Below are 288,358 nucleotides of genomic sequence, written 5' to 3'. Positions count from 1 at the left end.
CAGCTTTCTGTTTCTGCTGCCTACTAGGCAAAGAAGCTGCAAAAAACAGTGGTATATCTGCAGGCTGCTGAAAAACTCATCTGGAACTTGAGCTCCTTGACTGTAGTGAATATAGTGGCTAAAAAAAGTTCAAGCTCCCAGGGAGGCAGGTTTCTTGGCTGTGTAAGGCTGGTGCACTAAGTGTGTGGTACACAGTGAAAAGCTGACAAGAAATCTCTTTGCTCTCTATTCTCCGTACAAGTTGAGGGAACCATCCCAACAGATAAGGATGAAGAAAGTATTGCAACAGAATAGGCTTTAATGCTTAAGCCTTCTTGCAGTAACCCAGTGCTTCTCAAGATCTTCCAGTACTCAATCTGTTAGATCCTTCTTTCTACCTTTTTGGTAGAAATTGAAGTATCCTGAAATGCAGCTTTTACCTTTATTGATGTAACTAAGCGGGGCAAACTGAGCAGAAACTGTGCACAGGGTAGGGACTGTGCAGACTGGCTGCATCTCTGTAATTTTTCATGAATATCAAGTGAACCCAATCTTGAATAGTAATACTTCAGTAAGTAATTTCACAAGCCTGTCAGTTATCATTCTCCAGGTTTTTAGAGAATGCTACTCTTTCCCAACTCGATCTTAAATCCTTACTTCTTATACTGTGACTTTTAGTACTCACCAGCATTATCAGCAATTGGTTTGTGTACTGATGGTGTGTGTGCTGTAGTACTATAATCTTTTCTAGTACTGTATTAAATGACTGAAACATTGCTCTTCCATTGTATTTTTTCTCATATTTCAAATGCACTTTGCTAAAGTTGCACTTAGAGAGCTTCCCACTAGAATTTGGAAGGCAGTGTTGAAGAAGCTCCTAAGGAGTCAGCTTTAGGACTTTGATCCAGTACATTAATTAATTATTGATCAAGTACATCTATTAAAATGAAATTAGAAAAAGGAAAGGGCCAAGATCAGAATGGTGTCTTTTCATCTGCAAGTAAGAGACACTTACCTGCCTTGCTTTGCACCTCTGCAGATGTCTGCACACTGGGAGAACCTTGGTGCAAAGGGCCAGGTCACACGCTGCAGAGAGTGTCCACTCTCAGAGAAAAACAGCAGAGAGAATGTGTTTGCTAACAGGATGAAAGATATCTCACCGAAGCTCTCAGCATTTTCTGGCAGTGTCCCAGGGCTGTGATTCAACATAATGGACTGTCCCTGAGCAGTTTCTCCCTTTGTTTTAATACAAATGGGTTTTAATTACCCTCCAGTCTTTATTCCTTTTGATTCATATTATTTTGTTCCTCGTACAAGCAGACTTACCACATGTTTTATAAGGAAAAAAAAAAAAAGTGCTACAATGTTCCAACATGCAGAGCTATGCTGACCCTTATCATCTGTATCCAGTGCCATGAAACATCTGAGAGGACCATCTTCTTGCTCTCTGCTTTCATTCTGAGCCCAGCTGAATCCAAATGGCACGTCCTCCTCAAGGTAGTGAGATACTATGTCAGCACTGTAGATTTTCTCCTAAATACATGTGCAGCAGGACAGAGCAGAGACACACCTTTTTCCATGTGTAGAGACTGGAGCCAAAACGCTTAAACACTCTGACCTCATGTGTGATAAGACATAGTCATACCAGTTACTCCTGTACAAACTCCAATGACTTGGGTTTTGGCTTAAGAATATATTTTAAATAAGGAGTCAAGTTTGATCTAGAGACATTAAAATACAGGGAATCCCTAGTGATGGTAATTTGTTCCAGTTGTAATTACCTCCACTGCTGGAATTTTTGCTTCATTTCCAACAGGCATCTTTTTTCTTTCTACCTCCAGCTTGTAGCCAGGGATTCAAGTTAGAATGATAGAATCATTAAGGTTGGAAAAGACCTCTAAAGTTATCCGTCTGCTGCCAATGTTGCCCACCAAGCCATGTTACTTATTACCACATCTACACATTTCTTGAACACCTCCAGGGATGCTGACTCCACCACCATGGCAGGCAGCTTGTTCCAGTGCCTGACTGCTCTTTTGGAGAGGTTTTCATAATATCCAACCTGAACCTCCCCTGGAACAGCTTGAGGCCATTCCCTGAGACTTGCAACCTCCATTCTGCAGATGTAGGAATTGAAGGCAGCCCCCTCCGACATGTGCTGCCTTGAAGCTAGTAGCCATGGAGGCCCTTGGCCACCAACTCCCAAAGATCTTTTCTCATGGTCTTTGCCTGACCAGCCTGGCCCAGAGGCCCAAGGTTGTCAAGGCTGCAGGTGTTGTCTCTAGCCATAACAATACGTGGGACATTTGGGGTCCCTGTGACAAGCTGTGTGTCAGCACCATGTTTCCCAAGGTCTGTTGGGCTTCTAGATCTTTGCACCTAGCTGAATCCTCTCTCTTTGCCCTAAAATCATGGAGGAAATTATTTGGTAGCTTCTTTGTCATCTCACCCATGCTATCTTTCTTGGAACTACTTCTCTCCAAGCACAGCACACAATTTTATGCTTTTTGTTCCTTCCATTCTCTTGTCAGTGTTAACAGTCATTTCTGTAAGTGGTCCCCAGCTTATCCTGTGATTCACCTTGGTTGAATGGCTGCCCTGCATGCCTCATTAGTTAAGCGTTAGGTTTTGTGGTCCTTTGGAAACCTTACAAAGATTGTGTCCACAGCTGAAAGAGGCCCAAGAAAGATCTCCCACAAAGCTGGATGCCATTTTCAGACAGCACAAAATATTACAGAGCAGCTAAGTAGCTTAGTAACTAATGAAATGATTAGAAGTAAAGTGCTCTTCTGTCCTCTGGCTTCCATCCATGTACAGCAAAATTTTGTCCTGAATTTGCTCATGCACCTTGGCAAAAGACCCAGAGGAAATTTCCATAAGTGCCTTTAACTTTTGCTTAATAGAGCTCTCAATAGAAGAAGGAATGGAAGAGAGAAGAACCTGCATAACAAACCAGCCTGGAGAAGAGAAGGGTGCCAGGATACCTGACAGCAGCCTTTCAGCATCTAAAGGGGAGCTATGAGAAGGAAGGGAACAGACTCTTTAGCAGGGTCTCCTGTGATAGAACAAATGAAAATGGTTTAAACTAAAACAGGGGAGATTCAGACTGAATGCAAGGAAGAAATTCTTTACAATAATGGTGGTGAAGGACTAGAACAGGATGCCCAGAGAAGTGGCAGATGTATAAAAAACAAAATATATCTTTCATCAGATTCATCCTAGTGTTTCTGATCACGCTGAAAGCTCTGCTTTTCATGGTCCTGCTTGTTATGTGAGTCTTTAGCTATAGTTCATGGCTTTCAACATTTCTTGCTCTGCTTTTCAGGAGTATATAGTTAATATATAGCCATGGAAAAAATCATACTGGGCTGAAATTTAGCATATGAGGAACCAGACAAAAAATAAATATTCAGAGTCAAATAAAATTGCTGAGAAACATGTATTTTTAGAAAATGCTTTTAAAGCGTGAAAATTATTTTTCAGCCTATCATTTAGAAGACTTAGAACAGTATAGGAATTTAGTGCCTGTGGACTCTGAATACAGAAGGAAGGGTTATTTCGCAACTCATTAGACTTTTTAAAAATAAGTTATAGTGGTATGTGTTACTTTTTTAATCCAGATTTTCCACTGAGCTGCCAGTTTGGCTACTTTCCTGCTTTTCTTGTTCTGTGCTTTTAGTTTGGCATGGAAGAAAAGCCATTTTCCAGCTCCTTGGTTTGAATGATACACCTGCAATTGTGTGCAAGTCTGTGGAAGCCAGAGGTTACACTTGTGTGGCTGAAACTGAGAAGGAATACATATGTTTAGTGCAGTGATCTACTGAAAACATTTGACACTTGCATTGAGCAAATAAACTGTAGTGTCTCCACAACCAGGTTAAAAGGCTATGGGTCAGCGGTGCACTGTATTTCTCTGTTGGAGTTCCAAAAAGCAGCTGCAGAGTATGGCATAAATAACAGCAGATATTGACTTGTTTTGGAGTGAAAAAGCAGGATGTATTGACCCTGAAGTTAAATATTGACCCCAAATTTGCTTCAGTCATTTTTTCCTTGGAGCAACATAAATCTTGGAGTTTGGCAAAAAATAAGAGTTGAAAAAACAAATTCAAGCTTGACATAGTTGTGTGCAATTCCATTAACATTCTGAGCCACCTTTTTCTGTCACCTTTTATAATAAGTATCAAAAGGGACGTTTTTCTCATGCGGTGTATCAAAATCAGGACTTGATTGTTAGAGCAATTATTTGAGAACTTCAACATTCTTTAACAAGTTCAACATATGATGGAATTGCAATTGTGGAAAAAACACTGGAAAGCAGTAAGTTAGTTTTAAGGTAGAGATTTAGGTTTGCGGTCTGAAAGACTTTGGCACTAGCTTCAGGAAGAATAACTTTTCAAAATAAAAAGAAATACATCATCAAAGTTCACTCAGGACCTTTCTTCCTCCTTACCTGAACTGTTTCCCTCCAAAGGAAGCGTTATATTCTGTTAAGATTGTTTTCATTGAAAACCAAGTTAAAATTCAGCGTTTTCGTTGCTTTTTTTTTTTTTCCTTTAGTTTACAAAATTGCACCTTTCTTAAGAACTTCTAATAACATATTTGCAAATCTTTTGAGGAAAAAACAAATCTCACTTGCAATTTCTGGTCTAAAATATTGTCTTCCAAATTCCCACACGTAGCTGTAGATTTGTTTTACGCCTTTTGTCTTTTAATTGAAATGCCATTAAAGCACATAAAGTTTGTAGCAAAATCTACTTTCTTTCTTTGTTCTTTGAAATAAGAAAATTGCTCTGTCCAATTTAAGACTCACAGCAATGAGCCTGAAACACCCAGTTAATACTTGAGAACTCCATCTGCAGATGTGGGAGTCACAGGGGGGTCCATGACCTCAAAGCAGACCCCTCTCCTGTGTGCTGTTCTGGAGCCAGAGACCCTTAAATTCCTTGGCTCCATTAAAAACAGTTTGTAAATACTTGGTTTTCTGTGATTTCATAAAGTAGTCATCAAAGGACTGTAGATTTCTTTCTATGCAAGTTCAGCAAAGGGTATATGTTTCAGGATTATTATTATTGCTATTATTATTGTTACTGTAGGAACAGAACTAGTGGTTTGTAAGGGGTCGTCTAAGAAATTGGGTGGTTGTTAGAAGGCAGGTTATTACAAAGATTTTAATAGATTTGTCAACATTCATATTTCTGTCTTTTCAGTAATTTTCATCTATTTAACGTGACAATTGCACTGACAGTAGGAAGACAGTATATGGGTACTGTGTAAGTAGCTGGTATGTCACTTGTTCTGGCCAGCTGCTTATCTGTGACTATAGTGCTCTGGATGCCATTCAGCACAGCTTCTCTTCACTTGCCATGAGTGGATTTAATTCATCTGTTTCCAATGATTGTCAACAATGATTGTGAAATATATATTTGCTTATTTATTAGAAGGGAAAACAGGAATTGCATTTATTGGCCACAATTCTATCTTTGTGCAGAAAGTTGTAGTAATTTATGGAATAAATTTTCCTTTCTAGATACAGCTGAACACAAAGCAGGGGAAAATCATGGCAACTGCCATGGTGATAGGTGGAAATACTCCATTTATCAAGGCTGTTCCTCCTTACATTGCACAGCACATTGGCACAACTATGTGAAAATGTTCTGATTGCTTGAGGTGCGCACTCTTAGTCTGCTTTTTATCCAGGAAATTGGATGCTGAGGAGATTTGTCTGAGTCAGGACAGGAGGAGAGCTCAGGAGGTGGAGAAACTGCAGGACACAGAGAAGACAGGAGAAGGGGAGAAAAGGAGAACAGAATGACAACACTGAAAGATGGTAACTGCAGTGGGTCACGGTCCTTCATTTTAGCCTAGAAATCTAGCTTAGCAGAGGAGGAACCTCTCTTGAAAAGATAACATTCAGGAAAAGGAAGTGGAGACCGAGCTTGTTTGCAGGGTTGCTTAGGTTAGAAATGGAAACAGGATTTATTGTCTCTGCTGTCAGGCCTGCAATATTTCTGAAGAAAAAGCTATACCTATAGTGGCTTTATAAGAGCAGGGAGGTGAAAAATAAATCCTACCCCTGTCAGCCCCTTGCCTTTAGAGGTGATTTAATGCAGTGTTCTTGATTCTCCATGTGGCACCATTCCAGAGGAGCTCTGTTTGTACCTAGATGTAATTTCTCTCCTGTAGTTGAACATGTAGCCTCAAGAGATGAAGAGTGAATTTACAGTCAGTGGAGTTGTGTCTGCAAACTCTGTTCAACACAGTGCCTGTCTTTCTTCTCCATTCAGCAATGATACCTCAGCCAGGCAGACTTGGTGTTGTCATGGAGCAGGTCAGTCACAAGTGACAATTTACATTCACCGCTGTAATTAAATAACCAAGAGGAACATGCCTCCATATGTCTATGGCTCTCTAGATGTGCTCTGCTTTATATCCCCTTTCCTCCATGAGTGCTCTTCATCAAGGCCCAATCCAATCACTTGATCAAATTCCAAATACAAAAATCCAGCAGTGATTGAAACACCTTCACCTCCTTTTTTCATCTGAAAATAAGTCTTCTAAATTTCCTCGAACAGACTTTTCAGCTGGAAAGAGGCATTTCTTGTAATAGAGGATGCTTCCTAATGAAAGCAAAAGAAGCCTACTGCTAGGCCCAACAAAAGGTGGATCAAGGTCTGCATCTTAACTTGAGGCATCAAATCTTTATTAACTTTCTTAAGCTCTCTTGATGTCGGTTGTTCGCCACAACATTCCAGCTGGATACTGGATTCTCAATTTTAATGATAACTAATCACAGTCTTTGTAACTTTCTCAAAATTTTGCTTTCCCACATTAAGTTGGAAATACTTGTTCATAGCACACAGGTAATTATTTTTCCATTCTGAAAACTTCATAGAAAGTAGCACTCTGTATTTTTCCATAAGGGAAAAAGAGAAATACTTTTTTGGCATCAAATACAATTTGAAACTTTATTTTGTTCTGCCCCACTAGGTAGTGGAGATGAGGAAAAAAAAACCAAACATGATGAAGGAGAAGGGCATTCATTGGGCTTCCTCCAATCCAGTGAAAATTAGTTTAGATTCATATTTCTTGCAAGAATTTGAAAGCACACTTTACAGAGACGTGGAATTTTATAATGCACTTAAGTGAACAACCTGCTACAACTGCATTAGAAATGCACATGTGCAAGTGTGCACACTCAGACACTTCCATAGAACAGATGTGTACTCCCATTTGACTTGTGCCAGCACATAACAAGCTTAATTTTTGCAGAAAGCTGGAGTAGTATATATGGCAGCATCAGCGAAGCTCTTCTTTGGTCTGTAAAGAAGTGATCCAACCTATCACATTTTAGCATTGTCCTCAAAATGATGTTAAAAGTTGCAGAAGAAGTTAATAAAACCAGTTGTGGAAGCTCCCTGCAAAGAGAATGGGTTTTACACCTGTGCCCTGGCTGAGCTCACCATTTCCCCAGCAAGTCCTTCTGTGGTACAGGTGTCAGGGCTGGCAGCATGGGGACAAACCACATTTGCAGCCTCAACTGAGACCGTGTTGCCCTCTTAAAGAACTGCATCTTAACAGCCTCAAATCACAGAGTTATTTTTTTTTACCTACCAGTTAATGTAGCATCACTCAGGCCACTAACACCTAAATACTGCATTATAAAAATAGAGGATATTAGGGAAAATATATACATAGCCTGTTACCTTTTTCCTCCTTCCAGCATAATGTAAGTTGAATTAAAGCTGAATATGTGCATTAATCATCAAATAATACCATCTTAATTAGGAGCTGCATTTCACAAAGCAGCTTGCTTACTTAGGAACAGAGGGACCAGACGTAGGCAGAAGTGGCATTACTTTATCATCTGGCTAAATGCCTTAGGTCTCAAGGACAGATCACTTCTGTGACTTTGCTATGGCTTTGTTCAGTCTAGTTTTAATTAACTCATTGAATGAAGTATCCTCAGATTTTCTTCAGACGCTGTTGCACAAACCAAAGATCTGGCTGTACATCTTGTGATTTAATCTAAAATTGTCCTGCTTGGGCTATGATTGGAGAAAGGTTTTTTTTCTGTGATGTATTGTGACTGTTTTGCCTGTCAATGAACAGGTCTTTAATTCATACATGATTTTTATCTTCTTTTAACTGGTCTAGTTTTTCTGTCATCTTCTGAACTGTTTAATTGGATTTTGGGGTTTAGTTCCAGAGACATGCACAGAGTGATCCCCTTCTTGAGTTTCAGTAACTGAGGGCAGACACATCTCTCTAGTTCCAGACAGTATTTTGAAAGCAGCAGCAGCACTTACTGTTTTTTTGCTCTGGTTTGAGTTAAGCTCTAGACGTGTCTTTAAATCTAATAGCCTATGGGATGTTGGACCCTCTGGTAGTGTGATACCCTTATACAACTTTGCTATGGCTGGACCTTAAACTACTGCAAATCTGTGATTTTTGTTAAATGCAACTGTGCTAGTTCTTCAGTTCTGCTCATAGTATTTTCATAACATACAGTTCAGATACTCAGCAGTCTTTGCTCATCCTCTGTTGTGGCTGGGCTTTTTGTATCCTTTCAATTAAGATATTTGATGTTTAATCACAGTAGGACATTGTTTGGTAACAGTATGTAATTAAATGGTGATGGTTGTTGAAGTGTATAATTAGGATTTTTGACGATTCATTGTGAATCTCTGGTCTGCTGTGAAGAAGAACAAAGCCAGAGAGAAAATGCTGGCTGGGTTATATAAATAAGTGAGAGATGATGGTCGAGCTGAAAATGAGGGTTCTTCCCTCCTGTAATGAAAGGCTTTGTGTACATTACATAGAATATAGTATTTCTTAGGCTGAAAGCTTTCCAGAGATAATAGCGTTGGCCCTCTGAGACTCTTCATTATGTCAGATGTGGAATTATGAATTTACGGGAAGCAGACGCTGCCACTAACAGAATCAGTCTCATAGAGGAAACTTTTCCTCTCCTGTCTGAAGAATTTCAGGCTGCAATCTGCATATTATCATTGGTGAGGTTTTTCTGAGGTGCCCAAGAGAAGAAATCCCCCCATTTACAGCGAAATATGCTGGGTATTTTGGACAAAATGCCTCCTCGTGTCTGCCTCCAGCTTCAAGGGACAAGGGATATGGTGAACCCTGCTGGCTCCAGCCCAAGCAGCACCCTCCCAAAAGTGATGATGGCTTTTAAGGGGCAGGATTATGAAAACCCTGTCAATGATGGATTCTTCTATTTTATTCTGACTTCAGCCTTAGAGAAAGACTTTTTTTTTAAGAGTCTAAGAATACGCTGTCCTCCTAAAAGGCAAGCTGAACATCACTCATCACTATATAGCTGCAAGAAAGGAGCATCCGGGTGAAAAAGAAAGTGTGCAGCTCTTTCGATGCCTAAGTTCCCATACAGAGAGCTGGCTTTGGGCTGTGCTTTTTTCCTCTCCAGAGGTCATTCAGACAAGTTGTCAGCTGTGTGATGGAGTGATCAGGTTGTGCAGGACCCTGCAGAAACCTGTGAGGACAGAGTGGTTTGGGGTCGGTCTGTTTATTTATTAATTTATGAAGAAAGAGGCACTGTGTCTTGTGGTGTTTACATGAAATTTCGAGTGCCTTGCTGCCATGTTTCATGATTTTCCACCTGGTGCAGGAAAGCTGGCACAAGCAAGGTAAGTACATAAACCACTGCTTAGATTTCGGGTTTAGTTGCTTTGATTCCTTCCTTGTAAATAGCAAGAAACCTTTCCAAAATAAACAAAGCTTACATTTAAAAAAAAAATCGGGAGCAGAACTAGTGAACTCCAGAACAAATGACAGTATGTTTGTGCTGAGTATTCTTAGCAATGGCACAGCAAAAATCTGAGCATGGAGTTAAGCAGGCTGCTCCTACCTACTCACCCAAAAGCTGGCACTGCATCCCTTGACCTAGCGGGACCATTGCCATTGCCAAGCGTGTGGATGCAGAAGAAAGGCAGGTACCCATGGCCCCAGTCATGGCTGAGCATGAACCACTCTGGTTTTTTGCCATTTATAACCATTGTAAGGAATGATTGCTTTCTGAGGTCATACGGAGCCATCAAGTCATCAGTTTCGCTGACTGCAGCTAAACCATTCATGGAGGATCACAGGAATTGTTTCCGTGAGGGGTAGGTTAATAACCTGCAAAACCACATGGAAAAAAATAGAAAAGCTCCAGTCTGAGTTTTGTGGCTGGCTAAATCCAGTAATCACAGAGCTGTGTGAGGTGTATTTTTTTGCAACGATGTGTCTGTTTTGATTTCACTGTGCTAATACAGTATTCTGATTTTTGTGTTGGTACAAGTGCTTCTTTCTAAAAAACTTATGCACACATCTCTGTTTTTACATGAGCACATGTATATATGTATGTGTACGTGTTCACTCATATATGCCCAAATTTGAAAATCCTCATGGTCCTGTAAGATAGGTTTACTTTCCTAATGCCTAATAATGCTAATTTTATATATATATATATACACATAAATATACATACATACATTTTGCAGTTGGATGTGTACATTTCAGTGCTTACAGATGTTTTTTTTTTTTTTTAATGGGCTTTATCCAGATATAGGTTCCTCATGGGATTGCCTCCTTTTGCTGGTGATCTCAGCACCCACTTTGTGGTTAAATACCTCTCAGGATTTGATTCTTACCTACATGTTGTATGATCTCAGTAGTTTATTCAGGCCCCTTAAATATAGCTATTAGATCTGCTACTCGTCAGTTTCAAAAACATTATCCTGGAAAAATTTATCACTTGAAGGATGCAAACCAGACTTGTCTTCTTCCTTCCGAACTGGAAGGGATGTTATCTCTTCACATTGAATCACACTGGGGAGAACCCCTCCTAACTAATGTACATATTTTTGTTTCCTGTACTCCACTTCTTCAGTTGTCTTATCAGCACCATTTTTATCAGGGTTACAAAGGGAACCTTGCATCTTGGTCAAAATTGATGTGCTAGCAGAAATATAGTGGGGCCACCTAAGATCCTGCAGCAAGAGCCAGGAAAAGGACACGGAGGAAAATACTTCTAAAAGAATTATTCAGCAAGAAAATATGTGTGCATATCATCCTCAAGTGTTAAAAGACATGCTCCTGACATGCAATATAGTTGAGAAGTTAAGCATTTTGTGAGGTAGCTGCTTTGTGTCAAAGAGCAAAGATACTTAGTCTCCCATTAAAAAGCACAGAACAAAAAAAAAAAAAAAAAGCAAAACCTCTGCTTATCTGGAGCACAAAAGGCATCTGCAGATGTCTACCCCCTGCATAAGAACAAAGTCTTCAGCCGCTGGAATGCGATGCTATAAAAACAAATACTACAAAGCCTGGTAACAGGGGGATGTCTCACTTGCATATTTTTTTGTGACCATCTTGGTTTGCAGAGAAGGGAGTCCCCAAAGTAAGTAAGCCAGCAGGATCTCTTTGTACTGGGTCGCTGTCTGTTTGGCCAGATGTCTTCCCAACAGGGAGATAGAAAAACCAGAGCTCTTATTAAAATAAGTTGGGAAAGGGAATGGAAAAAAGCATGTGTCCAACAAAACGAGGCACATCATGTCCCATCTGATATTTATTAAACGTTGATCAAATCCACGGTGAGAAATGCACATCGTGCGGAAGTGACCTTGGCTCCCTGGTTTTTGAAGTTAGTGACAAATGTCTGGGAGCAGACCAGCATTAAAACCATGTGTACAGGACACAGAGGAGTATGCTACACTAGGAGCAACAACACCAAACCAAGAACAGACTGGAGCCAAGAACCCAGCTTTGCAGGTTTTACATATGTTCTGGCAATGGAATGGACATGTAGGGTCTTTCTCTGTACATTTTACTATATGGCTTTCTGGATGAGATGTAAACTGTGTGAGTCATGAAAGCAAGCAATCATGTGAGTAAAAGTGTGATCAATTCTTGGAAGTAGAAGTTTTGTTGAAGTTAAAGCCCAGGCATGGATTCCTTTAAGACCTCACTTTGTGCTTTTGTGATAAGCCTGTGTAATTTTATGCCAACTTGATGGGTTTTGTGTAATCACAGTGAGCATTTGAAATCATCTCCCATCTTTTCTTGCCTACTACTTTGGCTATCATGTTTTTCAGACCAACCTTTCAATAAGAACGAGTGTCCTTAGAGCACTGACTAAATGTTTCTCCTCTATCAAAACAGTCTTTGGGACTGGTCCTAAAACAGGGAGCAGGGAAGAACAACAGGGAAAGTTGAAGCCAGATTCTTTGCTTGGAGGGGTTATGCAGTCCTGATTGCATAATAATTCATCACTATATGGAGAGGGCTGTATTCCTGGCTTTTACCTTTGCTCATTGCCACTATTGTAGGACTGCACTAAAAGACATTAAAATGGTCTTCCACCTATCCTTCAAAGCACCTCTATCTTGAATAATTTTTATATGCTTAGCAGGCTGGAAATCCAGCCGGTGCTAGCAGAGTTAAGGGCTATGTATTTGCAATAAAGAGCACATTTAATGATTCTGAAAGACTTTACTGTGCCCATCTCTAGTGAAAGAAGAACAGCAGAGTCTGTTAGATCTCTCTGGTGTTTCACTGCATCCTGGACCTGCGGCACGCTCGATGAGGCTGTGGGGGGAATCACTGGCAGGCATGCACAGCTCCAGCCCAGATTAGTTAATGGACTCGCTCTCATCTGTGTGATCACATTATTACACCGTGTTTATGTTACTGATACCAGCAGTGCCGGATTGTTGAGGGACGGAAAGCTCTGGCTTTTGTTCGGGTGTTCTGATGTCTGTTTGAAATATGCTGAAAGTAAAAGTTCTTAAAGCCAAAGTGCTGTTTTATTGAACCAGTGTTAGAGAGGACTAAGACAAATGAAACAAGATCTTTGTGATGTATTGGAGCGTACATGATACATGATGCTGGACTGCAGTACTTCCAATGACATCAGCAGCATTTCAGCTCATTACACTACCCAGGAAGTTGGAATACAGTGACAGAAAGCAGCTCATGTTATAAAATGAGTAATCTTAATATGAGACTACAATCAAGTGATACTTTTCTATGTGCAGTCACTGTCAAATGTTTTGTTTATATTTCTTAACTTTCTCTAGGCTTTGTACCTCCACAGTCTGTCAGTCTTCCCAGTCATGGATTTGATTCTGCTTCCATTAACATTAAAATAGTAGGGAGCAAGATTTCTGTTGTCTCTACAGCATAGAAGGTAAATGTGATGTGCTCTGTGCCCCAGGCCTCCAGTGTTTTTTTGACATGTGAAATGTTCAGAGTCTTAGAGTTCTGGAATCTAAGTTTTAAATGCTTCTGAGGAGGAACCTTATGTTAAACACACAGTACAGAGCCCTCAGTGAGCCCATTAATACTAGTTAACAGCAGCAAAATGGTGCTCCAGACACCATGAGCTTCCACTGTGAAATAACTTAAGTCTCCAAGTAAATACTACAAAACTTTACAAAATTGCTTTCTTCCTTCAGCTTTTTCAGCAAGCATAACTTCCCCACTTGTAAATCCCTTGCAGCTATCAAGCAGAAAAAGAAAACCAACCCTCACACCAAGGTCTATAACCAAATGTGGCAACCAGATTATGGACTCTTCACTTTTTTTCTTTTGTGGTGCAGGTATTACCAGTCTTCCAAGTCCAAGCACCAACAAATGGGCTCTTCAGATGCCCAACTCTGTACCAGCTCCTTTCCTTTCATTTCCAGGGCTTACACTTGCAAATCGTTTTCTTCTGCTGTTCCTGAAAAAAGAACTGGTTATTCACAACTGATCTCATGCTAAACATAAGGTATCCCAAACCAATGGCATTATATGCATCATGTAATAATAGAATGTGGCATCCTAGCTGAAAAGACTGGGAAACATGAGATAATGTGGAAAGAAGGTTGTCCTGTTGACCTATGAGATACACATTTCTGTCTTGTGCATGGCTAGTGTATGTGCTAGCTGGAAACTTCGTATAAATCCTCTTCCTGAGTTGCTCCAGTTTGGTAATCTCTCCTTCTCTTACAATGGGCCTGAGGAAGTCACTAGACTGCAGTTCTTGGAAAGAGAAATACAGTTGACTTAATATGCTGCATCGGTCACCAGGCCTTGGTGACCCCAGGGGAAGAGGCCTGTGCTTTTCTCTTATAAAATAAAAGCGAAAAACGACTCTACAGAAGGTCATGAGTTGGGAAAAGTAAGATCAGCTGTGGGCTAGGCCTCAGGGGAAATATAAGTTGTTCATAAAAAGCTACAGAACAAATCTTGATTAGTTAAGTAATCTGGTACATAGAATTTATTAGAGCTTAAAGCTTTCCTGTGGGACTCCCCTAATAGTACACAAATACAGTAAAATATCAAAGAAATGCATATTTTGTCAGACACTGAAAGCTGCGTTTATCCTGACCTACTAATGCACATCGGAAGGAGGGATAAATCCAGTTCATTCAGTTCAGTGCAGTGGCCCAGTTTGCATATTTTTACATGATCACATTTCTCCTGAATTTCTTTGTATCTTAGTCAATGCTCCCAAAACCTTCAAGCTGTTCCTGAGGAGTGCACCAAAAAAAGAGAGAGACTCAAAGGTATTAAAACATTCTGGAAAACAAAAAAAAAAAAAAAAAAAAAAGCTTGAATTTAAAATAATAAGGGTTTGTTTTCTGTTTTTGTGGCCCTTTAACATGTCTACAAGGGAAAATTCAGCATCATTTTTCTGCTGGTATGTATCTGCCACTGGCTTTACTAGCACTGCAGTCCTTGTTCTGTTTGAAAATGGTGCACTCCAAATCAAAAATTAAAAAATCTCTCTCTCATTATGGAAAGAAAACTTTCACACAGTCTGCATTTGCGGTAGTGCTTGTAAGGCAGATCCTGTACTCTTACCGTGCTTTCACAATGTTATTTTTTTATTTCTGTCTCTTCTTCCTTGCAGAGTATTTACTGTTGTCTCTGTAGGTTGCCTGAACGCTGAGAAAGAACTGCTATGGCAGCATCCTGACAGAGGATATAGTGATAAATATTTGGCTTCCAAAGCTCACCACAGACTTGGTAGCAGAGTCAGAAAATGATCCTGTCTCCCAGGAAAGCCCCTGTTTTTCCAGTGAAGCAGAACCTCCTTCTCTTGCACAGCCTAAAACCCCAAAGTGGCTGTATCAATAAGCTGATGCTTTAACCACAATGGAACTTCCACAGTGGAGGTTATCCTGGCAGAATAGGCAGAGAGGCACCCATTTCTCATCTGATAACATAAATATTTTGTTTATTGGAACATGGAAGAAAAAAAATATGGAGATGAAACCAGCAATGTGTCTTTTGCTGTTGTTTTAAAATTGTTCGTCTTTTCTTTTGCAGGTATTCAGGAGGGGACTCAATGTACCAAGTGTAAAAATAACTGGGCGCTGAAGTTTTCCATCATCTTGTTATACATTTTATGTGCCCTGTTAACAATTACCGTAGCCATTCTGGGATACAAAGGTAAGTATGCATCAAGTGCAACATTTCTCTTTCAGTCAAGCATCCAAGGAGGTTTCTGTGTATTACATAGACAGTTGATCACGTTTTCATCTTGAATGTGAATATTTTTGTCAGTGTTATTTGTGGTACATATATAGCAACAAAAGCTCAGTCTTAGGGTTTCACTTTCAAGCAATTATGATGTTTTGAAATTAGATTAGAAATTGTAAAAGACGAAAAAGTTAAAACAAACTGGTTTTTCTTCTGCTATGAAAGGGTACTAACTGAAAGACTCAAAGCTCTGCAGTATGTTAAGCCTTGATTTCATTGAGCCCTTTTGTATATCAGCACCCTTCCAAAATAAATGTCTTTCTTGATGGGAGAGACAGGAATAATCTTACTAAGATAATTATAATATTTTTCACAGGAAAAAAGTGTGGAATCAATATTACTTTGAAATACATGGAAGAAAGATTAAAGTAGGAGGTGCTAGTTTATTGAGTTATCTACAATGAACAGAGATGCTTAGAAGCTTTCAAAGATTCTGGCAGTTGGGCAACCCAGTAATGTAGGAAATTTCATTTTTGCAAATCCACACGAGGGTGTATTAGAAAGCACAGCTTAAAATTTCCATACCTAATGGATACTAATTAAGTGTAGCCATTTAGATATTGTTATGATTGAGTCAATGTGAATGTCTTCACAGCTATGCATGAAATAAGTGGGATGTGAGGTTCTACTAAGATAATGAAAATGAATAACATTCTGAGCATTATAGTAGAAAACTGCAGCATACTGTGGAGAAAAACAGGCAAGGTTCAAACAATCTGTTTGAGCACAGCTTTCAGTTGTAGCTTCATAAACCCTCCAAGAAGCTGAGTAAATCTTCACATGATTAGCATGCAGTGCATCCTATGCCACCAACAGCTGTGCTATTAGGAGAACTGACATCACCTCTGGTCATTTGCCGCTGAAAAAAAAGGAAATTGTAGAAGTAGAAAGGGATAAATACTTACTTGAGAGGATTCACTAGAGTTTTAAGTAGGAAGAAAACTACAACTGCTTGCTTTAGATGGTAAATTTAAGAAGGGAGAAGAGAGAATGGGAAGAGTATTCTATCCAAATAGAGATATTCTTTTTTCACTATAAAGCAGACAGAATGTGGTAAATTAAAAGCAAATGTGGGGGGGAAAAAAAGCAGTACATATATACTTACGCAGATGTTCTCCTGAAGAATGTGTAAATGGTTTCTGAAAGTAAGATACTGAGAAAAAAAGACTTTGAAGGATTCTTGATCTGTTAAGAAAAGATTGATTGGTTATACTGATTAGGGGAGGAGAAACTTGGGCCTTTTGCATGTATAAATTTGCAGATGTCTGCTTATGGTGAGTAAAGATGTGATCTTTCCGGACTATAACCCAGACACTAAATGACTGGGATTTAGTGGAGTTTTTCTCAAGAGCTTTTTATTACATGGTTGTCAGTTCTGGGGCTTACCAGAAGATTCAGACCTCACTTGGCATCCAAAAGAATCAAGTTGGAGAGACCACTGCTCTGTATCTTGCTTTGGCAAACATTTGCTTGTATATGTGCAGGAAGCAATAGCAATAAGGAAACTGTCCAGAATATCTTTTGGGGATATTCCTCTTCCTCATTTCAGTCCACAGTTTTCCAGCTTCATTCTCTACAAGCCTCCAGCACAGTCTCTTCCCCAAGCTTCACTCCCATCTTGAGGCCCCTTCTTTGCTATAGTCAGTTCTAAACCTGCTTCTTGCACTGACTAGTCACTGCTGCCTGAGCTGGATCTAGCTTTTCTGTCACATCCATATTTCTCCAGGGTAAGGACAAAAGAATTTCCTTGCCCACAGAAATGGGGAAAAAATGCACATCTTCACTGACTTTAAGACATCTTGGTGATGGCTCCGCCTGAATTCCAAGAGAAAGACTTTGGAGAAAAGTCCTTTTTGGTCCCAGGTATCTTCTCAGTAACTTCAAGAAGTAAGTAGCCATATGCCAAGTGTTAATTTCACCCTTTGTACCCTGCAGTTTAAGAGCTTTGTCTCTACAGTGCCTAAAAAGCTAACTTGCAGGGAAAATTTGCAATTGAACAAAGCCGCAGTCGATGGTACACATTCAAAGGAATTACTGCAATATTTTTTCTTAGTGAGGAAGGAATTAGGCCTTAAAGGAAAAACAAAATTTAAAATAAAATTTTATAAAGCTCTTGAACTCTCCCCTCTGCATCAGAGTTTGGCTCGTCTTTTTTATTGCAGTATTACACTGAAAGAAGGAATTCTGCTGGCATCAGGGATTCTTTCAGTCTCTTAGCTAAGTTTCCATTAAATTTGCCTCCCACGCTTATGTTTATAAAGCCCAAAACTACTTTTAAAACTTTCATTTCCTACATAGTATTTAGATATCCTTTGTGATTTAAAACATTAAAACTACTAATCAGTGAATTAAATATGGCAGGCAAAAAAATAACTCAATGGGAGGCAAAGTCAATACAGAACAAGCCTCTAAATTGGTGGTAAAAATTACAAAGTAGGTTGGAGAAACCTGAAACCAAAACATGAATTAAATGTTGAGGTCGTGGAGGAATAACAAGCTGAGTTTACTACTAGTTCACTTTTGGAAGAAATGTGAAATAGCTGTTTAAAAACATTAATAAAGCAAGCTGTGATTTTAAAATATGCTTTCTTAAATAAAATGCAAAAATACAAAGCTATAGAACTTCTGGCACTGAGCAGTGCCAAATTAGTCTATGTGAGGTGAAAGATCATTCTGCAACTCTCTCCATTAAGGGAACCTCTTGCTCTCAGTTTGAACTCTTGATAGTTATCAGTGCTGATCAGTCCTTGTTTTATATATTTTTGACTAATGACTACTACGACTTTCACCTCCTTGCTTTTCCTGTCTCCCAGCTTTTCTCTGCGGTTACTCAAGATCAATGCACCCTGGTGAGAGGGTACATTTTCTCTCTCCTACTTGACTGAGGATGAAACACAGAGTAGGTCAGGTACAGACACTCTTCTCTGTTCTGGTCAACAATTACTTGAACATTTGGCTTCTTCTGCAGGACCTTTAATAAATTTTTCACAGTGACCTTGTCAGAAATTTAAGATCACAGTGTAGAGATATCTCATCAAGTTGAGAGTTAAGATGAACTTGTCCAAATGGAAGCTCAAGGCACAGACAAACTTTGCATTTTTTGAAAGCAGCAGACTGTTGGAAGCAGCAGAATGACCTTCAAAAAGAACATCAGGATCAGTTTGCCTTTTAGCCTTGGCATTTCTGCCTTTATCCACACTTTGCACTGCGGTGTTGATACCCTGTGAGGGGAAGCAGAACAAAAACCAAGGAAACGGTATGCCTGATAAAACTAATTCTGCATTTGACATCAGTTAATCTGAGTAAGTCGTCAACAGTTTAGTATCTTATAGACAAAACCACTACATTGTATATTTGAAAGCAGCATCCCCTTTCCAGCCTCCCTAAACCAGCATCTTCTTGCTAATGAACCATGAACCAGCAGTGTGCTCTTCTGACCAAGAAGGCCAGTGGAATCCCGGGATACATTAACAAGATCGTGGCCAGCAGGTCAAGGGAAATGATCCTCCCCCTCTGCTCTGCCCTGCTGGGGACACATCTGGAGTATTGTGTCCAGTTCTGGGCTCCTCAGTTCAAGAAAGACAGGGAACTATTGGAGAGAGTCCAGCGGAGGGCTACAGAGATGATGAGGGGCCTGGAGCATCTCCGGTATAGGGAAAGGCTGAGAGACCGGGGGCTGTTCAGCCTGGGGAGAAGAAGACAGAGGGAGAATCTTATCACTGCTTATAAATATCTAATGGGTGGGAGTCACAGAGATATGGAGCCAGGCTATTTTCAGTGGTGCCCAGCAGCAGAACAAGGGGCAATGGGAATGAACTGGAACACAGGGAATTCCATCTGAACATTTACTTTGTGGGTGACAGAGCACCGGAACAAGCTGTCCATAGAGGTTGTGGAGTCTCCTCTGGAGACATTCAAACCTTGCCTGGATGTTTTCCTGTGCAACCCTCTGGAGGGAACCTGCTTTAGCTGTGGGCTGGACTGGATGATCTCCAGAGGTCCCTTCCAGCTCCTATGATTCTTTGATTCTGTGATTTGCCATCTTTCAGGCACAGAGTAGCCATGGTCTTCACTACATACTACAGCCAGTTGTCAATAGTGCCAGTAAGACCTCTCATTAAATTGCCGCTTCAATGAATGTTCGGAGTGTTCTACACAAAGAATATTCATAGCTACAAACCAGCTACAAACCACCTTCAGTCTTTTTGGTATGGATGTTTTGGTTTTTTGGGGTTTTTTTTTGTTTTTTTTTTGAGTTTGGTAACAAAAATACCATATGCTGTTGTATATGCAATTCCATCCAATCTCACCAGCTGCCAGTACAGGCTACTGCATATTGATAGTATTCTACTATTTTCATTTACTTTAAACTCTTCAGGGGAATACTGTGATATTAGTTTCCAGTGTTAGATTTCATTCAGTCAACATTCTTGCTGCTACAGAGCAGCAAAAAGTCTGAGGTTTACAAACTTTAGATCTGAAATACTGTCAGTCAAACTGCAAAAGGAATAAACTATATTTCCTTTCATTATTGTTAATATATATTCATTTTTCAACTCCAAGTGTGCTGCATAACTGGAGTAAGCAGGTGAATAGTATGCAGAATCTGAGTTAACATAGACAATGTGATATTGGTAGGCAAAGGTTCAGCAAAAGCACTTGGACTGGGTCTGCTTTTTAAATCCAAATGCTTTTGCTAGATCTTTTTTAAGAGCACAGTGAGCTGTATCCTTCGTGATGACTATTCATAAACAAAGCAAAGCATCGTGGAATGAACAAGGAGCTGCCTAGTGCTGGCCAGAAAGAAATACCAAGTAGGGTCCCCATGCTCGCTGTGTATGATGCATACATGCATCAGTGGAGTGTGAGAAGTTACAGAAGGACCTGGGCTGGGCTCCAGCCTGGAAGACAGTCAGTGAGAACTAACAGAGGATCAGCTTGGCTTCATTTGAGAAAAATGGTGTACAACAGGTACCTTTCACAGGCAGAAGAACCTGTGAAATATTAGTGTTATACTTAGGGAGAAAATCCTTTCTAAAGCAAGCAGTACTGAGTAATAGTCCCCCTGAAAAAGAAATACGATTTTGTTGCCAGGGTCATTATTGTAGCATGGCTTTTAGCAGGCCATCATCCCAAATACTGAAATCTGCACTCTGACTCTATCTTTACACTCACAGTAGAGCCTCTTTTTTATTGCACTGTTAGCAGTTAGAAGGGAGTAGGAAGGTTATTCATCAAGGGATGTCCAGTCATTTTGAAAATCTTGAGATTTTTCTTCTGTTGCAAGTCCACTCACCTCAGTGTAGTTACATCAGAGATGATCTTGATCTGCTGTTTGTCTGTTGATTTTTTGGAAAGCATTAAAACTTCTGTGTATCTGTACCCATGAACAGAAAAACAAGGGCAAAATGAAGAAGGAGCACTTGGTGGTCTGCACTTCAAAGTTCTGGTTGTGGTTGCTCAGAAGAGCAAAATATCGCTTAAATTTCCACTCCTAGTGAAAAACCATTCTTTACATAGCAACAGCTTCTATGAGGCTACTTTGTGGCTGCAGATAATCTCACAGACAGAAAGAATTGGTTGGTATCTTCAACCTAGCACAGGCCTAGAGAATTAGGTTTCCTAAAGGCATGGGAAACATTATTTCTCCTGTCTGAATAGGGGACTGGCACAATGCCTCATGCAGCCACTCCAAGGGTTCACGCAGATCTGTTCTGCTCCCAGTGTAACCTGAGGGCCAAATAGTCAGGTGATGAGAATAAAATTTCTGCCCATGGTTGCTGTTTGAATGCCAAGCATGTTCAAGTAGATTTGCCATGGAAGCTGAAGACAGCTCCTCAGCCTTGCAAACATTTCCCTGGTTGCTTCAAGTACAGATTTCTGTCACTAGAAGCCTATCCAGGCTCTTTATTTGTTGCTTTTTCCATTGCCATGTCAACTCAATCAAATCATCAAATTGTCTCGGTGACAAGAAAATGACTCAGACATTACCAAATAAAAAACACATTAAAGGAAGCCATAAGGCTGCACTTGCTGACTGGCCACCATTTCAATCTTAACAAGTCAGAACAATTTTGAGAACATTTTGAGTGATTTATGCCGTTATTAACACATTTAAATGTTGATTTCAGAAACGTTGGTTTTGGAAGTGCTTAATAGATGCATCTTCAAACTGCTATGGCAGACCAGAGCTTGTATCCAGGAGACATTTTTTTAATGATTAAAAGGCTCAGGGGAAAAAAAGAAAAGAAAAAAAAAATGGCCTCTTCAAGGAGTAATGGCTCAGTGGATCATGCGAAATAAAGGGAAGGCTTCTCTCACATGTATGAGCTGTATGAGCTTTTAGCAACCAGTCTACCACAAAACACTGCACTTGTAGCATGGAAGTACTGTGAAAAGACAAGTCTATAAATATCTAAGGTGTGGGGGGCTGAATGGCGAGGCCGGACTCTTTTCAGTGGTGAGTGGAGACAGGATAAGGGGAAACGGCCGGAAACTGCAGCATAGGAAGTTCTGCACAAATGTGCGCAAGAACTTCTTTACAGTGAGGTGACGGAGCACTGGAACAGGCTGCCCAGGGAGGTGGTGGAGTCTCCTTCTCTGGAGATGTTCAAGACCTGCCTGGATGCCTACCTGTGCGACCTGCTGTAGGGAACCTGCTTTGGCAGGGGTTGGACTCAATGATCTCTGGATCCCTTTCAACCCCTACAATTCTGTGATTCTGTGAAAACAAGGACTTGGTTCATTAGGAAAACTTACAAAGAGGGATTTCTTTATTCATAAGGGAGGTTGCTTCTGAGTAAAGAAATGTGTGGGAACTGTTGGCAGAGTGAAGAACTGGAAGTGTGCTGGGTACCACCAGCAGATGGGAGTTCATCCTGCTGTTGTTTCATAGCACAACAACTGAGTGTAGTGGCATCAGGCCAGATTTAATGCTTTTTTAAGTTTGATGCTAGCAGTGTTCTTTTGGTTTGTTTTGTAGTTTACTGCACTTCATAATTTGACTTTTTCTTCTTTCCATAACACGCTGTTTTCTTTACCCTAGTTGTTGAAAAAATGAACAATGTGACAGGTGGCCTGGAAACATCCCATAGAAGATATACAGAAAAGCTCACAGAGGTGGAGAGTGATCTGAAGAAATTAGGTAATCTACATGCAACCAAAGCCCCTTTTTATCATGACTTTTCAGCATTCTCCTGGAAGATACAGGCCAGAATTTTGTCTGAAAACTGTCTGGCTATGTCAAGATACTTGTGTTTCAATTTCTCGAGTACTTGGGAAAACACTTGTTAAGGCTGTCTTTACCTGGGGCAACATTTTAAGCATACTTTAATATTTACACTTCCTACTGAAGTCACTCTGAATGTATCCATACCTAAATAAGAACTTAAAAGTTGTCCTCGGGAGTCTTTTTCTGAGTTAGAGATGTAAAATATAGCAGAAGCTCTTCAACAAAGGCAGAGATTCTACATAAAGTAAACTTCCATAAAATCATCTCAGAGAATACAAAATATGAAGTTATTGTGAGCTCAGGTCTCCCAAGTGTAGTCACAGTTCTTAATTATCAAGAAAATGCAAAAAAATCATGGTAGGGATTCCCAACTCACTCTATTTACATTTCTACCTTTCTTCCTTGTCTGGAAAGGTAGCAAAGCTGTTTATTATCAGCTTATAGATACACAGATTTATAGTTTATGTAAATACTTCTTATTTAAGTATAAATGTGTGCATACAAGCATGTGCTTCTTGAAATACATTTTGTTTCACTTCATAAACAATATATTGAGATTTGTATTGCTTGGGAAATTCACTAGCTTGCAGCTTGATGTTCACAGCTTCTTCCGCTAAAAACCAAGCTGTATTCTGAAGTATTTGCACACTGCGTTTATTTCAACAATGTGGGATAATTCAGTGGCATGTATTTTGGCTGATACATATGTAGGCATAAATGCTATACCTGAAAGCACATGCAATCTTTCATGCTGATTAAATTGATCACCACTTGGAGCACCTTTGATTTAGTTCATGTCCACATATGTTTACATACTACTGATGGATGGCCAATGAGGTGCTCAGACCATCAGTCCCAATTTAAGTGGATCTGCCATGGAGGAAATTAAAATGTTACAGGGCAGTGTGTGTGTGTTTATGTTCCATAAACACTTCTGGCTGAAGTTTTCTCTTGCTGTTCACCATTGCGACTCATTCCAACACATCAGAAGAAAGCTCCTTACAGAGCCATATTCACTGTAGTTTATGAAAACCATCCTACCCCCTCTTGGAGTCATCTGAAGCGGTGGACTTCAGGCTACATTATTCACATAGTTATACTTTGATAGGACAAAAATATATGGACTGCGTTTAGCAGAGGGAAGTGATTGAGGTCAAGAAAGGGAATATTCCCTCCAAGTGAGTGTTGACTGCTTATTTCTGTACTTTCTTTGTCCTGAATGATGAACTGTGCAACCTCAAAAGCTTAATTACACTCAGACAAGGTTCCGGGAGTATACTGTAGAGCAGTGCAAGCAAAAGCTGAGATGTTACCTTAATGGTTATGATTTTGCTTTCCTGAAAGTCAGAACATGAGGAAACAATAAAAGCAAAAGAAACGTCATTAGGAGCAACAGTGGTACATTCAAGAGAAAAAAGGAAATGTATCCTGTCATGTCTACAATAACCTGATGGCAAAGCTTTTGTCTTTACCCAAATTGTTTTAAAATTGGTATTATAACCATTTTAAAACTAAACCCAAGATTTAAAAATACAGAACTATTTGTACTAAATCACAGTGAAGATATTCCACCTGCCAGAGACAGGAGGAAGAAAATATGAACTGTTAGAATCTACTTCTGAACTTTCAGCAAAAGCCAGCTGTAGCTTCAAAGCATAAATTTTCTGTTACCTCTTTGGTATTTTAAATACTTTTTACCATTCAGTTTTCATTCAAAATAGAAGCACTACTTGGCAGTGTGTATTCGTCATAGTTTCTAATGGCAGGTTTTCATATTTGTGACAACAGAAACACCATTTTTTTTCCCCTCAGCAAGATATAGTTTTCATCTTTTGTATTTCTACTCTGTCTAGTGACAAAATTTTGCTCTTGTCTGGAAAAGATATTGAAGAAATCCTATTGACAAAACATTTTGACAGCCGTAACATACCTAAAATATATTGTAATTTTTTATAGTTTGTTTTAAAAAGCATTTAAAATTCTTTCATTAATATTTTTGTCTGTACAACAGATGACCAAGCTGGACAGAAAGCCCTGAATACTAACACTGAACTGTCTAGCTTCAGATCTGACATTCTGGCTCTTCGTCAGCAGCTTCATGACATTGCAGAGAAAACTACCAGAAACAAAGATACACTGGAGAAGCTCCAAGAATCTGGAAATGTACTAGATGATAGACAGAGCCAAATGAGAAGTGCCTTAGATAGTAACTCTTTCATGATCATCAGTGTCAATAAGACTCTTCAGGCGTATACTGGCTATATAAACAATCTTCAACAAGACACAAGTAATATCCAAACAAATTTGCAAAACCAAGTGCATTCTCATAATGTGGTCATCATGAACCTTAACAACTTAAACTTGACACAAATACAGCAAAGAAATCTTATCAGTGTCCTGCAGAAGTCTATGGAAGATACAAGTTTGGCTATTCTAAGAATCAAGAATGACTTTCAAAACCTGCAGCAGGTTGTCCTTCAAGCCCGGAAGGACACTGACTGGCTCAAGGAAAAAGTACAAAATTTACAGACTTTGGCTGCCAACAACTCAGCATTAGCAAAAGCTAATAACGATACACTTGAAGACATGAACAATCAGCTCAGTTCCTTCAGTGGGCAAATGGAGAATATTACCACAATTGCCCAAGCCAATGAACAAAATCTGAAGGATCTCCAGGAACAGCATAAAGAATATGAAAACAGAACTTCTGCCAAATTCAGCCAATTGGAAGAGAGGTTCCAGGTCTTTGAGACTGATATAGTCAATATAATTAGCAACATCAGCTACACTGCTCATCATCTACGGACATTGACTAGCAATCTCAATGAGGTCAGGACAACTTGTACAGACACCTTAAGTAAACATTCAGATGAGCTGATTTTTATGAACAGCACACTAGCCAATATTCGTTTAGACTCTGCATCACTCAAGATGCAACAGGATTTGATGAGGTCAAGGTTAGATGTTGAAGTTGCCAATTTGTCAGTAATCATGGAAGAAATGAAGCTGGTAGATTCCAAACATGGCCAGCTCATCAAGAACTTCACTATCCTACAAGGTATGTAGGTTCTCCAGTGAAGCTCGTAATGGACTGTGATGAATTCCTATTTGCAGTACTTTATTTCTGTTTAAGTTAATGCACGTTGGTACACAGTTCTGGTGTTTTCCATTATATAATCCTGAACTTTGGAAATGTAAATGTAGCTTGAATTTTCCTTACTAATTTTCCTATGCCTTCGTTACATACCTAGAATGGGGATGTTATGAAAGAAGGTTCTGACTTAGCAGATTTTATTCTGAGTGACTGCCTGGATCTGCTTTTGATTTAGTTTCTAAAATAAGTTAGTGAAGGTGTGGAACCTCAAGAAACCAATCCCAGCTAAGGAGGAAATGGCTAAAAAATATATGTTGGACTATTCCCAGAAAGGTCCACCCTAACTGAAAAACAAGTTACGATTTTACTTTAAGCCCGTTGTTATTTCGCCAGAATACATCCTACTTTGCTTATTTTTTAATCCTGGAATATTTTATTTTCTCCAGGAATAAATAGCATCAAGTTTAGGAGGTTTCTCCCAGTCAAATGAAAAGAACATGAATATTACCAAACTGATGGAACCAGCCAGGCCTAAAACTCTAATCACAAGTGAAAACTAAATGTTCCAAATAGACTAAGTCTGAATTAGAGCCAAGATTACAAGTCAGTAACCTTAAGCTTTTTCATTTCACACAGGTCTAAATTACTGTAGCTGAGTAATTTATGTCTGAAGGAAAATAAATGATGCTGAAAAAAACATATGTAGGCAAAATATTTGATCACCCATGATCAAATAATTTGAATCTAAAATTATTTTGATATTTATATATGGAAAACTGCCACAGCATTACCATTTCCTATCTTGTATATTGTTCCGTTTCCTGTTATAACCTACCAGCTAGTGAATATAACTGGCCTTTCCTACTGTTGGCCTATTGCACATTGTCCATCTTTTTTGTCTCTTTGACAACCCACTATTGACAGAGTAAGAAACAGCACTGCAGGAAAAGCAGTCCAGTAGTCTAAGAGAGGAGATATTACTGGAAGGAAAAGGAAGTACAGCAGAATGGGAGAATGGGAGTGCATGCACAACCAGCACAGAGCATGTTTTGCTGTGCACCTCAACTGGTCACCTGAGGCATCATAGTACTGTCGGGTTCATAGGACAAGATGCATCAGATGATTTTCTTCTAAATTTTATATTTCGTGGAAGCTCAGAAAAGAGGAACGGTGTGTAGAGCCTGAGAAGCAGACTTACTTTTACAAGCACAGCTGCAAGTAGCTGTTAGCCTGGTTTTCACAGTGCTGCATATCCAGCGTCACTGATCTGAGATATATTAAAGAGGGACCCCAGGTGGGCTTTTTGTTTGTTTTCTTCTGTATTCCCACTCTGAATGCTTACGTTGTTTCAGGCCCTCCTGGTCCAAGGGGACCTAAAGGTGACAGAGGCCCTCAAGGTCCTCTTGGCCCTGCTGGCCTAAAAGGACAAAAAGGAGAGAAAGGAGAGCCTGGACCACCAGGACCTGCAGGTGAAAAGGGCCCACCTGGGCCAATTGGGCCACCAGGAGAGAAAGGAGGGAAAGGCTCAAGAGGATCACCAGGCTCCAAAGGTCAGAGAGGTTCTCCTGGCAAAACGGGTCTTCCTGGACCAAGCGGAGACCCAGGGCCACCAGGTCCACAAGGCAAAGATGGTCCACAGGGGCCACAAGGCCCACCAGGATTTCAAGGCCTGCAAGGAACTGTGGGAGAGCCAGGAGTGCCAGGACCTCGAGGACTACCTGGGCTACCTGGAGTCCCTGGGCTGCCTGGTCCAAAAGGCCCACCTGGCCCACCAGGACCACCAGGTCCAGGGATGCCAATGGCACTACAAAGCGAACCTACATCAGTGCCTGAGGCTAACGGTAAGCTATCGAAACGTGTGCATCTTTCACTGTGATACAGATATACCTGGTGGAGGGTGTTCACCAGAGTCACTGGTTCATTCAACCTCTGCTACATCTCAGTCTCTGAGATTAATCATAAAGACCCTTGTCAAGTGAAGCTATACCTTAGTCTTCCCACTTAGAGTCTGAAGCTGGTTCAATTTATTGTTTACAGCTACAGAAAAATCCTAAGTTGTATGTGGAATAAATGGTCCCATTGGCCTCACAGTTTAACCTTGATTTCACAGTCAGGATTTTCGTAAATAGATTCTCAAAACATACCTAAATATGTTAGATGGCAATGCATTGTAGATGGGATACTCCCCTAATTATTGGCCCTATGCAGAAAGTTACTGTTGTCTCATTGATTTATGAGTAATTGGTTTCATGCAAAAAAAAATCATATCGTAGGTTGTTCTCCTCATTGGAAGAACTACACAGAAAAATGCTACTACTTTTCAATTGAAAGAGAAATTTTTGAAGAGGCAAAGTTATTCTGTGAAGAGAAGGCATCGCGCTTGGTTATCATAAACAACAAAGAAGAACAGGTAACTACCTTTTCTTTCAATTTTTCGAGGGAATCTCTGCTTATTTAACATATTGAAGCAGCAAAGTAAGTGGGAAGCTGAGAGCATCATAAATTCATATAGTGAAAGTGCACACAGTGGTTGATTTACTTCAGTTAGCATTTTGTCCACCTTCTGCTCAGCAGTTATTCCTTGTGAGAAGCGTCTCACCCTGAAGGTTCTGGTCACAGAGCACAGGAAGAATGGTGAGAATTGGAGGAGTTTCAAACCTCTGAAGATGCAGTCCAGTATGCTGTGCATACAATCCAGAATGTGGACTTTTTTCAGTGTTGAAAATAATTTATTTTAAAATTCTTTTTAATATATGCAACCTGACTACTGTGACCCACAAATGTTTTTAATGTAACTATAAATCTAGCTGTACTTTTAGTACTATTAAACATAATTACTCTGTGGCTATGTGGCATAGGGAACATCACGATACAAGTGCTTCCTGTCTGTTGGTGGTTTATCGGTTTGTTTTTGTTTTTTTTTTCTTCCATTTGTATCTGTAAGATGTTAGCTGTGACTTTACATCCACCTTACTTTGATGACTAGCTCTCTGTACCTCATCTGCAGATAGCACTAATAGATATGTTGTCACAAAGCAAACTCATGAAACCTGTCTTCAGCTTGAAAAAGTTTCTCCAGGCATTCCTATTCTGATAGCAAAGATGCTCTTGTAGCTTAATATCTCCAAAGACTGTATTTGCTTGTTATGCACTAATATCTTTCTTCCGCAGCAATGGATAAAGAGGCAGATTTCGGGGAAAGGCAGCTTCTGGATTGGACTTACAGATTCAGAGAAGGAAAATGAATGGAGGTGGCTGGATGGATCCTTACCGCTTTACACGTATGTAAATAAAAACAATAGTGTTTATTTTCTGCAGAATCTACCATTCTTGCCAACCCTTCTGTAAACAACATCTAGAAATTATCCCATGGATCCAGAGGTTTGTAGATGCCAATGAAATAATTCTTTACTGAGGTTGCTGTTGAACTTTTTTTTCTCTCTCCCTTCTCTATGCACACAGCTTTATTTCCTCACCAGAAGGAAGGCTGAACACTGAATGAAAGAATCACGTAACTACACAGCAAAGCATTCCTTGCCAAAACATTGCCTCCTGACTTTTATTACAAAGTTGAGATGGAAAGCACAGACAGTTTTTCTGTCTTGGTTTGAATTTTCCTTATTTGCATTACAAGTGGCTATAAATAGAGGGTTCTGATAAAAAATGGCCAGCCTTTAGATAAAGACCAAAACCATGTGGAAAGCATTGAACATAAGGTAAATGCTCGAAACAAAGGTGTCTAAGCTTTGGCTGGCCAAGAACTGAATTGGCAGCTCTCCAGAAATCCTAGGGTTACACCTAATTTGTCCTAAATTGAACAGATTTCAAACACCCAAATTTTTAATACCAAAGAGTTTACAGAGCTGAGCATGCTGTGCTCCAAAAAAACAGGCTCAGTCAGTCAATTGTTACAAATTAATTAGCTGTGATCTCATAGGTGCTCATTTTGATGAGAAACATTGAAAAGTCAGATGCATTTCAAATGAGCCATAATATTTTTCCCTTTTTCTCCTTCCATGCTTTCATTTCTCATCCTCTTTATGGCAGCACTGTGCCAGAGTCCTGCTTCAGCCACTGCTTTCAATAGATTTCCACCACACCATGGGTTTAGGTGCCCTGTAATAACCTCAGAGCTGTCAGTTTCTTATTTTCAAAGTATTTCATTACTCGGAAAGCCACACGTCTTCCCAGGTGCCTGCTCAGATGCTCTGTGTCAGGCAGGCATATTTTCTACTGAGCGCAGCCCATATCAGCCAGCAATCACAAGTTCTGGTCAACAACCTGTTCCTTCAGGAAAACTGAGCTTTTAAATCCCAACTTTGGAAGTGTGTCTCACTTGTTAAACAAAAACAGGATGAGGAAACACTTCCTGCAAGCTCTTTACATACTGTGTTAACTTTCCCCATGAAGACTAATGATCTCGAAATATATCTAGATGCATACTTTGTACATTCTTTATAAGCTCAACATTTCACCTTCTATTGAAACACTGATCTCTAAGTTAGATAACCCTTGCTGTGCCTCCCAAGAGGTCCATCTCGGTTCAATGACTGGCCAAGTCACCACACTGCCATCTTTTTCTGCCAGCTTCTCACAGTACCATCTGCTGGCAGGAATGAAGAGTGCACACTGTGCAGGTTCAGAACAATGCACATGGAGCACTCCCACTGCATGTGCATGTACATTCAGAAACTAAAATAAAGTTCATTGGTCTAATTTTAGGTCTTTGAGTCTTGGCAGCCTGAAGCCAAATAGATTCCCTTCTCTGTTATACATCTGTTTTCCATTTTCAGCAAGAGTCATGTATTGTTTGTCTCAACGTGTATTTCCCTTTCAGAACAGATCTCATGATGTTTTTGTTAATTTCTTGTGGTTGAAAAACTATCATGTGTGCCGCATTGTGCAATAATATCTATTGCTTTTCTGTTGAAAGAAACTGGAAAACTGGGCAACCTGATAACTGGAGTCATGGGCACGGGCCAGGAGAAGATTGTGCTGGGTTAATCTACGCTGGGCTCTGGAATGACTTCTACTGTGAAGACGTTAACAATTTCATTTGTGAAAAAGACATGGATAAAGGTAAGTGAGGCACGATTTGATTATTTCACTCTATATGTGGCAGGTCAAATTCAAGTACATTTCACACAGATAGAATCATAGAATCATTTGAGTTGGAAGGAACCCTTAAAGATTATCTGGTCCAACTCCCCTGCAATGAACAGGGACACCTACAGCTACATCAAGTTGCTCAGAGCCCTGTCCATCCTGACTTTTAATGTCCCCAGGGATGGGGCATCCACCACCTCTCTGGGCAACCTATTACAGTGCCTCACCACCCTTATGGTAAAAAACTTTTTCTTTATATCCAGTCTAAATCTAGGTAATGGGTAGGTAGTGAGGAGATGAGCCAGGCATAAGGTTGGTTCCAGTGGCAGTGCTAATAATGTACATGATGTGGATGCTGGATTGATCACTCTCTGGAAAAGCAGCCTTCAGACTGACTGCAGGCATCATGTGCTCTGCCTCTTGGCCACTTGGAAAACATGCCTAAAATTTCAGACATGGTTTGGCACATGTGCTTCAGACCCTGGCCACACTGCAAGTTTTTTTTATAAACTCAACGGCCAAGCAGGTGTGAAAACTGGCCTTTAGGCTGGTTCCGGGACCAGCCTTCAAAAAACAAACACTGTTCTGAGAGTTTATGCAACAGGAAGCACTTGGTGGCTGCTAAGAAGGCCTTAAAATTCAGACAAGAATGCTGCCAGGAGATGTCCCATTGGGCTGAGGAGCCAGGTCCCATGCCACAAGCAACTGCTCTGTTGCAAATAGTAGCCAGTGCAGTGGACAGCTTGTAAACGGCCTCATGGCTGAGCAGTCAGCCAGGCAGTTGCCATGGGGGCTCTCTTTCTAGATATACAGGCAGAGTGCAGAGTGGTTTGCATGGTTTCTTGGAATCCATCCCTGCCATTATGCAGCGAGGTGGTAATGGTGTTCAGGGCCTTGTTCCACCTAATTGTTAACACCTACGTACAACTGGTGTAACATTGCTTTGCTGAGAGTGCCCAGCTGCACCACTTGCAAACATGTAGGCTGAATTTTAGCAAAGGCAGATGGAAATGACAGCTAGAGCCAAAAGTACTTCCCATCCACAAAAACATCCCCCTACAGCAAAACCAAACAAAGTGCTGAACAAGTTTTGTGTGTGTCTAACACGGTTTGGGTGTCCAGAGTGAAGGACTATATGTAAGTAACAACACGATGTGTCCTCCTTTCCCTGCATACATTTGTTTTTTTAAAAAAGCCTAATGGTTTACAAATATTTATCCTCCAGGACTTATCGAATCTGAACATGAGTCCAGTTAGAATTTTAACATACCTTGATCTCAGTAAGTTTTCTTTTTAGAAATGTGTTTAATCTTCACAAGCTTTTTATGTGATGTTTTTCTGTTTGACTTTTTTCTCTCATATTGTAGGGCAAATATTTGGAGTGTAAAAGGCTGTGACTTTACAGATATCTACATGTTGTGAAAATTCACTTCAAGAAAAAGAAAATCCTAGGGGAGAGCAACACTGCCTACAACAACAATAACAACAACAAAAGAAAAGAAAGAAAGAAAAAAAAAATCAAAACCAAAAGCAAGCACTGAAAACTGGTTAAATTGCATAAAGAAATTCATCAGCAACTCTTCTTCAGCATCCGACTGTTTGAAGCCTTTCACCCCACAGCATCAGGAAATACCATTGGACTAATTCTGCTATAGATTTTTCTTCCCAACCAGTAACCACAGATATCAGCAACTTGTGCCTTCCAAAAAAAGACATTTTCTCAATCTGAGTAAGACTGTTGGTCAGTCATATATAAAAAAACATATAAAGCAACCGTGTAAACAGGATGTTTCATTTGCTAAAATCCCAAATGTAGGAAAATTATACAGATACACAAATATATAGATTTTATATAAATATATATATATAGTCCAACTCTTATCAATAATATGGAATATACTTTTAAGAGCTTTTAAAACTTTGTATTTTTGTACAAAATATTTGCTTTTTACAATTGTTCTCTTTTTTAGTGACTTTTTTTTACAAATATAGTGCAGAGGGGCCAAAGAAAACAATAAAGGTACTAATAATTCACTAAGGTTTGCTACCAGGCCTAGCTCAGCTGTAGAGAAATATTTTTCCAGTTAGAAATATTTGTACTTTCCCAGATGATTTGTTCTGGTTAAATAACTTTTAAAGCAAATTTTAGGTAGTGTTTTCCTTGTTTTGCGCAATCTAGTCTGCGTGTGTAACAATGAAGTTGACTAAGGACTAGACACTCACTGTAGCTCTGATCTCACCTGTGTTCCATCAGGGTACTCTGCCAAGACCGTGCTAATAAAAGTTTTTCCTTCCTTCCTTCCTTCTTCTGTGCTTTCCTGCCTGACTTCCAACCTTCTTCCATTGTTGAGGAAATGCCACAGAACTTGAAATGTTTTCATTCCTTCTCCCTGTTTGTGAGGAATCCTGCCCTAATAGGTGCTACCCGCATTGCCCCAAGGAGGGATTTTAAGAAAACAGAAACAGAAGAGCTGCACTTGCAGAAAAACGTTTCTTTTCAAGACAGATTTCAAAATTTGGTAATAAAAACATGCCGTACTCAGAAAGTCTGATCAACTTGCATTTCTCCAAAGTACTTTGTAAACTGATCTCTCTGTTTTCTTGGACTAGTACTTCTCTCCCAAACAAACTGGAAAATAAGCTACAAAACAGAAAGCAGTGTGGCTAAGTGAGATGATATCATCAACCAGACAGCTTCCTCCACATTCCCTTGAGCCATTGTCTAGGCAGCAGTGCTGCTTATCAGGAATTGAAACAATCAGGGACCTGTTGAAGCTCGTTAGCACAACCCCTGGTTTTGGTTCCCTGGTTTTTATGTTCTTCATATGGCCACATGGCATATCGAGGGAAGTTGTTTGGGCTTCTTCTGAAGAAGAGTTGTTTTTCCTTTGCTCCCTGACCTGCCATTTGCCTTGGCCGAACGTAGATAAGTTTGTTGAAACACTCCAGCTCTGCTGGAAGGAGACGTGGTTTTGTACTTCAGATTTTCAAATATTGCTCCTAAGAACATCCAATTAAAGACTGCCGCTTTCCTACGTCCCACACTCCCTCCGGTGTTTATTCTTTGTGGTGATGGTGGGGGGAAGAGATGCTTTAAGTATAACTTACTTAAAGAAAATACAGAAAACCTTGCATTTGGGAACCTGTCCTGTGGTGCGCAGTAGATGTGAGACAGGAGCGAAGAAAAACGTGTATATTTCTGTAAAATGAAAGGTCTGTGTATTGCAGCCACACAGACTGTGTGCCGCCATCTTGGAGGCTGTGCTTCTCTTGAGACACACTGCATTTCCAGGACTTTTGGCTTTTTCATCAGGTATCGAATACAGTGTGGTTCTACTATACACCCTGTCTTGTTGCACCTAGGAGTTGAGTGTAGATACATGCTGTAGTCTTTACATATATATTACACAATGTCTGTAGAGATGGTGTTAAGCTGCTATTTTCAGATGACAAGGTACAACACCATTATTTTGCAGAAACCATGGTGAATGAAGCCTTGCAGAGCCAGACTGAGTTAGAGAAGCACTGCTGTCTATCTGGCATATTTTGATATATTAAGCCTATTCTGAATGTCTACCCAGTTAAATGAAGCTCTTTGTGATTTTTAGTGACGTGATGATCCTGTATCAATACAAGAAGCTCACAAGAAACCTCTGTGTAAGCACCAGATACACTCTTTGGTCACTCTAATATCAGTTTTCCTTTAGCAATAGGGGTGATTTTACATTTCAAGTTCAGATAATCCAAGACTCATTCACTGCCCTCCATTCCCTCAACAGAGGTTTTCTGTGCAGTGATTATTAACAGCTACAGCTACATTTATGCCTGCATAAGGTTACAGATACAGCTGTTCATCAGCAAGAGCTGCTTAGCGTATTGTAATCTAGTGTAGCAGCTATGCCAAATCAAGCATGGAAATAACCACTGAACTAGGACACTTTAAAGATGTAACATTTTTATAAATGAAATACTTATTTCAAGGTGATTTTCAATGCTGGATTGTAATTCACGTTCTAATTAACCACCTTTAACTGGGAAGCAAAGTGTGCCTGGTCTAAACTCTCTGAAGCTGCCTGGAGATGGATGCTGCATTTGCATGCCTACTGTATTCAGTCATCCTTAAAATCTGGACTCAGTAGCCAGGCGGGCTGGGACAGTCAGTTATTCCAACCCATTATTCCTGCAAGAGGAAAATGGAGGTGTCAAATGGCCACAGAGAAGGAAATCACTGAGAGAACAGGGAGGGTGCTGGGACAGCTCTAAGACCTGTCATAGAAAGAAGAGACTGGCAAGGATGCAAACAGGACACTAGAATGGGCCAAGAAATTGTCAAGAAAGCCAGAGCTGCCACATGGGGTCTGGAAAACATCCCTGTTAAATCTGCTTTCTGTATGGTTTGAGTGACAGCACAGGTTGTATGGAAAATTCTAAGTGATTGGAAGTTATTTTGTCCCAGCTAGAGTTTTGGCTTTCCTTCCTGTGCACAAGTAGTATACCTTGGCATACTGAGTTTACATTTCCGTCACTCTTTTTTTCTTGGTTTATATCAAATTGAAGGCAAGTTCCTATCCCCTGGCAAGCACTCAGGGAGGGGAGAGGAAGGCAGAGAGGGTGCAGAGTCATTGTGATTTACATCAGTGCTGGATTTCTTAAATCCATGTCTGAGTCATGTAATTAATTTATTTTGAATCATCTTCACCTAATTAGAGTTTATAAATCTCTAACTTTCATCCTCTGTGATGTCTATAAATAATACTCGCAGTTGTTCCAATAAAGGAAGCACTAAGCAGAGATGTAGTTGTTTACTTGTGCATGTTTTTGTAACCAAGAGACATGTGGAGATCAGTGTCTACGAACAGCCAGAAACATTTGGAGACATTGAGAATAAAATTGATGAAAATTATTTTTACAAAAGCCTTTTCACTTACACCAACCTACTTCCAAGCATGGCTGTGGCTATCTTATCCCTTAATTGCAGTTCATCGCTCCTGCAATGAACTGAATGCTAGAAACTTTGTTTTAATGGCTGGAGCTGTGCAAGACAAAATAAAACTGATGGTAAAACATCTTGATGGAAGAATGCAAAGCACCTCAGACAAGCCTCTGCATGAATATTGCCTTGACCTTGGCCCATGGGACCATAGAATGGCTTGGGTTGGAAGGAGCAGTTTGTGTGCTACCATGCAGGAGCAGCTCACCCCAAATGTGATGGTAAGGGACAAGCAGAAGGACACAGCTGTCTTCACTGGCACTGCCTCCAGCCTGGGTCACTGAACAGCCCAGGTGGGAAGAGACCTCCTGAAGATCTCCAGATCCAGCCCTTTGGTGGGGAATGGAGGTCTAGGTGAGGTCATCTAGCTGCCTGTCCAACTGCGTCTTGAATACTTCTAGCGATGGGGACTCCACCACATCCCTGGGGAGGCTGTTCCAGTGACTGGTGGTTCTCACTGCAAGAAAATTCCTTCTTGTATCAAGAACAAACTTCTCCTGTTGCAACTCATACTCTCCATATAGTGCCTTTGAAAAAGAGGGCCACCATGCTCTTCATACTAAAAGTACATGATGGGGTCAGCCCTGAGCCTTCACAGAATCCTAGTTCTCCCATGGCCTGGGATGAGGAGGTAGCTATACAGTTTGCAGTGCATACTCATGTTCACTCAAAGTAATTTGGATATCTATAGGCAGAAAAGCAATGCACTTGATGGAAAACACCTTTGTTCTCTAAAAACCAGGCCTTCCTCAATCCAGAGTCTATTTATTCATTCACCATTTCCACCTCACTTTTTCCATGCTGTTTAATAATTTAAAAAAAAAAAAAAAAAAAAAAAAAAACTTGGCAAAAATATTTTTGAAAGTTCTCATGTGTTTCCTTTCTTCAGATGGAATATGTTTGGTTTTTTCTCTCCATCTGGCTCAGAGTTGAAAAAAACATTCTTTGATTTCTTTTTCAAAATAAACTCTGTGTAGTGCTCCAAAATTTGTGTAGAGTTTTTTTTTCTTTTTTTTCTTTTTAAATACTAGAACAATAGGTATCACCAGGCAAATAATGCTCTCCTTAGAGAATATTTTACATGTGGTTAGGATTTGCTTAGCCAAAGGGCTTCCCAGAGGTATGGAAGTATTGCCACCCCCACTTCGTGACTGAGGGAAAGAGGAGATTTTCAAGCATATGATTCATTTTGATGTCTCAGTTTGGGATGTCTATTTTCACATGTTAGGGAGGTGATTTATAGAGGTGATTTCCTCCAGTAATACTGACATTGGCATAGAGCACATTCACACACCTCAGTTTGAGAGGAAGGGGTTCTTTTCAGTGCTAAATTAGAGAGGTGTCTCCCCCACATCACCATGCACGTGGTGTGGATTTGGAAAGCAGACCTCAGTGTGATCACAGCAGAACAGCATCAGCCAGCAGAGAGCTGTCTTGCAGGAATAAGAGCTAACAAATGACCTTGAATTACCAGGAGACCCCTTGATCATGGGAAAGCAGGTTAAAGGGCTGCTGAGACTTCTGCAGCCCAGTATGAATAAGACACCCAGAAAATATGACAAGCTCTATTTTAAAACTAATCAGGGTTTTCTACCCCTTTAATATTTCCGGCTGCTCTTCAAAAACTCTATTAAGAACCTTCTTTTAATAACCAGTGTGAAAACAATTTTGTCCAGTTTAGACGAATTTGTTTCTGTAGCATTGTTGTCCCTTAGCTTAAATCGCTTCTCTCCAAGGACTGCCATGCAATTGTAGTGGTCAGTCTGGAGCCATTCATCCTGGATGCAGTGAGGAGTGGCTGGGAACAAACATCCCTCTGACCAACTGAGGAGCCCCTGTGACACAGTCTGGCGTTGGTTCCAGCCCCACAAGGGACTCTCTGAGAACACGCCATGCCTCTCACAGAATGGTCAAAGCTTTCATGCTCTTAGTACTGCTAGAGAGCAACAAAATTGGAATAGGGGATGGCTTTCTGCCAGAGTAGGGTAGGAGGTGCTTGGGCTTTTATGAGGCAGTGCCACATTTTATAAAGAAATCCATCTGCCAGTTTGAGTTTTGGCATGTTTATTCTGGTTCAATCATAGAATCACCAAGGTGGGAAAAGACCTCTAAGATCATCCAGTCCAACTTTCCACTTACCACCAGCATTTCCCACTTAACCATGTCCCCCGGTACAACATCTAAACATTTCTTGAACACCAACAGGGACAGTGACTCCAGCACCTCCCTGGGCAACCCATTCCAGAACTTGACCACTCTCTTGGAGAAGAAGTCTCCTAATGTCCAACTTGAATCCATCCAACCTGGCCTTGAACACCTCCAGGGATGGGGCATCCACAACCTCTCTGGGCAGCCCATTCCAGCACCTCGCTAGTAAAGAAGTTATCTTGCGATTTCTCTTGGTAAGATTTTCTGGACTATCTGTCTTGCTGAGGCACAAATCCAAAGCTCAGACATCCACAGGCTTCTGGGCAGTGGGGATTGCTTCCAAACTCCCCCAGTTGCAGCCGTGCTCTCGCCAGCCTTGCCAGAGGTCCTGCTGGTGGAAGCTGCACGTCTGAAATGTGACTTTGGAAGACGTCTGTTTGGGAATCTCTCTCATTCAGAAGTCTGGGCATATTGCAAAAATGACATTTCCATAATTCCAGCTCCATTATCCACATTCATATTAAACAGATGATGAATTATTTTTTTCTGAATGGTAGCAATGTATTTTTGTCCACTACTTTTCTAATGTCAGAATAAAAGTCTGGAGGTGGAAACTGGACAAAACATTGTTTGGCACCACAGTAATCCTACTGCAGAAAGCAAATAAAGTTCCTGGATTAATGCCTGTGAGAACAGCTTGAACTGACATTTCAACAGAAATGCTTCACAGAAGCAAACTTAGTGCAGATACAGCTGTATTACTGGTCAACCTTCTGAGGGGCACGGGCGGCCCTGCAGTGTTCTAAGGCTAAAGAGAGAAGAGCCGAAGACAGGGGCAGAGGAGAAAGCAAAAAGTACAGACAGAAAAGAGAAATAGGTAGAGAATGGCTGAGGAGTAAAATGAACTCTAATTTCTCATCGTGGTTTCTAGTAAGATCAACCACAGAAGAGCTCTCTTCTCAGAAATAATGTAAGAGGCCATTGTCATGGTTCTCATAACTCCCATTCTCGGCTGGGAAAAGAACACACGCTTGACTTGTGAGGGAAGCCTGCTGGAGCCTGCAGTCATGTCCAACTTTCCCAGCACAAACAAAAATTCCTGGTGGCTCCAAGTCTCCAGAGAGCTGGGTTGGGGGTTTTGGTTTGGTGGTTGGTTTTTTTTTTTTTTCCTGCACATCCTTTCCCTCCTACACAAGTTTGGAAACACAGAATACTTTCTAGTCTTCCAGCTGCATTAGAAGCACAGAGTTAGACTTTGGAAGAAAGATTAAAGCAAGAATATACAGCAGTCTCCAAGCAACAAAATAATGTGTGCGCTGGGAAATAGGTCCGCAACAGAATTTGGACTCAGAACTCCTATTTTAGTACTAAATTCTCATTGGTGTTTGCATGTGAGCAGGTGCACTTTATGAACAATCAAATAGGCGTCTTTAATAACAGCAATAAACAGCAGTAAAAATGTGCAGATGTTGAAAAAGAGGAATTAATGAAACAAAATTATTTGGTTTTGAAAAACAGATGATTGTTAAATTTGAAAATCAAGGACAGTTCAAGCAGAAATATGCAAGTGATTTTCATAGGTAGGAATGTTAAGGGTGGCATTTTTAAACAAGTGATCAGTCAGTGAGTAATCACCAGCTTTCCCCAATTTTTAATTTTAAGGGACAGAATGTAGAGCCCTCAGGAGTCTTTCAATAGTCACCAGGTGGTGATTTTGAGCAAAAAGCTGATTTGAAAGGCGATCAGACTTCTGCATCCCATTATTATCCAGCTTAGCTATATTAGGAGTGGAAAGGTGATCAAAAGTCCTGATTAGAATTTTTACTAACTAAAACTGACTCTCTGTATGTTGTGCAGTGTTAAATAAGGGAGAAAACACTTCAAACACAGTTTCACTCCAGTCTTACTGGGAGCACTTTATTTATTTAGCAGACATCACCACGAGGTATCCTGGTCTGCGTCCATCTCCTGGCATTTTACATACAAGAGAAGTCTAAAAATAAAATAAAGCAAGAAATAACACAGGCAGAACAGCTGTTGTTCTGTCCAGACAAAGCTCTGTATGAAAGCCATCATGATGGAGCAGACTCTGTAATTGAAAATCCATTTGCATTTTCAAGTCTGATTCCAACTGTAAATCTTGGGTTATATTTACAACAGATTAAAAGACTTTGGCCCTACTACACTTCTCCCTGGCAAGCGGAAAACCACCTGCACAGCATCAGTCATTGCTTCAACTCTGTAGGTACACATTTTTCAATGACAGGGTGGTATATTTTTCATTTCCCATCTCTTTCACAAGCAGTAAAATCATGTACACTGCATTTTCCTCAGCCTTGAGGTAGCTGGCATTCTCGCTAAGGAGACTGATGTGTGTTTTGATTTGCTCCTTTCCCTCAGTTTGAGGGACTATTGCACTATTTCCTTTGTAATCACACGAGCCAAGGTAAAAACACTGAACAAACATGTGGCTGAGAAACCACACAGAAAAGCCAGGAATACTGCTCATTTTTCAAGTACAGAGAGAGAGAAAAAGAGTGTACACTATGCAACAGGCTACATAAACCCTCCTGGAGCTGCCATGTCATTCAGTGCCACATCTACACAGTTCTTGAACGCTTCCAGTGACAGTGACTCCGTCCCCTCCCTGGGCAGCCCATTCCAATCTCTCATCACTAATACCCAATCCAAATCCCTGGTGCATCTTGAGGCCATTCCATCTCTTCCCATTACTGTTACCTGAGAGAAGAGGCCTATTCCCAAGATCAAGCTTCCTGAAGCCCAAGTAATCCTTATTTTGACAGTAAAGTTTGCGAAGTGCACAGCTCTTGCACCACAGCTATTGGGGGGAGCTCCCCCAGCACAGCTGACATTCGCCAGGCGTGCTTCCATGCTTGTGAGCACTGGGTCAACTGTTTCCCATTGCACATACAAGGCTCACCTCTGATTTTTGATGATAAGAAGAGGAATGAACCAATGAAGAATCTGAACTTATGCAAATAAAAATAAATAAATAAATAAAATCACAAAACTAGCAATACGTTAATTCTCTGATCACTAACCAATATTATGCAACAAATATAACTTACAGAAAATACATCATTTGTTGTTATTCATCATATCAGTGCCATCAAGGCCATAGTGGCACCGGAATGGAGCAGATGCATTGCTTTTGTTCAAAAGAAATAGCTGCCTGAGAAAATAGAGAAGGGACTTATTCAGACACTTACTCATATGTGCTTACTGGCTGCAGCTGCCAGTTCCAGCATGCAAAATCTCATTCTGTGCCACATATGCCACTGTGGTTTAACATCTCCAATATGCCAGGAAGGCCCAGGCCCGTGGTAATGGGACTCCACAGAGTGCCTGGCAAACAATGCAAACGCCACAGAGCACCACAGACAATCTGAGTCTGGCTTAGTTTGGTTCATATGAGAGCATAAGAGCACAAACAGTTTAACTTGTAGATCACGGGTGGTGTGCAGTCGAAAAGAAAAAAGATCAGCTGAAGGATTTGCAAATTGGTTTCTGATACAGCAATCAATACTGCAAGCCAAATTCCACTGTTTACATGCCAACCAAGCTTTGGAGAATAAACAAACAAACAAACAAATAAAGCATTTCAGGTTAATTCTTCTCACCTTTCAGAAAACCAGGTTAAAATTTCCCTGTTATTTTAAAAATTGTATAGCCAGACAATAGAGAATTTACCCAGAAGATGTCCGTTTCCTTGCTTTACAGAATCCTTTTAAAGACAGCCTCTAGAGTTCCTCTCCCTGGGAATGAACTAGATTGAGCCTCATTCTGTAATGCTATCATGGAAACTTTCCGTTATAGAAATCTGCCACAGAAATAGTCCATTTTCATTCCCAATTAACTGGAATTTTTTACTAAATTAAACAGCAGTTTGTTACTACTTGAGCCTTGGCAGAGATACATGCCAACCAATACAGTACCAATTTTCTGGATGAAAGCCCAATGTGGTAAATCATTTAAACCTGTGTTTGGCTTTAAACATATTTCTGGTCCTGTTGATCAGTGTCTAAACGACTCTTCAGTCCAGTTTCACTTTCTATTCACTTCAGATGCTGATGATATTTGCCAGCCAAAGAAAGGCTTTGCAAGTATTCCCACAAGAACATCTGCAAGTGGCCTTGAGAAAGTCATCTGAAAGAGACTAGAAATAAAAACACCCAGAAAATTCCACTAGTTCACCAGATATTTGTAATCAATTGACTCAAAAGATCTTTTGCTTCATTCACCAAATAGATAGTAGCTGACTAAAGAAATTAATTGCTTTTCCTTAAATAAGGCAATGAATGACAGTGAATGAAGAGCCAAAGCATGCAAACCAAAGTTTGAGCTATATTTAGTCAATTCAGGGTCTAACAGATAGCTGTGAATCTTCGGGTGAAAGGTTTGATAAGTTATTACTGTTTCCTTGAGCACCTCAGAAAAGTCACCTGCATGTGAAATTTAAGTAGATAAATTATATATAATGGGAAAATATGGGATTGATAGAAAGCTTGAGTCAGATTTTAGTATTTGTCACGTGGATATTTTACCTTTGAGTTAGATACTACATTGTTATCTGAGCATCACTGTCGCTGAGACGCATTTCATTACTAGTCCTACTTTAAAGAAATCAGATAAACAAATTTTTCACTTTTTTTCAGGGGAATTACTCACATTTGTCAGTTCTTTCTTTACATAACAGTTTCCCCATTTTCTTCTACTGTCTGCTGTGAAGTGAGAAAAAAACAACTTGAACCCAAGGAAAAAATATGTCACAAAGTCATTTAAATTAGCAGTGAGAATCAAGAGCACGCAAAGAAATTGAAATTACTTGCACTACTTTTGTGTGTTTTCCCCTTTGCCCACCCTTCCCCCACTTTTGTACATTTTAACTTCCTCATCTCTCAGGACCAAAGGGAGTTCTTTCTGGCACTAGCAAATGCTTCCCTCCAGCTGCTTACTCAGCTCCGAGCAGCAGTGAAGCACAGAATTTTCCAGGAATGTTTCCTTGAAGCTACCTGCATAGTTCAAATGGTGCTTAAATGTTTGCTAGTTTGAGAGCTTCGGGCTCTTACCTAGGGATTTTCACTTTCCAGCCTCCTCAGCATGTTTCCAAGTTAAGCAAAAAACCTAGCAGACTTCATTCAGTTGACAGCGAGCTAGCAAAACCTTGCTTCTGAATAGCTTTTAGGAATCTGCTAGTATGGCACAAGCTCAAACAACAGGTATAAAATCCAAAACTGTAGCTCAGTGACTCAGAGCATCACCACTGTGGGTCGCACCACTGCAGTAATACTTGATCTTTTAGGCCTGTCACATCTCCTCACATCTAAACATTTCACCTTGCTGAAGGTAAGAAAACTGTGTGAGAATGCAAACACTGCGGGCCTGTGTGAAAGACTAAGTAGCCTGAGGTTTGCTACCATTTTTGGTGTTTAAGGATGGTGGGTTTCCATGAGCTTTCTCCAGTGCTGTGTGATGAGTAAGGCTGCCTGGAAAAAGACTTTGCAAGCAATTTAAGGTTACTGACAAAAAATGTAAACGCTGTCCTGATTCTAAGTTTGTTCAGATACTCTTTGATCGAACAGGCAATACTCCCAAATGCTCTCCAGGCCTCTGTAGGTTCTTTAGTAGCTGGTAAGATAGTTACATTCAGGCAATGCAAACTGACATTTCATGTAGAGGCATATTGATGTTGCAGGGGTTTTTAAGTGATTGGATTCTCTAACGCAATAAGAGTGACTTTCAATGAATCCACATATGCTCAGCTTTCATGTTTTGAAAGGCAGCCAAAGCGGCATTCCTTCAGGCTTTAAGTTGATATAAATAAAGTGTAACAGAGAGCCCCGACAGCACAGTTTATCAACCATACATCCCATATTAGAATTTACACATGGCTGGATTTTTCACTTCGTCTTCAACTGTCTCTTGAAGAATGTCATCAGCTGCCATAAGCTGGTGGTTTCCAGCTATGAGCGTGAGATAAGACCTCCACACACAGACATTCTAGAATGACATTTGGACAGCAGCAGGCTGAGGTGATGTGCTGCTCCACAGAGTGCAAGGTACTTCACAAACTTCAGTTTCAGCATGGAGACTTTATGGTCATTGCAATACAAAAGAGAAAAATATGGTAGAAAGGGACATTGTAGTGTAGGGAGCCATTAGATGTAACACACATAGTTTGATCACTTCCTTTCTCGTCCTCCCTGTGGAGTTTTTTTGTGTATATTAATAAAATTGTTTGCTATAGACCTTACTTATTTTAACATATTGATCCAAATCTCATTACAGGTTTTTAATATCATGGGTTTTTTTCCATTCATTCTTCTCTTCATTCTTCACGGGGGTAAGTCATCACATATGAGCAGTACATTGTGATGGTGCAGAATTCAAGAAAGAGTATCCCTTCTCAATGATAGAGGGAAGAGATTAATTGTCCCTTTCTGCTCTACATTGGTGTAGTCTCACATCGAGTATTATGTGCAGCTTTGGACACAATATAAGGAGGGCATAAAACTATGAGAGAGGATTAAAGGAAGTGAAGAGGGTGAAGGGTGTGGGGGGAAAACTGTATGAGGAGCAGCTGAGGTCCTCAGGTTTGTTTGGCCTAGAGCAGAGGAGGCTGGGGGAGGCCTCATGATGTCCTACAGATCCCCCTCCTACAGGGAGGGGATTGGAAGGATAGCGCTGAGCTCTGCTCTGTGTGACAGCAACAGGGCCCAAGGGAACAGCGTGGAGCTGTGTCAAAGGAGGACAGCTGGGGCTTAGGGACAGGTGCTGCACCACAGGTAGGTGGGCATGGAATGGGTGCTCAGGACAGTGGGCATGGCCCCAAGTGCTGGAGTTCAAGGAGCATTTGACTATGCTCTCAGACATAGGGTCTGGATATTTGAGTGGTCCTGTGTGGAATCAGGAGTTGGACTTGATGATCCTTGTGGGTCCCCCCCAATTCAGGGTATTCTGTTTCTATGATTCTTTTAGAATGTGTCCTTTGCTGAAGCACAAGAGAGAAGCAGTAGCTTACGGAGAGCAACAGCTTCTGATGTCAAGACTTTTCCCAGATAGTTTGCCTTGGTTTGGGGAGGTTTTTGGATGAAATCCTGTCCCAAAGCCTGAGAAAATCTTTTTCACAGTGCATTTCTGTAGTTTGAACTACAGTAGCTGATTCCTTATTTTTCTCCTGCTTATGCATGTGAGAGGTTATTTGGACAGGACTGAACTCTGATTAAGGACCACTTCATTAACAGGCTCCCAACAGACACAGTTGATTCAGGCTCCCAGCAGACAGTTATTGGGCTACCAAAGGACAAACATTTGCAGTGCAGGATGGTGGATTTCTTCTACTTCTGCTTTGTAATAAGATCAGTTCTCATTGCCCTTTAGCTTCTCTTCTATTCCTCCAAGTGTTTCTTTCCCCTTTCCTTACCTGGGCCAAGCTCTTCCTCCAGACCTTCAAGACTCTGACTCTGCCTCCTTATGTCTTAACTCCCACTCTTTTCCTCAGTAACTGTCTGGGATTCTCACTTTCCCATCTTCTTCCATCTTCACTCAAAGCCCGTATTGCTGAGCTTTGTTATCCCTCTAAAAATTCATTCTCAAAGTAAAGTCCATTTGCAAAATCTTACAATCAGTGTTAGCTGCTTGTCTCTCTCACATTTTGTTTTGTTTTTAATGTTCGTGTTTGAACTAGACTTCCAGCTCTTGGGGGGCAGAGCTGGATTTTAACCAAATATTGACAAGAACACTAAAAAAGAGAATGACAAGGAGAAAGAAAAGAGTTTTAGTAGTGCAGTCTGCAGGAACCGAATCTGCAAATATCGTATCATTATGTTTCATGCATATATATTATGTTTCATGCATAATCATGAAACAATGTGGTATTTCAAATTCATACCAACAACAAATGTACAAGAAGTAACCTCAGGCACTTGTGGTATAGAAACAGAGTTAAATGGTCCAGAAGGTGCCTTCCAGCATTCTTTTATAACAATGGCTGAAATTATGAAGCACTTGTGATGAAAATTAAAGAGGGCCATATCAGAACATGCTAAAAAATGAGAAGTATTTCACAAGGAAATCCTAGCTAAAACTGTCACACGAATCCAGGTTTTCTGCTTAGCTCACAGTAGTTTTATTAGGTTATAATCCAAAAGATAATACTGACTGAGGGAAGGAGATGTTGATACCATGATTACTGTGAATAGCAGCCAGATGTGTGACACTGTGCTTCTGAAAAAGGCCAGATTTCTGCAGTAAGGGAGTACTACAGAAATATAAAGCTTGGTAAATTATTTTGGCAATGAAAATGACACGTTCTCTGCATAGAGATATAACAAGCAATATATTGTAACACTTTCATAAAGTGAGACTTGGGACACACAACAATGATAAGTGAACCAAATTCAAAGGATATTTTTAAAGATAGCAAACAATACTATTTGAAAACATTTCATGGATTTTTATTTCTTCGAAACAGTAACATTTATGTAAAAGTATGTTAATAATTATGATAATGACAATAATAAGATAATAAAGTTCTAGAAACATGACCCCCACAAAAAAATATTCTTTTTTCTTTTTCCTACCTTACCAGGCAGAGCCAATAACAAACAAGAGACTTTCCATTCTGGGTTTTTTTGCAACTATCTAGCTACAGTAAGTTGTCTGGTCATCACCCTCAGATAGATTAGCACAGTTTAATTGGGTCAGTGTCGATGTAGATGATGGACTCCAGTTTGGACAGAATCCACCCACAAGCATCTTTAGCGTGCTTCAAGAACACCTCTCCATGCTCTCAGCTTCTATTGACCCTGGTCTTGATCATTAATAGGCTGGACTTCTTTCCATTTGGGATCATATTCCATCTGCATCCAGCAACAGTATTCTAGGACAACTGTTCTAGCAAGCCCCATGCCCCAAATGAAAGACAAGTGTAGAAAATCAGCCATTTTCAGTAAAACAGAGATGTGTCTGTGGACCAGACTTCTAGTTAAGTCCAAGTAAATTAAGCCTTTCTAGGTACAGTAAAAAATTATTTGAACAATGCCATGAAAATTTATTGGTGAAGTATTTCTGCTGCAATGAGCACGATAGAATGGGATCATATGGAACATATTCCCCAGCTATTTACCCAAGAAACTGAGTAGAACAACAGAAAGTATTAAATGCAGCAGAATATTATAATAAGATTTAACAAATATAAAAGTTGTATGTATGCTCTGGATAAAACTGTTGCATGCTAATAAAAGGTAGAATTCACTGCTAAACTCTTTTTTAACAGGTAACTTAAATTTTCCGGAGGGGCTCTTTTTTGTGTCAGTCTAGTCTGTGAGTCATCAGTCCATGCACTTTTAGTTGTATCTCACAGTCTGTAGCATGCTTAAGTGGCTGGACAGGATGCCACATAAAAATTAAGTACTCTGCCTTGTGCAACATCCCATGACTGGTTCAGAAATACTAAGTAAGCTACTTGACCTAGGCTAATAAGGCAATTTACCCACTTTTCAGTCCAGTCCTTCTATACTGAATATTGTGTGCTATTGTCCAGGGAAGGAAAAGCATTGAATAGACGAGCTCTTTGAGCACAAGGGAGGGCAATGAAGGAAGCAAAGCACCCAACACTAGTGTCGTCAGAGAAAGAGGCTTCAGAGGCTCTGTTCCACAGAAATGTTAGAAGAAGTTAAAATGAAAACTCAGCTTGGTCTTGGGAAGGATTTTATCCATAAAGATAGCATCTGGTTTAGGTGAACCTTTTTGTAATTCAAACTACACACCCTACTGACATAAGGTAATATGATCTCTGTTGCATCAATTGCCCTCAGAGCACAGCAATGTTCCAATGTACTAGTTTTGTTAATTGCTTTCATCCATCTGGACTTTCAGCTGGCTATAGATTTTAATTCTGAGCTGAAAACTGGTCTAGCTTTCACTAGCTTTAAAGAAAGCAATATTAACTGTTTTCTTCCCCTCTTACTTTCTTCCCTAGCGTGTACTAGAAAACAGACTGATCAATGCTGTAGTTTTCTAACAAATTGTTTGTCAATGTAGGATACTGGCTTCCCTTCACATTTTCATTTGTTACCACACTCCACTGAGTTTCTGATCTCTAAAGCACAGAAATTTTTTCAGACAGTCCAGTTTATTGTTTGGCATCCCATGCCAACCTCACGAAGTCCAAGGCCAAGTGCAAGGTCCTACACCTTGGTTGGGGCAACTGCAAGCATAAATACAGGCTAGGTGGAGAATGGCTTGAGAGAAGCCCTGTGAAGAAGGATTTGGGAGTGTCAGTTGATGAAAGATTCAGTGTGAGCTGGCAATTGCAGCACTTGCAGCCCAGAAGGCCAGCTGTATCCTGGGCTGCATTGAGAAGCATGACCAGCAGGTTGAGGGAGGTAATTCTACTCCTCTACTCTGCTCTCGTGAAACCCCCCATGGAGTACTTCATCCGACACGAGAAGGACATCAAGATGTTGGAGTGGGTCCAGAGGAGGGCCACAAAGACAATGAGAGAGCTGGAGAACCTCCCCTAGGAGGACAGGCTGAGAAAGCCAGGGCTGAAGGGGGCCTACAGGAAAGCTGGAGAGGATTATAAGGGCAGGTAGCAACATGACAAGGATAAATGGTTTTAAACTGGAAGAGGATAGCTTTAGAGTAAACATTAGGAAGAAATTCTTTACTGTGAGAGTGATGAGACACTGGAACAGGTTGCCCAGTGAGGTTGTGGATACCCCCTCCCTGGAAGCATTCAAGGCCAGGCTGGATGGGGCCTCTGAGCAACCTGGTCTAGAGGGAGGTGTCCCTCCTATAGCAGAGGGGTTGGAACCAGATGAACTTAGAGGTCCCTCCCAACACAAACCATTCTATGATTCTATGATCCATGCATAAATACCTGAAGATGGATTATAGCCTGTTGTCCAGTTTGCACTATGGCAAAGACAAGAGGCAAGCAGAAACATTATGTTGCTAGCTTTGCTGTGGGAGGAGTAGTTTCTGTCAGGGGTGCACAACAACTGCTGGGGAGCTAACACCTTCAATCACTGCAACTAGCTCACTGGATACACTTGTGAATATACCAACACTGGTAGTAACAGTTCAGCACTGATGCCAAGATTAATAGGAAAATGACAAACAGCACCCTAAACAGAGGAAAAGCAGAGGCTATTTAGTCATAACAGTAATGTTTTCTCTTCTTGTTAATCTGTTATATCCCAGGAAAACTAAAAAAATAAAAAATAAAAAGTTTTCTTCTATGTTGCACTCACTAAGAAGTTGTATTGCATTGCTTTTCAGCATGCTGTTCTGTTCACATACAACATCAATCCTGGCCTAAGGAATATCTGTATTCTGAAAAAGACTTTATTTACATTGGCTGTATCTCCTTAGGACATTTCTAATTGGCTTTTTACTATCTTTGTAAAAGTGTAAATGCTTTGTTTTATCCTCTTTGGAGAGCTCTGCTCTGTTCTTCTTTCATACAGTTTTGGAGAGGGATGACAACGCTAGAATAATTTCAGTTTCTTCAGTGCAGTGCTTTATTCATCTGATAATATGCTTTATCAAAATAAGAGATGAGAAATAGTGAAAAGACCTCGTAGAGAGCTGAACAAACTTTCTTTCACGCCTGAATGTGATTTTCAGTATGCCTCACGGTGTACGACTCGTTCAAAATGATAACTCATGCCTCACAGCACACGCTGCCTGGGTCAACACTTCCCTCTGCCGGCAGGAACACTCAACAGCACACAGAAAAACAGGCCTTCGCTGTTCCTCCGGCGTTTGTACTCGGCACCAGTGAATTCGAGTATGGAGCAGAGTTTTAGCCCCTCACTACAAGAAAGACATCGAGGGCCTGGAGCGTGTCCAGAGAAAGACACAAAGCTGTGAGGGGTCTGGAGCACAAGTCTTATGAGGAGTGGTGGAGGGAGCTGGAGTAGTTCAGTCTGGAGGAAAATCAGGAGAGACCTTATCATGACCTGAAAGGAGGTTGTGGCGAGATGGGAGTCAGCATCTTCTCAAAGGTAAGAGCAATAGGACGAGAGGGAATGGCCTCAAGTTGTGTCAGGGCAGGTTCAGGTTGGATATTAGGAGAAATTTCTTCTCAGAAAGAGCGGTGCTGAGGTGGCACAGGCTGCCCAGGGAGGTGTTGCACTGTCCCTGGAGGTACTCCAGAACCGTGTGGATGTGGCACTGAGGGACGTGGGCACTGGGCTTGATGAGGATGGGCTGATGGACGGACTAGGTGACGTTAGAATTATTTTCCGACCTTAATGATGCTATGATTTTTAACATTTGCTTTTTATAATAATAGCAAATGTAACTAACTGTAATGAATAAAATACTGTAATTATTTGCCTTTTCTGATTGCAGTGGGATTACGGATGGATGTTTTTCTTCCCTATGCTACAGGAATTGGGCAGCACCAGGCAATACAGCACATAAAAACGGTACATGTAGTAAGGAGGGAGAGCTGTGAGGAGCAGAAACGAAAAATTCAGCAAGTTCGGTATGAAAACTGGACAAAAACAAACAAAAAGGATGAATTCGCGTAACCCAGCTGGCACCAAGGCTCCCGCTCAGAACGCGGTCACGGGACACGTTCGTTCGTACATAGCAACGGCAGCCCTAGCGTGACGGGGCGGCGCGCAGCTCGCCATGGCCCGGCACCGCTCGCCTCAGCGCTCAGCCCGGGGCTCCCGCCCCGCCTGCCCTCAAAGAGCCACGCATGCGCGCAGCCAAGAGCGACGCGCCTGCCCCGCCCGGCCCCGACGGCCCTCGGAGCCGCGGCGACAGCGGCCCTCGCGCAGACCCTCAGCCGCGTGGTGCTCTAGCGGCGCCCGGAGGGAGGCGCCCTCCTGCGGCGGCACCCCTCCCGCCGCCCGTCCGCGGAGGCGGGAAGGGAAAGGCGCGCCTGGCGGTCGGGACGGCGCTATGGCGTCATCAGCACGCGTCGCGGAGCGCCGCTCGGCCGGAGCGATGTCGCCGCCGCTGCTTTTTAGCCTGCCCGAGGCGCGGCACCGCTTCACGGTGAGCTCGGCGGGAAGGCGGCGGTTCTTCTCCGCGGCGGCCGCACGGAGCCTGGCCGCGCAGGTGTGGAGCTCGGCCGTTCGCTGCCTCCGCCCGCGCCGGGCCCGGTTCCGGGCCGCCGCGAGGGGAGAGCTGTGTGAGAAGCGATGTGCGGCCGCGCCTTCCTCACACGGAAGAAGGCGGCGATCCCTCAGAGCAACGTTGGCAGCCTCCTGGTTTTGCGCTGGGTTTGGTAACTTCTGTTTGTTTGCGTCTCGGTAGATCTCCACCAGAGAAGCTCTGCACCACAAAACCCTCAAACCGCTGTTGAACGCCTTTAATCAGATTCCCGGGAGGTGAGTGGCTGCCGCTCTGTATGGGGGTCGGTTTTAGTGATCTTGTTCCCGTCGCTGTGCTGTTCACTGATGGGAGGTGTTTGTGTTTGCAGCGAAAATGAGAAGAAGTGTACCCTGGATCAAGCTTTCAGAGTTATCGTAGAAGAGGAAATAGTAAGTACTACGGCTTACCAGCAGATATAAAATAAACTTGCATCTCCAGGTTCACGGAGTCATAGGGTTTGGAAGGGACCCCTGGAAATCATCCTGTCCAGCCACCAGCTAAAGCAGGTTCCCTACAGCAGGGTGCACAAGAAAGCATCCAGGTGGGGTTTGAATGCCTCCAGAGATGGCGATTTCACAGTCACTTTGGGCAGTCTGTTCCAGTGCTCTGTCACCCTCACAGTCAAGGTCTTTCTCATGTTCACCGTGGGACTTCCTGTGTTGTAGTATGTGCCTGTTGCCCCTTATTCTTGGCTTGGCACCACCAAAAAGAGCCTGGCCCCATCTCCATGACTCCCACCCATTAGAAATTTATAAATAGTGATAAGATCCCTCCTCAGCCTTCTCTTTGGGCTGCACAGCCCCAGGTCTTTCAGCCTTTCCTCATAAGGGAGATGCTCCAGGCCCCCAGTCATTTTGTTGCCCTCTGCTGGGCTCTCTGTAGAAGTTCCCTGTCTTTCATGAACTGAGGAGCCCAGAATTGAACGTGGTATTCCAGATGTGGCCTCAGAGGGGCAGAGCAGAGGGGGAACATCACCTCCCTTGGCCTGCTGGCCGTGCTCTCATCAAGTGTGGGCCAGGATCCCATTGGCCTTCTTGGCCACAGGGGCACACTGCTGGCTCATAATCATAAAAAGTGAACACGTTAATTGAGCAGCTTCATATAGTATCAGGAAATACTGCTTATTAAAGCCATGAATGAAATGGAAGTTTTATAATTAAGGTTGAGCACGGATGATTAAAGGAGATGGTAGTTGGGGTGCTGAGAGGTGCTGGTGTGTCCTTTTCTAGCAGTTCTTTGTAATGCTCATGAAATTCTGCCTAGAATTAAAACCACAGTTCGATGTTTTAAATCAGGAGTGGGGTGGAGCAGGCAACCTGTTTGTAGCACGTAACAAAGCTGTTATTACAGCTGGTGAGAAGAGTCAAAGAATGTTTTTGTTGTTACTGCTTGATTGTAAGTAGAATGTAGGATGCTTATATTTGGGGTAAATGGCTCAGAGTAAGTGTTGTAGGGACGGAAGCAATCAAGTTACTCATTCAGTAAAACCTCTGTATGCATAACTGATGTTTCTGACTTAATAGAGCAAAATTTTGGGAACTTGAATATAAACGTATGCTATAACTATGCCTGCTTGGAAGCAAGAAGTCTGATTTCATTAAGTATATTGATGTCTGAATGGAGAAGTTTAACGCTACTCCTTTTGTTTAGATAAACAAAGCTCCATGTGAAAACCTGTTGGCAATTATTTCTCTTGCTATTAATGGAGTCACTGAAGGTGAGCATATTTTTCTCTGATCTATTGACAGCTTTAGGGGCTGCTGGGTTGCTTTTAATCTGAATTTCTTGATTTTTGGTAAGATATATTCAGCAGTTGGCTTTGATAGTATGTGGTCATTAGGTTAGTGGTTAAGTCTGTTTCCTGAAGGGGGTGAAATATAATGTAATTGAATTTGGTTATATGTGTGACATTTGTTGGAACCTTTTTTTCAGTTCTACTGAAATCTGGGCTCATCTCCCTTGTACTGACCTGTCAGTACACCAAGATATACAGATATTTACAGATGTTTACTGAATCTTTTCTCATAATTTCGTGTGTGTGTGTCAGAAACTGCTGTGCTAATCTCTTCTGAAGAGTCTCTCATGCCCTTGCATTTGTTCACTTGTTCACGTTGCCTATCAAATACTCGTTTGTTTTATTAAGTGTAGCTCAACTACATACACACCTTATCAATTGTAGAATGAAGTGGCCTCTGATTATGATGATTATGATGTATGACATTACCAAGGTATAGGGAGTGGACATACAGGCTTGAAGTGCTGCTTCACTGGTGCTTAGCTTGAGAAAAAGATTCTCAGACGTCTTGGATGTGTGCATGAGAACAGACTGTGGGTTTAGAAGCCTAAAAGAGTTCACCCACAGTCTGCAACGAGGCGTTCAGAACTTCTGAGATTTTTAAAATAGATACTGTTTATTATTTGTTAGGCATTAGTGCAAAGCTCTCATCTGCATATGTGTACATAGAAAAATGGCTTTCGTGCAAGCTCCTACTTGAGCCCAAGCTTTTTGTTAGGCGTTGTAGGAACTTTCCTTCTTTTTGAACATAACGTCTGCCAAATGCCATACATTTTATAGCATTTCTGTTCAGGTTTGGTGAACAAAATATTCCCTGTTGCTCACAGGTATCTGCACTGCATCGACACCTTTTGTGCTTCTGGGAGATGTTCTGGATTGCTTGCCTTTGGATCAGTGTGATAAAATTTTCACTTTTGTGGAGAAGAATGTTGCTACGTGGAAATCAGTAAGTATTTTTCCATACTAGGATGTTACACCAAAGTTTTTGCATACCTGAAATGTTTTTACAAGGAGACTTTAATCGTCTTTGTGTCCATGTTAGAATAGTAGCATGAAGCATTTTCTGCTTTGAATGTCAGATAACAGAAGTCAGGAAAGTAACAATAGAAGACTATAATGTTGATTGTTCTGCTTCTGTCTCTTTTTCTCTCCTGTCTGTAGTATTTATCTCTTGTAGAAAGTGAAAAATTTACTTGAGATATGCAGTTTCTATGAATGCCTTCCCTTGACTTAGGCAGCTGCTTCCTTGCAGTTGCAGGAGATTCCAGCCTCTTCAGCTTGCAGGGGAAGAAATCTTGGGCTCTTGCTTAACAGTCTTTCCAATACAAGACTGTAGCAGTCGTGAACATGTTGCCCTGAAACACTTCTGCTCTTGAACAAGACTGAGTTTTGAGGCCTGTGCGAGGGTTCTGCATTCTTGCTATGCAGTTGTGCTGTGGCAGGAGCAGAGCTGCGGTGACAGGCTGCTCAGCTTCTTGTGCTCTGGGCACTGCTAATTGAAGAGGGAATTCTCAAGACTTCTGCCTGAGACCCTGCCTAAATTCCTTGATCTCTTCCATAGGCATTCAGGCTGTTGTATTTCAGATAACATTGTCCTCTCCAGTGTATTCATAAACTGTTTCTTATCATTATTTAAAGTAACTCCTATTTTCTTTCTCCCACTGCCAAATTATTACTTCCGTGAACGCTCAAAATCTTTTATGCAGCACTCTTCATAAATGAATAGAAATAATGTGAAAGAATAAAGGCAATGAGTGTAAAAAAAATTAGTGTTTGAGGCAGAAAAAGTGGATCCTACTCTTGCAACTCATTCTCGTGTGCAGTTTTTGTTCTTTAGTTGTGGTTTTTGGTTTGTTTTATATGAAGACTGGACTTAAATGTTGCATTTCGTGCTCTCTTGAGATGTGTGGGACTGTTTGTTTTATGTTGGCTTTACGCACTCACGGCTTGGAACTGAATTAAAATCTGCTTCCAAAAGTTTTGCTGTCTCCTGCTGATCTAAATACCTTTTCTCTGTTTCAGAACATGTTTTATTCTGCAGGGAAAAACTACTTGCTACGAATGTGCAATGGTGAGTTTTAGTTTCTCATTGGCGCTGGCTGAGAATTAAAGAACTCCCTAAAAGTGAGTGAAAGCGAGTTCAGTAATTTAATGTACACATAAATTTGTTCAATAAGCAATAAAGGTAAGAAGCAGATCGCTCATCTTAGCAGTTATTTGTAAATATTGTTGATTAATCAACAAGTCATTCTTAACTGAGAGAGATCCTCTTCATCAGCAGAGGCTGTTATGGAAGATCATCAGATATGTATTTATTTCTCAGCAAAGACAAGGCCCCTATTGAAGGAAATACACAAGTAGGATTTGTTTGAACTCATCTTTCTTCACCATTGCAGGAATTCAGAGAACAGATAGAGTGCATTTGGGAAAACTGTGGCTAATTGGAGGAGGTTGCTAATATTTAAATTTACAAATATCGGTTCTTTTTGTTAGTGAAGTGGGACTTGTAATTAAAAAGTCTGAAGTTCTGATGTGTGAAAAATTCAAAGTGAGACACATGCTAATATTCTTTGCTTTTTACAATATTTAGACCTTCTAAGGAGATTGTCTAAATCACAAAACACAGTCTTTTGTGGAAGAATTCAACTGTTCTTGGCTAGGTTGTTTCCGCTATCTGAGAAGTCAGGTAAGACTCTTCCGTTTCATCACACTTGAAAGGTTCAGTGTATTTACTCTTTGTCATATGATAAACCTATGAGAGCTGCAGACCAAATCCAGTTGGTGAAAATTGCTTTGCATTTGTATTTTATTTCTTCTACCCTTACTGTTAGAAGTGGCTTCCATTTGTTGTCATCTCAGATGTAGGTTTTAAATACTCTTTCTGAGATGTTAATAGAAGTGTCTCATAAAAAAACAACTGAAAGAGCAAACTTAAAAATTCACAGCTTTGAAGATTGACCATCTGTTTTCTGCAGGACTCAACTTGCAGAGTCAGTTTAACCTGGAAAATGTGACTGTTTTCAATACTAATGAACACGAGAGCACTCTTGGGCAGAAGGTGAGAATTCCCACATCGTTTTTCACTCACTGCAGTTGTGTGTGCATTTCTGTGCAGTCTTACTACTCTCCATGGTGTTCAGAACTGTATGTTTCTGATTTAGCTGTTGTTCCTCCAGACCAAGCAGCTGATTCTCAACATGGTTCTCGGTACAGTAAGCTGTGCAAACTTTGAGGGGGATCGAAGTTGATTAGATTGTGAGAGATAGGAGCTGCTACTTAAAATAAGTTTTCCCTACAGAAGAGAGAGATTTCCCTACAGCCTTTTTCTGAGGAAAATATGTACAAATTATAGTGGCACTTATATCAAGTTTTAATTGTCTCTTCCTGTTAGCACTCAGAGGAGAGAGATGAAGGAATGGACGTAGAAGAAGGTGAGATGGGAGACGATGAAGCACCAACAAGTTGGTGAGTTTATAGCAGTTCTAAAAGTTGAAATGGAATTTTATGAACTGAAAGGAAAGGATTCTTATTTCTTGTCCTCTTTAGACAGAAACGAGCAATGTTTCAATTTCTTTAAGTAGAAATTGCTTGGAGTTGGAAGGAAACCTACTGGCTGTTTGAAAATGTTATATACCCTAACTGGTGTTCTTTCACAGTGAATCCAGATTCCTCGGCAAAGCTTGAGTATGAGTAATGAGTAAGCTCTGTGCATGCTTCTAGGGAACAAGACTGTGCTCCTCTTCATTCCACAGCAGTGTAAAACTAAGATTACTTTTGCTTCACTGTTTGTAGTTTTATTGTGAAAAAGTAACAGTAGACTGGAAGATTCTCACAGGGACGAATCTGGATATATGGACTTTTCAACAGGACTCCCTATTGACTTCATTATTTTACTTAAAAAATGAACAATATTTTCTTGGATTGTACATTCCTGAGTGGACTTGAATTGAATACAGTATTTTCAGCATAGATTTTTATTGCTACTGAGGTTTTCTGTTGTGTTTTTTTTGTTTGTTTTTTTTTCCAGTTCCATTCCAATAGATTATAACCTGTATAGAAAATTCTGGTCGCTTCAGGATTACTTTAGAAACCCTGTGCAGTGCTATGAGAAGGTCTCATGGAAAACTTTTCTTAAGGTAATCCATCTGCATGCTTTCAACTAGACATGCTAAGTAAAAATCACTGTTTATGTGATTGAAAGTGAGCATAATGACAGAAAGTATTGAAAGTGATAGTGCATGAGGGAGCAAGTGCATATTGCTGTGCTTTAAAGTGAGTCTTTAGACAGTGAACAGCATATTAAGATGCAGAGTAAATCCTCTAATAAAATTTTCAGAAGTCAATTGCAGAAGCACTTGATATGCAGTAATGTCAGAAGTACCTTTTTTGTTATTAATCAGTTGCCAAAAGCAGAACTTCTTTTACTTCATTATAAGAAAAATAGTTCTACCTACTCCTAAGTCTTAACTTTGGAATATTGATTATTTTTGAACATTAATCCCACTAGAATCCTAAAATCGACAAGATTCTAATGAAAAAGATCTCTGTAGAAGCAATGACCTGAGGGTCCCCTTCAGCCAGCTGTTTCAGTTTTGCTTACGATGAAGATTGAGGATGATTTATTGCAAAGATAACATATTTCTTCACGCTTGGTCAGTCAGTTTCTATTTCATAGTAAGAAGCTCTTTTTTTTTTCTTTCTTTTTTTTCCTAATCTTCATTCTCTATACTCTGGAAATAAGAGGGAACATCTGCACAGACATCCTGATATGAATATGGTTAATAAAGCCTACCTTCTCAGCTTTAACAAAAAAACAAAGTAACAAGAAAACCATGATTGAGAGAATGAAGATAAGGTTTAAGTCTTTCACATGACTTTTACTGACAGATTTTCTTCAATTTTAAGGCTCTGAATTGGTTTTCAAGGGCAGGAGTGCAAACTTCACTCTAACTTATTTACCTTTGCGTGTGTACATTCTGAGCATCCTTCATGGTGTTTGGATGTAAGCACTATCCTCGTGTAAGCCTTTTGTTCTTTGTAACATCTCTCAAGGAAGCATTTGTGCATTGTTTGCACATACCGTGTTTTCGTGGTACGTTCTATAGGCGTTGCTTTGGCAGTCTTCTAGCAGGTCTGCAAATGATTTTATTTGCTTGGTGTTAAGACTATTAAAATATTCTAATGAAATTCTTTTTCCTGTGGTAAATAACTGTTTTATAGTACTCAGAAGAAGTTTTGGCTGTTTTCAAAAGTTACAAATTGGACGACACGCAGGCTTCCCGAAAAAAGCTGGAAGAGCTAAAAACAGGTGGAGAACACGTGTACTTTGCCAAGTTCCTAACCAGTGAAAAGGTATGGCATCTCCTGGCTCCCAGTCAGGGGAGGGGAGGCTGAAGGGAACCTGGAGAGAGAATCTAGTTCAACTCAACTGGAGCAGGCTTTGATCTGCGCTGTGTCCAGTCAGGTTATGAAGGTCTCCACAGATTCTCAGAGTATCTCATTGCATTATTTCACCACGTTGTTAATTAAGAGAAATTTCTTCCATGTTTTTTAAATTAGTTTTATTTTCTCTGTGGTTTCCTTCTCTCGGTCAATGATCTGGGGACTAATGTTTCTGGAATAAGAGTAAAGCAGTAATGCTTTAAGCAGTAATGCAGTAAAGCTCTTAACTAGTTATTGTGTTTGATGTGTTTTGTTGCATTTTTAAAAATGATATTGAAAGAAGAGCTGATGTAAAGGCAATTAAAAACACCATGGTAATATCTTCTGAAGATTTTGACTGGTGATGTGTTACCCCCATTTCCTGCCTCTTAAGAGTCTTCTTTAAAATTGCCTTGAAAAAGATGAGAGTTTTGAACTCTGTCAGAGTTAACTCAAAAATACAGCATTATCAGATTTAATCCTAAAATGTTTGTCTTTAGTTTGGAATAATTTGTAGCTTTAACTTCTACAGATATATAATGGTGGGTGACAGAAAGCAAGTTTCAAAATGAGTTTTCTCTTTCTGGAGTAGAAAAGAGGAGAAGAGGCTCACAGACCTTTAGTTCATGTATCAAGAATTTTGTCATAATGTGGTATAATGCTGATTGCTAAATAAGCATGTAAGTCAAAGGTCTTCAAGGAAAAAGAATCTTCAGAGTTCTCTTTGCATGAGCTATCAAGCTGCAGCCCATGGGGCAGAAACCAAGCAGTGTCAGCGTGCAGATGCTGAGTGAACCATCTTGTGGTAGCCAGGTCCTTATGTTGTAGCCAGTAGTTGGTAGGAAAAGGAAGCAAGCTGTCCTTCAGCTACTAAAACCACTGAATATTTGTTTTCCTGAATTCTTGTTGATTTCAAGGTGACTAACTCGTTAGAATAGGCAGTATGAAATGGTTTTTGAAAGAGTTTAGGAATGTGCTGTCTGTTTTACAAGCAGTTCCTCAAGGTTCTAAGAAATTGATTAAAAGTTTTGATAACTGGCTTTCCTAAATTGTGGTGAATGACAGTTGCAGTGATCTTAGCTCTTTGTGGTGCGCAGTCCTAAAAGTACAGGTAAAACTGAATAGTTTTTGTTGTGAAAACAGTCCCCACCTGACTTAGCTGAAAATATTTGGATTTTTGTATGTTTTGTCAGTTATGCATGTCTCTAAAATATGTGTAATTCTTCTGTTTTTGTCTAGCTGATGGATTTGCAGCTGAGTGACAGTAACTTCCGCCGTCACATCTTGTTGCAGTATCTAATACTGTTTCAGTATCTGAAGGGACAGGTCAAATTTAAAAGGTAATACGGAAGTGTCTGTGTTTTGAGTTTGGGGAGCCAAGACCTCAGAGTTAAATAATCCAAAACATTTTAGAAGAGCTTACATCTGTTCATTCCAAGGTTCTTGTATCTGTGGAACCTTGCATCAGTAGATGAAAACTGGCTGCGGTTATTTTACAGCAATATGGGGGTGGTCTCATTCTTACCTTTCTGTGCTCCTCTTAGTGTGATTTCCTACCCTCCCTTCCAGCAGCTCTGATGTTTGTTAAACTGTGTAAAGTTTGTGCAGTTCACTAAGCTAGCAAAAAACCATCTGCTTGTCTTTGCAGAGTTAGTTTTCTGACAGGTTAGTGAGCTGAGTGGGGTCTCAGAAAAGCAGAGACCACCAGGGCTTGCTTAAGATGACTGCTAACCAAGAGATTCTTTCTCTGGTATCAGTAAGCTATTAGGTAGTAGTGCAGGCTGCTCGTAGACTCAGAATGGAAGCCACATATGCAACCAGCTCTGCGATCTTCTTGTGACATTGTTTGCTGATCGGTTTCTTCCTAGTGCACTAAGGAATTCTGTCTGAAAGAGCAATAATAACCATGGCCATTATGGCTTTTATTAACTGGTGGGTCAGAACAAAGACTGTCTCTTTCTACTCCATACCCAAACGGATGCTGAAGAAAAACATACCTGTATGTTCATGTTGTGCTGGCCATACGTGTGCATAAAGATGAATGTTTAAGGAAGTTGTCTTTCAGCTGCGATACACTGCCCTTCAGAAACAGATCTCAGATAACTTTTCAAACTAGATCAGTCTCATTATCTTCATTCTATAAATTATGTACAAATGCAAGTCAGTGGCAGGGAAGGAATAGGATTCAGGTATCCTGAATTGCAGTTCAGTCCAGTAAGAGGTAATAGTTGGTCATTTTAGTGACTGCTCGTTAAACAGTGCACTAAAGAACTCACTTCTCAGCAATCAAGGATAATGCGAAATATGAATGGCACCATGTAACACTTGGTGCAGATGTTGTAAGATAATACAAATTATTCCCTTCCTTAAAAAGATCTTTTTTTGAAGAAATCCTATTAACAAAGAGAAATTAGTTCTAAAAGCCTTTTTCGTGTTACTGGATTAACCATCATCATATATCTGCCATTTAAGGTACCTAGTGCTTTGTACAAATCTGGTTTGTTTTTAAAGCATGTAAATGGCGTGGAGTCTTCTTGAATCAAAACCATCTAATGTTTCAGTTAGTTAAAAAAAATCCATCTAGGAAATGAAATAAGCAACATTCTAGTGACAGCACAAGGGGGAATGGTTTTAAACTGAGACAGGCAATATTTAGGTTGGATATTAGGAGGAAGTTTTTCACTCCGAAGGTGGTGACGCACTGGAACAGGTTGCCCAAGGAGGCTGTGGATGCCCCATCCCTGGAGGCATTCAAGGCCAGGCTGGATGTGGCTCTGGGCAGCCTGGTCTGGTGGGTGGCCACCCTGCACACAGCAGGGGGTTGAAACTGGGTGATCGTTGTGGTCCTTTTCAACCCAGGCCACTCTGTGATTCTATGATATCCAAACTATTGTATATATCTCTCTGTATTGGTTGCACTTTCACTTACTGATTGCTACCATCAGTCACACAAATGGACTTCCTTTTGCATGAAATTAAACCTGACAGTACAAGCCCCTCTAATTAATTAGGTCAAAAGGTGGTCAGCTCATGGGACTACATTAGAGCATATTGAGAAGACTTTCCTCAGCTTCTCTCCAACTCCTCTGAGGAAGCGTATGCTGTAAATGAGAAATGATTTTATTTTTTTTTCCTAGTTCAAACTATGTTCTAACAGACGAGCAGTCTCTTTGGATTGAAGATACTACAAAAGCAGTTTACCAGGTTGGTGCCAGTAGATGCTTCTATAAAAATTTGTGTGGACAAGTAACTACCTCATGTAATATTGTGTCAATAACCCTTAAAGCAAAAAAAAAAACCCCACCATTTTCTTTGTTGGGTTTTTTTCTAAGTATTCTGCTATAAATAACAATGCAATAAGTTAACTTTTTTTTTTTTTTTTTTTTTTCCCTCTCCCCACTGTAGCTTCTTTCAGAAAATCCTCCAGATGGGGAAAGATTCTCAAAAATGGTAGAGGTCAGTACTTTGGTGCATGTCTGAATTGAACTGAGTGTAAGGAGTGAAAAATCTGTATTGGTTGAAACAGGCTTTTGGAACACAGATGTAATGTCTGGGAGACTTTTTATCTTACCCACTGAAGAGGATCTCATGCATCTTTTTATTTCGTAGCCACATTTTCCCCATGTTTTCATGAATGTGCATTTCCTGTTTCTCCTGGGGAAAAGTGGGGATGTGCACGTATGTGCTTGTATACATACATGAGATGCTGATGGGATCTTTACAAGGAGGAACACTAGGTCCAAAGACATGAAAATAAGACACAAGTGGAACTATATTATATTTTGAAAAACTTCTTGTCTTCCCTCATTTCTTCTACCTTGGTACCTCTGTTCACAGAAGAAAGCCTTTTCCATAGTCATTGAAGAGTGGAAGTGCACTACTTTTGAATAAGCAAAACTAGCTGCCTACTGTGGACCTTCAAAGTTGTGACTGAAATACACCCAATCAGTTTTTCCTTTCTTTACAATAGCTAAATTAAAACTCATGGGGCCAAATTTTAAGGTAATTATGATCCTAATAACGGGGAATATTCTGTTTCTCCAGCATATATTAAATACTGAAGAGAACTGGAACTCATGGAAAAACGAAGGCTGCCCAAGCTTTGTGAAAGAAAGGTACCTCTCTTACTAAGTAGAAACTTGTTGCTTACTTGAAATGGTGGCTCAGCTTTAGAATATTTATCCAGTGTCTGTGAACTTAATGAATCAGAGAACCTTGACATTGCTGTAGTTGGATGTCCCTTCTGTGTGCAGAACGCTCTTAGATGTCTGTCAAAAGTCATAAGGCTTCATTTTGCTAATGAAGAGATGATGAGGCATATGTGGGTCTCAGGAAGGCATTCCTCATTCGTGGCAGCATTTTGTTCTCTCAATACCAAGGGTCCCAAGACGGGAGGCTGACAGTGTTGTGTCCCTTCCTGTCTCTGGAAGGTGCTAGGATGAAGAAGTGAATGCCTTGTACAAAAATACCAGAGCCATGGGCACCATGGCTTTAATAGGGTAGCAAACCTGGAATTTTGTGTTACAGTTTCCTCTTATATACCTTTATTGATTAGGTTTTTCACTTAGTTGTGATCACTTAGCTGAAAGGAAACTATGGTTAGGTGGCTGTAACCGTCAAAAGATTTCCTGTGCAGTTAGTTACTAACTAGTGCCAAACTTGAACTTGGTCTCTGTATGTCTACTTGACTTTCTTGAGGTGGTGACCAAAACATTTCCATCCCTATTCTTTCTACCCACCGCCACAGCCCTGTTTTGGTGAGGAGCAGCCTGGTCACCACTTCTTTGCAAATTTCCATTTGTGGAGGGCTCAGGTAGAACCCTCTCTTCCTGAATTCAGCCATTGACAAAAATGGGGTGGGGGGTGGTGAGAAAAGAGAAGTTACTGTTGGGGAGGAGGAAGGGGAAAAGTAAAGTTTTAAAGTTTGACTTATTTATAAATGTTCTGTCTCCTTCTTTAGATCTCAGCCAGAGTTTCAGCTTGGGTAGGTCTTACCCTAACCTCAGTGAGTTGGGATCTCCATTCTCTGATCCCATGAAATCAGGTGCAGCTGGGGAAGGAGAACTTGCAATCATAGTGCAGATGATCCCAGCAGCAGAATAGATCACACTTAGTATGTGGTGCTGCTGCTGCTGGAGTAAATGTGATTTGCTTCTTTCTCTGTTTCGGGACTGATAAGCCTTGACTTTTGTGAGTTAACTGATTTTGGTGTATGGCAAATCTCTTTCCTTATCCCCCTACTTTATGTTCTCCATCCTCCTCTTTTCCCTCTTCTCTTTCCATTCTGATAATCCCCATCCTTTTGAATACTTCCATTGTGATTTAACTCAAAGCTATCTGAAATGAAATAACGTGATTTTCTTCTCTTAAGTATTACTGGTTTGATCTTAAAGAGCACCTTGTTTGTTTGTTTGTTTTCTGTAGGCCTCCTGATTCTAAGCCAATGAGGCCTGCAAGAAAGAGGCCAGCTCCAGAGGACTTCTTAGGAAAAGGACCAAACAAAAAAATTCTTATGGGGAAGTATGTTGGTTTTTTCCTCCTAATTTGTTTTGGTATTTTTTTCACAGAGGGTTTCTGTGGTATCTCTTCTGTTAGTTCCTACTATGTTTGTATTACAAACCTTCTGTCACGTGTGTTAGCATAAAGAGTGGGATGAGAATTTCTGTAGCATTGTTCTGTGTGCCTGGCTTTGCTGATTGATGGAATGTGGAATGCTGGAACGATGAATGTGGAATTTAATGTGTGCCTGTGGTTCACTTTTTCAGTGAGGAGCTGACCCGACTTTGGAATTTATGTCCTGATAACATGGAGGCTTGTAAATCTGAGAGCAGGTAGGTGAGAAATGGCATGTTGCTGTCTAAAGCCCACCTCCAGCACTTGATATATACAAAATTAGTTATTAGAGTGCTACATAAGGAAAGTGTTCATCATACACAGTGTGCCATGTCACTGTGCGTTGTGAGAGAAGGCGCTTGCATGCATCTCTGTCTTGAAATGTTCTTACAGAACACTAGTTTTATTGACTAACGTTTATGTTGTCGGTAATTTCCATCACTTAGTAAAATCTGTGCTAAAAAAACAGATGGAAAGTCTCATTTTTATATCAGGTGATTGTATAATTAAGTACCTTACACGATAAAGGAAGATTGCCACGTCTGGCTCTAACGAAGTTAGCAGATTTTTAGGTAGGTACATGTTTTGAGCAATACCAGATAAGATGAAATCAGCTAGCACGCATGTTTCAACACACATCACATCTACTAGTGGTGCAGATGTAACAAAATGCAGTTATTAGCTATCCCTTCTGCTTGTACAATTGTAGGAAATACTGAAAATATCCTTTTATTTAACTGTCTGCTTGTTAGAGAGCACTTAATTCCCTTTTGTGCTGATGTGGAAGTTTGGGAACCGTCCTCTTCTTTTCGGAAGAGGGCTTTGCTGGTAGCATCCAAAATGGCTGTAGGTGCCTGTGGAGAGGTGCTAGGTGGCAGGCATCCTGAATTGAGGAACTGCTTCTCCAGAGGTTGAGAGCTCTGCTGAGAAAGCTTCCCTTTTTGTGAAGCTAAGATATGCAGGAAGGTCCTTACGAGCTCAGAGGCTGAAGGAGTTGAGCTTGGCACTAAGCTTCTGATTCCTTGTGCGTGAAAAGGAGGAAGAAAAACAAAGCAAAATAACAACAAAACCACATACACAAATGCATGCTGTGGTTAGCAGGCAGGAACAGGTCCTGGGGAGTCTAGATTCACTTCCAAGTTTTGTTATGGGTTCTGTGTCTGGACGCTGTCAAGACGCTGTAGCTTTTTGCTCTCTTGTCTTCATCAAAATGGCATAATCCTGCTTTACCTGCCTTCCTTTTAGGTAGCTGTTCTTGGGACAAAATGTTTTAAGTTTTTGCATAGTGCCAAATACAGTAGGATTCAAATGAGATGGGTTTTTGAGATGCTGGCTTTAGTTCCAGTACTCAGTAGTAGGACTCTTAAATATGCTAATGCCCCTTTTTCTCCCTTTGATTTTTTTCCCCTTCCTTGACTGATCACTAGGTTCTGGTGTAGAAGCAGATGTGTTTCTATCAAGTAGTAGACAGCAGAAATACAGATGGTGGGTCTGCTTTGCACCACTGATAATCTTGGCCCACAGTAACTTACAGCTCTAAGTAAGCTTATAGTTTTCAAAGCAGCAAACCGACCTAATAATGTGAATATTGTTCCTCTTGTTACATCTTTCTGATCATGGTGCCTTATATCCTAGTTTGAATATCTTACAGAAGCAACTGCTGGCTATTACAAGAATAGAAAAATCAGCTGCCCTTTTAGTACATCCCCTAGGAACTACAGATACTGTATTTTAATGTGTCATGTTATCACAGAAGAGCTGAGGTTGAACGGGACCTCTGGAGGCTGTCTAGTCCAACCCCTTGCTCAGCTCGAGCAGGCTGCTCAGTACCCTCTCAAGTCAGGCTTTGGATGTCACTCCGTGACACAGCCTGCGAGCAGCGTGTTCCAGAGCTTGATCACTGTCACAGAAAAGTTTCTTCGTTTGTGGATTGTGGTGTGTTGGTTTTCTTTTTTTGTAGTTTTTGTTTGTTTGGTTTTTTGTTAGGTTTTTTTTTTTTTTTTTCCAGCTCCTTATGCTTACATGGAATTTCGTGTTCCCTGAGCTTCCCCTTGCACGTCAGATGTTTCCATCTGACATGCACAGCTTTTTGCATAGGCCCGCATTTCTTGTACCAGTGAGCCCAGAACTGGACCCAGCTTTCCAGATGTGTAGTAGCAGTGCTGAGCAGAAGAGAAACATCATCTCCCCTGGCCTGTTGGCAGCCTGAGGTGCTGCCACCCTTCTTGGCCAGAAGCTCACGCTGCTGGCTCACATTCGCCTTCCTAGCCACCGAGACCTTTTCTGTTGCAGCTGGGCATCTCTCAGCATGCCCTGGTGCTTGGGGTTGTTCCTATTCAGAGGCGGGGCTTCACTTTTCCCTTTATTGATCTTCATGGGGTTCTTGCACCCAATCCTGCCTGCCTGTCAAGGTCCTTCTGAGTACACGGTGACCATAAATAATTGAAATTGAGTAGGGATAGCATTCTAGCTTTCAGTGATTGCAATTGAAACTGGAGTGACTGCATGTGTATAGAGCAGGAGACCGTGTTTGTTTACCCTGTCCTATCAGATCACACCAAGTGAAGCAGCCATTTTAGATTCCTGAGTGTGAGCTGTGCATGTGAGAGCATGTCTCAAATGCAGCCAGCCAGTTGCTACGGATACTTTTACAAAAGTCTGTTTGCCAGAAGTCACGTCTTGTCCTGTATTCCTTTGTCACCAAACCTGCTTTAAGATATCAGTGTGAAGGGAACTTACAACAAGAGGGGGACTGATGTTTTAGATAGTGATAGGACAAGGGGGAATGGCTTTAAACTAAAAGAGAAGAGATTTAGGTGAGCTGTCAGGAAGAAATGCTTCACTCAGAGGTTGGTGAGGCGCTGGCACAGCTGCCCATGTAAGCTGCGGTGCCCCATTCCTGCAGGTGCTCAAGGCCAGGTTGGATGGAGCCCTGAGCAGCTGAGCTGCTGGGTGGCAGCCCTGCCCATGGCACGGGGTGGGACTGGGTGGGCTTGGAGGTCCCTTTCAGCCCAAACCATGAAGTGATTCTATGATACGATACACCTTTCCATATGGCTGAAAGGCTAAGTGTGTATAATAGGCAGATGTCTATGAAGAAACTGAAGAGCACTTACTTTAGAGTAATATGCAAGTAATATTAAGCTCTATATTTTATTTTTTAGGGAATATATGCCAACACTGGAAGAATTCTTTGAAGAAGCCATTGAACAAGCAGATCCTGAAAACATGGTTGAAAATAAGTACAAGTACGTGGGCCTTTGTTTTGTTTCACTTCATTTTCATGTTTGGATTGCTGAAGAAAACAAACTGTTCGCTGTGATACTTTATATCTGTGTCAGACACTATTAATGCATGAGTCTTTGTAGGTTTGGAATAGAATAATTACAATTAGGAAACTACTCGGATCTTTTTGTCCTTTTATACGTAACAGATTGGTACCAGCTGGATTTGTATTCATTGCAGGGCTGTGAACAACTCCAACTATGGATGGAGAGCACTAAGACTGCTGGCACGCAGAAGCCCCCATTTCTTCCAGCCAACAAATCAACAGTTCAAGAGCTTACCAGAATATCTAGAAAACATGGTAATCAAATTAGCCAAGGAGCTGCCTGTAAGTGGTATTATCCTCTAATAATAATATAATAATAAATGAATTAATTTGACTTCCTGCTTGTCTCCTTCTGCAGTCCATTTGGTACATGGGGAAAAACACAAAAAAGTTTGTACAGTAAAGGAAAAATCGCAAAGAAAATGACTTAATCCTTGAGGATAATGTTAAATTTCAGATAACATTGTCTAACAACTTCACTGCTGAGCTGTGCCTTCTGTTCTGTGGACAAGCAGCTGTGGCGATCCAAGCTTTTCTGCACCCATTGCAAAGTTGCTAGACAGGAATGTTTGTGCTGAGCTGCTTGGGCTCAGTGTTGTGGTGCAAACCACTTCTGTGAAGGATACAAGCTGTGCTACAGCTCCCGGTGTGAGTAGCTGTTGTCACTGGGGCAGCTGCCTGCAGTGAAGGGCAGAGGATTCAGCTGAGGATACTGTGGGAGATCATTGTTACAGAGCTTACCAGAGTTCTTCTGGCAACCCCCTGACTTTTAATACCTGTGAAGTAGAACTGGTGGAGCTGCAAATGCAAAGGCATTGTGTCTTTGCACATTCAGCATTACAGATTTGAGGCAAGGGCCCTTAGGGGTCTTTCAGGTTTCTCTTTACGCAGTGGTAAGGAAGGCTTATGCTGGAGAGGGGTTTGTTTCTAAGCCTTTGAGTTAGCACAGCCCAGCTGTTCCTTACGGATATAAACCTGTGGTTCTATACGTGAGAGCTTTCTTGTCTGCAAACTAAAATGACTGAGATGTAATGGTTGGTTTGTAATATGTAGCTTTCTTGTTTGTTCAGCCATCAGAGCTAACTGGACGCTAAAAGTGATTTTGGAAAAAGTACTGGGTAGGGAGAACTGTAAAACAGGCCCTCAGTGCAGCGTGCCTCATGCTCCTCCTGTCATGTAGCAGGCGTTATGGCACGAAACAGACACCTGGATAAGGCCTGTGACTGAGATGTAGGATAAAGGAACCTTTTGTTCATCTTACCTGATCTACAGCTTACATAGAATGAGAAATCTGCTGTTTGCTTATGTGTTTGCCACCTGTAATTGCCTACTGGGGAGTCTGACAGTGACACTGACAGAGAACTTGAGGAGTTCTTAAGACAGCAAGGAAATAAGTTTCCCAGTGGTGGAGACTTAAAGAAGGTTCTGGAGTTTGAAGTTTGTGCTTGTTTGTTTTAAAGAAAGCAATAAAGCAATAGATGTGATGCTCTTGTTGTAGTTAGTGCGGAGAGGATAGGAGAATCCCATGAAGTCAGTGGGACCTTTCTTAGGTTTTTTGATTATTACAGTGTACAGTGTTGTATTATCACTGCTGGCTACAGAGGGCTGCGGGAGAGTTTTAGTCCTCATTGTGGGATCATGTTAGATTTTCCATTCTAATGCAGATGCCAGGCACCATCATAGAGCTGTAAAATTTCTTTAAACACAAAATTCATCCAATGATGTTTAGTTCTCTCATTGTAGCCTCCTTCTGAAGAAATAAAAACAGGCGAAGATGAAGATGAGGAAGATAATGATGCTTTATTAAAGGAGAACAATGAAAGTAAGATTTGCATGTTCTTAGTATTCTCTTGATGCATAGAGTAGAAGCTGTGTTTAATGGTAGTTTCTTCTGAGGGTTACCACTCTTGGTTGCCCTGGCACTCCTCACTTGTGCCCACATTCGTGAGATAACGTGACCTCCCCAGCTTACACAGCTGCAGCACCCCTTGCTCAGCAGTGCTGACGGTATCTGACATGTCCAAGCTGGAGAGGTGTTTTTGTTAGGAGCCTCTTTGTGCCGTGAGGTGTATGTTTACAGAATTGCTGGGCAGTTGTAGCTGAAGGGTCCGTACCGCTGTGTACAAACCTCCTTGTGCGTTCCTCTGCACCTTTCCTCTTCTTTCTGCCCTTTAGATGTTGTGGCTGAGGGCTTCCCTAAAGCTGGGGGTGTAGCTGTAAGACTTTGGAAAAAAAATCTATTCATCTTCTCGTGTCTTTGCTTCATCTTCATTTAAAGGCAAAAGCTTCTCTGACTGAGGAGACAAGAGCCTTCCTGACAAATGCCATCTCTCGTTCCCCTCCATGAGCCAGCCCGTTCCTTTTTGCCTCTTGCCCATAACCTTGGTTGTTGTGCTCTCACATTTCCTCCCATCTCCTGTGTCTGTGAACTACTTCCTCCATCCTCATTCATGCCTTCATCTCGTAGTCCCTTATCCCTTGTGCTCTGTACCCCTGTCCATGAGCTCTTGTCCCTGGCGCAGGCAGGAGGGTTGTGCAGGGCTGGGATCTCCCACCCGGGGGCCTCAGGATTTGGTTGAGAGATTTTTGTTGCTGGAGAGCTGCCGGTGGGCCTGTGTCCATGTCGCTTCTGTTGTCTCCTCCATCAGCCCCTGACCTTCATTTCCAGTCTCTGTGCTGATAGTGAAGTTCTCTTGAACCTAATACTGCCTGAATCCACCAACTGAACTGTGTACATCTTTCTTTAAATGTTGTCCTAAAGCAAAGACTGTGGTCTGCGCGGGGTGTTTAGAGCTAATGGAAGTGATCTGGGTGCTTTTTGTTCTTCTGTCATTCGTGCTCCTTGGATCTTTCCCATAGGTCTGGTGGGTTTAGCTCAGATCAGTGAGGATCAGTGAGCTGAGTCCACACTTATCACTGTGAAGAGCTGGAGCTCAGTCTGTGCCCACTTACTGTTCGGGAGGCATGAGGGTGAGCAGCTCATTAAAATCAGGAATATGCTGACTTCCTGTGCATAATTAATTCAGTCATTACATGATTTTTCTTTGAAAGTGTGTAAAATAGCCATCAGTGGCAAACCACAGGTTATAACCCGTGATGAGCTGTAGATGGGTAATTGGCTTGTGTGGTCACTTGGCTTCTCAGCAGAGCACAGGAGTCAGGGTTGCTGCTGTGATGGTGGAATGAGAGAAGTCCTTAGAGGACTGACTACATACTGAAGCTGAGCCCCTGTTCATGCCCTTTCCCCACTCTGCTTTGTGGCTCCTTCGCTGCTCTTTGCAAATCAACAGTGTTACCTGGGTTAAGTCTGCAACGTGAGTAAGTGTGAGAGACAGTCAGTGCTGAGCCACTGCAGCTGACTCACGTGCTGCCAAGTGCAGGCTCCCTGTGCAGATCCCTGCTTTCACTTTGGCAGAGGCAGCTCTGATGTGAAGCTTCAGCAGTTCTCTCTCAGTCAAGCAGGCTCTACTTCAATGTGGGGACTAATAGGGGGTGTTCTGCTTGAAACCCAAGTGATACAGCCATACAACGCCTGCGCTGCTGAGCAGCTTTTAAAGGCTGAGGGGCTGTTGGTGATGAAATCAGAGGTTCAGAGCGGGGCAGCTCAGGGAGGGATCGCAGTATCTGCTTGAGATGCTCCCTGAATCTTGATTCTTTTGTTTTCTTCCAGGTCCAGACGTACAACGGGACAAACCCATGACAGGGGAACAAATGGAAACATTTGCCATCAGGCTGGGGGAGCATTGGAGAGCTTTGGCCCCCTACTTGGAAATGAAGGATTCCGACATCCGTCAGATCGAGGCAGATAGTGACGACGTGAAGATGAGAGCCAAGCAGCTGCTGGTTGCCTGGCAGGACCAGGAGGGTGTACACGCCACTCCAGAGAACCTGATCACTGCGCTGAGCAAAGCGGGGCTGGGGGACCTTGCCGAGAGCCTGACCAATGACACCGACAGCGGCAGCTAGCGTGCTGCCTCCCTTCTTCTTGGCGAGGTTACGGTGATACCCTTGGTACTAGGAGCAGGTCTGTGATAGGTATCTCATTTCAAAAGAAAAAAAATCAATAAACCCTTTTTATAATATTCATGGTTTCCCATTTTGTGAGAAAATAATTATCCATCCTTCGCATGATTCATTAGAGATGATGGAAATGGAAAAGGGAGGCTGGAGACTGGAGTTGCTCATTTTGGGTTCAGAGGAAGCACTCCTACATCCTCCTGTGGGTGTTGGCAGCTCTAGAGCATGATGCTGTACCTGCTGACAAATGAGACACTGAGCTCCTCCCACTGGGGCTGGGTGGGAGACACAAGGCATTGTGTGCATCCTCAGTGCTGTAGGCTTTGTTCAGCCCTGCACAGACGGAAAAATTCCTTGTTTGTGAAGCAGCAGTGTGTTCTGGGACAGGGAGCAGCTTGCTGGTTGAATACAAGCTGTTCCTGTAGCTGGGTTTGTTCTTTGTTGAAAAAGATCAAGTGTTTTGTTATGTTGTAGCCTGCTACAGCTTTGGTTGGGGCCTGCTGTGGCATCACTACCATCAGGGAAGTATCTCCAATGGCCATCTGGATTGGAACATCTTTTAACAGCTGTCACTTCCCCTGGTGTTCTGTAGCTGAAGTAACATGGCCATCTTGACACGGGGAAAGCTGGGGTTAAGGAAGGCCCTAATGGATGGTGAATGAAGCAGCTGTGCTTGGTGATTTATTACCAGTTCCTGCAGCACAAACTGTAATCTCAGTGCCTGTGTTCAAGGCATGAGGCTGGCATGGAGCTGCCCTTAATCTGGATGCCATCCTTCTCTGATCTGTCTTGTGTCACTTTGTGCACAGTGAAGTGCAGATTTCTTTTACTCCTGACAAACTCTGTCATCAATGCCACCAGCAGTGCTCTGTCCCTTGGGGGAAGATGCTGAACAGGAGCCTCAGCACTGACCCATGCCCCTCTACAGCTTAAAAAAAGTGCCTTTCCTCAGCACCTGCTGTAAGACAGTCACCAGTGATGGCCCAAGGAGTGAAAAGAGACACATACTAACTACACTATCAAGCCACCAACTTCTTTTTTTAATGGAGACAGTGTTGATCACAATTTATTGTAAAGTCATGAAATGCCAGCAACAGCACAGACTGATCAGCAGGTCAGGCTGGGCAGAACCCTTGATTGTAGCCACGGCTGTTGGCTATGGGCAGCAGCACTGAGTTACGCAAGGAGGAGACAGTTTGTCTTCTACCTGCCTGACAGCAGCACTGCAGGAGGCAGAGGATGGACAGCCACTGCACTGTGGTACGAACCATGCAAGAGTAACAAATGTGAGAGTAGGTGTGTAATAAATACTTGATGACATTAGAGAGGAATGGGGGAAAAGAGGCTCATTTAAAAAAAAAATTATCTTCTGCAAGACATTAAAGCTATTTTAAGTATTGTCACTACCACAGTGGGCAGTCCAGTTTCATAGTGACTAATTGGTACATGGATCAGTTTTTAAACAACGTCCCTCTTCAAACGAAAAGGTCTGAACCCATTACGTATCCACCTGCTAAAGCTCTGGGGTTAAAGAAGTGATCAGTAATCAACATTTATTTCACACCTAGGCAGAATGGTCAGAACCAAAGGCTACTGTTCAGCTTCGTCTTCAATTACTTCAATTCTGCGTGGCCCGTAGAGTAGAACGTAGGCTATATGCCAGTCTCCTCCCCCAGATAACCTCAGAATGTCTTCAGGTGTAACAATGCTGACTTTGTCATCATCAAACTTAATCCACTCATCTGTAAGAAAAACAGAGACTGCTTGTAACAGAAGGGCAGCACTATGAAGAGAGCTGACAATCCATCAGCTCCCTCCTTTCCCAGCGCTATTTTACTTTCTTTTCACCTTGTTTCCTTTTAACCCAGGACACGTAGTGCCCAGAGGAACTTGATCTGCCCTGATGCGTTAGTACTGCCTGCAGGTCGTAATAGCCACAGTTATTAGAACCAATATCTGAAAGGAAGAGAAAAAAAAAACTGCTTAAGCTTTCCTTAAAGGACCAATCTTAGTATTTTTAAGAACAAAGACAAGTTTACCACACTGCAGCACTGCAGCTGTGTAAAACCCTCCTTATAGCACAGTTCTAAATGAGCGAAGCAGCAGCTTTCAGCCAGGACACAGGCTATGCTGTGACCTCACCGTGCAGATGGATGAGGTGCACACACAGCAAAGCCTGCAGCACTCAGCAGGTGACAGGTGGCCAGCAAACATGGTCCTGTGGGACAGGTTCAGCCAACACTTCGCTCCAATGTCAGCTGCTCTCTGCACTCAGGGTGGGTTTTGAAAGTCCTCTTCCCAGTTTCTGCTTCAGTTCCAGCTTTCCCCCACCCAGTGGTAGAACACACAAAATGATTGCACGTTTCATGCAAATGGCTCCTGATGCAGATATTTTTCATATAGTAATTTGTCAGACATATGAGAATTACATTTTAACTTGCCTAAACTTTCAATTCCTTGTATTTCCATCACTTTCTGAACGTGAATATCCAAATGCACTGACAGGAGGGTTCTCAAGTATTCCTTCTATCTGATCCACTTAAGCATGAGTAAATAGAAAATAACTTCAAACCAGATACATTTCCCCATACTCACCATCAGGAAAAGAAAAGGGCTCATATTTAACTTCTTTCTGTGCACCATCGCTTTTATTCAGCTGGAAAACAACGAGCTGAATTAATGCAGACACATTTTGAAAAAGTTTTGGCACAATCTCACCAAAGACCAACTGTGCATTCGATCAAATGTGTTTTACAACTAAACTTCTTTTATTCCAATCTGAAACAGATTCTACTGCAATTACTTCTAGCAGGACCTCCCAAAACCTCATCTAGGTAGCAGCAGTTTCCAAAGCAACCTGCTGCAGGGAACTGCTTTAGCAGAGGGTTAGACTTGAAGACTCCCAGAGGTCTCTTCCAACCCCTGTAATTCTGTTCAACCACTGTAACACACACTGCCCTGACCATGGCCACCAAAGGCACTCTGCAACTCAAGGTTCTGTTCCTTGCCAGGGACTTGCTGGCAGAAGAAATGGCTATGAGAAAATCCCAGGCAGACCAAGTGCCAACACACAGTGCTTTAGAATAGCTCTTTTCACTTCTGACTGTGCAAAAAGGGGTGCAAGCCTTATTCATGTATTTACATGGAACTGCCAAGAATTACGGTGGGAAAAGACAAGCAGAACACACTATAGGTTTTGCTCACTTTTTCTCTCCATCGAAGGAAAACAAAAAAAGGAAGTCAGTTTTAGAATATGTCAGACAGGATAGGAAATGAAACTTGACTAAGCGTTCAGAGCACAGCCTTTTAGCTCACTGCTAAGTATGTTCTAAACAAGTCACAAGACGAGCAGGACGCCCCGTACAGCTCTCTGCAGGCACTGGGCAGGCAGCAGCTGTACAGCTCTGTGCCCTGCTTTTAAAAAAGCATTTTAAAAGGAGAAGCAATCCAACTCACTGCTTCCAGCAGAAACTTGGAACCCTGACTGCAAACAACTGATTTGTTGATTTGCTCAGTCAACATCAACAAGAGTGACAAGGTGCTATACTCAAGTATTTGAACATGTGAAACTGAAGACCTTTCTATACCAGTAACTTGGGGCAATTTACTAACATGCAAATCTGATGGGAACACAAAGGGCTTGTGGGGAGATCCTTCAGTGAATATGAACAAAGAATCTCATTAGATTAGGAGAAACTGCCTAATGCTGCAGCCCTTAGTGTCAATAATCATTTCAGGTGCATGCTGCACTCAATCAAACTGCCCATGAAACTGCCGCAAGACTCACATTCTTTGGCTGTTGATTTACTTTTTTGTCTTCAAGATCTTTGAATTTTGATCGGTAGGAAACCATTTTTTCCTGAAGATCTGGTGTACACAGCTCATACACATCCAGCATAAGAGGAAATTTCACATCCTAGGAAGTAAACAGCAGAAAGAAAATATGCACAACTTCGTACTCTATGTGGAAGCGTTCTCCTTAAGTCAGCAAATCCAACTAAATGAGACTCAGTGTATTATGACAACTTCATCTGCTGAACTACGTACAGCAATGTATATACTTCAATCCCTAACTTCCCCTTTCCAGCCTATTCTGGTAGCACGGTTTGCCATGTAGCACCATTGGGTCCCTCAATACAAGAAAGACATCAAGGACCTAGAGTGTGTTCCAGAGAAAGACAGCAAAGCAACAGACCCTCACAAGTCTTACAAGGAACAGCTGAGGGAACTGAGATTGTTCAGTCCGGGGAAGAAGAGGCTCAGGGGAGACCTTTACTGCTCTCTACAACTCCCTGAAGGGAGGTTGTGGCGAGGTGGGGGATTGGCCTCTTCTCCTAGGTAACACCAACAGGACGAGGGAATGGCCTCCAGTTGTGCCAGGGGTGGTTCAGGATGGGTATCAGGAGAAATTTCTTCTCAGAAAGAGCGGTGATGCACTGGCACAGGCTGCCCAGGGAGGTGCTGCAGTCACTGTCCCTGGAGCTGTTCCAGAACTGTGTGGATAAGGAACTGAGGGATGTGGTCAGTGGGCACAGTGGGGATGGGCTGATATTTAGACTAGATGATATTAGTGATCTTCCCAACCTTAATGATTCTGGTACTCTACGGTAACAGGGAACAAAGGTGCTTCATACTCGAGCAATGAAATTCTACTATTAATATTTTTCAAGTAATTTTAAAGAAAACAATTTAGTAAATGACCTGCAAGCATTATTCATCACCCATAATAAAAAGCATAAAGAAGAATTAAGCTTTAATATGTAGAAAACTTACCTTAAGAACTTTGGCATTCACAGACTCTTTCTCTTTGTAAAAAAATCTAACCATCTGAATGGTCAGGTACGCTGGCAAGCGACTAATTTTCGACTAAAAAAGAAGTTTAGAAGATGCTATTAATTCAGATACATTCACAGATCATTTATACCTTAAACACCATTCATCCTAACTTACAGGGTATTGCAGGAACGTTTTTGTACATAGAGGAATAAAAGGCCTCCCCTCTTGCAGTTCTATATAGCATTGTACTCAAAGAAATAATCCACAACTGAAATTTCTCAGTAGTGGATATTCAGGTGCTTTATAAACATAAATCGCGCGCAGCAACAAGTTTGTGTTTTAGGATAGAAAACTGGCAGCAGCTGAAGAAGAAAAAATCAGAAAGAGCAACACAAACACCACTCACAGATTTGATATAGAGTGCATTTCTCTGCAAAGTTGGAGAGAGTTTGGTGATTTCCTCTTGAAGACGCTGTTCAAAAAAGCACAACAGACACATCTGTCATAAAGCACTGAGCTTCAAGCACAGCACGGATAAACAAACCAAACATTCTGCTGTTGATCCATTCCACTGCTATCAGCCATTTAGTCATAAGGCTTTTTGAAATCCCTTGGCACAACCACCACGGCCATTCATTTGTCCAGCTCCACATCCACCATTCATGAGACCTCACAAGACTCTGTTTCTCTCTGCAGAATACATTACTCTCCAAGAAAACCGCAGTTTAGAACTGAAGAATCTGGGTTTGGTTACAAATGTGCTGCGCCGTGTCACGCCTGGAACACAAATTTCCAGTTTCCTGTGGCACAAATATTTGCACATTTCTCAGCTGTTGGTCTACAGTGGGCAGAGTTGTGTACAAGGAGATGGGCAGCAAAGATCCACTTCTGGGGACCTTTCCCAGGTCAGGGAAGAACTGACCTGGCTGTCAGCACTGGGACTCTCTGCTGCCACAGGCAATCCAGCATCAGAATTCTAGCTGACCTTTTTTGGTCTGAAAGTAAGGTTTCCTTTTTCTTAATTTTCATACTCTGTGAGCATTAAACTATTTTATCTTATTCTTCCTTCCAAATTCTGTAAAAAGGTAAAGCAGATATAGAGACTGTTTGAGACCCATAAAGCTGATCTAATCCTGTACAAACCGAATCACGGCTTTCACTCCTAGTCTTACAAAACTGCTCTGTAAAAGCAGTGAGCACAATATTTGCACGTTGAAGGGATTAAGATTTGTTTTTCCCTTACCTGCTGCTTTCCCTTTAAACACAGCAATCAAAATAGCAGCCTAATTAAGAACTGACTTTTGGAGAACTATTTACGGCATGCTTTATTTCAAAAATCATTTGGATGAGGTGCTCAGGGACATGATTTAGGGGTGGGCTGTTAGAGTTAGGGTAGTATGGTTAGGTCGTGGTTGGACTCAATGACCTTTAAGGCTTTTCCAGCCTGAGCAACTTTATGATTCTATGATCCTATTCAGTCTGTAATGCAAGACAGATGAAAAATACCTCCTGTTAAAACTCCGTGTTGGTTTGCATATGGATACCTGCTTGAGGAAGGCCACAGCAGGGTTAAAAAAAAAAAAAAAAAGCTCTGCTGAAGTCTGCTTCATATTAACACATAATTCATTCTCATTTCCGTCTACAACACCCCAAAAAGTCTTGGAACTTACCGAAGTTTGGACAGCAGATGTGAATTCCAAGACAGGGGTAAATTTTAAAAAAATAAATAAAAATCAAACCACCACCACCACAAAACCCAAATCATTTGGAATTTCAATTAAATAAAAATTGTAATGACTTACCAGTTTTAGTCCTGTAAACAGATATTTCACTTCTTGATTGATAAAGCAGCTGAGCTGAAGCTGATTCTCCTTTCCTTTAGTTACCTCTTCTTCTTCAGCTTCTGTGCATTTCATGCTTCACAAAATTAAGGAAAACCATTGTGCACCACAGAGCTGAAGTAGTGAAGGAGCTTCAAGAAAGAAAACTCCTTGAAAGGAAGGCTATTTCTTCATTCCTTTCCACACATTCTCCTAATCAATCCATCCAAGTTGTTGCGCTGTTATTTTTTTTATCCACTAACAAGATACTTTTCTGACTGCTTGGAATGTACTCATTCTACAAATGCTGCCATAGTAACACTCAGGAGGCTTGCAACCCAACTTTCCTAACAGGTCTCCTTCTCCTGTCATTGGCCTATCCAGCATTCCTCCTAACTACCCATTCTGCTCCTTTCAAATGCTTGAGGAATAAAAGACATCACAGCGCAAGGAGAAAGACGTATGACTCAAAATATGAGGTCTTTACTCTTCAACTTCTTTACTCCTTCCAATACTTGAAGGGAGTGTATAAACAGGAGAGGGAACAGCTGTTTACAAGGGTGGACAGTGATAGGACAAGGAAGAATGGTTTTAAACTGAGACAGGGGAGCTTTAGGTCAGATATTAGGAGGAAATTTTCCACACAGAGGGTGGTGACGCACTGGAACAGGTTGCCCAAGGAGGCTGTGGATGCCCCATCCCTGGAGGCATTCAAGGCCAGGCTGGATGTGGCTCTGGGCAGCCTGGTCTGGAGGTTGGCGACCCTGCACACAGCAGGGGGTTGAAACTGGGTGATCATTGTGGTCCTTTTTAACCCAGGCCATTCTGTGATTCTTCATTACTACCAAGCTATGAGATACAACACCTTGTCTTACAGGATTCTTCCTTATTTCAAAAGAGCAAAGCCCACAGTAGAAACCTTTCAGGCAAGTGGTGGCCAGTTTAATGATTTTGTGACGGCAAAAAGGACAGATGGATTGCTTGGCAGAACACACAATCCCCATGTGGTCAACTCCTTTTTGTTTTCACTGTAAAAAAATCTACTAGAAAGCTGGGAGCCAAATGCATTTCTTACATATTGTTTGGTAAGTACCTAATTTATCTCTTGAGAAATCCACCTCATCTCAAGCTATCATTTGTCCACGTTTAGTAAACCAAGATTATCTGCAACACTCAAGGGAAAAAGGCTATTTTAGGAAGGTAACTGCTTTTACTTGGATAAAACGTCTCAGAACCCTCCCAGCAGATAACTGGAAATCTTTTCTGGAAAGGAAATCTAGTATTTAAATTCAGTGGGGTTTTTTCCCTGCAAATTTCCATTATTTTCCTTCCTCTCCTTCTCAAAGTATATGCAAACTTGACTTTAATTGCGCTGTACTCCTGCAATACATCATTCCTTTTATCCCCTGACAAGTCTCTATTTTCCATGCTTCTTTAGATGACGCTTTTCATGCTCCCTGCACTCAATAAAAGAAGCACAAAATCTCTAACCACCCCACATGCCTTGCCTTAGTCCATAGGATACGCAGTTTCAAATTCAATGCTGAAGAACTGATCAATTAAACTCTTCTTTTTAGAAGCTGTTGCTGTAGCTCCAGAGTCTGTCTGTAAAACAAATCCTCTTATGACATAACTTTAAATAGCATGTAAAAACAGTCTTCTTAAGAACCCTATTTCAATTCCTTAAGCCTGTTCCTTCACCTTTCTTCAGGTGCATTTTTCCTAGTCCATCCCCTTTCACAGTGTAAAACTTTATAGAAGGAATGCATTTATAGCACTGCTGCTGTTAAGGCCACCTCAAGGCACATCAGCAAGCAAGATTTCAATCAAAATGTGCCACATCACAGGTTAAATGCCTTTACATTTTCGAGTAGTCTATCAAATTTTTTTCTGCTGCTGAGATTCTCCAGAAAACCATTTGCAGAGGAAGAAAAGTCACTTTCTCCCCAAGATTTTATCATATAAACTTATTTCGTATCAGGTTGTCAGTTCTCTGTTTAGAACAGCAATTGTATACTTAAAAAGAATGTTGCTGGGTTTTTTTCAGACACAAATTTGTTCTTTCATCAGTTTTTGGTTCTTGTATGCTAGATTCATAGGCTACCGTGGCCAGCTGCCAAATACTCACATCCACCTCTATCCTGGTCCAAAACACTCCCTAAAAGGTCCAAATGAAAAGTATTCCAAAAAATACACTACAGCACAGCTTGCAAAATAGACAGCATTACCATGATCAGTCACCAGAAAGCAATTTCACTTACTGGACTACAGACACGTGTTAAAGAACTCAGTGAGCAGATGATTTAAAAAGTTATGTGAAGTTTAAGTATAATATTATAAATTCTAACTCCAGTCAGAGTGAGACCACAATTACCTCCATCACTGTATCACCTTCTATGCCTTCCAGCTTCTGCTGTAATACCCTCATCATCTGCACCCAGCACTCATTGGCATCCTAGGACAGGAACAGAACATGAAATAGGACTAACAGCAGAATGATTTAAAGAACAGCATTACAATCATCCATCCTCACATTGTAAAACCAAATGTAACAATTCTCTAACAATTTATCTCTGTATCCTTTCAGAAATAGGGCATGAAATTACATTTCACTTTTCTACACAATACAAAGGCCAAAATGTACTGGGTTACATTATTTTCACAGAAAAGAAAAACATATATGCATTGTGCTAAGACTTCCAAAACAATACAGAACTTTCAAGCAGTGAGTTAATAATCACTCTTTACCTGTTGGAGGTATTGTCCTTGATCACCTTTCTCTGCAAACTGTGGGAAGGCCATATGTAAAAACTGCAGGAGAATGATAGGTGGGATACTGGAGGAAGTTTTATCCATGGAATCAAACAAGTCTCTAAGAGCTTGAAAAAAAAGTTGAACGTTTTGAGAAGCGGAAAAACATTTAAACACGTCAGGAGGTTTAGAAAGAACAGTAAAATGACAGCAATATTTAAAGACTGATCATTTAACAGTGCCCAACTTTCCCAAACAGGGCCAAATTGTCCAAGTGCCATAGCAGGTGCACCTCAAATCTCATTTGTCAACGTGACTTTACAAAGGTAAAGATGACAACTCGGAGTTTGATGCATCCTGTTTTGACTCTCCTGGCTGCTAAAAGAACATTTCTGAGTAGTTTGCACTGCATTTAAGACACATCTAAGCAACAATGTTTCCACACTGAGACAACACCTAGAGAGACCAGAAGGCGTTCACAATCTACGCTCCAAAGCGGCTCCACCAACTATTTGGAAAGAAAAAAAATCATTTTTTCCAACTAAAATATCTAGAAAATGCTCATGTTTGATTTAATACCCATGAAAAGAAGTACATGGATACATGCGTGCAGACAGTTCAGTGACTTTGTGCAATTCAGTGACTGATATGATTGCATGACAAGAGCGTGCCTTTCTTTTTGGCTCTGGACACGCTCTCACGAAGGCCTTAACAAACCATGTTATAGCAGTTCACATTGACAAATCACTTCAGAGACACCTGTTAACCCTCACAACCATCCCGTGAAGTAGGCAATGGTCACACAGTCACCAACTCACAAACAGAGAGACTATTGAATAGAATCGTGAACTGGTGAATATAGGCAAGATCTTAGGGAACCAAGGTCAATTTTTGCCCCTCTTTACAGAATGTGTTCACTGATCTTGGAGAGAGGATCAACTGAGATGATGCAGTAATTAAAAAAAATGCCCTACGTGTCATGCAGGAGTTCTTGACCAACTCAGCACTAGACAGTTAACTAAGAAATAACTCAGACCTTTAACCATTACAACTCCTAAAAAGCAGAGCTGTCACCTCAAAAAGAAAATAAGGGACACAAAGTAAAGGCAGCGGAAAGGGGAGGGGCAGGCATGGTTGTATAGAGTAACCATTGAACTTACCACCCCACAATTCGATCAGCAGGCATACCCACAAACTTGACCTTTCCTTCCTTATATTGTTTTGTTTTTCCTTAAATGGACTGGTAGAAATCCCAGTGTCCTGGCCCAGCATCATAGTGGGGCAATGAAATAGAGTAAAAAAAGAAAGAGTGGACAAGTAGTACCCTTGTTCAAGTCTAAGGGGTCTAACTAGAAGTCTAGTTAGAGCTTGGAGATAAGGGGCCACGGTGAGCTCCCAAATCGTGAGCACCCAGATCAACATGACAAAGAGTAACTTTCCTTTCTAAGAGGTTACTTTGAATCGGTAGGGCTCTTCAGGGTAAAGGCTAAGACCAGCAGCCACTAAGGCCATTAAGACCACTAAGCACCAGCTACCACCCAAACAATAAAGCATTTAAAAAATAATAAATAAAATCCATATGCTACGGGTGCGGTGTTAGCCTACCAGCAAGTGAATCCAAGAACTGCTCATGAAAATATTCCTATGCAAAACAATGCAAACAGCAGATGGATGGAGTCTGCCTTAGAGAGCTCCAATCTATCTGCCTACGTGCAACACAGTATGACATGAACACTTGTTATCTAAGCCTGGCTAACACTGAGCATATTTCTTCTAGCGTGCAGCTAAGTAACATGCAGTGATGTATGCTCTGCAGCCTTTAAAGACATTAACCAAGCAAAATGAGTTCTCCAATGCTTAGCAGATCGGAAGTTCCTAAGGTGTATGCACTGAAGAAACACACGCTGAGCTCTAACTGCAATTTTCACCTACATTTAACAGGAAATCACACTCTAGCCTAAAAGCCTATGTTTTCTCTAAACACCAACCTGCAGTAATGTACTGAGCAGAGGCCATTTCTCCTGAAGCTCTTAAGGCACCACCATACCTAGAAGAGAAGAATTTGTACGGTTTACGCTCAAATCATGAAGAGCAGTCAAGTGGGCAACCAAATTTAAAGAAAGGTATCAAAAGAAGTCAGTCGTTAAAACCAAAGTAACTGAAGAAAAGACTCATATCAAAGTCTTGGTTATTCTGCGAGCACGTGCCAGAAAACTGGCAACTTTGAGAACACACAAATGCTGCCTCCCTAATTCATTTTCCTCAAAGATGCAATCCAGTTTTAAAGAAACCAAGAAAATATTTGAGTAGAAGCTACCCTATTTCTGAAACGTATGCCACAGCTGCTTTAGATGCATGGAAAAAAAACACATTCACAGACAGGAGATAAAATGACAGAGATTGAGGGCAGTCTTCCTACCTTCATAGCAGAAGAAGAACAGAGAGAGATGACGCGTTTTGGAGCAGACGGAAGCATTTCCCACACTGGAAATGTGGGGGAGCCCACCCACATTATGAGAACTTAGCACTCCCCTTTGGAAGAGTTCTTAATTTTACCACCTGCATGGAGAACATAGGCCTTCCTCAAAGGATATAAGCCTTCAAGCCAAAGGAAGGCCTTGTGCATTCTTAGGCAATCTCAGATCAGACTTCAAGTGATGAACAGGAAGCCTGCCTCCTGCCACGCCTCAAAAACGGGAATACCCTTGCAGAGATCAACTGAACAGCTGGAACAAAGCCACACAGTAAAGTTTCCCCATTCAAGACCATCCACCTCTCTCCCACTGCCATCTACCCTCCCACGTCATCACCAAGCAGAGGAGGGCAAGCAGAGGCCAGCTCTCCCATGGAAAACTCCACGCTAACGGCTCTTTTGCAGTAATTCATCTGGAGGACAAATTCAGGCTCATCCTCTGATCTTTACAACATTCAAGAAGTTTCTACTAGATTCCTCACAAAAAGAAGTTTGGTCATTTCAATATTTTAGTCCACAATCACAGATATTCTACAACCAGAACTAATGAAACATTCTGATGGACATGGCTGCCATTCCCTACCCATCGCTGAAACTCCAGTTTCTTTTTCTGTAACACCCATGGCTTTCCCAAAAAACCCTGCTGTTTTATCTCCAAGTACCAAAAGGTTAATACTAACTTCAGAATCTCACAGTTGAAAGCATATTATGCTATAAAATCATCAAGTTTAAAAAAAGGCAACCTTCAGAGGAAGAAGAGTCACGTACAATTCTTTCATACAAATAACACAGAGAAGGTTCAGAGTTCAGCAGGCCTGCCGAAGCATTCTAAACAAGCTTTCCTTTTAGTTAAGCAAAACTCATTCTCTCCATTAAAAGCTATTTCCAACAAATACGTGGTTTAAATCTTTTTTAAAAGTTTAAACTAGCAAAGCCATAGTGCACACTTTAATTAATCATCCTATTAATCCTCACCAGATTTGAAGAGCATTACAGTAATCCATAGTATTAAAAGACCGTTCCACAAAACGCATGCTATTTCATAAGCTAAAGAAAACATTCTAGTCATGGTATTTTTGTACTGAGTCCTACCTTTTAAGGGCCTCTTTCACTTCTGGCACTGAGCGGATACACTGAACCGTAGCATTCATGTAGCAAGTGTTGCCAAGGTTTGTCAATCCACATGGTAACTCCATCTACCAAAAAATGTACAAGGGTGCTTGAATAGAGAGCCCTGGAAGCCTTTCTTTCAGAAAAGCTGTAATTGCACATAAAACTTGCAAGAAAAGGAACCATCAGAGATGAGTAAAACCTAGAATGTTCCATCAGGCTACTTTGTTGAGTTTCCCAGAGCTGTTTTCTGACTGTACGTATCTATTTCACAATTCACTGCTTTCAGAGGACATCCAAGAACACTTTGCGTCTTTTTTGCTCTGCACGTTTAATTTATCGAGCACATTCTTCGAGCGGGCAGTCAGTTAGAAAGTTCAATTATGATTCAATCCAAGTTTTGACCTTAAAATCCTATTTCTGTGAAATTTCCACATGAGTTCACTTGTAAGTAACACTGGGGTTCTAATTACAAACAGTTTTCAGCACAACTCTGAACGGGATAAAGTTCACAGCCGGAGACAAAAGCATTACTTAAATTCTTCCCTGGAGTTCTGCGACAGACCGTCCATCTGCTCTTTTTACACAACTGCTGACAAATGTGGAGGCCAAGTAATAATTGCTCTAACCAGTTTTAGCAACCACCATAAATCACAACGTAACAGCTCTTTTTTGGTTTCATTGTTTTGCAGATATCCTGCATGTTTGAGTAGCTGTCAGGAGAAAGCATGCAGCTTAATGATTCCATCGTTCCCAGGAAAACATACAATCTGATCCCAATCCAATAATGTCAAACCTACTTTAATTTTAGAAAGACAAGTTTGCATAACATAATGCTTTTAACGAGAACAAACAAGAACACAAACCACCTCTGGTTTCCCTTCAGTAATATGAAGACATATCACGCCCCTTTGCTCAGGGATGTCATTTAGCAGAGGGTTGTTAGGTAGTATGGCTAGGTTGGACTCGACGATCTCTAAGGTCTTCTCCAACCTGAGCAATTCTATGATTCTATTCTGTGAAGGCAGGGAACACCTTTGTGCATCTCTTACTCAGGTAGATCTCAGGACAGCAGTACAGACCATTTCTAAAAGCACCAACAACACTCTTTTTAGAACATTTACTCAACTGCCTGCTTAAAGACAGCATTAGAGACTGGACTTCTAAAGTACATCCCATACCTTAACTTGGTCATCCATATAAATTTCACGTTTAAGGAGATACAAATGCTAAACAGAAGAACCGCAGACTCAAAATACACTTTTAAGCAACTTAAGAATTAGTACTTAAGCTTTTAAGCACTTGCTGCTATTCAGAAATTCACAAAGGAAGTGAAGCTGGTAACATGCTTACAGCAGAAGCCAGCTGCTCTTCTGTCATGTCCTCCACAAAGACGGGCCGAGCAACGGGCTCTTCCGGGAGCGCATCTGCAGAGCCCATCATCAGTAAGGTCATTCCCTTGGAACACAATAAAGACAGCAATAAATGTTTAGGCTCAGTTAATCCCTTAAAAGCAATAGAACATGAATCCCTTAACATACTAAAGGTATATCCCCAGACATAAGATAGATCTTTCTCTTAAGTTACAAAACTCATTTCTTGCCAGTAGCTGACAGCTGGAGATTCCAATCAGGACTGCATTTAACAATCAAGAGTAACCCAAATGTGAAGTGTTCAAAAAAAAGCTCCCTTCCTGATAGACACTGGACGCATCTTGAAGACCTCAGTGCAAATATTCCTCTTCCCCTAACTTTCAGAAAGAACCTTGGAACCAAGGATAACAAAGCACCTGACTTCCAATAGGAAAACAGTTGCAACACTTGAGATTCTCAATCAGAAAAAGCCCACAAGACCTCATGATCAGAATTCTCAAAACAAAAAATGATCCTCCCTTTCAGCCAAGAATCAGGGGAAACACGTCAGACAGATGCCGGCCAGAATTGGGACCACAGCACTGAGTACAGAATTTTTTTTCCACCTGAAAAGCAAGCGGGACAGGAAGTAACACCCTGTGGCCTGGCACGTTCCAAGGATGTTAAACTCATCAAAAAGTCAGTTTAGGCAGGAGGACAAATTCAGGGGATAAAAAAGAATGCCTCTGGGACTGCTACAAGGAAAAGGAGTTTGTCAGTGTTCAACAGAAAAAAAATCTATACAGAGTAAGGTCTATCTGTCAAAGGGGAAAAAATGGCTATCTGAAGGCTACAAATAGAACACCTTAAGGAAAAGGATGAAGTGCACCCAACGAGTTGTACAAATCATGACTAAAATGATAAAGGCAGCTGTAAGCATGAGAGTACGCAGAAAAGAAGGAGACTGGTGATATACTGGATGTTTTGCTGAGCAACTCTGCCACAGTAGCTGCAACATACTGCTGCAGGCTCTAACAGGTGCTCAGGAACTAATGACAAGGGTAACAATCACACTGATTGACTCAACCTGCTCAATAAAGAGATGTTACAGTATACCTACAGAAATGAAAATGATTGAAAACACAAAAAATGCCTGTTTTGGCATTATACAGGTAAGAAATACAAACATGTTTACTTCTCATTTCCTCACTGAGCAAATTCAAAAGTGCCAATAGGCACAACCCATGGCTTTGCTTTGAACAACAGCCATCTAGAACAGGAGAACAAATTTCAGAAGGCTGATGAGAAAGGCAGCAAGCAGAGTGGTTGCTTTAGCATCCCCAGCACAAGGAGCAGCAGTGAGGAGCCAGTAAGAACACTCAGGTCCAACAACTCTACAACTATTTTCCATCAAGGGCTGGCTTTAAAAAAGGAACTACTCACTCAAACAGAGCCCACACAGAAACAAAAGCTTTATGTTCTTCTTTAAAGGCCAAAATATATAATTATATAAATCTCAAGGCAGTAAAATGTAGATATTGCTTAGAACTTACATTTTTTATTTTTATGTTCCCCCAGTCATCATCCTGTATGTGAAGTGAAATAAAAGAGGTTATTTACTTTCCACCAAAAGACAAGCGAGCAGTCTCATTAACATTTATCACATATTTCTAATACACAACTGCGTTTCATCCAAAATTCTCAATTATGATGGATTTACACATCACTAGCCTTGTCTAAGAAAAATAAAAAGCAACCAAGCCACCTTCTCAATAAGGTGTTCAGATGTAAACCAATTTGCTAGGAAAGCTGTCCACGTTGCAGACAAACTTTTCTTCAGCTGAAAAAACAAAAAAGTTGCATACAGACTATGAACATTCAAAAGGAACAGCTGACCAAGAACTGCAGAGTTTTGCAGTGTTTTGGGTTTTTTTTTTTTTGCACAGAAAAATCAGTGAAAAAGTGATTCAAAACCGCAGTACACCTCCCAGTCATTCAGCAACAAACTTTCAGCATAAATTTCCAGCAGCAGGCAACAAATCACACAGATTATTTCTGAGAAGTAGAGACTGTTTTATTCTAGAGAAGCACTCTAATGTGGATGTTGTTAATTATGTCACAGCGTAATTAAATCAGAAATAATGCAGAAAAACAAATGGATTCCAACCTTCAGGGTTCCTCCTTTAAGCATGACCTTCTGTCGAGCCGGCTGAACTCCGGTCAGGGCAAAGAGCTGAGCCTTGAAGACCATTGGAGGCTCATCCGTGTTCAGCTCCACACCATCGAATTTCTCTTTTCCCCATTTCACATTAACTGCAAACAAAAGTATTTTGAAACTAGATTATTTCCTAAAATGAAAGAACATAATTACCAAGATGGAACCAATTTTACAAGTTTTAGACTTTACACCATCTCAAAACAGTTGGACACCTTTGACATTAGGGGACACCCTTCAAAGCATAAAGGAGATCCTATTGTAGGCAACATGTGTACTGAGAACTTCTACACACAATAACTGCACAGGAGAGAATCAGAAATTCTTTTGGTAAGTCTTCAGTGAAGCAGACATAAAAGTGAACTCCTCCAATCTCATGGTGCTGTCCACTGCAAACAAATTTCTGTAGGAAGTTGGGACACGCATTAAGGTAAGTTTTTCATTCTCCTTCAGTGGCAAACAAGTTTTAAAAGCCATAGTTTTGGCTCCAAATATTACTATCCACACTGAGCAACACAAGGTGGTAAGCATGTATTGACACAAGCCCCAAAGAACAGCACACCTCCTGCTTCTTTTAGCACAACACTAACTTGACAGTGCCACATTAGCAGGGGAGTTGGAGTTGATGATCCCTGAAGTCCTTTCCAACCCAACAGCTCAATAATTTGGCAATTTGAACTACACTGCTGCCTCCCTTATTTTCGGCAGCACCTACCATACCTGCATGCAAACACAGCTCCTGGAGCTCTGTTCCCAGTACAGGTGCAGGCCTGGAACCAAGCAGTCACATGGTGTTTGGTCGTGCTAGTAGGAGCAGAATCACAAAACTGTAAAGGTTAGAAAGCACCTCTGGAGATCATTCAGACCAACCCCTGGCTAAAGCAGGTTCTCCACAGCAGGGTGCACAGAAAAGCATCCAGGAATGCCTCCAGACAAGGAGACTCTACAGCCCCTCTGGGCAGCCTGTTCCGGTGCTCTGCCACCATCACAGCGAAGAAGCGTGAGGGTGCTCCCTGTGCTCCAATTTGTGCCCATTTCCTGGTTTTGTTGCTGCACACCAGTGAGTATAGCCTGTGTCACCAGTGAAACGTCCAGCACACAGACACAGGGGCATGCTACCTGCATCCTGCAAGGCTAACTCGCACAGAGCAGGGAGACACACAAGTGTGTTTTTAGGGAACACTTGTTTGATGGCTTCACATCAGTTGATCTCACATGTGCATAAAGGCTGAAGTTGAGCTGAAAGCCTGCAAAACATAGCATGTAACAACAACCCACGTGCGTGCTAAGCAGTCAGCAGACCCTGAGTGGAGGCAGCCCTCTCCTTACGTCCCACCTGTACTTTTGCTTGAAATAAATCTACTCCGTCATTTCTGGATTTGTTTCACCACAGAACTCGAGAAACCACAACTTTAAATCTTCCCGAAAGGGTAAGACTGCAGATATTAGCAACGCGTGTGACGGCAACAAGGACGAACGAACGGAGCGCAGGATCGCATAACACGCCGATCTGGGAGAACCTCACAAGGAGCCCAGCTGAACGACGCGCGTTACGCGACGCCCGGGAGCCCCACCAGGCACGGGCCTTCCCCACGTGCCTCAGGACGGCCGCCCACCGCTGCCATCAGCCGGGCGGACCGCTCCATCGCGGTACCCGGCGGTTCGGAGAGGAGCGCAGAGCGAGCTTGCTTGCTTCCGCCCTCCCGCAGCTCCCAGCCCCCCGCAGCACCCCGTCCGCCGCCCCTCAGCGGGCACCGCCCGGCCCGCCTCACCTGAGAAGAGCGGCATGGCGGAGGGCGAGGAGCGGCGGCGGGAGCGGCGTTACCGGAGGGAAGCGGCAGGCAGACGGGAGGGGCGGGCGGCGGCGGCAGCTCGGGCGCGGCCCCCTCCCTCGGGCTCTCATTCAAACCGGCCCCTCAGGATGACGCTGCAACGCGGCCGCTGCCGGAAGCGGGGCGGGGTGCGCGCGCAGCGCCGGAAGGGCAGGGACGGGCGGGAGAGAGAGAGCGGGAACGCGCGTGGTGCTGCTGCCTCACCGGCGGGCGGGAGCGCGCACGTAGCGCGCCTGTAGTGTAGCTCTGCGGCCAATACAGCAATCAGTGCTTAAACATGTAGAAAGGAGGAGAATGTCACAATGAAACGTCTCCATACTGTCCTGCTGGTTTCCTCACATCTCTCCAGGATGGTGCTTCTGGAAACCCCAACGCTGTTCCACTGTTCCATGACCTTTCTGGTCGTGCTATCACTAAAGTAGCTAATACAAAGCAAAATACACTTGGTCTGATGTTAAACATGCTTAACTGAATGGTGTTTGCGTTCACAAATACAATGCAAAACGCACCGGGCTGATGATGAGCAAAACATCATCTTTGTACTCCATGACCCCATAGATCACTAATCTCAGTCAGTGCAGGGCCCTCTCCTGTACAATGTTCTCAAACTGCCACCTGGAAAGCTACAGGAGGGCGATTTGCAGTCATGAAGAGGAAGGCCGCTTACTTCACCCCACAGGGACACGAGACCCCCCTCAAGATCACTGAGCACATGCAAGGATGTGGGGCCCTCTGTTACTGAATGACTTTGGGGCAATATTGAATATGTATGTACTGACCAGGAAACCTTCTCATACATAACACAAGTAATGTACATAAGCTGAAGGTCTTTTGTTCAAGGTGTGTGATTAGGGTGGAAATAGCCCCTCACGCATCCGATGTCATAATAAAGAATGCCTACTCACTGACACCACACTGCAGTTAATGAGTTTGTTCCCAAATTTTGGGTGACTGTCATTCCTTTGTGAACACCCTGCTCTCTAAATACAGTTCTCACTTCCAAGCAGTTGACACGGTCACAAATTGGCCATAGAAATTACCCAGGGCTTGAAAGCAAGGCTTTGGATTCAGCAAGAGTGCTGAATCTTCTGCAGGCTGGGGCTGCTCAGAAGAGACGAGCTTGCCTCCTAGGGAAGCGTTGGCCCAGTTCTCTGGTGAGATCTTGCAGACCCGGCGTTTGCAGGGCTTAGACCTGATGGTCCCCAGATGTCTCTTTCAACCCCTACCGTTCTGTGATTCTGGGACCACCTGTTCAAGTCAGAGCAGATCCCAGCTGCCTGCTCACATGTAACTACGAGTTATTTCCAATCCAGCCATTCATTCTTAATACTAACGGAGACCTGTATAGAGACCATTTATTCATGCCTTCTAAATGAATGTTGAATGGTCTGCAGTCAAGCTGAACTGAATGAAGGCATCCTCCCACGTAGTGTAACCTTTGGCGTACCGGGTCTCATCCCAAGCAGATGTAAATCGCTTACAGAGTTTGGGAATGGCGCTAGAGGGTGCTGTGCTGAAAGAGAAGAAACAGGGTTTGTATCTGCAGGAAAACCTCACCACCATGACAGCTGCTATCTCCTTTTTCCTTTTCTTTCCTCCACTGTCCCTTCGGCTTCTCATGACAGCTTTGTGCTTCTTTCCTTAAGGCGAGGATCAGCTGAGAGATGCTGCTGGTCTCTTTGAATCTTACACAAACTGGCATAAGGAGTATAGCAGTAGAGTTCAATGTGATGTGTGAATAGCAATGCAAGTACAGATTACCTTGACTATGTTACAGCACTCCACTTTCCTGTGCTGCAAAACCATAGGGGTTTGGGTGCTCTAGATGAGCGCCCAGAAAACAAAGTATCCAAAATACACCTCCAGCATGCAGGATGCTTCCAGCACAGGGCTGAGCAAGGCCCAGAAGGGATTGCCGTAGCTGCCATGTGCAGTGGCATCTCCTGGGGCTGCTGGGGGCTTGGGGCATGGCACTCCCATCACGAAATCCCCTGTTCTGTTTGCCTCCTGTGTCACAGCAATGACAAAGATGCACTGGTAGCAGTGCGACTTCTAACAGAGTGAGCTGTAAAGAGTGAAGGCAGGCTGAAGAGTGGCCATCTGGGAAGTGTTCAAAGTCGCGTACATAGTATCTCTCATCTCAGTGCCATTGCTTGCCTTTTACAGTCAATATGTTCGCAAACACTAATTTTCATTTTTAGTCAAAAAAGCCCTTCTCCTTGCCTACTTGCATTTGTTTGTACCACACATGAAAACGCACCACTGCCATTCAGTGCCTCATGGAGAAGCCCTTTCCTCCCTGCTCTGTAGCCTCGGCAGCTGCTGCTGAAGCCCACCTGTGGGAGAGGCTGCGCACATTTCTTATTGCTCAGGCTCTTTTTTTTTGTTTGTTTGTTTTGCCTAACTCTTAACTTTATTTTCCTGGTTACTTCAGCAGGAAAAAGGAGGCTTGAAAGAGGACTGAGATAACACATTTTTGGCTTTGGATCAACATTAATGAGCATTCAAGGTAATACAATAATGGAAAATTTAAAAAAAATAGTGTGAGTGAATAAAAACACAATCACAGAATAATCTGGACATCTAATTTTCTCACACTGTGTAAACCTACATACCTTCACCTGCATGAACAGAGCCGCATTGACTTATGCCAGCTCTTCTTGGCTTGCTCATTCTATTGATGACTCTGGCACTGAATTCAATGAGAGTGGGCAAAGCACTTCTGTGAGAGAGGAATCAGCAGTGGCACAGATGAAAGAAAAATAAAAGGTGGCAAGAGACAAAAACAAACAAACAAACAAAAAACCCAGCTGTATTGAAAGTTGCAGGGAATTGCTTTTTTTTCTTCTGGAGAGCAACATTGATATTCAAGTAGTAAATTTTTTTTTCTCCAAAAATATATCCTCACACAGTTGAGATTACAAGCATTGCTTTTCCTAACACCAGAAACCTGTAAACCTGTGGTGGAATTTGTTATGCAAAATATTCCTGCAGATGGGCCCCTTGCTGAGGGTAAGGAGTGCTAACAGTGGTATAGCGGAGCACACAAACTGTGATTTGCATGTCTAGACTTCTTTATTACAGTACTTTAGTTGCAACCTATCCTAGACAGACAAGTCAACTTCATTTTACACTTCATTACGTCTGGCTTCTTCTTTCCCAAGCAAAATAAGCATTTAGAAAGAACTGTGGAATTCAACCTTGGCACATACCATCACCTGCAGAGCTTTTTAGGGACCTGTAGAATAAGCCCATTTTTTCTACAACCCCTCCCTCCTTCCTCTGGTCAGTATTTATTCACAGCAGCTTTTACGTAATCCTTTTCATACTCATAAAACATGGAATTACAAGATGGGACAACATCTTTTAAGGAAGGTTAAGAAATCATTCAAAAAAGAGGTAGCAAGTTACAGAAGGTGGAAAAGCAATATAAAAACAAACCTAGGCTGCTGAATGACCTGGCTACAAGGCCTTCTCTATTGCTCTAGATATTTCTCTGTACAGGTATAGGAATACATAGTGTAAGATGCACATGATCACCCTTACTTTTTTTTTCATTCTCAGTACACAACAGGAGTTTAAAGCAGGTCAGAGCGGTCTCATGTATTGCTTTGCAATCCAACAATGCTGCAAGCAAATCAAGATCTGGAAGTTCATCTTTAGCGTGCCTCACTGGCAGCTCTGGAAATTGCTGATATTACCAATACAGCAAGCTCCATATAGGGGAACTTTCTGAAATTATGTCATCTACTTCTGCTGATCTGCATTTCCCATCACTGAGACCTTTCAAGGGCATACAGTTGCACGCTGTCCCTACCAGCCCACTCTTCTGCAGACCTCAGTGAAACCCAGGGAGATTCCCAGAGAGCTTCATGGAACGCACGTGCTGTTTGGTTGTTTTTTTCCTTCTGAACATGGTTCCTTACGCTGGGTTCCTTCCCCTCAAATGAGTGGGATTTCTGCACCAGAAAGGATGAAGCATCTTTACACCAGAACCTTTACAAGCACAAGGCATGCTGGAATCATAAATATAGGCTACTGCAGGCCAGGAGAATAAGGAAACAAAAAATTTGGAACGGTCTTTACTGTTTCACATCAAACAGAAACCAAATGTTCCCCAGTCTCCTAGGCACTGTGATGCAAATGTACTTTGTGCTAGAGCTCATCGCAGGGTCTTGAACGCTCAGAACCACGTATAAGCTGCAGTCAGGAGAAAACACCATGCCAGTCGTTTTCAGAAGAGTCCTTCCATAAATTACTTTATTTCTCATTAAATGAGCACAGAGTCATTACCATATTAATAACAGATATGTTTATTATTACATATCCATCAGTGCGGCTTTCAATACCACTTGAAACATGCAAATCGTCCTAAGGACGAATCAGTTTTCCAGTGCTTCTTATTTAATACACAACTGCAAAGCCATTATAAATTACTGAGGAGGTATTCGGTTAAGAAATAATATAAAATAAAACCATACTGCCCATATAACCATGAATGCATTCCTGCTACAAAGCAAGAGGCTGACAGCATTTACTGACATTCCTGAATTACCTGAAGCTTTTATGTTATATGCTCTTTATTTTTTTTCCCCATTGCCTGCACATTTCTTGCCTTATAAACTAGAACCAGTCTTTCTTTGTAAGAGGAATTCCCATTCAAAGATGGTCTTTAATTTAGAAAATGCATCTAGCATCTACAATACTTCAACCAATCCAAGTTCAGTAAAAACCACTGATAACACAATAGGTTTGTTTAGAGGTTTCCTTTGTTATTTTTTATATTTCTACATTTATTGACATGGCAATCATACAATTAACTCAAATCAAGGCACTAAAACGACAACGTAAAACCCAGTAAAAGTGTTCTAAGAATAATTTACATTTCAAACAGTGCATACATGTTTGTTAACTTAATGTATGTTATCTCTTGAATTTGTAAAGCAGTACAGTATTCAGTTACAGAAATGATGTACCCCAAAATATGCTTCCAAACTCGGTTCTTTTTCCTGTTAGTTTCTAATGCCTCTAATAGTAAAATAATTCAGTATGGCTTGGCAAAAATGCATAGATTAAAGGCAATTACTTGGCTTTCTCCCCCTTTACAAACCTGCTGAATCAGTATTCTGAAAAGCATAAGGTAAGATATTTAACACTTGGATCCGTTCCAAAGTGGGTGATTAGCATTAAGGCTGTTTAGAACTCTGCAGTGAAGGCACTGAAGTTCAAGTGATAAGGCTTCATTTGTAAGCTAGTTCTGCAGTCTTCAAGAGCACAACTGTTGAGTCCTGAAAGCAATTGCAGTCCTTCTCATTGAGAAACCTTCCTCCTCTACTCAGTTTCATATGCTCATCTTGACATAAATATCCCTTTCCGAGGGTAAACAGTCCTCTTCTTTCACTGATATGAAGAAAGTTGGCTGCATTTCATCGTGATTTACAGGCTTTTTTTTCTTTTTATATCCAAAAAAGGCAGCACCTTTTTTTATACACCTAGCTAAGCTTTATTTGCTTTAACTTGCATTACACAGTAATAATTAATCTAATCTACCTTTAGGCAAACCCGCAATTAAACACCCTCAGTGTGCTTTTGTGCCAAAGCAAGGAGGAGACAGTAATAGCAATCTTAACCCTGAAGCCTGTGATAGTTATGTTGGAAGGAACAACAGCCCGTCTGCACTGCTTTGTGTGGTTAAAAAGCTGTTTTTCAGACCGCATCCCATGAGGTTCCATTAAGCACTGTACACGTGGTTAGCTGGAACAAAGAAAAAGAACAGACAATTAATAAAACATACTTTAAAATTTGCTTCATAACATTCTTGCAGGTTTGTTAAGAACTTCCGAGAAGAAATTTTTTTTCCAATTGCCATGTATGATATTAAAAACATACCTACACAACCTTCCCAACTGGTCTTCACTTCTGACAACATCAGGTGAACACAGACATCAGATATGATAACGTTACTGCAGCTTTACCAGTAAATCGTTCATAGCACACAAGCATATTTGTGGCAAACATAAGTGACCTTCGTCCTCTTACAGGACTAGAAAAGGACTAGAGCACGCGCATGCAGTTGCCAAAGCTCATCTGATGCATGGGAAGTCCATTTGAAACATGCGTGAATTTCACTGGGTGCCCAAGTCCAAGTACATTACAATAAAACACCTCCCCTGTACTGATACAATGTGTATAAATTAGCCTGCTGTAAACTAGGAAGTGTAGTTTCAGATCTAGAAGCAGCACTGCAATTGCCGGCAAGCTCATAATGAAGTTATAATTCATATTTCTTAGTGATTAAGTTATTAAAAAATAAGACTAAGAAATAACTTATGTTCCAAGTTCCCTTTAAAGGGTCTGGTGCAATTCTCCACGACATCACTGCCCATCAACCACAAGGAAAGCCAGATTAGACCTAAATGAAATATCGTAAAACGTTTTAAAGGATGTCTTAAGGTCTGTACCCATCAATGAGACCAGACTGCGCTGTTACCGTCTGCCAAGAGAACAATTTCCACATATTTAGCAAAAGCTATGATACACATGGATCTCATAGAAATCATCACTGCTTCCCTTCTCTCTTCCTCTCACTCCCTAAGTAAAGAGGTCAGAGTCAGAACTGCAGGGTGCAGTGTCTTGATCTACCTGAAAGGACCTCCAGTTTCCCACTTCCATCTTCCTGACTCCGGAGGAGCGCCCCACCCTCTTACCCACCTTCCCTCAGCTCAGGCAGTCACCGCTCCTCCCAGGGGGCTGATTCCACTCACCAGCTCAGTGAACCAAGCCTATGGCTTTTTTGACAGTCAGAACTGTGCATCTTTGTTCAAAGGACCAAAAAGGATCATTTCAAGCACCTACCCAGGAGCAACGATAGGAGAACAGGGAAGGAAGACTGAAAAAGGAAAATTCTCCTCTTAGAGGAGTCGTCCATCACCAGCATCAGCGGAAACAGCCTGCTGGGTTAGCTCAGCTACTGTCCAATCCCGGGTTAGTGCTCAGTATGCAACACCTTCTATATGTGTATGTAATTACATGAACGTCAGGAGCACCAGAAGCAGACTTTCCTTAAGCAGGGAATTCTCCCTTCCTAAACATACAGAATATAACGTGCAGTGCTATGCAGGCACAGGGTGGCCACGACACATCGCAGCAGTCGCATCAAATCTGCCTGAGGGTTAGAAAACCATCCACAACAAAACGGCACAGAACAAGTTCCTATCTCATCTTTTTCTAATACTTACGTGGTAGGTATCTTTTCCTTATCTGCTCACATTGTCTGCAAATGCCACACAAGCCCCATTTTGTTGCAGCTAACCCAGTATCAGCTGCCTCCTTCTGTGCTGGAATGCAGCATGCCGCAAAGCCACCCAAGCAGCTCCTCAAGCACCAGTGAGCTGTGCGGGTGCCCACCTGCCTCCTGCATACATCTCACACGCAGCACAGCCAGGCTGGCAGCACACACGTACCTAGCACTCTTGCTGGCCAACAGCTGAGCCTCTCTAAATTGCTTATGCTCAATATTCCTCTTCCTCCATACTTGGTGCCTACAATACGTAGCAGTAAAACAGAGCTCGCTGTAGATTAATTACATGTTCTGAGAAACTATTTCCATGTTAAACATCAGTAAAAAACAAAATTCCGAGGTCAAGCATCAATTACACCAACAAGTTTGCTGAGGGATTCAGGACAAACTCTTGGAGAGTCACACAACTGTTATCTGTTTGATTCACATTGCAGCCTGCGCTCCAAGACGTTGAAAAGATCAGGATACCGTGTGAGTATTCATTTCTGAGTTGTGAGAATGTGAAATAAAGAAAGGGAACTTTACAAGGGCAAGGTTTGGCAGCACAGGGGAAGAACAAATACACTCAAATAACAGAGAGTGATTTCCAAAACGTACAGTCAGGATCATTTCAGTGTTGTTTTAGATTAGCCCAATTAATACTGCTTAAAGATGCACATAAATGCCATATTACAATAATTCTTTCCAATTCCATTTCAACCTTTAAAGAGAAACCTATTTTATGTTCCAGGAAAATAGTAAAAATGCACTTTTCTTTTACTGACATCAATCATTCTTTACATTAAAGGCTGAGAAATGTCCCTTACAGACAGAAATGAAGCATAACCTGCAAGCAGGTATTTCAAATAGAGTTTATGCTGAAAATTTCACATCAGTTGATCACATAAGAGCCCCTTTGTAGGAAGTCTCTCATGGCAACTGCAGGGGTGGGTGGCAGCAGAAGGAGGAGCTGAAGTTCTGCTCTAGAGCAGCTGCACAGGACACAAGACAGTGATACACATTTCAGAAAGGAAAAACTAAGATACTAAATGAAAACATTTTCATTGCTTTTCTCCAGTTTTCTGGCCTAAAGTAATATTCCTGGTTAACATTATCTTAAGGATCTTCACTGAGCATACCTGTAGCCCAAACTATAATCACCTGTGTTTTAGTATTAATTTCAGGAACAAGAAAACCACCACTCTTTGTAGCTTTTCTTTTATACTACTCGCCTCTGAAGGTGCATGCTCCATAATATACTTAATGCCCCCTTGTGCACAGAAGTTTGCATTTAACACACTTCATGCAAGGAATGTTTGGCAGTGCTTCCAAATTGATGTCCTTCAATCCAGAATGACTCTTTCCTTAATTTCCACTTCAAACTGTCCACCTACTCACTTATTCTTGGAGAAAGAAACATGCTATACTGTGTGAGGATGAGGGTTAAAAAAAATGAATTTACCATGTCCTAGCATTAAAAAACCCACAATTTAAACCTGTCTCTGGTTAACGCATACGGTCACAAACAGCTTTACTAACAACTCATGGAACAGTAGAAGACAGGAAATAAGAGAGCAAGGAGAAACGATGAATTCTGTCTATTCCTCTTTCAGGATTTGAGCACAGCTTTAGACAATCTGTTCTACAGTCTTCACTATGGCATTATTTCACAATTTCCTCTTAAATAAGATTTTTACAAACAGATACCTCTGTTTTTTAGTTAAAAAGATTCACAGCCTTCGTAGTTTCTCACCTCGTTTTTCCAGAAGTATTTTTAACAGCTTTTCGGAATGACTGGTTTGCTGAGGATCTTGTAGACATAGTTCTAGGAGAAGCACGAACAAAAGTAGAAGGCGGGTTCTTAGGGATCTTCTTTACTAAATGAGTTACCCATTTCTTCTGTTCATCTTGACAGGATGCCAGCAACAACATATCTCTTGCTGAAGTTACGTCGTAACTCACTGTAAGTAAAAGGCAGAAGATGAATTCCTTATCAGAATGAGAAATATGACCTACCAGCTGTTCCACCAGACAGCATACGTGGTGGCACCAACATACACACCTGGAATGGTTCATATTTTTAGAAGACGACAACCAGCAGGGGAGATTACAAATATTATTTCAATGTTTGTCTCCGTTAATATTCTTGACTTCAATACTCACGTAATGAGACAACTTGCACTGATTTCAGGCTTATGCTAAACAGCTGTGTGGATACCTCATGACTGACTTCCAGAGCACGTATCCCAAATACTCCATTTCACAGGAGCACAGAGAGGAAACTTTGACCCCAGTCTGTGAAGTGGCTGAAGAACCACTCTTCAAAGGTCTCAGCACAGCTTGGTGATGTGGTCACTGCATTGTCCCCAACTCAGCCAAGTATCAGCTGACAGAAAGAATGGTTCAGGAACCATTCTGGTTAGTGGACCAGCATCTGGGCAAAAGCCCTTGTGCTCTCACAGCTGAGCCACATTAGTTACACCAAAGGCCTCCCTGCAAAGACTTTCTCAAAGCTGCCTCTTCATAAGCAGTACTGATACCTTTGCATGGTGCAATTAACTCCTCCTTTTTATCCAAGTGGTCTCTATGGCACTTCACATGGCATCTTCGACATTCCAGGGCAGCCGGGGGCTTGAAGACATGCCAAAGAGGTTTGGCACAGGCCTCGCAGTTGGCTGGAAAGTGGTATATTGTTGGAATAAATTCATGGCCTTTATGATTTAGGAAGTTTGTCTTCTCTGCAGGCTGGACTGACTCTACCTCCACATCCTTCCTGCATTCCCCCTCATTAGCATACAAAATCTGAAAAAGGAATACTGCATGTTACTGTTGAAGCACTAAATATTTCTATACAGTTTCTAAAAATCACCAAATGTTTTCTTGAAAAGAACTGAAACAGGAATGACAATTCACTTCCTTTTTACCTGGAATATTTTAGGAATTTCTTCAGTTTCTGCTCTATATACATCTCCTTGAGTTACAGGTCGGACATGGAACAGCTTACTAGATTAAAAGAAAGACCAAACAGAAAATGTGACTATAATAAAATTGCTTTCAAGTTCTTCCAAATCTTGTTTATACAAGCAAAATTACATACTTCAAGGCTGCAATACAGTTTTAGGAATTCACTAATACCTTATAGATCTTGCCTAGTACAGTTAGTTGGTCTTACCCAAGTAAAACCAAAACATTTCATAGCATGAAAAGAGGATGATGTTACAACTGGTTCAAGACACACTGTGGCAAACTTAGCTGTGAAAAAGGCTTTCCAATTCTTTCTTAGAACACTCCAAAATCTGTACTATTACTAAAAAAGCATACTGATAACCCTGGATGGAAGTACAGTTTGTTGTTGGGTTTTTTTCCCCTTTGTCATGTTATCGATTGAGAAGCAATCAATGCCAGAAGATCATAAAGATCAATCTGGGGCACAAAGTGTTGAAAATACTGTTAAAACTGAAACAAATGTCATCCCACAATGGACGAAGATCTAAGGTCTATCCAGCCCAACATTCTCTTTTCAACAATAGCCATAACAGACATTTATGAAAAGAGAATAAGAAACAGCTCAAAGAGAAAATAATGGTTTGTCCTGTTCACAAGCAAATGGCAGCTTAAGCGCACCCTGATTTGGTGATTCCTTCCTGACCCTTATATTCTTAGTCACTGGTAGACTGCTTCATGCATTTTAAAGCCTTCTTCCAATTACTACTCTATGAGGTTCTGTAACATTCAGCTGTTCAAACGTCATAGCCAGTCATGTAAGAGTGATGGGTTTCAGTGATGAAACATCCTTCCTTACGTACAACCAACATACAGGGGAAACTATTTACTGTTCCTCTTTAATAGAAATTGTCTGGAAAATTTAGAAATGTTTTGAGCTTGGTCAACACCAATCCCTTCTCAGACTGCAAGAACAAGTTATGAGGCAAAGGGATGAGACCTAAAACCAGAGAGCCTGTACCTTACTTTGGTGTGCCCCATGATATCACAACCTGCATTAGAAAACAGCTATTTGAAGTAACAGGACAAACCAGTCATTAAAATATCGGGGGGCTGTGCCACAACTTACCACCCATCCCATACTTCAACCAGCACAGATAAAAAGGTAACACCAAGTCACAAAAAGAAAAAGAACAGGCAGGTTCCACTGTTTCTGTCTCTGTCATAATAAGCCTCATCTCTTCTGCAAAAATAGACCAGTGAATGCAGAAAGACCCACACTATCCTGTGATTCAGTTTTTAGCCATAGCAATACAAAAAACCCCTAAAACACAGGATCTTCCATTAAAGACAACAGCATCCTGAAATACATTTTCCAATTAGTACAGGAAATTCAAAATTATTTATGGAATTTTGATTCCAAGATGACAGATCTCTTATCAGCTTGAACACAGTGCTCTCTTGTCAACACAAAGCTAACAGTAACTGTACTTACTCTATGTCTAGTACCATGGATGGATTAGACTGGTCCTTGTCCTTTTCATCATTATAGAACAGTATCTTTTTACTGCTCACCACAACGTACTGGGAAGAGAAAAGGTAAAAACAAGCTAAAATTGAATGCTAAAAAGAAACATTTATCCAGTTGTGTTTTCCTAAGAACATGAAAAACCTTTTTTTTTTTTTTTTTTTTTTTTTTTAACTGTCTTTTCAGCTAGTATGAAGAGATATTTAAGTCCTCGCCAGAGATACTTCTGACAGCTGAGCAACACTACAGCCACAGTGATTGTGTACTGCCATGGCAGAACTCCACAGTGTCCTTAATGACTTTGGGAGTCTATCCACACAGAACTCAAATTTCACTTGAGACTGCAAAGTTGATATGAAAAATTATTGCAATCCTGAGCAGCTCCTAGAATGCAGAGTATCACTTGTTGATACGCTGCAAACACCTCGTGTAGTCCAGAGACCTGCAGGACTAACTGCTGCTTTGCACCAAACAATTGGTAGCCTGAAGGAGTTAGCAACTGAGCTCAGAATCTACTTCCTATCTAATGGACTAAAACAACAAGGAGCAAAAGTAAAGCAGCAGTAAGAGTGAACAGATGATAGTCTGATATACATTCCAGATCTAGGAATAAACTGAAACAGTAAAGGAAAAGTTTGCAGAGGAAGAGAAATGAACATTGTTTTGCAGCATTCCTCTTTCCTCTTTCCCCCAGTATGCCTGCCACCCCCAAAAGCCCATTCATATTGTCCTCAATTTAAAGCACACAGACACCTTCCCAGTGCTGCTCCTAATCACACAGAATTATAAAAACTAGTTCAGATGACAGGAATGACAAAGCACGCTGCCCAGAGAAAACAAGTTTTGTAACCCTACAAGTGAGTAAAGGTCAAATACCTCTAACCTAAGCACTTCCCAGTGAGCTCAGATCTGTAGCATTCACTGCTTGTCGCTCTTCACTAGGACCTGCCAGTCCAACGTCTTTGCTACGACTGCCCATAAGCACAAGCTCAACCATCACCGTGGCAGTCCCCTCCCCTGTAGTTTCAAGCATTTTAGAATATATTAAAGGTATATGTATAAAAAAAAGGATCTAAAAGACTGGTCCAACCATATTCATCTCCACATTCTAGTATAATACAACTCAAAAGTAAGGGGAAATAAGAGAATACACAAACAATTCATCTTGAATTCCAGTTACTGGTAGGTAATTGAATGAGTTTCTGCATGACAGCAGTACTGACTGTTCTGTAAATGCTGATCACTCCTCCTTACAAGAGGAGTTTCCTCATTACACAGGAATGAGTCTGACTTCACAATCTGAATATGAAAGTGACCTTAGCAAGTTCATAGGAAAGTGTTTGACACGTGTTCCTCAAGCTGCACATTTCAGCTGAGCACATCTCGACTACTGATCTCAAGCCCTCAGTCAGAAGTCTTTAATACAAAGCCTGATCAAGGTGACTAACTGCTAAGTCTTCATGGTGCAAGCCTCTTGCAATCTGCCCCAACACAGAAAACATCTGTGCTTGTACTCTTTTGATCTACTTCAACAGAAAGCTGATGCCTTTTTTGCCTTTGAAGTATACAACTCTGCCTTTCACAGTAAGAGAACAGCCTTAAAATGACTACTGCTAACAAATGCAAATTCTGATTACAATAGAATTCAGTTATCACACTGCTGACACTGTTTCAGATGCAGTGTAGTTCAGCCAAGAAAATACACACTCCAGTCAATACAGCCCCTCATTCAGCATCTTGAAACTCAGCTTAACAAATCCTGTCAGCATAATTTGTTTTACAGAGGCAACCACCTACAGCTCAAATGTCCTCAAAGTGCAGGACCTATTTTTTAAACTAGAGGAGCATCAATGGAGTAACTGACTGCAATATCTTGCATGCCTGAAGAAGTTCGAGTCTTTTAGTGGAGAAGCTGAGTTTATCTCAAGTTTATAAATTTAATCATCCAAGGGTGAACGAATATTCTAGAAGACATGTAGAGATGTCTGTAAGATATATTCCAACAGAAAAAGGATGTAATATTTTAGGTAATTAAGAACAGAATGAAGTAATGTGTTTTGTGCCAAAGGAATGCCAAAAGTCTGACAGCAAGCTGGATAAATCAATTCTAGAACAATAAAAGTCAGACAGCCTTAGATATCAAACAAAATTTCCGATACATCTTGCATATCTGTTTTTCTGCTACATCACTTTCTTTATATATGCAGTATATACACGCTGGAATACTCTCATTACTTTTTTTGCTTCTTAAATATGAGCTGTAAAACCAATTCCACCCTTACTGCATGCCTAAAAACAAAACAAAACAACAACAACAGCATTTTTCAAGGGAGTTAGGGAAGAAAAAAAGAAATCCATCTGTACCTGTTTCTTCCAACCGTGCCGCTTTATATTTCCCTTGTTTGGTATTGAAAGCCAACCTTCAAGCCTTGATTCTAGTTTAAAAAAAAACAAAAACCAGTAAGTAACTGTATATATTTATGTTATTATTTATATTAATTATATATAGTAAAGCAAAATAACACAAAGCAAACTATTACTAGAAAGGAAAATGTACTACATGCAGTAATAGGCAATTACCAATTCAGCAAAGCAGAATAAAAAGCACAGCTGAATAAAAGGAAGATATAAGCATTTATTTCATGCTCCATCACAAGCTAACACTTTATCACACAGTTACTGCAGAATAAAGTGAAGCTGCTTTCCTAGATGTCGACATTTAAACACAATGTACATTGTTTGCAGAGGGTCAGGCCACAGAAAAGACTTGGCTTTGGAAGTGTGTTACAGCTCAAACGGAGGATGATTCAGAAATTTTCAGTGTAAATACCATTTAACACTCACAGGGTCTACATGAAAATATTCAGCAGGAAAATGCAGCAAGTAAATCAGATCCACATTTCCCAAGGGAAACAAAAAGAAGAGTGCACAAGAGCAAGCAAAGCTACACAGGTGTTCCATTACTCACAGAAGATAAGCATAGGAGATAAATAAATAAGGAATGCAGGAAGAATCAACTAGATATCAGGAATAAAAGACAAGCATTTTATTCAGATTTTCAGTGGAGAGCTTTTCAAAAATTACTTTAAAATCTTATATTTTGCTATCATGAAATTAGCAATTTAACAATTCTACAGAGAAAGGTCACAAGAAAAACAAGTCTGCCTGACTGACAGCCCCACCTGGCATTAAAACTAGGTATGGAACAAACACAGCTTTCCAACATTATTCCTACAGCATGCAATATTTAAAAGTGGACTACAATAAAGAAATAAGACAGAATCATGCCTTTATCATTTCTCAGCAGACTACAGAAAAGTCTCAAAATACTGGGTGGGGACAGTGAACTGCTCAAATCCTATCTGGAGAAAAGCAGAACCCTTTCCAACCAGAAATCTGCCTTGAACAATTAAGACTTTTCTGCCTCTTCTACCCGTGTAAGACTTGCATTGAGGACCTGAGAGGCCCCCTCTCCTCCTCCCCTCCTCCCAGGTCTTAATAATCCATGGCTTTAGAAATGGAAACATACTGTCTGTAGGCATCACAGCTAATGCTCACCTTATGTTGAGTATTTGGTCCTTGACAATTTAATTTCTGCTTTTAGCATTTTAGAAATATGCTAAAGGTGAAGTCCCCTTTTGAAGAAAAAGAAAGAAAAACCAAACCAACCTGATTACCTGCTGCTAATGAACATACTACAGTGGTTCTAAAGGAACACTGCACATTTTGGGTAATTGTGCCCTATGAAAATTTGGAAAGATCCCATAATGACAGATTTTAAAGAAGCATCAGGTACTACGTTGTTTATACAGATACCATGAGGAGGAATATTTTCCTAAGCTCACTTCTATTTCAGTACATCCTGGAAGAAATTTCACATGCAGTAGAAAGTGGGTATGTTATTACAAGTGAATTGGTTGACATTCTTTTCTGCCTACTATAAATCTATTCTAGTGAGCAAATACTATTTGAATGAGAGAGAATTTCTGAACTGTGAATATCATATTGCAGTCAAAAATATTTTCTGAATGTGCTCCTTTTCAGCAACAGCTAACATGAGACTGGAACTAAATGTACTCGTGAAAGGGCAGATGAGCTATTCTTGTTCCAGCCTTGCCACAAATGCTCATCTTGAGTAATATTTACAGTGCTTTTTGATTTTCCTTGACAGAGTTAGCTAACAACTGCAAATGCCCATCTGGACATTTTGCCAATATCTGATCCAGACGAATAATATTTATGAGTGTTCTGATTAAGTAATTAAGAAAATATGAGCTACCCAGACTATGAAAAAGATTTTTCCAACTTTGTCTCTAAAAAGCAACAGGAAGGAGTTAGACCTTGAAAATACCTGATGGCCAGCTGGACCCAAACAGAATATGAAGAAAAAACATCTGTGAAAACTATAACTCTTACACTTCTCTCTCAATGCATATTAGAAGATGGATTTGCATTTTAAACATCTTCATGGCTAATATTCATATTGCCACAATAGTGACTCAGGATGATAAACAGGAGTTCTAACACTAAGTTAGAATTAGAGAAGACAACAACTGCTAGTAGTGATTCATGAGCTTTTGCAGGTTTTGAGCTGAGTAATACAGGTGCCTTCAGGAGCAATACAGTATTTTGTCCATGTTAACAAATTCCTGCTCCTCAAACTCCACCCATAACAACGAAGTGAAAGATTACTCTCTCACTAACTCCTTCCAACCAGCCCTTCCCATTTGATTTTTTACCACATTTTCATTTAAACCTCACCAAGACAGCTGGATCAGACTTTGATAGCTACCTGTAGGAAGATTTCAAGAAGTCATAGCTGTGTCCTGTATTCCAAAAAACTGTTGTCTGAGGTGGTTCATGTTCATTGCTCTATTCTGTCTGTGTAAAATACCATCTAATAATATGCATCAAAATATTCCTTCAGTTAAAACTGCCAGACGACTCAGCTTTAAGTTATCTGAACCTCTGAACAGGTTGCCCATAGATGTGGTAGATGCCCTGTCCTTGCAGACACTCAAGGTCAATCTCGACAGGAATCTGAGCAACCTGACTGAACTGCCGGAGTCCCTGTTCATTGCAGGGGAGTTGGGCTAGATGACCTTTACAGCTCCCTTCCAATTCAAACAATTCTACGATTCTATGATATTGCAATTCGGATGAAAACAACCAATTCAGAACAGGTTAAAGTGTCCCATAATTGTTAGGAAAAAACCCTTGAAGTTCATGCTTGAATTTTGGCTCTGCAAAACTTTTTACAAGTATTGAGGCTTGGTAAGCCTAGCCAGGAGGAAGAGGCATTCTAAAGGCATAACTGAAATGCACATTATTCCAGCTGCTTCACCAAGGATTCTAACACTGGAGACACTAACTGAAACATGAGTCTAGTTGAAGGCCAGTAACAAGCAGAAGATCCCAGCTCCACTTCTTCTTGACATCTTTACTCCACAATACAGTTTGTTCATTGAGTGGAGTATCTGTCTTTGGTACTTTTGGATGGATACTTTTGATACTTTTGGAGTGGATCCAAATCAGTGTGGAGTGACTGACTCACCAAAGGGACAAAGCCATCCAGGGCTGACAAGAATCTCATGAAGTTAAAAAGGAGAAGAGTAGAGTCCTACACCTGGGCAGGAACAACCTCACACACCAGGACATAGAGGAGGGCAGAACTTGGGGATCCAAGTGGACACCAAGGCTGTGGAGTTTCCTCCCTGGAATGTTCAGAAGTCACCTGGACATGGTGATGGATGATGGCCAACTTGCTCTCAGTGTCCTCATTTGAGCAGGAGCTTGACCACATGACCTCCAGAGGTCTCTTCCAGCCTTAACCTATGATTCTGTTATTTCCTCTTTTATGGCATGGGGTATGTACACTTTAAAGACTGGCTTTCTTTTCCTGCTTACAATGCTAAGTTAAATGCTAGTTGAACGCTAGTTTAGTTCTTCTGTGCTCTCTACTTAACTCACAAAAGTGTGAAATATGATCACACTAACATCACAATCTCCTTAAATTACCTCAATTGCTTCTTATTCAAATTCTGATAAACTTAGAGCCTCACTCAAACAAACAAAAAAACCCAACACATTCTAAGGACAAAATCAAAACATATTTTAAAAACATACATGAGATGTCCTAATAACATAATATTAGTGGTCCTACCTGTATGAAATACTAACATCAGAAGCACAACTGCAGTAAAAGTAAGAGGCATGTGGAAAGAAGAGGGCAAAAAATGAAGGGAAGTGAAAGGTTGGTAAAGTAGAAATTGAGGAGTAAAGAAGACAAAGGGAAAGACTGTAAGAAGTTCCAGTAATCATGCTATTTTAATTAACAGTGATAAAATTATAGCTGATTTGTTACAGCTAAGTAAATTTCTGCCCCCAAATTCAAAGTGTCAGTTTGGACAGATACTTAAAAATGCACAATTGCAAAGGGAAAACTGGAAACAACATACCATAGCGTGAAGCAGACAAAGAAAGAGCTATAAACTGCTATAAACTTCCCCAGATCTAGCAGAGTGTCACACTGACTTAATATTAATTTTAAGGAAATAGAGAAGATGTTACCAGATGGAGGCAAGCGATGAGGGTTTGTTTTTTTTTCAGTACATTACAAAACAGCCATTTTGCTGAAAATGGTGGAGAAAGTGCTGATTATTACTATCCCTATCTAGGGATATAGAAACGTGAACATACTGATTACACACTGCAAATATTGAGGGGTGGGAAATCACCAGTGTTAACAGTGGGCCTCCAAATACAATGTCTGCAACTGAAGCTATATGGGAATCACCAGCTTACATTTGATATTCTTCTAAACTGTTGAATCAGAATACCATACTCTGCTATGCATTATAGAAATTTCTACAGTTTGGTGGGTTGTTTTTTTCCCTTCTGCACAGACAACTGTTGCCACCAGAAAAATGCTACATGACTAACAAACAAGATCAAGGCAAGTTTACACTCAAGATATAAAATGCACTATGGAAATACGCTGGCCCGCTACTGGATTCACTCTACACTGCAAATTGTAGTTACTATGTTCAAACAGCAGTGACAGCTATATTCCTTCCACAAAAGTGGAAAGTTAAGGTAATACTGTGCCGTAAAGTACTTAGAAGACTAAGTGTGAGCAGCTGAGCCATGAAACTGAAAAATAAATTCAAAAAATACAAGTAGAAACGTGACACAGAAAGATAGTCACAAGGTATTTTCAAGAAGGTAGTGACCTATTTGAAAGACTGGAAGAACGGACCTTCCAAAATTGTGTATATGCACAGAAAACAACTACTTCAAAGACATTTTCCTCTTACCTGAAAGATTTCCATCAATTTCATCTGGCTGTAGACTAGAAACGCTGGTGGAATCCATTCCTTGCTGGAGATCCAAAATTTTCCTTCGTAGTTGTTCTATGTCACTCTCTTTACTATCCAGCTGCATCTGTAGCTCATTCCTATATGTTGATTCTTCTGCTAGTTGCTGTATTTGTATACACATACATCATCACCAAGGTATCAAAAATATGGGAGCAAAGTATTTAAAAACAAAACCTTACTACTTCTTTTTGCCCCAAAATCTCTAGACACTTTTGATAGCATTGACATAAATTATTATAATAAAAATGTTCCTAAAGTCTAGGAAAAAAGGCTAAATATCACAGACAAAGCAATACATTGAAGTAGAAAATGTTAGTAGAACTTATAACAAAAAATTTAATCTTCCAGAGAAAAACCATATGAATAACATACTAAGCAATATTCAGTTTTCATAATGTACCAGTCTCTCCCACAGTTACCAACTGAGAAAAGAAAATGAATGAGAACAACACAGCTGCACTAAAATTCTAGTCTAGTACATCAGGAACAGAACTCCTTTTCTCAAGTGCACTAAGAGCTGCACGTTTTCCCTGGGCAGAGCTTCATAATGTGACAAAAATGAAGATCATTTTACCGCTTGCATTTCATTAAGCTCCTTCTGGTATTTCACTACCATCTGATTGAATTTCTCTTTTTCTTGATTAAGCTCCAGTTGTAGCTTTCGGTTTTCCTTGTCTTTCTTCCTCAAATCTTGCATGCTTGCTTTCTTTCTATCTATTTTAAAATCTTTTCTATTCATGATCTCAGCCAGTTTGTTGACAGCCTGTTACAAGAAACAGATAAGTTGGAAAAGTTATGTATGAAAGCAAGTGTCACGTAAACCTTCCAAGTTTATCTAGTTGGAGGATTAGCAAAAATGTGCAAGTCTTCATGATCTAAGAACAGAATGGGAGAGGTGTACTTCAATAAATCATTGTAATTAATTCCAAAACTGAAAACATACCCCTAGGGATACATTAAAATGTGTACCTCGGTTACTGTATTTCTCACACCAACACCCAATTCAAATAGCAAAAATGGAGATAAGAGCTTGAAAAAGATAAACTCTCACCCCATTCCAACTTCTCCAATCATCTCCACCTGTCTTTAAAAAGTGTAGACTTCCCAATACCACTGCAATGTAGTTGGTACTGAAAAAGTAATCTCTAGCCCCTGAAAAATACTTCACCAGTATTAATGGACCTTACTATACTAGTAATAATTCTGAAAAGCCCTCATAATCAATTTTATTTAAACTCTAAATATCAGTACTATACATTATGATTAGCACTTGGGCTGGAGGAATCCCAGGCATCCATTCAGACTGGAAGGAGCAGTCCTTGAGAGCAGCCTTGTGAAGAAGGGGGTCTTGATAGATAAAAAACTTAACATGAGCCAGCAGTGTGCTGTTGCGGCTCGGAAGGCAAATGGCATCCTGGACTCCATCAAAAGAGAGGTGGCCAGCAGGGACAGGGAAGTGATTGCCCCCTCTACTCTGCTTTTGTGAGGCCCTATCTGGAATACTGCGTCCAAGTGTGGAGCCCCCAGTACAAAAGAAGACAGGGAGCTGTTGGAAAGGGTCCAGAGGAGGGCCTCTAGGATGATCAGAGGACTGGAGCACCTCCCCTGTGAGCACAGGCTGAGGGAGCTGGGCTTGTTCAGCCTGGAGAAAAGAAAGCTGCGGGGTGACCTCATTGCAGCATTTCAATACCTAAAAGGGAACCTACAACGAGGAGGGGAATCAACTTTTTGAAAGGGTTGATATGTGTAGGACAAGGGGAAATGGTTTTAAGTTGAGGGAGGGGAGATTTGGGTTGGATGTCAGGGGGAAATTCTTTACAGAGAGAGTGGTGAGGTACCGGAACAGGCTGCCCAGAGAGGTTGTGGATGCCCCGTTCTTGGAGTTGTTCAAGGCCAGGTTGGATGGGGCCCTGGGCAGCCTGGTCTGGTATTAAATGTGAAGGTTGGTGGTCCTGCATGTGGCAGGGGGGTTGGAGATTCATGATCCTTGAGGTCCCTTCCAACCCTGTGATTCTGTGATTAAATTAAATTAAATTAAATTCATTAAATTAACAAATCCCAGGCACTAAGAACTAGTTGCACCAAAAAAACAACAACAACAAAAAAAGTTGAAATATATCTGACATGCAACATCATTTTTACTTTATTCAGTTACGTAAGACTTATACCTGTGTCTTCAGAGTTCTCTCATTGTTGATACTCTTCTCATATTGCATTCTAATATTGTTAATTTCTTCCTCTTTTTTCAGCTTATATTCTGTTAAAGTAAGATTCAACTTTGAGATTTTAGGACAAGGTAAGTATTCCTAAGCTTAATCACATAAAACTGTACCATTCTATTTCCCCTTATTCCTATTGCATCACCTAAAAAATGATAAATGTTACTGGTCTTGTGCTACTAATCCTATTTACTGATGGCACCAAGATGAAATACTATAAACAACCTATCTATCCCACCTGCAATCTCCTGATTTTTCTCAGCGTTTCTAAGCATTTTACTGATAAGAATTCTTTCATCAAAGATACAAGCACTTAATGAATAATTTTCAAATACTTAAAACTAACAAACATGATAAAACTAACATATATATATATAAACTGAAAATTTTCTCGTCCAGTCCCTGTGAAATCCCTGCTCTTATAGAAATGCAGAATAAAAGGAAAATATTCCTGCTTACATAGTGTTTAAAACACCATTGGCATCTCAACTGGTAAGGTCTTTCCTCTTACAGTTAACAGATACTAAAATACATGTTCTGATTACACGTTCCTTGCTCAAATGCAGAATCACAAGCAGCTTCAACAGTGTATTTTCCACTTATTCTGAATGCAAGGAATTAGAATGCAAATCCACCAATAAGAGCATAATTCTAAATTAAAAGCTGTCTTAAGGAAGATGAAGTATCGATGCTGTCTTACTGAGACAGAATGGAACACTTCATTAAGTACACTGCATGCAAGGTGAAATGAGTGAAACACCACTTTTCCTTAACACTTTTCATTCACTTGAGGTAGGGCTGGCAGAAAGAAGTTGGACAGACAGGGTAAGGAAGAGCTGTACCAGGCAGGCATTCCTGATAATGCCTGCAGAAACCTGCATTCTAACTTGCTTTAAAAACTGAGGCAAGCAGAGGCAGCAGCTCACTTATTTCTGCCTGCTGAAACTGAGATTTTAATTGTTCTTAACAACAGAAAGGCAGCATATGGGAATGGAACAAATACGGTAGAGTAGCAATTCACATGTAATTTCAAGATGACACATTTCCCATCAAGTCACTTCACCACTATGGAGGACATACAGGAATTTCCCATTTTCATTTTCACCCGTGCTTCAAATTCATTTGTGCTTCATTACAACTAATTGAAGACTCCTAATTTAAGATGACATACCTTCCTCCTGTTTCTTCATTTTTTCACTGATCTCTGAATTTTCTTTTGTTATTAGATCAACATCTTTGGTTAACGTGCTGTTAGTTTCTTCCAGCTAAATGAAAACAAATACATTTTACGACAGAGATATTGTCATATTTATAAGATTATTTTCTTAAATATCCTTAATCTGTAGCAGCCTCTTACTTGGGATGTCTTCAAGTGTGCATTAAAGAAAATTGCTTACCTTTCAAAATTGAACTATAAAAATGATACATTTTTTCTAAGTTGCCTTGACATACCAGAAGGTTCTAGAATACAACTGGTCTCACAAAGCATCTTTTTAAAAATCCTCTTTACAAAACTGAAAATACTCTAGCATACAATTAAAAATTCAGTCAAAAATAGATTGCAGTCATTGAATGTGGTGGTTCACAATTAATTTTGTGGCACTTCAGAAAAAACAGTATCCAGAGGGCAGATCCAATGGATCTAGAAAGAAAAGCAGCAGACAGATGATAGAATTCCTGCATTCAAGGCCAGAGAAGATTCAATGAACCAGTTGCTAAATAACTGATGTTTATAATGAAAAACAGGCAAAAGTCAGTACGAAAACAAAACTAAATTTTGTCTGAGTCAAAGTATATAGAGGTAAATATTCAAACAGGTTTGCAAAAAAAAAAAAAAAAAAAAGCAACTGTAAAGAAAAACCATTATGCTTTGAATATGTTAACTGCCAGAAGGCACAATCAAGATCACTTTGCTAGCTACTTAACGAGTATATGTTAAAAGCATAATCAGAGTATTTGAAACCAGGAAGAATACTGACAAGAAGGTACTATTTCTATGCCCTGCTAACACACTCTAAACAGTTTTTAAGAAATTGTTCAGTTTTGGAAAGTCAGAGCTCTTAACAGGGCACAGACTGTAGGTGCAGTTAGTATTACTTTTACTGCCTTCTTATAGAGATCTAACATGTAGCAATGCTAGGAGAAAACTTTCAGTAACTGATCCAAGATGAACAGCCACTTTTCCAATCCCAGGACTCTTAAGAGTATCTGCATACTGACAAAGGGGACAGTGGTGACAGAATAGCAATGCTGTATAAATACATATATATATGTGTGTGTGTGTGTGTGTGTATATATATATACGTGCACACACACACACACACAGATTGCTACTTGAAAATTCAGTTACAGACATTTATAAGCATGATATTAATACTCAACAGCTATGCTATAAAGTATTTTCAAAAACTGCAAGGGGAGTGAGAAGGGGTTCTTTTAAATAAATGGTTTAGCAGAGGGAAAAATCTCAAGATTTCCAGGTATATATACATATTTTTAAGATTAAGCAGTTTTACAGTAAGATTCTACAGTACACCATCTAAAGTTTTTCAAAAAACTTACACACATTGAGCAATGACAGGAATCGGCTGGAAAAAGCTTAATAACTGAATTACAGACATTGGCTTCATGTACAGTATGAGCTCATCTCAGATTCTCACCGTCTACATTTCTTTGTTAGTTCAGACGATGGGATTTAAATGTTTTAATTGTCTGAGTTCAAAGCTCAGATACTTAAATAGTCATTAATTATGCCCACAGGACATTACAAATTAAAATAAAAAGATTTTTCCAGTTGGATGATATATTTAGGTACTATTTAGTCATGTAATTTACCCTTCTTATGATGCTGTCCTTATCTGTCATTTCTTGCCTATGTCGTGATGCTGCTTTTTTGCTCTCCTGACTCAATTCAAAATACTGCTCTTCAAGAAGTGCCCGTGCCAACTGTTCCGACTCAGCTTTGGTTTCAGCTAAATCCAGCTGTGTAGTGAGTGTTTCTCTGTAAAAAGGACATTCAGATTTTGCTTTTCTATGCAAAACATTCCATATTTTCAGGAAAAACAAACAAATGCAAATTATACTGTTCAGTTAGTTATCATTATCTTAGTTACCTAAAAATTTGATTTTAAAACAGAACTCTGTGTGCATGTTATACTTTGATGAACAAAAAGCTACAGCAGTCAGCTTACTACAGTTCAACTATCAGTCATCCACAAAAAAACAACCCTTTGGAATTGAAGTCTCACATTATCCTGTCTTTGAGGAATAATACCTGTATCAGCTGACACTTCACACAGGATTACTGCTCATGTGCACTCAGCTGTTTGAGCAATAAAACTACATAACATTTCTGAAAATGTACAGTGGTTCTAAGGAGGTTTTGGCATGAAGAGTTGCAAATTCTGTCTACCGCTTGACAGGCAGTTTGGCATGCAAGCTAAACTGTCCTGCTCTCGCTAGGAGTACAGGCAGAGCACTCATATGCGCTTGCAAGGAAACCTATGTCAAGCCAGTCTAGCACCCAGGAGTCAAAGGTACCCAGCAACAGGTGACATGGCTCACACTGTGGGAGGAAGATAAAGGCAGCAATACACTGCTGCAGTGTGGGCTTCAGAACAGAGGTCTTTCCTACACTGCAAAATGTCATTTATGCTGTGAAGAAAAAATTGCTATGGAATCCACTGATGTGAAACAACTGTAGCAGATGTGGGCCTCTCTATGAAAGGTAACTATCAAAATATATTTAGAGTTTGTCTTTAATCCCATTTATAAACACATAAAAAACATCTGTAGCAAACACAGGATTGTGATGTAGAGAGAGGGAATAAATCGAATCCATGAAAGCAGGTGATGGAAGGACTGAAGTCTCTCCTTCTCTTTTATTTTGTTTGCTTGTTTTTAAGTTGGATACTATTCCTGACAACTTTGCAAAGATACATATTCTACTCTTATACTGTATTTATTACCACATCCTTGTTTTCTTCCTTTCTTATCTGATGAAAACACATCACTTACACTGCAAAAACATTCTCCTTTTAGATTGCTTAGAAATGCTAATGCTAAAGCGCAGTAGGAGAAATTCCATTGTGTGGGTGAGGCTAAATCCCCTTCCTCAGAATGAACAGATATTCGGTAAATTAATAAATTGGAAAAAAAAGCTTAGGATAATTCTTTACTCATTTTCTAACTTTGAAGACAGTGTATCACAACTAACAAAATGTTGAATTAGCATAGCTGGTTTGGTTTTAAGTAATCGGAGTACGCTAAAGTCAGAATTCAAAGTATTTTCATTATTTTTTCCTTAAATTATCCTCTTGCAGATAGAAATACATTAAATACTAATGAGGATGGCGTAGTAATCAAATCAAAACAGTTTCACAAACAAAAGGACAATAAGTAGAGACTGGAATATTTTTTCCTAAATTTTACATCCTCCAAAATTCCTAGAAGTCAGCACTCTTCTTCCAGCCGTTATGCTTCAAATCCATACAAATATGAATTGCCATATTTATCTGAATTTAAATATGAATTTATCATATTTATCATATTTATTGTCAGCATAGGCAATATCGTGTGTATTTGCCATCTTGCAGAGTGTTACAGAACAGTTCTGAAGCCTGTCTGCTTTTGAAAGAACTAAATATTTCACATCTGATTCTAATCTTCAGAATTTAAAAATATTGACAGAAACAAAGGGCATACTTCTCATTTTGCAATTCCTGCATTTTTCTTTGAGTTTCTTTATTCTTTTCATCAATTTCTTCCTTCAGTTCCTTAACCTGAGTTTTGTAAAGTGTCTGTAAAAGAAAGCATAAAAATAAAAGAATCATTATTCAAATTCCATACTGTAATTCCTCATGGTTTTGGTACCTGGATGGATGGTTTTAATTTGTCAAACCAACAAATGACAATACTAGCTTTAATAATAATCCTCTCTTCCACTCCTGCCCAGTATGCTCCCTTCCAGTTACTCTCGCGTTGGGAAATGCTGTGATTGGGTTAGTTTTCATTTTTCTAGTCTGGCTTTCTACATAATTGTACAACCACATCCACTGACAAACTGGCAGGATGGTGCTTGGGCAAGCAGCCTTCTTGGAGACAATGGCACCAAACTGCATCCTCCTCTAGCATCACTGCCCCAAAACATCAGTCAAACTGAAGCTTAATCCTGTCCTACACTTTCATCTGTTGTATTCTGTTTGTATCCATGCTCTTAGACTGCAAATTTTATATACAGATTGATTTTGTCTTAACTAATCCAACAGAGGTCTTGACTGTGTGAACGACTTTTGTTCTTAATCACTGTATTAACAACATCAATAATTCAGTACGTTAAAATTTGCAGCAAAGTATTTTGGCCAAGTTTTCAGACTGCATTAACAGTATTTTGTTTAGACTGTAAGCTTGTGAAAAAAAAACAATAAAACACCACACACTGGATTTTTCCCTATTGGCAGTACATTATGTAGAAATGCACAAAAGCCTGGAATGTATGATAAAGTCACAGTGACACGCACTGTGGTAAACACCAACATTTTTTTACTGCTCCTCCAAGGAAGAACTGAATTTAAAGAGTCCTTCCGAAAGTAAAATGTATCACAAATTATTTAAAGTTTTGGCATTACAGAAGTTCTCATCTTACTGTTTCTGTTCACAGAAATGGAACAGACCAGACTCAATCCATGAAATACACATATTGGCTCCGTGGGCTATGCAATAAAGCTCTTCCATACAGTCTGGGGACTGAGGTGCAGAGATGCAATCTTTTTATAAAGATGAGGGAGAAGTGCCAAATACTACCAGATCTACGGTTTTTATACATGTGTATAGTAGATCAACTTCACAGAATATGTTCCAGTAAATATTAAGATTTTGAGCTCTTCATGAAATTTGCATGTGTCAGAAAAATATCTCTATCAAGATAACTAACAAATAACATAACAGATAACAAAGCAACTACTCAATTGAATAATTAAGATAATTGAGTCGTTCATTATACTGTAACAGAAAACTGGACAAGCGAGCAACTAAAAGGGAACATATAAAACAGACAAACAACATATCAATGTTCACTAATTTATTGTTCATTTTTGCAACTCAAGTAGATTTTGTGAACTGCTGATTTATGTCAGGTTATTGCTGTTTACATTTTAAAAACTTAAATATGCCTAACTATTCAACTAGCCAGTTTCACACAAAAAAACAGCATTCAAAATTCTTTGCAAGGCTTACCGAAAAATACTGCTCTGCTTCAAGCTGATCCTGAAGCTCACGCATTTGACCTTCATTTCCTCTGTACTGTCTTTGAAGGAAAAAAAAAATGGAAATTGTGTGAGCCAGTTAATAACCAATAACAAAGGCTAGTTCTAACCAGAAGAGTAGTCAAAAATAATTTTATATTTGTGTACGTATTATTTCAAAGATGAAGAGTTTGCTTCATCCTAGTCTTGTGATTTAATTACATACTTTCTTCTAACTGAATGATGATGGCTTTAGCTATGTAAACTAGGATAAAAGTGGTATGCTAAACAGAAATATTGACTGTTGAGTCTTACTTTCAGCTGAAGGAAGCTACGATAGAAGCATGATTAACAAGAAGCAATTCAGTCAGATTAAGAGTTGTAAAAAACAGGATATCAGGTAGATAAAGAGGAAAAAGTTGTCGACCTCTGTGTAATAAGATAAGTTCCATACAATTAAATAAATACCATCACATTTGATCCTTAAGGAAGTCAAATCTCAAAAAAGAGCATCCATGTCCTGATGTTGAACAAGCCGAGATTTACTCTGTATCACAGCTGATAACAAAAATATTCCAACACTGAAGGCTACATATAGAAACGATAACATGCAGCTAAAAATATTCTTTGTTTAGGAAAAAATGTATCACAGAATATTTCTTCAATTAATAGGAATGAATAAAACAATACATGTATAATTAAACAATTTTTCCACTTTACCTCAGATTTTCACTTACTTAGCAAGTTGAGCCAACTCAACTTCCAGTAACCTTTTTGCTTCCAATAACGTATTGATTTCTTGTTTCAGTTGCTTCTCAGAACCCTTCAAGTTATCTGCTTCAAAAGCTTGCGCCTTTAATTCATTCTGTGCCATTATTCGCTTATTTGTCTCTTGCTCTAGCTGAAGTGACAGATTCTTTACCTAAATGAGAAATTATTTCAGTTTAGAAGTGTCTGCTGAACAGCCAGTTGTATAAGGCTGAAAGCTTACTTTATGGATTACTTGTCAAACAGTACTACCTAAATGCTACACATGATATAATATATGAAAATATCCCTAAATTTCCAAGTATCTCAGTCCAAACATGTTATTTCTCATTGCAACTATCCCTTCTTATTTTCTTATTTATAAAGAAAATTCTTAGCAACGAACATTCTACTTACTTCATCCTCCAGTCTTTCCTTTTGCTGAAGAAGGTGTTCCAGTTTCTGCTGAGACTGCTTCAGGTCGAAATCTAGCATGGAACACTGTTTTTCAGCCTGAACTATTCGATTCTCTGCCTTTTCTCTTGCCGCTCTTTCTTCCTTTACTTTTTTTTCCATTTCTAAACAAGATTAAGGAAAGAAAAACAATGGAAATGAATATGTAGCATCTGCAAGAATCTTTTTATAAACACAGTCTTAAATATCCTAATATTTTTCAGACCTATCTGCTCAGCTATTCAGGCTCTTCTGACATTAGATGAACTGGTTAGTGCATAAAGACTTCCTGGCTTTGTTGCAAGCAATATTTTTTTTAAGAAATATTAATTTCAGTTTGCATTCAAAGCATCAGAATATTATCATGACAACTGAAAGTAAATAATGAAAGTGAAATCCAAAATGCAGGCTCTTGAAGTGATCACTATGAAATGTTAGAAACAAAGTTTAGTTTCCAAGAATGGGTAGTACAGGGAAAGAAAGGATATGGTACCATTCAGATAAGCTTTATGAAAAGTTACAAACTACATGTGCAGACTCCAACAATCTTCACAAAGACCTTATAATCAACTGGGATGACATGAAACCTCTTTCATTCATGGACATATACAAAAAACTCAAACACTTTAGACAACCTTAACAGAACATCAGTATTTAATAAAGTTACACAGGAATGAATGCTCCAGGAGATCAGTCTTGATAATAAGTTCTTTCAATTCCAGTTAACATTAGCCAACATTATAGGATTCAATGGCATTTTAGAAGCCAAAGAAGGTTCTGAATTGCAAAAGCAGTAAGTTAATCAAAACATTAAAAAGCAATACATTTTCTTACCATGCAGGTACCACATTAAATAAAATCTTTTAAAATTTGTCGTTTTCATTATGTTTAACAATTCCGAACTCTTTGTTTTCACATCAAGGATTAAACACTTGTGTAAGAGTACCACATTATCAGACTGTGCATTTTAAGGTATTGTAACCAAAATACTATGAGTTATCCATCCCAAACTTGCAGACTAGACTTACCGCACATTGCAACTGATTTTGCCTCCTCTATTGACTGATGTTTGTCAGTTAATCGAGCTTTAGTCACTTTGTGTTCATTTACTTCCTGTTCTAAGCGGTCTTGTAAAGACTTGAGTTTGTAGTTCAAATCTATCTCCAAATTATTCTTTTCCTAAATATAAGAGAAAAAAAAAAAAGAGCTATAGTAGTTCTATAGTATCTGAGGAAATACTTTCTCCTTTTTCTTTTTTAGTGTTATCTTGTTACAAAGAAATAATCAGTGTTGCACACTTATAAAGAAAGCCAACCGATTTTGGCTCCGTGCCCTGGAGAAAACTTCATTAGTTTTATTTATTACTGTGTAAATTCATAACATAATGAAAACTCTCCACTTGTGTGACTAGTAGTCACCTAAATTGGAAACATTTCTCAATCCCACTGACAACAGTAGAGCAGAAAGGAATTTTTATTACCCTCACCTGCATGCAATTACACTATTTAATTATTAGGAGCCCCAGTGCCTAACCAGTAACTCACAAAACAAGCACAGCAGATGGGCACTGAGAGGCAGGACTTGCCTTTCCATCACTACTTCATGCATTTCCAAGTGAGAAAGATCACTTCTTACAGCTTCCCACATAGGTAATTATCTCTCTGTTTTATTTGGATAGGCCACACAGTACTGCAAGTCTTTATCTGACATCAAAACAGAGAACTAACTACACAGCCTAACTGAAAACATGACGCAGGATTTACTGTTTTTCTTCTCTTTTCTCTACCTTGGGGCAAGGACCAGAGATGCTAGGGGAACATGTTGCTGCTGTTCTCTGGGAAGGAAGGAAAAACTCAAATGGCTCAGCTCTAAGTTGACTAAAAAGGCCCAGCATTGATCCTACCAAATTAAAATCCAGTAAAAACTAGAAATTTAAATCACAGATTTTACAAAATTTCAATTTGTAGATTTTTAGAAGGCAAGTTTCTGCAGCAGTGGTTAGGCAAACAGAATAAAAATTACTTGCTATTGGCAGAAGCTCTGGATCCTTGACTGATTCATGACAAACATGAATTATACTCCTAAAGCTACAAGTGAGAACAGTTAAGGATTTGTTACAGTTACCACTCTGAGGAGACTATAAATTAGTTAGCACTAATTAGTCTATCTTTTTAACAGACTGATTTACAGCAAGGACATAACAGTAACATTGCTAATTTGAAAATATGATCAAAGCTGTCAAAGAACATTAGCCTCAACATCATTTTACCATACCTTTTCTGAATGATTAAGCCTATCTTGAGCTTGTTTTCTTTCTGCTTCCACTCTTTCAAGATTATTTTTAAGGTTTTTCAGTTCTTCTTGTAAAGTTGTAATCCGAACTGTCAAAAAATAAGTATTATTCAGTATTTGTTACTGAACTTAAAAAGATAATCTTTTCAACCTTCACTGATTTTTGGGACCATTAAACACTTCCAACTTCTTCATATATACAAACACCACACATTGTAAAGGAAATTGACCTTATTAGTTACTGTTAAAAGCAATTCCAAGGGAAAAAAAAATCACATGCAGAACTTGGTATCTGCCTTCCCTATTTTTCAAAATTTCTTTCCATTAATGTTAATTCTGCTTGTGCCACACAACAAATACCTTTTCTGCTGTTACCTCCAGTAAAGCATAAAAAAGGCATATTAACAAAAGGCAACCTTACATGGATATACAGTGTTAATGCAGTACGTATTCACCTAACTGACTAGAGCAATCTTCCAAGAACAGATTAAATATTTCTTCCTAGCATCTACCACAAGACCCTATGTGGCATTAGAAGTTTATACACTGAATAGCAATTCATAGTATGCATTTCTAGACTGCAGATTTTGCACTAGCTCCTGCACTGGCAACAGTGCAGAACATTTCACTTAATTTTTAAGTACAGGAAGAAAAGGCATGAGATGGAAGAAAAGAACGTCTTCCTGAATGTTATCTTTGTGCATTCAAAATGTGCTTTTAAAACAGCCATGTCAGTGTTCGAAATACACAAAGTTATTCACATGTCACCAGCAAATATCTTATTGCATATACCTTATCCATACACCTTTCAGAATAAAGATCCCTTCCCTGCAAACCCTCAAGTTAGATGAAATCAAAGAGCACATTTATAAGTGCACAGAAGTCTTCAGCCATTTCGTACTTCTTGCTTGCACTAATAACAGGCTGCACCAGACTACACTCCATAATTTCAGAGGAAATGCACACTAATTAAACTGAAGCAGCTTTTTTATACTTGAAGCACAGTAACTAGGCAGCATGGTTCTTGGTATTTCTTAACCTGTACCAGAGAAAGAAAAGGTTGACCTTAAAAACCGAAAAAAGCCCTCAACACCTCTCTCCAGTCTATACAAGTAAGCAGAAGATTGTGCCTCATGGGAAATGATTCTCAATGCTGCCAGCAGATGGATTAAAATGGCAAGTTAGGAAGCAGGCTCTGCTAGCACAGTCACAATCATGAAACAACATTATCTGAATAGTCTAGTACTAAGAATCACAAGTATACATGGTAAAAAGTTCCAAGCATTCAGATGTGTATTCCTAACTATACTTTTCATCTTACTTATGAAGTAATGTAGAAACATAAGAAGAAAAACATAAATTTAACAACAAATTAAAAGGTGTGCCAACTTGGCTGTTGTGCCAAGATGGTAAAATGCAATGTTGGGTCTTCTCTAGCACTACCAGCTTTTCATATTCTTTTACTGGTAATGCACTTTTTGCCCCATAATCAGCGGCTTCCCTCAGAATGTTCTTTTTGATATCCTCCCTCCCAAGAGCCACTCAGACACAATCAAATCTTCATGAATTACTCTATTAAATCACACTGCTCACAGACTGGCTTTCCCCTTCTTCATGTAATTGTACTTCATAAGCAGGCTTACAACTTCTAATTATAGAGAAGATTTACCCTGTAGTTCTCCAATCATTTCAGATCCATGACTTCTGTCCCTTCGTTCTGATTCCAAAGCTGCTTGCAGTTGATAATAATCTTTCTCCACCTGCAGTTTTGCGCTTTCTAGAACTCTGCACCTTTCCTGCAGTTCTCTATTCAGTGATTCTACTTGACTTAATGACTTGCTCATTTCTGTGTTACCCTTTCTCAGTCTTACTGCTGTTTCCGATTCTGTCCGTAGCAAATCATTGGCTTCTTCTAGCTGTTAGAGGAAAAATAAAAGAAGATTCTCAAACATGGAAATTTACTTATTGGGAAAAATTTTGTTTTATATGAATGCACAATACTGCTCCTCAGATTTAAGAAATTATGAAAACAGCAAACAAACAACATACTTGTTTTTGTAACTGTGTTATCTTCTCATTTGTAATTTGTGAATGCTGGCTGATTTTTTTCAAGTCTTCCATTTGATCTTTTAGCGTAGAAACTAAAGAGAAATTACACCATTAATAAAGCAGATTAATAAAATTCTTTAGTTTTTAAACAAACACACTTGAACATACAAGTCCACTGACATTTAAGTCTTTCGTTAACCTTTTTCTTATCGCAGAATAATATAATGGTCTGGGTTAAAAAGGACCACAATGATCATCCAGTTTCAACCCCCTGCTATGTGCAGGGTCGCCAACCAGCAGACCAGGCTGCCCAGAGCCACATCCAGCCTGGCCTTGAATGCCTCCAGGGATGGGGCATCCACAGCCTCCTTGGGCAACCTGTTCCAGTGCCTCACCACCTTCTGAGTGAAAAACGTCCTCCTAATATCTGACCTAAACCCTCCCTGTCTCAGTTTAAAACCATTCCCCCTTGTCCTATCACTATCCACCCTTGTAAACAGCTGTACATTTTTAGATCAAATTCCATGTCTGCAGAATAACAACATGCTGTAGAGAACAGAATTTGAAAATAAGACAAAAATAACATCCCGTTAAGACTCAAGAAAAAGCACTCAAAATTTGTGTTCTGCAGCACTTAAGACGTTAACATTGTAAATTATTAAACACACCATCTACCTCATCTGTTTCAACATTTGGACAATGTGACATACCTTCATTTTCCACATTCCGTCTCTTTTCACTCTCTTGTTCAATTTTTCTTTGATAGTCGTTTATCTTATGCTGCAGTGCCATCTTTTCTTTCTCAATCTGGGACACTGTTAATTCTAGGTTCTTTCTTTGATTTCCCTAAAATTGAATACATTGGAGTTTACATTTTAATGAATGATACCTAAAGCAACATCTCTGCAAATAGTTAAGGAAACTGACGCATCATTTTCAGTGGATTCATTTTGGGCTCCCTTGAAAAAAGTATTTACAAAAGATAACTATTTAAAGCTCCTACATCACAAATTTATCAAATTACTAGAAAAATTTTTGTTAGCACGCTTACATTTAAGTAACCATTAAACCGAATATTAAGATACAACGTAAGGACTCAAGAGAAAATCTGCTGTAGACTATTTTTTAGAATAATTGATATTGATAAATGTCAAAAAACTGCAATGATCAAGTCTAAGTAAAACATTTAGCAGAGGGAACAATTCAAATCAGTGCATCAAGAAAAAAAAAAGATTTTGAAAGTGTGAACAAATAAATACATATTTTCCAAAGCTATGTAATGAAGTGAGATAATTTGGCCTCAAATTTAAACTGAGAAAAAACTTGAATTGTTGAAGTACTATCCGTACTCTTCATCCAGCTAAGAATGCTTCAGTGAGAAAATACCTTACCTCTTCATCCAGTTCTTTCATTATCTTGTCTAGCGTTATGTTTGAAGACCTAAAAATGAAATGATTAACAAGGATATATTATGTTTTTCCAGTTAAAAAGTTTCCAGTCATCACTGAAGTGCTGCATTTGAATTAATTCTATTTTGTTCTAAGTAATTAAAAAACAAAGAAAATATTTAATCATTGCAAGTGGTTCATAAAATATCTTAAGTATTTATAACTTCGCTGCAGACTTTAGGTGTCATATTTTGTCCCTAGATCTGAAATGTAAAACAGTAAATACAGAGAGTATCATTAAAATTGGAATATTCTCATGAACTGCTAAGACTACTTCTAGTTTTGAGCTTCCCAGATAACTAAAATGTTTATTTCAATAGTAATCACCTCACTATCACATATAAAACATTTAAGTAGTATTATCCGAAAGTCTCAGTTGAAATAACTTATTTGAACACAGAGAGCAAAGTTAAGCACACCATAAAACTTTCAGTTAACAGGTAAAAATCTCAGTGAATACATTTTGGCAACTACAAATCCCTCTTTAGAGAGATAACAAGGAGGACTCAGACAAAGTCATCTGCCAGCTTAACAGTAAGGAGCTATCACAGCAACGTATCCAATCAACAAAATCTACAGTAAACAACAGGCTGTCTGAGAAAATACACTGTTGTGCTCTGAAAATTTCATTAGTGCTGCAGGAACTGCTGCACTTACTGACTATATTTCAAGCAACATGTGTCCTACTTGTATAAAGAGATCAAAACAAGTGAACAGACAAAGTCACACAGCATACATTCACACAGGACCATTTTGGTTATCAGTTTCTATTTAAGTAGCTCGTACAGCTACAGAGTTCGGTCCTAAATCTCAAGCATTAATTCTTCCCGTATCCTATGCATAGCGTAGCATTCTAACTTTACTCAGGCTTTCAGGAAAGCACTTCAAAAGGAAAAGCTAACTGAAAGAAAGTAGGTGGAATGACTGAGTAAAAATTTCTAGTTATTACAAAAGAATATTCCCACTTGTTTGATCTTAAGTGTACCTGCAAAAAGTGGGCAAATTTACACAGAGCTACTTCAACATAGCAGAAACAAGACCTCTGGAAAGAAAATCCTTGGTCTCACCTGTCAGTCCCAGGAATTAAAATAAATGGGATTCTGTAAAAATTACCATGTATTTAGATAGCAGAGACAATGTTAGTAGTCCGACAGGTGGTACATCGAGTATTTTACTCTTCCCCAAAAATGTTCTTCATTCCACTAAGGCATCTTAATTCAGAAGAACTAGATAAACTCAAATTTATGAGTGTTCAGAAAATGTTTTAAATGAACGCCAATGAAAACAAAGGATTTCCTTGACACTATAATCAAGAAAACCGTTCAAATGTTGCTTTGGAATGATTTAAACCTGCACCTGGAACTCCCTTGTAGGAATACAGCACAATAATGTTATTCTGGTAATCCCTGAAGTAGTAATACAGAATTGAAGTGTTAGATACATTAAAATTACACAAAGAAATCAAATTCAAAGTCTCACCTGCACTTTTGCTCCATTTCATCTTTCAGCTGCATTTCATTATGTAGCTGCTCTTCCAAATCATAGATCATCTTCTGCATATTTTCCATCTTTAAATATATATATTTGTACATGAAAGAACACGCATTAAATTCAGAAACGTCAAAAAGGAATTTCAGTATATTCAGAACTACTTAACACTATCACAGCCTACTCACTTTGAATTAAACACTATGTTTTTAAGCTGACTTACTCTTCCCTTTCCTCCAAAAAAATCAAAGTTAGTTACAAGAAAGAATATAAAATTATACACATGAACAAAATTTTAAGTCTGTGTATAGTTCCATCAAAATTAATGGGACAAAGTCAGGTCAGGTACGCCTTGTTTTCCGTATTTTCAGAAGTATTTTGTTAAACGTTAATTCCTTTTTCTAGCATAACCTACTAAATGTATTTTGCAATGCATCTTCAGTTCTCAGTTCAGGAAGCAGAACCAGGCCCATCAGTTATTAGCAGAGAGGGAAAATGCTCTTAAATATTAAGTTGAGAGATTTTTTTACAGATAGCCTTGTACTAAGGTTTGAAAATAGTAACAGGCTTCGTATGTTAATACAGAATGGTAATTTGCATTTACTGTTTGCCAGCAAAACAAATTCTTGAATTCATTCTTTCCATGCAGTCTCAAAATATCTGCCTTCTACTGGATTTCTGTGCACAATAATCTCACTCCAACATCAGCAAGATCCTCAATTAACAAGATGGTATCAGCTTCAAGGAAGCTCATTAAGTCAAGTCTGTGCTGATTCACTCTAAACTTTTCCACTGATCTTGTAAGGATTTCAGCCTTATTTAGCTTTCCCACATTTCTCTCAGCCTTTCTGAATAGCACAGAGAAAAACTACAGTCCTAATCTAGACTCTCCTCAAAGCAACACATGAAAGCAGTTCTGACACTCGGCTGTCTTATTTCTTCTTCTAACTTCACAAACTCTGATAATTGCCCAATTCCTTTTTGCACAATCTTCCCAGAAAAAGGAGAAACAGAACAGCTCCTCTGATGTCCACCTCTTCCACTTTTTCCCCCTCAAAACACACCTAAAAAATTAGAACTGCACACTAAAACCATAAAGAGGAGTTCTCCTTCCATTCTTGTTTCATAGCAATAGTAAATGTCCTCAAACAGGACAGTCTTCTGTTTGGTCCTAAACTGAAGACACAGCATGCTTTAACCATATTAAACAAGAAAGCTACCATTGAGATAATTTTTGTCTACTTGCAGGCAAGTGTTCCTCTTATTCCTGTTTCCAGTCTTTACTCCTTTCTACTTCAGTAGGAAAAAAGCAATGAGCCCACTTTGGTACTCCCAAGAACCAGACACCCTTTCTCACTTCCTCATTTTTCTTCCATCCATGCTCTGAAGCAGAAGTTTTCAGAGGAACACAGATATGGCAACAAGGGACTAACCAGAAACCACATATTTTATGTATTGACTACTCCACGTTCTATGTATTTACCTCTACCTACCAGAAAGCCTTTAGAGAACAAGGAAACGTTGAACATTGTGTTGAGGGACATGGTTTATTGAGAACTATTGGTCATAGGTGGATGGTTGGACTGGATGATCTTGTAGGTCTTTTCCAACCTTGGTGATTCTGTGAAATGCTGGAAGTAATAGACTTCTCAGCACCTACAGAGCAGCTTTGGAAAACTAACTACTGGTGTTATATACGACATAGAACCATTCGGAAAAAAAATGGCTGTAGGCAAAAACCACTGTCAACTCAGAGGAAGAGGGAAGGAGAACTGGTGCACAACACATTTATTCCACTGGTATTAACCACTGAGAAACAAAGCCAGACTATTTAAAGGCAAGCTCTCACTCAACCGAAAAGGATCCACAGACAATACACAAAAATAAAGGATCAAGAAACTTTAAGATAATTGCTCATCTACTTCTTGGTTACTCATTTTAACCCATAAAGGAATTACATGCGATGGAGGAACAGTTCTAAAGACTTTAGGTAACTGAAGCACTTCTGTACTGACCCCTCATAGTTTGGACCTCTATTGCTTCTTCTTACTTCTATCTCTGGATACATTTATAGGATTACATTTATCTAATCTTACTGAGCAGTCACATTACATTAGTGCAAGACCACAGGCTTCAAGAGCACTTTTGCACAGTCTGATATCAATAATCTAAATAATACCTTCAGAAAAGCCTGGGTTAATTGTAACTTAATATAAAAGCATTCCCTTGTGTCTTACTCTCTGTTTACGGCAGAGATACCAAGAAAAATCCCTCTGAAGTTGCCATATTTTATTTATTTTTTAAACCACCAAAGCATTGTGCATCTGCTTTTGCCCCCTGAGCAATGAAGAATATCAAAGATCCAGTGCAAAAATATTTGTTCGTCTCCTTAATACCTGAACCATTGACAGGATTTTAGGGTAGCACTAAATGAAAGTAAATAATCAGATCTTAAAGAGGTTTGAAATTCAGCTAAAAGGATTTCAATTCCATTTTTCTCTGACTTCATGGTCTGATTTTATGAAATTTTACACTCCTGATTTCTGGCATTCAGTCCCTCAGAGAAGATGCTCAGTACTATACCATAAATACAGATAGTTTACATTGTGTTATATTTCCAGAATTAATTATTGTGCTAACCATGTGTTAACATTACCGTTTTCATTGCAGCATGTAATGAAAGGAAAAACAGCTGAGAGAGATAAAAATACCCCGTAGTAAAGATTTAACATTCATTTAAACCTCTCTATCACCCACATCCTTCCAGAGCTTCCCCTCCCAGAACTGTTAAAATCACAAGACATTCTAATAGCCCTGACAGTTCAGACAGTGCTCTAGGAATCTTTAGCTAAACAGAGGTTTGCTCCACAATGTTTGCAAAGTCCATTTAACAACTATCTTTAAGGTCATCCCAAGCTCAAAGTACATCTTTAAGTATCTACAAATATGTGAAACTCTAGCTCTCTTTTTAATTTTGCCTCACGAACAGTCATACTGTTAGCTGATGAGAAAAGCAAAATTTATGGAAGATAAAAGCATACGTAAAAAAATCAAAACAGTTTAGTGCTTAATAAATTCACTTAGTCCAATAAAATAAACTACTAGTTCCCTTGCCTTTTACAAATTGTTAGGAGGTAATACCATATATCACTAAAACATGTATATAACAAGTTTAAGAGAAAAGGGAACGTGCATGAACATCACCTCAAAGGAAACGTGCTTCTCTTTGACTCTAAATGGAAATCGTAATAGAACAAAGCACTAACAAAGTAAATCAATCAAAGCCAATAAGAGTTATTTAGAGTCAATTATCATTTTTGTCAGCATTTTATACTGGGAAAAAAAAAAAAAACAACTTAAAAATATGAAATGGAATAGCCTACTTTATACCAAAATATACAGAATCCATGCCTGCCTCGCTCCTAAAATAGCAGCTTACCTTCCCGGTAACATGACCGCCAAGATGCTTAGGAAGCAGTAACCAAAAGAGCTCAACTTTTATGCTCTTTTCTTCAGATAGGTCAGCTGCTATATAAACAAATGCAGCTTCTTGGTGCCCTGAATCTCAAAATCTTGTGGGGTACCCTTGAGAAGGAGCAGACACCCAAGCTTGGGAATTTTATTCGAAAAAGAGAACTGCTGCATTGCTGCCTCATCTGCCACCTCCCACTTATCCCACAGGAAGCTCCAGTGGGCTGCTGGAAAGCTCAAACTTCCTATCACAAGCAGGTCTGGATGATCCCCATAAAGCCAGTGTACAGCTGGGATAGATACTGCACTCTAAAAATACTGCACAAACACTTCAAAATTTCAAAAGACAAACTCAGCAAATGTCACTTCATATGAAGAATATGCAGCTTCAACCATTTTATTCCCACTCATAAAAGTTAATGTTTTAGGAAGAACTGAAATTCAGTTTTTCCAACAAATTTAACAAGCACAGTTCAATGCCATGTATTGCTCTCCTCTATCTCGAAGCACTAAAACAGAGGCAACTAGAAATCAGTTTATAAGCATACATGGAACAGACTCTCTGGTATACAATAAAATTTAAAATCAGTGAGACATACCACACTTTTATCCATACTGGAGCCTGTTCTGTTATCATTGGAATTTTCTGCAGAGACAGATAAATACCTGCAACAACATTTTAAAAGTTATTTTGAGAATTGTTTAAAAGGAAAACGGAAAAACGGAATATAATCACACTAAAAATAGAACCCTCTGATTTTTTTTTGTCCCAAAATCTGGATAACCAAATAGTAACATAATCGGATTATTTATCATACTTCAAGATTCAAGCACATTTAATTGAGCAAAAAATAAACCAAAAAACCACACACACAATTAATTGCAAAAATTGGCTTCAAGTAGAAAGAAGAAAGTTGCAGCAGAAGATCTCTTGAAAATAGAATTTCTGCCAAGTATTAATACAACCACTTTTAAAAGAAAAAACTATTAAAAAAATCTTTGCTTTCCATGGTTACAATGCTCTCTCTGGCTTGCGTCCCATAAATATTTATTCCAGCACTTCTGAAACAAGTAGTAATGAAGCAAACTGCAGAGATCATGCGCGCATAACTTCCAACAAAGTCATTAGAAGTTCCACACACAAAGTTGTGCTGGAGTGCTATTTCACAGAACTCTTTTCTAAAAATACCACAGATGTCTATTTGTAGTGATTCTAAACAGTCAGGTAAATAAATACAAGTGACTGTCTGATAGTTACTCCCGCATTTGGTGTGATATTCTTGGCCTGATAAATGCTGTAGAGACACATGAATGATTCCTCAACTATATCAGATTGTGTGAGGAAGAAATCCCCAGCACATGAACTGAGGAAGATGGAAGCATCCTCTTTTTTTTTTTGTTGTTCCACATGAAACAAAACCCCTTCAAACTATCAAGGAGGGTAACATCAAAGACATCTGCAAACCAGTCAAATTAAACATCAGGACTGCTTACAGATAACCAAATGACAAAAAGAAAACATGATAGTTCCCTTTAAAAAGGGATCGAGTGTCTCAAGTTCAAGAAGCTATCATAATTTGCACACCAGGGGCTACTGAGCAGGAAAAATATCATACTGAAGCAGTCACAGCACCAGAGAAGAGTAGGAATAACCTCAACCCAGAAGGGAATGCAAAAGCTACAAATTGCTATAAACTGTTCTCATCTAGTATTCCAAAACCTGTGCTATAGGTGAAGTTCAATAATAAAGAATCATGTTTTCTAGTTTGGAATCAATGAAATTACAGCTGTAGAAAATATTTTTTACTAAATACCTTATGACTTCCTTCAGTGACATAAGTCAGATCATCTTCTTATATCCCCATTTCTTTTAACTCTAAGCATATGTCAAATATAACAAAACCAAAGAAAGTGGAAGATGCATGCAGTAAATGCACAGTTTAATGTTTGAACCATTTTCAATATAAAAAGGGAATTAAAATTAGGATTACAGGTCTAGCAATTACAAATGGTCATTTCAGACTTTTCAAAACTGTCACAACAGAGTATTACGGGATTCGTATCAATTCCAGAAACTATTTTAGTTCCAGTAAGTATACAACCTAACAATAGCACTTAGTGGAAGAGTTCTATCACAACAGTAAAACAATCTTTTAGTCTCTGAATTCCTGGTACTGTCCCCAACCCAACAAGGTAAGGGGAAGAGAAAACTTCAGTTATCAACAGCCATCAGTATGCTATTTCACCTTCTTGATAATATGTTCCAAAGTCTTCCCACAAGTCAAAAATTAAGACATTTTTTTTTCATTATAGACTGAAGTCAAAACAATAGGTAAAATTATATGACTGTTGAACTCAAACTGTCTGCAAAGCTTGTTTTTACTACATTAAAAAATCCAACTCACAGCTGAGATGGAAAGAATTTCACCACAAGTTTGGAAAAGTGGTTCCTCTTCTATCCAAGGCTGAATAACAGATTTATTTTTCTTTAAAGCTTTCCTATCCTCAAATGCTAAGTCTAAAAACTAAGTCACATTTCTCTGGCACATTCTACTAGAAGTCTTAGTCCATTTTAAGTGTGACTGACACCCACGACAATAAAAAGCTGCATTCAAGGTAAGAAAAAGATCTTTTGAATGTAGATATAGCTATCTACAGAGCCTATAATAATAATGAATGTTGAAGTACAAATCAGTGTAATTTCAACTGATGTCATTTAAAGTTTTTTAAGGAGCAGCAAAAACTGAAACATAACTATCTCACACTGTAGTTGAATACTCTGAATAAGATAAACTACCACAGATAACAGGGAAAAGAAAAATACTTTCTTTCAAGTGACCCACAGAGAACTTCAGACATTTTAATTTATCATAATACTACATAAGTGATGTGGAATCCTTGTATAAAACTTAGGAACTTTTCAACAAAAGTGATATTCATATCCCTAATTCACGATGACATGGATATTTCAGTGCCCTCTAGGCAGCTTTATGGCAGCAACAGACGATAATTATTCTTGCTCAGTTTCTGCTGCACCACTCTGCAACATTCTTAGCAGAGAGTAAGATATTCACAAAATTAGTGTGATATTTAAGATACTGATGACTAGAAATATTAGCTATCAAAGTGTCAAAGTGTAATTTGTTAGGATTCTGACTCATTAGTAAGAAATCTGTTTGGCTTCTATTTATATACTGCTAAGAGTTAAACAGGAGTCTTGACTAGAGAATACACCACCAGATTGCTTGTTTGTACATACCGACGGTTGCTGTAATACGTAAATCCAACAAAAGGAAGCTGGTTGCCCACAAACGCTTTTGGAATGGGAAATGTTTCTTCCTCTCCTTTGTCTTCATCAATATCATCAAAATTACTAGTGTCTATGTCACTACTTAAGTCGGGCACAACTGGTGCTACAGCTAGGAAAAAAGAGGAATAATTATACCGTAATAACCATTTTATCATTCAAGTAAAAGTTAAGAGTTTGGGAGGAATGTCTCTTTGGTGTCTAAGAAACCTCATTCCTTGCTACAAAGTAAGGAAGACTAAATTCTATTGAAAAGAAATATGGCAGTTGTTTTGCTAACATGATACATTAGTAAGCCAGATCACAGTGTCTGAGAAAAGCATTATACTTACTGTCCCTGAGAGTCTCCCAAGCCCACTGATCATCTTTGAAGAAAAGATGCCGTTTAATCTCTTCTACGCCATTTCGTCCCAGTCTCACTTCCCTGTGAAGAGGTGCTTTTTTCAGTACAGCATGTACAACAACATAAATCATTCCAAAAGAAAGAAGATTCACTCTACAGCATATCTCACAACAAAGTGAAAATAATTACCTCTCAAACTAAGGCAAGAAACAGACATATCTCAAAGATTTTAGATATGAAAATAACTACAGCAACACCACAGGTAACTTCAGAACAAAAATCTGGTTTAAATCTCGTCTACAAGAACTCCTGCTGTTACTATTTCTATCATTACAGACTGACCAGACAGCTTTCAAGGAGTTTGTGCCATTGCTTGAATCCCACGTAGTTCAGCAAATGCAACAGTCCCCGTCCTTTGTAGCACTGGGTCTCAAGCAAAGGCTATGCTTATAACACTAAGTAGTATGGGAACAACTGGAGTGCATCTGCAAAATTAGAAAGCCTAACATCCACATTTCATCCAGGGGGCTTCCTTTGGGTTGTCTCTACCCTGATCCTGTGGACTGAATGCCCACTAGCAGCTGGGATTGTATTAGGGATGCTCACAAAATGCACCTTTTGCTTCAGCTTCATCCCAAAGGACCCCATGCCTCTTATGACACTCCACAACACAGCAGCTGTTACTAAGAAATATTTATAGTCAACCAAGTTTAGAAGGTAGAAGTATTCACAGTAGCAGCATTTCCCTTCCACCACTGTACATGATAGCTACCACAAAGGACAGCAGCAAGCACTGGGGATTCCTGTCCCAGGCTGAGACTGGACAAAGTAAAACTGATGATACCTGCTTGTCCACTTTGCAGCAACACTGGTTAGTAACTGCTACTTCACATTAAGCAAAACATTATTTCAAAGTAGACAAAATGACTTAAAAGATTTAAGTGACTGAAGTTCTAAAAGTTTATTGACTAAATTTAAGACATCCTTCCTGTACTTTAAACAAGAGGCCAACATTTTCTTATGTTGTTGAGACAAACAAAATCCAGCTTCCACAAAGGAGAACATTCAATCAAAAGAACTGCATTCAGACTGCATACATCAAACTACAGTAGCATCTAAATTACACTGCGTTCCTACCAAGACAATGAAAATTTCACTTGTGCTGAGCAGTTTAGAAACCCGTATCAACACATTATACAGAGATACACACACTTACGTTCTTTCAACATGATAGTTTTCCTTAACAAAAGCTTACTTTCATTTTGATTAAAGTTTAAATCTCACCTATCAGTTAAAAAGGCACAAATAAGGTTTTTTGCCTCTTTAGAGATCTCATTGTCATCAGGGAAGGTAAGGGAGTTCTTGTGGTTCATAATCTTACTGTATGTTCCAACCAAAGAATCTGCATAAAAAGGTGTGTCACCTGAAAAAGCAACAAGACAAAAATGAAAACACAGATAAATACTATGGATTTGACGTATAGCATTTGAATTATATACTCAATGAATGTAAGCAACTAACTGAACAACAGGTAAAGACAAGTGTTTGAGAACTGTGCCACAATCTTTCCAAAATATGCTTTATGAGCAATGAAGTCACAATCACAACTTATGGCAGGAAAGTTTGACATTAAACAGTCAAAGCAACAGTGGTATTTTAACTTAGAGTTAAGTAATACAGTTCATTCTTATTATCCTACTACTCACCTACAAGCATCTCATACAAAAAAACTCCAACTGACCACCAGTCACATTCTCGTCCATAATAACCATCACCACCCTGGGACTTCAATACTTCAGGAGAGATATAGTCTGGTGTTCCTACAGCTGTATCACATCGTACCATACCTTCCTACAAAGAGAAAAAAAAAAGCCAGGCCCAAATGTAAGAGCCAAAATTGCAAGCCATTTTCAAGAGTACACACAGCCTAAACAATGCTGATAAATCAACATCAACTTTCATTAACAAATGTTCTTCTTGGAATGGGTATTTATACATTTTTAATCACTAACCTACTAAATCCAGAACAAAGCACTGGATTACTTGCTCAAGCAAGTATGAGTGTCTTACATACTGACAGGATTTAGGGTAAACAAGGAAAGCTCCTCTGTTAGTGTAAAAGTCAAACATTCAGGATTTTGCTGTCAAGACCAGCTAAATTAACTTTTTCACTTCCAATCCAATATCCTAAATGCCAGGAAGACTGCAGTGTAGATAAGGCCCTGAAACTTGAATCAGAGACTTCAAATTGAGTAACAGGTCAGAAGAATGTTTTACACTCCTCACCCTCCTGAGAAAGGAGTGGCAGAAGAGCACAGCAATCACACCAGAGATGGCAACTAGAACACTGAAGCAGAAATCACACCACCCTTTCCAGTATTCAGATACTTTCAGAATAAGTCTACACTGTTTCTAGAAATGGATCAGTAGAAAAACTTGTACAAAAATAGATAAATAAGAAATACAACAAAGCAAATGCTGCTTGTGCAGTGAATCCAGAATGCACCTGTATCAAGCTCCTGTCTACATGGAGCAGTTTCTCTTCCACAGAGCTACTTTACTCGTGCTCTTCAACACACAGCTAGCTTTGTTTAGTACAGAACAGAATGCAAAGCATGATTGACACAAGTTTACTTCTTTCACACTAATATACAAAATCCTATGCTTTTACTTCTTTTTGGCACTTAAAGCTTAAGCACTTGAATATTCTTCTGTATTTCAAGAGTTTCCATTGTTAAGAGCAAAATCAGTCCCCAAAAATCTGTATTAAGACAAAATTAAGACAAATTATGTGTCTGCTACTGCACTGAAGTGGACTGGTTGTAACTTAAGCCAGCTTTTTCAATTTGTGCACACAGCCTGCATTTGGTTTTTACTGGTGCCTTTTACTTACAGCAAAGCAGCTAAATGAATTATTTATTCAATGCTCCTAGAATAAACTGAAAACATGATGTGTATATTACACAGACTCTATTTGTAAAGTATCATCTCTTTCAGATCGCTTTCCTAGTACACAGGTGCAGGTGGACAAACTAATCAACTCTGTGTAGGGAACAACAATGTTCCACACTTGAAGTACTTCTTATTTTGAAAAATAATTCTTCAACTTGTTTCTTTCAGATTCACCTTTCTGCAAGGTCAGAATATGCTAGTAAGTATAATCAGGATTCAACAACTTAGACATCAGCTTTGATTCTTTCATCACTGACAAGCTAGCTGGAAGTAATCTCATTCTTTCACACTAACTTTGATAACAAAAACTTGAACAGTCCAGAGGGATCAAGAGACAATTAATGGTCTGTCTGAAAGGGTATAGAAGTTGATGCAGTCCCTATTTTCAGAATCATTTTCACATTCTATACTGTAATTTAATAGGATGCATAAAGAATAGTAACAGGAATAGAGGGGAATCTCGGACACCTCTCATCTAAAAAGTTTTCAGTTTATTTTATTTTCACTTTCAGATACACTTTCCTTTTACAAAAAGAAAAGTAAAGTTAAAAACTTACGCCTACCTTGTTCATTTTCATACAAGTACCAAAATCCGCTAGTTTTAAATGACCAGCTTTATCTAGCAGCATATTATCAGGCTTCACATCTCTGAAAAGAGAAAAACATTTGTGATAATTGGTCAATTTAACTGATGAAAACAGTAGCAGTCATCCATTTTTAGATGTAACATAGCAAGGAAAAACAACATGAAAGTATACCATTTCCTCTATTTTTTCCTTCTTAAAGCATCATGCCCTACATGCAGACTGTGGAACTAAACGTTTTAAAAAGTGATAATGAGTGTAGGAACACAGTCTCAAGTCAGTGAATTTAACAAATCTAGAAGTTACTCTTGTTCCAAAATAAAATAATAATTAAAAAAACAAAACACTCAGTGGTTTAAAACCCATCTCCATTAAGATCCAGTTCACCTACATAAAAAGAAATGCATCAAATTCCCAGATAATCAGACCTTATCAATCAGACCTTGAGAACACAGCTTTTTTCCCTCCTGCATCACTTCTATTTTCAGGGAACAAATGCATGTCACTTTTTGAAATATGTGTGTGTGTGAACAACTATTTCTCTGGCTTAGAAGCAGCATTGTTGTATGCCCTTTTCCACACGGTAATTCTCTTAAAGGAAATTTCCATAAGCTAACTGGTGAAGTTCAAAGTTAATGGTATTAAATATACTGTAGCAGAATAATAGTAAGAAGCTGCAATCAGAAATATAAAATGAGTTTCAGAAAAAAGTAAATTTCTGGGACTTCAAAACAACAACTCAGGCCACTACTGTGAAATGAATAGCTCTAGCACTACCTCACCTCAGGGCACACAGTGGAAATGTATCAGTATACACAGAATAATTTTAGTCGGGAGTTTTTCTAACATGCTTAGGCCAACTGCCTGATTAAAGCACAACTAAGGAAATAAGATTAAACTTCAAAGTCACATTCAGGTTCCCCAGGGTTGAATCCAGTCGAGTTTGGTGTTTTTTTCAAGGATGGGGATTTCACAAACTCTCATGAACTCTCTTCCATCATTTGGCCATACTCAAAATATCTCCTAACGAATAACTAAATATTCACAGACAGGCTGAGGTTGGCAGGGTCCTCTGGCCCTACCCTGGTTCCAACAGGGACACCCAGAGCAGGGAAGATCTTCAAGGAGGAGATTCCACAGGCTCTAGGAAACCTCTGCCAGCACTGTTACCCTTCCTGCAACTTCTGCCATCACTGCCTCTAACCCCATCACTGTGCAATTTCAAGTCTGGCTTTACCTTCTATATGAAGTCTCACTGGGCCGCTGAAGACTGGTGCATTCTGTCTCATGAGAACATTACTTGCAAATAGAAACAGTGCTGACCTCATCAACCTTCTAAGGAATCCCTAGCAACCTGCTGGACTTCATTCTACTGAGCAAAACCCTTTGAGGCCATATTTTAGTATACCTATTCCAGCTACCTCTCCATCACAACTTCATCAAAAGCCTTTAGGTTAGAAGACAAGTTTTACCCTTGGTAAATCCATGCAGGCCGTTCCCAGTCACCTTTTTGTCCATGTGCTTAGAAGCTGTTTCCTGATAATATACTCCATACTATTCCCAGAGACTGTCAATGTGTTGATCAACCTGCAGTCCTCTGATCCTCTTCTCCACTCCTCCCCAGGGAGAAACTCCATATAGCAGTATTATGACCACCTCCTTCAAAACCTTTGGTGCATCGTACTGACCTTAGATTTGTATATGCCCAATTTGCCTACATGGGACACAGCTTGATCTTTCTCTGTCACAGAAATGCTTTAGTCCTCCAGATTATGCCACCAGGGACCTAGGAGGCCTGACAGCAGACCTTACAAGTGAAGGTTGAGGTAAAGATAGCAGCCTCAGCCCTTCCCACTTCCTTTGTCACTACATCAGCCCTCATTTTCATCAGTTTCCATTCACTCCTCAAATTAAAAAAAAACTGTCAGCCCCAAAATATTTTAAAATTTCAGGAAAAGCCAGCAGCACTGCAAATCAACTGCAGTTGTCTGTTTTCTAAAGAATGCAGTACACACGCATAAATGGTTCTGCCTGACCATTCATTAAATGTAGTACAGTGACATCATTAGTGATGTATCACCTACATCCTGTTCAAGCAATGGATTAATAGCTTCATGCTTTGCTTTTTTTCTTTGTACAAAAATGTGTTAAAGCTGATCTGACCAAATTACAAATTGAGAATATATACCATGCCCTTCTCAAACTGTTCCCGTATTTTCTGCTGATAAATTTATTCTTCTACTTCTAGATAACACAGTTAATTAGATAAACAGACAAAAGTTCAAACATCAACAGAGAACATCTCAATTTATCTGACAAGTGACGACACCCGAGGTTAAAAAGATAACATGAAAGTAAGTTAAGTTCTTTTTCTCCCTGTCTGTTTTCCATTTGGCCTCTTACAAGAAAATAGGTGGCTGGGAGATTTTCCTAATCGTGTTCAGTTTCTTTTTGAATGGGTCACTATTGCCATGTGAGGCTCTAAATCACAGAATCACCAAGGTTGGAAAAGACCTACAAGATCACCCAGTCCAACCATCCACCTATCACCAACAGCTCTCACTAAACCACGTCCCTCAACACAAAATCCCAAGTTCCTTGAACGCCTCCAGGATTGGTGACTCCACCACCTCCCTGGGCAGCCCATTCCAGTGCCTAAATGCAGAGCTAAGAGTCAGTAATTACTAATATCTAAGTACTACTATCAAATTCTCCAAACAACTTTCTCTCATGAAGCTGATCATAAAATCATAGAATCACAGAATGGCCTGCGTTAAAAAGGACCACAGTGATCATCTAGTTTCAATCCCCCTGCTACGAGACTGGGTTAAATGTTAATCTAACCACTAGACCAAGTTAAATGAATTAATTTAGGATCAACTTACTCATGTCACTTTAGGTCTGCACCTCTTGGTAAAGTGCGACAATTTTATTATTCTCTGAACAGAGGAACTGAAAAACTTTATTTTGACTGTATCACCTCAGATCTGTAATTTCTGGTAGCAAGAATTTTTGTAGTTGTTATATAGAATAATATTGAAACAATAGAGAAGAAGAAACATTAGCAATTTTTAAACTATCTTAAACAATTAAATTCTGACAGAATTAAAACACTATGTAAACAATTCTTTTTTTTCACCTGTGTATAAAGCCCATTGAGTGAATTGCATCTAATGCAAGAACAACTTCAGCAGTATAAAATCTTGCCCATTTCTCAGGAACATCATAGTTACTCATTAAATTCACAAGGTCTCCACCAGGCATGTATTCCATGACCATGTAAAGGTAACGATCATCTTGGAATGCATAAAATAACTGTAAAAAGAAAATAAAAGAACAAGTCACTGAATGTTCCAGATATCTTTCATTTTTGCTAGTTGGAAAACCCTGGAATTCTTGTGCCACCTGACTAAGTCAACTGAGTAATGGAATTGCTAGAACTACTGCAGTACCTTTTCACCATCCAGTAGACTTTCTGAAAAGATCTTAATCTCAAGTTAATTTCTGCCAGATTTTTCATTCTTTTATATTACTACGTAAGCAGTAGAGTTCTGCTTCCAGATCACAATCTGGTGCAATAAATATTGAGATAATTTCAAAGAGAGTTCATTGCATAATAGAACGTAATGCTTCCTTTCTCCCTGGAATGACAACTGACAAATATGTAAACATGAAACTACTGTACTGCAAGCATCTTCCTGATTCTATTTGTGTTATCACTAAATATTTATTATTCTACTGTCAGTGTATCCATTGTTTAGAAAGTGAATCCAAATTTAAAACAACCAACAAAAGCAGTACTTCCCTTACAGTAGTCGATGCTCTGTTCAACACAATTAGTGAACGTAGATTTAAATATGATTCCTTAAACCTTTCAGAAAATCATAAAATATTCTGTTGGACAATCACTCCTAGACAGAAGTGATGTAGTTGCCTGTTTGACTGCGGTAAAACTTGTATGACTTTTAGGTTACTCTTGAATGATTTTGTTTAATTCTAACTTAACAAAAGAATTTGCATGCTTAAGGGTAAGAACAGTTTAAACGAATGTGTTAACATGCACACGCAAACGTATGATGATAGCTTCAGGCATCCTCCATATTAACTTCAAAGGCAGCACTGCCTCTCCAAACATTGTAATAACACTGAAATGAGGAAGACATAACCAGAGCAGGCAAATATATACAGAAAATGGAACATGCAGAAGCTACATCTTACGCATATTTCTGTTACATGGGCTGCTTCAAAGAATTACTATGGAGTGGACTCACCAGTTTTAACTTCCATCTGGCAAAGAGTTCTAAGAATAAGCTGAATAGCTTATCTTGCAATTGTTAAAGCAAAGCAGTTCTCAACCAAATGCAATACATGCTATTTGTTGCAAACAGCACTCCTGTTGTAAGTGATGTATTTCTCCAAGAGATCAGTGTAACAAAGAAGGGAATTTAAAAAGCTAAACCATGAAAAAACAAGTCATGCAGCACTATAACGGAACTGTTCTACACCAATAATGTTTTTTAAAGGAATCTCACTATACCTGAACAACCCAGGGACTATTAGCAAAAGCCATAATATCCCTTTCTTCCCAGAAGAACGCAGAATCTGATCTTTTTATCATCTCAAATTTGCTCAGAAGTTTCATAGCATACACTCTTCTTGATGATTTATGCCTTACCTACAACAAGAGTTACATACAAAATACGTTAGTTTCCCACATTAATACAGGGAGAATATAACTGGATACTTTTCATGCTTCACTCTATTTAATAGATTTCATACGACCCATCATGCTTTCATAGAGAATTACATATTCCACACCTACAAAATAATTAGATGGCACTTTCTGACATTGCTCTTTAAATACTTGCTAGAACTATCCTACAGCATCCAAAGGCATAACAATCATTTTATGTCTTGCAGGTGAATATCTCTAAAAGAACATGTGGAGGCACCTTTTAAAAACTAGTAAGACAATTAGCATTTGTAGAGATCATTAGCAAACATAAAATTGCTGCTTATGTCTAGTTTCTACCACCAATTCTCAGTTTAATAAAGCAGCACAAACAAGTCTAGTTGCTGATGTAACATCAGCAGCACACATCTCCTCTCATCTGTGAAAAACTTCCACAAAACTCCAGTTGTAAGCCCTGAACTGGCAGAAATTCTTTGAGTCCTGAAGAACTGTTTGAGCATCCATAAATACACCAGCAAAGACTGATTTTGTGGATTACGAGTAATATATATTCCACTTTTTAATAGAAGTATGACTTACAGTGCAAAACAGGTGCAGATTGAGAGTACAGAAATTCTCAAAAACAATTCCATGGGATAAAAAGAAATAGATAGGGAGATACAGAAATATGTATTTCCATATATAATATATAATGTATAACATAATGCATATATAACATATATATGTAATATGTGATTTCATCTTCTGAACTCTGCATTCAGAAACAGATGCATCAGCAAATGCTACAGAAGACATTCAAACGTACAGCGACAGAACTCACCAGCTGAACTTCCCCAAATGCCCCTCTGCCAATGACCTTCACCACTTCATAATCTTCAGCTTTCATCCGCAGATCCCTCATTTTATTTACTGTGTCTTTATCTACATGAAAGAAAATTCACATTTCATATGCATCAAATTGATTAAACTCATTCACCTCTTATTTTAATTTTTCAACATTATTGAAAGATAAACTCCTTAGAGAGGGGATTTGGATTTTAACCTACTTCCCTATTGGAAACTTCCCTGCAGAATGCATGACCTCACTCTCATTACTGTAGTAACCAAACCTGACATAAACATAATACAAGAATGATGGTACACTCAAGTTACTGGACATCCTTCACTTGGCATTTTTTTTCTAAATATTTTTTTCTAAATAATTATATTACAAAAAAAAAAAAAAAAAAAAAAAAAAAAGCAGCTATGCGAAAATCTCATATCCAGCATGATCTTGCTTGTAAGTAGATCGGTTTTAAAAGACTATTTCTGGATAACTATGCAATACATCTGAGAAAATGTTATTAAGTATACATAAGAGACACTTAAACTATTTTTAAAAACCTTTCAGAATTCTGCACTTTCATTATTCATTTTACTGTAAAAAGAAGATTTTAATTTAAAACACGCAGTGGGAATCATGGTAATTATTTATATAAACCTGTCATTCTATAAACTACAATAATTTACCAACTCCCAGTGGGCAGATATTCTAATTCCAAATTTGGTCAAAGATTATAACGGTCTATTTTAATCCATGTGGGTCAACACTGGCATGAGATTACATGGAAAAGCTTCAAGTTTCAGTATTTCTAAAAAGAAGGAACAGATACTAAAATACTTCTAATAAAACAAGTTATACAACATCATTTTACTTTCAAAAATAATATTCTAGACCTAACAGCAAAGCTTGGAAAGAAATACAAGGGAAGAGAAAAGAGAAATGTCAATTCTATAGTTCATGTTAAAAAAAAAGACTTGGGAGACAACAGAAAACTACCATTTGATTGCAGCATACACTACCATTACCTGAAATGAAAGTGGCATATGTGCAATTAAATCAAGATTTTATTATTCTACAGAAACAAATGCAGTTTTGTTTGAATAAATACTCTATCAAACCACTATGGTGGAGCCATCCCTTACAATGCAATGTGACCCTAGCTGATTTCAACAAACTATGTTCAAACTGTAAATTCTGACAAAATATTTCATACAAGGATCAAAATATTCAGTAATTTAAAATAAAATGCATTGCCTTATTTGCAAATTGCAAAAACTGACCTATGGCAGCAGATGGGTGGGACTGCAGAGAACTGAAGTGCAGCAATTCTTACAGAATCATAGAATCACTGAGGCTGGAAAAGACCTTCAAGATCATCCAGTCCGTGACAATGTTTTTCCAATGACTGTTAACTTACTGTCTACGCTTCTCCTAACAGCATGTTCTCTAGAAAATAAAGCAAGCTCTGATTTTATTTGTAATGTAAATGACCACAATGAAGTTGTACAATAATGGAGTAAACTATTTGGATAGCTAATACTGCAAAAAGATACTTTTTAATGGTTTTCTATTAATCAATAAAACGTGCCTGCATGTCATAGGTTACATAAAGGAGTTTGTTTATTTATTTAACTCAGAATTTTGAGGTAAACTAGATTTCACCATTCCCTTTAAGGTCACTGCTCACAGGTGCACAGCTTGTTTTCATATTCCAGCAATGACAGCAAAATTACATCTCCAAAAGCAGTCTGAAGCTGAAATAATTTGGTCTGTTCTCTACCCTTAAATTCCTTCAGGTTACATTTTATACAGAATAATTTACACCGACAAGACACTCATTCTCAGACCGTGAACAAACATTTTCCTTTCCTTTACTCATCCCCAAATGCTAAGGCGAAGATCTTCTGAAACTTTCTGACAACTTCACTATTCTTAAAAACTGCATTCAAATTATGTTTTGAAATAAGAACTTCCTTTGCCTAATCCAACTTCTCCTTTCTCCAGCAGTTTCACCACACCTTCTCTGCAAATAACTGAGTATACAACATGTGTGCATAACAATGTGTACAAACTCAAACATAGCTTGAACTGTGAGAAGTTTAACATTAGATGTAAGCTGGTTGCTGGAGTGCCTGACTTGCATGCTGAACCACAGACCACATCAAATGGGCTTACACTGGCACAGATAGGAAATGAAATGAAATCCACCCGTTCATTATTGTGACTTAAACCAATTTCAATGAAGCAAAGACAAAAATCAGGTTATTTTAATGAAATTACTTTGCATTTGTCATAAAAGTTGGTTATTACAACATTCAATTACAATGTTTAAGCTTGTAAAAATCTAATAAAACTTAATATAATTCTAAGCTTTGCCCATTCTACCCACAGACAGCAGTATGTCTAGAATCAGGAAAGACCTCTGCCATCATTTCCAGAATTTATCTGTTTGGTAGACTGTAAAAGACTTCGCTCTTAAATGATGTGCTTTTTTTGTTTTATTTTGCTTTTAGATATGAAAAGCAGGCAGTACAACATTCTTCATTAAGAATATTATTACTGAGAAGGATATCTTCTTGTGAAAAAATAGAGAGCAATATGATAAATAATATGATTTCCTAAGGAGTGAGGGGTTTACAGCACAAGTAGAGAAGCAGCTGAGAGAGCTGGGATTGTTTAGTCTGGAGAAGAGGAGGCTCAGAGGAGACCTCATTGCACTCTACAACTTCTTGAAAGAAGGTTGTGATGAGGAGGGATTTGGCCTCTTCTCCCAGGCAACAAACAGGACCTGAGGAAATGGCCACAATTGTACTAGAGGAGGTTTAGGTTAGACATGAGGAAAAACTTTTTCTCTCAGAGAGTGGTCAGGCACTGGAATGGCTGCCCAGGGAGGTGGTGGAGTTGCCGGCCCCGGCAGTGATCAAGCGGCATCTGGATGAGGAGCTACAAGATGTGGTTTAGTAGCTTAATGGGTAGTAATGTTGATAGGAGGATGGTTGGACTAGATGATCTATAGGTGCTTTCCAACCTTGTGATTCTATGATAAGAGTAAAATTAACCTGAAGGTATGTGAATTTTGAAATTCTTTCCAAAAAAAACCAACAGGGAACAAAATTAACAAGAAAGCGTAATAGGGCACTGCTATCTCCCAGTTGTAAAATAAGAAAAAAAACCAACAAAATGTTTATAACATTTTCTTCCCTTTTCTTTTTTCTGTCTAGATAATAAAATGGATTATTTTTTACCTGCTAATTCCTTTTAAAATCAAGGAAGCTACCATGGTGACCTAACAATTGTGCATATATAAAAAAAAATAATTCTGAACTGATGAATATGTAAATACAGCATCTATAGAGTATTGGATAGAGTAAAGAGACCTTTTGTAATATGAAACAAATGCTCCAGTCTGTCAGTGAACACTTCAGTATGATTTCTTGACACTGCACACATTACGTCATTTTACTGCTAATTGCTTTAAGTACATTAGCACATGATATTACACAGCAAGCTACAGGAATCCAAAAGGTTGCCAAGAACAAAGAAAACAGGCCTTTCTCTTTAAAGGTTCTGTGATACTGAATACAACATCACTTACATTAGCAAACTTGAACATTCATTTGCTGGGGATTAGATTTCTACTAGTAACTGCGTCAGTACTGACTGGTAAATAAACAAATGTGACTATTAGAACACCTTGAACTCAAAATTTCTAAGGACTTCTCAAAGGATTTCAAGATGCAACAACAAATTCTTTTATTTCAGTTGGTATTTCTAATCCCAGTTAGTTAGTAACCACAATATTAAATACTTACACCTGTTTAAGAAGTTATCAATGTTTTTGTTTTTTCGCAAGGCAGGAAAATCCAAGTCATACACCAAAGCATCTAATCCATCCTGAAGAAAAACAATAAAAGCAAAATTAAATGTTTGGGAAAATACACATTCTGCTAGTCAGAGAGATGAGATTAAAATGGCTGTTCTTATCGATTTTCCATACAAACAAAATTATTCACATTTACTTAATGATTCAATTAGCTACTGCACATCTCTAAAGGACAAACAAAATAGCTGTTACTCCTCTTCCAATGGCCAGGGTTGAAACTTAATCTTTGTTCATCTCAAAACAAATACACTTGTACAAATTACTCATCTTCATTAGCTCCACATTTACAGTAGTACTATTTTTTTCTAAACATGAAAAGCTTCATTAGAACTATGAAAGTTCTAATGAGGTTGGTCAATGTCAAGAAATGACAACATACCATGCAGCAAGCACCTAATCACTGAATGGCAACAGGAAAAAAGGTTAATTCCAAGAGTCAGGCCCCCCCACCACCCAAACCTCTCCATCTTTTTTAATCACAGCAATGAAGATAATATATTTACAAGGTATGCATTTAATTTTGTGAACAAATGCAATTTCACTGATTTTTCACCAAATACATTGCCACGAACCAAAAAAAAAAAAAAAAATTAAAAAAAAAAAAAAAAAATTCCGCATCTTTAAGGTCTTGTTAAGTGCCATAAACTTTGTCTTAAAGTTTATGGTCTTCATTTTACAACAGGCATGTATTACGCTTTAGTGGTTTACACCTCCTCAGAGAAAAACTAAACAAAAATGTGTTGGCTGAAAACAACAGATAGAGCATCTAATGAAAAACAATCAAGTATTCTAGGAAGACCTTGTGAATTACACATGTAGCACTCATCAGCCAGGTAACAAGAAAGCCGATGGATAGGAAAGCCGTGGAATACAAACCACTGGGTGCAAGCAAAGCGTGCCAGGAAAGTACTGCTACTTACATGTCCTACTGCCACCTACATGCCCACACCACCTACTACTGACCTGCTGGAGTAAACTCCTAGATCAGACATCTTTGAACTGATCAGTTTGGATCTGATCAGACCTGGGTTTGGCTGTTGTTTACTTCTATGCAATTATGCGATACACGATTGAAAGTTGATCCATCAGTCCTAACTGCTTCATCCCTCAGGTAACTCTCCTTGAAAAAATACTACAGAGCAAGCTTTCTGAAAGCTTACTTTACAAGAATATTCTTTAGAAGAATGTGTTTGATGTATATTAAAAAATTGCCTTTGATTCCTCACATCAAATTCCAACCTGTTTATTCCCATCAGTCCATAAGAGTTTATAAGCTACGCAAACCAAACACTACCTATCTAAACTATTTATAGGCTTACAATCCTCATTTTAAATTTACTGAGATAGAAATATCTCAGATGTAATGAAAACAAGCAGTAAAATCATGATGGTATTCAAAACCATGGGTAAGGAACTAAAAATACAAGGCTAATCAGAGCTATATTAAAGGCTGGACGCTATTCATTTTGTTAATTTCATTGAAACATTGCTAGGTTAAGTTAGCTCTCCATAAGAATGGTTTAGCTGGAACTCTAAGAAGCATTACAATGAGAACAAACAAATAGTCAAATCAATTATCATAATATTTTCACAGCCCTTAAAGTCAGCTTTTGCATCTTGAGTGTATTAAAGGCCCGTTGTTTTGAACTTATACTGATGAGAAGAAAGGAAAGCAAACAACAACCACAAAGACATACTAATGGATCAGAAATATAAACAAGAGAGTAGGAGGCCAATTACAGCTTGGACTCCAACCAGATTGGGAAATAGCGCTAGATCAAATGCAACTTGGTCAGAAATACTTTGTATCCTACTAAAAGATGCCTTTTTCAAAGATGCACAGTAAACACCCAGAAAAACCACCAGAGAATTTCACCTTTTTGGTAGCTTCAGGAGAGAAACCAACCAAGTATTGACACACTTCATTTTTTTCCTTCTGGGGCACGAGAGCTTTAAAAAGTGACTACAAGAAGCTAAGACTAATGGAAATATTTACACATTTTTAACATCAGTCTTAATTTGCATCACGACTTTTTTCATTCTAAATTAAAATATAACTTTACTCAGAAAAAAAAATTGCTAAGTATTCAAAGTGTCACAGCTTCATTGGTCTGTCAGGTGCATGTGTGCCTTTCAATAAAGTTCTGAAGTCAAGATGAGAGTGGGGAATTCACATTTAACAAGCCACAGCAAACTTTCAGAATTGTTTAAATCAGAGTGAACCACGGAAATATTCCCTTTCAGATCTTTGAGTGAACTCTCTCAAGTAAAGCACTTAAAAAAAAATAAACTTTGCAAGACAAATTCAAACTACTTGATGATCTCATGCTCACGTCAAATCACACTTCAAAATCACACAAGGGACACCTAAAGGTGTTGGAGACAAGCAGCTTCTTACCACAGTCTCTTTAACAGCAACCCCCCTTTGCTACAACATCCAGAGAACTAAGAGCTATTTCAAGTGCTACGCTGGAGAAGGAACAGGGAGAAGCAGGCAAGGAGAAGGCAAAGCCCAGCAGAAGAGGCACAGGTGACAGAGACAGGAACATAGGACAGAGTTACAGCGAGAACTGGAGAAACAAGGTCAAGTGAAAGGAGACACAACCATTATTGCTGATAACTGCAAAGAGAACTTGGCTCTCCTGTTTCCATCTTGCTCAATGTGCCACCTGACCCCCACCTGATACAGACAGGAAAGAATATCTTTCCTTCAAGACCTATGGGAGCCATATCTCCTCCTCTTCAATTACAGTAATCAGATGCTGTTTATTAAAATAAACAAGATGTTTTTGTGATATTGAAACCATACCAATGGGAAAAACCTAGTTTCGATACATATCTTTAAACACAGCACAGCCAGTACATCTCACCAACATTTACAGCCTGGAGGTGTTTTCAACTAAACCTAAGCTCTAAGAGAGTCAACTGGAAGGCCGCTCTGAACTCAAATACTGTCTCCAAAGAGGAGGACAAGGATGTCTAGGATAGAGGACATGAACAAGTCCAGCATATGGCAATGCCTTTTTGGTATACGTCAGAAATCGCATTGCTGTATTTAATAGCAAACTACAATTTTCTTCAGTAATTTTCCCCTCATTGCTCTAAGTGTTTAGCAGTTACAGCATCACATAAATAACTCCACACCCTAAAGGGTACATGAAAGCATACTTCATTTTATGTATTTTGTCACCATGCCTCAGCCACAAAAGTAATGATGACTACCCAGCTCCTCCACCTCAATTTCACACACTTCCATCATTTCCCCTTCAGCCTTTTCTTTTCCAATTATCCTTGTATGAATTGTATTTCAAGTCCCACCGTCACCCAATGTTTTGTTTCTCATCCTCCCTTTTTGAACTGGAGGGAAAACCATAAATAGTATTTCAGTTGTGTTCACTCCAAAAGCATAAACTACAGCACAGTATCTCCTGTTTCTGCTCTTCACTAAGTTAATAACTGCATTATCTGAGTAATTTGGACTGCCACTGTGCACTGCACTGATTCTTTTATGCAACCAGGTACTATAAGCCAAATCTAGTTCAACACTCAACAAAGATCAGAGTTTATCATCCCATGCTGAATTTCACCTACTACTTTTAACCATCCAGGCACCAGCAAATAATGACTTTTCCTTTGTTCTGCTTTAAGTTTTCACTACCCTTTTAGCATAAATCCCCTCATTATTCACCACTTTGGATCACTTATTTCTGAGAAATACCACAAGCCTGTTATACACCATTACTGATCTCTCTGTTGAGTGAGCTGATGGCCAACTCTTAATTTATTCACTCATCCACAAACAACCCCATCTGAGAGCAACTTATTTTTGATAAAAATCTGAAATGAAGAGCTTTATCAAATGTTTTTTGTTTGCCTCATACTCACTAATCCCCTCAAGGACCTATGATAGGTCTGCAAAAATTGACTTTCTTCCACAAACAGGAGTTAAGGTGCTCCCCATCTTAACACACACGGGCTCATTTGTTCTGTTGCTGGGTGCTCCTGCATTCCCCCCAAGTTGTTTTTTTTATTTCAAGGAAAGAAGAAAAAATGTTATACGTTCAACATCTTCCTTACTGCTGTCGAAACAGTTTTAAATAGCAATGTAGAAAAACAGAAAGGTTACACACAAAAATGCTCCATGTCTTAATGAGTCACCATCAAGCAAAAAAAAAAAAAAAAAAAAAAAAAAGATGGTAAAAAATATAAAAGCGTATCAGTTTTTTTTTTTTTTTTTTTTGTCAATTTGTACAAAGATCTTTTCTAGAACGCTCTAAGGAAGGACTCCAGTATGAAAAATCCCGTATGCATTTTCATTAAGAGGCATGCAGACAGATTTCTTTATTTCCCATTCAGTTTTTCTATACATATAGAAAACAATAACATGTATCATTAGCATACATATTAATTACACATTTTATTAGCTTTGAATTTCATAATTCGATAATTCATAATTGAATTTCAATACATTAATATGTATTATGAATGCCTTTTCATTAAGATTCCTTCACAGAGTGTTTGTTTCCTGCAGTAAGCAGTCCCACGTCAGCTGGTACTGCTCTACTCACAAAGTTTTGACCTCATCCCAAAGCGTTCCCAAATCAAGCTATCACTCCCACCATGACTGCAGTGAGCTGTCTCACTTTGTAAAAACACTCCTTAACCCCAGAACTCATTACAGTGTCTGTAATACTGTTTTTATTCAGACATAAGAAATAAACTTTAATGCAATTTTTACAGTGAAATTTAGTGTTAAAATAACTCAAACTCCATCAAGCAAATCCAATGTGGCAAAACACATTGTCACCACATTTAAGTGATATAAAGTCAAACATACATGACTTACTTTATCAGGATACAGCCACAGGATTATTTCTAATTTTTATTATTATTTAACTTCATACACATTTTATTACTATGTACCTAATGGAAGCGTGTGACAAAAAAAAAAAAAAGAATAAACCCAGATGAAGGACAGCTACTGAGACAACTGTTGCTTTATCTATCATTCAGACAACTAAGAAACCTAGTGAGTGTTATCAGCATACAAAAGTTGCATTCCTCAGACTGACTGGCAGTTATCCAATTTTACAGTCTTTGCTACTTTTCCTTTTTTGGAGAGAGCACAGTAAGTCTTCAGAGCAAACAACTCTCACCATCCATATTTTAGTTCCCCACATTGTAACTATTTTCCTGTTTATTTCTATAGTACTAGAGCTTCCTCCCATACTTTAAACCAACAAATCTGACTGAACTTTATCCTCGTGGGTCCATCATAATTTTTCAACATGTCCTACATTACAAAATGTATATACATGATCTGTGCTGAAATGTCAATAGGGACAGTAGCGGGAGAAGTGAGTTTTTATATGCTACCTGCAAACTTGCACAAAAAGTAGTAATAACTCGACTCCACAGGGAAAGAAAAAACATGTTTCTCTGAACTGCATCATCAGATCTTTGTATTGTTAAAGGGACCAGGAAAGGCTGGATAAATTGGCAGTCTTGTGAACTTCAGCACAGGCAGATGCCAAGTCCCACACCTGGGGAGGAAATGCTCCTGCCACCAGTACGTGCTGAGCACTGACCAGCTACAAGGCAGCCACTAGCACCCTGGGCTGTGATACCTACAGCATTGCCACCAGGACAGGAGAGGTGATCCCTGCCCACCACTCAGCTCTGGTGAAGTCACACCTGCACTGTTGAACCCAGTTCTGGGGCCTTCCAGAGAGAGCAAATCCAGAAGAAGGCCATATAGGTGACTAACGCACTGTCCTGAGAGGCTGAGAGAGAAAGTGCCAGAGAAATGAAGGCTCATGAAGATCATATCCACGTGTATGAAACAGAAGGGGATGAAAAAGAGAAACACCAACAGTGGTATCCACTGACAGGGCAGGAGGCAAAGAAATTAAAACATGAGATTTCATCTGAAGAAAAATTAGTGATAAAACACACCTGTAAGTGTGGTCAAACATTGGAACAGGTTGCCCAATATCCCCGCAGAGATCCTGAGAATCTAACTGGGCATGATCCCAGGCAGCCTGTTCCAGCTGACTCTGCTTGTGATGGGACGCTGGACTAGACAAGCTGCAGAGTTCCCTTCCAACCTAAAGGACCCCATTCTATCTGTAATACAGAAATTTCCCATTTTTTTCATGGCTTCAGTTATGCTTTTGCTTTGCATGAAAAAAGCATTAGGAATGAGTTATCCTCTCCAAACATCCTTAACACCCCATCATTAGCAGGCAGACCCCGTTACAAGGCTTAGCTCTGCATACTTGATGTTTCTTCAGCCCTTTAGAAAGCCTTGGAGCCATCTTTGAACTCCCCTACTGTTTTGTGAAACATCCTGCTGCCAACTGTGTTGATAAGGAAAGACACAAAGCTTTCCATTCTTCTCATGCCCAGCATTATTTCCTCTTCACTTTTATTTTTTTTTTAAATGTATTTTTCACACAGACCTTTATAACCTACTAGTTTCAGGCAATATTCTTCGAAAGCCAACTTTCAGGCCAATAGGACTGCATTTACCCACCTCCAATTAAGTATGTAAAAGATTATACAGTTTTAAATTAATCTTATTTGTTTACATTGCTGCCCAGAGAACACGGAACTGCAATTTAGTACTTCATCTTCAAAGTAGACAAGTGAATGTACACAGAGTTAAGACACTTCACTTAAGAATTTTCATTACACTGTTAGACTAGGCAAAGTACACAAACTGACATGAGCTTGAGTACAAGGCACTTGATTCATGGCACCTTCTTGTTGCTGGCATCTACAACACTACAGAGCTCATTACTTCTTTGTATCTTGCAGCATTCACTGAGCTTTCATAAATTTAAGTCTTTCACAAAGATATTTTTTCCCAATAAGTAAGGAGTTTAACTCAGTAAAGATTTAAAATCTCAGTAGTAAGACCCTGAAACCTCAAGTTGAGGGTATTGAAAGCAATAACAGTCATTGCCTTCATTACAGGATTTTAAAGATTTTTTCCATAAATAGTTTCAATTTTTACCTGTAACTCAACTTTGTATAGTTATATGCAAATGTAAGTACTTAATTGGTAACAGTCTTTTTAGCACCCATACTCATACAGAAGAAAATCTTCAGCAGAGGACGACAGACAGGCAGACACAAGCTGTACTGCTCTTTCAAAAGCATGCAGTACTTCGGGGTCCTCGCATTTCAGACATATTTTGGGTTCTACACATTTCAGAGGTTTTGTTGTCCCTGCCAACAAAAACCTCTAACACTATAACAGCACTAATTTCACTACGGTAGGAAATTATAGTGTGATTAGTATTTATTAAATCCAAGCTTAAATTTAATACACTGGTATTTTACTACTTCAATATATCACCTTAATAAAGTTCAGTTAATCTGATATCTTTAAGAACAGCTATAAAACGAGAGAACAGTGTTTTCAGGGAAGATGAAGAAAATACATATACAGACACCAAAATATCACCAAGAACATATTTCAGTCAGATTTATGCAGAAATAAGTGCAACGTGTGTTTGGAAGCAGATGGAAGAGATTGAATGAAAGCAGTAAAAACTAATTGCTGTTAAGTCAAATTATATTATTTCATTTTGTAACAAGAGGTCTCTTGATAGCTGTAGCTGATTTCCCTTAAAGAAGTTCACCTGCATGAGTTGCTATGCTGTGGTATGCTCTTTTACAATCTACAGTGCTTCAGTACAGTGCACGGTATGTGCTGCCATCCAGAAGACACCTTACATGCAGAAGAAAAGAGCTGCATAACTATCTGGAAGGCTACACTGGTTTCCTGACATCTCAATGTGCAGAAAATAAAAAGAGATGGTATACACTAGGTTTATATGATTTAACCAAGCTGTATTTGAATTCCCACTAGGATCAAATAATGTGTAAGCACAGCTTCTTAAAACTGCCCTTTCCAATAAAACTATACTGAATGTGCTGAGCACAAATACACTTAAAGCATATTATAGTTAAAGGTCTGACTGGCATTCACACCACCATGAATCCAACGCTGTGCAGCAGCTCCAGCACTAAGCAATAGAAGTGCCTCACAGGTCTGGAGCTCCCTGAAACCACAGCAGCCACAGAAATACCTTGGGAAGTGACCTCACATCCTTTTGAGTTATGCAAGTTAGCCTGTTTGCTGAAAATATACCACAAGTCCTGTTCCTGCATCTCAAATGTAAAGTAACCTGGGGGCGGAAACTAAATCTCACCTGCAAAATACATCAGCAAAAGTTGAGATGTCTACAGTACTCTTAGTTATCTTCAGAGGACACTCATCCACAGGCAGCACACAGATCTACTGCTTCTGCTTGTACAGTCCATTTGAACACACACACAGCTACCGATTCAGAGTAACAGAGTAAACAGTCTGAGAAACACTCATTAGAAAGCAAAAGTAGGATGGATAAAAACACTGCAGATAGAAACACTGGTACACAACTGTCCTTCAGTAAAACAGTAAACACAACTGATAAGCCAGAGATATGGAAGGATAAACTGTGCCAGTATCAGTTCAAAAGTCCAAAGGTAACAAACAACTTCAGTCAAGAGAAAGCAACAGTACAACACCACTATGAAACAGTGACATTTATAGCAAAGGAAACATCCCCCTCTGCAACTGTTACTTGGGAAACCAACCACAGTTCGCCTCTTCAAGCTTTTTCCAGGCAGGTATCCATGCAGTCAGCCTAGAAGCTAACTTCAGCCAGCTGGACAGGATGAGAGCTAGCAGGGTACCATCATGTCCATAAGAAGAAATGTAACGTGCAAGAGGTATTTAATACGCAAAACAACCTTAGATCTTTTAGCTCAACATATTACAAAAATTCTTTCCTAAAACTCTACAATAAGTCAAAACAGTTTTCCTATTAAGAGGTGAAAAGCAGCCATGACAGAAGTCTGGAAATGAAGTTAAAGAGAGAATTATGCCAAAAATACTTTCTGGAAACTGAAACCGTGATCTGTAGAATTATATGGTGTCCTCTGCTGTCACACGGACTGCAAAAAGGAGGAAAGTTGAGCACAACTCCCTGAGAGCATCAGCTTTGGGAAGCTTCTGTGGTTGTACGACCCCTGTCCGAGCTCTATCTCCATTTCTGCAGTAGGCATTCCATCACAAGCGATCACACATCACACAGATATTTGAAATATGCAACTCAACAAGGACTGAGCGCTACTTAAGAATTTGTGCATCACTACACAGCTTTATAATGCAAACACCCACAAAGTCCATGGGCTTTTTTTCACCTATCAATAGTAGAAAAACTCCAGCTGCAGTAAAAACAAAAGATTTACATGTACATAAAACTAATGCTGTTCTATATTCTTTTTGTCCATGATGAATATAGCTACAAGAATGATCTTAAAGTTGGCTTGTTTTGTTTTCAGGTAATAAAAGTTTGATGAGATTTATTTTAGATAGAGGCAAGATAATTCTACTGCCAAGCACTGAGATTCTTCAGAATGGACAGGATTTTGCTACTGACAGCAGCAAAGCAGGCAGCAAGCTTTTCACATTTTTAGGACATCTGCACCACTAATACTGAACAAAGCACTTCCGAGAAGAAATTGCTTCTAGATTCTGGCATCCAAAGTGTTAAAAATTTAGAACCTACAAGTATGATCTTACCACTGCCATTAAGAAGCTAAGAAAGAAGTGACAAAGACACCCACTTTATCAAAATCCCCCTCAACAAACAAACGGTAACATAAGGAGTGAAGTAGTAATGCATCTTTGAAATACGTTGGATGCTTATGTGTATTTTCAAGTCACAAACAGCGACTGCTTTCAAGGGTAAGGGCATCTGCATTCACCAGTAAAGCCAGAAATCTACCAAGCTCTAAGTACGACTTCACCACTATTGAAGACCAATTTCCTCCAGAACACTTGTCACTCTGACAACACAGCAGTCATGACAAAAACCCTAAGTGCTTTGGACTGCACATTAAAAAGGGGTGTAACCAATAAGAATTTAAAACCTACATGAAAACATGGTTGCACATTCAAGTAATTACAGACCTGAGCTAAAGCTGTCTTCCATAGCTCAGGGTGGCTTTTGCAGATTGGAGTTTCTCACATGATAATTAGTAGGGGTTTTATTACACATAGCACAGCAAGAATATGTCACTTCACCTGAGATTTTCAATCAAGAGGAACAGATGCTGTATCAGGAATTCATTTGTACCCAACACTTATTTCTAATCTAGAAAGGGTCCTGATATATTAGGCTTGCAAGCTTGTTTAGGGATTTGTAAATAAGTTTCCTACATTCCTTTCAAACCTTGAGATTTATGCTTGGGAAAACTAAAGTCATTAGCTTCTTATAGCAAGAAAGACAGCATGCCCTGAAATTTTCAGTACAGTTGCTCAAGCCAGAAAGACATTTCAGTGTGGTTGCTCAACCAAGAGACAGACAGCAAAACATTGTAAAATACTGGAATCCAGCTGTTACTATGTTGGGTATTTACACTGAGCTTAAGAACTGCTATTGGAGGGAAATAAAATACTAAAATTCTAAGAAACAGATGAAAAACAGCTCTTCCAACATGTTGCTCCAGATGCACTGATATCATAGACCAGTGTACAACATCAACTCCTCTTTAGTACTACTCTCCCCACATACACAGAACACTTCAGAACTTGGGAAAAGCATTCGCCCTGCCAAGAGGATGCAATAGACTAATATACATCCTCCAAAGGCATGATTTTCTTTTAGATTTAGAAAACAAATCTTAGCCCAAGAGAAGAGAGAGCCAGGGATGTCTGGACCACTGCCACTACCATGGAATCTTGTCAAAGTCTCTCCTGCCTGTCCTTACAAGGGAGCAAGGCTGAGCTTGGGCTGATTATGTTAATCTCAACAGGAGATGAGGACAAACCATACTTTAGTCACACCATATAAGCCTGTCATGAAACAGGGCACTCGAACATTACTTCTGCTCCTCCATCTCACAGACTGTTTGGAGTAGCTGTCATTTAGTTTCTCTTTAAGCAGAGAGCAAAACTGATGAAAGCACGTTTTCTAAATAAGCAAGCAAACAAACAAAAGCTAACTGAAAGGCTATGTGTGAGTTGTGTCAATCTGCTGGATGATTTCTTTCCTAGACACTATGAAAAACACACTACTCACTTACCATCCACATGAAAGGGGGCACTGCATTATCTACTGGCTACAACCAGCGGTGCAAAAGCCACATCCAGCCAGTTCAGGTAATATCTGCTCCTTCCGATTCATGTAAAATCTGCTTTCGTAGGACACCAAGCAAAGCAGGAGCCCAATTCCCTAAATACTAGAAAATAGCAGTGAGTGATTACACCAGAACATCATTTACTGAGCACTATCCCCTTGAATTCAGAATTAACTTTCCCTCAGGCCTCCTCCACTTCTCTTGGCAGAAGTCCCTGCTGGACTGCAAAGCCAACTTCTGAACAGCTATATGAAAACAGGTACATGTACACAGTCATTTTAGAAGCAGATGCTTGCTGTCAGTCATGGCCACTTTATAATTGAATATAATTACCTAACCTCAGAATTCATAGACTTAAGTAGAAATTAAGAAAACCATTAAATCTTCTGTGGTATTCAAACAAAATGCACTTGCATGGAAATAACTATCATTCACAGTTAACTAGATTCTGAAACGCAGCCAAGCAATTCGGTTTAGAAGAGTTAAAAAGAAAAAAAAAAAAAGAAAAAAAACAAGCATAATCACTCAAGCTTTAGGAAAGGTCTGGAAATGTGCACATATATGTTCTGTATACATCAGACATACATCCCAAACAGCACTTGAGAATACCCAAAAAAACTGATGTACAATTCTCATTCACACTGCATTGAAATGTTTAGATCTTTCTCCTTCGCTCCTTCCAATTTGGACATAATGTACACGAGGATGTGAACTGATCCTTTTTTCTTATGATTTCATCTCTCTCTCAACCTACAAAACTGTAACAGGACAAACCTCATTTGCCAAAGTGTATCTTGCTTCACTGAAAAACCTCCTAATCTGGCCATATCCTAGAAGATAACAGTCCAGTATAAGAAACTGTTTTTAAATGAATCTTCAACAAAAATGCAGGTTCAAAAATGACCGTATCACTTACAGTACGCCAGACTGCAACTCATTTGAACATATTGCTGTTAAGGAAATAAGAGAAGGCCTGAATATTAACATCAGGAGTCAAACCAAACCCATCTATGAATTAGGTAACTTCTGAAAACCAAAAGAAAAGTTCATTATTGTCCAGAAGACAAGAGGAAGAGATCGGAAAAAGAGCTGAGTGGAACAGTTTCAAATTCTCACATGCTGTTTCTTTACATAAAGGTTAACATTAACAACTGAAAACAGTCTTGTGAAGATCCCATAGTCTGGCTCACTGGTTCCAGACATCATCCAATAATGTGAATGTGCTAGAGAGATGTGATTTTTAATAGCCAAAATGCCCAAGACATCAACAACACTGACAGCAGTCATTCCAGTATTAGCCAGAATTTGATATGCACTTTCCAACGAGTCTATTTTGTTGCTAATCATAATATTGCTCCCTGACAAATAAATATGTATATATAAACTACATATAAAATGTACATATAAATGTTCCTCCTGTGGAAGAAGGGATGGGCGACTCAGAAGGAGTACAGAGAAGTTGTTAAGATATGCAGAGAGAAAATCAGAAAGGCAAAAGCCCAGCCTGAACTCAACCTGGCCGCTGGGGTTAAAAGGAACAAGAAACCCTTTTACAAACACATCAATGGTAAGAGGAGGACTCAGGAGAATCTTCATTCTTTACTGGATGAGGCTGGGAATGTGACCACTGAGGATAAGGAAAAGGCAGAGGTTCTGAATGCCTTCTTTACGTCTGTCTTTAAAGGTCACACCAGTTATCTGCAGGGTACTCTGCTTTCTGACCTAGTAGTCTCGACTGGAGTGCAGACAGAACCCCCCCCCAATTCAGGAGGACACAGTCAGAGACCTACTTACTCCAGCTGGACTGTCACAAGTCCATGGGGCCGGACAGGATTCACTCGAGAGTGCTGATGGAACTGGTGGAGGTGAGAACTGAGCCGCTCACCATTATCTATCAGTGCTCTTTGTCGACTGGTGAAGTCCCAGAAGACTGGACGTTTGCCAGCGTGACTCCCATCTATAAGGGTTGTAAGGAGGATCCAGGGAACTACAGGCCTGTCAGCCTGACTTCAGTGTCAGGGAAGGTTATGGAGCAGATTGCCTTGAGGGAGATCACGCGGCATGTGGGGTCAACTGGGGGATCAGGCCTAGCCAGCATGGGTTCACAAAGGGCAGGTCCTGCTTGACCAACCCGACCTTCTACGATCTAGTGACCAGTCTGGTAGATGAGGGAAAGGCTGTTGATGTAGTCTACCTAGACTTCAGCAAGGCCTTTGACACTGTCTCTCACAGTACCCCAGTGAGCTGGGGGTCGGCCTTTTCTCTCGTGTAACTGGTGATAGCACTAGAGGGAATGGCTTCAAGCTGCGCCAGAGGAGATTCAGGCTGGACGTTAGGAAATACTACTTCTCTGAAAGAGTGGTCAGGCACTGGAATGGGCTGCACAGGGAGGTGGTGGAGTCACCAACCCTGGAGGTGTTCAAGGAACGTTTGGATTTTGTGTTGAGGGACATGATTTAATGAGAACTATTGGAGATAGGTGGATGGTTGGACTGGATTCTGTGATTCTGTAAAAGTTACATTTTAGAAAGCATGCATCTGAATACTACAGCAACTACATGCAGCACATGGGCAGTAGCAGTGTTAGGCACTGATTTACAATAGAGACTCAAGAAGGTGTTGAAGCAAAACTGCCTTGGCCTCACTCTTGATGGCCACCAACCTCAGGATTGTAGCTGCAGATCCGTAACACCCGTCTGATTGTAAAAATGAAATTCTAAAACAAACCTCTGGCATCTTCAAGAATAAGGATTTGCTGGGAAAAATCTGACTTGAAACTAATCTGGTACTGATATGTGTACTTACATTATGATCCTAACTCTTTCTATTACTACCATACTTAGAAAAAGAGGATTACAACCTACTTTACTGAAAACTTTGCTCTATGGTAACTCTATATTTGGAAAGACCTATACAAGTTGAGCAACTTCTCACCTCAAGTCGTCTATCAGCTGGAAGAAAGTTATCATGAGATAAAGCTACTGAGTATGTAAGAAGTACTACTTGCTCCTGACCAGTCTGCTAATTTCTCCAGCATGGGAGAGTTCTTAACCCAACTGCAAAATCTGAACTTGCTGGATGAAGTCTTAGGAATGTCCTCCCAGACAATCTTCATCTTCATTGAAACATACTGAATGCGACAAACAGTTAACTCTACAGAACCTTCCCACTAGATTTTATTTGTGAATTCAGAGAATTTCAATTTGAAGTTGCCAGTTAGGTATTTCCTAAATGTTTTTCATCATCATAGTTGCAGCAGTTCATCTTTTTGTTCATTTAGAAACCAGATCTGAAGTGTAAGCATTCTGTGATTTAGTTTCCTCCATCTGCTTATGCCATCAGATTTATCAACTGTTTCCTTCAGTTTTGGTGGGTCCTTGTTCAGTTTGGTTGGTTGGCGCAGGGAGCGAGGATGGGGAGGATAGGGAGTTGTTTAGGATTTGTTTTGATTGTTTTGGGTTTTTTCCCCATTGACACGATCTGATATTGTGAAATGAATGATACGAAAATTGTGCTGACTAGAATATCACACCCTGCACTCCGCTGTCCCCTCAAACAACTGTGCACACAGTAACCATACAGACCAACTAGCACTGTTGAAAACAGACTGTTGCCCTGATATTCAAAGACTTTTTTTTCTAGCTTTGGTCACAAAGCATCAAGAGAAAGGGAAGAGCAAACAGTGAAACACTGCATGCATGTTTTCTCTGAAGCTTGAGATCACAGTGCATTTGATGCCTCTTCAAAATTAAATCAACTACACACTGGCAGAAGGAATTATTTGCATCAAGTTTGCTATTTTGTGAATGGCGTCACAGTATATAGAAACAAATATGATGGGAATGTTCCTAACAACATCTCAAGTAGGAAATTCCAATTTCACAGCATTGGGAACTAAGATTTCTGCTAAGCCTTCTGAAGATTCAATTGAATTTGCAGGATTTATTATTATTATTATTTTAAAAGAAAATGCATGACATTCCGTTAATATAAATACAGAAAAGCTAATCAAGAACATACCAAACATTTTTCTTTTTAGTCAACTTGCATTTAAACATCTCCAGTAATTAATGAAGCTTTCCACAGAAAGACTTTCTATGGAAACCTGTGAGACAGACTTTAAAAAGTAAAGAAGTCAAGCACTAGCTGCACATGACCTCATTAAAGCAGAAAAACACTGAGCACTCAAAATATGATGCTAAGTATTCTTTTGGAAAAAGAATGAACTTAATTACAATCTTTATTACAGCCCTCAACAACTATTTGGGTGAACAAAACATTTTACTGATCCCTACCCCTCTGGAAACCATACCAAACAGGAATGGCCTCCCATCATTCTACTGAGTGTCATCAACTGCAGATGAAAATGCATACAACTTCATTTTAACAGTTTCATATACATCACCCAACTCAGACAGGTGGTACTGGACTTTTTCTGTAAAAAGCATCATATCTCTTGAGGCTTGTGCTTAGTGTCTCCAAATTCCCTTCCCAAAAAATACAATGAATCCCTACCATAACCTACACAAAGCTTGTAACCAATGACAGCCAGGTTATGAACAGGACAGTTTCCATGCTGTCAAGGAAAACCTTTGGGCATCATAAACATTTATTTCTATAATAACAATGCAAAGCAATTTTAAGCTCATGTATAACATAGTTTAGCACACAAAAATACTAGTTTTCTCCATTAAAGCAATGGCTGGCAGTCAAAACTACACTCAAATATATTATTTTTACCAATTTATCTAGGCTAACTGAAGAGAACAGCTCTAACACAAAATACTTCATCTGAAAGCAATGGCTTCAGGTTAGTTAACTACTGAAATGGTGAAGTGTAATACTGCATCTTCATTAGTATGTTATAAACAGATTCACACCTTCCTTCAGATTTAAAAAGTCTCTGGATTTTATTTTGTCTTTGATATTGGTGCTTGAAACCTGATGTCTATTTTTCAAGTATACCATGGTACTACCAGTGTAATTTCCCTGCTTCTTCTATGAGTACAGGCAGTACTTGCCTCAGCACCATCAAACCTACAGCTGGGAAAAATTAGTACTTCCTTATTTTAGAAGCAGGACATAGAAACGAAAACAGTGTCTCAGTAAAAGCCTAAAAAACCGGAAAACCCTGACTTAAGTCACCAAAGGCCAATCAAATGACTCCTGTCCCAAAGTTATCTCTAATAATCTTCCTAATTTCTCTGCCTGATGTCCAAACCTTGTATTCATACTGGTATCTTACGGACAAGGCTTCCTTCCAAACAAAGGGTATTCTTATTGTTCTAACCCCTTACCATCACCTCTGATAGTGAAAACTGATTATTCGCAGCTGCAGAACACAAGGTGAAAGCACAAAGGCAAAAGCAAAGTCAGGTACAGCAGTGATGCTCTCCATTGGTTGATACTTCATTTACTAAGTACGAGGAGGAAGGAAAAAAAACAGATCACATGGCACTCCAGCTTTGATTTCAACTTTTGTCTTATTAGGCTTGACATTTGATTGCTACTCAAAGTAGTGAAATGGAATGACCGACTTTGCACAATCTCAAAGTCAAATGAACAGACAGCTATTTTTTCAAAACCAGTAAGAATGAGGAAATGCATGGTTGGCAAATACACCCACTGTGAGAGTAGAAGAGTTATGTTAACTTGAAAGCCTAAGAATTGTCAGTAATGTCAATTCTGCCTAAATGATTTTGTCACCTATGCAAGTATCTTCCCCTCCTCTTATCAAAATATGATTTCTAGTTGAAGAATATTGTACCGTGATAACTCACCTCCCTTCTGCATTAAGAAATCCTGGAATTCTAGAAGCGGTGTTCTGTAGCACACAGGCATCTTGCCCAACTTAAGCAGAAGCTCTTTTGGCATATACATATTATCAGTTTTTTTCTAGAGGAAAAAAAGTTCAACTGCACTGCATCAGAAGGCAGAAATTTACACAGGATTAAACTGCAGTCACAGTCCCAGAACTGCAGCAGTATAATTCCAGCACTGTAACACTCCACACTTTTTTCTTTATTCTGACATCTCAATCTGCAATCTCTGATTACATCTCATATATTGCATTAAGTAAGATAAAAACCTTTGTTTTGAAAACCTGAAGACATTTAAGACATTTTGATTTTATAAGCAAAAAGCATGACCCTGAACTGTTTGGAGATGCTATGTTCAGAATTTGTATGAACAGTCTGTGGAGTACGAACAAGGCTGAAAATAGACAAGAGCCTTTTAGTCAAAGACAAAAACTCTTCCAGGAAGCAAACTAATCTGCTCTCTTCAGAGGAAGCCTTCTTAATGATATCTCCAGTTCCAAATTCAGTGTACTTCATGGGCGGGAGCAATAAAACAAAACACAACACACATACCTTGAATCAACAGCTAAGCTTTCACTCCACAGCCCTTAGTGGGCATTTCACCATTTCTACTGCTACCTACTAGCATTAGCAATGATAGTCCCAGTTTTCAAAAGCTGTTATGATTGTTGCCAATACTCGCAAAGCAAAAATTTCAGGCCTGAATAAGTTTGCAATTTAACTGGCATCATCTTCAGTACTGTGTGTTTACAAGTTGCTTAGAGGTTGGTGTGCTCTGAAAAAGAGGTTCAGAGACTTTGTTGCTCTTTACAATTACCTAAAAGGTAACAAGTGATAGAATAAAAGGGAATGGCCTTAAGCTGCTCCAGGGAAGGTATATTTGTTTCCTCAGAAAAAAAAAAAAAATTCTGAGAAATTCCTCTTCAGAAAGAGTGGTGAGGCAGGGGCACAGACTGCCCAAGGAGGTGGTGGAGTCACCATCCCTAGAGGTGTTAAGAAACGTGTGGATGTGGTACTGAAGGACGTGGTTAGTGGGCACAGTGGAGAACAGCTCACTGTTGGACTAGATGATCTTAGAGGTCTTTTCCAACCTGACTCTATGAAGAGGAAATAGAGTATACAGTACTAAGTTACACTCTTTACACTAGAACTTCTGTTATTCAGAATGTGAGTGGTCCCCAGGTCAGCGCAAACCATGTCATCAGATTGCTGACAATTGTTTGTTCGACTGCCAATGAATCAGTAGTGGAGCTATTAGCAAGCAGAGCGAAAGGAAGACAACAGCTCACAGAAGATGTATTAGAGAGCAACAAGGTAACAGACGGGTAGATGGAAGCAGCAGAAAAAACTTTTCGCAAAGTGAGGATAAATCCCCTCAACACTGAAAGGATCACTTCTGCATCTACAACTCAGCTGACACCATTTTCTAAGAATTGGTATAACAAAACATCAGCATAGTCAGGAATCATATTAAATAAACGCTTGTGAAGAATTTTCATAGACTTCCACTTCTAGCACAGCTAGCAGCATCTAACATAAATATGCATGGTGCTAGTATTACCTTATTTTCAACAACATCTCCACATCCAGCCTTACATGTTCTGTGCACTGTGGTGTCCATGATAAAGGCATGGCGCAAGTGTAACCAGCACAAACTCTTTGTGTTACTTTCCAGCCCTTTCCTACCTGAAGAATGTCCCCCATCTACTCTTACTCTACCATCCCCTGGCTGGAGAGGCTTCCGCCACCCCCCTTATAAGATAGAGTCAAATGTGTTCTAAATATTAAGAGTAGAATAAGCATGCTGGACTGTCACCTACACTACAGAAGATAGCACTTGTTCCACTGACAGCCCACAACAGTCACAGCATCATAGAATGCCTTGGGTTGGAAGGGACCTCAAGGATCATCAAGCTCCAACCCCCTGTCACAGGCAGGGCTGCCAACCTCCATATCTAATACTAGACCAGGCTGCCCAGGGCCCCATTCAACCTGGCCTTGAACACCTCCAGGGACAGGGCATCCATAACCTCACTGGTCAGCCTCTCTCCTCACTGCCTATCCCCCAGAGGCAAGCTCCTACCCCACCAGTACTGAAGCCATTCCCAACTTCCCTCACTGCTTCCCAGAAAGAGTATGATTTATGTGCTGAGACACTGGAAGCACAGAACTCCATAGTACCAGAATCACAAACAACCAGAGAGGCGCTACTAGCTTCTGAGTTTGTTACCAATAGCCATATCCAACCTGCAGCCTACACGTGGTGTGGCCCAGCACAGCAGGCAGTGCAGCTACCTCCAACCCCACGCCATCATGGTGGCAGCTCTTCCCGCTAAGCAGCCCGGCCCTCAGCGCCAACTGAACCTCAGTGCATTGTGAGCCCCATCTGGGATGAATGAAACCAAGGCACGGGTTGCAGCGCAGTGCCAGCTCAAGTCATGGCCAGTAAGGTTATGGGCTTTGATACACTGGCTGAACACAGTCCTGTGAGCTGCAAAGAAAATGCCACCCTGCTTTCCATTTTAAGTAAGGCAGCTGAGAATAGGTTTTAAGACTGTCAAAAAAAAAAAAAAAAAAAATCAATTTTTTTGTTTATTTATGACCCCATATGTAGTCAAAATAAATATATTACTTACAAAATTTCAAATGGAATGTGTAGCACCACAGTTAAACATGTGATCACGTCTCTCCACCAGACTTCTATGAGCTCTCTCTTACCTGAGAGAAATATTCCTCACTTCACAACCACACCTCACTCATGTCACTGCTTTTTGGCAGTATTCGTTAACAGCCGTTTCTAAAGATGAAGTACAGGAAGATTAAAAACTTATCAAAAATCTTTGACAAGCACCTTGAGAGTTCAGTGGGAATGGCAGCCACTACCATTAAACCAGAGCGATGCATTAGTTTCACAAAAACAAGGATGCACACCCCACTAGTTTTATGGCTTTATTGCTCTGTTTTTATACATTTTAATAAAAAAAAAATTAAAAATTAAAAATGTTCTGTTATTTTCTATGCATTAACTATAATGTATACTTAATGAGGGCTGCTCCAAAAGTAATATTTTATCATATTTTATGACGGCAGTGGTATGGCAGTAAAGGTACTTTCCCACTACATCCTGTTGCATGTTGTTGCCATGTGACAGATGGCAGCAGAGGGGCAGTCTGACAGAATGGCGTGTGACACGGAAGTACATACATAGCAAAGATGTGTCACCAAATTCCTCCATGCAGATAAAAACAGCACCCATTGACACTCACTGAATGTCTGTAGAGACCAACCAATGTACAGGAGCACACTGAGGCAGCGGGCAGTGCATTTCAGCAGCAGCAACCATGGGTCACCAACACTGGTGCAGATTGTTACAAGTGTGGCATGCAGGTTCTTGCTCATCACTGGTATAAACTTAGAGCTAATGGTGATGACTGTATTGAAAAAGAATGTTTTGTAGCCGAGAATGTATTCTATCAAACAGTGCTATTGTGCTCTTTGTACTGGTTGCTGTTTTCATGCAAATAATTAGGATTAGTTTTGGAGCAACCTTCATATACGCAGCCCAAGACAATTCCTCTTTACTCAGTGCAACCCAGGCTAGCCAAAAGGTTGGACGCCATCTATCAGAGCAAGTCATCAATTTTCTTCTTCCCTCTCCAACAGGAAAATTCTACATCTAATCTATCTCATCTGCCATCACAAATTAAACTCAATGAGCTTACCAGCTGTCCTGGTTTCAGCCCAAACAGCACACCAGTGTCCGGTTGTTGCCGTGAGATGGAGGCACACCCAGGGCTGGGCCACTTCATAGGGCAGAGCCACCACCTTCACAGCACAACAAGCAGGGGCGGAGCAGAGCCAGCACAGGTGCCAGAATAAAGCCAGTGTAATTCCATACCTGCAACACCACACAGAACTCCAAAGGTGTGGGCGGGTGACCGGGCCAGCTGCTGCTCACCCAGTGGGCTGTGCAGCATCAGGTGGCAAGTAATTGATTGCACTGTAGCTATATATACTGTATCAGTGCTTTTCTGTTCCCATTTTATCTTCTGTCTTAGTAAATAGTTTTTATCTCAAGCCACTAGCTCTTGCCTCCAATTCTCTTCCCCATCCCACCTAGCAGCAGCAGCTGAGTGGTGCTGAGCTGCAGCTAGCTTAATAGCAACTTCCCTATCAGGTAACTTAGTTGCCCTTGTGCACAAAACCTCCAAATCTACAACTCATTACACACGGGAAGTTTCTTTGTGCAGATCATTTCTGAAAGGTAAAGATTTGGGCTGCAGAGGCTTACTGACCATGCTAACAAGGCTAAAGCATTCAGAGAACTACACATCAAAACCAATAAATGACAACTTTGTCTCAGTGAATTTAATTCTCCACCACACAGCATCAGTGAGTAATCATATTGCTGAGAAACAGCAAACTGCAGATTGCCCAGAGATGTCAGTGCCCACATCCCCGCAGAGTCAAAAGTCACCTGGCTGTTGCTGCGGGCAGATGGCAGGCACTGGGGGTGGCAGCAGACCTCACCTCCGACCCCAACCCTTCTCTGAAGTCATGTAACTGGTCCTCAGCGAAATAATACTCCAACTGTATACACAGCACTAAAATACTGAAGAGACTGACTTGGAAATCACATCCCAAACTAATCAACTGAGAAAATGAAAACAGCCTAGTTCATTTTTAAGTTTCTTTAAAAGTTTCCAAATAAAACAGGAACTTAAAAAATCACCTTCAGATCTTCCTTTCCTTTAAAACTTAAGCCTAGCATCTATCCATCACCACCACGAAACAAATGTCCTGATGATCTTTCCTTCCCTCACACCTTCCCATTTGAAACAGCTACTGTGGTTATCATACAAATCCTGTTTAGCCATCTCCTGACACACAGCTTTCTCTAACACTAAAACAGGGAAATGCCGCCTATTTGAAACCTCCAGCTGAAAAGAGAAGCTTCTAACCTTTCCTTCTTTGGATAGTACAGAGTAGATGTGAGAAACTTAGATTTGTGTCATTAGGCCTTTCTTTTGCCATTGTTTATTTGCTAAAGAAACCCAACCTCTGGAGAAACAGTATTTTCACAGCAGTCAGTGACTACACAGGAAAATGGCCATTTGTTATTAATCCAGTGTATGCGTGGATATCTAACATCAATAGACATTATGAGGAAGTATTTGTTTTCCTCTGAATATACTTTCACCTTGTCATTCAACTCATCTGAATACCATGTAGCACTATCTGAACAGCACACAGCTTTTAGGAGGAAAAAGAGAAAGACATCATTACTCAAAATTTGTCCAAGCACTAGAATGCAAGAACTTAACTACCTTTTTGTTAATGTTACAATTCATTAATTCGGGAGGGCGGGGGGGAGAACACCACCCATTCCACTTGTGCTGCCAGATCACTTACAAGTTCTGCAGACCAGACACAGCCTAGAAAGACTTAACTTCTCCAGTGTCTCCTACAGAAGTTTCCAGGCATCACATCTTTATGTTATCTCAGCCCACATAAATGAAAAAACAAAACTTCACGTTTGCCTCTTTCATAAAGGTCTTCCAATTTCTCCAGTCTAAGGAATCTAAGAGGGAAAGCTGAAACACAGAAATCAACAGCTGGATTTGAGTTAGAGCCTGTAACAGAGATTCGAAGTACTGTCCCCATAACATTGCATTGTATAAATATTTACAGGGAGTGGCAATCTTTCAGTAAGCTAAAAACAATGAGTTACAAGATTTTGAGTATCAGAATAGACTTTGACCTGTGCTTTAATGAGAACGTGGTACTGATCCTGCAGCAATTCTCCCTCAGCAACATGGGAGGCAAACTGGACTGAGCAACTGCTGCTAGTCCAGATCATCTCTGCACACTCTCAACTAAAGACAGACATCAACATGATGCCACAACACAGTTGAGGCTGTTTGGATATCCATCCACACCAAAAACCTCTCAAAAAAATCCAAAAAAACAGTCTGACTAAAGACACACTATAGGAGAACAAACTGTCTCAGCACAGCAAGACAGCAGGATCTCCACACTGCTTCTCCTTTTCACAAAGATCACATTTCAGCTCTTGTTCAACCCCTGTTTATCAGGGTGTATGTTTCAGCAGACTGCTAAGGAAGATAGTACTATTTATACTTGTTATATAGCCCAGCTATAACTGGGCGTTGTCTGGAGAGTGCTTACAGTTGTACCAATATTGTCTCATCAGCCTTCTGGCTTTATTTCCACTTGAACGACTGAACAAATTAAGGTAGAGGCAGAATAGTTTTCAACCACAGTCTGGTTTTATTCTCAAAAAAGGAAGTCTGGCTTTCTACTATCTCCAATGACAACTGCAATTTCTTGATGACAAAGGAGTTTTGATAAATAGCATCAAGTTCAGAAGAAACAGTTCTTTAAATACATGTTTTGGAACCCCTCAAATTCAGGAGAAGCATCCTGCACTGAGTAGTGCAGTATCTCAGTATTCCTCAGTGAGAGACCTACAAGCAGCCACTTTGTTTTCAGATAGTGTTGAAGTACATCCTAGGGAATGTGGTAACAGCCACTATGAGACTACCAGTATCACCTGGTCGTAGAGCTTCTAAAGATTTATTACATTCTCAGTGAGTGGCTCCCAAGCCTATCATCTTCCCCAAAGAAGTCAAAGACTTCCAGACCTGCTGGTTGATTTTCAGTTCGTCCAATGAACAAATTCCATGAGCTCCCATCCTCTTTCCCACCACCTCCAAGAAATGAAAATACTCCACAGCTGCCAGGGAAAGAATTTTATTTACAGAAGTTGTTACTCCAGAAGAGCATTTACACTCTACTAAAAGTTTAGGGGTGGCTTTTCTTTCCTATTCCTCTTGCTGAAACACATCTTAACATCACCCTTCCATTATCATTCTTGATTAAAATTATTAATAGGAAAAAACTACATGTCCACAGTCTTTATAGTTTTATAAACAGAGAAGCTGGCTAAGTTAATGATCCTTATGTAAAAGGTACCATACGCTGTGAACAAAATGCTAACATTTTGACAGTCCCGCTGCTTTTACTGTTACTCTCTGGAGGTTTGCATAACAGTAAGACAACTCCTGAAGTGCAACCTGAAACGCAAATCCACCAAGTTACTGTTTTTCCAAAGCCAACTTTACAGTTGCACTCTACCTTAACAAGGTAAAATATATTAATCATTGATTTCATATCAACCTGTGTTCATAATTCATAGAGGTAAGAAGGCAGTATTAACCCACAATCATAGTTATAGTCAGAAAGCTTGGACATCTTGTAGACTCAGAATTCTACGTCAGCCAGGAGTCTCATTTTAGATCCTAGTGAACAATAAATCCTCCAGATCAAAACAGCTGTAGAGACACACCCTAGGAGGTTTTGTCAGTGCTGACATTTCACCTCACCCTGAACTACCTGCAGACGACTTACAGCGCTCTGGAGTTGATGATCTGAAAAGGTCCAAATCCTGCTTCTTCTGTGCAGGAGCTTTGTCAGCAACAGAGAAAGCTTCTCAGCATTTTACCACTCAGATTCTAAAAGCATGGTTTCAGAAATAATTTTCAAGAGGTTTTTTTTAAAAGCTAAGACCTCCTGAAGTAAAGGTACATTGACTTGCATTCTTTTTTTCATGTTTTTTTTCTAACAAATCTCTATACAACATCTCCAGAAGGGCTTTCTAACAATCTTTAAGCAATGGAGAAAAAAGGAAGCTCCAGTGACAACAGAGATTTAAAACTCCAAATCCCTACATAGGGCAGATGAATATGACTTCACCTGGCCAAGTGTTAGTTAGACACAGGAAAAGGTCCACACTTGTGTATTTTGGGTATAACAAAAATGGAAAGCTCTTAAGACTAAATAAACCAACTCTGTCATACAGTTTTCACCGTTACCAGTTAATCCAAATCCAACCTGCTGAAAACAGCTGATAGACTCGATGTTTTTAAGACTGAGATCATCAAAAGTCTTCATCACCCACTCAAGTAGGTGACTGAATATTCAATACTCCAGCATTCACATAAAACGTAGAAAGACTCTGAAAGTTATCATCAGAGCGAAGACAGCCCCAAAGAGCATTTTCATGAACACTTACTTTTCAAATCAATCACAAGCACAGGCAGCCTCAGGTCAGCAAGCCCTCCATCCATACACAAAGTTACAGCTCTCCCTCCCTGCTCTCCAAAAACTGGAAGCACGTGAACTCCAAGGATTTAATTGGGAACACAGAGATGAAAGAAACCTGGTTTTATTCCAAAGTTGTTGGAAAACCATGCTCAGCGAATACTACATTTTACTGCTTAATAACATTAATGGAAAAAAGAGCTCAAGATAAAAAATAGTTACTTACAATGCCCTTAGCTCTATTTATCACAGCTGTGGTGCTCGCAGTACTGGTTATCACACGCCCTTGTGTGACTACTTCACAACCTTACCAGATCTTCTCAAGACTAAAAATCCTAGGGCCTGATTTGGAGAAAAGCCCTACACGATGCTGTAGCACATACTTGACAAAGAATGCAGGTTCTGACCTCCTCATGGTTCACTGAAAAAGACCCTGCCTGTGCTTTCCCAGCCCAGTCCTAAATCAAGTACGTGGGAAGATGCAAATTTAGTTACGGACAGTTGCAACTTGGAGCCAGTTTGTTTTGTTTTTTTTTTTTTAAACTCTGCTTTTATTACAATTGCTTATTTTTCTCCATTTTCTCTTATTCTCTTCTCCTTCCTATTCCTCAGCTTTCTGAATTTCCTTCCTGTGTTATGTAAATTGAAGTTCCATAGTCCCCAGTCTGCCTTTTCTGCCAGCTCTGTTGTCACAACTCTTCTCCCACACCTTCCTGAACCCATAACACACCTTCCTTTGTATCAGGCCTTCCTCCACCTCTTCCTCCAGCCACATTATTGTTCTCTCACTAGTACACATATAAATTTAGGATACTTTCAGCACACAGAAACTACCTTGGGACATTCACATAGACTCACAAAAAAAGATCACAAAACTGCTGTTCAGGTTACTCCATATCTGTACAAGAACTGCAGGCTTATCAGGGACTAAGAAGGGCAACATAAGTTCCTTCAAACTAAAGAAACTCCAGCATTTTTAAGCCCACATATCTCGAATACTGGAAGCTGAATTTAAAGCATATAGATGCAAAAAATGACCAAGAGTTAGCTAACACCATTGATGAGAAAATGTGAAAACACTACACGACACCAATTTACGTCTTTTTTCGAAAGAAATAAAGGTTTTTAAGATATAACAATTATCATAAAAATGGATAAACTTCTTTTGTGTCAAGTCTCATCATAAAAAACAATATTTTTATTTACATACCAGGTCTAGAGAGCTGGTACAAGTTTGTCTAGCCTAAGGAAATGGGCTCATCTCACAGAAGTACCTGAGGTGCAGACCAAATACACCTAAGCTTTTCTTCCTTTAAAAAATAACCATATAGATTATGAATTTAAATATAAGCCTAGAGCTAAGAACAACGCTTGCGATTCGCACTGAAGAGGTGTAGAAGAGGTGTAAAGTACTTTGACTATTTAAGAAAGGGCTACACACTTCAATTCTGCAGAAAAAAAGCCTCAGAACTGAGGAAAGATTTTAAAAAAGAGCGATACAGTAACCAAACACAAAGCTAATCCACCAGACGATTTCTTCAGAAGCACTTTTTAAAATCGGCATTATTGTAAGACAGCATTATCCGTAATGAGGGCTAACAATAGTAATAATACTGATGATTATAACATATGAAGCTGCTTTTAAAAGAATACTCAAATATATGCCAAAAACTTCAGAAAGCTGATTAAAAAAACCTAACTTTAAAGGTCATTCTTAAGACCAGAGAGGCAAACACGAGTTCAAAACCCAACAGAAGCATGACAAGAAGCATCTCAACGAGTTCATTCCCAACTTGTCTACAGCTCAGCTCCAAATAGTGACTGATGTAACTAAAAAGCAACTAAATCCTTAAACTGCTGAGATTAAGGAATACAGTTAAAAACTACATCAACTGCACGTTTGCTTTCTGCAGCCTCTTTAGTGCTACTGTGGGAAAACCTCCATAGCAGGACCAACACAAACGCTAGCAGACTGAGCCACAGTTACTGTCCAACTCCAGACACAGTTGTGTACCCTTGACTTCTATCAGTAGATGCCGGGTGTAAAAACATAGGATTTGACAGTGCTGGCTTAAGTCATCACAACGGAGTAAGCAATATCCTAAGCATCATCTCTGTTCTCATCAGCTGTGGTTCAGAGATTAAAGATATGTGAACTAGAACCAAAGCACTAAGCTGCCTGGAAGATGCAGTACTGTTTTCCTTTGTGGCAACAGCATCTACAAGGTCCTGGTTTGGTCCAGGGAGGCAGGTCTGACCTGTCAGCACCTCAGCATCACCAATCAGCTGAACAGAGAGCATGTTGCCATGAACCTGTGCACAGTCTTTCACGAGATTTTCATCTCTCCACTGCTTTATGCTCAAGCAAGCTCCATGCTAAAACCCATGCTACAGAGGATGAAGAATGGCTACTAAGAACTATCCCCTCCTCCAATCCCCTCCCCCAAATGTCAGAGTTCACGCTAGGAACAAACCCCATTGAGTCGTTCTCTTTGAGATAGGAGAAGGGGGAGATGGGGACCCACCTACACACTTCCGAACTTTTATCACTTCCTAGAGAGAAATTCACTAGCTTGGCACAAAAGGGAAACCCACGCCACTTGAGGATATCTTTAGGCATATCCAAGAATCCATCCACATCCCAAACTGGCTGGATTTGGCACATGTTTTGATACTTTTTATAGCCAGAACTGAAGCATCATCCACTTTTGTGCAAGCAACTGCCAAACAGCATTAAGTTTATGTCAGAATGTGTTACGCTTGCTTGCTCATGATGCACTTACACTGAAAGCACCAGAGCCATCAGCTGTGGGAAACAGGAAAACAAGTAGCAGGCAGCTGTGAACCTCAGACCTAGCACAGCAAATAGTTCAGCATGCACTTAGCCCCTCTACTGTGAGTACTGCCCCACCTGCAAGGGCACCTTAATCCTTCAGCTACGTTATTCACAGCATTTTTCTCAGCAAAATGTCAAGAGGGAGAAGTCACGCTGTAGTAAAGTACTAAGCAGTGCCACGGGCAGGGCTGCCACCCAGCAGCTCAGCTGCCCACGGCCCCATCCAACCTGGCCTCGAGCACCTGCAGGGATGGGGCACCACAGCTTACATGGGCAGCTGTGCCAGCACCTCATAGCACCTCGCTCAGCGATCAGCAGATCACACCAAAGCTGTCTGCCTCCACTCAGGGCGGGCACAGGACCATGAATCAGGCAGGCACGATGCGATGCCACCTGGAAGGGAAAAAGGGAGAAGGCCCCAGGGCCCATCGTCACCCCTCACTTACCAGCAAACAGTCCACGTTCACTTCGGATTTGGGATCCTTTAAAGTCCCGTCGATTTTTTCAAACCGAGACTCAAAACTTTCTCCCGTCGACATGTTTCCGACGATTAAAAAGCTTCCCTTATTCCAGATCAAATGTTAAAAAAAAAAAAAAAAAAGAAAAAATAAAAAAAAAAATAAAAAAGGAAAAAAAAAAAAAAAACCAAAGCAACAAAAACAGGAACAAGCACGCACAAGAGAAACCGCAGAGCCTACGCGGGGCTGCGAAGCGCTTCCTGCGCAGTCCCTTCAATCACGGCGGTCTCCGGGCGAGTCCCCGCGCCGCACCGAGGGAGCAAAGTGCCGCGGGCGCTCCCGCCGCTCACAGCCCCGCCGCGGCTCTCCGCGCCCTCCCGCCTTCGCGCGGGCCCCCGCGCCGCAGCGGCCTCATTCCCGCGGCCGGGCAGCCGCGCTGGCAGCAGCGTAGCGGTTCCTCCTTCTCGCCCCGCAGCAGCGGCCGGGTCCGGGAAGCGCGTAGGAGCGACGACGAGACGAGGAAAGGAAGATCAGAGAGGCGCAGCGCGAAGCAAAACGACCCGCAAGGCAGGACAGCCCTCCCGGCGCCGCGCCTCAGTGCCTCGGGCTCGCTCCGTCCATGGGCGCAGGTAGCGCGGGGCACGCCGCCCCTCTCCCGGGCCGTGCCAGCAGCGCCCCGCGGGAGCGCTTCAGCGGCGGAGAGGCGATAACGGCATCTTCCTTCCTCTTCTTCTTCGCCGCTCGCCGCCGCTCCTCAACCTGCCGCAGCCCGGGCCGCCCCGGGACCGATCGGCGTGAGAGGCAGGAAGGAAGGAGGTGGCTCAAGGGGAGGGCAGAGCGCGAGGTCCGGCTGCGAGGGAAGCCGCGAACGGCACCAACATGTCCGCCTTTCCTGTTTGAACGGGGAGGGAGGGGGGGGCGCCCGCCACGGATGCGCAAGCACGCACGCGCGGGAGGAAGGAGGCGGAAGGTATGCGCGCGAGAGGCGGGGGCGGTGTTCCTTGTCCGCCGCCCAACGGTCGGTGGGGGCGCGCGCGCGCCGTGCCCGCGGGGCTAGGGAAGGAGATGGGCGGGGCTTGGGGCGGCGGCGCGCGGAGGGCGGGGAGGGCGCGTGCGGAACGGCGGTTACGGGCAGGGCTGCGTTAGCGGCGCGTCGTGCAGGTGGCCCTGAGCCGTGCTGCTGCCCACGGGGACGTTCCCCACGGGGCTGGGGCAGCGAGGGTGCTTCAATCGCTAGTACTACGTGTTGCTTCCACAGCTGTGGCTGAGAAACAAGGAGTCCATGGCCAAGCACATGGACGTGTCAGCTGTTCCACCATGGATATTCACTGCTTGCTTAAAGAAAGAAGTGCTCCTTGCAGCCGTGATATTAAACAGGGTAAAAATACCCACGGAATGATGCAGAACTTGCCATGGTGCATTTAGGTACCCAGCAGAGTGCAGGCCCAACTCTTCATTGCATGTCAGCAGTTAGAATCATTAAGACTGGAAAAGACTTCTAAGATCATCTTGTTTGACTATCCACCTACCACCAATAGCACCCACAAATTCATTTCAGTGCCAGATCCACATGGTTCTTGTACGCTTCCAGGGATGGTGACTGCAACACGCCCCTGGGCAGCCTGTGCTGCTGCATCACCGCTCATTCTGAGAAGACATTTCTAATATCCAGCCTGAACCTCCCCTGGCACAACTTGAGGTCATTCCTTCTCATCCTATCACAACTTATGTGGGAGAAGATGCTGACCCCCACCTCGCCACAACCTCTATTCACAGAGTTGTAGAGAGCGATAAGCTCTCCCTTGAGCCTTCTCTTCTCCAAACTGAATGATCCCAGCTCCCTCAGCCACTCCCTGTAATACCTGTGCTCCTGACTCTCCACAGCTTCACTGCCCTTCTCTGCACATGCTCCAGTGCCCTTGATGTCTTTCTTGTAGTGAGGGGCCTGAAAATGAATGCAGTAGTCAAGGCAAGCAGTCACTTGCCCAATGCATTTTGCATTGCTTTTTTCAGTGACCCAGCTCCAAAACAACACTCAGAGAGGAGCACCATCCCCTTGGCTTGACATCTTCTCAGATAGGAGAGCTGGGCACTGGGAAGGCCTGAACTCACACACTGTAAATGATTTTCCCACAATAGCAGTATAGCACAGTACCTCCTCCAGTGTTCCTCATGAGGGAAGCTGCCGTGTGTGTGCTCAGCTGCATGCAAACAGAGTATATTTTTAACACCTCCATCAGATTGAGCTTTTCTCATGAGTAAGGTAGACTAAAAATGTATGTCTGTCTCAAAATGCCACAGAATTTGTGTGGGAAGAGCTTCAACGAGCTGTCTAGAAAACCGTGAGCCCTGCTTTGAAAACATCAAGGGGAGCAAAACAGAAAATAAGTGCTAATTTTAAAAACAGTTATGGCTTAAACGTGTCTGCTGTGATAAAATGCTCACATTGTAACTCATGAGTGTAATCATAGAATCATCATAGAATCATAGAATGGCCGGGGTTGAAAAGGACCATAATGATCATCCTGTTTCAACCCCCTGCTTTATGCAGGGTCGCCAGCCACCAGACCAGGCTGCCCAGAGCCACATCCAGCCTGGCCTTGAATGCCTTCAGGGATGGGGAATCCCATGTAAAGTAATAGATTCTAATCCAGTGGGCACTCATTCACACGCTTGGCTCTTCAAACATATTTTCACGAGCTGCACTCAGCATGTATCTGTATGATAAGGAACTTATGTATTTCTAGCAGTGCCCCATTAGAAACCATATGAAGTTCCATCCTAGTTTAGCAGCTATAATGCAGTGAACACATTTCTTTGTTTTTGCTTCCTGATAACACACAAACTATACTGGACAATTTCTTCTTCCTGCATTTGCTGTATCCTGTATTTCTGAATGTAGCTATCTTTTGCTGAGTGAAAGGAAATTACTCAACACACGTATGACCCAGTAACACTGAACTGATGAAGACTGCAAGCCTGAAAAAATCTTTTTTCTCTCTCTTGAAAAGCATGAAGTCTCTAATCCTGGAGGATGTGATAAGACTGTGTAAATCACAACAGGTTTCAGTAGCTAAGTATTAGCTGGGCCCTCTCTGGGCAGGCACTGTTCTCCCCATCCTCACATGAAGAATCTGAGAAAGACTAAACTAAGGGCCTTGTAAAACCAAAGGCTGTCTCAATTTCTTAAGTCACCAAGTGTGTACCTTTAAGAATGCTCACAGAAAGAGAGAATAGAAGACTCATTAACTTCTGATGTAACTCTTGACTTATAGGAGTTACACAAGGTAAAAGATTCTAAATCTTGTTCACCATATTCAGCCAAGTCAGTAATGTGGGATCTGCCCTTCACATTCAGCTTCCTCCTTAGTCAACATGAAACCTAGAACAGTTAAGTCGTGTTACATGAAGCCAGACTTTGGTCCACCACCCTTTTTCCTTGTTTGTCGTACGGTACTGAGTCAGGTTCACCACAACTCAAGCCTTCGGGGCACTTAGCAGCACAGGCCAGTATTTCTTACAGCTCTCAGGTGAAAGCTGTTGCCAATAAACACCCTCCTTAGGCAAAATGTTTTGCCGTGGCTAAAACTCATCTGTGCACCAGAAAGGCCTTTTGCAGGAGCTCTCAGCATTTCAGGCAAGGACCAATTGTACATCAGCATAACTGAACTGAATTTAGGTAATGAAAGACTCACACCGACACTGGGCTTAGTGTACCTGCAAAATGTGAAGAAGACCATGTTGAGGATGGATGCTGGTAGCTACAGGTAGCTCCAAGTAACATCGAGAGGCTTCCCTTGCAGGCTGCATGCTGGCAAAGCTCCTGAAGGAATTACAGACTGTAGGTTTAAGTAGTGAATACATTACGAAATTGTACCAGTGGAAGAGAGAAAACAAAGAAAGATTACAGATATCATTCATACTGCCTAGTAAAAGAAAAATAAGGCATTTTGGTGCTCGCAGGATGAGGGAAAATGTAAGAATGAAAACAGAGTAAAAACAGAAGAAAACAGAAATTGCCTAGAGAATAAAAATGACTAGCAAATGAAGACAAATTGGGATATGATCAGTAAAAAGGAGAATTTGGCATGGATATACTCAGTGGAAGTAGTATCTTTCAAACGCCTGCGGATGGTCAAACAGCAAAATATACGTGTGTAAATGTGTATGTGTCACTGGCATTAATAGACATGGAGGGCTTCAGTTATATGACTATGCAGCTTGTGTGTGGAGAGTGATGAACGAGAAACAGATCTGGATGTTTGTTGTCCTCTTGAATGAGCAAGAAATAGGGAAGAAAAAAAAGAAAAAAGAAAAAAAAAAAAAGTCGCCTTTCAGAAGTGTTGCAGTGGACAGGTTTGGTCAGGATTTGGGGAGGGAGAAGTTTGAGAAGAAACTGTTGCAAGCCAGGAAGCAAACGGAATGTGATGGTCTGCTCCAGTGCAAACACAGATGTGTCTGCTACTAGCAGACAAGGGCAGAGTTGCATAAACAGCTCAGCATAAGCCTTCCCAAAGCAACTTTTGCTCTATCTGGAAAGGAGGAGAGCTGCGAATCTTTGATAGCAATCCAGTGGGTAAATATCTGGTCACCAGATGGCTCAGGCCAGTGTAGACCGTGACTGCAGTTTTGGCCTGGGCTCCCTTTCCTCTTATGCTTTAAAGGAGTAGAAAAAGCCTGTGACCAATGTATGGCAAAAGCGCACAAAGCATTTTAAATCAAATCAAAACAAAATTTCACTGGAATGCTGAAAGCTTCATGCCTCAAGAAGGACTGATTCCATGGCAAATCCTGATTTCCCACTGAAGCCATTTGAAGGGTACAGAAAATGTTAAGATGCCAGAAATTCTTCTCTTACCTTGGGAAAAGACTTTTTATTTGCACTGTCCTGGAGCTTAAAAGTACTTTTGGCTTGAAATCTTCAAAAACTCAAACAAACTGAACTCTCAGTCAAAAGAAAAGAAAGAAAAAAAAAGAAGGAAAAAAAAAAAAGAAGAAAAGAAAAACCCAAACAAAAGCCATGGAAAAATTTGGCCTGAATGAAAACAAAGATTTCAGAAAGTTAGGAGTATATTAAAGCAGGAGCTAAAACTTAATGTCCTGATGGCATCACCTAGGATATAAACAACAGAGAATTGTTTCTTTTTTATTCCATGATAAGTAAAGCAATTACTGTCATTACAGACCTCTTTGTACATTAAGCTATCATGAGTTTGACCTGCTGTTAATTTATTAGCCATGAATCATCTACGACATTAAGAATTGTTCTTGCTATTTCCTCAGTTCCTCTTCTCAGGCTCTCTCTCAGAACAGTTTTCTCCCACCCCACCTTGCTCCTACTTGACCCACATATACATATCATATTTCCCGTGGTTGGAGTTTGTCAATCCTCACTCAAATAGTTGTTCTTATGAAGACAAAAGTTGAAAAGTAAACTGGGCAGAGTTTAAAAGTAAACTAGCTTTGATTCTCCCTGTTTACCTTATGTATGTTGTCCTAAATATCTGCACCACCTGTAAATGCTTTGCTCTTTTGCTGAAGACTGTGTCAAATCCATAAAAAGCTATGTTTTTGTCTTGGGCCTGGAAAATATTTAACTGTTTCAGACTTTGGCAGATAATTAACTTCTAAATTGCACTTTTCATAACTTTGCTGGAATAACTGAAGCTGGCTTCGTGCGACCCTTCTGTAGGCAGAATGGCAGTTGATACTCATCACAATATAAAGTTTTGCAAGACAAGATATAGGTAACTTCTAATATCAAGAAGCTTCATGTGATTGCACATGTTTTTTTTCTTGCTTATGGGCTTTAAACTGAAAGCACTCAAGTGAGGTATTAAAAAACAGTTTTTAAAAGCTTTGTCACCAACGAATAATGTGAACTCACTGAGATCACATGAATTATACATGACTCAGCAGTTTCTGGTGGTTTTTAATAACTAAATGACAGAAGCTGACTTAGCCATTTTGCTCACACTCAGGATGTTTTCAAATTCTTCTGTTCGTTTCGTGCCACCATGGATAGCTGACTTACTGTTATTTACACCAGCACTAGCACCCTGTTGTCACGTTTCTGGAGCTCTATTACTCTTAGAGCACATCTGTAAGATTCAAGGGAATGCAGTCTTAAATTACTGAGAGAATTTTCATTTGGTCTTTATCGTAATCCTGTTTTCATTTGGCCGTAATTGTCCAAAGCCATAAATGGAAGCCCTATAGGTGTGATCATAGGCAGAACATGAAGTGTTCCAAAGTATGAGAATGCTTCCTCAAGTCTAGAATCAAAGGGTTAATCTCGCTTTTTCTTCTCTCCCTCCCCTCCTGAAAGATAAAAGACACTAAGCTTCCTACTTCTTGTTGCAAAATACCATGTTGGGTAATTCAGTTTTGAATACTTGAAAGGCGGTAATTTTATATCAGTTTATCCCGTTGTTACACTGATAACTTCAGGTTAGAAGCACTGCCTTAAACTGATTCAGAACACAGAGAAAAAGGCTCATAGCTTCTTCATCTGATGAGAGCAAAACCTGACAAAGTGAAGGACCTAAGGCTCACGTTCTCCTCAGGTCCATCTCAAAAGTGGTGTACACTCAATGTCATTCCTCCCCAGCAGCAGTTTCTCGGGCAGAGGGAAAAACAAGACTGTTCAGTCTGCTTCTGCCACGGGTCACCTACTGCCTGTCTGCTGGACCTGGGGAAGCTCAGAAATGATCCAAAATACTTGTCTGAGCTTCATTTTGTGTGCCCTACATTTTGTCTGCAATCTCTTATTTCTGAAGTGACTATGTTAGAGAGAAGCTTTTTTAAGGGCAGAATTACCTTAAAATCTTCTGTCCGAACCTTGTGCTGCAGTCTCCTGAAAATTCATGTCTACCCTTCAAAGCACTTTTGTAATAGCACTCATAAAATATCACAGTGGGATGGCAGGATAGATTAGGCTGTCCTGTAGAGCACTCCATTAAAAAAATTACAAACTGATTGACTCACTCGTGGCCTGTGGCCACAAAAATGCTTGCCAGATCACTCCCCCACAGTGCTGTAGCACCTTTTCCAAAGCAGTGAAAGGCTGGGTGACAAGCAGAGATTTCCTTTGAGTCTTATGGACCAAAGAGGTAGCCATGAAATGCCTAGGCAAAAGTGGTACTTTGCTATGTTCTGTTATTACACATCTATAATCCTTATTCCTCTTTGTGTGGCCAACCTTCAGGAAATGTTCAAGAAACTTTTGGATGTTGTGGTGACGGACGTGGTTTAGTGAGAACTATTGGTGATAGGAGAATGGTTGGACTGGATGATCTTGTAGGTCTTTTCCAACCTTGGTGTTTCTGTGATTCTGTGAAACCATGGAGTAGTTCAGTACTAAAGTAAGTGCTTTTCAACAAACTACTGACACCACAAATACTACATCCAAACCATTACGGAGTCCGTGTTTGTTTGAGTGAAAATACTTTGTGTTTATCTAAGTATTTCCCAGTGCTCCACTGCTGTGGCCATGCCATGACTTCGTACTCATTATGCTATACATGCTGTAAAACATCTACAGTAATTCTGATCACATCAGCACTGCACTTTGCAGATGTGATGGTGCAATGCTGAAGTAGCAGCAGTTGCATTCTCCTACCTCAGGCCTGAAAAAAACATGTGGCAAGACTAGGAGTCTGTCCTTTTACCTACTAACACATTTGCTGAGGAGAGAATTACTGCACTGCACCTGCAGGCTCATGCAGGCTGGTTTCTAGCTAGCTATCTGGGTTACCAAACAGTGGAGAAATCGGTGTCTGGGAACACCTTGTTGCTTGTTAAGCCCCAAAGCCATGTTGCTGCAGCTTTGTGCAGCTGTTCCATCCAGCTGCATTGCACAATCACATCTGTGCTGGCATGGGCTGAGTTCCTGCAGGCACTGTACGGCACAGATAGGACAGCGTCACTGTCCTTACAGGAGGATAAAATGACGGCCACTGCAAAGGAGTGCCAGGAACTGAAAACTGAATACACAGAAGAATTTTTCACTTAAAAAAAAAAAACAGGCTCCACAATAGCTTGGCTCCTTGTAATTTTGATACTTTGAGTGCAGCAGTTAAAAATCTAAATCCAACTAATTATGAAAATTCATTCAGTTGTAGCCATCAGTGGTCACTGATGTTATTTGTGTTGTGGGTAAGAATGGCAAGAATGCCTTGTGGCCAATATTTTTCCTATTTGATGACCATATGTTTATCTTTGGTTAGCTGTTCCCATTTCCTCCTTGAGTCATTCCTGAAAAGCACTGAAATGTTGTAACCTTATCGCTTGTCCAGCAGTAATTGCGTCTGTCTCTAAGTCAGTTTTGCAAACAGCATCTCCCTTGGAAGGTGTACATGTCCTGCATCCTGTCAACTGGAAATGCCCACTGTGTGTAGGACTTGAGTCATGCAAGTTCACAACTTGCTTGGTCTCACTGAAATGGAAGAGGTGCAGTGGAGAGCTATTAAACGCGCCATGATGGTAACACAACACAAGGAGGAAACAGGGAAAATCATAGAATGATGAATCATTTGAGTTGGAAGGAACCATTAAAGGCCATCTAGTCAAACTCCCCTGCAATGAACAGGGACACTTACGGCTACATCAGGTTGCTCAGAGCCCCATGTGCCAGAGGAGACAATCAGCTCTTGGCCAGGTTTGTTGTCTGTAAGCGCCTGAGGCCACTGCGTTGTTCTGAGCACACGCTCTACTGCTGGCTTTGTCACGTCCTGACCAGGCTGTTGCAAAACACTGTGTGCAGATTCCCCAAAATAACTCATGTCTGCAGGCTTGGATGTCTGCACAGTGGTGCAGAGCTGTGCAGAGAGCATGGCAGCCCACCATCAGTACCGTGCCCATTCATTAAAAACAGATCATTGGATGAGCAAATCAGCCAGGAGCTAGGGGCTCTGCCATGTGAGAGATACATTACTATGTGAAATGTAGTGGTGTCACAGGGGGTATCTGCCCTGAAGACATGGAGAGGGTTTCAGGTTGTGCTCTGAAGGACCATTCCCCATCAGAACATGTAATGATGGAACACGACCTGCTGCGTATATCCAAGCCTTTAGCCTTTCCACATTTCTTGGAAAATCTTGTTGCAGTCTACAAGACAAAATCCTACACTGGGAGACATAGCTGCATTACTCATACAACATTTCAAAACTGTGGGTAAACTGGATGGTTTCTTGCGCCTGTAGACATATGACTTCATCCTGTCTATCTTCCTGAGTCTGTATGCCTGTGCTGCCAAATCTGCACAATGACTCCCCATGCTCCAGAGGTAGCTCCACGCTGCCTTATCACCAGCCGAATGCAAATTCCTGCCTTATCACCTGCTAAGCTGAGGGATCAGTGTGTGCTGAAGTGGAGTTATGGTGTGGGATCTCATGTTTTGTATCCATCAGAAATTAACTGTGTTCAGTTTCAATATTTTATTTCTCAATATTTTATTTCATGAAAACAACAACAAAAAGGGTAGTATGGCAAAACTGAAACCCTCTAAAGCTTAGTATCCTAATACAATTGTGTTTCGATGTCACAGAACCACAGAATGGTTTGGGTTGGAAGGACCTCCAAGCCCACCCGGTCCCACCCTGTGCTGTGGGCAGGGCTGTCACCCAGCAGCTCAGCTGCCCAGGGCCGCATCCAACCTGGCCTTGAGCGCCTGCAGGGATGGGGCACCCACAACCTCTCTGAGCAACCTTTTCTAGTGCTTTGCTGGCCTCTCAGTTAAAAATTTCCCTTGACCGCTAATCTAAATCTCCAGGCTACCCATCCAACCTATCTTGAAACATGGACCAAGGAATCCAGCATGTGCACAAGTTGGTGGCTCGTGAGAAAGCTGGTAGTGTGATAGCAAAAAGGGAGAAGTGTTTTCCATTTGGTGATTTCTGAGCCTTTCACAGTGCAGTTAGCTGGGCAGTTTAGTCAGGTTATTCATGATGACACTGTCATTAGAAGTGTGCTATTAATTACTGAAACTCTCAGGTTTGATTTTATTGTCACTAAAGTATAATAATAAAATCTTATACAGCCCAGTCCATTTCAAGCCCTACAATTTACACTCACTAAAGTGCTAGGAACAAAACTGCATTCCAAAATTGTCCCATCCTTCTCAGTGCTCTTCCTCTCTGTTTCTGAGCAGCTGTTTCCAAGCCTGTACAGAACAAATGCTTTATTTGCAGAAAGTAGCATCTGCAAGACTCAGATGGATATTTAAACGTTTATTCTCCTGTCATTGCACCAAAATAAAATAAAAGAGAATTACAAAGCAGCTGCGGACAAACTGATATTGAAAAACACTAATACAAAATGAAGCATCTTTCCCAATGGTAACGGTTTCCAGTACTCTGCCTCTGTCCTTCGGATTTAATTAAATCTCTCACAGAAAACAGAATGTGCTGGTACTTGACCTTTGTTTTCATCAGGCACAACACAAAAGGCATTAGAATCAGTGACAATGCACACAAAAACCACAACACACTCAAGTTGTCATTCAATGGAACACAATACTCATCCTTTATAGCATCCTTTGTATGGAGAGACCATGGGTTAGGAACTGATTAAAATGAAGCCTTAATCTTCTTTCCTAGGTTGTCTGCAGAAGAACCACGACAGCTGCTCCAAGCTGAGTGCACATCATGCTGTCCACCGGCCCTGCAAAGTGCTGCTAAGGCCATCTCTTTCTCACTGCATAAACTACATGACTCCGTGCTCCTTATTTGGCTTTCCTTCCTGCCCATTACCCCATCCCCTCCCTTGGGACCATCCATAATCTCCCCACTCCCACTCCTGCTCCCCTTTCCCTTCCTCCTAGCCTCCTTATTCTCCACATTCTTGTTTTCCAGCTGCTTTTCCCTGCATCCCTGTCGCTTCTCTTTGCACCCACATGGCTCTTCACAGAGCCACTTCACACTTTTTCTTCTCACAGTAACACTTTTTCTTTCTTTTCTCTCGCAGTGTTTTTGTTTTCTTCTCTACTTTTGTATTAACGCGTAGGGACATGAAATTAAGAGTAAGCAGAGCTGTGTTAGTAGTGAAGAGTCACTAATGAAAAAGTGAGTTCCACTTTAATTCTTGCAAAACTCATTGAAACTGATCCAAAAATTAATTCTCTCAGCTAAAATGAAAACTGATGTGAAGCTCATTAAGGAAAAGAACGATGGTAAATGGCTTGAAACCAGTAGAAAAGAGTTGTTGAGTGAGAAGCAGCAGAGAACAATGTGGCTTCTGGTTATGTTAACAAGGGACAATAAGGCACACATTAGATGTGTTCTTTGTATCAGGAGCGTCTCAAGTACTTCCTAAGCCTGAAACCCTTCTTAGCCCTCGTGGGGAAGCCCAGCAGTACAGAAGGATGCTCTCTTCCCACAGTGCCTGTGGGAATTTACTGTGGAAGAAGCAACAAATGCAAGCTAATACATCTGCGGGAAATAATTTAAATGCTATTGTAACTGCTATCCGAATTTGTACCCAACCTCAAAGCCCTCTGCATTCAGCACAAACCACGAAAAAGCTGTTTTGTCCAGTATTTTCATGGTGATCTATTCAGCTATTTCCAGATTGCCTGAACCAAGACCAGCCAGAGTTTGTCAAGTCCGGCAGAGCGTGGCTGTGCCCTTTGTTTCTCTGCCAGACAATTTCCCAGTGAGCACAGAAGCCTCGACAGCCACATCAGATGCTGAGATGGTGGCGTGCCACGTTCAAGACGTAGGTCATTTCCCCAGCACCTCGAAGGAGGCGGTGTGCTGCCACTGACATCCCTGGCTTCTCCGCATTGCCTGTTCTCACCGCTGTTGTTCTCCTCGGTCTGTCTTCATCCGAGCTTTGACCTCTGAGTGACTTTGAAGTTTACATACGAGAAAAAACAGTTGGGCAGCTGCTAAAACAAGCAAGGAGAGATCAAAGGGTTCCGAAAGAATTAAAAACAAACGACTTTTATCTTTTTCTTTTGCGTTTATCAATACATTAACAGATACAGACAGATGGAGAGATACACAGACATATATTTAAATGGCAAAGTCCAGAAATTACTGTAAAAGAATATTGCTTAGATTAGCATGGCTGAACACTGAAGGATAAGGAAATTAGGAAAATTAGGAAATACCAGATTAAGATTGCTATGCTAATTTATTTCTGCCACTGGGTGTGATTATCCTGTTGTACAGCATGAGGCATGCATCCTGTGGGAAAGTCTGCAGTTCGGTGGTGTCATGGACAAGTCTGTGAGAACACACGTGTGCCAGGCCAGGGACTGAAAAGAGAATTGTAAATCTGCTCCTTTCTGGTGTGTCAAGAACTGGCCCTGTGAGTTAAGTGGTGCTGTGCTACCAAGTGGGGCACAGGAACTGGGTGCCCTAGCTTTCTTTCTTAAGGAGAAGAAAGCTGAAGGAGGGCAGTCCCTGCAGCACTGATCAAGAATCCCATAATCTTGCCATTTATTTGGTAACACAAGCTGGGTTTTCAGGCATTTATTCCTTCAGTGTAAGGGTGGAGATGTGATAAGCAGGAATCATTTGATATACATCCTGGAACTGGGAGTCTGGTGAGGAGAAATCAGGTTTCATTTCCTCTACCCTACAAAACTTTCCCAGCCGTTTTCTCTATTAAATCTGCTCCAGAAATGCCACCCCACTTTTGCAGCCTGCTTTCTCCTAACGCTCCGTCGCCCACTGCTGTCGCGGCGTATACGAGAACCCAGGTCTGTAAAGCAGTGCAGTTGGCGAGCTGTCCTGGCATCCTGCCCTGACCTTTGCTGGAGAAACCAACCAGAGAAAGGCCACGGACATTTCCGGCAGTTAACATTTCAATGAGTCTCACGCAGAAATTCACAGAGCACAGGAAAAAAATGGTCTCTGAGATGAATGGCTTTGCCGTCCAAAGGCTGCTGAAAAAAATTAAAGATGTTAAAAATTTCCCAAAAGATCTTAAACTATCAAGTATCTAAAAGACATTCTACAGATACCATATGAATCACAACAGGAAACAATGCTTTTATTGAAAGTAAAGCTCTAATGCTTCCTCAGAGGTTTCTGTTTTTTGCCAGCATCCCTCTGCCTGCACAGTGTGAGCTCTGCAGTGCTGGGTGACTTGGGGCAGAGCAACCCAAAGGTGGGCTGTCCTGTCCCTTGGCATCACATATACGGTTACAGTCATTTCCACAGCCAGCTAATTCAAATCCACTTTTCTATATGCTTAAACAGTGCAAAATTGTCTTTAAAGGAAAACAGTGATTCACTCTAACGTAAAAGGGGGCACATCCTACTAAATGACAGCTCTTTGCATGTCATTTTGCCATTGATATTCCAGTCTCTCATACAGGCCTGTGACCTTAATCAAATACAAAAAGGGCCCTTTTGGGCACATGAAAATACATTTCCCTGTGTTTTTGTTTCTTCGTTGTTTTTTTTCTGAAATGCTGAATTTCATTGTTTGTTACAATGGACTTTGTAGAGAAGAGTGTGGCCATAAACAGAAGTAGAATCATCCCTGAGGTATTAGCCTCACAGTTAGAAGCAGTTTGTATGCAGCTATCTTCTCTATCTATCCCTTGGGCATAAAGGCAGTAAAAGAATTCCTAAAGAAGGAAAGGAAATTGCATTGGTCGGGATCAAATTGCAAGTATGCGCAATTGGATGTACTGATGACTGGCCACCAGATATCGCTGCAGAAAGCTTGCCAGCACATTAACTGTCCCAGGAACTGGAATTTGGTGTTTAACAAACATCTCCTCCTAGGTGTAGTTGTGGGATGGAAGTTATGACAGTTGCAAAGATTGCTTGTCTTACTGAATGTGCAGTAATGAGCAGTGCTGAGAGAAACCCAGATTTTAAATGAAGACCCCCCCTGCTCGCTAGCATTGGTAGGGATGCTGTATGGATAAGGGAGTTCAGCTTCCCTATGGCTTCAGTCTGTTGAGCCAGCACAGGGCTCCAGGTTTTGGGGCTTGAAATGAACTCAGCCTCTAGAAGAGCAGAACAGTTGTGCACATCACAACAAAGCTGAGCTTGTGCACAACAGCTCAGAGCTGTATTTTGCTGTCTGCATGGAAGCTAAAGCACAGCCTTTGCACCAGCAGTAAGTTCTGAGCGTTTTTTGTTTGTTTGTTTTGGAACCAACAGCAGCAGAGCACATTTTGTGTATTCATTCATTTGAAACCTGTCCAATTCCCAATGGAGGAACAAGAAAATGGATGGATTTGGGGAAGCCTGCAGTACTTGCAGTACATGACAATCACCTCTCCACATTCAGAAGGATAATCTCTGAGTACATAAGCAGTGTTGCTGGTGCTTTCTGTTGTTGTTTTTGAGCTGTCCTAGAGTACATAGGAAAGGATGGTAAGACAAGAAGGAGGCACACTGCCAGTTCTGCAAGCTGCCAGTCATCAGCTCACATCTTGAGACACAAGAACCAACTTTATTTACTGTCTTCTGAAGCAAAGACATTCCTCAGCAGTCCACTATGCACACTTCTGGTGAGCAAGATGTCTCTATGCACATCCTAACCTGACATTGGTTAGGCAGCTATTCATCACCCCAGCACTGAGCATACATATCCCTCCAAAACAATTCTCACTTTGATTGCTAGAATTTTATCCCAGATATTAAGAAAACTCTGACTAATTGCTGACTGCATGCATCTGCTCTCACTGGAGGAGAAACAGCCTCACAGCGGCCAAATAATTATTTCCTGGACAGTGAATGATTCTGCCTTTCCCTCTGATATTTCTTCTTTCCACTGGACTGAGAAGAATCCTTCTAAACATGCGCTGAAACATGCTATGTTGTAGTCAGTGATGTGGGAATGATACAAATGGGCTTAGCTTCTGCTTTTGGGTGGACAAGGTTAAAAGACCGCATAGGGAATACTCACATTGTCCAACAAACATCCCATATACACTCAATTACTGAAGCATGTAGATGATCAGCAATTCCCATAGGCACCAATGAGCATGTAAGCCCTTTTCCTGTGATATTTCTTTTTTCTATCAGTATTCTGTCTGAAATAAAATGCAATAGCTATTCATCACTGTATCATTCTTCATAGTTACAGAAGTAATCCAGCATTAGATGCGTGGGTTTCTTTCTTTCCTGAAAATGTTGCTATATTTGTTATGGTATTCCTTGACAGAATTCTGGGAAACGAAGCTAAGATCAAATAATACTAAATATTATTGGTAAAACAGAAGAACTACTGGACTGCTCTGAGGCTGAGTCTTCACCATGGTTACGTTCAGGCAGCTAGAAACAGTGTGGGCTCCAAGGCTCTGCATGTTGTGAGGGTGATGAGCACTGGCACTGCTGTCATGGCCCTTCCATAACTTGCTGCTGGTGAAGGGGGGACACTTGAGTCCCCATACATCTCCACAGAATTCTCCAGGGATCCCAGTGGATCTCTCAGCACCTTCTGCCAAAGCAAGGCTCTGGCAGCATGGAGCTCAGCCTGATGCAGGCTGGACGAGTCCAGCCTGGAGCCCAGCAGCCCAGGGTAAAGGCTCTGTGGAAACATTTTGTTTCTAACACCAGGGAAACATATTGACATTTGTCTTTGATGCTGGTGCCAAGGTACATTTTGGCCATCCCTCTGGGAGGTGAAGGGGGGTGATGGGTATAAAGGTCTTGTGTTTTATCACCATAACTTACCCCATCTTAGATTGCGCAGAACAAAGAGAGGAAAAAGTCATTGCGGCCAGGTTTCTTATTCATCACCAATGACATTCCCTTAGGCTGAAGCGAGGATGAATGAAGGAATCTGAGGTTGAGCAAGAAAATCTGAGGAACCCAGCTGTACTGCTGCAGTAAGAGAGGTGAGCAGAGGAAAAAGGCACTGATCTTAGTCACTTCCCATTCTTCATAGGGCAGAAATACAGAGGAGGTGCCCTAAAGTCCTAGAATAGACTAAGGTCTGAGTTTGTAAACACAGCCTGGATATGTGGCAATCTTCCAGCCTTAAAAGAGGTCAGTGTGCCCACTGTCCTGTTTGCTTTCCTCTAAAGAAGACGTTGGCTTCGGTCAGTCTTTGTGCAGACAAGTTTGGTGACAGTGGCATGGTTGAGGATAGCTGTTGAGTGAAGGACATTTCGTCACTTTGAGCAAAACACTGCTTACCCCTTTCTCACAGCTTGCTTCTGTCATTGGCACTGTGGGATGTGGGTTAGTGGGCATGCTGGGGATGGGCTGGTGGTTAGACTAGATGAACTTAGTGATCTTTTCCAGCCTTTATGATTCCATTGCTACTTCATCATCTCATTTCCCTCATCTTTTCTATTTTCTTACATGTATTTCCAACACGTGCTGGACATTGGCCATAGTAGTTTCTTCTCTCACATGTGCCCTGTTTGCTTTCTTCACAGGCATCAAATCACTCGAGTTTGGGATGGAAATTGCTGCTGTTTGTACAGACAAAATCCCTTTTCTTGGAACTATTTCAAATGAGGGACAGCAGTCAGTGAAATATATGGCTATTTAAAATGTAAAATACCCAGGTCCTTTGCAAAGTTCTTTCTGCCGGTCCTGCAGGAGATGGAGAACAATCAGAAGGGGAGCAGTCACCACCTCCACCAGGTTGCGGCAGCAGAGAAGCCCTGCTCACGGGGGAGATTCCATTGTGGGAATCTCCGGCCCGCTGAAGTTATGCACGCATACGCAGAGCAGACTTGGCAGTCTGAACAGCCCGTCCCTTAGGGATATTGATAGATGAATGTAAACTCATTTACTTCGCTTTTTCATTCCAGTCTGCGTGCTTGCGCGGTACACTAAGTACACCAGCATCTGGAGTCACTTTGAACAACAGAAGAAAGCATTTTCTGGTGCCAGAAGTAGAATTTTGTGCAGTATTTATAACTCGTGAGATGTCAGGAGTTTGGCTACACTTTGTTTCCCATTGTCATGAAAAAAAACACCCTAACAAATACAACAAACCAAAACCTACACAAAAGGATTCTTGTTTTTTTTTTTTTTCCTTTTTTTCCATAGCTGAACAGCTCTGAACCATTTTGCCTAGGAGCCTTCAAAACTGAAAACATAAAACCAGCTCCTGAGTTTTCTATAGCACTGTCCCTGTTACCACCATCTTTAGTATCCATTAACTGACTCCTCACCGAAAGCTGAAAACACAAAAGAAGTAAACATCAGTTAATGAGGTTTGCACCTGGGGCTGGTAAACAAAGCTGCTCTCCTCTTGAAGGGAAACTGTCTGCTGTGGGTGAGCCAAGCCCAGAACAGTGAGAGCAGGTCTGCCTGGGGTAGGCAGTGTGTGCAGAGAACAGGAAAGGCATTTTCATCATTAGGATTTCTGAATCAGCCAGGGAATGGTGAGGAAAAACATCTTTCCTAAATGTGCCCTTCCAGTTAGAAAGTGCGTATTTGTCTGTCCCTTCTTTTTGTCATAGTTGGAAGTAGAATTTGATACTAATGCTCCTCTTTATTCCTCCGCAGTTTGAGACATTCCAGATCTGTACTTTTGTCACACATTTGTCCAGGGCTTTTGCCTCGAACTGAAAGAATCAAGACTTTGTCTTTGACTCAGAGAATTGAGACATTGTCTGACAAGCAGTGACATGGTGCATGCTGAACAAAACAAGCCTTTGTGTACCATTGTTATCAAAACATTATAACACCAGGAAGCAGCTACACAAGGACTTTCCTTTGCTATTAACTGCTGCTGTAAGTCTGTAGAAGTTCAGCTCCTCTGACTTTTCAATCCTACTGCAGTAGCCAAATGCTTTGGTGAAGAAAGACATAGACTATAAGAGGATTTTTTTTTTTTTTTGCAGAATAGTAATGCATGTATTAAAAGAGCACATTCTCACCTTACATTCCTTTCATTTCCATGTACCTGTACCTTCGGTGCCCTGGAAGCCCCCATAACACAGCCCCACAAGGTGACAGTGCTGCATGAGCTGCTCGGTGCAAGGAGCATCCTGCAAGGTATCCTTCCTGTTGCCAGGCCCACTCTGCACAGGGCTATGGTCTGAAATAAGAGTGAGCTGTGCAGAATTCAACTTCCCTGGGCTTGCACTGAAGGGTGGGTTTCCTTCTTCTGTTCTTGTGGTGCTCAAGTGGTGTGAAGATCGGTGCCACAGCAAGCAGTGGAACTAAACCAACACCACACCACCAACACCAACAAAGGACAATCAGGCTGTAGGTCTGCAAAACATCCATCCCATCACAGGCTTTTATTGCAGCAAAAATCTTTGTATTAGGTGACTTCAAAAGTCATAAAGCCCCTAATTGTGCATGCAGCCTACCAGCAATGCACTGCTGATGTATAAATGCGCGTAGACAGTTCACAAATACACTCAGCCTGGGCTTAAATTTAGCATCAGCCACACAAAAGATATCTTTATAGCTAAGAATGGTGGGAAGACAGTTCTCATTCCAGAACAGATGAACAAGTCATTTTTTCACTGATCCTGGATTTGGCTGACCCGCCTTAAATGTGACCTAAGACATTTCTTAGTGCTTTGGAAATTGCATCTACGTACTTGGGCTGGAGATGCCACAGTCAGAAAAAAAACAGTAGCGATGCTATTTTAAAAATTCTGCTGTTCCTTTTTAAAATAGAACACTGAAATGTAAGTTTTCCTATAGCTGTAATCTTTCAGGCTAAGCAAACTCGAGTGATTTCAAAAGCAATGGGAACATGGAGTCACTTGAGGCCAGCCAGGAAAGAATTAACTATTTGTTCTTTCCCAGGAAAACACTGCTTCGTGTTATTATGGTCAACAAAATTCTGCTTGTAAACTGGAATATAAAATACAAATGTAAATGATATTAAAAATAGAAATTAAAATAAAGCTCATAAGCTTTTTCTTAAAAGACAGCAAAAGGAAAGAAAATACAGCAGCAGTGGTCTCAGTGGTGTGCAAGCAGCGCTGACAGATGTTCAGCTGTGTGTTTGCACAGGGCCTTTCAGGAGAGTGGGACTTTGCCAGTGACAACTGTCACTGGGAAGCCAGTGTCAAGGGGAGGCTGATAGGAGCTATGAATGCTTTTCAGCAGCAGGAGGCTGTGAGCCACGCACTCTGCGAGCTTGTCCTGACACTCCCACCAGCGCTGCAGACTCTCAAGCCTTCTCCTGATAACATATGACCCCAATCTTCAGATTTAAAGGGAAAAAGTCACCTTCCAACAGCAGGACTTGCTTGAATACTGAGCATGACTAGGATGGATCCTTGTTTAATGCTTGTTTTGTACCAGACAACCAGTCAATGTTTTATGAGCTGATGTGTTAGGTGATTTTAGGTCATACTTTTTATGCCCATGCCAAATACCACCAAAACATTGAAAAAGCCCAGACATATGTACAGAGGATAGCCTGGCCTTTGGGATTTGTTTAGCTGCAGGATGGGCTCACAGCCAGAAGACTCACCTCTGAGCATCACTCATCCCACAGATAAAGTCTCTCAGAGGAGGACTCTGCCTTCATGCATCCTGTCAGCTGAAGCTCAGGGCTGCTGATTTCAACAGACTCAGCTCCCATTTGTCCAGAAGTTGGACATCTTTTGGCAAGTTAAATTAGATTAGATATGAGGAAGAAATGCTTTACTGAGAGGGTGGTGAGGTGCTGGCACAGCTGCCCATGTAAGCTGTGATGCCCCATCCCTGCAGGTGCTTAAGGCCAGGTTGGATGGAGCCCTGGGCAGCTGAGCTGCTGGGTGGCAGCCCTGCCCATGGCACGGGGTGGGACTGGGTGGGCTTGGAGGTCCCTTCCAACCCAAGCCATTCTATGAAGATAAATTTTTTTGAAACATTTTAAGTATAGGAATAGCACAGAAAAACAAACAAATCCTAAGTGGCTTCCAAGTTGGTGGAGTAATGATAGCTTGGAACAGGCAAGGCTTGATCTATGCAGTCTGAGAACCATACTGGGAAGCTGAGATCAACACTTGGGCTTTGAAAGCACCAACCATCTTCTGTTTGTTTGTATCTACATCTATGCTGGGATAAACAGCTCTCAGTAGAAGAAAATGCAGTTTGTTTCAGCATTTCAGCCAAAGGACAGCAACTGCAACAACGAGGCACTCCCTTCCCTACCTTAAAAGCCAACACAAGATCAGTCCTGAGGTTGAAACATCTTCCAGCTGTGCTAACTTGGCAGTTCAGAGCTGCTGCTGGGCCACGTGTTGTGCAATGCTGTGGACATTTTACAGCTAGAGCATTTTTGTCTCATTGATTACAGAATAGAAATGATTTGGGCACACTGTGGTGATGTTGCAAAGCCCTTGTTGAGAAATGAGGCTCTCCATGGTGTAACTGCCGTGTGTGGTCAGTGGGCAGACAGGCACTGGGAAACCTTTAGTCTCAGGCCATCTGAATAGCTCAGCGGTGCTTTCTGGAACATTTCCAGTTCCTGAGTGGTCAAAAAATGTGTCATATAAATATTTAATGGCATTTTAACTCACATATCCATGAGTGTGCATTGTTTCCAGGAAAAAAAACACGAAGATTTGATGTAAAAAAGCTTTGGTGGTATGGAAGTACTGTGAGTGCAGTGAATACTCCGCAGATACAGCTCATAGCAGCTCTGCATGTTGGTGTTGACAAAACCAGAAGGAGACGTGTCCAACATCCTCAAGATTTCCACACGTTGATCAGGTCCTGAGGAACCCTTGTCAGCAAAACTCTGTTCTTTGGCTTTAGAAATAGTGCCTGCAATATATAAACTATTCTAAAGAGCAGTTTTTCAAGGCTAAGCCAAGTGTACATTTATTGCATGATTAAACAATAGTAAAGATAAGTTAGGAAAGAACAATGTGTTTTATTTAGGTAGTGCCACTTGATCAACGCAGGCATGGTTTTCTGATCCTCACAGGGGTCCAAAGCACATGGTATTTTTTTCACTTTTTACTATCTTGGCATAGTTAATACAGCAGTGAAAGTCAGTGTAGTCCCTGATATGCAGACAACTGAGAAACAAGGCACTTCTCAGCATTTAATTCTGCTGTTACATCTTTGGCAGAAGTGCACCAAGCAATTCTGCCATTTGAGTTCAGTTTTTTCTGCCAGCGATGCTTGACTTCTGTTGTAAAATACTTAGATTATGGAATCATAGATTCACCAAGGTTGGAAAAGACCTCCAAGATCATCCAGTCCAACCATTCATCTATCACCAATATTTCCCACTGACCAATGTCCCTTAGTACAACATCTGTACATTTCCTGAACACATCCATGGATGGTGACTCCACCACCTCACTGAGCAGCCTGTGCTGCTGCCCTACCACTCTCTCAAAGGAGAAACATCCAACCAGAATACTTTAAAATCTGGGTTTGAAATGTGCAACAGAAAGGCTAATCATTTGTTTGGTACCTTTTACCAGAAAATCTTTCCTGCTAGAAGGGTAAAAAAGTAGTGTCTTCATCCTTGCTTCTTTTCGCTTTTCAAGTACTTCTAAATTTTCATTTGGGGGTTTGGTTCTAAAAACCAACTTAAATATTATGCCACAGTTATGTTTGTGAATGATCCCCAGCCAACTAGTTCAATGAAATTGCTTAGCATTTTCCAGTATTGCTAAGAGATTTCTTACACTCTTCTCCTAAAATGTGGGCAATGGCTATTTTGCACGGTACAATGCAAAAGGCACGGGGCCAGTGATCAGATAAGAAACACAGAGAGAAAAAAAAATGAATACATTTTAAATACCTGCAATCTCAGGACACAGAAGATTTAGCTTTAGGATTTGTACTATCAGAACAACAGCTTGCAGACACATCCTCTAAAATGTTTTGGTGAGAAATGGTGGTTGGACTAGATAATCTTAGAGGCCTGTTCCAATCTTAATGACTCTGTGATTTTAGCTGAAACATGTTTGAAGCAATGTTAACTCTGTGCAGGTGGGCTTGTGGCTTGTTCTGATGCTGTCAGTGCTTGAGCTTTAATGGATCTCCCCATATGCCGGGCCTCATCACCAGTGTCCTTCGGTGGGATATTCAAGTCAGAGCCCCTTCAGTCTCCGTGCCGCAGCCACTCCTTGCTGCCTCTTACTTTGCCTCCGAGTCCCACCGCGCAGCGTGTTTTACTTTCATCCTCCCCGCCGTATCAGCCCCGTGCTTTCTTTGAGAGCGGGCCGGCTACGAGCAGAGCACGAAGACCCGAGCGGAGCGGCGTGGGCGCGGCGTGGGCAGGCACCGCTGGGCGGCAGTGCGGGGCCGGGCCGGGCGCGGAGCAGCGCTCACCCGAGCTGAGCGCATCGGAGCGCTGCGTGCCTTTCTTTAGGAGACACCGACGTCGTTAGGAAGCCGTGAGCATCTGTTTGAAAGCTACTAAATATTTCGAGATGAAAATCATCATAATGTGTTTAGGTGATTTCCTTCTACGATAAGGTTACGTGATTGGTGGATGAAAAGAAGGCAAAAAGACCGCTAAGAACATTTATTCCAACCATCAGCCCACCCCACTGACCTCCCACTGACCACCATGACCACTGACCACATCCCTCCGTGCCACATCCACATAGCTCTATAACACCTCCAGGAATGGTGACTCCCTCACCTCCCTGGGCAGCCTGTGCCACAGCCTCACCGCTCTGATAAGAAATTTCTTCTAATATCCAACCTGAACCTCCCCTAGAGCAACTTACTGCCATTCCCTCTTGTCCTATCACTGGTACCTGGGAGAAGAGGCCGATCTCCACCTCACCACAATCTCCTTTCAGGAGTAGTTGCTGGTGATCTGGAGGCAGGAGCAGTGTATCCTCTGCTCCATCAAGTTTGGTGACACGTGAAGCTGGGAAGTGCTGCTGACTCCCTGGAGGGCTGAGAGGCCTTTCAGGGGTATGAAGATACATTGCAGCATTGGACAATCATCAGTGGCACAAAGTTCAGCAAAGGAAAACGCCACGTGCTGAGCCTGGGATGGAGCAGCGCTGGACTGGGGACAGACTGAGGAGCAGCTCAGCAAGAAGGGACCTGGGGCTGCTGGTGCCAGCAGCTCAGTGTGAGCAGCAGTGCGCCTGGCAGCCAAGAGGGCAAAATGCATTGTGGGGTGCATTAAGCACAGCGCAGGCAGCTGGTCAAAAGAGGTGACTCTCCTGCTACACATGGTGTGGACTCACTTGGAATATCATGTGCAGTACTGGTCTCCACAGTTTAAAAAGGATGACAAAGTCATTGAAAGCATCCAGAAAAGGGCAACAAAGCAGGGCTGGGAGGCATTTCCTGTGAAATGCCATGGATATCAGGCTGTCCAGTCTGGAAAAGAGGTTGAGAGGCAACCTTGCTCCTCTCTACAGCTCCTAGAGGAGGGGAAGCAGAGGGAGGTGCTGGGCTCTGCTCCTGGAAACCAATGGCAGGAGGGGAAAGGCAGAGAACTCCAGGGGAGGCTACTGGGGAACTGGGGCACTGGGGAACATCTCTTTACCCTTTGGGGGATCAAAGCCTGGAACAGGCTTTCTAGAGAGGTGGTTGGTGCCCCATGCCTGTTGGTGTTCAAAGCATTTTGTCAGTGCCCTCACTGTGCTTTAGCTTTTTGAACTGTATGGTGGTTCGATGTGATGATCTTTGAAGACTACACTACACTACTCTGTCCTATCCTATCCTATCCTATCTTATCCTATCCTATCCTGTCCTGTCCTGTCCTGTCCTGTCCTATCCTATCCTATCCTATCCTATCCTATCCTATCCCATTCCATTCCATTCTAAAGCCATTATATGTCTTTTTAAAAATCATGCACTTATGTGAACTGGAAATCTTTTGTGGGATTAGGACATCCTCGGTGCTGCTTGCTTATGAGAGCATCCAGTCACCCTCACTCTAGCATTTCCATATGGAGCCTGCCAAGAAGGGCAGCCAGTGGCGATCCAACCTCGTGGCTGCCAAAGATCTCACTGCTGGCATTGGCTGACAATGTCCCACTCCAAGAGTGGTGGATGAAGAGAAGTGGGAAAAGATGAACGGCAGCCCTGCTGTACTGAATGTAGTGCTGGCACTTAATGCCAACTACAGTGACTCATGACTGGTTGAAGCAAACAGAGATCCAGTTTTGTTGTTTAAGAATCTCTTCAACTGGAATCTCTCTCAAGTGAGCTACGGAGGCAGTGAGGCCTCAGGAAGACTTGCTTCATACCCACATGTATGGGCTGAGCAATAGCAAGCAGTGTGCTGCATGCATCTTAATCCACTGAGGTGATTGAAAAAAGCAAGCTATGTCTGGCCACATGGCTGGTGAGAAAGCAGATGCCTCAAAAGGCTCAAACAACAGCTGCTGCTATCAGGCATCCTAAAATTGGAAAACTTGTACCATTAGTATCCTTGAAGTTTCAAAGAGCTTACTGAAGAACACTGTGAGCCACTAAATGTCACTTTCAGAAGAACTGGAAGTCCAAGGGATCTCCAGGGACGGAGAAAGAAGGGCACCCTGGAACAGTGTTTTGAAAGGTGTGCAAGAGAGCCCAGGCCATTTCAGGCTATGGACTATTCACCATTATGCTGGCTATGAGCCTAATGGATGTTCATAGTCTAACAAGAATGCTGGCCAAAATGCCTGTGTTATTAGATCACAAAATAAAAAGAAATAGAGGCTATTTATGCCAATTGGCATGGATTTACAGAAAGTAGATTATGCTGAGCTAACGTGCTATGAGGAGTAAGAGCTTACTTCATAAAAACAGTTCTGTTCATATAGTAAACGCCTATAAAGCACGAGGCTTTTGTTGTGCACAATTATTTGGCCAAGAAGTTGTAGAAAATTAATTGACTGGATGGTTCAGAAACTGGTTAACCCAATTTTTAATCTGAATGTGACACAATGAGCCACTGACCAGAGGGGTGTTAACGAGGGGAGCACCATGGGAGTTGTTTACTGGCCACTGCCCATTTTAATTTGTGATACAGAAGAAAACAAAGCCATCATATTGCCACAGACATGAATACCAGAGGAACTGAAATGAAAATAGGTCACTGATGTAATCAGCACTAAACAGAAAGCAAGCATGTGATGTATTCATTTATTACAGGTAAACATGAAGCTCTATGTCTAGAAACAGAGAATGAATGCCACTGCAGTAAGATGGAAACTAGATTCTGAAGCTCTGGAAATGATTCAGAAAAGAAGGACATAAGAGCTGAACAGAAACTCCCACTGCAAGAGGGACCTAAAGGATGATGAAATCTTCAGATATGCAGGCAGAGGAGACAGGAGCTGGGTTAACAGAGAACCTCACCACGATGCAGAAATACTGGGTCTAGTTCTCCTGGGCTCAGGATGTTGTTGAATGACCAGGGGAAAAGTTGGTTTAATCCTGCTGCACAAAACCCAGACAGAGCACATGAGAAGGCACTTCTGATGCTCCAAGGGACTTCAGTTATGGCCAAGAAAGTGGTGTAAATTAGGGACTAGCATGATACAATTTGAGAAAGCAAAGGATTTTTATTTTATCTGAAAGACTGTTTTCTGAGAAGTATCAGAGATTTTTTTTCCTGGAACCATTCAGTGTACCTGAATTTTGTTCATAGGTGTAACTAAGTACACGTGAAGTCAGGGTCTGCAAATCTTTCCCCTGGGATGGAAATCATGCCCTTTACAATAGTCATCCTAAATATGTAAACCTTTATATATTTCTGAGGTCCAGAATTAATGTTTGATGATGTTTTTAATTGGAATTCTGAAAATAGCACAATAAAAGACATTATAAAGTTTGCCCCCCATTTATTTAGTCCCTCTGGCACTCCCAGGAAAGGAGATGCAGGGAGAAAGAGGTGAGCATGTAACTGAGTAGTGCAACCAGCACTCAGTGCCTGTTACATTGCCTTCCATTCATTCAGACTTGCTTGTTTTGCTACAGTGGCTCCATACAAGCATCTTGGAAACAAAATCTGTTAAGAATTTGTGCTTTTTCCAAGAATTTCTTCAACCTCAAGCACCCCTCCCTCTGCCCTCACATTTTGCTGTTGGACTGCTTTCCCACAGAGCAGGTAAAGCCAGTGCTTCTGCGTGTCTGTGTATTTACATCTATGCAAGCCATCCACATCTTCACACTTCATTGTTGTTAGTTTTTTCATGTTAGCTACAACAGCAGAGTTGATATTGCTGGGAAGCTGAAAGCACCTAAAACTGTCCCATCTTCTTTACTGAGGCCGTACACAGTTGCTTACTGAAAGAAGAAAGGGAGAGCACCTACTCCAGCCCCTCTGCTCAGACCAGGGCCAAGCTCTAAATGTGCCCCCGGATGGGGAATCATTGGTCTCTCTGGGCAGCCAGAGGCATTGAAGTCTTTCTTCCCTAGCTTCCTGGTGGAATTTCCCTTCTTGTTCCCCAACAGGTAAGTGCTTGCAGTAGGAAGGGGAGTGCTCAATCATGATGTGATGAAGGACAAGCTTCTTTGCGGGGAGGTGGCCTAACATTCTTCAGCTTGCTTTTGGTCCAACTCCTTGCTCAGCAACCCCACTCCAGTGAAACCAGATAGGTTGTGAATGGAAGCACTACTCCCAGTCAGCTGGCAGTGAAAAGAACAGGTAGTACACCAAAGCATTTGATGAAGCCAGAGAAGACTGTTTCGACCAGTAACAAGTGCTGTGTTTGCCCGTCTCCATTTCTTGTCCATCCACACATGGCAAAAACAATTTCATTAATTTCTGGTTCCCTCCCTGGTAGTATCTCTTGAAGGATTTTATAAGCCACTCCTAGCATCCACTTTCAGCTCTCACTGTCAATAGATTTCCTTCCTGAAACCTTCCACTCAGTGTACTTTTCTCCTCACCCTCAGTTTTATTTGGAAATCAATACCTTAAAGTCTTGTGATTTTCCAGTTTCCTTCTGCATAACATTCAAGTCCCTGGTGCTGACAATCAGAGCAGATGTAGAGGACCCAGACACCAGGAGCAGAGATATCTGGTGACACTAAAAGCAAAGGAAGAAGGAAATACAGACGATTGGGATTACCAATCTGAAAGCAGCCCTTCTGTAGAAGCAGAAGTTTCCTTTATGTGGTTAAATATTTTATTTCAAGTTTATAAATTGATAAATGTCACAAGTAGACATAGTAAGAGACATAGCTGGCTTTTTGTTACTTCAGATGAACAAAAACTCTTGTAAGCAAACTAGAAAACCCAGAGGAATTTGTTTTGCATAACCTGGACCTACCCTTTCTCTGGAGCTGCTGGAACAGAGGCTGCTCTACAGAATAAATACATAATAATTAAATGAATGGAGATTAACTGGTAACGTAATTCTTAATTAGAGTTTTATGTTGGAAATAATCAACAGCATTAATGACTATAGTTTCTGTAGCCATAGGGATTTTCTTTGTCCTTACAGCTGCTTTTAGCAAATTTCTACTCAGCAGTGCAAACAGCCAGATTTCCTTCCCTCCAGATGGCAATAGCAATCTGCTCTCTGTCTCATCAGCAGGAGATACCAAGAAACCTGTAAAAGAAACCCAATGACCCAATATGTAAATAAGAAAGGATCTGAAACTTCACGTTGTAGTCATGAGGATCCCACACTGCCAGAGCCAGGACTGAGGGTTATTCTGGCTGCTGCAGGTGCTCAGATAAACAGATAGAGCAAGTTAGCACAGCAGCCTTCCCTGCTGACAAACCTGAATCTGAATCCCATCGTGGATTGCTGGCAAATTGCAAGTGGGGACCCTCTACTGGATGTGCTAGTCTGATGACCACAGAAGACAGATGGGAATTAAAAATCTGTACAGTGCATGGCTAGCAAATTTACCTCACTGACTGCGTGTTTGGTAGCACCGTATATGCTGAATACAGAGAGATGGTGCATGATACCAACTCTTACAGAACAACCAATTTCCCTGATCCCTAAGTAAAATGTAACTCAGAATTTAAACCCAAAATTTTCTTGTGCATTAAACAAAATTGACATCTCAGGAGAATAACAGGGATAGTAGGAAGATAAAAGCATATGTAATCAATACATGATTACTCATATACAGATTTATTTCTGCGAATAGGACTGTAGTCATACAGACAGTGCAGCATGCAGTGTGGTTTTTTCTGGCTGAAAAACGAGAGCCAGCTGGGAGACAAGCAGCTAAAACCCTCAGTGCCTGCACACCTGCACAGTGCAGGTTAAGGCAGCTCAATGTGAGGACCCCAGGAGCTCCCCACAGAGGCGTGGTGGCTGCTAGACGTGTTTCTGGAGCTCTGGAGGAAGCTATGGCTATGGGAAAGGCATGTCATGCCCTGCGGCACATGCCTACCTGGCTTTCTGTGCTTGGAGACAACCCAGCCAAGGTGTGTCTGCATTCACACTCATGTAAAACCTCTTAGGAAGTCGGGGAATTTGTAAATATGGGAGTAGGCAGGCTCAGAGATTTGCCTCCAGAAGACTGTGAGAGAGGTCTGCTCCCAAGAGCACCTGTGCCTGTTAGGACACTATGAACACCGCACTAGCTCCGCTCAGCAGCTCAGCTTTTCATTAGGATAAGGCCTACTGTGACGTGCATGGAGCCAGTAGGAAACTGGGAGGGAACAGACTGTTAGTTCTGGCAGCTACACAGGTCTGGGAGTTTGCCGTAAGCTACTTTAAGCAGGAATTTTGTCTGTGTAAAGACAGCAGTGACAAAACCAAGCATGGTTGGGCTTGTCCAGCCTCCGCCGCCTCGTCTTAAAAATATTTTCCATCTCAGAAAATCCAAAAAGCTCAAACGCACCTCTGACCTTTTGGCAACAAAACAAAATGAAGTCACAAACCAAGAGGAAAATGTGATGCCCTGAATAGATAAACTTCCACAGATTATAGGCTGCAAAAAAAAAAAAAAAAAAAGTCAATCCATTTTTAAAATGCTAACAATGCTTTGCAGTATGAATGTTAACACACAAATACTGTAATTGTGGCATTTTAGGCTTTTACCTTTAAAATGCCCAGTTTCCACGCCTTGTCTCCACAATGGATTCAGGGCCATTTTCTACACTTAGCGTTACATTCTTGATAGTTCATGCACCTACAAAGAGCAAATAACTGATTACAGGCAGCAAAAATAAAACAGCAAGTCAGCTCACTGCTATTCTGCATGTAGCCGCAGAACAAATATCCAACAAGCATTAGCCAGCACCGATGCATTTACTTTGATGAGATTCATTGCTTTTACCAATAAAAACTGCAGCAAGTGCTGCAAATTTGGAATTTAAATAAGATTTACCACTGAAACAAACCAAACCATCTAACCAACTCCCCCAAAAAACAAAAACAACAAGACAACAACAAAGCAAGCTTTTGTGAGGTCAGAATTTAACAGCTAATATGAAAGTACTTTTCTCATCTCTGATGAGCAAGCCAGGGGACAGATCTTCAGAGAAGACCTGTGAGTGCTTCTACTGTGTACATCAGAGAACAACAGTGGGAATGTTTTCTATATGTGCACCATGTGATCAGTGGTATGACAGGAGAAGGGCTGCACTCACCTGATAGCGATGTTGTAGAGGTGTGCAGGCTCAGTGTGGTCTTCAAGCTCCTTAGAAGTCAAAGAAGAGAATCGGGGAGAGGGGCTGCGTTCCAAAGGTGTTCAATTCAGAACAGGATGAAACCAGAGTTGACAAGTTACTTTCATTGTGTAAGTAAAGACAGATGAGAGCTAAAATTTCAAGTGGCTGCAAGTTAGACATCTCTACCTCCTCTCTAAGTAAGCCTTATTTAAAAGGATTATTTCACTCTAGAGAGTAAAATAGAGTTTGATTAGATTATGTGTTCAGCAGTAGAGGAATACTGGTGTCCTATCCGTGTTTTCAAAGACAGGTGAAAACTACTTAAATTTCAATCAGCCACATTCTAGAATATCTTTTTTACTACACAGCTTAATTACAAAAAATAAATAAATAAATAAATAAATAAAAAATCAGAAATACTCATTAATTTTGAAAATGAATGATAAAAGCAAAATGTATACCAAAAAAACCCCAAACCATAAAGCCTCTGTAAAGGCTCAGCTATGAGAAATGGTAGCTTACATAGTTTTAACACAAAACTTGATTTTTCACAGTACTTCTCTCAGTCTAAGAAATGGGAAGTCCTTTTGCATTGCCTTATCTGAAACAAAGTTGAATTTTATAAACGATACAGAGAAGCATTGTTACTGAGTCTCTTGTACAGTACAGGCGCAAAATGTTCTTCCTTTTCAAAGAAAAACTTAAATTTAGGCAGGATAATGCCTTTTACCTTTTGGCGGCACAGTCTGCTGTCAGGTCTATGCTTCTGAGAAAAGGAAAAAGCATCCTACTGTGTCTAGAAGAGTACTGTTGTGAGCCTGTAAACAAGAGTTGATATTGCAATTCCAAGTATTTTACAGAAAGTTCTGGAAAAAATGAGAAGTTGGCTGTAATTCCCACTGAGACTGACATTCTAGTGATTAGCTTCAGAGCTTTCATGTAACCACTTTTTTCTTTTTGTGACATGATTATCTCTGAACGTGCTCATTCTGCAAACTCCTATCAAGATCAGGAAGGAACAGTCTGTGTGTGCCACTGGTGATGTGCTACAGTGAAACTACCAGGAGAGTTCCGTTCTTGGAAATGTTCAAGGCCAGGATGAATGGGGCTTTGGGCACCCTGATCTAGTGGAAGGTGCCTCTGCTCATGGCAGGTGGCTGGAACTAGATGTTCCTTAAAGCCCTTTTTAATCCTAGATATGATGACATTAGAATTAAAGCAGTGGCTGATCAAGAGACTTGAATTCTGCTCCTAGCTCTGCTCTAAATGGTAGAGTTTTTCTGCAGTAAACCCATTTAATTTTATACACTCTAGCTCCCCATCTTCAGCATTGCTTCTGTTTCATCCTAAACATCTGTTTAGATGTCCATTTAGAAGAAGCATTCTTCAGGGAATAGCTAATCTGGATTGTGCCCATTTCATCAGTGCCTCGACTTTAAACATACCCAACAGAACTTTACAGTATCACGACCAGAGAAGGAATAATTCATGACAATAATGAAAGAAAAAGGTATACTAAATCATAAGAGACCATTGTGATTCACACAGAAAAATGAAAGTTACACAGAAGGCTCGATCAGAATTACCCATCAGGATAGTGGGACTTGCTATGGCCCCAACAAAGGTAGTCAAAGCAAAGTTTGCTATCAGCTTTTACATCTGCAAGACCGGGTCTGTGGAATTCAGACACCTTTCTCAGATAAAGCTTAATATCAACAGTTTGGTAGGTTGCATCAAATAAAACCTTCATACTAATATTTCTAGGAAAAAAATTATTGCTTCCCGTATATGTGACATTCATAGCTCATGAATATCAAGAAAATAAAGCAGAGTTCCCTTTTGTTGCTATTTGTACTTGTTTCATTTCTTGAAACCTGACTTCTGAAGTTGGAAATGTTGAGTCACCAGCAAATGTAACAGGCAAGACAAATATAAAATACAAGCTCTGGTTCAGGATGATCTAAGATGAACAGACTGCTTTCACTAAAAATAAAATATATTGAAAAGTTTGAAAGTTGTTGAAAATTGTTGAGAAGTTTGCACTCATAGCTAGAAAGGGGAGAACTGGCAATTCCTACTAGCCACAGTATTAAACATAATACATCTAACGGGATCTTATTCCTATTGCTCTTTAAACCAGAGATCTCAAGGAAAGTGAAGAGATACTTAAAGGCAGGGGCAAATGAAATCTATTGTGAGGGCTCAAGACTGAAGTATACCTATCAACATCTGGAGTTCCATTGGGCCCTATCAATCCTTGCACAAACTATAACATCATAGTTAGTTCTTAGGCAGTCCTTTCTAACAGAAGTTAGTACAGGTAATGGTGTCCTACTTTGTGACTGTGAACATGTCTAAAACCCAACAATAAATGACAAAGTTGCCTAGTCAGGGATCAGTAAACACTAAGCCAGGTGCCTTTTTGATACTGACTCTTTACATCAGTATTAATTCACATTGCACCCCAAAGTGAGACTCTAATCTCTGTGTGGGCACATGGCTGCTTGTCAATAATTCCCAGTGATTGACTCCAGTTTCTCACTGCCTGAAGTTGCACTTTCTTGTTCCCTCAAATGTTCTTTTGTCCTCGCTGCTTGTATGCTTCCCCAACTGTGTGGTCTCTCTTTCACTCAGCAGCTGCTTTGGCATTCTATGTCTTCTATTTCAGTTATGTGAGTGGCTCCACACATTCGTGCTGTGAATATCATTACTTCAAATCCTGAAAGACTTTAACATCCCAAAATGTTCTTGTTACAGATTTTATCCCACCATCTGATGTACAATATGGCATACAGATGGCACAGATGAAACCACCCTACAAGCTGTAAATTTTAACACGCAAAATGGAAGGTCAGAAGAAAACATATAATGAATGTTTCTTCCTTTAAAAAAAGAAGTCCAAATAATAATAATAAAAAATTATTATTATATGAAAGCAACCAAAAAAAAATCATGCAGTAGTAAAGTAAAATCTAAGTAAAATTAAAGTAAAATTAAGCAGGGATTGATTTAGGCATAACTAAGTCGTCTAGGTTAGAATGACAGCATGCTATAGCAGGTATCTTACAAGCACCTTGATATGCTTTCAAATCTCTCATGAGCTTTTTAAAGTAATGATTATATTACTGTCTGAATCTGTCCAGGGTAACATGGCAACATTAGGTTAGAGGGCTGACACTGATATTGCTCAATTTCTTTGTATTTTGAAGCATGTTGACATGTACAACATACAAGTGAACATGCTAGAACAGCAGTCTAAACTCTTTAGCAACGATCAACTTGCAAGTTTCCAGGAAATAAAGTGTACCATTTAGAACCATTTAGAGGCAAAGCTGCAAAGCTTTAGGACTTGGCCTAAAAGCCTGATCTGACTTAGCAGATTCTCTTGAACTCCACTTTGGCTAAAGTTTTAGCCATCTATTGTGAAGGGTCATATTTTAACAACTTTGCAAATACACAGAAACCAGATCAGGCTAATGGAGGCATGTCTTCAGTAACCCACAGCTGAAGCATAGCTCTAAGCAATTCAAGTATGTGAACAGTCCATTACTTAACAGCTACCCTGTTCCTGAGAACTGTAGCATGAGAGCATATGGAAGGTCGTGGGACTTATGGCTGTAGCCAAAGAAGCTGGCAGAAAAAAAACATGTATACAGAAGTATGTACTCACACGGGTGCATACAAAGCAGTGAGGTACATTTGCGTATATTTGTTGCATGTCAAGGCTTTTCCCTGGCGTGTTTGTTTCAAAGATTGCCTACCAACTTGTCCCAACCTTTGGTCTCCAACATACCTACACAGATGTGCGCATGCATTTCTACAGCCTCAGCTGTTCCTCACCAGTGAAAGGAACCACAAATCAGCACAGTGTAAAAAAGCAGTGCTCAATTCAAGGTAAAACAAAACAGAACCAATAGTGAAAAAAGCCTCCTTAATGTCTACTAGAGAGTGATTAATAAATAAAAAGGTTAACCTTGTTGAATAATCACAGACATCTACATAATCTGTTAGACAGAAACCCATTGCTTGTTGCTGGAGCATGCAGAGGTAGTGCAGTGCCATGCCATCTCTGAGCAATCTCTACTCTCTCCAAGAGGTAGGGACAGTTTTTTTCTCTACTCCCTTTTGATGTAAAATTCTCATTATTTGTGGTAATGAGAGCACTAGCTATAAAGCTGGAACTCAACATTTCAGCAAGCAAAGACAAAAGAAAAGGATGTGAGAAAATACTGAACACCTTATGCCTCTCAATGTCACACAGCAACAAGTTGCTGGCAAATAAAAACAAAACTACCACTTTCTTTTGTTACTGTGATGTTTATCTTTTCTTCAGCTGTTGAGTCATAAAGGTGAGACGCTGTATAAGCTTTTAATGCTTATGGTCCTGAGGGAAAAAAAAGGTTCAGGAATATACTTTGAAAAGGGGAAAATGAAAAAGAGGAGGTGGTGACTTGCATGGTAGCTTACTCAAAGGTAAAAGGAGGAAAAGGTGAAATCATTTTTCTGCTGTTTTCAATGGCTGTTTACCCTCCAAGTGCCCTGCTGCATTTCCAGCCCCCTACCCACGCTCCAACTAAATCTGACCTTCATCTTTATGCACACTAGGAGTTCAAACCCCAGTGTGCACAAACTCCACAAAGACTGTCGCCTCTTACAGCCTGAAATGTTCCAGAACGTTCTCTGTCCATTGCCTTCAATACACTCAGGTCCTCTCAGCTGTCTGCCTTGCCCTGGCCCTGTTCAGTTTAATCTCCTCACAAGAACGCTCACGGTGCTTTTTTCTGTTCTGCTTCCGGCACCCTCCCAGCTCACTCAGCTCTTCCAGTTCCTACCTTACCACTTGTGAGCTACCTCAATCTCTAGCCAACTCCAAAACAAGATGTGAGCTGAACCCTCTGATGATAAACCTTGCTCATACTCCCGCCTGGTAACCACTGCCTCTCATGAAGGAAATTGCACATTGCCCAGTGCCATCTTCTGCCTTCTCCATCAAGTCCAACTCCTGGCTCCACACAGGGCTGCCCAAAATCCAACCCTATGTCTGAGAGTGTGGTCCAAACACTCCTTGAACTCCAGCACTGTGCCCGCAGCCCTGTGCAGCCCGTCCCATGCCCACTGCCCTGTGGTACAGCACCTGTCCCTCACTCCCACCTGCCCTCCCCTCACACAGCTCCATGCCCTCCTCCTCGAGTCCTATCGCTGTCACACAGAGCAGAGCTGAGCGCTGCCCCTCCGCTCCCTGCGAGGAGCTGCAGCCGCCATCAGGCCTCCCCTCAGCTCCTCTGCTCTGCGCTGAGCACACCCTCAGTCTCCGCCGACCCCCGGTCCCCGCTGTCAGAGCAGCGCAGGAGGGGCGGCACCTGCGGGACCGCCCCCTTCTCCTCCCTCCCTTGCCCTCCTCTCCCCTCCTCTCTTCCCAGTGGAGAGCGAGAGAGACCGAGACCCGCAGGGAGACGGCGGCGGGGCTGCCGAGTGGCGCTGCTCGCAGCGAGGGGCCGGCTTTGGGGAGGGGGGAAAAAAAGAAAAAAAAGTGAGGGAGGTGTGGAAGGAAAGCGTTCAAGTCCCGCTCTCTTTGCCCGGCGAGGTAAGGCAGCGGTTCGGGGCTCCCTTCGCGTTCTCGCCGCTTCTCGGGAAGGGCACAAAGGTAGCGGTGCGGAACTCGGCGCCACTCGCCCCGCGGTCGCTGTCACCGGCGGCTGCCAATGCGCTGCTCCTGGTGGGCTCCGGGCCGGGGACGGCGAGCGGCGTCCGTGGGAGAGCCGCGCTCGGAGCGCCGTGCGGCACAGCCAGCGGAGGTGGGCGGGGTGCGCGGGGGGTGCAGGTGGCTCCGGCGGAGGGCGGCGGGCAAGGAGCTCGGCTTGCGGCGTTGCCGCGCGGGCTGCAGCCGGCAGGGGGCTCCCCCCGCTGCGGGAGGCTCGGCTGTGGGCGCGGGGTGCTGCGGAGGGCCGGGCCGGGCTGGCGCGTCTCGGCGCGGGGCTGAGGAGCGGTCCTGAGGGCACGGTGCCGCTCGGCGGGTTTGAGGTGGTAGGCCCGAGCTGCGAGGGCCTGAGCGCAGGAGGGGGAAAAACCCACCACCAACAAAACGGCTCAAGTAGATATCGCTGCTCGAAAGCAGCTGACAGATTTATTAGCTGCGCCTCCCGCTCTCGGAAGCGTCTGGAAAGCAGTGAGACTTTGCCCTTCCAAACGCTCCTTGGCTCCTTTCTGAAGCGTCTGAAAGGTGAAAACTTTCTTTAAGCCGTCGGGTTCTGTCCACTGGTTGCCGTTTGGCTAGGCCACGGGGCTGCCCGCATTCTGCCGCGTTAGAATCATCGATGGGCAAATGCATTTAAAGTGCAGAATGCTTCTGACCTACCGAGCCAAAAAAATGCTCCCTGCTCCTTTTTCTGGGTAATTTTCTCCTTTAATCACCCTGAAGATGTGACATTGTAAGTATGACTGTGTTTGGCTTCCTTTGACGCTTGCGACTTTGCCACCGAGTGACGTTTTTGGTCCTGAAGTGATACTTCAGATTCTCCGTGTGCCGTCAATGCTTTGTTATAAAGAGCTTTTTTTAAAGATTGCAATAAAGGCCCTTGGAGAATAAAGCGGACTTTATTTCTTGACGTCTTAGGAATAAATGAAGCATACGTTTTCCTTTGTGTGAATGAGGGAAGCCAGTAGGTGCCTGTTTCAGTTCAGGATGTAGCTCTGTGTGTGACAAGGGGAGGACGGCTCAGAGCTCTCCGTGCTGTTAAACACTGGATGCTTCACTGGGTTTGGCTTTTCTCTCTGGTTGGCCATACCAAAGAAAAATAAGGCTGTTTGTGTGAAACAAATCTTTCCCGAGATCTTTAACAAAAGAAGTTTAGTTATAAAAGCCCTGCGTGTACACACTGGTACTTTTTGTTAGTTGCTTTTGGCTGGAGGGACGTAGCAACAACAACAAGTAGCAATGATGTTTTGAAAAGGCAGGTTGTAAGCCTAGGATGTGAGATTAAAGGGAATAGGAAACCCGAATACAGAGCTTTTAGTAGGTTGGTTCAATACGTGATGCTTTGTAAGATCTCATGAGGGCATCACAGTGTGAAAAGTTGGTTTAGAATTCAGTAAAGCAGGTTGGTTCAAGGTCTTCTCCAAAACATCCCTATTGGCATTGGTATTTGATGGTTCAGTGACTCATATGTCAAGTATTTCATAGTTACAAGGAAGGAGAAAGTTTGGAAAGTAATTAACTACTGTAGGAAATAGGGAATGAAAGGGTTTTGAGGGGAAATCTGAAAAAAATCTCTGTACTGCAAAGCCTACTACATTACAAATGCTGGGCTGTTCGTTCTCTGAAAAGCTTGACTTGGCATAATGTCAAAAATGTATTCTGGAAAACCTTATTAGTGACAGCTTAAACACGATTTGATGAATTTCTCTATAATTTTCTGTGTTTGTAGGAAAATTTAAGGGGCTGTAAGGATTTTACTGAGGGATGTATCCTGCTGTTTCTTTCATATCTGAGTGGTTTTTAAAAGTGCTTTTATGTCCTGTGTGGTTCTGTACCATATGTTTTGTATTTAATTCTTTGAATGACCACTGAAGTGCAGCCAACATTGGGTGAATGTGGCAGCTGTTAACTAGTGCTTAGCAATGGGGCACGATGATCAAGAGGGGAAGTGAAGAAGAGTACCATGTCTAATTGAAACTACAGGGGGCGGTTAGGTAAGTAGGATGTAAGTAACAAAACCTGGAGCTTGGACGTGATATTAAGGCATCACGTCTTTACTCTTGTAAAAAGGGTGATGAAATAGTGTAGAAAACACCTCAGCTTTTTGGTTTCAGAACTCAGTCATGTAGCCTCTTTGATTTGTTTGCATTTTGCTGGTACTTGCATGATCATTTCTTGTGCATGGCACAAAAGATGTGTTTTCCTTTGCTTCAGAAACAGAATTGTGAAGGCTGTTGGGAAGGCTGCCAATTGAAAGGGTAATAAGCCTTGACATTTTGACAATGTCTTCTAGAGAATTAGTCATGTGAACTAGACTTCATTGGAAACAATAACTGATTAAGATATCTTGGATATTCTGAAACATAATACAGTGGCAATCATAAAACGACACTAAATTTTTACCACTAATTGGCATGGTGGTTATGTTTTGTTTTGTTTTTTTTTTTTTTAATAAGTATCACTGACTCTGCTCAAATCGTGTCTTCTCATGATGTCCCTTAAAAATGTTTTTCCTAATATAGTCAGCTTTGCTTCTTCTTTTTTTTTTTTAATCCCCAACCTAACCTCATCTGGTTTCATGCTTTACTCTGTGTACACTAACGTGCACATTAATGTGGTGATTTTGTCTTGTATATTGCAAACACATCCTCCTACTGAGAACTCTGAAAATACCAATTTTCTCCTTATCATGTGAGGGAAAATGAATTTTCATTTAGTCATGACTCGTTTGCAATTTCGAGCATGGTTTATATTGCTCATGGTAATGAATTTGAACTAGCAAATAGGTAGTGAAATCTACCCAAAAATAAGGAGTTATGTTGTGAAGGTGCTTATAGTGGTGAATTATCTAGTAATGTTAGACTCCTACCATTTTAATAAAATAAATGCTCAAACAAACCAAAAAAACAACCAACCAAAGAAGACAACAACAAAGCCTCTGCAGAATGTCTGCTGGAGAAACCTGCAGGTGACAGAAAATTCGAACAGTGTTTATTCATGGCAGTTGCAGCCACATTTTCTCCTCTGCTATGGTTGGCTTGGGAGTCTCAAGTAGAAGTATGGAGTTCTTCTTAGAAATGACTCTAAAATATAATTACTTCTGCTTTGAGTGACTCCTGGAACTGTGTCAGCTGGTTTGTGCTGTTTTACGTGGGCATGCTGTGATGTCCAGCTTCTGTAGAATTCTTCTGGGACCTGAGGCCATTGAGAATTGTGTAGATGAGTATTTTAATTGAAATATATTTCATGTAATTCCCACTGAGCTGGCATTTTAACTTCCATAGCACTGCAGAGGTTTAATTAAAAAAAGAAAACAAAACCAAACCACGCGCTGTCCGAAGACATTACAGTGGGTTTGTTGAGTGCTTTGGTTAATTTGCATTTAATCAATGTGTATATATATTTAATTGCAAATATGGTACTAAACAAAATGTTGATAAAACAGAACAGACTTTAAGAACTGTATGCGGTGACATAAAATCACCAGAACAGTGGGATAGGTAGGGAACTGCTTAAGTCAGTATGACAAGATCTGTAATAGGAACCTTCATTTAATATTCTCCAGGTAAGATTTCAGAGACGTTATTCTGAAGTAGTTTTTCAAACTGATGGTGCTATGAACAACAAAACTGTGTGGGCAGGCTTAAGATACTGTTACTTAAGAGATTACCAGACATCTGTCACAGTGGTTCCATGAACAACACTGGAGTGACTGGTTTTATATAATGCTGTAGAAAGGTGCCCCGGTTCTTCATCTCCATCACAGTCTCCAGTAGCTCTGTTCAAGGTGTTTGGTGTGATCTGAGCAGAGCCCTCAGAGGCAAGTGAAGGTAGTTCCTGAATATAACTAGCTTTAAAATTAAAGCTCAACCGTGCATCTTGCCAAAAGTAATAGGACTTTCCTGGAACATACAGGGTGAAGTTGTTAAGGTTAGTTAGAGAAAGCTGTTCTCAATAGCTTAGTGCAGCTGGTTTCTATGCCGTGAGGAATCTGGGCACCTACCTCTTCTACACTGGAGTCACTGGTGAAATAGGGATATTCAGATTGTGAGAAGCGTTGTTGTTGCCTCTTAATGTAACTGATGTCTCAGGATGAGGATCAAATGCAGCAAAACCTTGTGCTGGCTGTTGGTGATCTGTGGATCTCCATAACCAGTCCTGAGTGCAGTGGCTTTCTGCTGTTGCTACTCCTTGCTACTTCTAGTTCTCTGCTTGCTGTTTCTTTGGTGTGCAGCTGCATCTCAGTCTTGCTGTTCAGGAGATCGTGCCATCTGCTTTTACTGCACCTGTTTCTGCCTCACTTAATCTCCCTGTGGTTTGTCAGCAAGCCCTCCAAATTCTGTCTTCCTTTAGAGCCTTACATGGCGTAAGTCTTCTCACACTTTCAGTCCACGTTGAGAATAGCCATTTTGTGAAGGAAGCTTCATCTTGTAGCTTCTTTAAACCACTTCCATGGAATCGAGTTCTTAGTTCAACTGAGAGATATTTTTGAACACCAGGAGTTGAATCTTGATTTTTCTACTGCTACCATGCCCTTCATTGCATTGATAAAAGGTTAACAGCTTCCTGCCAAGGCCAACTATGATGGATGTGACTTTTAAGAATGTGGGGGTTTCCTAGTGTTGTCAAAAATGCTTTCTAAAATTTATTTGTAGGGATAAGCTGTTCAAAAGTTGCCATTACTCTTCCTATCTTAATCTCTTTGAGGGGAAATTCCGGTCTTGAGGACAGTAAGAAATTAGATGTAATGGGTCAGCGATGGGTACCAGCTCACAGAGGTGCAATTTTAAAGAAGACCTAAAGGGAGAGGGCAAAGGCATCCAAGAGGACTTCAGTGCCCAGGACAGAGGTATGCAGAAGCACTGCTGACGTATTTAGAAGCAGAATAACAAGCATAATGTGAATAATACATGCATTCTCATAGTCCTAGCTGCAGCAGTTTCAGCAAATCGTGAAGCGTAGTTTTCTGCCAGTTTTGTTTCGTTTTGTTTTTTTTTTTTTTTTGGAGACTCAGCTCTCCTTTTCAAGTCTCTTAAGGAGAGGGAAGACGGCTGTGCTGCCAGATTGTTGTTTTTTTCCTTCTCCCTCTAGGTCTGCAGTCACGATTTTAGCAGATGTGGGAGGCAACCTGGATTTCAAAGGCATCAAGATGAAAACATGTTAGCTGTTGGAAGCTTTTGTGTTGAGTTGCGGAATCTTTCAAAATGAAACAGCAGGACATGTAAATGCATAGATTTTTTTTTTGTTTTGTGGCATTAATTTAGTAATACCCTTATTACTTAGGGACCCAGTGTCATAATGGCTTGATGTCTTAATGGGTCGTAGTGTTCACTTTCTTTGTTCAGTGGTTGCTTTGTTAAGATGGCTTATGCTAGTATGAATGCAGAGAGTATGTTCATGGTTGTGCTTGTTGTGTGACTAGGCCAGGAGTTCTTAATGTGTAGTAGAAATACCATGAGAAATATTTGAAGTTGTATGCCTCAGAAATTCTTAAATAAAAACCATCACTAAAAAAGTTTCAATTTTCAAAAGCAGACGTGACCTTGAGCCAGAAAAGCCTGGGAGGGAGCATTCTTCTGGCTGTTCTCAGCTCTCATAATGACCAGTGACGTGGTTGTTTCCTTGTATTGCCTTGTGCCTAATGGCTGTGCAGATAGATGCTTGGTTCTCCTATGTGGCTCAGCTGTCTGGCTTTCTGTCAGGCCTGATTTTGGGGTGATACTTGTGGATTTGGTGTAGGAAGAAGATATGTTTGTGGTAAGGGTAAAGCGCTCTCCCCCATGACATGGTGAAGGTTTGCGTCTCCATTTGCTGTAGTAAATCCATTTGTGATTATGTGCTGTGATGTTCTGTGTGCCACCAGAGTTTCTCTTGATGGGAAAAAAAAAGCAAATCTGCATCATCTGTGTGTGCAGGACAGCTGGAAACTCCTCCTAATGTTGTTGCTTTGATGTCTGTTTGAAGGGAAAAATAAGGTTTGCTTTCTATCACAGCGTTTAAAGGATGCTGTCCCAGCAGTGTAATAAATGAGAGCTGGATCTGGAACTTGCATTCAGTGGAAGGCAGTGTTCTTCCAGATGTGTTTTAATTGAATTGTCCCGTGAAAATGGGCTCACCTTGGAATTCAGTAACATGCAGTTCAGGGGCTTCCAGTTGAAAAAGAGAGGAACGCAGCAGATGCTGCATAGTTCTGATATTGTGATGGCTGATGATACTGATATCTTGAGGCTTGTGTTCTCTACTGTGATTTACTGCATAAACAAATACAGGATGAACCTCTGTGTGTAACCTTGACACATGACCGGATCTTTGCTTTGTAGTTCATTAGTCGTTTATCCAAATTGCAGTAACTGTGTATTGGGAAACAGATTAAACATAAATAATGAAACATCACCTCTTTTTTTCTTTCTTTTTAACCTGAGGGAAAGATGAATTTTTGTGCCTCTGAAATTTTATTTTTAAGAAATAGAACTTCAATTCTAGTCCCCCTGACAATAACTGAGAGCCTTTACATCTAAATTTGTCATGTTAAGAAGTCAAAACTGTTGATGCATGTCAGCCACAAACCAAAAGACATCAAAGCAGTGTTTTGTTTTCACAGTATTTCCAGTTTGGCCAAGCTTTCTGTGTGATGTTGGGCTGCATGACCTTTAGAGGTCCCTTCCAGCCTGAATTATTCTGTTTCTTGGAAAGTAGGGAGGTACAAAAAAACCTCACAGAACTGGCCAGTGTTACCAGTTGGTTAGATGCAACTTCTGAAACAATTTATCTGGTCTTACAACTTTGGAAAGGGTACCTGAGGAGCAGGCTATCAGCAGCATGGACTATTCTGGTAACCTTCTTTCTGCTTGCTGTCCTTCTGAGTGTTATTCAGCTCTGGGCTAGATGTACTTTCTATGTGTGATTAGAAATGCATACTGTTTTCATATCCAGTTGTATACATAAATGGAGAGATACTTTGAGTTATTGCTGCAGGTTTGGTTGTGCTGCTTCATGAGAACCTAAAAGTGTGGTGGTGGTTGTGGCACTGCTGCTCATACATCAGTAGGAAGGTTATGGTGTATAAGCTTCAGTACTCCGTAAGAGGCTGTTCTGCTTGATTGGGGTGGAAGATCAAGCGCCAGAGGAAAATAATGATACCCACTGCACTGACTTTGATGCATTGTCTAAAATCAGTCTTTCTAGGTTAATGTTCATAATTCAACATTTTACTTCAGAGAAACTGCAAATAAGCCCAGTAACGTATTTCTAATCCTTTTCTGGACTAAAATCACGCATAAGGAAGAGAGACTTGCTTATTTCAGCTGGTCACTTCTACAGTTTTAGTCATCGGTGAGGTTTGAGAAATGCTGTTCTCTATAATTTCCCCTTGTGCATATTTCTAGGAACTGAGTTGTGTGTGTGCCCATACGTTTCATTTTTCAGCATGTATTGATGTTTATGCGGTGGTTCAGAATACGGGTTGAAGTTTCAGTCTAGCTGAACATATTCCAGCAGCCAAGTGTGGGAAGAAGGGATTTGCGCTTCTTAGTTCCAGTCGTGAAAAGAGGAGTGGTTGTCACTCCTGCTCCAAATGGTTATCTAAATAAACTGTGGGAAGTTGAGTTTTTGTTAAAAACCAAAATAGCAACAAAGCAAAGAAACAAAAGCAACAGCAACAAAAAACCACCAGCAAGGGAAAAAGGGGAGAAGATCTGGAAATTGGCAATTAGAGATGGGATGTTTTTCAAGATATGCAGTTTTAGAAAGAAGTTGACCTGCCAGTTATGAGGGCTAGAGCAGAGCTGTTAAGATTCCTAACCAATTCTTTTTCCCAAAGGAGGGAGAATGAGTGTATTCCAGGCTAATGCTTGGAAGGAGGCTGGCCTCAGGATGTGTTCATTAAAACGACTCTGTCCTCCATGTTCCAAAGTGCAGTTTGTGCTGAAGGGAACTGATAAATCTCTCATTTAAAAAATGCATGTTGAAAATTAAATTTATTCTCTGTGTTGTCAGAGTGCCTTTCTGGTCTGGAATAAATCCCATAAACTGTTTCTTTCAGCCAGTGTGCGGAGATAAGAGAATACACTGGTGAGTCTTCCTGCGTCCAGACTATCATTGTATGTGCTGGGAAAAACAGGAGCCACTGCAAACATTTAGGGACAAAATAATGTAAGGGAACTGTCTTCTGCGGCGTGTTGGTGTCCAACTGATGAGTAAATGGTTCAAGACAGTGTCCCTTATTATCCATAAGAGGGTTATTATTCAGATTGTGATTTTCTTTATTTTGAAAATGAGGCTTGCAATGATGTGTCTGACATCATTATTGGCTTCCCTTTACCTGATGCTCTGTTATTCCTTCTAACTTTCTACAGCTAGACTGATTTTTATTTAACAGAGCTTCTGGTCACTGTTCTTTACTCTTCTATTTTCATTTCCTTGTTTCACTGGAGAAAAGCACTTGTGATTTCAATAAATAAGAATTTGTATTCAACTGATCATAGAATCACAGAATGGCCTGGGTTGAAAAGGACCACAATGATCATCCAGTTTCAACCCCCTGCTATGTGCAGGGTCACCAACCACCAGACCAGGCTGCCCAGAGCCACATCCAGCCTGGCCTTGAATGCCTGCAGGGATGGGGCATCCACAGCCTCCTTGGGCAACCTGTTCCAGTGTGTCACTACTCTGTGTGGAAAAACTTCCTCCTAATATCCAATCTAAACCTTCCCTGTCTCGGTTCAAGACCATTCCCCCTTGTCCTATCACTCTCCACCCTCACAAACAGCCGTTTCCCTTCCTGCTGATATTTGGGTTCTACTTGTACTACTAGTAAATTACTTTCTTTTGAAAAGATAATTGTTTTGTATCAGACTAGAGGAGGTGAAGAATGATTTAGTTCAAGATAAAGAGTAGAACTATGTCTTTTATGTCATGGCAGTGCCATGTTAAGGATACCAGTTTGTGAGTATAAGAGGAAAACTTAGGACACGATGATAAATATTTATGTAAAGCTATGGCATAGGGTTTGTTAATGTGATGGATTGTGTAGTAGTGCAGAAAGGGGCTTCTGTTGCAAGGGCGTTTTTCAAAGCATTTACACTGATGCTTAGAAGAAACAAAGACATTGCAGCCCATAATTCATTTAATGTGCTACAGACAAATTGCTAACACGCATTAGAGAAAAGCTGTAGGTTTTTTTGTCTTTTTTAGCCAAATTCTCAATGTATTAGAAGAATTCTTATATCCGTTTCTGAATAACGCTAGGTAACTTCATCACCTGTTTGATGAGAGAGAATAGCTTAATAAAAAAGTGATTTCAGCTACAAGACTCTTAGTAATCAGTTATGAGGCAAGGGAAATCAGCTGAAAAAATGTTGAATCTGGTCATAAATTTAAGTGAATGACATTTTACTTCAGTGCTCTGAGTCATTATACAATATGGACTGTGGTCCTCAGAAGAGTTTTGCTTCCAGATTCTGCAGAAAATGTGCAGCTCCTCTATGCCTCTGTTGCTGCCTCAATAAAATGGGAATGATGTGGTGATACTAGGAGGCTTTTAAAGTGCTGTACGACAGTAATGATCAGGTGTTACGATTTTCTGTGACCAAGCCTAGGGGTCCTTAATTCAACAGTCCTGTCGTGACCTTGGGTCACTGTGCATCATGCTGCTGTCATGAAGCTGTGGACATATTAGACCACAAATTTTGTTCCTGGCATATGCCTGAACAGTTATTAATTTGCCTTTTGTGTTCAAATCTTCTGTTTAATTTGAATTAGCTTAGCTGTAATTGGAGTTAAAATGCCTTGGTCTCTGGTTTCTCTGTGAGGTCAGGGTGCTACGTGTGTACTGCCTGCCGGCTGTCCCCACTGACGCTGTTTTGCAGCAAAATGGACTCTAAAGTCCAAGGCCTTTTGTCAGCGAAGCAGACTGTGTTTACCCATGGCAGTGTTGCTGCTCATTATCTACATCGTTGTCAAATGGTTATATAAAATACAGAGGGACGGGGGGGCCAGGCTGTGTCTGCGAGGAGGGCTCTGGATTGCTAAGGAGCAAATGCAGCCCTTGCAGGCTGCAAGCTGGCACAGCCTTTCCCCTTGCTCAGAGAAAGACTCGTTTTATTCTTGGTGGTTTGTTTTTTTTTGGGGGGTGGTTTTTCGTTTTTTTTTTTTTTTTTTTTGGGCCATATATTTTAGTAGTCTGAGTATGGTAATCCAGGCTCCAGCTTATATAGAATGGTTAGTTACCCAGCTTGTTGCTGAAGCGACGTTTTTTCTTTCGTGTTTAATTTCTGCAAGGGTTGTAATTGTAAACCTTATTTTATTGTTTTTATTGCAGATTATTCTTAGTAGGATTACCTTTAACTACATCTCCTTTGAGGCCTGCCTGTCTGTCACCCATTATGCATAACACGAGGTCACACAGACACCAGTTTGTTCTTTCAGACAATTCAGAGCCGCTGCTTCTTACTCTGTTCCACTCCTCTCGCTCTGTACTCTCTACAGAAAGACACTGTGGCTTTCTGCCCCTGGGAAGGAGATTCTACAGATATATTCCAGTACCCCAGGTCGCTCATTCTGACCTAGGCTGGTTGCTGCACTGTGAATGCTCAGAGCAATCGGATTGTGTGCAGGCTGTACGCTGCCCTTTCTCAGGTGTCCAGTGAGGCCCAGCCCAGCCTGGGCCCTAATCCTGCACCGGAGCCTGCAGGCTGCCCTCCTGCTTACACCCAGGCCCGCTGCCCTCGTGCATTGCCCCTGAGCAGAATAAGCCCTCCTGCACTGCATCTCTCCCTTGAAAAGTAACTCAAGGCACAAACGTAGCGCCCCAGCGGGCTGAAATGTGTGTGTATCGGGGAGGAGGGGAATAACGAGTAGGGGAAGATTTATGCCTTCCTTTGCGCTGTTGCTTGGTAACAGAAAATGCCTCTTAAGCCTATTTTTGGTGAGAGGAGGGGTGAAACTTGATTCAGTGACCATCTGTCCCAAGCCAGTTGATTTCCTGTTGAGCTGTCCTTTGTTTCTGTCAAACAATTGATTGTTACCCTTTGCAGATAAGGATACTGTTGGTGACATTGCCCTGAATCAGCAGGTTGGCTTGTGGAGACCACAAATCAGACCTACCACTTTTTTTTTTTTCTTAAACGTTTTGGGTTTTTGGTGTTTCTGAGGCCATTAACCGTGGTTTTTATTCATCTGTATTGCTCCCTCTTTCTTCTTACTGATTTATTTTCCTTTTTGGGGAATGTCCATCAGTACAGTATTAGAGTGGCACAAATTTAATTGAAATATTTTTTTTTCAAGAAGTAATAATGCTCTTTAGGTAGTGTGAAGTCATTGGGAAAAAGCCAGTTTTGGCTGCATAACCTTTTTGGCAGTGATGGGGGCAGAAGTTAACTGAAGTCACTATTGAAGAAATCCCTGCTGTTTCTTTGAAGCAAAACTAAAGGTTTCTGTGTGTTTTTTTTTCTTTTTTTCTTTTTCTTTTTAGTTACGAATGAAATATTTGCTATTGTTCTTGCTTAATTGTTAGAAAATCATTCTCTGTTTGAGTATCTCCTGATGTTTGCTTAGTTAGTAATAGATAGATTTAAACTCTGATTAGATTATTTTTGTCATCTTTATTTATATTGCAAAAGCCCATATTTTTCCTTTAGGTTTATGCACGCAGGGTATAAGGCATGTGCTCTGTAGCCACCTTTATTGATTAAGCATTCGCATTCTGTTCTTCTTCCTGCCTTGAATTATAATGTTCAGAGAAGAGGGCGATGCTTCGGTTATCAGCTGAAAAAAGAGTAAGGAATGTGTATCCAGAGAGACAAGTAATATCTGCGAAAGCTGAAGATACGTTGTCTGAAGCTTTTCAACATTGCCTTGGATATGTATTGAATTAGGGTCTTTTTGAGCTAGTAGCAAGGTACCTGCTAAACACTGATTTTAGTGGATGTTGTGTCAGGCATACTTGTGGGTTTTCGTAACTTCCTTTTTGAAGTTGCATGAGATGATTAAAATCTGTGACTTTGCTTCATAAGAGTTTCATATCAAACCATGTCAGTGAGTCTGTGGTTAGACGTGTGATAGCACTGTGGCTTACTTGCAGATCAGCCACCTTTGTATCTTCCTTTTTGTTGGCTGTTTATAAACCTGAACCTCAGCCTTTTCCCCCTGTTGTTTTGTTGTTTGTTTGCCATATGCTATGATCTGGTATAGGAAGTGATCCACTTGAAAAGAACTTCTTCTAGGTTAGTTTTTCAGATGTGTAAGTTCCTTGATCCAACACACCAAGCTGAGGTGTGTGATGCAGTGATATGTGTGACTGGATATAATCTTTTTTTCATTAGTTCACTGCGAATGTATTGAGCTGTTTACACATATGAAGTTTCTGCTAAGTAGAGAAATACTGCATTAGGATTAGTTTGGGAATTTTGTTAATTGGATAGATGTACAGACAGTTTTTGTTAAACTAATTGGACAAGTATATTTGCTGCTTTCAGCCTTTCTTGTGCTAGACATGAGTAGACAACATCAAGATATCTTTTAGCCATTTTATACTGTCTTGAAAATCCAAAAACATTTGTGTAACTGTGTAAATTAGGTTGTTGTTTGAGGCTAGGGAGTTTAAACTTTGCAGGGAGGGAGCTGTTCTGAATTGTCTCGAACTGATTCTTTTTCCTCATACCTGCAGAAATGAATTTCTTTGAAGGGGGGAAAAATTAAGAGAGCTTGAGAACTTTCTTTCAGGCTTGAAAATCCTGTCCCATGTGTTTTTTCAGGCATAGAATAGCTATTTTTCTGGCAAAGAGTAGTTATTTTTATGTTGCTAAGCTGTATAGCCCAAACTGCAGGGAACAGACTGAAGGTCCAGTTCTCTCAAGCAGGTCAGTCAGTGGTGCACGCAAATGACAGAGCGTCAGGATTCTGGTTTGCACCTATCTCCATGCTTTCCTGAGTTGTGTTGTGCTGCATTTCTTCCATTAAAACAGATCTCACGTGTCCTTTGTTCACAGATAAAAGCAGCTGCAGATCTGCTGTTCAGAGGGCGCAGCACCTGTGGCTTACCTTACATGCAGGAGAGCAGTAATTTGAGAAGCAGGTAGGCATCTGCTTGCATTCACCTTCTCATGTTGCTGTTGCAAGGATGCAATTATTTATGTATGTCTCTTGCCTTTTGAATGCAGTCAACCAGAGTCTGAGCCGTGCGTTTCAGTGCTGGAGCATTCTGCTCTGCTTTTCTTTGAGGAAGGGACACACGTGGGGTAGGGTTTTGAGTGGTAGGGTCGTGATCAAGTTGCTTTTCCATACTGGATGAACTGATGTTAGCTCCTCGCGTATGTCATTGTTATAATGATCCTATTGCAACTCAGCCACCATTTACAGAACCAGTAGCGGTGCTGTCCTTGATAAAAGTTTGAGAAATCTTTCTTTCCTGCGATATAAAGGCCTACTTGTGGTATGCAGGAGAGAGTGGTCACTGTATCAGTGAATTCTTGCTGTGAGAAGAATGGTGCTGTCCTATCCTCTCCAGCCCATACCGCTGTTTAGAAAACCATGTGCATCAAAGGTGAAAGTGCCAAGCTTCTCTTCTTCCTGGAAGGTGTGGCTACCTGTACCAGTGGTAGGCTTTTCCAAGGGGAAGTAACTAAAAAAAGATTTTTATGGAATGTTTCTTTTTCCAGCGAATAGTTTTCTGCTGAAGCTTATCTTTGGAAAGAAAAAGAAGAAGTGTGAGCTTAAGGGAGATATGGTCAGCTACTTAATCATCTGCCACAGCCTTCTGCCTTAGAGGCTATTCCACAGGTGAATGCTTGCCTTCAGAATAGATCTGGCCCTTGGGCATGCTGACTGTGCTTATCCTCCAGTCTTCGCTTTGTATTGGCTTGATTGCTGACTGAGCTGCTCCTCATGGACCATCTCTGCTAGCTTAATTCACATTTTGTTTTAGGGTGCTCAGTTTTCTGAAAGCAGGAGAATAGTCCATACGATCAGTCCTGTCCTGCATTGTGGTTCATCTCATGTGCTCCTTGATGGATGGTGAGAATGCTTAGTAGTGAGCAGCAGTCTTTGGGAGATTTTCTGGAACTGCTTGGAACAGCTGCCTTATTATCGTTTGTAGTGAGAGAGAAGAATCCATAGAGAAGCTTTGTAGGGTTTAGATGAAATCAACTGATTTAAGTTCACTTTCATTTCTGCTTCTTCAGAGAAGAATCATTTGTAGAGCTGGAAGAGAATCTGCTGTTTTTGATGGGGGGAGCCTTTCGTGGGTTTGCTAGGCAGGGGAGGGTGCTCTTACCCTGTTTGGTAGGCAGGCAGGGCTGTGCCAGGCAGTGCCTGTAAAACCAGTCTGAAGGTATGAAGTGATATTGTAGATTGGAGGGAAAATTGGGGAGCAATAGAGTTCCTGGTAATTTATGCAAACTTGTACCTGGTTTCAATAATAGAAATACATTTTGTATGCTAAATAAATTCATTTATTTAAATATTTTAGGAAGCCTTTAAAATTGTTTTTTAGAACTTGTGGTTTCCCTAAGATCCTTTTCTCCTTAATAGTGATTATGTTTATTTTGCCTCATTTACAGTCAGAGAACTGAGTGACTGAAAAAGGAAGGGACTAATTGACCTGAAAATTGGACTTCTGAGGCCTAAGCTAATGTCTCAAACCTGAGGTGACCTTCTTTGTGTCTGTGGCAGGAGAAAATGTGCTCTTTTAGAATCTGCTGCCTCACTGTTCTTATGAATGCAGTAACCATTGTGGAGCTGAGCTTGTTTCTGGACACCTGATGGCATTCAAGAGGAGGGAAATAGCAAGCCTTTATTATATCTGCAAAAGATGTGAATGGATAATGAAATATTCTTCCATACATAATGACTAGTGGGCTTTCATTGAGGTATTCTTTTTGATTTAACTTGGAAGTTGAAGCTGCCTGGAGAAATACTGCTGTTTTGCTGTGTGATTAGGAGATCTAGTCTGTTCAGGCAGCCATCGAGGGTATAAACTCGATGTTTCTGAATACTTTATGTGATCCTAAAATTAGGTGTTGCCACAGTGCAACACTTAATAGGTACTCATCCTGTATGTTTGTAAATGACTGCAGAAGGCTGCAAATAAATGGAGGCATTAGTTTTGTGTTTATCAATGGTGTTTTGAAATGGCAATTTCTTTGAATGAAAGCAGATAAAATGGAATGTACCAGTTTGAGGGGAGGTGAGCAAGTGTATGGGGTGATTAGACCAATCTCTCTGAACTGCTGTTACCTTCCAGTTTTTTCTCATGTAAAGATTTGTCATCACATGATGACCATGTGGGTCTTGTTTACTTCTGTTTTTTCCCTCACTGAGGAAAAAATGTTCTTTCCTTTTCTCTGTTTTTCTCACTGCAGCACCGCTACGCTTTATCATCATATCAAGGAAGTTGATCAAGCTTTTAGAGAAAACTTAGTTTTGATTAACAGGATGTTTTTGTTGGCTGTACTGTTGCTTGTTTGTAACTTGTAGTTGATTCCAGAGTCTTCTTTTGAGGAGAATTAGCTGACTTTCTTGGGTTTTCTGAATGTGTTGGTGTTGTACTTGCAGAGGAAGAAACTGCATGAAGCTGTGGGTGTAAAGTTGGAAGTGCTTTTGGTGTGCTATGGGCTGGCTCTAACATAATCCAGATGGTTGAGTTTCTGCTTATTTTTTCTGACATCTTTGCCTGGAGTTTTTTCAGATTGTTTTCCCAAGTGACCAGATACCAGCAAGGGGATGGTCTTGGAGTTAAGCCGGCTCAAAGCATTGGCTGGAGGATCTTTGTTCTGATCCGTCTTGACCACAAAGTTCCTAACAGACCCTGGGGGTCGGGCGTTTGGAACTCAGTTGTTGTTGTGATCTTTTTTTTTTTTTTTTTTCCTTTCTTCCATGAGTAAAAGGAGCAGCTAAATTCTCCTTAGTGTTTGTGTTGAATTAACACCCCCGTTAAAGCCTGTAAATAAACTGTGAGGTTACCAAAATGTCCTGAGCAGATATCTTGGCTTATTTTTCTTGCAGTACATTTGTTTAAAGTAAATTCTCTATTAAGTCACAGAGAAGTGGCTCTTTGTTTTACCCCTCGTTTTGGAATGCTATTTATTAGTGATTTCCAGGGGGGTCAGAAACATAAATAATGTTCGTTTCAAGGTTTGTTGGGTGCAAATGGTGGGGGGTTCACACTGCAGAGAGCTGTTTTGTTTGGTGTGGCTAATCAGGAGTGAGGCTGGAATTGCTCATAGCTGTCATTCAGGTTTTGTTTCAAAGTCCAAGGGCCTACTGGGAAAAACAAAAAGCTAATGAAAGCTGACTGTATTTCAGCCCAAACCCTCTGGAATCTAAAATGATGTCCTGACACTCAGTGTATTCTTATTCTACTGCATTCCCTTGGTTACTAAGGTAACAGATTTTTAGAGGCTTTACATCTTCATTGTCAAGTATTTGCTACACTTATTGTTGCTGTTTGCAGATTAGGGCAATTTAAACAATGCCTTTTGAAATGGGGACAAAAAGAAATATAGTAGAAATAGATGTAATGAATCAATTACCTTCTCCCGTTTAAATTTTCAGTGCTGCTTCTCAGAGGCTTCATACAGAATGTAACATTGGTTTAGTGATTGGATTTTAGGCATGGAGGAATTTCCTTTTTTTTTTTTTTTTTTTTTTTCCTCTCTTTTGAGGTGTATTCATTAGAGGACTCCTTGAATATAGATGTTAAGGGTATCACTTTCTAACTTCGTGCCTTTTCCTAACAACAGAGTTGTCCTGAAGAAACTGAGGTTTGGATTTACATCAGGGTGTTGTTTATCTAATTAAAATGCATCTGAGACAGTCATCTGAATTTCACAAGCTGTACTACTGCTACATCACTGCATCGGTGAAATCATACTTTAAAAATGAAGCATCCAGGGATAAATAGGAGAAGACTTTTGTGTGTGTTTAACAACATACCAGAACTCTAGCCCAGGTTGCTCTGTTGGTGCTCTTCTGCACTCATTTAGCTAGAGCAGAAACATGCTTGTTCACATCTTTCCTGGAAAGCTGGATTGTGGCAGATGTGATCAGACTTACTTTAAATGCATCTTCTAGAAAATTATGTTTTTTATTGTCTTATTTTTTACTGGCTTTTAGAAAGCAGCGAACATCTTCTTTCCATATCTGTGATAAGAGAGCTATTGAAAAAAACAACTTGGTGCAGTGTTAACTCTTGAAACTACTGAGGACTTTACATTAAGCTGATTTATGCGTTGGCTGTTAGGTGCCAATTAGGTTAATTTTAAGCTCTGTGTCATAAAATCTTCCTTCTGTAAAATATACATAATGCCCAGATATGAGTTAGGAGGAAAAACTGCAGGTCTTAGCCCATGTGTATGAAGTACTTTGGAGGACTGTGATGCTGTGTATGTAAGATTATGTGCCCAGATCATGACATACAAAAGGTAAGGTTGGAGCTCTCCCTGTTAGTGATTTTCAGATATTTTGGTTTTGATAAAGTTTTAATCATATCACTAGATAATTATCGTCATACATATAAGCTTTAATTAAAAAAAAAAAAAGAAACTTCTTGCATTTATATGAAGCAAGCTAGTGCTCTGATTGTATTTTTATAACGTAGTTGAAATAATTGCCATTTTGTAAGAATGATGGAGTTTAAATATTGTTTCACTGATGGTTTTTGGTGTGGTTTCTTTTATTCCCTCCACTCTCCTTTCCTCCTAAACAGCTTTTGCTCTTTGCCTGTTGCAGTTTAAATGCTTTTAAAGCAGCATAGTGCTCCACTATACGGCTGCTTACAGCTCTTGTTGCAGGAAATATGGTGTAAACGGAGTTTGAAGAGTCAGGGAAGACTTTCTAGCTGTTGTTAGAGCTCCTATTGATTAACAGAATATTGCTCTGTGCATCTCAAATCAATCACATTTGTGATTTCCTCTTTGCTAATAAATGAGTTTGAATATTTTCATTTAACTAACTGAACAGCTTATGTCTCATTCATATGCAGTCTGGGCTCATCTTTAATTCTGCACTAGCATTTCTACCTCTGCATAAAAACCCTTGCTTAAGCAGTGTTGTTTTTTTTTTGTAAATAAAATCTCATTTTAAACAGTATTATCTACAAGCCAGATTCTGTTTCAGAATAAGTAATCCTACCAGATAATTTCTAGGAATAGGCAGCACTTTTCCGGTGTTGAAAGCAGTCTTTTTCATCTCTCTTTAAAGTGATTACTCTGATGTAGCTGTATTATAAAGACTGGGGTTTCTGTGAGACTGAATGTATGAAGTGGGTTTGAGATTGAGTTTGGGATGCAGCGTTTTGTATCTCTCCATGCTGCAGTCTCAAGCATTATACCTCAGTGTTGTGCACAACCCAACCCAGACCGAATGCAGTATGGTGTATGCTAAATCCTTCTTGCTTGTCACAGAGACAGTGTTTTTAGCTGAGAACAGTCTTACCATATTGGGCAAGATGCAGGTTTTGTGTGTCCTTGAAGTGAGGCCCTAGCCTTACACTCCACAGCCATTTGCCCACGCATAAGCAGTAGCTGTGGGTGAGATCCCCTTACTGCTGAAATGATTTGCTAACTCACTGCGACTGTGCCCTTGCATTGTGTTTTTTATAAAGGTTGGCTATATAAAGACAATGTTTTTGCTGCTTGTTTGTTGCTGAATATAATTTCTTTGGAAACACAAGCTAGAGGCCGTGTTGGACGCCATTTTGTGAATGGTGCTGGCCTTGGCTTGGGCTTAATGAGATAAATAGCTGAGTGTGCTGGGCTACAGCCGTCCCTACTGCTGTTACAGCAGGAGGTAGCTGTCCTAAAGGAGACAGGGCTTAGGGGCTGATGTGTGGATTCTCCAAACACAGAGCAGATTATGCCATAAAAAGGAGGTGGCAGACCTGAAGGGGTAAAGCTGAAGGCAGGCTGAAGTACTCCCTGAGATGAAGGACAGAAGGGTTTTGGCAAGCATCTAACACAAATCATCGTTTTAAAGTGTTTGTAGGGAAGTCTTTAATTTGATTAGGTTGTTTCCTTAATAGTTCTGCATGTGTGATTGGTGCTTTGGCCTGGACAAAGGTGTGATTCAGTATAAGAACAGCTGTGAACAAATGAAGGCCACTTCCTCTCTTTATAATAAGCTACTTATAAATAAGACTTAAGTGTTTAAAAAGCTAATTAAGGGAATGATAAGAAATAGGGTATGCAAAGAAAAAATATACTTCTTTGCCATAAGACTTCAAGTTTGAATAAACAGTTTTATGTTTGTGATTGTTTTTACTGTTGCCGTTGCAGGGCTGCTTATAGTTAAACTTTCCCTCTTTGTAAAGCTTTTGAGTTTCGAAGGTAGTAGTATTCAGCATATGGCCTTTGTAAGGTTACTGGGACGGCTTGTAAATTCCTTAGTTTGGAGGGGGGAAAAAAAAAAAGTGACCAAATTGTTAAGGCTCTAAGCACTGGCTTGGATGCAAAAGAGTCTGCAAGAATTTGTTTGTTTTAAATAGAAACTTCTTATTGCTGTTTTACAAACTTGAAGCAGTCGTTGTCAGTCACTGTGGCAGAGGGCTGTTACACCTCCTAGCAGGCCTTTTTTCTGTTTTAAAATAGTTGTTTTCCTTCCCTGCCAGAAGGGCGATGAATGTTAACCCATCACCAGTGTACAGAGGCTCCCAGAGGAGATTGGATGGACTTCACTGTAGGGAATGGGGAAAGTTTCTTGGTGCTTTGTGTGCACTCTGTCATTCCAGATATAACCGTGCAGCTCAACAGAGCCCTGCTTTTTGTCAATGGAAACAAACCTTCTTTCCCTCTTTGGCTCCCCATCCAATAAACAGGAGTAAGTCTTGTGCAAAAATAGATCTTCATATTATTTTTTTTCAATTCTTTTTTTTTAAAGCAAGTTTTTTATTTCTAATAAAAGTCTTCATTGCTTTTTTTTTTTTCTTCTGATGTTTGTTTTTTTTTTTTCTTTAAAAACAACTTTTGTGCTTTAATCAGACTGCATCATAATCTCTAATCAGGAAATAAAAGGAGGAAATACAAGTGTTCCTGGCAATCTGTGATAGCTACCAAAAAAAAAAATAAAAAGGCTCCTAGCAGCAGGGAGAAACTGTCTCAGTGAAAGATTAGTAAGCATAGAGAACCTGTGTTTAGGGAAATAAAGGAAGGAGAATGGTCAGTGCAAGTGAGGCTGACCGAAATACTGCTTTTGTTTCTGGAAAAAACAGGGAATAGGAAAAAGGAAACAAAAGCAAATTTATCAATAACATTCTGTGCAGTTAAGACTCGTATTCCTTTCTGTGCCATCCTGCATTTTTGTTTTTGTATCTATTACCTGATTTTGAGCAGTTCTAGGGAGAAAGTCAGTAGGCAAAAGGTAGATGATATTGCATGGCTGTGGCTGAACTGTGAGTTGAAGTAGTCTTCCTGGCAGCACATCGATCCTCTGGTGCTGTCCCCTGTGCAAGGGCACTCAGATACTTGCTGCTGTCTGACAGCACTGGCTTTTCAGAAAAATGCCCAACTTTGCCTTTGAAGAAAATGTGAGAGCCTGGATCTGGAACCTACATATTTGCTTAGGCCTGGTTATGCAAACACACTTCAAATGCAGCATGAGAGAACATATTCTTACTCTGTGGAAGTTACAGTCTGAATTAAAATAAATGAACAGGGAAAAAAAAAAAAAAGGCAGTAATAGAAACCCCATTTGGCTTAGGGTAAATTCACAGTAAACCTAGTCTACGGTTAAATGGAAGGGCTTTACTTTATATAGAAATCTGTGGTCTGTGTTTAAAACAAATGTAACCTTCTTGTCCTAACAAAGGCAGTCTTTCATTTCAACAAGAATCAAGGAGAATCGGTGTGTCACCAAAATGCAGATGTTACCTGTATGGTGAGCACATAATATATTGTGTGATGCAGAGTTGCAGAGCAAGACATACAATATTTTGGACAGGGAAAGCCTGAGGATAGAATTTTTCACTCTTGCTCCATGCTGGCCTGTTTAGCTCCTGGACTACCTCTCTCTCAAGTTTGAATCGAGTGCCAGTCCATTCAATTAGGAATCTCACTCCCTAGTTTCTGAATGATTACACAAATTAACTGACTCTTCAGCCAGTTGCCTTTGGTACAGGAAAGGATAATTATTCTGAAAATTTACAATAATAATAATTAAAAAGCAAGAAACCAAAAGCACTACTCTGTTATTTTCTTTGTTGAATTTCGCCTTTTGATTTCAGTCCTTAATGAATTGATGGGTCAGATAGTACCTATGGATATTGCAGGAGCTGCTCTTATAAAAATGGAAGTTGTCTTCTGCGTGAGAGTTGCTATAAACCATATACCAGCACATATAGTACAGCATCTGTGGTGTACTAGCTGAACAGCTTGATCTTTTCCTCTTTTCGTTTTACCCATACCGACTCTATAGTTTTCTTTTGACTTGAAAGTTTAAAAAGTGAAACAAAACTTTTCTAAATATTGTATCCCTATAGATTAGTGTATATGCGCAGTTTATCTCAACAGCATTCAACCAAAAGCATGTGTTCTTTGATTTGTAAGATATTTTTTTTTTGTAATGTATGTTAAAATGGCTTAGTTTAGAAAACTGAAAGCAAGTTGTTTTTTGTTAGCACAGTTGCAGGCCATATTTGAAGGAAAAATTGTTCTCGTTTGTGTGGAAAACGTGACCAATGTGAAATGCTGCTTTTCTGCCAATGTTCTAGGTTTAAATTCCTTTTGACAGCTCCTCTATCATGATAGTCTTAAGAAAGAAATGTATCCAATGGAAACCTTTCTCTATAACACAAATATTTTTGATAAACTGTGATGTTAGTGCTGTCATAAGCTTTTACATTCTTTCAAGGCATGAAGTGTAGGTTCTCATCAAGACGATGATCAGTGTTAATATTGGAGGAGATTCCAGTAGGTGCTGTGTGTATTTTTAGAAATGTGTGCAGTGTTTCTGTGTAAATCTGTCTAGAGCTATGTAACTAACAGTGCCAACTCTTATAGTAAATTTGAGAACAGAATTTTGCGACTTCTGTTTTTATTTATTTAGTTATTTTGATGGAAGGTGCTCAAACGCTGTTATTTTTAAATAGCAGTCAGAATGATTTACATGCCTTTGGATCTTTCAGCCATACAGTTAATTAGATTGTATTTATCTCAGTAATATCCAGGTGTGGTTGAGTGCCAGAGAAAAGAGCTGTAGTTTGAATGCCAGCTCTCTGAAACTGTTGACTTTTTTCGCAGTCTAGAAAGTTCAGCTTTCTGATGCTTCAAAATAATTATTCCCATGGGAAGAGCTTGTTTGCCTGAACAATTAGGCAGCCTAGTGATGTATCCCCATTGACGAAGATGACAATGATGAAGAAACACGGACATAATAGAATCAAGCAATAAACTGTATACCTGGCATGCTAGCAGCTGTTTAAAATGGCTTATATTACCAAACAAGAAAAATCTTAAGGGAAAGTATTGTGTATCACAGTCCACACTGAGGAAAAATGGAATGAAATGTAAGAATATTCTTTGTCTTTGAAGTGTTTTTTTTCTTATTTTTTTCTAATGGATCATAGAAATGATTTGAGAACCTTTTGCAGGCTGCAAAATTTTATCCATATTCATATATGTATGAATGTATATATTGTGAAATCAATATTATGTATATATATATTATGAATTGACTTAGTTCATCAGCATGATGATGAGGATTGGAGAGGTGGAACAACCTACCCTATTATCTGTGGAGAGCAGCGTTTCTGTGAATCATTAACATCATTTCTAAATTAAGAAAATTCTTAAAGAATGTCTCATTATCAGCATGGCAGCTCTAAAAATCTGGAGAGGATGTGAAGGCCATTCAATAAATCTAAATTAAGTCATATATTGAGTAATATCGTCTTTGTTATTTAATGCTTTAATAGAAAAGTGATTCAACATTCTAGTATATTCAGAAAATTCAAATGAAATGCATCTAAGACTAATTAATTACACAATGTTTTTCAAATATGATTTAACCCTCGAGTTTTAAATATGTGGAGTGTTACAGTTTCTAGTTTGATACTGGTTGAATACCCTTTTGGGAGTGCATGTGCTGCTGTTCACCTCGGTAGTGCTGTAGCAGTGTGAAACAGGGGCCAAATAAATACAGAAGACTGGTTGCAGCTGACTTTGGTTTGCAAAAAGGGATACAGTGGAAACCAGGAGGCCAAAGGGGTTGTCTTCCATCTGTGCTGAAGATGCAAAGTCATGCTATCTAAAGGAGAAGAAAGATGACATTGCCCTTTAGCCTTGGTTTAATGTAGGTCACTTGGGTCACCAGATGACATGACTTTAATGGCCAAACTGCTTTTAACAATTGCCTTGGGCAGTGTTTAATTTTAGTGATCTTTTGCCAGCCTTCAGGAGAAAGGAGAGGAAAATTCCACCTTATCTTCTGGTTTTCACACAGTGCACACTCAGCTGTTTCTGTGATCTTTTATGACTGGTCAGTATAGAGCAACATGTGTTGATGTGATTATCCACATATGAGAAATGTCATTACTTCCAAGCTGCTGGAAAGCTGTCAGAACGGTTATTAGTTTTTTTTTTCTCACCCCATTTTGTTGCTGATAAAAGCCTAAGGGACTGAGTAGGCAGAAAAAATGTCTTCATATCATCTTTGTAATTGCTTGTCAGGTTCTCTTCCTAAAAGAGAGTTAACACTCGATTTATTTATTTATTTTTTTTTTAAGATATCTATATTATACAGAAAATATATTTGTGTCTGATAACTTCATATACTCTTTAGTGCTGAAGTTTTTCTACTGAACACATTACTTTGTGAACATTTTTTTACTATGGATTGAAGATACTATATAGCTAAATACAACATTGCTTTATAATACATCTTGGGCTGGGTTCACTAAAAAGTTTGTCAGCATTCTTGGGCTCTTTATATGCAGAATTTCTAGTCAGCTTGGGTTGACCTACAATTTACTATCCTGCTTTCATGTGTAATATTTCTGTTAGTGTTATGAAGCACTGTAACAACTAATTATATACCATAAAAACAGATAAGGAACAGTACAGCTGAATTCCTATTGCCCTAGGGATGGACTAGGATAGTGGTATAGGGGATAAACAGTGTTCCTTCTCAGAAATGCCTCATATGTCTTGGAAGGCGCATGTGTGTATTTCCATTCTGTGTAGATGCTTTTCTTGAGTTATTGCTCAGAAACATTGTCCCAGTGTTGTAATGGAGAGTGTGATTAACATGCTAGCTTAAAGGACTGTAGTGATTGGGAAAAAAAAAAAAAAAAAAAAAGATAAAAGCAAATGTTGCTAAAGAAAAAATAGAAGAGAATAAAGCAGAAAGCATGATTCTGCCATTCATCTTTAGTGTATCAAATTACTCAATGTCATATGCAGTTTGTCTCCCTTTCCCTTTTATGCAATAACGGGTATTAACACTGGGGAAAAAAACACAGAGAAGAGTGGTAAGAGACCAAAGATGTAGAACTACTGTATCAGGAACAATTAACTAAACTTAGCTTGGGAGAAAGATTGCTGAGGTCCACAGAATAATGTTGGGCAGACGGTGGAACTGGTCATGTCTTCTGCAGAAAGAGAACTGAGGAGCATCAAATGGAATCAGTAAGTGCCACAGTGAGCATGAGTAAAAGGTGGTAACTGCAAGTGTAAGGTAAGCTGCGATGCCCTGCTTTCAGGACACTGGCATGCTGAAGGCTTAAGTGTTTTTTAAGGAAGCTGGACAAGTTCATAGCCACTGTTAAATGAGCCTTGAGCTATGGATCAGTGGAGTGGTACTTTGGATAGTTACTCCTAAAGTAACGTCATGGTTTCTGTATTTTTCTAGACATCAGCTAAAGGTCACTGTGAATGAAGTTAGGAGACCTGTGGGCTGACATGCCACGTCTGGTTTTATGTTGTTGTGACCATCTCATAATTCTTTGTTTGAGTGGGTCACTGGATTGAATGGGATGGGCTGTGGAAAGCCTTCCAGTTCCGGTGTTTGCTCACAGTGCTTTTTCTGCTGGCAGTGAGTCAGAAGAAAGCAGTATACAGTTTTCTGGACTGTGTTGGTTTTGTAGGTGATAAAACTAAGTTCTCAAAGGAATTCGAGGAGCACTGAAATAACCTAAATTTTCTAATATTTCCTAAATATTTAGATTTTTTTAGTTAATGAGTAGGGTCAGTTCCTTCAGTGGGTTCTTCTTATGTTACCTTTCCCCTGCTGCTGGGTCAGTCAAATGTGCTGCCTAACTGGCTAGGTTCCCTCATGAATATTGAGGGGACTAAATATCTTTTGTAACCCTGTCTAATATTTATGGAATTTATTTGTGAGTTTAAGTGTAGTTGACAGAAAATGTAATTATTTGAGCCACATTTCCATCAGAAGTGGACAAAAGCAAATAGTACAATAAAATCATTAGGAAAAAAATTCCTTGTCTTGCCCCGAATAGTAATAATATAGTCCCCCAAAAGACTTAAATCTTTTTAAAGCTTTAAATGTAGTACGTCATTGCTTCAATGTGCACAGGAACAGAGGGGCATGAGGGTGACATCCAATTTTTCTTACATTATTTAGTAACTGACACAACATGCTGTGTTCTTGCTGGTTGTTAACAGCACGTGAATTATGAGGCCAAAGAGGTCTTCCTCATGACAATAGCCAATGTTTGTAAAAATGCAAAGGTCATGGTTGTGGCTACTTTTTTCTTTAAATGCCAACTGGATAGTGATGACAATTACTGACCTAGACAGATTTTTGAAGGATTTATTGACTTATCTCCTATACTTTATGAGCATTGATGATTTCGTTGCTGTTCTGACATCTGTGCTGTGCCGTATGAAGTGAGTTTGACCTCACAATGAAATACAGTTCTTTCATATTCCTGTGAAAAGCAAGAACACTTGGTTTGCTAGCTTTATGTTTCAGCACCGTAAAACTGCAATAGCATTATTTACCATCTCTAAGAGAAAAGCCACCTATTAAAAACATGTTTTTGCTTTCAGGATAGTTTTGTTTTGCTTCTAAATTTTTTTCTGAGGAAGAAAAAAAGAGAGTGGGGGAGTAGTGGAGAGGTGTTCATTTACTTCCAGACCATATGGGTTAACATGAATAGTACTGTATTTTCAAGCAGACTGAGAAAATGTTACCAAATTTGAATTAAGACTTCATAAGTTAGTGCTAGGCCTTTCAAACAAAGCTTTTTAATGACCTTTTGCTGACAATACATGAGTGTATGTTTTTGAATTTGTTTATGGATTTCATTCATGAATAATGAATGCTTGGAGGAATTTGTGGTTGTCGGCAACGTGGCCACGTGTTTTAGTTTCTGTCTCCTAGCTCAGGTGATCAAAACCGCCTCTGAATTTTGAATCAATTCTGAACCAATTCTTCTGTACATACAGTGATCTTACATATGTGTAGAAGTGTATTTCCTGGGCAGAGTGGGATTTTCTAAGACTGAACGCCACCGTATTTTAGCCACCTCTTATCAAGATTAAAAATTAGAAATGGAAAAAAAAAGGAAGAGAGGGCCATTATTTGGCCCTTTGGAAATCATGATTTTCAGTAACTGTATTGGTTGGTTTTGGAGTAGTGAAAGACAGGAGCAGTATTTGGGAGGGGGAGTGCAGGTGGCACATGGCCACACTGAGTCACTAGGGAATGCATTTCTTTGTAGCCTGAGAAGACGAGGCATTAGGTGACCTAATCTTTTTCATTTTGAATTTTTCTCCTGTGACTTTTTTGTTTTCCTTCATTGCCAAGCCTCAATGTGGAGCCTTGCTTTTAGTTTCCTTTTGCATAGTAAAGTTTCAGCAGTGTAGAGCTGGTTGGTTTGAGCCTGTCTGAATCTGTACCTTCAAGCATAGTTTGATTTTTATCAGTTTACCAAGCCATTGGTTCATTACTAAAAAGATGAACTTTCTTTGCTTTGTGATGGGAATTCTTGTCTTGAAAGAGGCTGGAAATTATGCAGTAAATGACTTCGGCAGTGAATAGTAATGGTAAATTGATGTGATCTTTGTCATAAGCTAAAATAGTTGATCTGAAGCCAGTCGTGTCTATGAACTAATAGAGTGTAAACCTAAAGTTCTTGGCTGAACTCTTCTAGGATTTTGGAGGGATTGGGGGAAAATGAAGGCTAAAAGTCTTAACAAGGTTAAAGTGGGCAATGAAAGAAGGGTGACTTTCAGAAACAAATAAAAGGAACCAGTGAGCACTTCTGGTTTCGACAAAGGTTTATTTATTGATTTAATAATTACAGATGAAACTGGTAATGTAATCTGTTGAGCTTTGTAAATAGTTTCTGTTGTGCAGTTCAGTGTTCCGGTGCTTTCCCAGACCGTGGTTATTTGTGTGAAACTTGTGCTGGCTGAGCTGCTGTTACGCTACTCTGTCCCTATACTTCAGTCGCAGTATTTGGCAGGTCTTGGCATCAAGCACACAGAGGAAACAATTGCTTTGTTTGCAGAAGGGGAAACATTTTAAGACGCTGCTCTTTCTTGCTTTTTTTTTTTCTAACAGACTTGCGGTGTAATTACGTTGTGCTTGGCAGGAATCAATTTAGTCTTTACTGTGCATCTTAACTGTCCCTTCAGAAGTCAGCCAAAACTGTCCAAGTTAAAAGCCAACACTTCTAGCTAATTCATGCTCAGAAACTTGCTTGTGGTAAGCTGCTGAAATCCTGCCTCCCTCGTGATTCTGCTCTAATCCACAGCTATGAGAAATGGAGCAGGATTTCTGCGTGCAGTTGTACCTGTGGCCATGACAAGCCCTCTGAAGCTCAGGCACTGAAACTGAGAAGACTTCCAGGGTTTAGTTTGTGTGTGAATTCACTGGTTGGATTTAGGCAACATGCAGATGGTGGGGGTATGGAAATAATCAGAGAGAGAGTGAAAAAGGTAAAGGCCATACAAAAATCTGAGTATTTGGAAACAAAGAAGAAAACGCGTGCTAGAAAATATTGAGATTGGCTGGATGAGGAAGAAGGGTATGGGAATCAGGAGAAGAAGTGATGGGGCCGTTGGAGCAAAGCTGGGTAATGACACATGCCATGGAGCCTGAGAATTGACTAAGTTAGGGGAGAAAAAGGCCTAATGAAATAAAGTACTTCTGACTAGTTCAGTTATAAATGTAGATTGGTAAGGAGCCTTCGGATGGGACGTAACTAGAACTGGAATGAGGATTATATGAGACAAGTGAGACTGTGAAATAGGCTGGACAAAACAGGTGGGAGGGGAAGCAGAGAGCCTTAGATCGGAGTAATGTATTTCCATATCAATTTATTCTTTGTAATGCCTAAAACTGAATAGGAAGATGTATTTATTTATTTATTTATTCCTTAACCTGGTCGTTCTTTTGCTGTCAGTAAATCTCTGAAGTCTTTTGACTTACAAAGCCTTGCCTCACTGATAGTGGTGTGTGTGGAGCACCATGACCTGAAGGGAGAACTCCAAAGCCCTTTGCCACTTCTATTTGTAAAGCAAATGTGGGAGAACCAAACGCTCTGTGAGCTGTGGGAGTATTGGCAGTGCTGCTTGCCTTCTATTTGTCTTCATAACGACAAACCATCAGCCTCTCCATCTGGGGCTTCAGTATGCCAACAGGTGCTCTGTGATCATTGCTGTGGTGAGGGCATGGCAGGGTTGGCTGAGGGCCTGGGTCAGGCTGGCACTGGGATAGAAGCAGGTCACAAGGAGGGCTCCCAGCCAGTTATTCCCAATAACTGAGGTCAGGGAACCAGAGAGGCACAATGAATTAATTTCAAGGGCAAGGCAGAGGTGAAGGAGCTAGGCTGCAATGTGGAAAGGAAAAGTTGTTGTGTGACAGAGTAAACATCAAAGCCTCCAGGCTGAGGAGATACTCAAACGTGGACCAGGATGCAGGATAGGAACCCAAAGAAACAGGCTGCTAAAACTGAGGTGTGACATACAGTTTTAGGAAAACTGGCAGGCTTCCAGAATGCCTTCTGTAGAGACATGCCTGCCATTTTGTGGCAGTATATCTGAGTATGGGGCTTCTGGCTTGTCTGCTGGCCAAGTGGGGGACTCATTCCATCACGTGGAAAAAATCGAACTGTGGCATAGTCCTGGAATTGAAGATAAACTATACTGTCTGACTTACTGCTGATGCCTAGGTTTCTGTGAGAGAGTGTTGTACAAATGGGTCTGTACTCTGTAGTGTCATCTTTGTTTTGTCAAAACAGGGACACAGGGAAGAAAAATTTAGTTAAGCTGAATTATGTCCTGGGCTCCTACTGTTACGCATTTCAATGAAAAATGTTTTGATAATGCTGTTAAGAGACTAAAGTTAGCTGTCTGGTAATCAATTAAACCCCTAAGTTATTAGAATTTCTTCCTTTCTTTTTTTCTACCTTCACTCAACCCATTCCCAGCACCCTAGTAGAAGCCTTTTCATACGTAAAGCTTCATTCTTCTTTCAAGTCTAGTATTTAGTGATATCCTTATATACTGTGTTTGTAGCCTGTGAAAGAGGAACATCAAAACTTACAAGTTCTGCTTTTTTTTTTTTTTTTTTTTTTTTTTTTTTTTTGTCCAGTGTGTTTGCTGTTTTTGATGTAGGAAGCACAAAGTGCGGTGAAGGGGAACAGTGTTAAAGAAAAATGTAAATCAAGTAATGCTTGATTTAATTCATCTATTTTTCATTTTAAAGACAATTTTAATTTGATGTTCTGTCTCATACAGTATTTGGATTCTCCTTTAATTTTTTCGGTGTCCTTCTAGTCTCTAGATTTTAGGAAAGTAGTGTTCATCAGGAAGCAGTCATGAGCAATGACAAGAAACTTTCTGGGCTTCCACCCATGCTGCAAAATACTTTTTTTTTTTTTTTTTTATTTTTTAAGATTCTAAAATGTTCTAAAATATACAATATTGGAATTGGTAGGACTGCTGCATGTTGTCTCTTTCCTTTCCTTCCCTCCCACTTCCCTTTTTGCTTACCAATAACTCTGATTCTCTTTAATAAATAAATAAATATAATATAATCACAGAATATTTTGAGTTAGGAGGGACCTTTAAAGGTCCTTTAAAGTGTGTATGCAATGAACAGGCATACACACAGCTAGACCATGTTGCTCAGAACCTCATGCAGTTTGACCTTGAGTGTCTCCAGGAATGGGGCTTCTTCCACCTCACTGGGCAGCCTTTTCCAGTGCCCCATCACTCATCCTGTTAGAAAAGGAAAAAAAAACAAAACAAAAGCAGATGCAAAAAGAAAAAGCAACAAAAAACCCCCCACTTTTTCCTTATATCCAATCAAAATCTCCTCTCTCTTAGTTTGAAACCATTTCCCCTTCTTCTGTCACAATAGACCCTGTTAAAGAATTGTCCCCTTCTTTCTTATAGCTCCCTTTTAGATACTGCAAGGCTGCTATCAGGACTTCCTAGAGCCTTCTCTCCTCCAGCTCTCTTCAGCCTGTCTTCATAGGAGAGGTGTTCCATCCCTTGCATCACTTTTGTGGCCATCCTCTGGACTGTCCTCTGGACTCCAGCAGGTCCACGTCTCTCCTGTCCTAAGGACTCCACATCCGGATGCAGTACTTCAGGTGAGGTCTCACCAGTGCAGAGTAGAGGGGCAGGATCACCTCCCTCACCCTGCTGGCCATGCTTCTTTTGGTGGAGCCCAGGATACAGTTGGCTTTCTGGGCTGTTTTTGAGGGCAAATTGCTGGCTCATGTCCAGCTTCTCATCCACCAGTCCCCTGGGTCTTTTTTGGCAGGGCTGCACTCAATGCTTTCATACCCTCCCTTGTATTGGTGGTGATGGTTGTGTTGACCCAGGTGCAAGACCTTGGATTTGAATGTGTTGAACCTCATGAGGTTCACATGGATCCACTGTTCAAGCCTGTCTAGGTCTCTCTGGATGGTATCCCATTCCTGCAGTGTGTCAGCAGCACCCCACAGCTTGGTGTCATCCACAGACTTCCTGAGAGTGCACTCAATCCAACTGTTGATGTCACTGATGAAAGTGTTAAAAGATCACCGGTCCCAGTACTCACCGCTGAGGGACACCACTTGTCACCAATTCTTCCTTCCCCACCCAACAAATGCTTTATAGCTGACAAACATAAGCCATTTCCTAGCCTTATCCTCTTTCTACAGAGGTCATAAAAATTGCTAATGCGAATGATGTTGCCTTCTGTTGTGCGCTTCTAGAAGGAAGCGGATCACTGCAGTTTATGGGGTACTTACCCTTTTCGGTACATGATGAATGGCTCACTTCAAATGATGTTTCCTCATTGATTTCCCACTGTTTATCACCAGAAAAGACAGAGCAGGAAGAAGAGCATTTAAACATGAAGTTGATTTTGAAGATGACATAAATTTCACTGCAGTGTGAAGTCTTGGCAATACAGCGTTTGCTGGAGTAGGGGAGCAAAATACATGAAGTCATTTCTTTAAACTTAGAACTGTGTTACAATTTTACTGCTTGTAAGGCTAGTGAAGGCTAGTTAGTTGACATAAATACTTCAGTTACAGTTTCACAAGAAGTAAAATCTTCTTGAAATGTCAGTCCTTAAACTTGTTTGCATCATTCATTTTCACAGAATCCAGTGTTGGCTAACTTGCTAGCAAAAATGAGGCTACATGGGCTAAAAAAGAATAGGGTGTTTCAAAAGTCAGCTACAGTTGCAAACCAGTTTACATTCAAAATTTATATAAACTGAATTTTGAAGAAAATGACTAAATGAAACTGTTGAGGTGAGGTGTACCTATTTTAGGAGTTACAAGTTGTAGTAAGTTGTAATAATTTTCATTTTCATTGTGTAATAGCATAGCTATCAGTTATTTTCTTGCAAAATGTATTTCTGTAGATATGCAGTGTTAGTTTCTGCTCAGTAAAGTAAAAAAGTCTCTCTGCCTTCTTTGGATTTGTGCTTATAGATTTTTAGGTTTAAACCATAGTACAAACAGTCTGCAGACTTCCCAGTCTGATCGTTTTGATCTTTCTCTTTTACTGAAAACTGTTTTGGGTAAATCTGTGAATAATCTACAAGGCTGCTTAGAGATGAATGGGAAAAAATATGCTGTCCACTTCCTTTACAAGAATTATGGAACTGGTTTTCAAATACCTCTGCTGTAGACATGGAGCAATGTGGTGTGCAAAAAAGCAGATAATATCATAGCTCTTCACTTATTTGCATGCATTCTTTCTAAACTATACAGCACTTTTCTGTAAAACCATCGACTTCCAGAATTAATATTCCCAAGTGTGCCATACTTAGCTTGACTCGTTTCTCCCTGTTCAACTGCAGTTACTTTCAAGAGAATGTCTCTGAGACTTGTGGGAGGCCACTTTAATACAACAGCAATGATAAAAATAGTTACCAGCCTTGCAGAATGCCAGATCATGTTTAAATAATTTAGTGGGGTAAATGTTGCCCTCGAAAGGGTCATTTCCCACAGCATCCAAGTGGAGCCACCACAGTTAGTGACTGATCTGCAGTCTCTTCGGATGGAGATGTTAATTGGATGGATGCCGAGTAGTGTGTAATTTTATGAAGAATAACTGCAGCTTTGCATCTGTATAGTATTTTAACTGAACAGGTAATTGGAAATGTACCTTCAAGAGTAATTGTTAGAAGGCAAGGATCAAACTGTGTATTGTTACTTTGGGGATGTATAAGGGTGAGGGGAGAAAAAGAAAAGGAAAAATACAGTTGGTTTTTTCTGATGTGCTTCATCTTCGTGAAAACAACTATAATTCGTTTCAGTGTATCTGCTTTTTTTTTTTTTTTGTAACTTAGTGGTTAGTGTGCATGCTTGAGTGGCAGAGAACAAAATGTACTTTTTGAAGATAAGAAATGTTTTAAACGTTCGTGATGAGAGCAGCATGCACTGAACAAGCACAAATCATTCAGACACCTCTTTAAATTTCAAATGTTGAATTTAAGTGGCTTAAAATCAAGCTGAAGTAATAATATAAAAATACGCAGTTTTTTTTCCCTAAATCCAGTGTTTATAATTGATATTGTTATTGTACATCAAGCAGCTGCTTATGGCAAGCCTTGAAGTAACTGACCCCAAATCTGAGTCTAACAGTGTTCTGAGATGAACTGTTCCCAGTCCTTGCTCTTCTAAACTGGCCTCATTTCTGACAATGGCAGAAACATCTGTACTTGGTCTCTGTTTTTGCTGTTGCTGGGGACATGATGTGCGCTGAAACTACCAACTTCAGAGATCCTGACAGCTAGACAAGAGCATCTGAATCCTGATAGTCACAGGGAGGTGATGGGCACATTGGTAAGGTCAGAACAGCTTTGCTGTTTCATGGTGTTGCTGCCAGATGAGTAATTTCAAACAGAATGCAATAGCAATAAAATGGTGACAGAATTTTTATGAAGTCACAATTGCTATGCAAGAGTTCAAACCTATTCCACGTGTACCTACATCTTTTTGTCTGCCTTATGTTGTGAGTATGTAGTATGAGAGAAAACTTGTGAGAGTCATCCCTTCATTGCCAATAGTTTTCCTAGGGTTTTTATTTGTGTGAGAAGGAATTAAATGAGGGATTTAACAATCCCTAAATGCCTTTATACTTGTGTTCTGATCCTGGTTCAAAGTCTTATGTTGCTGTAGTCAAAATAACATTGTTTTTTTTCATTGAAGCTGAAAGGTTGAACAGAGATTCTTGTTGTAAATGAGGACTGCTCGTTGCTTTGACTTCTAAAGCAATGTCATGTAATACATGCTATCTGTGTACCACTGAGCTCTGTTCTTCCTTCTGTGAGTGCCAAGTTATGCGTTTCCAGAAGGTTCAACTTGATCTGTAAGCAAAAAGTTAGGGGAGCTGCAACAGACAGTGCTTTTCTCCAGTCAGTTCCTTACCACCTAGTGCAATTAAATAATCATAGTAGATAAAGCTTTTATAATTAGTACATTTTTTTAAATTTCTCTTTCCCACGTCTTCTCCTTTTTCCTTGTGATTTCCTACATCTGAAGCAAGTTGCTTTTTTTTTTTTTTTTTTTTGGTTGCTGGTTTGTTGTTGTTTTGGTTCTTTTTTTTTGGTAACTATTAGTTTCTCACCGTTTTTCTTTTTGGTGAAAAGCCAAAACTTTATACCTCTAAATGAATTGCCAAAGAAGAAAAGTTGCATAACCTATCATTGAATTTCTTAATGACTGCCACTCACCTTCAGGACAGAAATGCATGCTGCTTCCAAAACCACAAACTAACAAGTACATTTGTGTTTATCACTCAGACACATGACTTTTTCTTTCTGGACATTAGAACTGTAATCCATCCAAGAAGATAATTTTACAAAGTGATTAACTGTAAAACAGCTGTGTTTTTTCTCAATTGTCTCTTCTGCAATGCACCCATGCTGGACTCCAGGAAAAAGGCTGGTCTTTGAAAGGCACCTAGCAGAACAGCAAGAAGGTGCTCCAGTCCCTTTTTCAGAAGGAAGTACCAGAGGAGCTGTGTGTGCTGTATCCAGGTTCTCAAGCTGTCTCCTGGCCCAGATATCTTTGCTCTGCATGTGTGGGAAAGATACAGCCTAGTTTGGACTGTAGGTCAATTGCATGCTGTGTTAACAAAAAACGGTTTCAAAGGCATGTCTTATCTGCTGCAGGTCCCAGTGCTTTCCCATTCTGTCACTGGCAGAGAGCAACTCCATTGCTTTCATGCATGTAATGCAAAGTTCAAGAGGCAGACGTCTGGATAAGGAGCTAAAGATATGGTTTAGTAGTTTAGTGGCTAGTAATGGTGATAGGAGGATGGACTAGATGATCTGGTAGGTCCTTTCCAGCCTTGTGATTCTATGATTCAGCAGACAGTGCAATTGTAATGTTGTTAAACTATGCCTCCAGCTTGAGAGACTTCTAGCTTGCTTTTAGTCTTCCCATTTAAGAAGGATAATGCAGAACTGACAGTTGAAGAGTGCTAGGAGTTATTGTATAGTTGAAGCTTAGTTAAAAATACTTCTCAGTATTCTTGAATACACTTGTCCAATTCCTGTGGTAACAAAGGTAACGCTCCATCTGGTGCTGTGGCTGAAAATGATTGCGACGTTCTTGCCACTCGCTTGACAACACAGAATGCTCAGCCAAGAGGCAGACAGCCTCTTTCCTGCTGCAGGGAACTTGCTATTGGCTGGCCTGGGCATTTGTAGGGTTACAGTTTACAATCTTTATTTATTTCCAGACCCCTAGTTTTGACTCTGCATTCTCAGCCTGGAACAAGTCTTAAGCCAATAGTGCAGGAATGCAATCCAGAAACAGAAGCTCTGCTATTTCTGGCAGCAAATAAGGTGGCTTGGGAATGAGGAAAAGCAGCTTCTTTTGATAGCCCATACTGAGGGAGAAGGGAAGAAAGAGGAAAGCAGTCTTACCCTTATCTTTACATCCCTTAAAGCAAGATATACAGTATGGGTGCTTCACATTTCTTCTGTGTGAGATAGCTGTGGAAGGATCCCAGAGATAAATATTTGGAGAGCAGGACAGCTGCAGTGGATAGATTGCTCAAGTGGACACACCAAGCAAATCTGCTAGCAGTTAGAAGTTTTTCTCTCTGCTTATGGGGTGTATGGTCTGTAACTTACTGTCTTGAGTAAAATATGTATCTAATAATTACTTTGAGAGTTACTTACTACTAATTATGATTTCATTGCCATTGTTGTTTGCTCCTACTTCATGGCTGTACCCAAGAGTACAGGACTTCAAAATCTAGTCTGTTCTTCTCAGTTCTGCATGCTTTCAGTTTTGGTATGCTTTGACTGGAAATGAGTAGATAATAAAACAAGCGTAGGGCTTTTCCTTTTTTCACTTCTGACCTTACACATAACAGAAGCATCAACAGCTGTGGCCATGATTCTTCTGGGACCCAGAAGTGCAGGCAGGGGTGCGGTAGCATAGATGCTGATTCTGCCCTCTTGGACATTTTCTGCTGCTGTGACATATGGCTGTGTGGTCAATCGCATTTCTTCAGTTAAATGGTACTTAATGCTTACATTTGTATAAAATACCAGTAAAGTGATGGAAAGGTCTTTCTCGAGGTTGTGGCCTGCAATATTATCTGCAGTAACGGAACATAGTTTCTTAGTCTGACATAAGCAGTATTTGAACTTACAGACAGTTCCAGACTGCTCGGTGTCCACTAAAATATTACACAGTTTGTGGAAAGAACACTGCATTCATTCTTTGAACAGCAAACTTTACTGAATTGACTTTATACACCATAGAAATGGTGCCCAGACTCTCTGGTGTAACTGAGCAAAAAAAGAGTGCTTTGAGAATTGGTCAGGGCCAGACAGCATGAGCCATTATTTTTAAGGGGGAGTTGGGTAAGTCTCAGTCTAAACACTCAAGAATGAAATGGGACAGATAAACCCAGGGTTTCTGAGTTCCCATGTCTTGAATGAGGCTGCCTTTCTTGGCAGCCTCAGAGAACGCAGACTACTGTAGGCTTTTCTGTGGTGGTTACATTTGCCAGATGGAGGACTGTACAGGTTATGGCTCAATTGCATCTGAAATAGGTCACCAGGAACTGAATCAGACATCCCTGGCTGCAGTAGTTGCCAGAGTGCCATTCCCTGATCCTCTCTGGCCCAGACCAAGAGTTGTCAAGGTATTAGGACGTTAAAAGAAGTATATAACATTGTTTTCCCCCTCTCTGTGAGTGCATAAATGGGCATATAATTATAGCTAAGTCTTTGCTTTATGTTTTTCTTGGAAAAGGTGAGGGAGATGAGTGGAAGGGAAATAAAAGATAAGTACAATTATATGAAACGTGCATATAATAAGAATATATACGTATATATGAGAAAAACAGCATTTTGCTTAGTAAGTGCATGTTTTTGAGAAGTATTCAGAATTTTTTTTTATTTTTATTTTTTAACACATGAGGATATCCGTGGTGGATTACAACAAATCTGTCCCTCAAAGATGCATTACTAGGGCAGAGCTCAGTTGGGTATGTAGTATATAGTATCCTCTTTTAAGAAGGCAGTTTTAATTGTTTTCCCTTTAAAAGATGAAATGCCTCTCAGTTTTCACAAGTGAATATGTTGCAACTTGGGGAAAGTAGGAAAAGAGGAGGCAACTGAACAGTGTAATAAGAAAAACATTAGTTAGGAATCTCTAGCAGGCCTGTGAATGGGAGAGAAGGAAAGGAGATCTGAGTGTGCAATCCTGCTCACAAAGGAGAGTGAGAATGGAAGCAGCCATCATTTAAAAAGCACAATATGCTTACAACTCTTATTTCAAATTCCTCTGCTTTCAATGCACTGTAATGCTGACTGTCTCTACAATTTTTCTGGATTTTAAATCAGACCTGTGTAATTAGCTAACTTTACTTATTAGCCTGAGCTGACTCTAGCCACACAATGGTTGAATCGGTTGCCATTATATTTGTTTAACTGCTCTAAAGTAAGTTTCCAACAATAGGTTCCTGCACTTAAATAGCGCTGTGAGCACTGGTGCCCTATCAATCATTCAGGCCTTTCCCTCCTGCTGTCGGCTCTGATAGACAGATCTGCTGATGTGGGTACTCTGGAAGAAGAGATCAGGAAGAAGGGATGATGGATAAAGACCATCTCCTGTCTTGAGAGGAAATCAGAAAAATCCTTTCTTTCACTGTCAATAAGCTGCTTTGTCAAGGTGTCACAAGATTAATTATGCTCATGCAAGCAGTGAGAACTTTTCCCTCTCTCATTTTGGTGTAACAGGGTGGCATTCTTCTGAACTGTGACAGAATTGCTAAGAAAGAGGCTTAAGAGATTTCAGTGCTGTAACATTACTGTCCTGTAAGCATTTGTAAAGCTCTTAGGCACACAACCCTGGTACTGTGAGGTTCTGCCAGTAAATGATTGATCAAAGTATTTGTTTCAGATGCAGTATGGACTTGATCCCATGAAACATGTGGTGCTAACTGAACTGCAGTCTGTCAGCACTGTGGGTTTGTTTAGGTTTTTAAAGATCAAATTTTCAATGAAGGGCTGCATAAAGCCTTTCTGTGACTTAACCATGAATGCAAAAGCATGCAACAGTGTGTTAGTTTCTGAAATCACGCTTTTTCACTAAAATGGGAAATTTCCCTTAAACAGGTGTGGGATATTTTCTTATTGGATCTGTAGAACTCTGTTTGGTATCTTATTTTACCATTGCCCTTCTGCATGTTTTGAATAAACAAAGCGTAGAGTACAGTAAAAATGGAATGATCTGAATTTTAAATTAGTCTTTTAGCAGATCAATATAGTGAGTTAACTTGAATTCTGAACAGAATAGGTTGAAGTTTTTTTTTTTTTTTTTTAAAAAAAAAAAAAAAAAAAAAAGAAAAAGTCTTAAAAATCAGGGACCTGGGGAAAAGAAAGCCTCTTTAAAATGTGAGGCCATTTTGACTTTGTTACTTGAGACAGTAAGCAAGTCTCTTTGCAAGCTCTTGAAATGTTGCACAAATTAGATCAGTGAAAGGACTCCTTTCTGTGACTTAGTCCTGTGGTCAGATGGAAAGCATTTTTTGTAATTTGTTGGTTTATATGTACTTACGTACTTCTTAGGAGTTAAGTTTTAAATTAGTAAGAGAGAATTGGAGACTTAAACAGCTGCATCAGGTTTTTCAGCTGAGTGTCTCTGGAATAGGTTTTCTGCTTTTAATGTTTGCAGCACTACTCCATGAAAGGCAGTGTATTTTTTTTAATTGAGTTTTCAATTTTTAATGTTTAATGTTGATGCTCCTGTGCAGCTTCCCTTCAAATTAATGTCACTTTAAAACTGTTGAACTCTAATATATGATAACTGAAATAGTAACTAAACCAACATTTTCAACATGGATGTGCCTGACCTTGAAATGCTGCTGATAAAAGCTAATGCTGTTAAATTGCATGCCAAATTAACCCTCATTTCCAAATGCTTTGTGTGTGTGTGTGTTTCCTGTAGGTATATTGGCTTTGATCCTACAAAGCAACGCTTCTTTTACGATCGGTTATTTTTTAATGAAGGAAAATCAGTGAACAAGTTTCAATGTCTGATTTCAATTTATTTTTTTTTTTATTTTTTTATTTTTTTTTAAGTCTGACTTGAGGTGAACATTGCTTGTCGCACAAATAGCATTTTCCTGAAACATTAAATTTTGTACTGTTTCAGCACTTGTCCATCTTGGGGTACACTTTTATTTTATTCAGAAATTACATTGCAGAATTTATTGTGAATTCAGAAGCTAGATTGCAGGACCATACACAATCTGTTTTTTCACTTGTATCTTTTGAGGAGTATGGCCTTGGTGTGGCCTATGGAGTTGACAGGAGATAGGGATCTGCCTTCCTGGCCTGGTGGCCCTGCGTGTGTAGCCCAGTGGTGCGAATTGCCACTGAAGTGGAACAAGCAGCTGTAGAAATAATTCACATAGCAATAACTGACTTTTGCTAGTTTTTGTCTGCTGAAGACATGACATGTTTTCATTCTGAATTGAAAGGGCATCCTTCAGACGAACCATCGTCTGCATGAATTCATTTGAAGGGGATATTATCATCCTGTGTGAACTTTGGAGGGAAGCACTCACAGGTCATAAAGTGAGTCACCCACCTCCCTGTGCTCAAGCCGAAGCCCTGACCTGTCTCTGCCGTGGGGACATTCAGCTGTCAGCTCAGCATCATGAGAGCAGACGATATCTTCCCTCTCGCATCCCTTCTCCCCTGAGCCTCCCCTGCCAGCAGTGGCAAAGCCTACCTCCCTGATGGCCCTTTGGGATGGGTTTGCTCTTTCGTTGGGGAGGAATCACAGATTTTCACCTCCTACCTTCTCTGTGTTGAGCCCTTGTTCGCTGACTTGGACAAATAGAACCTAGTGCCTGCCCTGTGTTTTCTGCGCTTTGATTGTGTTACCTTTCTTTTTTCGCATTCCTCTGCTTGTGTTGTCTTGTCTTTATAGCATCGAATTTAAGCTCTTTATCTTCTCTTTCAAGGCCCTCAAATCCCTGAGGTTTTTTCCTTCCCATTATCTGCCCCCTGTCTTTCCTTGTTATTGAGATGTCAGCCCCGGACCCATTCAGCCTGCAGTGCCTAATGGGGCAGGCACAGCTGACCTTGATCTAGGGCCAGGCTGGCTCTGGACTTGGATTTTTGTGTTAGCCGGTGTAGTTCTCTGCCCGTTCCTCTGGGCTTGGGGGTGCTTGCAATCCAGTGGAAGCTTTGGGCAGGATGAAGAGCCCGATGTTTCCTCCAGAGAAGCCTGGAGGCTGGTATGTTTTTACAGCAGTGTGCGTGGAAGTGCGGAGAGGCCTCCCCTCTGAGGGGGCGATGCTCCTGAGGGAGTGGGTGGTGGTGGCAGCGCCAGAGGGGTGGCTGGAGAAGGCATCTGGAGGGCCCAGCCAGCTCTGCTCTCACTGTCACCAGCTTTTGTCTTAAAATTCCTCTCTGAGAGGCAAAAATAGGATGGTGGGGTAAACCTAAGGATACTGTTATATTGTGTCTGAAGGAACCTTAGGAGGATGCTGGCAGGGAGAGGTAGAGGTGAAAGCTTTATTACCGTTTCAGCAGCATCTCTCTGAGAATTTAAGAGAAAATGAATTCTGCTGAAGTGACCTCTTTTTCACCTCTCTCTGGCTTTTGAAAAGCCTGTGTTCCCTGAGCCATCCACACAAACACTTACCCAAATAATGAAAAATCCAAGTGCACGTGCTCCAAGGGACAGCTCAGCATTGCTGCTGTTACGTTAGATGGCCTTAGTTCCTATGGAAAATTCTTTTTTTTTTTTTTCCCCATTTCAATAACTTTAAAACACTCACAATCTATCCTGAAGGAAAATATAGCAACTCCTAAATAACAAATGAGCAGCTTTTTGAAGCTGAGAACTTTAGTGTTACCCTCCTTTTGCATGTTTTTTTTGTAACTAAGGGTTTTGTTGAAACCTAAAAAATATTTTAAAAGGGACAAAGTATCTGATCTTACAAAGACCTGTGCATTTCTGTAGGAGTACCAGGAAATGGAAGATGATGATTTTTCTTTTTCAAAATTAGATCTCCAGCAGATTAAATGTGAGCTTGAAAGTAGAGTGTTCTGGGAAGGCAGTGAACTTGAGAAAAAGAGGCAATTTAATAGGAATGTTTTAACCTTGCTTTTAGCGCAAAGTATTTTTGTTATGCTTGCTGACCTGATTGCTTCAGTGTCATTGCAGAGTGTATTTTCTTTGATTTTGTTGGTGTTGTTGTTCACATATTCATGGAGGAGTAATCTGTACGCCACTTTTGCTTGATATCTAATGTCAGATAAAACAGTTGAGTCTCTGCTTTCCTACAGAGAGTATTTCCATACGTTATTTCTTGCAGTTTTAGAAAGATAAGAACTACTGTTTTTCTGCTTTAGTAGATGAATGGCTGTGAACGGCACCTTGCAATAAAGTCAGTGTTTCAGTGCTGTTCCCATTAGGTCTTTTGTATTTATCAGGAAGGAATCCCTAAGCACAAGCTTGTTTTCTGTGCAAACACTGGGAGAATGTGGGGACCAACAAGGTTGAGCTGACCCTACGTGCTGGTCTATTCTGTGCAGCTGACTGACATGTTTCAAAGGTTAAGCTAACTGGGGATGAAATGTAATCAGTAGCGTGCTGGATCCTTTCCAGATCACAGTGGAGGGGTGCAATAACCAGCACTGTTAGCTTTAGGAGAGCAAGAGAGACAGAGGTCATTACCTGCGAGCATAAGGAACCAACTGTCTTCTCTGTTACCTCCCACGTTCGTTTATTTAAATCTTATCAGGAATTGTTATCCTGCTGGACTATGGTTTTCCAAAAAGAAAAATGACTGTTTATTCTTCGTACACTGTAATTTTCGTCTTTCTGCTGATTTCTTGGAGTTTCCCCAAGATCTCAAACCGTGTCATTAGTTGGGATTTAAAACAATGTTCAGGGAAGTGGGAAAAGCTGCAAGTAAAACAGTTGCTGCTTTTCATGTGGAAGCCAAAGATAGGCCAGGGTAAACCAGACAGTACTCTAATTAGAGAGTTGTAGTGCACCAGTAGAGGGAGATGCTCTTGGTAAAGTTTCATTCTTTCAAGAGGTAGTAGCTAGGAAAGAGCTGATATGATTGGAAGCTGGTGAGGGGTGGAGAGCAAGAATCATGGAATCCTTAGAGTTGGAAGAGATTTTTAAAGGTCAGCGGGTGCAACTCCCCTGCAATGAACAGGGACACCACAGCTAGATCAGGTTGCCCAGGTTGTGTTCCAGCATCACCTTGAAAGTCTCCAGGGATGGCACATCAACCACATCTCTGGGCAACCTGTTCCAGTGCCTCACTATCCTCACTGTAAAATACTTTTTCCTTATATCCAATCAAAATCTCCTCTCTCTTAGTTTGAAACCATTTCCCCTTGTTCTATCACAATAGACCCTGTTAAAGAATGTCCCCTTCTTTCTTATAGCTCCCTTTTAGATACTGCAAGGCTGCTATCAGGACTTCTTAGAGCCTTCTCTCCTCCAGGCTGAACAGCCCCAGCTCTCTCAGCCTGTCTTCACAGGAGAGGTGTTGCATCTCTTGCACCACTTCTGTGGCCATCCTCTGGATGTGCTCCAGCAGGTCCATGTCTCTCCTGTACTAAGGACGGAATCTGGACCTGCATCTGGACGCAGTGCTCAGGTGAGGCCTTTTGTGCAGAGATTACCTCCCTCATCCTGTTGGCTATGCTGCTTTTGAGGCATGGGATATGATTAGTTTTCTGGGCTGTGAGGGCAAATTGCTGGCTCATGTCCAGCTTCTCACCCACCAGTCCCCTGGGTCTTTTTTGGCAGGGCTGCACTCAATGCTTTCATACCCTGCCTTGTATTGGTAGTGAGGGTTATGTTGACCCAGGTGCAAGACCTTGCATTTGAATGTGTTGAACCTCATGAGGTTCATGTGGGCCCACTACTCAAGTCTATCTAGGTCCTTCTGAATGATATCCCATTCCTCTGGTGTGTCAAAAGCCCCCCCAGTTTGGTGTCATCAGCAAACTTGCTGAGAGTACAGTTTACTGTTAATGTCACTGATGAAGATATTAAAGAGTATCAGTCCCAGCACTGATCTCTGGGAGACACTGCTCATCACTGATGTCCATCCAGACATGACCATTGACCTCCACTCTGTGGACTTGATCCTACAATCCATCAAACAATCCCCCCCATCAAATCCATATCTTTCCAATTTGAAGAACAGGATGCTGTGGGGTACCGTGTGAAAGTCCTTTCTGAAGTCCAGATAGGTGACATCAATGGCTCTTCCCTCGTCCACTGTTGCAGTGACTCATCATAAAAGGCTGCTACATTGGTCAAGCAGGATTTGCCCTTGGTGAAGCCATGCTGGTTCTCCTGTATCACCTCCCTGTCTTCCATGTGTCTTAGCATCAGTTCCAAGAGGATCTGCTCCATGAACTTTCCCAGCACAGACGTGAGACAGGTTTGTTTTTCCTGCAGTCATCCTTTTTACCCTTTTTAAAAATGGGTGTGATGTTGCCTTTTCCAGTCACCACAGACTTCACCTGATTGCAACTTTCAGATATCATTGAGAGTGCCTTGGCGACTACATCAGCTAATTCTGTCAGGACTCTGGGATTCATCTCATTGGGATCCATAGGCTTATCAATGTTCAGGTTCGCAAGTGATCGTAAAACTGATTTTCACTTACAGGGACGTTGCTTCCTAAACCCTCTCCTACCACACTGAACATTTGAGAGCTGTGCAGCGTGTAGTTATCAGAGAAGACTGCGGCAAAAAAATTTTAAGTACCTCAGCCTTTTCCATTGTTACCAGTTTGCCTGTGTCACTCAGTAGGGGGGATACTCATTCCTGGACTTTCCTTTTGCGTTGAGGTACTTGTAGAAGCCTTTCTTGTTCTTCTTGCCATCCCCTGCAAGATTTAGTTCAAGCCGGGCATTGGCCTTCTCAGCCCCACCCCCTACACAGCCTAGCAACTTCTGTATACTCTTCCCACAGTACCTATCCTTGTTTTCACTGCCTGTGCATTTTCTTCTCACGCTTCAGTTTGAACAGCAGGTCCCGGCCATGCCAGTCTCTTGCCTTCTGACTTTCCTGACTTGGTACACCTGGGTTTGGAGACTTCTTCTGTGCTGAGGAAAGCTTCCTTAAAGATCTGCCAGATCTGCTCTGCACCCTTACCCATGAGGACAGTTTCCCGGGCTGTTTTGTTGACTAACTCCCTGAAGAGCTGGAATTTAGCTTTCCTAAAATTTGGCATCATAATTTTACTCTTTGCCTGTTTCATATTCCTTTAGAGCATGAACTCAGCCATAGCATGGTCACTACAGCCCAGGCAGTGGGCTTTGGAATGGTGGGAGGTGGAACAGAGCAATAAAGCAAAAATAGCATCTCTGAGAAATCATTTCCTCTTTCTTCGTATCCTCAACCACACATTTTTTTCAGCTCCATCTCAGTATTTTCAATCTTCTGCATTCAAATCTGCAGTAAGAGTCTGTTCTGAGTATCAGATAAAGAGGCTTCCTAGAAGGCACCAGAAGTGTGCAGCATATGGTGGGGAAGTACTGCTTATTGTCACATTAGGGATTTCAGGGTTGACAGGCAGTGAAGCTAGGATTTTTCCCTGCTTAGCTTGTACACAACCTGTTCTCAGAAACTGTCTGTACAATAAGAACCTACTAAGCAGGGAACAAAAAATTGCTTCTTTTTGAATTCGTTGAAAAGGTTCCCACTCTACAAAGCATGTTGTTTTTTTTTATAGAGCAGTGTATGATTATGGCCTTGAAAGCCAATACATGTAGCAGCAGTGGAGCTTTTTCTCTGAAAGAAAAAAGAGGCAGATGGAGGATGTACGTTTCACAGCAAATCAGACCTATTAGGCCTGCAGAAAGGATTAGATTAGTAAGTGTCTTTGTATATAGTCCTGATTTTTATAATTAACAGCTGGAAATATGAAAGCCTTTTCCAGGATCTCTCTGAGTGTTTCGGTTCATGCATTCTGCAGTGCTCACTAAAGAACCATTGACTAAAGCAGAGGCCTGTACTAGTTAATAGGAAGATAGGCTCTGTCCTGAGGAGTTCTGATGGTTGGTTATGATGCCAGAAGAAGAAGATGTTATTATTTCCACCTTTATTAGACTATGGGGAACATAATCACAAGTATAGAGAACCTCCTCATCGGTATTGCCATCCCTTGCTAATCTCCTATATTTCAAGCATAGAGCAAACTTTTCCTTATTTCTGAATCTTCTGGACAGAGGGATCTCTTTATTTCAGTGTGTGAGAGAGAGAACAAGGTGTTTTCTTCCTATTTGCTTTACTTATAAAATTCTTGTTGAAAGGCCTTTTCTTTCCTAAACTGTTTTTTTTTTTCCCTCTATGTTAGAGCACTGGAGATGTGGCAGGACTGAGCAAAATCACTGTCTTGTCCATGTGAAACCTGAGTATTTGTCCTTCCCAGTCCTGTTCCATTCACTTAGGCCTTTGTCTATTCTAGATTTTTTAATTGCTCAAAGAGCAATGTGTTTGGTTTCACCAACAGCCTTAAAATAAATTTCAACATCCATTTTCAGAAATACTCCTTTTAGCAAGCAGTGTCTAAATTAGACATAATATCTGTATAGATATAGTTTCTTCTCTACTAGGATAGCTCTTCTGGTGTTTATTTGTAACCCAAATGTTTAGCCAAGTTTACTGTCACTTCAGGTAGTTTTCTAGGCTTTATGGAGGTCCTTGTTTGGAGGGCTTTTCAACAAAACCAGTTTAATGCGAAAGAAGTTTTAGACTCCAACTGCACTCTTAGAGGATTTGATCAGCACAAATAGTGAAGATGCCATGATCTGCTTGCAGTTATACCAAGTCTGGAGAGGAGCCCATCAGTTTGCCAATGAGGGTCTTCCTTCTGGAGGCTTCTTGCCAGCTCTGCTGAGGAACTTTAGGAACAAGAAACCTAATCTCTTCCACCTCCAAGATGTTCAGTCAGCTGTCCAAAGAGGGAAGACTGGTGAGTCAGATGCTCACCCCTATGGAAAAATATCTAGAATTCCTGAAAGACACAAAGACTTCCAACATTAGAATTTTTAGGAAGATGTGGCTATCTATGTCTTTCTGCACAAGCAACGGCAGTTAAGCAGCAAGTCCAAGGATTTCTCTTTTGCTGGATTACCACAGTGCTGAAAGAACCCAAAGGTTCTTGCTTAGAAAATAATGTTGCTTAGAAAAGCCCTTTGTAAATGAAATATGGGATCTGCTTGGATTAAGAATCAAAAGATTACTTCTAATATTCTGGGCTAGTCAGTTTGCCTTTTTGGTTAGGATGCTCTGACACTTTTATAAGAAAGATACTTTGAAAAGATTGCTAATGGGAAATTTAGTGTCCATGGTTGCCAGCAAAGATTGTGTTGTCCTTCAGCAAAGTAAAGGCTAACTGGGTCGAAATGGATCGTTTTATATGATTACTAGCAGCATCCACCTTTAGATTCAGACAGATGGCTGGGCTGTAAATATAAACATTTTGGGTGACTTGGCAGAAAGTGTTTCTCTGAATGATGAGAGGTGGAATCTCTGAGTTTCAGTTTGGTTTTCCTTCTCCTAAGCATAGGGATTCAAGATGAGCCTGGTGCATGACAGCATCTGGTGCTTTCCCTGCACGCAGATTTATACAGCGTGTACATTTGCACGATGTTACTTTTTTATTTATTTATTTTTTTTCAATCTGCTTCTTTCATGACGCTTCTTACATCTTTCCCTGCATTTTTCTTTCTGTGAATTCATGAAGGCACACTTAAGCCTATTTTGGATAAGAAGTTAACTTTAAAAGCACAGTAATAGAGTGGGTCTTCTGCTCTGTCAGTATTCTGTCTCCCGGGTCTTGCCTGCAGTATTTTTGCTGCAGTGCAGAGCCATGGTGATGTCCCACAGCAGAGCAGTTTGGGACCATGGAAAATCACTCTTGCACAATATCCATTCTATGCCACTGGACTGTTTTTCTTGTGTTTTTATTCCTGTCTTGATGTCAGTATGCTGGTACGAGTGTCATCAGAGGATGTCCTTAGTGTGAAATGAGATGTCCGTACCATTTTCCTCTTTTCAGATACGTTTCATGTGTTATTGCATATGTGATGTGCAAAGCCATCAGGTAACAGAGGATCTTTGCAGAGTCTTCATGGGATGCCTTGATAGCAGGTCAATATGTACTGTAATTTGTACCTGGACAGAGTCACTGTTTGGAATTTATGGTATCTCTGACTTATCCAGGCTGTTTTTTCAAAGTATATTCACCATGCTTTCCCCTGAGAAGAATCAGTTAGCTGTGGATGCATATGCTTATCACAGAATCACAGAATCACCCGGGTTGGAAGGGACCTCAAGGATCATGTAGCTCCAACCCCCCTGCCTAGCAGGGCCACCAAACACACACATTCAGATCAGGTTGCCCAGGACCCCGTCCAACCTGGCCTTAAACACATCCAAGGACGGGGCATCCACAACCTCCCTGGGCAGCCCGTTCCAGGGCCTAACCACTCTCCTTGTATAGAACTTCCCCCTAACATCCAACCTAAATCTTCCCTCCTTCAACTTGGATCCATTTCCCCTAGTCCTGCTGTTGTCAGCCCTTTTGAAGAGTTTACTCCCCTCGTGGGTGTAGGTTCCCTTCAGGTATTGATAGGCTGCAATGAGGTCACCCCGCAGCCTTCTCTTCTCCAGGCTGAACAAGCCCAACTCCCTCAGCCTGTCCTCATAGGGGAGGTGCTCCAGCCCCCTGATCATCTTAGTCGCCCTCCTCTGGACCCTTTCCAAAATCTCAATGTCTTTCTTGTACTGAGGGCTCCACACCTGGACACAGTACTCCAGATGGGGCCTCACAAGAGCCGAGTAGAGAGGGACAGTCACCTCCCTGTCCCTGCTGACCACCCCTCTCTTGATGGAGCCCAGGATCCCATTTGCCTTTCGAGCTGCCAGAGCGCACTGCTGGCTCATGTTCAGTCTCTCGTCCATCAGGACCCCCAGGTCCTTCTCTGCCGAGCTGCTCTCAAGAAATCCTGAACCTGAATCTGGCAGGTTAGTTGGTGTGTCTCTGCAAAAGAAGGGTAGGAAAGTTCACTGTGTGAAAGGAAGGATGGATTCCTTGCTGTGTGCCAGGTTTCTGCATGTCCTGCTGCCCACAGGAGATGCACAGCACACAGCTAGCAAGCCAGAATGTTCCCTGTGTTCCCTGTAGATACTTCATAGCACGACAGTTCACTCTCTAGGAAAGAAAGCAAAATGCCTGCATTTCTTTTCAGCATATTTAATTCTTCATTGTGTTCTGGGTAAGACAAAACTGTGGCAATTTTTCCGAGTTTAGCCTGAAAACTTTACTTATTCTAATATCTGTGTATCTGTACAGACCTCCGTGCTTTGATTTTACAGTTTTTTTTCTAGTGATAGAAGTATGCCCGGACCTGTTTCAGGATAACAGTCCCTCGAATGGTCCCCTTCTGATAAGGCATGTAGTACAACTCTTTTTTTTTTTCCTGTGATGAGAGTGAACAACTGAGACACATATGTGTGCAGCACAGGAACCTTCTCATGGAGTGACATGAGAATATTTGTGGTATACGCCTGCTCTGCACATGGCTCTTACATACAGGTGGAACTAATAAGTCTTCTGTTCACTTTGCCTATTAAACACGGCAGTCTTTCAGCAGAAATCTGTACAGCAGATTTAATAAGCATTATTAAATCTCTAAAAAGTCACAAGGATTCCAAGGCAGAGAGGCTCGTTTACCTCTTCATGTTGCATCGAGGAACGCGTTGTTTCAGGAGCTTGTCTGTGCTGCTGCACTGCCTCGGCTTCATTGCTTCAGATGTCACTTGAAGCAGGAGCGGTTTTTATAACTACACCGTAAACTCAAGATGGCTTAATGGAAATGATTTCTTCATGTGTCAAAATGACCCCTTTGTTTCTCATTTTACTCTTTTGTTGCCTGCAGCTAATCTGCTTCTGGGTTATCAGATCCAAGCATCTTACAATGCTGACTCTAGCAGTGGTATTCAGCTGGAATGCCGCCTTTTGTTTACTGGTTTTACCAGGCCTCCAGTGCTTTCTTTGGTCATCTGGTGTCTCCACTAATGTGATTTGCACTCCCAGGCTCTGCAGGTAGTCATGGGCTTTTATAAGGGAATTAGAGGAAGGCCTGCCACCCTGGTTGCTAATGAATCCACAGGGTATTTCTTGTTTATGTTTCGTTTTTTCGGCTTTTTTGGGGGGGGAGGAGAGGAGGAGAGGGAACAGCCTGTGAACTGTTTGCGTTCTTATGCATTTTTTCCCCTGTGCTCTTTAAGTTGCTTTACTTGGCTCTGGTGGCATTCATGTTTTAAATGAAATTCCAAATCTCGTTGATCAGAATTTGCTTTTTATTTTATTTTACTTTATTTTGTTTTCTGAACTTATAAATAAATAAAAATGAGCAGCTACACTAAATACTCAAAGCTTCCTTATAACGAAAAGAAACAGAAGTTGTTCCTTGTGCTACTGAATGTAGAATTGAGAAAGAAAACTGCCTTCCTTCAAGAAAATTGTTTCAATTAAAATAGCAAATGTGATAAATAAGGAAGTTGAAGTGTTTTATTAATTGTGCTGCAGCTGGAATTGTAAGTCTTGCAAGCACACCAGAGTTAGACCTAAGTTGAGAAACACCATCAGTGCAGTCTGTTTGTTCTGAGCCAGTGAAGGGCATAGTTGACATAGTCAAATAAATATTGTGTTAGACTTTGCAAAAATGTAAAGATCTGAGGTTGTTTTTTTTTAATGAAAAAAATACATGCACATGCATATATATGCACAGTGAGAATATATGCTTAAACATTTTGTACTTATTTTCTAAAGTAGAGGTGAGTTTCAGGCTCTGAGGAGTTAAGCTGGGAGGAATGTCAAATGCTGAGTAAGTTGCCAATCAGTCTGTATCCACAACCTCCTACTTAACTATCCTTGTTGATCTGAGTGGGGACTAATAGAGTGATTAGGGGTTTTTTTTGTTTTTTTTTGGATTAGGCCTACCATTTTGTTACAGCCAGCATTTGGCTTGCACGAAAACAAGCACAATGTCAATGTTTTTCAGGCTTCCTGCTAGTCTAATTAAGACAGGACCTACAGTGACAGGATCTGCTTTTTTTTTTTTTTTTTTTTTTTTTTTTTAATCTCTTTGTAAAATGTTTTTGTTTTTGTTGTTTTAGATACCGAATCTGTGATAAAAGCAAAAGGGTTTTGGAAATAAATGGGCCCTTTTCAGGAGATAATAGTGAATCTATTTATCCAAGTCTGAAGAATTTAGAGTGATAAGAGTTGTATCACTGATATGTGGCTTGAAGGGTTGAATCTTTAGGAGAGAGCTTTATAAATAGTAACATAGGCATGTTTCAGTGCCCTTCCTTCGTGCTATTCTGTGATGTTGATGCTTCAGGATTTACCCATGATGTTGGAGAAGGTTATGTTTCATTGTTTCATGAATGTATATTTATATTTTTAACACATAACCTGAATATTGGAGCATTAATTTCTGTTCAAAGAATTGCAGTAATGTCGGGTTGATGTTTATACTTCAGAAAACGTGTAGAAATTTTCAATAATGGCCATGTTAAGCAAGAGTATGTCAATTGAGTTTTACCAAGCTGACAGCAGTACTGAAGGTCCTTGTGACCCAGAAGTTTGTCACCCATGGAATCTCCGTTTTCCTTCTGTTGGTAATGTATCCTGACGTATAGAGGATTTAAAAATGCATACTGTGTGACCCAGTGTGCTGATTATGTACAAGTGGGAAAATTATGTTGAGCGTTTTGCCAAAAATGTCTTTGATACAAACAGATGTAAGGGGTAGGATTAAATTACATTCTTAAGTAAATGTTCTCTCAGCACAAATTCAGTAAGGCAGAAAGTGATATTTGCAGGCATTAATGAAGTCTGCTGTATTTTTATTTAAAACGATTTCAAATGCTTGGCCATTTTGTTGACTCAGCTTCACGCGCTGCGTATCAGGGAGCAGAAATCGAAGTACTCCTTTATTAATGTTCGTGTGTCTGACTGAGGAGATAAGTGACAGTAAGGAAGTGAGCAGTGTTATTGCTAAAAATGGTAAATATTCCAAGGCTCCTGAAAACGAGTCTATGGCACGCAGGCAGGCAGGCAGATTTTACAGCTCTGTCCAGAGCACAGAAGGAAGATAAATCATGGCCATCCCCCTCTCATTTTTGAAATGGTTCAACCCTGGGGTTTAGCTGAAGGACTTAAGGAGTTTTTGAAGTGCAAATAGACTGGTGAAGGGTAAACCTTTTCAGAGTTTCATTTAGATGGATTTTTTTTTTCTATGTGAATTTCTGGCACCAGCTGAGATCTGGAAGGCCACAGGATTTTTTTTGTTTTTGATCAATCAAGCGAACAGGACTTGCTATGGGGGTGTACATTCTCTGCATACATATTGATCCTATTGTGTTTAAAAGTAGTTAATTTAATCGGGGCTTTTTGAAACCTTGCTCCGTAAGACTTGCATTAATGGAGTTGTCATTTCAAGGTCATGTTTCAGTGTCAATAACTTAATAGTAATGGCAGTAGTAGCAATATTTCAGTTACTCTGTTAATATTGAATTGTGTTAGAATTGGTTTTACGAAAATATTTTAAAAAATAGTTTCAGTTGAAAAATGTTATACTCATCAAACAAGGCATTTTCAAAGCAGTCTGGTATTAGTAAATGCATCAACGCAGGTAGTTGTGTTACTCTTCATAACTGCTTAGGTCAGGTCAGTGTCCTTCGCCTGATCTACTGTGTAGAAAGTTGGACTCCAAGGACATATTTTACACCTTGTCCTTTCTTGCAAGAGATTTATAAAGTCAGAGGAATTACTCAGAGCTCCACATTGTAGTTTTTACCTTTTACCTTTCTCTTGGTCTCGTTTACCTGAAAGATGGACTGCATATTAACTATACACACTTCTCTCTACTGTGATCAATATTTGGAGTTACAACATGTAAAGATTATCTCTATGATAAGATAGCTATCTGAGTATAGATTTTGTAGGGCAGCATATATTTTGCTACTTTTGGTCTATACTTGATGCCAAGACATCAAAGTAATCAGAATGCGATTTCAGAGTGATGTGGACTGATCAGGCCAGGCAGTGAGGTAGAAAGCAGAGTCTTTTGTGCAGCTGTTTCAGTCATGTCCCAGTATGACAGAGGTTCCTACGTTTTTTTTTTTTCCCCAACCGAGTGGGACGTTATCAAACCTTTTGGTGCAGGGATCATTCAGTGGCTCAGAGTGGGAGAGCAACCGTGAAATTAGGATGCACCTCTGTTGTTGGGATGCTTCCACAGTTTCTGTTCAAAAAGGACCAAATGTAGCTGATGTTATTTTTTTTTCTTTTTGCAGTTGATATGCAGAGAGACTAACTCAAGTCCTGTCAAAAGTATGGCTGCAGAAGTGCGTATTGCAGTTTTCTCCAGACCTTACATTAAACAGAGAACTTTTGGTTAATAGATTTCCTATGCTTTGTGTTACAGCTCTGGCTTTTGTGTCCATTAGCCTCATGTGCTGTCAATCTCATGTACTGTAATGATGGTTATTTCCTGTAGTGTTTGAAAACCGATCATGAGATGCTGTTTGAAGCTTTCCTGAGAGAGAAGTAGGTTTCTCTGCGTGCCACTGTAGATGAAGGGATTCTCTGAATTTGTGTTATCACTTTTGCTAGTATGTCACTGGGAGATGCTAATATGCCTTCCTCTTTGTTGAGTAAGAGTTTTACAGAACCACCCAGAACTGCTTCTCTCCCACTCAGAAGTCTGTTTGCACCAACTCGATAAAAGACTCTGGGTGTATTTTGATGCAGAGATTTTTGCTTCAATCTGATGAGGTGTGAGTTTTAGCTTGCAAAATATATCTCTCTAATTTTAAAAATTAATAATAATTTAAATGATATGTGCTCAAATGTCAAAGCAGACTTTGCAAATTATAGATTTGTCAAGCAGCTGTGATGTTGAAGTAACGTAACTCCCATTACACTATTTGTTCATCAAGTACAATTGCTTGTACTGTGATTATGAATTCCTATAGAACTTAACTGAGCAACAGCTGGTCTGTTTGCTTCTGTGCTATGTGGCTGAAACTGTTTCCAAACGCCTTCTAAATTTTGTAGGAATTTTTCAACAGTTTTTATACCAAATATCTCTATTCTTTCGTTTTGATCACAGGCAAATTTCACAAAATCCTTCCATAGGTTGCTAGGATAAAGAAAGTAAAAAGGCCATCAATGCTACTAACTACAGCTGCAACAAAACACATACTCTTTTTGGCCTTTGATTGTGTCAGATTCCTTTTCTTTGCAATTGTCCTTTTTTTTTTTTCTTTTCCACTTGAGAGAGGTTTATGGTGCCATGTCCTTCAGGATAGCCCTGTCTTAGGGTTGAAGTTGTATTTCTCTCTGAGTTCCTAGAGGTGATGTTATCTTTTGTTCCCTTAGCAGCGTGGTCATTCCTAAGAGCATCTGTCACTTGGGGCATTGTAAGATGGATGAGTCTCAAGTGAACTGCTGGTTGAAGCAAATGGTGAAAATAAGAGAAGCTGAGGGGGCTGGGGTCGTCAGAAGGGACAGACAACAAGGAAGCTCTGTTAGAAATCAAAAGTAAGCCAGGCAGTAGTGGAAGGAAGAGCCAAGATGGATCACACCCCACGAGTCTTGGGAACTAAGACTGAAGACAGATGTATGCTGAAGAGACCTGTCTTGGTGAAAATGCCATAGTCTTTTTCTTCCTATTTGCAAATAAAGGAGGATCTGAAGGGTACGATCTGAAGATCATGTGAAGAAATTTGTATTTTTGCATCATGCTCTAAGGCTAAGACAAATCAATGCTGCTGTTAACCAGCAGAAAGGTTGCCGATTTTTTTGCATTTCTTAAATAGTATTTGAAATCTTTCAATACTGAGTGTGTAACAACAGAAAATCAAAGCTGAGCTTATTAGTAGATTTGCTTCTGTAAGAGTAGGAAACTTGAAATTTGTGGCAGTTTGGCTTTCAAAGGGTGCTTAATGTTTTAAACAGTTTCAGTACAGTATCTCTGATGCAGCCTAACTAACTAGTTCAGTTGAACATTGTAATGGAAAGAAAGTGGTATAAAATAAACAAACAACATACCCCAAGTCCCCCAAAACTGTTCCCAACATGCTAACAAGTGAAGTCAGAGCTCCAAACTGAGCAGAGGTCTGTGTTTGCAAAAGCAGCTGGCTGCAAACAAAAGGCGCAGCCCAGTGTGTGTCAAGGTTTGGGAAGGGTCTGGGAGGATCTCGACTTGAAAAATTATTTTGTCACACTATTGGCATTGGTCCATAAGGGGAAGCACTGGTTGAAAGGCGAAGAAATTAAGATGATTAGAAGCTTTAAAGCTTCACAAATGGTAGAGTATCTCTCTTCTCAATGGATGTAAATAATAGATGAAAGACTAAGGGTGACAACAAAGGATCAGGGCGTTTAAGAGAATGTGTGCAGCCTGAATAGCAGTCTGTGGCCTAGGGCCAAAGGTCTTAGCTTTGAGTGTAATTAGAAGAAAATACAAAAATGTCATTACTAGCAGGTGAAATGTTCAGCACGTGTCCAAAAAATAGCAATTTCAAACCCAGGAGCTGCTGGAATTGGATTACTGCCGTTCTGCCATCATTAAAGTCCTCGCAGAGTACTCTGGTTTGGTCGGGAGCAGAGCATGTTAACCTCGTGGGCCATCTGTGGTAGATCTGCTGCGGGCCTTGCAGGGATGTGGGGCATGAGTAGAGCTGTGTACGTGTCTTCTCCCAGAACACAATTCCGAACAAAAACATTTCCTTGGTAAGAGGTAAAGGCTAGAGTTGCTTTCTTCAATAGTCTAATTTCTAAAAACAGGAGAAGGAAGAAGTTTAAAGCTGTTTCACTTTGCATTTTAAACCCTGGGTTCTGAACTACAGGCATACATCTGAAAGAGTTGTATTCACTCTGTTCTTGACAGCAGGTGTAAAGGTGTGGTAGCAGCTTTAAGCCCAAAATCCTGTCTGTGAGCAAGAATCTTTTGAAATAATCTTGAAATCTTTTCACAAAATATTAAGAAATCAAACCAGCTTGTATGCCTAAAAGTCTTGTCAGAATCTCACTGATGATAACTTAATTTCATGCTTTTCCTGATGTTAATTACTGTTGTGTACACCCCTAAGTATTTTAGGAGATACTGTTCTGCTCACTACTTGCTCTACCATTGTTTTCATTCTTTTGGGTATTTCAGGTGTATTCTCTTTTATGAATTGTCATTTCTATTAGAAATACTTTCGTTTAAGTACCTTTGTGGGATGTCAAATAGGAGAGAAATCAGCAAATTCTGACTTCATTTTGAAAACTGATCTCTAGTTCAGAATAGATAACCAACCTCCCATTTACTTGGCTTCTTTTTAAACGAGGAGTCAAATAATTATTTCTACGTTATCATTTCTTTTTGATGTTTTTGTAACAGTTAAATGTTTCATGCTGATGAGGTAGGTTCCTAATATTGCATATGGTGACTTCAGCACCAAAAATATACAGATATAGCGACAGACTTGGACTTTTCCTCTGGTAGAATGCACAGGAAAAAGCAGTGCAGATTTAACCGAGTATGCTCTGTTCCAGGTGTGGATAGGCAGGTTTTTTTTGGGTTGTTATAAAATACATGCTGGCATAAATCATTCTAATGTGTGTTTTTGTTTTTTGTTTTTTTCTCCCTTTTTATTTTTCAGGCGGTTAGGAGTTTTAAGCAGTTTCGCAGCAAGACTTCACAAACTCTTAGCTGCATCCTTTAATCATGACAGCATTTCAGATAGGCTAAAAGGAATCTGAGAAGGTACTGTACTCCTCTTTCCTCATAGAGAATATGTGGGATGTTTGTGTTTAATGTTTGAGGTTTCAAATACACTGACTACATCTTAAAAATGCTGTAGACAGTAAATTTCTATTTTGTTTTGCTTTGATCGTGTATATATCTTAAGTTCTCCAGAGAGGTCTGATTTCCACTTCTATTTTTTTCTTACATATCCACTGTGAGGTCAACTTTGTTATTTAATAGCAGTTCTTTTGAAGCTGTAACATTTTTCTTCTGATACTGTACTTAGAAGCACTGCAAATACCTAAGCTACCAGCTAAATATGAGTTTTATTCACTTGGAGAGTGGGTGTTTGTTTGTTTGTCCTCTCAAAGGGCTTAAAACAAATGGGAAGAAGAATGCAGATCTTTGTCATGATCAGGATAGATTTGTGCTTCCAACTGAGATTCTCACAAGTGTTTTTTGTGACTTCTTAAAGGGGGAGGCTTGACTCAGTACACAGTATTGGGCTTGCATAGTTTCTTGTTGCATTTAAATAGCTAGTGTACCCAGAAGGCTGAAGATGCTTTATGACCTCTCGCATCCCTGGGGCAAGGGCGGCATGGAGGCCTAGCAGAGCGAGGGGGTCATTGCCACCACCTACGTCCTGAGTGGCCCCCGCAGGGTCCCAAAACCTGCCTGCAGGAAGGTTTTACTTGGCAACATCTGGATCGTGGTAGAAGTCAGTAAGTGGGGAACCTCCAGCGTTTTGCTTCCCTGGGTGCCTGGAAGATGCAACACTCGCCTCCTTGATGGGGGGGAGGCAGATTCTGTGGCCCTGAAGTTAGGCCTAAACAATTGCGGAGGTCAAAGGACAGCTGAGTGCGGTCAATGAGACACCCTGGGGTGTATTTTGTTACTTAGTAAAAGGAGCAGCATCCTAAAACCCTAAAGGATTCTCTTGAAAATCTGTGTTGTGAAAAGGTTTTATGAGTCTGATGGCAAAAAGTGCTGATTTAGCTAAGGAATGCTTTCTTTTGTCTAAATGAAAGGCTAATCCTTACCAAATGTTGGCAGCTATTATAGTGCGGTCAGTGCGGGTCTGAAAGAACAGTTAGAGTAGAAGTGTACTTCGGTATCCCAAATGTTTATCATTTTATTGGTTCTATAACTGAAAACGTTCCTGAACTTTCACCTTTTGACCCTAAAATTTATATGTCATAATCGAGAAGTACGAAGTAAAATCCATCAGTTAGGAATTAAAAGACTGCTTCTTAAGGAGCTGTCCTATCCTAGTCACTCTGTGTCTCCTCAAAGATTTGCTTTAGATTATCAGGATACAGCCTTGTTTAAATTATAACTTTTTAATCTCCTAACACTTACTAATTGGTTGAAAATATGGGTTTGTTTTTTTTTTTTTGCTGCTCTTGAGCAATTTTTGTTGCTCATGTTGTAATGCTTGCAGTGAGTTTTAAAGGATAGTTTTTGAGTAATTAATTCCAATAATTTATTTAGCATTATCTTTCTTCAGATTGACAGATTATTAACGTTTAAACATTTGTCACAGAAACAGATAAGAAATCAATGTCAAGAACCAAGACCTCGTAAGTGACAAGAAAGGAAATGCAATAGCAGCTGTCTTTGCAAGAAAGGTGGTGGGGGAAGGAGCGTGTGTGGCTGAAAAGGTTTAGTGCTTTTTGTTTCCCTTTGGAAAGGGGGGTGGGCATGGGCCACAACCCAAGATCTCAGACTCCTTGGCCCTACTGTCATACACAAACAGTCATTGTCAAATTAGGAAGAAAAAGATATTTGGGAGCCAGTCGTAGCATTTTTATAGTAACTAACATGGTGGTTTCTCATGATCTTTAAAAGAACACTGTAAGAAGAGTGAAGAAGAATAAACTGCATAATTTTCAAGGTGGAAAAAAAAAAAAAGCAAAGATGTTGACAAACAGTTTTGTATTTGATTTTTTTCCTTTTTATTTTTGGGAAGAAACTTGACTGCAAATTATGGCTCTCAAAAGAGCTTAATTTTTAAACTCTTTAAAAATGCTATTTACAGATGCTTAGCATTGATTTATGTCAAGGTTAAGGCACCTTTAAACAAATAAAGTTGTGAATGAATAAAGCTACTAAAAAAAAATCAAGATATTTGTATAGCATTCAAGTTGCTACAGAACTGACACGTATTCTGAATTTCTTTTGATAACCACATCAAATCATCAGGAAATGATAGCTTGTGTGTTTGAGGGGTACACAAGGGAGTGGATAGATTGGGTAGGGATGGAAGGTCAAGCCTTAACTTTGACTTTCTAGGCCTTAGCTTAATTCTTTTGCAGTGAGGCAGTAACAGATGAAGAAAGAATTAGTGATTTATTTATCCATGAGATTGGACTGACTTTTGCCATAGGAACTTGATGGGATGTCTGTTCAGCTTTAAAAATACAGATATCCCATTTTATATATGTATCTATATGAAATGAAGAGATATTTAATATCAGCTTTATAATTAAAACATTTTGGGGAGTATATGTGTGAGCTGGAAAACTAACTTTTAAGATCCTATACTTTAGTTAGATAAGATATATAACATGGAAGTACATGTATTATTAAGATTTTTTTTCATCTGCTGTTCTGTAGAGAATGGCTCTGTATCTTCTTAAGATGTTTCGTTTTTTTTTTTTTGTTTGTTTGTTTGTTTGTTTGTTTTTTTTTAACCCAAAGAAGATTTTAGCTCACAATAAGTATTTTGCACATAGTACTTTTCTCTGACTGCTGCAAAAGTAGAATATAAATACTGGGAAGGCTATTTCCTTCATACTGAATGTCAGTATTCACTGGAAGTTTTATGTAAGTGCCTTCAAGAGTGCATAGGCCCAGTAAATTTTTTGTATTACCAACTCACTAAACAATAATAGCAACTTTGGGAAGCAAAATTGCCTCTGATAGCATGTTTATGTTGCAGGTAAATTAAGCCCAGCTTATGAACGTTCTTAAGACTTTTCATTTTGGGAGAAAAACAAGTAGAGAGCACATCTGATGCCTCCAATAAATAATAATTTTAGTATCATTTTTTCTCCTTCCAGGACATAAAGACCCCATACACAGTGTGTCAGAACAAGTAATGAATTGCATCACAGAACAAATATAAGCAATAGAATTACGAAACTCTTCTTCTCCTATTGGGGTGTTAATATGTAATTATTGATTTTTTGCATCTTTTAGGTAAAGATTAACATTTTTCTTTGTCAGATTTAAATGGTGTTATATAAATGCCCAGAAATGGGTACATCCCTCAAACACCTATTGGGATTCCAAAGAGACGCCTCAGTGGCAATTTTCTGTTTAGATATATCCCTTTGAATGACAAAACTGTTCTTTTTAGATACATCCCTTGGATATGATGATGTTAATGTTTTGTTCTGTTGATTACCTGTTTGTGGTGATTTTCATTTTGCTGAAAGGCTGGATGTTGCAGAAGGCCTAGCAGTGATGTGCATCTTTGATCTCAAACAGGGACTGCCTCTGGTAATTTCAGAGATGCTTGGCAGAGCTTTGTTTATTTTACAGAAGAATTCATGGTATTCTGGGAAGGGGAGAAAGTAGTCAGCTTTGACACATGATAAACACATGTTTCTGGGAAGGAAAAAGGACTCTACAAAACACAATTTGAAGTTCATTTCCAACAAGATTCTGTGTGAGGCGTTTGTCTTTTTAATAGAAATTCTATCCGTGATATAAACAGTCTCACAGGTAGGCAAAAAATGTCCATACAATATTTGACTTAAGATTGTGTGTTTAAGGTGATTGGTATGGTTTTGACCTATGCAAGGTTTTGTGTCTGTTCAGTGCTTGCTTTTTTAAGAGAAATGGCTGTGAAAGCAGCTTGCTTTATTATTTGTTTGCCTCTGCATTACTATTAAAAGAGGCTGCAGAAAAAAGATACTACATACGTCTCTCAACCTGTAGACAGCATGGGAGCTTCAGATTAGAAAATAATTGCTTGTTCCTTTTTAAAAATATATTCTGAGTTCTGATGAGGAGAAATGAAACCATTTTGACCTATTCGAAAACAGTAGTTTTGGGAAGAGTTGCTCAGGAATGTGCTCTGAGAACTTCTGACAAACATCCTGGCACAGTCTTTCCTCAACAGAAGAGAGGCTCCTTTCCACCTCTGCTGGTTCATTTCCTAAAAGCAAGGGTAACACTTTCTTTGGACTTGCCTTGTTTTCAGTCTGGGCATTAGGGAAGAAAAGAGACAAATTTGTTTTAAAGAGGATTGTAACCAATAACCCATGTATGCATTTTTATACAAATGCTTTAGTGAAGGCAGTTTGATTTCTCAAGACGTTATTTATTAGTCCTTGATTTATTTGTACTTTTTAATCTAGAAATCTGTGTTGTGGATTTGTTTAATAATGTGAGAGAGAGAAAGAAGCAAAACTTAGTGTTTTTGGCAGGATTCTACATTTTATGGGTGAAGGAGATGTGGGAAACAGAGCTTGTGAGGTTCTTGGCTGCCAAGTATCCTGGTTTGTGCCACATCACAGCCATGCTCTGGCTGTGGAGCCCATCTTGTTTTCAAGGTGCTAACCCCAGCAGAATCCTGAGGTGGCTTTCTGGTTGCTTACTTGAGAAACTGCCACACGATGACTGCAGTTCTGCTGGCTTCAAGGGGTAAAAATGAGCTGCTTGCAGCAAAGGAAGGGATGCAGCTTACAAAGTCCTCCTGCAGAGCTTCAGTTTTAGTATTTTACAACTGTCACAAATCAGAACAGGCATGATGTTCCTGAAGAATCAGATTGTCTGTTTGGAATGTTCCAATAGCCAATGAAACCTGTATTACCATTTTGCTTCGTACTGGGATTTCCTTATTTTTATTTTTGGTGTCAGTTAGTACATGTTGTTGGAATTAAGACTATCTCTGCAAGATGCATAGAAATTATTTTCTGTTGCTTGGCAGTAGACGGCGTTCCTGTTTCATTTATTTAGTAGTTAGCATGTGAGTGGGGAAAAGCTGCCTATGTGAATGTTTAGTAGGCATTTTAGTACCTATACCCTAGAATTCAATGTTGAGATGTTTCAGAACAGATTACGTGTTATGGTACAGAGTACTAACAATCTAATTTATATATGTGTTTTGCTAATCCACAGTGCAAAGCCCTATTCCATAGTCATACCGAAAACAGTAATACAACACTTAGCAAATGAATATGTACTTACAGGACTAAGGACTTAAGGCAGACCAAGAAAACTGGTATAGAGCATCGGTGCCCCCCCCCCCACAAAAAAAAAAAAAGAGTATGAGTTAAGAACAAATTGAGTGAATGTCAAGGTTCAAAACAACATGGATATTAGCAGTTTCACATGGTGATTTTTGTTAGTCCAGTAGTGTTGAAGAGTTGATCACAAACTTTACTGATAAGGCCTTCAGATGATGTTTGGGGCTATAGGTGAAGCACTCAGCTTCTCACAGTCAGTCCAACTTACCCTAATAGACAGCCATGAAGTCCATTTTCTCTCATTGCACGTCTCCTTTGAAACACTGGTAGCTTTCCCTTCCACTTTCTCAAAAGCCACCCCTCAGGAAAAAAAACAAAAACAAAAACAAAAAAAAACAAAAAACAAACAAACAAACAAAAAAACCAAAAAACAAAACCAAAAACAAACCAACTAATTCCTGAAACTAAACAATTTAGAAATAGTTATTAATGCTAAAATTCTTGACAAATATGGATTTGTACTTTTTTTTTTAAACTTTTTTACTTGGAAATATATACCAAGACTCTTCACTGAGTTTCTAAGTCATGGAAATTTAAAAAATATATATTAAAGTATATATGTATATCTAAATGGGGTATTATTAGACAGTGTTCCATTGTAATACCCATTAAATCTACATTAAAACTTAAGGTTTAAGTTAGCTAACTGATGTGACTGAGAAGATACATTCCTGTGTTATAGATTAATGTAAAGTATGTTAAAATGTCGTGTCTGCAGTAGTTCTAATTAGTTTGTTTTACTTAGCAATCACTAAATGTATTTTAGCTAGTAGCTTACTATCAGAATATGTTTTGTCAGTGAATGCCTGTATGTCTGTATGCATGAAAACTATGTATATATTAAAAAAAAACCAAAAAACAAAAAACAAACAAAAACAACAATGAAAATCTTTAGGCCTGGAAACAGATACCAGTTCTGATTACATGATTTTGGGAACTTATTTGAGATCAGAGAAACATCTCAGTTTTGCTACATCAGGCTATAGTTATTTAAATCATTCTTATGTTAATTTCGTAGATACTATTCATTCTGTAGTTTCATTTGCTGAGGTGTCAGTGGTGGCACCTCAAAGTTTTCAAACATATAACTTTCCTGGTTGTGCTAAGACGCAAAGTTTTTGGGAGCCTCAATTCATGTCTGCAACTAATTGCTGAATCAGAATTACACAGCCAAATATGCCTTGATCTTAGAGCTGAGATTAAGCACCATTACTGATTTAGTTGTATTGCACTGGCATTAATAATGTGGTTAATAGCCCTATTGATTTAGGGGAAAGGCCATAAATGGTGAAAACTGAGTAGGAATGGGCTTGTTTTAAGGAGGCAAGATGAGATTTTCGGAAGTGCTCCTTGGTGATTTCCTTGTGCTGCCTCTGCAATCAGTGTGAGCACATCCTTTGCTTTAAATTGATGAAGTATTTCAACATTACCAAAAGCTAAAAAGGAAAAGCTAGACTTTTATGATGATTTTATTTTTTTCTGAAGGCTTTTCCATTTAAATAAAAGAGGAAAATGTGCTCTTTTTGTTGAAGGTACATAGAAATGTTCTGTTCCCTGTGTACATGGTGGAAGATCCCAGTAGCATAAAAGGATTTTCTCCAGCTTTCACAACTTAATTTTAAAAACCTTGGAAAACCTTTACAGTAACTTCTCTGCTAATTTCATAGAATCATTTAATGGATTCAAAGAAGATTTGCAGTCAGAATGGGTTAAATCAAAATAATTAACTTCTGGAAGCTTCTGTTTCATGAAGAACATAAATCTGTGTAAAGCTCAGGTTCCACTGTATAATCTTCTCATTCTCATATGGTTATATGTAAGTAAACTTTTATATTACTGGCAAATTAGTTTTTTATTAATTCTTCCACTCTTTTTTGCCCTTATGTTCAAATTTGTTGTCTTCTTTCTGCACTCTTCCACAAACCTATATTGAAGAACTTTCCGTGAAACAACAAAGAAAAACACAAATCAATGAGCAAAGAATTAAAATGATTTAAATTATTTATTGTTTACTTATTTAAATTATTATAAACACAAACTACAGTTTGTTTATGGTTTCTAAGTAGGTTTGTTTTTCCACGGTAGTCCATCAGAGGAAAATGTTTGGGGAGTTTGCTTGGGGGTGTATGTGTGAACAATTGGAGGGCTGAGGGTGTAAAAGAGGCAGTAAAAGTTTGTGTATGCATGCAAGTGGTGATAGGACACACAGTGTTTATTTGTAGATGAGCATTTACATGCATAGGAGGTTCTTTGCACATGAAGCTGCATGAGTATTGCAGCCATCAAAAGATGTTCCTTGTTTCAGAGCAGCCTGCTAGATGTCGCTCCATTCATTTTCCAGTCTTTTTACAATGCTTACAGTAACTTTTATGTGTTCAAGTAGGCATCCACTGCCTTAAATGCTTATAGCATGTCATTCACAGATACTAGCCCTTCATGATTATTGTGTATTGTGCAATCACTGTGGGTGAACTTGCTTAAATTAAGTAGTCAAATGTTTTCTTTCATCTGTTTGTTGCATCTGTTTACCGAGGAAATGGTGTCAGAGGTAGTTTGGTAAGCTCAATCTGTAAATCATCTCAAATCTCACAAGAGGAATGTGATCAGCATCCCCAGCCTTCCTCTCTTTGTGGCATGTGAGCTCAGACTACCTGGGATTCGGCGTCTGGTTTCTGAGTTGGAGCCATGGCCTGGAGGAAACTAAATCCAGTCCAAGCTCTGTGTAGTTCAACTCACAAAGACTCGTGTGTGGGAATCTGGCCAAATGGTTTTCAGCTCCAGATGGGGCTAAGGAGGACCCACTGCTGTCAGTTTGACACGGATTGACTCTAACCACACACACTGAACTTTGAAACAGTGCTTGAAAACTTCAGTCTTGCCAAAGATTACGTCTAATGATTCTGGGAAGGCTTTTGCAGAGCATTTGAAAGATGAAGGAAAATGCAGGATGTTGAGCAATAAACTGCTGAGCTCTTAACTTGAAACTACTGAGTGACAATTCTGTAAAACTTGAGCTTAACTTTGAGAGACTTCTGTAGCACAGCACCTCACAATGTATTCTGAGTTTGATTGCAGCTGTAAGCTCCTCTTGATGTGTGCTAATAATATTAAAAAGAATTAGAGATATTCAGAGTTTTAAATAGGTTTCAGATTTTGTTTCTTGGTTATTTTCCTTTTTTGTCCTCGGTGCTGCATCACTGAGTTTTCTGAGTTCGGGTGCAAAGTTTGCCTTTCTCATGTTTATTATTTTGTGAGCTGTGCCTGAAAGAGTATGAGGATGTCTGATGCAGTCAGGCTATAGCAGCCATTTGGGATTTGCTTTCTGTTCTTGTGGAATAGCTTTTTTATCTGCATCTGGTGAAGGAATTTTCCAAATCGCGTGTAATCTAGTTCAGTACTCCGACTGTAGAGAGATACTACTAACTGAGTAAGAAGAAGGAAAGCCCTGTCAGGAAAAGTAAGTGTTCTCGGTCTTCCACATTCTCCACTTGGATGTGGTAGTGGATATAGGATGTTATCAATATTTTCTTCAAAGTTAATGAAAAATTTTAAGAGACCGTAACACCATAAACAGTCAGTATAATCAAATTGTTCATTTTTTCTGGAAGGCTTTGTGAATTGTCTTGTCACTCACCAGATAAAACTGTAAACTCTTTTGCAGTTGAGCTTGAATAACACAGACAAAAGCAGGGTGAGAATCTCAGGATCTTGAAAGGACTGTGGGGGTAAAGGGGATCTTACAAAGGCTGTGAGATAAGGTACCTGTTAATGAGAACACTGTCTTGCATTCTTGTATTGGCTCCCATATTAAGTCTTTCCTTCTTGTTGCTATGGTTAATGCTGGTTATACTTCCAATATATATACTTATGACAGATATACTTCTGTCATTGTAGTCTACACTTTTAATTAACAAATATATTTGTTACTGGTGTTGTTAGCTGTCATCCTTTCTGCTTGTATGCATGTTTGTGATAGATCCTAATGATGCCTTAGTGGAAAAACTATGACTCCCAGAACATCAGTTAAGGCTGATGTAAATAACAGAAAATGCTCAATGTACCTGAAGCAATCAGCTCCCAAATGATTTTACAGTATAAATAGATGCCTGCTTTCCCTTTGCCTAAGATGACCCTTCAAGATACAGAAGCTTTGTGGGGCCTGACAGTGCCTTTGTCAAGGAGCTTGTTTTCCTTTCCTTTGAAGAGAAACTTTTCTGTGGGGTTAGGCCAGATCAAAAGTCAGATTATGTGTTTTGGAGAATACAATTACATCATTAGGTTAAACACAAAGTAAGGACTTGATAGAGCTGACTTAATGGAGGGTGTTTGCATCAGATTCATCATTCGCTATCAGGTAATTGTGAAATTGCTTTAAGCCATAACAACAACAGCCACCCCCTCCCTCATCCTCCAGTTCAGTTCCTCTCCTTTAAAGTCTCTGGGGTCATGACCCACCTGGAGGCCAGATATGTGCTATCTGGTGTACTGAATGATCTGATTATATTTTTACTCGTAAAGCCTTCAGCTCACTGTGTAGATCTGCTCCAGAGAATTGCTGGGTAATGGTCTACTTTCCAAAAAAGTTTTTTTTTTTTTAAGTGTGTGGGAGGGGTATGTGCAGGACCAGAGTGATGTATTTTTCTGATTGGAATAAGTTTGTGATGTTTGCAGTGCTCAGACACTGCCAGTCTGTTGGAGCTGTAAAGAAGCTAGGCCCTGCTTCTTCCAGAACATGCAGTGTCCTATTTGTGTGCAGATCTCTTGACAGCACAGAACTAGATTATTTGCTTGAATTGATACGACTCTATTGCAAATTCAGCCTCTGTGGTTAAAGAAGCATTCAGATTTGCCTGTGTCCTTTACTGCAGTGCTAAAATCGTCTTTGTAATCTTTAGTTACTTCCAATCCTGTTTGCCTTTACGGAATCACCTGTCAGTCCTAGTATTGTTTTCTACAGTGAACATCTATAGTTAATTTCTAACCAAAACTTGCAGCATTAGTACCCCAATTCAGACTGCAGAGTAGCTCTCTAACTCCAGCAAATGCTCCTTAATCCTCCAGCTCAGTGTTGGCTACTGCAAAGAAGGCGTGAAATAGTCTCAGTAAATCTGCTTTGAAGCAGCACAGCAGTAGTGGAGATGCTCAGGATGTGTAGGGTAGGAGTCATGATGACTTAGTGTCAGGATCTTTACAGAGAAGCACCCTCAGAGTGATAGAGGTGGGAGGTGCAGGTCATCTGAATGTCAGGAAGTTCTCTTCTTAGGTTTTGCTGCAAATTTCATTTTGAAGTTGTTCCATTTTAATCGTCTTGTGTCTCTCAGTAGTGTTTTCAGGGCATGGACTAAAAATTGCCTGCCTAGAGTGGCAAAGTTGGTGAAATAGAAGGGATGTCTGAACCTTCTTCCTTGGCGGAGTAATGAGAAAGTGTAGAGGAAAATCTTACTACACATAATAACGCTCTGTTATTATATACAGTTTGAAAGAGCTAAGGATAGACTGGGCTACAGACTTCTGCTGAGATTTTGAAACAAAAGGCAATTTCTAAATCATGGTATCCAGTGGTGTGAATTAATAAGGCTGAAATCTGGGAATTTAATCAGGTCTGTGCTAAACTAGCTACAGCTGGGGGCACATATTTCTTTCCATGCACAACAGATTAAACCTCTTGTACATTAGAGACCTCTGAGTGTGCTCAAATAGTCCAATTTTGACTGTTTTTTTTAATTTTTTTTTAAACCAACGTGGAAATATAGGGTAAACATATTATTTGGAAAACTTATTTAATAATGATCATTAATTCATGTTAAATCACTAGTTTTGGTCGAATTTTAATGCAGAGACAGCAGGTACATTGTTCTAATGACAGAAATACTTTCTGCTCCTTTTTCTCTCCCTTCCAATTCCACCTCTTTATTTTTCCCCCAGGCTGCTGCATCCTCGGAGCCCCTTCACAGACACACTTAAAGCAGACGATGCTATGCTGCAGCTCCGCCACTGCTGCAGTGTGCTGACTGCAAGCCCCCTACCATTGACAAAGTCAGGAGGAAAATGAAATGCTTCCTAATTGCACCAAGCACTCAGGGTAGATTCAAAAACAGAAACACAAAGGCAGCACTGCCCTGAATCAGTGCCCTTGGCTTTCGGTCGGCTGGATCAGAAGAGTGGATGGGTGAGCTGCGTGCTGTGGCAAGGCCTCTCCAGCCTTCTCCCTTGCAGGGGAAGCCTACTTCTCCTCCTGCCCCTCCTCTCCCCAGCTCCCTTGAACTCGCTGTGAGGCCCAGCTGCCCTAATGGCCTGGGGCAGTGTTAGGACATCAGCTGCCCAGCTCTGGCTTGCTGGCACTGGGCTCCCTGGGGCCTAGCTTCCCCTGCTGCAGCCAGGCCTGTGCCTTGCTGCTGCTCCCTCCACCCCCTTCCTTCCCACCAGTGCCTCACCCTTCTCCCTCCGAGTCTTGAGAGGAGCCTTCCTCTTGCTCCATTGCTCCATTCTGTGGCTTGAGGAGACCAATTCCTGAGCCTCCCTCTAATGGATGTTTCCAAGGTCCTTGTAATCTTGCTTTGTTTTCTCACATCAAGCTGGAACAGTCCTCCGGTAATGTTAACCCACCATTTCACATTAATCCATGACAGTTGTCCTCCACAAGCAGGTCTCTCTGCATAGATCCCATGAAGAAAAATTAAATTAAAAAAAAAACACTTTTGCCTTCAAGCATATGGCATTTTATTAATATTTTTCTCTCAAAAAAAGGCATAAACAATATACATCACATAGATTATGGAGAAAGCAGAGTATGAAGTGACTTCAGATAGACAGTGCCCTGTGGGAAGTGGAAATCTTTTTTATAATTAAATGCTGATTCGCTTTTATTATGGTACTGTATGTTTATACACACTCCCTGATGTTTTTCGAATTTAATGAAAGCTTAGGAAAAAAAAATTATCTTTGTATTGTCTTCATTTTGGGTAAGGAAATGCCTCAGATTTGTTAGAAGGTTCAGGTTGAATATTAAGAGAAATTTATTCTCAGAAAAAGCGGTGTTGCAGTGGAACAGCCTGCCCAGGGAGGTGGTACAGTCACTGTCTATGGAGCTGTTCGAGAACCGTGTGATGTGGCACTGAGGGATGTGGTCAGTGGCATGGTGGAGATGGGCTGATGGATGGACGAGGTGATCTTAGTGGTCTTTCCAGCCTTAATGACTCTATGTGGAATTTTTTACCCAGAATTGTACAAAGTTTGAACAGCTAACTATGCCTCTCATCCACCTGAGGTGAGTAATTAGATAAACTTCATCCTTGAGTCAGAAACATTTTTCTATGCTGGGAGCTCTGAAACACTAATGTAAGCAGCTATCATCATTGTTGAAAAACCTTGAGCAGCCCAGTAATCAACCAGGAATAGAATTGTAGATTTTCTAAATGCCTACTTCTCTTCTTGGCTGAGATCTTATTGTGGTCATGGGACTAGGTGACATCTAGTGAAGGAAATTACAAAGACAATATTATAAGTGTTTGTCCTTTCTACTATTGATTTAACAGAGGAAAAGTAACCTTTGTTGAAATAAAATTTTCTGAAAATGCAGTCTTGTATTTTGAACAGCAGAAAATGTTACATCTTAATTTTTTTTGAGTAAATGTTACATAGCGTGAAGACCCAGCAAAGTGGAAAAATTCATTTTCATTGAGTCTGCCCTAGCTAGCTGTAAACCTTTCCATGGCCATCCTGTTAGTAGATGTTTACTGATTCCTAATGCTGAGGGAACAAATATAAGTGGCTGTGGGGTGAATAATGTTGCCCAAGGAGAAGTGATGATCTCAAGGTCTATTTGTGCTTAGTATTTCATAAAGTTCATAAATTAATAATCATTATAAACATGAATGTTAACTGTAAAAATAGACAATTTAGAAGGTCATTAACAGTATAGCATTGTAAAGCATAATTTAAAATAAAAACACTTCACAGCATTTGCAAAGGACTCTTAAAGAGAGCTGACTTCCACACAATTTCAGTTAATGTTAGCAAAAACAAAATTTCAAGTTACTGTTTGTCTATATATTTTTTTTTTTTTTTTTTTTTTTTTTTTTTCCAAATGATGGCATACTCCCAAGTTAAATATAGTTAAAGTAGTTCAATAACTAGTGATGAAGATAGACTTGACATTTTTCAATTTTCTGTGTTGTATTAATTTCTCTAGTCTATTTTGAAAATCTTAAAAATGACAATAATAATGATTTTCTCTTCTTCCTCTCCTCCTCCCAACCCCCAACAAAACGCTACACCAGAGGGGTTCTTGAGTTTTCTGAGAAGGAAATGTATGCGCAAAACACAAAGCAGTTGTGCTAAACTGTAATTGAAACAAGAGTATGCGTGGGGTACAAAATACTTAGAAACGTAGTGCTAGTTAGAGCACAATATTATTACTAACTTGATGTCTCTGCCAACGTCTGTCATGGTGGATATTAAAAAGACTTCATCTGACATTTGTAAAAGATCTGTGTATGCACCTTCCCTTGTGCTTATCAACCATTTTCTTTGCGTTTTTAGATCATGGGGAATTCATACGCAGGACAACTAAAATCTGCTCGTTTTGAAGAAGCTCTTCATAACTCCATAGAGGCTTCCCTGAGATGCAGTAGCGTTGTCCCACGGCCAATCTTCTCACAGCTGTACCTGGATCCTGACCAGCCACCTTTCTTGCCGGAAGGTAACCATGAAAGTATGGCACATTTCAATTGTTGTTTTTCTGAGAAAAGGGTGGGATGCATTTCATTAAATAATTAAAAGCTGTACTGCTGCTCATTGTGTGACACAAAATCTGAATTTCAGGCCTTGTTGAGGAGGGAGAATAGTATTCTGTTGTTTTAAAAGGGAGTAGTCACAAATACTGATGAAATCTTTATTTTCTATTTTATTCTTGCTCAGATGTGAAGCCAAAGGTGGAAGAGTTGGATAAAGAGTTAGTACATCGCTATGCACAAAATGGAAATTTGGACTTCTCTGGTAACCAAACTGTTAATGAAATGGAAGATGAAGAGGAGGATGAAGACATGTCAGATTCAAGCAGTCCACCAATCCCGTATTCACAAAAACCTGCCCCAGAAGGGTCTTGCACTACTGATGGTTGGTGTACTTTCCTTTACCTGTGAGATCTTTAAAAGCAGTTCTCAGTAAAATGCATTATCTCTGAACTTAGAAACACTTGAGCAAGGAGGTCTTGAATTAACTGTTGATAGTCAAAGCCTTAGATCTAAGATGGCATAGAGTAAGAGGACTTTTTTTTTTTTTTTTTTTTTTTTTTTAGGACATAAAATGAAATGTGTTACTTGAGAACAGTTCCTAAGATTCACCATGGCACTTCCATGGTTAGTTTCTGGAAGTCCCTTATTTTCTTTACTAATCACTGATTTACTGTCCTCAAAGAAGTTTCTTAAGTCAACATTGATATGGCTGGTTCCCAGTCTATCCCTAAAACCTTAGCAGAATGCTTAGATACTGAGGTGTATCAGAAACTTTGGCAATGCTGGATTTTGTTGCTTCCATGGGCAGAAAGAAGAGTTGGAGGGAGAATGTGGGGAAGAAACTTACCGTTTGTTCTGCTACTAGGAGGATAAGAGGGACATTAGTGGAACCTTGTCTGTTTTCTCTTCCCCACCTGCCCGCTTGTTATTGACTGCTTACCTTGAGCAATCCTGATTGAATCCTTGAGTGATCAAAATTGCTGACAGTACTATTTTTTTTTTCTTTTAAACTTGTGAATGAAACGGATGGATCATTATGAATATACCTGTTGGACTTTTCTTTTACTTTATTCTTTCTGAATGTAGTTCATTTAAGCATTTACCCTCCATGACAGTGTATCTCCAGTTCCCTTTAATACAAATAATAGAAAGACTGACCACTATGGGAAATTCTTTGCTTACCAGACAAGAGCTGAAATGGCATCTAAATATATTAAAGATTAAACACTAAGAAGGAAGAAGAGAAGGTCATGCCAGCAGGACACTGCAGCTGAAAGTGGGATGAGAGAGGCAACTGAAATGAGCAACGAGGCTGGTGAGGTATCTGGCGCACAGGCTTTATGAGGAATGGTTGAGGGAATAGGGGTTGTTCACTCTGAAGAAGAAGAGGCTCATGGGAGACCTCATCTCTCTGTACAGCTTCCTGAAAGGAGGTTGTGACCAGGTGAGGATTGGCTTCTTCACCTGTGTAACTAGCAATAGAACTAGAGGGAGTGGCCTCAAGTTGCACCAAGGGAAGTTCAGGTTGAATATTAGAGAAAGTTTTTTCTTGGTTGCTCAGGGAGGTGATTGAGTCACTGTCTCTGGTGGTGTTCAAGAAACGTTTAGATGTTTTGCTAAGGGGCATGGTTTAGTGGGGAAATACTTAGTGGTAGGTGGATGGTTGGCCTAGATGATCTTAGAGGCCTTCTCCAACCTTGGTGATTCTACGATCTACATAAAAAGCAAATTGTTCCATGTTCATCAATGCTGCTTCTGCTCAGGACTGCTTCATTGCTGCCTGACATGGCACGGCAAGGAGATGCTCAGTGACAAGTGCTCCCTGCATTGCAGTGTGGTTGCATATTGCTTATCACAAGGTTATGTCTAGTGACGCTATAGTTACATAGTGTCTGTAACTATATGCTCATGTATTCATGTGGTATTGTTGGCTTTAGTACGTTCTGGAAGACCTTACATAGACAGTTCTCTGTTTTGATTTTTATTTAAAAGTCGTCTATGATCATCATACATTAGAAGAAAGTTTCCCAACATTCTCCCAGATTTTAGGATTGTTCATTACCCTTTGTCAACTTAGCTGTTTTGAATTTACAAAATCTGTCTCTCTTCAGTGTTTTCAGTATTTAAGAGTATATTCCTTTTGTGTCTGGAAAATGAAAGGAAAAAATATGTATTTAAGATTACTGATGATCTGTAAGAACAGTTTTATTTGTCTTTAAACCCCCAGTTTTGTTTAAAACATTCACTCTGCTAGTTGTATCTCAGTGAGATATTAATTGTATAGCTCATCTTTCTTTTCATGAATATGCCCTTCCAGAGACTTAAGACACAATCGCTGCCATTGTTTACATTCCTTATCTTAGTTATTTAATTAGAAAGATAAATAATGTTAGGTAAATGTTAAAGAATACTGGTAGACTAATTGAAGTCACTGTGGCTGTTTGGATGCTTTAAACTGAGCCTATGCTTCATTGCTAATCCAAGAGCAAAACCTTGGTACCAGAACCCACAGTTCGTAGTTCCTCTTGCTGTAAAACCCATCTCCCACGTTTTAGCACCGATGGACTGAAATCTTTCTCCCTTTTAAGGTATTTGTACTGTTTGCTTTTCCTGAATTCAGGATCTATATTGTTGTCATTAGATAATTTTCTGTGATGACCTGTACTTTTACTCAGATGGCTGAGTTGTCAGTCACGTGCATGCAGAAAGCACTCATTGCCTTTCTTCATCGGTAAAAATAAGTGCTTTGCGAATGACAGCTTGTTGGATGCTCCTTCGCGGCTGGCCGTGATGTTACATCCCTTAACTTTCCTGTTAGCCTTTGGAAAGAGCAACTGCATTTATATAGTAAGGGCTTTACTTTATAAAAGTAAGGGCTTTGCAATCAAGAATAATAGAGTTTGGAGGATTAACTTACTGTAATTTCCAAGAAAATAAGATTTTAAGAAAAAAAAACTATTCTGTTTTCAGACAGATATCTCAAATGCAACAAAATAATACAGGAAACTGCTCTTAACAATTTCTTTGCTGTTGCTTTAAAACGGACCGTTTCTAAGTTGTAGAATAGTATTTTATGCAAAACGTGGGAAGCACAATAGTAGCACCTTTCTTTTGTTAGAAAACCCTCAGTTTACTTGTTGCTTAAAGAAGGGCCGAAGCAGTTTCTGAGGCAATTAGGTAAGCAGGTACTTAACGCCTGATCAGTTACTGTGAAGTTACAATAGCAAGTGACAGTGACTGGTAATTCATATGTAATTCTTGGAAGCTAATTTCTTATGCAAATACCTCATTTATTGCAGTTCAACTAGGGGCTGGTCGCCCACATTGAAACTGCTTCTTCCTATCGGTGAGGAAAGGGAAGATGTATAAAAACTTAAATGTGAAGGAAATTCCAGGGCTTCTGGGTGTCAGCAGTTGAGCAGATACATTTTCATTTTCAAAATTAACGCTGAATTAACCTGAACAAAGTGATGTTGAAAATGTAAATATGCTACTTAGAAACAAAAACTAATGAATTTTCTTTCAAAGAAATGCAGATAATGTCTGTAAAAGCCATTCACTATTCTTTCTGTGACTGCTCTTGATATTTGCAAATCCCCAATCAGAATACAAATGCCTGTTCTTTATTTAAACAAAGCTGAGATCCTGTGGGAAGATTAGGGTTTATTATTTTTTTTTTAACGGAGCAGCTCAGCTGTGTGCTCTTGCTTTTTATGATTGCACGGTGATAAACAATTTCATAAAGAGAAGCTGATTTATTTCAGTGGCTCAGAGGTTTTGTCGTTGTCTTAGTCGTGTTAGGGTTGCTCAGCATAAAAAATTAGGTATTAACTCAGTTATAAATGAGTTATAAATCTCAGCCATGAGACGGAAATAGATTTTGCATGGTCAAAATCTTATACGCGGGCAACACAATTTAGAGAGATCCTGTGTTGTCTTTCCTAATATGGAAACGCTTATTTCTATTAGGTAATTAAATATCAATGCATAATCAATGCAAAACAGAGGGGAAAAGAGGTTGGGGTCTCTGTGTTGCTTGTTGGCTAGAAAAATGTACTTTCATAGTTCAAACGTAGCAGACAAAGTGGTTAATCCTGCCTTCATCTCCCTGTAGTCAATTACCTGTTTCCAAATAACTTTCTTGCATGGAATTTTCTCAGTTAGTTTAAAAAGCTGCTGAAACTAAGTGATTTACAGTCCCAAAAACCAAGGGGAAGAATGGGGTCTTGAGCAAATACCATCCCCGTTTCTTTGAAGGAAAATTCAAGATTTTACTGCACAGCAGCAGCTTTACATTCTCTGAATATCTCCTGCTTTAAGTGAACACCAGCTGTGCTGTATCTGGCCAAACTGCCAGCTTTTCCTCGCTGGTGCTGTGGCACCGGGTGAACCAGAGCCCCTGGAGGTGTGAGGCTCCCTGTGCCGCCCCCTATCGCTGCCTGTCTCTAAGGATGGCTTGTCCCTGCGGCAAGGGGAGCCGGGGGTCCTGCGTTCAGTATCGGTGCTGTCAATCTGCTTCCCAGGAAAACGGTTGATGCAATTGCCTGGATGTCCTGCTGCCCTCCTGTCGGGGGAATGGTAGCTGCTTTCAGCCACTTTGGGCTGAAATGTAGAGAGCTTAGTATCAGCAAGATCTGTAAAGTTCAGGAGCTTGTCAGGTGACATTGGAGCCCCCAAACTAGCGTCCCCTGGGGCAGAAAAGTAATTATACCTCTCCTTTCACACAGCCCAAACATTACAGAGGCATGTGCTGGCCAGCTGATCTACACATGCATACCTCTGATGCAGAGATGTCGCCAGAAAAAGATGCAGGAGGAGATTGCACAGGGTGGAAGAAGAAGATTGTAGAAGGGATCTCAGAGACCTTTGGATAGAGGAAGCGATGATACAGGGGCAAATGTTACGTATTATTTGCAAGTGGTGCAGGAGTTTATGTAGAGTACTGGTGCAATGCTTCATCTCACTGGAGCATCCAAACCTTCAAGCATCCAGAAAAGCTCAGATTTTCATGTATGATATGGAATCATCAAATGGTTTGGATTGGAAGGGACCTCAAAGCCCACCCTGTGCCATGGGCAGGGCTGCCACCCAGCAGCTCAGCTGCCCAGGGCCCCATCCAACTTGGCCTTGGGCGCCTCCAGGGATGGGGCACCACAGCTTACATGGGCAGCTGTGCCAACGTCTCACCAACCTCTTAGTAAAGAATTTGCTCCTAACATCTGCTCTAAACCCTACTCTCTTTCAATTTTAAACTGTTACCTTTTCTACTATCTCTGTATTCAGCCATCTGAATGTTGCATGTTGGAAACCAAGGCCATAGTGAAATGTGTTGACAATCAGAATCCTGCTTTCTCTGGTGTCCCAGTATTGCCATTGCCAACAGTTCATTCAATAGCCTCTTTCTAGACATTGCTTGTGCTTCTGGGCATTTCTTGAAAAAATAGTTCTTTGAAGAGACAGGTTTAAATCTGCCTTGAAATCTTATCACATTTGCTGTTTCATAATCCTTATCTACAGATTTCCTGTTTGCCAACATTGTCAACAGTGGGTAATTTTTCTATTTTAAATCTAGATGTACAGTGGCATTTTCTAAGTATGTCAGATACTCAGATTGCACCGAATGCACAAAATATTTCAGATCTATTTTGAAAATTCTGTGCATAATATCCAAATGACATAAACATTTGAGTAAGAAGAATCTGCTCTGAATGTAAGGGAGTTTTCATTCACGTATTTATCTGCAACTGTTTCTTCACAAATTACTCTAAAAAGTCTGGATAATTCTTACCTGGCCACCTAGCGTTCCATTTGATTAGGATTAATCCTAATGTTTTTAAGGAATACACCTTTAAAAGAGCTTTACTTATTTTAATCCAACTTCGTCTAATCATAAAATAAGTTGTTTTTCTTTAAACAGGGAATTTCAATGTTTTTCCCCTAAAATGTAGGCTCCTTCTCATTGGTAAGCAATCATTAAAATTCATTGACTTCTAAACAAATAAAAAACTTCAGGCATTTAATTTTAATTAATTGGTTGGAAGAAGGAATGTAAGAGGGCGAATCTGGACTAGCTCTCAGTTTGAATGAGCTGTTGCTTCAACTGAGCTAATTGAATTACTGCAGAAAATATTCAGCCAAGAACTGGCTCAGCAGACTGTGGGTGTAGGCGCAGGACTGAGCGTGTATTGTACCACATTTTCAGCAAGTTGCTGCTTGCCAGGGAGTTCAACAGCTGACTATAGGCATTCCACTTCACACATGATCCTTGCCAGGTACAGGTGTGAGATAAAAACAAACAAAAAACAACATCAGGTTTCACTATCCTTGCTGAAGTTTTAAGCCGTGTGGGAGCATAGTACGTGAGAGTACAGCCAAGTTAATAATAGTCAGGGTGGCTGTGGGTTAAGCTACAAATTGTTTCTTGATACTTATAATCTTTCTCTAGTGGTTTGGTTTTTGTTTCTCATTTCTCTACTAGCTATGGAGTGATTGAAAAATATTTTAAATCTAATTAATACCGATTAGTAGGTTAAGTGTTAGTAGGTATTTCAGTAATTCCAAATTAAGTTTGACATGTTTTTAATGATAATGTGAAAACAGAACACGTTACGGTGGTACTTTAGGTAGAAATATTGGTTCATACAGATACATGCATATGTTGTTTATGCTACCATATTTCTGTGGTTGTAGCAAAAGAGAGGTAGTCAGTGGATGACTGTGTAATGTCTTTGGACATTAGAATCTTGATCTTAGTAAAAGTTGGTGGTGCTTCCACTGACTTCTGCCTAGGGGAAATCAGGAAGTCCCATGTGATGGTATCCTTGCCCACAGAGGAAACCACATAACTTGCTTTCTCTCACACCTGTCACTATTGCATTTGATAGTGGAAATCACTAAAGAAAAAGGTTTTGTGTGATTGTGATCCTTCAGGTTCAGTACTGAACTTAATGGAAGAGTCCTTGAAAGTTGTTGGGAGCTTAATTAAGTTACAAAAATCTAACTTTGGAATTGGCTTTCTTTTGAATAAAATATTGATCCAGGTGGACCTTCGGAGGTCCCTAAATTGTTCTGCAATGTTGAAAACCACAAAGCCATCTCATCTAGCCTTTTAAAAAATCCTGAGCATGGCTGCCTAGTAGGTGGCTGCCAAGCCCATCATGAGTCCTAAGCTCCCAAGGATGCTGCTGGGATGCTCAGCTGCAGATCTGGGCTGCTTTGTGGCGTGTCCCAGCCTGCCATTTCCAAATTGCTCACTCGAGTTCCCCTTGCCCACATCACTGGCTTTACCCTTGTATTAACTAGCTGTACGAGAACCAGTGTTATGTTCACACTGCATTTGCGTATCTGTGTGCAAGAAAAACAAGCTGGAGACTTGAAGTCACACAGCACTCAACTGGAGATTTACAGAAAGCATGTTGTATAGCTCTAAAAACATGTCCAGCTAAGAGATGTCTGAGTCAACTTCTATAAAAAAGAACTGAGGAGGAATGCTAAAAGCTTTCTGAAAAAACTCTGTCTGAGCTGACATGATCAGTATGGAGTTGGAGAGCAGACAGGTTGATGAGAGGAAGCTTTTACTGAAGCAGTGAATTACCTCATTTTTTCCTTGCTGGAATTATTAGAATGCTTCATCTAGAGACAAGTTAGAATTTAATTTGAAAATATTATTCCTTTAATAGTCAGTATTAAACTTCACTCATCATATTTTATCATACCTTCATACTGCTTAGTGGTAATTTTATACCAGTGCCAGCCTGAGACAAGCTACAAAATCAAAACTGATTCCTCTGAACTTAAACTGTAAGCTAAGATTTTGTGAAGTAAAGAATAATTCTTTAGGAGCTACTTTGTGCTATAAAATCACAAGTTTTCCTTCTTGTTTTGAAAGCTTGTGGAAAGAACAGCAGTTTCTGAACCATTTGATATCTTGTCTTTATGGTCTTCTCTTCCTGAATGTTCAGGATTTCTTTAAAATAGTCTATTTACTGTCTTTGAACCCCTGAGCTAGTGGATCTGAGTTGAGTAGGTGCTGTATCATTATTCCCTTGATCAATATATATTAAAAAAAAAACAAAACAGCATCAGATTGTGAAAAAACCCATTTGTTAATGGAACTGATAAAAAGAAATAATACTAATAAAAATCTTGTAAAGATTTATCACTTGTTTTGGTTTTATTTTATTTTTAGGTTTTTGTCAAGCAGGCAAGGATTTACGATTAGTATCACTGTGCACGGAGCAAATTGATATCCCAGCAGGCTTCCTGTTAGTAGGAGCCAAGTCTCCAAACCTTCCTGAGCACATTCTAGTCTGCGCAGTCGACAAGCGGTTTTTGCCAGATGATCATGGAAAAAATGCACTTTTAGGTAAGAGGTTTTTTTTTTTTCCTTCATACCATAACAATTCAGAGAAAAAGGTTGGTTCAGAATTATCTGAAGTCATTTCAGCTGATGACCTTCTATCAGAAATATGTTGACAAGAGGCTTGTTTTTATTAAATGAAATCTATAGCTGAACCTGCCATGAAAGCTTATTTTGAAATAAGTCCCTGATTCCACAATTAACCACAGTTGAAGCTGAATGATTTCTGTGTGGGCTGAAAACAATTGTTTGCCTGGCAGTGTGAACTCTCCAAGTACTCTTTACTTCTGCTGATGCTTGCAGCGCTTTCATTAAAGAAGAAATATGCTCATGCAGCTGTAGATGATGAGCTGTTTTTCTGTAGATTAATGGGCAAATTCTGCTCTTCTCTCCAACAGGGACATAGTTTTCAATAGGAGCTCTGTTGTCAATTTGGCTCTCAGAAACTAATACACAGATTTTGATAATACATGTACATCACTGGTTACCTTTATGAGCTTCTGTATTTTAATACAGGAATATTTCTTGGTCACTGAAGAAAGGCACCTGGATTTTCCTGCCTGGCTTAGAATTGCTGCACATTTTAACAGAATAGTAAAAGTGATGTAATGTATTTTGGACCTATATCCTGTTTTGAATTTCTGTTCTCACTTCTCACTGTACTGCCTAGCATGCATTCAGAAAGACTTTCAATGGAGAAGAAATTACAGTGAAGCATAAATACCCCTTCTTAACCACACGACTCAAATTCTGGTCCGTTCTAGCAAGATTTTAATAACTATTGAAAGCACCTCCTCCTCGTACTTAGGAGCTTTAGTATTACTTTTCCCTTAAGCCTATTTAAGATTCTGTAAACCTTTGGA

General features: G+C 40.4%; 5 protein-coding genes across 24 annotated transcripts in view; 3 read left to right on the top strand and 2 right to left on the bottom strand.

Moving 5' to 3' along the window:
• Window positions 1–35,744, top strand: part of COLEC12 (collectin subfamily member 12) — a 93,056-nt gene extending 57,312 nt beyond the window's left edge. Inside the window, exons 3-10 of the mRNA XM_042808841.1 lie at window positions 15,310–15,432; window positions 22,568–22,666; window positions 24,765–25,811; window positions 27,200–27,688; window positions 28,121–28,257; window positions 29,019–29,128; window positions 30,781–30,926; window positions 32,321–35,744. Coding sequence (XP_042664775.1) covers window positions 15,310–15,432; window positions 22,568–22,666; window positions 24,765–25,811; window positions 27,200–27,688; window positions 28,121–28,257; window positions 29,019–29,128; window positions 30,781–30,926; window positions 32,321–32,340 — 2,171 coding nt within the window. The 3' untranslated portion in view covers window positions 32,341–35,744. The remainder of the gene's footprint in view (window positions 1–15,309; window positions 15,433–22,567; window positions 22,667–24,764; window positions 25,812–27,199; window positions 27,689–28,120; window positions 28,258–29,018; window positions 29,129–30,780; window positions 30,927–32,320) is intronic.
• Window positions 35,745–51,049: 15,305 nt separating this feature from the next.
• THOC1 (THO complex 1) lies at window positions 51,050–71,473 on the top strand. 3 transcript variants are annotated; one of them, XM_042840041.1, is made up of 22 exons: window positions 51,050–51,132; window positions 51,394–51,467; window positions 51,560–51,620; window positions 52,882–52,948; window positions 53,854–53,972; window positions 55,049–55,097; window positions 55,617–55,712; window positions 56,002–56,084; window positions 56,418–56,491; window positions 57,054–57,162; window positions 58,247–58,378; window positions 59,687–59,787; window positions 61,585–61,651; window positions 61,853–61,903; window positions 62,492–62,562; window positions 63,408–63,431; window positions 63,872–63,967; window positions 64,213–64,278; window positions 67,225–67,308; window positions 67,526–67,673; window positions 69,135–69,213; window positions 71,062–71,473. In XM_042840041.1, the coding sequence occupies exons 1-22, from the start codon at window positions 51,082–51,084 to the stop codon at window positions 71,355–71,357; spliced, it is 1,998 nt and encodes a 665-aa protein (XP_042695975.1). In that variant the 5' UTR covers window positions 51,050–51,081; the 3' UTR covers window positions 71,358–71,473. The 3 variants fall into 3 exon arrangements, with proteins under 3 accessions (XP_042695975.1, XP_042695976.1, XP_042695979.1); XM_042840042.1 differs by lacking the exon at window positions 63,408–63,431; XM_042840045.1 differs by lacking the exon at window positions 69,135–69,213 and having other exon boundaries at window positions 71,062–71,182.
• A 954-nt stretch (window positions 71,474–72,427) lies between these two features.
• On the bottom strand, window positions 72,428–89,781 carry USP14 (ubiquitin specific peptidase 14). 3 transcript variants are annotated; one of them, XM_042840075.1, is made up of 16 exons: window positions 89,678–89,781; window positions 87,858–88,003; window positions 87,244–87,276; window positions 85,692–85,796; window positions 84,321–84,424; window positions 82,744–82,802; window positions 80,753–80,883; window positions 80,379–80,459; window positions 79,530–79,609; window positions 77,987–78,101; window positions 76,591–76,656; window positions 76,182–76,274; window positions 75,196–75,324; window positions 74,004–74,064; window positions 73,257–73,364; window positions 72,428–73,150 (listed from the first exon to the last, which is right to left on the bottom strand). In XM_042840075.1, the coding sequence occupies exons 1-16, from the start codon at window positions 89,691–89,693 to the stop codon at window positions 72,999–73,001; spliced, it is 1,479 nt and encodes a 492-aa protein (XP_042696009.1). In that variant the 5' UTR covers window positions 89,694–89,781; the 3' UTR covers window positions 72,428–72,998. The 3 variants fall into 3 exon arrangements, with proteins under 3 accessions (XP_042696009.1, XP_042696011.1, XP_042696010.1); XM_042840077.1 differs by lacking the exon at window positions 89,678–89,781 and adding an exon at window positions 88,626–88,709; XM_042840076.1 differs by lacking the exon at window positions 76,591–76,656.
• Window positions 89,782–93,968: 4,187 nt separating this feature from the next.
• Window positions 93,969–174,622, bottom strand: ROCK1 (Rho associated coiled-coil containing protein kinase 1). 2 transcript variants are annotated; one of them, XM_042833892.1, is made up of 34 exons: window positions 174,516–174,622; window positions 174,285–174,401; window positions 145,790–145,871; window positions 141,975–142,075; window positions 140,999–141,136; window positions 139,601–139,776; window positions 136,441–136,525; window positions 134,632–134,776; window positions 134,210–134,348; window positions 132,915–133,006; window positions 132,535–132,694; window positions 129,875–129,941; window positions 125,796–125,884; window positions 124,260–124,308; window positions 123,579–123,714; window positions 122,869–122,960; window positions 122,489–122,735; window positions 120,802–120,908; window positions 119,556–119,706; window positions 118,492–118,652; window positions 118,065–118,249; window positions 117,320–117,389; window positions 115,790–115,884; window positions 113,921–114,086; window positions 112,257–112,350; window positions 111,035–111,123; window positions 109,441–109,629; window positions 108,804–108,969; window positions 103,852–103,922; window positions 101,455–101,543; window positions 99,941–100,019; window positions 99,557–99,818; window positions 98,770–98,977; window positions 93,969–95,491 (listed from the first exon to the last, which is right to left on the bottom strand). In XM_042833892.1, the coding sequence occupies exons 2-34, from the start codon at window positions 174,375–174,377 to the stop codon at window positions 95,488–95,490; spliced, it is 4,077 nt and encodes a 1,358-aa protein (XP_042689826.1). In that variant the 5' UTR covers window positions 174,378–174,401; window positions 174,516–174,622; the 3' UTR covers window positions 93,969–95,487. The 2 variants fall into 2 exon arrangements, with proteins under 2 accessions (XP_042689826.1, XP_042689834.1); XM_042833900.1 differs by lacking the exons at window positions 145,790–145,871; window positions 174,285–174,401; window positions 174,516–174,622 and adding an exon at window positions 143,258–143,360.
• A 34,566-nt stretch (window positions 174,623–209,188) lies between these two features.
• The window catches only part of GREB1L (GREB1 like retinoic acid receptor coactivator), a 128,561-nt gene continuing 49,391 nt past the window's right edge, over window positions 209,189–288,358 (top strand). For 6 of the 15 annotated variants that reach the window (XR_006171969.1, XM_042838858.1, XM_042838848.1 and 3 more), the window contains exons 1-6: window positions 209,189–209,277; window positions 222,375–222,460; window positions 265,058–265,161; window positions 278,943–279,114; window positions 279,321–279,518; window positions 287,325–287,501. Coding sequence is in view for 14 of the 15 variants with exons in the window: in XM_042838858.1 (XP_042694792.1) it covers window positions 278,946–279,114; window positions 279,321–279,518; window positions 287,325–287,501 (544 nt within the window). In the remaining variant the exon portion in view is untranslated. Of the gene's footprint in view, window positions 209,278–209,773; window positions 209,914–216,132; window positions 216,221–222,374; window positions 222,461–265,057; window positions 265,162–278,942; window positions 279,115–279,320; window positions 279,519–287,324; window positions 287,502–288,358 lie in introns of those variants that run through there. The other 9 variants (XM_042838868.1, XM_042838840.1, XM_042838815.1 and 6 more) reach the window with 7 other exon arrangements.

Source organism: Centrocercus urophasianus, unplaced genomic scaffold, assembly GCF_019232065.1.
Source record: "Centrocercus urophasianus isolate 14NV4802_14NV808 unplaced genomic scaffold, USGS_Curo_1.0 seq_11, whole genome shotgun sequence".
Taxonomy (NCBI): Eukaryota; Metazoa; Chordata; class Aves; order Galliformes; family Phasianidae; genus Centrocercus; species Centrocercus urophasianus.
The sequence above is the reverse complement of the archived record's forward strand: the minus strand, read 5'-3'. Positions and strand labels throughout refer to the sequence as shown.

Excerpts from the sequence above, each read along its gene's own strand:
- THOC1 (XM_042840041.1), top strand. The coding sequence starts at position 51,082 with ATGTCGCCGCCGCTGCTTTTTAGCCTGCCCGAGGCGCGGCACCGCTTC. Across the intron at positions 55,098-55,616 it reads CTTGCTACGAATGTGCAATG|ACCTTCTAAGGAGATTGTCT; the intron begins GTGAGTTTTAGT and ends TACAATATTTAG. Across the intron at positions 55,713-56,001 it reads TCCGCTATCTGAGAAGTCAG|GACTCAACTTGCAGAGTCAG; the intron begins GTAAGACTCTTC and ends TGTTTTCTGCAG.
- USP14 (XM_042840075.1), bottom strand. Across the intron at positions 87,277-87,857 it reads TTAAAGGAGGAACCCTGAAG|GATGATGACTGGGGGAACAT; the intron begins GTTGGAATCCAT and ends CTTCACATACAG. Across the intron at positions 80,460-80,752 it reads AAGGACAATACCTCCAACAG|GATGCCAATGAGTGCTGGGT; the intron begins GTAAAGAGTGAT and ends TTCCTGTCCTAG.
- ROCK1 (XM_042833892.1), bottom strand. The coding sequence starts at position 174,377 with ATGTCGACGGGAGAAAGTTTTGAGTCTCGGTTTGAAAAAATCGACGGG. Across the intron at positions 117,390-118,064 it reads GAGTTGGCTCAACTTGCTAA|ACAGTACAGAGGAAATGAAG; the intron begins GTAAGTGAAAAT and ends TTTCCTTCAAAG. Across the intron at positions 115,885-117,319 it reads AAGCAGAGCAGTATTTTTCG|ACACTTTACAAAACTCAGGT; the intron begins GTAAGCCTTGCA and ends TTTCTTTTACAG.